General features: G+C 42.2%; 2 protein-coding genes and 1 long non-coding RNA gene across 10 annotated transcripts; all 3 read right to left on the reverse strand.

Moving 5' to 3' along the window:
- Nucleotides 1-34,245: 34,245 nt before the first annotated feature.
- Nucleotides 34,246-68,339, reverse strand: LOC119145359. Its single transcript, XR_005103399.1, has 3 exons — nucleotides 67,986-68,339; nucleotides 58,915-59,023; nucleotides 34,246-34,340 (listed from the first exon to the last, which is right to left on the reverse strand). It is a non-coding gene; the product is annotated as an uncharacterized LOC119145359 (long non-coding RNA).
- A 23,516-nt stretch (nucleotides 68,340-91,855) lies between these two features.
- CHD7 (chromodomain helicase DNA binding protein 7) lies at nucleotides 91,856-224,260 on the reverse strand. 8 transcript variants are annotated; one of them, XM_037379556.1, is made up of 39 exons: nucleotides 221,828-222,269; nucleotides 219,634-219,737; nucleotides 179,009-180,868; nucleotides 149,367-149,788; nucleotides 140,948-141,086; nucleotides 137,535-137,672; nucleotides 136,416-136,481; nucleotides 131,790-131,845; nucleotides 130,397-130,511; nucleotides 128,931-129,014; nucleotides 127,871-128,008; nucleotides 127,653-127,774; nucleotides 126,938-127,181; nucleotides 121,066-121,242; nucleotides 119,436-119,579; nucleotides 116,793-117,048; nucleotides 111,938-112,148; nucleotides 111,186-111,381; nucleotides 110,802-110,969; nucleotides 110,046-110,225; nucleotides 109,648-109,758; nucleotides 109,335-109,540; nucleotides 108,173-108,372; nucleotides 107,412-107,571; nucleotides 104,456-104,545; nucleotides 103,813-103,916; nucleotides 102,314-102,443; nucleotides 101,961-102,033; nucleotides 101,683-101,737; nucleotides 100,729-100,957; nucleotides 100,357-100,565; nucleotides 99,539-100,216; nucleotides 98,971-99,131; nucleotides 97,104-97,331; nucleotides 96,457-96,900; nucleotides 95,675-95,896; nucleotides 95,119-95,259; nucleotides 94,547-94,651; nucleotides 91,856-93,751 (listed from the first exon to the last, which is right to left on the reverse strand). In XM_037379556.1, the coding sequence occupies exons 3-39, from the start codon at nucleotides 180,692-180,694 to the stop codon at nucleotides 92,798-92,800; spliced, it is 9,042 nt and encodes a 3,013-aa protein (XP_037235453.1). In that variant the 5' UTR covers nucleotides 180,695-180,868; nucleotides 219,634-219,737; nucleotides 221,828-222,269; the 3' UTR covers nucleotides 91,856-92,797. The 8 variants fall into 8 exon arrangements, with proteins under 8 accessions (XP_037235453.1, XP_037235458.1, XP_037235455.1 ...); XM_037379561.1 differs by lacking the exons at nucleotides 219,634-219,737; nucleotides 221,828-222,269 and adding an exon at nucleotides 223,469-224,260 and having other exon boundaries at nucleotides 98,971-99,128; XM_037379558.1 differs by lacking the exons at nucleotides 219,634-219,737; nucleotides 221,828-222,269 and adding an exon at nucleotides 223,592-224,259.
- A 16,473-nt stretch (nucleotides 224,261-240,733) lies between these two features.
- On the reverse strand, nucleotides 240,734-284,889 carry RAB2A (RAB2A, member RAS oncogene family). Its single transcript, XM_037379397.1, has 9 exons — nucleotides 284,717-284,889; nucleotides 284,499-284,624; nucleotides 274,629-274,700; nucleotides 271,090-271,157; nucleotides 262,078-262,160; nucleotides 260,580-260,672; nucleotides 257,191-257,302; nucleotides 244,659-244,727; nucleotides 240,734-242,402 (listed from the first exon to the last, which is right to left on the reverse strand). The coding sequence occupies exons 2-9, from the start codon at nucleotides 284,542-284,544 to the stop codon at nucleotides 242,307-242,309; spliced, it is 639 nt and encodes a 212-aa protein (XP_037235294.1). The 5' UTR covers nucleotides 284,545-284,624; nucleotides 284,717-284,889; the 3' UTR covers nucleotides 240,734-242,306.
- Nucleotides 284,890-288,358: the final 3,469 nt, after the last annotated feature.

Consider the following 288,358-nt stretch of genomic DNA (forward strand, 5'->3'; position numbering starts at 1 on the left):
ATGACAAGAGAGGGTACACAGGAGTGACCACATGACCCCTTGGTACCATCTATTATTTTATATACTGCAATGACATCTCTTACTTGCCACCTTCCACTACTCAATTGTCCATATCTTCATCTCAAAGTGTCGCCATACCTCTTCGTCACAGGTTTTGTTACTCTTCTCTGGACTTAAAAATATGTCCGCCATATAATCTTTTATGAGGTGAAACTACCCTTACCTAAAAACAGCATTCTAGCTGAGAACGTGCCATTGATCTTTCCATAAAAAGGCATTGTAATTCTCACAGCACTATTCTTTATGTCCCCCTTAACAGGAGGATAACCTGATTCTGGGAACCTATTCCCAGCATGCATCTAGCTGGAAATAGGTTCAGGTTCTCTGAGTTTTGACCAGAACTTTTATGATGCAGCAGAGCCCAAAGCTATATCTATCAGTGGGGTCACCTTAGCCGTACACACATGTAAGGCTCTGCCCTGCTGTCTGCACCCTGCTCAACGTGAATTTCAGCTGCCACGCGTGGCCTTTGCTTGCCTGCCTAAAATCGGATGCTGAGCACCATTGTGGGCTGGCCATTGCCCCCCACACAGCGGCGGTGGCCGCAGTGCAGGGACGAGCAATAGCAGCAGCTCCAGGGGGCCCAGGGCAAAGGTGGAGGTTATGACCTCTTGTGTATCATTAGGCAATTAGCCAGGGCCCTCTCTAACCTCTCAAAACACAGGGCCCTGGGCAAACTGTCCTCCCCTGGCTAAGCAGGGCTGACCCTCCTCTCTTCGTAGCCACACTCACGTTGTTTTGACACTCCCTCAGATACTCTTCTGTTCTGCATATGAACCGCATTATTATATGTTTCTCTTTCTGCATCTTGCAAACTTACAAGATGTTGAGGAACTGGAAGACCTTATTCCAAGAATTTCATAGACCGGGAGGGTTTCAGACCAACACTCCCAGGATCACCATAGAAACAGGCTGGGTATTTACCAGTTTTGTCCAAGGTCCTATCCCATCTCAGGATCCTGCTATCAGTATCAAAAATGGAATGTTTTTACCCAAAGGGGCTTAGAAAAAGGAGACCAGAGCCATGTGTGAAATGAGAAGATACAGAAAGGAAAGATTTAAGGATTTAGACATAATTGAACCTTGCCAGCTCAGCTAAGCAGACCCTGTTGAGGTCATTCCCGACTCCCTTGTAAATGTACTCAGATTTGGTCATAATAAAACGGACAAATTTCAAATGCCTTTTTCTCATTTTTCTTCCCCTTATATTTTCAAACCCAATTTTAGAAGATATGTGCCCAGGTATACCTGGTACATTTCTGTTTGTACATTGAAAGGTTAGATGGATGGTCTGAATGTGCTGTTTTTAAGACAGTGGTGCTTTCTTCTTGTAAAATTGACATCAATGTCCTTTGCAAGAGACAGTAAAAACAAAGGAAAGGGATGATGAAAGGAAAGACGAAGGCAGGTAAGAGGAGTCAGTCTGACAGAAGAGGAGAAATCAGAACACCAGATGTATGCTTCATGTATAGCATTTTATCAGATTACTCTGTAAGCAATGGTGCAATTTTATGTGTAAGACAGTACAGGCCCTTCCCTCTCAAGGCTATGGGAAGAGAGAGAAAAGATGGTCGTCTCATTAAGGTAGTGACACAGGATTCTGGAGATCTGGCTCCCATTCCTGGCTCTGACACAAACCTTGTGTAAATCACTTAATCTCTCTGTGCCTCTGTTTCCCATCTGTGAAACAGAGATAACACATCCTTTTTCTCACCCCAGTCTGTCTTGTCTATTTAGATTATCTGCTTTCCTAGGCAGGGAAAGCTTCTTACTGCATGGGCTTGGGTTTTCAGTTTGTTTGTCCTCAGCGCTTTCTGCTGGATCTTTTAAGACCAGAGGGAACCACAGTGAACATCTGGTCATGACCCCTTATACAAGACAAGTCCTGGGAGCTCCCAGAATTAATTCCTGTTTCAGCAGCTGTGATAGACAAAAGAATAGTTTTAGGAGAAATATATTTTTTCTTTTTTTTATGTAAAAAAGAAGAAAAAAACCCCAAATCCAATGTAGCTTTCAATAAGCAACTGATCAGTAACTTTCACTGATAAAAGCTGTTGCTCTATTCCTTGCTTGATTTTGTCTAGACTCTTTTCCCACTACTAGAATGATGCTTCCACAGCTGGCCGCTATCCTTGCTGGGCTCAAGAGCCCTCTCTGATCAATGTGTGTGTATTTGTGGTGGGACTTCTTTAACTTTAACTATGCATGTAATCTAACCTAGCTGCCCAGTGACAGAAGAACCTGAATAGAGGAACTGATCCTAAAGATCTTGGATACCTGTCTTGGGATAGGACAAAATGGCCTCTGAAAGGCTCTGTATTGACTACCCATGAACCCTGGATAAACTTATTATCCTTGTTTGCACCTGTAGAATAATTCTGGAGCAGTCACGTGATTTTCTCCATTTTTCTTCTTGACATAGCTTTTCTTCACAGAATTTGCACTCGAGTTTCATTACACTTCATGATGAAAGCAAATGTGATTATAACTCGACTTTGACCGGGATTGTTGCTCCTGTTAACGTGTGTTCATTCTCTCCTTTCTCAACCATCACCATATGCCAATAACTGGTGAGATCCAGTGAAATAAGTGGATTTGGAATATTTTCAATGGAGGAAAGTATTCAGTCTTGAGTTTTTCTAAGCTGGGTGAGTGCTCTAACCACTGAGTAAGGGAATAAAAGCCCTTTTCCTGCGGTCATACGTTAAAGGAAGGTTGCATCTGCTTTTGCATTTTGTGCATAGGCTGTTCCTTCAAGTGTGCCACAGGCACACACCTTGGACCAAGCTCCGTAAAGGAAACAAGCAGACAAATGTATAGTTATGACATTGATACTGAACTGCTCAACCCTGTCAGGATTGAGGTGTCTTCTGGGACTGCACAAAAGCAGAACCTCAGTTGCCTTGGAAACTTCTCCAGCTGAAAACTGAGGAGATTAAGGCAGTTCTGGGCAGCCACTGAGCTGAGCTTTCAGGACTGCGGTTTTAGGTTCAGATGCCTAAACTCCTCCTAACTTCTCTCTTTAACCATTGTTTGTAGAGCTGGCCTCTGTTTGGATAATCAGAATGTCAAGCTGCACAAACATCTTAGAGAAAGCTAAAGCTATTGCATCAAAACTGTAAATTAAATCACCCCATCTGAAATCTGATTTAAAATGATATCAAGTTAGTTTGACAAGAACCATCCTGATTGCCATTAATTCTATTCCCTTCTTTTAATTCCTTATTACTCAAGCACCCTATCAGCCATTCCATTATTTTGCCTGGAATCGAAGGCAAGCTGACAGGCCTATAATTACTCGGGTCACTGCATTTACCTTTTTTAAATATTGGCACAACATTAGCTTTCTTGTAGTCCTCTGGAACATCCCCAACGCTCCATGGCTTGTTAAAAATCAGAATTAATGGTCTGTGGTGTTACTTGACTATTGATCTTAAAATCTTGAATGCAAATTATCCAGACCCACTAATTTTAATGTATCTAACTTTAGTATCTGCTGTTTAACACATTCCCTTAGTTACTGCTAGAATGGAAAGTGTTTCATCATCATTCTGTCCTGAATCATCTGGCTTTTCCCCAAATACTGAACAGAGGTATTGATTGACCACTTCTGCCTTTTCTGTGTTATTATTGAGAATTCTACCTGCAGATAAACAGATTAATACCATATGTAGTGTAGGCTTTATACCTGAAAACCTGTAAAAATTCCTTTTGTTCTGTTTATGCATTTCTACTTGTATCATTTTGCTTCCCTACTGCATTTTCTACTGTTTTTGCCTTGAACTTCTGGTGCTTGCTATATGCTCTTTTTCCATTTACATGTTTATTCCCCTGGTTTAGGGACTTATAGCAGTTCTCTGTTTTATGAAATTGACCCTTGGGAAGCCAACATATATGTGTTTGTGTCTATTGAACCAAAAATAGGATTAGGGACCTGTCTAAGCCTTTCTTCATCTAAAGTTTTTTGAAACTTGGCCTCATACACAAGTCCATTGTATCTAAATCTGCATTTCCCTGTATTCTTGGAATTAACAATCATTTTGTTAAGTAAATCGATCAACATTTAGCCTGTGATCCAAAATCTCAGGTGATGAATTTTCTGACATTACAGGAAGAAATTATGTGAAACTGGGTTCTTCCTAAAACTTCAGACATGTACTGCTGAGGCATGTAATAATATTTTGGAACTGGCAGCAGCAGATCCTCTTTCTGTTTCCACCAAGGAGACTCACACCCTCCTCTTGCAAAATCTCAACACTCTTCTACTAAGTGAGCAATGAACTTCCAACAGCTTCCTACAATGCAGGACATGTGCCAAGCAGATGAGCAGTTTTGATCTCATCTCATGCAATAGTGAGCAGCAATGCTTACATAGATGGGCCTGTTCTTAAGCATTTCACGGGAAAAGAAGAAATGACATTTGTTTTCTCAATCCAGTATCTGAGACAAAATGAGCATGAAAATTAGTTGTGAGCTGGGAGAAAAAGGGGACTTTCCAGGGGAAGTTAACAATTTCTGTGTTGGACTTTGTGTAGATCCCTTATGTCATTACTATGTAAGTACTTTAATAGCCTTTACCTACAGTGTATATGGAGCAGACACTAAGATGAAGTCAAACCATATTACTCCCTTCAAATCAATATTTGCTGTACTCATTCACATGGTTGAGCTGTAGTACTAACTGTTTTCAAGAAATAAGACTAATTCTCTGAATAATCAGCTCCATGAATGGCTGGGATTACTCTACACTTCTGTGGAAAGAAAGCAGCGCTTTCTCCTGCTAGTACCTAGTGATGATGGAGGATGTAATTTCTTTCTCAACATTAAAGCTACAAAAGCTGAGGTTGAATGTACGAGAGTACATCCCACTAGAAAGGGGTATGAGAGCTAAAGATGGCAAGGTTCCAACAACAGCAAAAAGGGTGCAAAAGTGAGAATGAAATAGCACTAATTCAGAGAAGTTCAGAGTAAGAGAGAAAGTTCCACACTTGGCCTATGTAGATGTATGAAGAAGCAACAGGGATTTCCAAAGCATGACTGATCTCACCACCTTCCAGACTGCAAAAACTAGTCTCAGAGCAAGCTGATTGTGGAGACAAAAATGGCCGCTGTCTAAGTAGACAACTCATAAATCCAAAGCATGACAGCACCACTTAAGAAGTCAATAAAATATCAGAACTAACTTACACTTCTAGAGTGCTGTTATGCACAGTAAATAAGCTGCAGAAACTATACAAACAAAACCTCAGCCCCACTGAACTCAAAGGGAGTGTTCATCTATGCATTTATACAAAGAGCAAAGCAGAATTCTCCTGACAATACTTTTTTGTTTAAAATGACAAACATAAGCTAGGAAGAGCAAGTTTAATGTTCCAGAGAGGCATTAGGGCCTACCTACTTGCATCAAGATGCAGGCTCTATCAGAAAACTCTTCAAAGCAGAGATATTTCTTCTTTAACCACTTTTAAAGATGCCAGCATGTTACAGTTGCAGTCATTTCTGAAGACGAATGCAGAATATGTTAAAGCTCAGAGTGAGCAAATAAAGATTAGGAATCACAGCTTCCTAATGTGTAAGAAACCTCTTTTACAAGCAAGTGCTGGAAGGAAAAAGTTGGTAGCTTGCCTGATTTCAGAGCTGAGGGACCTACAGGTGCTGACAGTTGTACATCTGCTTTGCTTGCCTTCTGATGGACAGGAACCAACTCCAGTACAGGAGCTCTGTAGGCACAAGTCCAAGGTAACAATCTCAAAGTGGCCCAGCTGTGGTTCTTGATCAATTCAAGTGCATTTTACACTCATGATGAGCAGCAAGACCCTACATCCATGGGGACTTCCAAGTAATCTGAGCTCCCAGCTGTGGCAATAAGCAAATCATCAAAGGATGATAAAGTCAATATTGCTTGGTTGCCTTGGGAACGAGACAAATGTCCAGACATGTTCCCTTTGGTAACAGAGTGGGGAGATAAGTCATCACTACCTCCCTCATGTGAAATGTTCCCAGAGCTCCTGCTCCATGAGGTATGTGGGATGTGTCTTGCGGGTTTTGGAGAGGTGAACATTTTGGTGTGTGGTTTGTGTAATCAAAGTTTTGGTTAGCAGCCTGTAATAAGACATGCTGAAATGCAGGGTATATTTATTCGGGTTTAGCACCACAATAATGCAGCTGCTCCAGTGCTGGCCCACATGTGGCCAGCTTGGTGTGTGGGTGAAGGAGAGGTGTGATTGCCTGCACCCATTAGAGTAGACAAAGCCGAATGACTCAAAAGCAGACATCTGACTAAAGCCCCATATATCTGACTCACAGACCTATCCTTTAATCACCAGCCATTTCTCAGAAAATGTGTCTGGGTTAAATACTTAAACTATATTCTTAGAAGTGGGGGGGTTAGGGGGTGGGTGAGGGTGTTTTGGGAGAAGAGTTTCTTTTAAGAGGAACATCAGTGTTCAGGTGAAGGACCCTACCAAGGCTCAAAAAACCCAGATTTAAACAGCTCTAATCCAGTTGGATCAGCAGCATCTGAATAAAGGCAGACCAATAAACCCTTCTCCAGGTTCAAATATTACCTGGTGTAACCATGCTGTCTTGCACTTATTTCTCATTTCTCTGAAAGCTACTTCTATTAAACTACCCAAATCATAAAAACATGACACATGCATAGAAAGATAGGGTCCAAAAATCAGTCCTACAGCTGTTGCAAACACTTAAACACTTCAATAGTGTTTATAAATGAATGCCAAACTGGAATTATTACTAATATTATGATGAGTATAGCAAAGAACTCTAAATTAATAAATGATTGTGTAGCATCACTCAGAAAGTAATTTTATACAAAAAATATTTGCCCTAATGTTTTGGTCCAAAGATGTTTCAGTAATGACAGCAGAAATCGAAACATTGACAATAGTATAATTTGTCTGATGTTATGTAACTGAAAGATACTGTAACATTACTCTGTCACAAATCATCATCAAGACACTTTTCAGAAATTACAGTAATGTGGCTGGCTCTTTCCTTTTTTAAATTAAATTCATCACTGACTTGACATGTAAGATGTGTAAAATGAGAAGCAATTCTTTAAAATTCCTATTGACACCTAAAATAAGAACATCTTTATAAGACCTCCAGCAATATCTTGTGTCAATGTATGCAATTAAAAAGAAAGGAGAAAAAAACCCTAAATTAAGTGAAAATCAAAGAGAAAAGATTCTTTTGAGGAAAAAATATTATATAACAATAATTCCAACAAGGAAAAACAAATGCAGATTTAGGAAGACAGCAAAGAGGAACTTTACTTATATTGATTGGGTAATACAAGGATGACAAGCAGAATACATACCTCAAGACCTCAGGTACCCAACCGTTTGCTGTCCACTGCTGAAAAGGCAAAAGACTACCCTAGGTATGTTCTGCAGGGAGACACTTCTGACATTTAAGGAAACATCTTCCAAATATAAAGCAGTAAGTGACAAATTATTTGAGCCTTCATCTGAAAAAATGCAGACCCAGAAGATCTGTTGAATTTCTAAATATTTTCTAATCTCACTAATTCCTCATCAGTCTCAAAGGCAAAAGATTACCAACACTCAAGCTGAGCAAGAATTATCTAAGTGCTATTCAACAGGGATTCAGCATACTTTCTCCTCGAGGTTGATTTATGGCTGGTCATCTTTGCTTTAATGCCCTAGAAGTCTCTCCTACATAATATATGTTATCAAGATTGAGTAAATTACAAAAGAAGCATCATGCATAATTCTAATTCTCTTCTCACAACAGGATGTTTATTTCCTGTTTCGAGATAGTAAAAAGGATTTCCAGTTATCATATTACAGCAATTTACAAAAAATGCCTGTAGGCAGGAAGTTCATGAAGAGTGAAACTGGCTCATAACTAGGTTAGCACATGTGAATGGACTCTGAAATGTAAATTTATCTTATAAAAAAAAAAACAACAAAACATCGGACAGATACACCCAGGTATTCAATGAACCAAAGGTCACAGTGGCAAGATTAGTGCCTAGAACAAGAGGTCCCTGGTCCAGGCTGGAGCATCCAGGCACCCATTGTGAAACCAATTACAATAATGCTAAGCCAGTCTTTTACATAAATAACTCTTTGTGTCCTAAGGAACAAAGGAGAAAAGACCTTATCTTTCAGCCTCTGACTTTTCATTAGCCCCTTTGGGCAGAACTGGATCCTCACTCTGACCTCCTGCAGATGCTCACGGACATGCCTGAGGCTGTCTGAGAGCAGGGTTTGGACTCTGGTAGACTTCAGGCAAAGTTACGCGCTTGCAGATAAAATTCAGCTTTGCACAGAAGCCTGAAATTTACAGAAACTGTAAGCCCTAGGGAGTACTGAGTGGTCTGAAAACATATACACTCTTCAGAAGATGCAACATGAAGACTTGGTCTCTAAAGGTGGGATGGCATTCAGGGAAATGTCCCTGTGCTTAAATATCCTGTTCCCTTTGGAAGGTTCAGGCTGTAAATGTGATGTGGTGGGTGCTCAAAGCATGCCATGACTGCTCCACACAGCAATTGACACCAACCTGTGGCAGAGCAATCCTAAACTCCTCCAGTGTGCAGAAATCCAGAGCCAACATCACCAACTTTGTAGTCTCTTTCCTCCCCGCTTCCATCCCAGCATGTCCCCAGGTGGAAGCACTAGACCTTGCTGAAAGCTGGTTTCACTGGCTGCTGCAGTACCAGGTAGGGTGTCCCTCGGGACTTCTCTGATGTGTGGGTGGAGTAAGCAGCCACTGGCAGCCCTGCTTCCTCTCTTACCAGGTTCTGCCCTGGACAAAGAGGCACTCCCTCACTGACAGCAGAGATAAAGAAAATTATCATCAGGAAATTAAATTCCTCAAGCTTCAAATGCCTGTGCAGAAGACTCATTAATCAGCTGTGTGAAGGAAGGGCGGATGCTCCGGTGAACTGTAGGCATACATGTAATTTGAAGGTGCAGTGCAACATCACAGATACCGTTAATTAGAAGAGCAGCCATCCTCTGAACTCTGAGCTCCTTTTTCATTTAACTTCATGAAACCCACTTGGCATGTGGCTCACTGATACAGGTACTTGCTGCTCTGGTGATTACACCAGGCCCTCCATATTTCCATGGATGTTCTCCAGGAACACATGCCTGGGAAAGTGTAGGGGAGCGTTTAGCAGGTATGGACAATGCGACAAAGATAATTCACTTGAACCGGAGAGGCATCCATCTTTCAATAGGGTGAAATTAAATACAGAGCCAAATGTCACTAAAACAATCTCATCCTTTTCAGAAGTTGATCCTCAGCTGTTATCAACTAAGAGAACTGCAGCATTTTCCAGAGGGGCTTCAGACCCAGCTGGGTATCTGACTGAAAGAGTGTGACATACTAGGTACAAATCAGAGAATCAGAAGTAAATTCCTCTGAATTATAGTGATGTAAACCTGGAGTAATATCACTGATGTCAGCTAAGTAGCACAGATTGCCACCACTGTGCTTTAAAGAACTTGATATTTGATCTCGTTCTTTTGCACAAATCCACCTTCGAAGGCCATCAGGCATAGTCAGTTCCTTTGTCTTTGCTATGCTGCTACTGCTGTAATTAATCTTTTTGCAACCACCCTATTGGCAATTTCCCTAATGCACACATCCTCCCCCTCCCTCCCTCCCTCCCTCCCTCCTTTTCTCTCTCCTCCAATTCCTCTCTGCTGTGCACTTCCCCCTCCCCAGCCTTTTGGGAACACATCAGCTCTTCAGTGAGCCTGTGAGCCAGATTGTCTTTAAACTCTACTTATCTAGGCACAGAAGTCTTTTACTCAGACGTATCTGTGCCTTGAATATGGGCTTGGTTACTCAAATGGTGATATAAATTAAACCCAGGCTTCACATTAACATTAGTACTAACATAACCACTTGGCAGTATGGGTGTAAGTAAAATCTTGTGAATAAAGTTTCTGACTGGAGGACTACATGCTATTATTTTAAATCATTTGTCATTTTTCCTATCAAAACAAAACTTTTTGGCAGTAAACCACTTTGAGTCATGTGAATGATCTGAAATTAAAAATCATTCCTTCATACAATTTTCGCTAAAATTGACACTAATTTCAAAGCAAAATATTATCAAGCTAATAAAATCAGGGGGGTTTGCCTAGAAAATACTGACATGAAAATTCTGGTCACTATAACAAAATCAGTATCTGAAATCTAATTTTAGATAATCCTGACGGGCAGATCCTATTGGAAAAACATCTTCCAAGTGTTCTCCTCCAGAGCTAGAGGAAAAACAGTCCTTAAGTTCTGGGGTGCTTTTATCACGTGCTGTAGCTGAAGAGAGGACTGGAGGCTTTTCCCTGGACTGATAGGTCAGTGAACTCCTGGGAGGGAAGAGAGCATGGCCAGGCAGCCCCTGCTTACCCCTGCCTTGTGCTCTCACAGGTGCCGGAGTCCGGGGGATGCAGCAGCCGCAGGCACTGGCCTCTCTGGCACTGTCTGTCACTTGTCCTTGCCCACTGAACCTTTTGCTTATATTAACATTTGCACTCCTTTTATTGCAACAGCAGGGTCGTCTGTGTTTGTACAACCCACCCAGTTACACAATCTACCGATTATGTGATTCTTCACAAAAATGAAGAAGCAAGAAGTTTAAACTAAAACTTTTCAATATATTCTCATAATAATAATAATAGCAAACAGACAGATTGATGTGTGTACTACAGCACTTCCCCAAATTGCTTTTTCTCTTGCAAAGCAACCCCTTTGTTTTCCTGACACAGCTTCTGTGATGACAGGTGCACTCTCTAATTGCCTGTATCAGGCCTGTGAACCATCTAAATTATCCTGTTCCTGGTGAAAGGCCCCTCATGCCTTCATGATCCTTTGCATTGCACACCCTAATAGTACAAATAACACTAGGGACACCGGTGTGGAAGCGTGCAGGCAGCACATCTCACCCCCAGTCAGCCAGGTGCATGCTCCCTGGACACTGAGGTAAGTGGAGCCATTTTTTCCCAGGTGCTTTTTCACCCAGGTCCACCTTCAGGAGCCAACACAAAACATAGTTGCCTGGGCCACTTGGGAAGGCAGGCACTGCACTGATATCTGTGTTACTGTGTGATAATGCTGTTCTTCATGATCAGACAGGTTAACTCCAGAAGACCTTACCACCCTGCTTTCTGTAACCAGTTAGCACATCCCACGTTGGTGTTGATGGTTGTCCAAAGACTGGATCATGGCCAAGTAGTATTTTCTTTCGCACACACAGAGGAAGACAAAGAACATATTTCTGTCACTAATGTTCTCAGCACAATTTGGGTGTTTTATTTCTTCAGTAGTAACCATGATTTTGGTGGGAAAAGTAACAATAATAGACTTCATGTTCTTCTATCACCCCAGCACTGACACCTGGTTTGCTAACGACGGTCCAGCAGATTTGCAGCTATGTCGTGTAAATTGCTGACAGAGGATGATGGAAATCTGCCTCAGGACTTCCTGAGGGTGTCAGGTCAGAAGTGTCCTAGCACTGAAGGAGGGAAGCACACTCTTTGCACAGTTCCTTGGAGGTCCCAGCCCTCCTAGATCTGTAGGACAGTCCTTCTTGAGCCAGTTTGTCCTTGTGCTCTTGCTCCACAGCCGGTGGTTGGTGCATAAGGACAATGAAACCCTCATGGCTGCATGGCGGTCTGTGTGACCCACTTACTGGTGTGTGAGATCACCTTCCGTACACCACCAGAAAGCTCTAGACCATGTCCCATGCTATCTTTCCATCCTCAACCTTGCACCAGCTTCTGTCTCTCCTGTCTCATACCCCCTTGGGTCTGCTGAATGCAGAGAGATGGGATGAGGTTCCCTGCCCATAGGGTCAGCATTGCCCATGTTTGCTCAGCAGTTCCGTACAGAGAAACAGTCACTGTTAGAACTATGGTATGAAACACTTCAAAGGTCTGCTTCAGCTTTTCAGAAGTCTTAGTACTGTGACAGTGTGGCCATCACTAAGCAGGTTATAACTGCACGGTACAGCAGAGTGGACACATGCAAGCGAGCCTGAATGGCCAGACCAAGGTAAACCGTGTGGTAAAGGATCGGTGGTGCTTCTCCTGCCTGCTATTTGCCTCTTCCCTGCTTTTCAAGTTTCACTCATTTACTGCTTGTCTCCCTTGCGTCAAATTAATTTATGCAAAGTGTCGACCTGTTAGACTGAACGGATTTTTTTCTGAGCATTCTAGGGAGATGCAGAGACCGCCTTCATTCAGCTTGTTCAACTATCTTATCCATAACCTCTTCCTAACAGGTGTTCAACACATCCCAACAGGATACATTTATCCTGAAGCTTCCTTGCTGCTTTAAACAAAACCTCGCATTCCCTCTGCCTTCCCTTTCTCCTTCCTTTGATCCATCCCTTTTTTAAGCTTCGTTTGTGCTATTAATAATCGAGGGTTCAGCGCTGTCAGCACATTCAACACAGTGGAGAACAAAGGGCAGAAAACAGCCCCACCCAAAATGAGTTTACAGGCTAATGAAGGCAAACAAAACCCTGCACTTGGCTGGGCGCACAGGGTGGCAGGCTGAATGGTGACTTCTGGGCCGGGAGGGGGGCTGTCCTTTAAAAAGCACATTTTTAGGTGGATGAGAGTCTGCTTATTCACAAAAGAAAAAAGTGTAAGGGGAAAGTTCCTGAAAGTGAAAATGAAAGCCTGATGAAGCGATTTTGGGGCAAAGGGATGCCGGACAGATGGAGATAGGGAGATGGGTGGGTGCAGAATGTAAGTGTGGGGAGATAGACGGCTTAAATAGCTAATCAGTAAGAGGGCAAAGGCACCCAGACACCCTGTGAAGACACTTTTATAAAGAACCAGGGACAGATGGAGCTAGAGCTGTGCAGAGCCTTTGAAGGAGCAGATAAGCAGGTTGAATTTAATGGGGGAATGTGAGAGGTTGTAATTGAAGAGCTCAGGACGCTGAGGATCATTAAGAATTTGCAAAGAGAATTGAGCACTGCATGAGGAGCTTGGAAAATCTCCACATTTGAAGGTCTTAAGTACAAGTTAGATAAACATCTGTTGAGAATGTTGTAGATGTGGCTGATCCTGCCCTGGGGCGAGCGATAGGCCCGATGACCTTTTGAGCTCCCTTCCCGTTCTTCTGTGTGGGTGTGGTGGGCCAGGAAGATAGTTTGCCAGATGGTAAACACATTTTTGTCCAGATTGAAGTAGAATAAGGAGGGATGAGGGGTCCTGGGCTGCACAACTATGCAAAGGTATCACATAAAAGCTGGAAAGGAGGAGAAAGAATTAGGTTACTGCACTGTCTTTTCTGCTGAGCATCAGCCAAGTATATGGATGGGAGGGGAATAAGAGAAAGGGGAGATGAAAATGGGTCAGAGATTGCAAGTGTAAATTCACAGTTGTGTTCGATATGATGAAATCATTCCTATGAAAACTATTGTATCGCTGAATGCCACTGTGTATTCACTCAGAAGGCCGTAAGTATGTCTTTCCCAGACTAGCTATAATAGACATCTTCATGTCTCTACTCAAAACAGACAATGCCAAGGGGGTCAGCAGAAGCAAGGAGAAGCACTTTACTCCAGCTAGTCTGCAGGTGAAGTGGAAAGGAAAGAAGAGCCAGCAGCAAAACAAAGGAATGGAGTATTGGAGGACACACGCAGAAGACACTTACCTGAGATGGCAGCAAGAGAGGGTTTAAAGTAAGAGAAGGGAACAAAAAGATATGCCTTTGTAATAGGAAGACCCTCTTTACTGACAAGACCAACTGTACTAAAGTAAGCTGAATGAAACTTTTGGTTTAAAAATAATTTGGTGTTGCAGAGAAAGTATTTTCTGTGTTCTTAAATGGCTCTAAACTGAGCTCAAAGACTGCATCCAGAATGAGGAAGAAACAGAGGTAATGCAAACGCATGGAGGCTTTATGGCTTTATTAACCTTACCTAGAATCACATGCTTCTTGTATTATTCAGGTAAGATGAGTCAAGTTTTAGACTCTTAAGCAAACTCTGTGTGTATGTGTCTGTGTGCATATGCAGAGAGATTTTTTTTACCTGCACCTATGATGTGCCCTTGAAGAAACAAAATGTAAACCAGATGAAGACTGATAGTCCTTCCATGGGGTACAAGGAGATGTTACCTGCTGAGAAGAACTGGGCAAAGAAGGTACCAGCTGCAGAGCTAGGTTATCAGACCGAGGAATCCCTCCTGGTGCCAGGCGTAAGGCTTGCTTCTGAAATGCAGAGCAGATGCTTAAAATCAGGAACAGGGTTTAACCTGTTCTCAGTCCCAGCGAGATAAGGACTTATAGCCTCCAGAGTCTGGACACTATCATGACCATCTGGTGAGAGTCAAGTCACGTCGCTTTGCCAAGGAGCCTGGGGAATTCATACTGGTAATGGAGCAGGAAGGAAAACAAAAGATAAAAATAGAACCCGGTTGATATAAAGCTGAGTTTGGGTTGATGAGGACATCATAGCAATGTGAGAGCCATAGAAGACTAGAGACAGAATGGCCAGGCAGTGGGTCAAGAACAAGAAGATGGCCATGTGAGCTATCAGCATGGACAGGGGAATGGGCTGCCAAGGGATCACCAGATGATGAAAACAAGAACAGGCTAAAGACAGAGCCAAAATAACAAAGAATCACTGAAGGACTGGTCATAAAGGGAAGGCTGAGAAGGGGGAAAGCACAATCAAAGATGTCTGAGGAGAGAATAATCAATGAGAAATTGATTATTTGAGTTATCATTGGTAACTCAGTAGTCACAGACAGGCTGGGGAAGATGAAAATAGCAAGAAGCCTTGGCAGCAGCCAGAAAAGGTCCTGTTGGCCTTGACAAACACCTTGTTAGTGGATGAAGGTGCCTTATTTCAGCCCCATAGCAGAGTAATCCATAGGAGATTCAATGGAAGTCAGGTGGTGGCAGTAGGAGGCACTTTCACAAAGTTTGAAGTCAAAGGTAGATAGAAGCTGCTGAGAAAGAAAAAGCCTAGATGAGATTTTAAAAAAACTGAGGAGGTGAGGGGTGGGTCAGATGACAGAGGGAAAAGATACTTAAATAGTGGGAAAATAAAGTATCTGCAACCTGGAGGATAGGGATAACCCCAACAATTTTCAGGTCTTTGTTCATGCCTATGTGTGCTGCCTTTTTTATTTCTAAAACTGAAAAACCTCCTCACTTCAAGTAGTGATAACCTGTAGAGGTTGATGAATGGGTGACAGGAGAACTCAGGGCTATCACTGCTGAAAGGAGGCTCCTGGCACAACCAGCCAGTAACAGCAGACCTCTGCTGCTACAGCACAAGTACCATTTAGGTGCCCAGCTTCCACATCTTATCTACATAGCTTCAAAAAAGTATCCAAAGTCCATCTGGAGTGACTTTGAAACTGCATGAAAATTATGTTCCTAGTTCTATGCCAGTATCTTTTGTTATACAGGAGGCAAGGATCACAGCTTTATGACAGTGACTCACCACCCATACCCGGATGTTTTTTCAGCTAGATTCTCTGCCTCCATTTTGCCCAGCAGTAGGCATACCACAGTGCTAAGCTCGGTGAAAACCAGTAGGAACTCTCATACAGAGCTAAAAATCACAGATCTAGCTCTTCCATGTGGCAGCAGCAAATTTGCTATCCTCTGTGCATGTGAGTGTGCATGTGTATATGTATGTATATATACATATATATGCATGAATCATCAATGATCTATCATTATTAATTCATTAGATATTCATTGTAATTGCCCTGCTTGTGATTAATTCATTTGGTATTAATTTAGATGTCATATCTACGGTACTTTTGTAAGGCTTGCCATATGATTCAGCCTTAATTAATCTATATCTAAAGAAAAATGCTAACAATCAATTCACATTACTGGGATGCTTAGGCTGTCAGCAGGAGCACGTTTATTATGATTATTATTATTTATGGACACAAGGAAGAAGACATTACAATATTTGCAATCATCTATGTGTTCCATACAGTAGGATATTTTAGTCCCAATATAGCTATATATCTGCGTGGCCTTGCTTAACTGATTTGTCTAATCGATTTGTGAATGTCCTTATCTTTAAAGATGTCACCTTGTATTTACAATCATTGGCAGGTCATTATCCATAAAGATATCTCAAGTCATTTTTTTCTTCAGCAATGTATCTTGTTACTTATCCGCTGTACAGCAAAATCTCTTTTCACTCTCTTATGCTCCTTTTTTGGGGTAGAGGAATTTATAAGGAGGTATCAAAGGTTTAAAAACAATCTATGAGACATTTGTATTCCAGAATGGAACTTGGGTAAATAATGAAGTGACACTCAATTTAGAGAAGGCTTTATTACTAAAGAAGGAAATCTTATTTTAATCACTTCTCAATTCAGTTGAACTCCAGTTCCGTTTTCTCAGTGCCATAGTAAGAAGACCAAATGCAAACATTGATTAGGGTAAGATATACAGAAGCATCAAATAAGAACAAGCAATATTTCTGTTTAAATGCACCTCATACCTCACCATAAGAAAGCACTTAAAGCTATCAAAGTGGAAGTACTTTTGGAATAGGTAAGAACTATGAACTCTATTTAAATTAAATGTAAATAGCTAAACCCAAAGTAAAGCTGCAATACGTAAGGAATGTACTGCAGGAAACAATGAGATACAGAATTTCTGTTATGTACAGACTTCCATATTATTCTTACTATGATTTGGGATACATCATTATTCCTTGTAGCCCTCTTGGTACTTTCAGTTTCCAGTTCCTGGGAACAGGATACTTATGCCTGCTGAGATCTTTTTTCCTAAATTTTGTTTTCAATTTTTCTCTGATGCAATGCTCCATTCTGTGTAGAGGCACTGAATAGCTTATTGTAAAATAAAGGATTAATATTAATGCACATTCTTAACAGCTTTTATCAGGAATACAGTGTGAGCCTCCTTGAAAGATTTTTTTTGTCCTTTTCTTGGGATATGACAGTATGATGTATATGATCTATCATGCTCATTTCCTTCACGCATTCTTAGCCCTACTGGAGCAGCCTTAGAGTGATGGTAATCTTATGAAAACTCAAAATGATTTGTTTATTACTGAAGGTTTATTTAGGGCTGTCACCATGACCTATATCCATTAGTAACCTCAAGAATTCTTAAAGGGACACCGGTGCCATTACCTGCTATTTTCAGCCATACTCTGTGATAGTGGAAGGCTAAGGCTGTTGCTTCTAAGAGCTTTTTATAAATTATATTGCTATCCTTCCCTCCCCATCAACCTTCTTTGTTCTATAGATCTTTTGCCTGGAAAAATGTTTAATCCCTCCCATATCACTCAAGCAGCACATATAAAGGTATTGAAAGAAGGGAAATGAGGTAGCTACATCCATGTATTCCAGTGTATTGACTTTCAGCAATTTGACTCTACAGGCGAATTGTTTAGAATAAAAAAGAGCATGAGCCCAGATTCGGTCAGAGGACACAATGACCTAGCTCAGCACTGAAGTCCACTACCTGCCTGGCCTTCGCATTTCCAAGTTTCCACCCTAGTTCACTTAGAGACAAGTGACCTAAGGTGCCCCCTTTTCTTCAAAGGGGGCTGCCCAGCCATAGGAAAAGCCCCTGTCCCACCTCCCTACTAAGGCTTGCAAGGCCCAGAGCATGATCACAAGAGGGCTTGGTGCAGCAAAGGTAGGAGAGAAAATAGCGCAGTCCCTTGCCATCTCTAGGCTTCACATTTAGTACCTAATCATCACTCAGAAAAGTATATTTCTTCACCCTGTTTTGAAGAATTACATTCTTGCCTCCCACGTCCCCAGATGAAGCCTAAGTTATGACCCCTCATCACTGCAGCTAGTCCCGTCGAAGCCATTACACTTTGCATTTCACTCTACATTCAGATGGGAGACAGGGCTACATCCTGACTAGCTGCTACATAATCCTTCTGGCATACCTTTAGGCTGAATGATCGTTCCAATGCATGACATCGAGATACAAGTGAGGCAGCAGTTCAGTTTTTGCAAAAGAAGGGCAGGCACCATCCCCAGAAAGGACCTGCAGCCATGGGTTCTGGGTGGGGAGGGGTGGCCGGCCCCCACACGAGCACAGTCAGTAGCTACTTAGGACCTGCCCTAAGGATGTGCAAGGGTGGACCTACCTTACAACGTATTACAGCTATATTATATGTGACTGCATTACAACAAAGCAACACGTCTGTCATCTGCCTTTTGCTGAGTATTTACACTGCTCAGGGAGTAACAGGCTTGGGTTTGGGCTCTTTTCAGCCTGAGAGGCAGTAAACCCACATCCAAAGAAAAAGCCCTGACCACCAGCCCGCTGCAAGACAAAAGGTCTACCTCAAGCCTATAGCATAGGAATGGTAAGGGTTTCTTCTTGCAACCAGACAGGTGCTACTTTTCCAGAGAGAAACCCCAGTTACGTATTCACAGGATCAGAGGATAGCTTGGGAAGGGAGCTCAGGAAGTCTCTGGTCCAAGCTCAGCCCAGCTATGAGGTCAACGCTGGCTGGCCAGTGCCTTGTCCAGTCTGGTGCTGGAAACCTCCCAAAGGTGGAGATTACAGCCTCCAGGTGACCTGTTTCACTGCTTGACTGTCCTCATGTGGGCAAAGGTTTTCCTTATACCCACCTGAACCTCTCTCGCCTTAACATACACCCATCACCTCTCATCCTCCTGACATTCCCCTCTGCAGAGCCTGGCTGTGCTTGCCCAGCAATGTCGTCACATGTACTGGCAGGCTGCTAGGAAAGGCAGGGTTTTGCTCCTTTTGACCTGTTGCAGTTCACAGCAGTCAGGTTCCTCCAAAGCAACCCCAGGTCCTTCAGTCCAGCTACACAGGGTAAGGGCTCCAGATCCAAACCATCTTGGTAGCTTTCATCTGGACTTGCTCCATTTGATTGATGCCTGTCTTGTACTGAGGGGCCTGAAACTGGATGAGATATTCTAGGTGCCATCTAAGGAGTGCTGAGCAAAGGGGGATAATCACTTACCACCCTGTACTGGCTACACTGCTCTTAATATGGCCCAGGATACAGCTGGCTGCCTTTGCTGCTGGAGCACACTGCAGGCTCGTGTCCAGCTTGCCATCTGCCATGGCCCTCCAGGCCTTCTCAGCAGAGCTGCTCCCCAGCTAAAGCATCCCCAGCCTGTATCACTGCAGGGTGATCCCAGGTGCAGGACTTGGTGCTTGTCCTTACTGAATTTCATAAATTTTCTGTTGTTCCATTCCTCCAGTGTGCTAATGTCCCTCTGGATGGTGGCCTTCTGCCACGATGTCTTTTCCATCTGAAATCTCCCAGTTTATTTTACCTTATCCATGGACCTGGCTATGTTGAATTCTGCACAAAGTCTGCTGAGAAGTGAAAGAAGTGCTATTAAATTACGTTTAATACTCTAACCTCGGAGAAAGCAGAAACATCCTTCTCTTGCCTTCTTTCTTGTAGAGGGAGAGAAAAATTTGTTGCCCTATCAGAACCTGATATCGCCCAGTATAACTCTTTATGCTGAAGTCCTGGTCTAAGAGTTCAGATCACAGGCTTGAATCATCCCTTTGCTTGGTCTGTGAACTTGTACGTCTCATACAACACAGATGTGAACAGGCTGTGGCACAAAGTCAATCCCCAGAGTCAAGAGGCTGTAGGCTGTAAAGCTGTGCATAAGGAAAGACCCGAGACACTGAAAAAAGTGGTGAATAAAACCCCTTCTCAGCCCTAGCTGAGGACTGAATTCAGATGGGATTCAGAGTCCTGTACATCCACACAGATTTCAAATTTGTATCTTCCATACTGATAGAAAGTGCCCTGAATACCTAGCCACAGGAGCATTAGAGGGGAGGAATGAAGATCTGTATTACCTTCTCTTTTACCACAATTTGAAACTGTGGTTTCTGTGGAACAGAATAAACTCAGCAGAAGACCTATGCTGTACAAGGACCCTTAACAGTCCTTGTCACCTGTCACCAATGTGTCAAGCTCAAAACATCCAAGTTACAGACTTCATCTGGCCAAAGTGTCCACTAGGAAGATGCCCATACCCTACAATTCACTTTAGCTGGTCAACTACCAAAAAAATACAAAACCAGCAGCATGAAGGGTCAAGTGCCTGACTCTCATTTCCGTAAGAGTTATGAATGCCCATAATGTGAATTAGGGCCCAAGCTTCAAAGTGTCTTTGGGCACAGAGATCTCTGGAAGCAGATAATAAGTAAAGTAAGCCACACAGCTTTGGGTCTACAGACCTGTAACAATACTCTGTAGCCACATGGAACTATAGCCTGTCTACAAGTCCTGGTCCAAAGAACTGCATATAGAATTATAAACTTTAGGCCTTTTGAAATATTTCATGTTAGTCTAGAATATGGAGCTGTTTGCAAAATTAAAGGAGATAATTAAAACAAGATCTTTTAGAGAATGTTTTTATTCTAATTCTTTTTTGTATTAAGACAAAACTTTTGGCTCATGCAATGCCTGTGCTCCTAAGGTGCATCAACAGAGTACACAATTGAAACTAGTCCCTACAAATGTTTAAATGTGCCAGTGTTATCAATAAATAATGAGAATAGGGGTTAGTTTCAAATAAACTACTATTTCAGTCATGCCAAGTTCAGGATCCGAGGTACAGAGAAAAAAATCAGGACTTTTCTATGCTGTGTCTTCAAAATCCCCATTCTCTCTGATTATAAGGGTATGATAGTCCATATGGTGAGAGATGATTTTTAAAGTTTGCAGATTTCACTGTTCAGCTATTGGGAAACACATTTTCTTTGGTAGCAAGGCAAAATGAGGCATCATTTGAAATTCTTGCAGGGTAAGGAAACTTGGGTTCACTTTTAGCTGTAAGAAAGTGGCCCTTCTTTGGGACACTACAATTCCAATCACAGCAAATGTCCCGCAAGGACCATCTGTTGCTCTGTTGAAATGCTTGAATAAGAGGGTGAAGGAAGAGGAGATAGCTGATAAATTAGAGCTCTGCTGAAACATCTATGTGCATAAATGTTACATCGAAAATAGCTTAGTGGTGTCAAGGAGGTATAAGAAATTGTTCTGGTATGGGTGAGTGGAGCATGGATGGAAACTCTAATGGAGTGTTATGTTTCAAAGAAAATTTAAAGTCCAGGTGGGGAGTGGTACATAGGGCTGTGTGCATTTCAACTACCTTTCTATAAGCTGTGACTTAGCTCAGCTGCAAATTGCTCGCGTAAATGAAGAAATCACAGTGTGAAATCATATGCCCGGTGCTGTGCAGGAGGTCAGACCGGATGAGCATAATGGCCCTTCTGGCCTAAGAACCTATGGAGCCTACCAAACTGTGCAGAAGGCAATGTCTATGCAAACAAGAAATATGAAAATCAAGTACATAGTTACAGTAACACTATACGTTAAACAGGGATCTAAAACTAAACATTGTAAATGAGTTAGAGGTTATTTTTTATTTATTGAAGGGCATATATATATGTATATATACGAAAGATGTAAATTACAGTGATCTGCAGATTCAGTCACTGACTAGATTTGTCCAAATTATAGAGATTATTCTATCGAAATCCTATAAATTTCTGTATTTTGGAACGAAACTCAAAATAAACAGCGGCGTTAGCAGGTACTATCACAGAAAGGCCTTTCCAAATCACCAGCATCTGCCTCTAAACACTAACTGGCTTGCTCACAACTGAAACGCGCACAAGAAAGATTGGCATCTGGTAATGAAAGTATTGCTTCCCGGAGATGTTGGGTAAACACCATTTTGATTAAATCATTTGGGGTTTAATAAAGAAGAATGGGTGCTGCAGAAACACAGCGAAAGCGGCTGGGTCCCTGGCAGGCACAAGATCTGTAAATACACACATGTATGTGTGTGCGTCTATACATATATATATACACACATATACATACATATATACTCAAATACATATATATATATATATATATACACACTCTCCTGTGAAGGTTTTTGGCTGCCTTGTGCTCCGCGGAGCGCTCCGCGGCCGGGGGGCAGCGCCGGGGGGACGGGGGAGGCGCTCAGCGCCCGCGGAGCGGCGGCCCCGGGGCCGGGGGCTGCGGGACGCCCTGGGGCAGGGGGGACGTGTCCCCCCCCGGGTGCCGGTGCCGCCAGCCCGTGGGCCGGGGCACGGCGAGGCGGCGGCGCGGGGCCGGCAGCCGGTAGGTGGAGCGCAAGGCCAGAAACGGGCCGGGGAAAGCGCTCGCTGCGCGGCGAAACTGCCGGGTATTTCGATTCATAAAATGCGCAAATCCTCCAGGATGAATAATAACAGGAAAACGCAGTGACTGTGCGTTTCCCACGAGGCGAAAATTTTCCAGGTCCCGGCACCCGTGCTGTGACCGGCCGTACCTGGCCTTTAATCCAGATGTGGACAGCGGTTCTGTAGGGAGGCTGCCGAGGTTTGAGCGCCTTCTGCGCGTTCCTGAGTCGGTTTCACTCACCTTCCTGGTGCCAGGAAAAGTCCGTTTCCATCGCCCCCCTGCACCTGAACAGCACAGCATGCAATAGCTGCTGCCTGGTGCTGGGAGACCTAGCATGCACTGTACATGCAGCAGCATATACAGTCTGAGAAGCAGAATAGTTCGGTTTGTTAAAAGTGTATTAAAAAAATAAAGACATTTTCAGGAGCCTTTAAAGAAAAAGTTTTTAGATACGTGACCCACGAGCAGAGATAAATCCCTGAATTTCAATGTCCTATAACTCTTGCAGAAGCTTCATCATCATTGTCACAGCTTACATACAACATCGATTTTTGTGTTATTATCCAGACCAGCCAGGACATAATGTATGAACATCTACCATCTATTTTTCCACTGGCTTTTCTTTCTAATGTGCCTCAGACTCTGAGCAAACGTGAATTTGAGCCTCTTAGTTCAGTCGAATTTATTATCCTTAAGGGAGGGGGGCCGAAATCACAATTGTAAGTGCTCCCTCCACTCACACACGCATGCACGCACACACACACTAGATGCGCTGTCTGTGCACCACTCCCCTATTGTTTTCACTGTAACTGATTTTGGCACCAGCTCTTTAGCACTTTGGAAGGGCCTTCATTAGCACTGGGACACTGTCCAAAAGGAATCCAGAAAAATCAACACATGGCTGCTCTTGTTCTCATGATAAATGACAGCTTTGGCTGAAAAACAACAACAGTAAGGAAGCAAAACAAAACCCAAAAAGCAACAAGGGTAGCCATAATGTGAATAGGAGAAGTCAGACATGACTAACTCAGCCTGGATAGGGGAACGGGCTTGGATGGGAGGGGGCAGGGGGATTCCTCCCCTGGTACTGTATTAAAAAAGTGGTTTGGCCTTCGTGCTGTCATGGAGGGTTCATTCTCAGAGGGGAGAATGCAGGGGAACGGGGAGAGACTGGGACCAGACAACACCGCTCTGGTGACACGAAGGAAAGGGCATCAGCACGGTGGGTTATGGACAATAAAATGTCTGCCATACTCACAAGGAGGATGAGGGATCCAGTCCCTTATATAAAGCAGAGCTTACAAACGCAGAGAATGTATTAGGCTGCTGTATTAACCCATTTATTCCCCAATGGCTGTGTTTACACTCAAATCCTGAAGTGCTTACTCAGGCAAAACTCCCAGTTGACCTAGTCCTGAAGGCTTTAATCAGGAAGTATGCCCAGTGACTTCAATGGGAGCTTTGTCTCAATAACTATTCAGGATATGGCCCATAGGGATCTTGAAACTAGAACTAATTGAATTTTTTGCACGACATGTCTTTTCGTTTGAAAAGAACCCTTTTTATCCAAAAACAATTCTTCACAAAATGTACCACCCATTTTTCTTTATTATTGGAAATTTTCTATCGTACTTTACCAGAATGCTCACAGGCTTTTTTACTTTGTACAGCTAAAAACACAAACAAACAAACAAACAAAAAAGAAAAAGAAAAAAAAGAAAAAACAACCAAATCCTTATGGAGACTTTTACTCTTTTGCTAAGAAAAAAAAAAATGACAAGCAAATAGTTTTGAAACAATGCTGGTGAAAACTGTGGAAAACACCTAGGGAATGTCAAAAGAAAAAGTAAAGTCCTCTTGTAAAGCAAGGAAAATGAGCTTATTAGGATTTTGTTGTTGCTGCCATTACAATCTCATTCCTTGCATTTTGATTTCTTCCATTAAAAACTGCAATATACTATCACTGAATGCACAAGTTTGCATATACAGTTACCTAAATCATCACAGACAATTTTTAAACTCATTTTGGAGTCTCTAAAAAGGAAAGAAATGTCAGCCCTGACCTGCGAGGTCTTCCATACACGTAAGCATGTGAGCTATGGGCAGTCCTTCAAGTCACACAAATTCAACAAATATTGTAGAACAGGCTGACATTCCGTACAGAAGACAGATGTGCAAAGAAACACCATACAGAAATTTTTGAGGTGAGCATCGACAAATCTGTGAAAAGTTGTACAAATGCATCACAACTATGACAAAATCCTCCTGAAACTTCTTAGAAAGTGGGGTTTGTGCCTTTATTTTCAAGTCTGACTGCTTTCAGTATTAGGCGGTATTTCATGGTCTGGAGTCCAATGCAAGAGAGCCTTAAAATGCATTTTGAACTTACGTTTTCAAATGAGAACTGCTATTGAATTTCATGGGGAAAAGACCCATTTTGCAGGGTGCAAATCTGTTGTAAATAAACCAAAGCAGCATTTTCCAGGAATCCTTCATGAGCTTTACACACCACGTGTCTCATCCAAACTTGGCATATATCAGATGGCTGGTCAACAGTGACCCATGAGAATACACACAAGACCCTCACACATCAGCTGCATTACAACTTGTTCATTACCACACACAGCATCCCACATTGATCGTGAATATATATCATTAGAAAACAAGCTGTACACTGATAAGAAGCAGTTTGTAAATTGTCCTGCTTGGAATTCACAAGGAATGCATTTCTGATAGATGTTTAGACTGTTGACTTAATATGGTTAAAAGCAAAACAAGTATTTCATTGGAACTTGCATCTAAATTTCTATTCATTCAAAAATATTAAAGGAAAAGCCCTACATACTGATTTTGATTTTGCTACAAAGCCAAAGGCCCAATGAGGTTTTCCGAGTGATCCCCTCTGGTCTCTGAATTTGAATCAGGGTTTTGAACAAGCTTGGGTCAGGCATCTCCTCTGAAACAACCTGAAATAGCACCTCTCAGTGTTTTCAGATGAGCTTCACGTAAAGCTAGATCTTTGCAGGGTTACAATTCAAACAAAAGTTCAGGGACACTAGTAGACAAGAGCTGATTCTGTCCCATATCTCCCTTATGAAGTTAAATCACTGGGAACAATCAGCTGGGTGACTTCTAAATTCCCCTTCACACACCCCCAATTAAACTTTTATTATATGGGTTGATCCCATGATATAAAACACAAGTGTGTCTTAATGCGATTTGAAGTCGCAGGCAGCCTTCTGGGAGACAGGCAGATGCCTGATGTACCTTATGCTGATGTATTGGATGCTGCTTTTTCCTGCTTTATGCCATTAGTACACTTGTTCACCATCTCCCCTACCACATTGCCATCAGGGAGATCTAAGCTTGGCAGCAGGCTGGGATCCCTGCCTCTAAGCTGAAAGAGGTTGAGCTATTTGCAGAAATAATGCTTTCCAGACGTACTAAACAGCACTCATCTTTCCAGATGGAGGGGCATTAGTGTTGCTTCCAGCCATCTCTTCACCTTCTGGTGTACTTGCCACTCCTCCCGTATGCACCATGATCCTCATGCTTCAGATACCTCTCCTGCATGCTGAGAAACTCTGTGATCTGCCTGCACCTTGCAGCCCTGGGAGCCAGCTGGAGCAGAGAGATACCCCAGCCCATTTTAGCATGGGATTCCTATCAGATGGGAAATGGGGGCTCTGGAAGGAGCAAAACATTCAGGGACCCTTTTTCACTTCAGTGGTGTGTATTTCTACTTAAAGGATTCCAAAAAGAGAGGATTTGGCAGGTAGAGGGTCTGCTGAACATGAGTGCTGATGGCAGCCAAGCTAAAGGGATATATATAGAGAGAAAGTCAGCAATGAAGAGGTAACGGCCCCATTGCTAAACTGAAGCTTTTAATGGTCCCACAAGACCTGCAGACTGTCTGGTCCAACGACTAAGGGCTAAGAGCCAAGCCTTGAACATGCAGATCTTGGATCTGTGGCACACCAGGCTACATCAACCCTGATGAGGTCATCTGGATCACATGAATGCTTCAAGTCAAACAACTGAAAAAAAATTTATTTTTTCTTTCTTTTTCTTCCTTTTTTTGTTCTTCATGTGAATCCCCAGTGGAAGAAATCCACCGAACAAGCATGTTGATTTTGGCAAAGGCACACACAGTCACTCTGTTCTAAAGATGAGCTGACACGTGCAGATTCACAGATTAGCCATTTCTAAAGGTTAATTAAATATTGCCATTGTTTTCCAAGCTATTAATGTATGTTATTCTATTTTTCTCTGTTAAAGAACATCTGGGTTTTGGAGTTAAAAAATATGCAACCCTCCATCCCCCTTCAAAAAAGGTCTTAAAAAACACACACAAAATGTCTCCTTTAAAAATATGGCATGACCATCTTCAGAGTCACATTACAAAGTTGAGGAAAAAAATCTTTGAAAAAATATTACGAAAAATGTTCTTCCATAGATCAAAACATTTCATGTGTGTTCTCGTCTGCCGAGCGCGTCTCAGAACTAGCTCACACACAGTAAATGAACTGTAGGAGAAGCTCCTGGTATTAGTCAGCCCTTCGTTATTTGCTGAAGTTACTGGAAGTGATTAAATTCAGATATGTTCCTGCTCCATCCTTTGGTGCCAGGATGTATGACGGCCAGTTTTGTTTACAGTGCTGGCACTGCCAGGTAAATGAAGTGGATTTGTACAGCTTTCCTTCTCCCTGTCCTGTGTCCCTCCTCGGCAGTTTGGACTCAGCTTATGAATAGATTTGAGGTGAAAGAAAGAATGAGTAGGATTAAGAGAATGGAGGTGTAGAAAACCTGATTTGGTAGCGGTTTCTTGGCAGGGATGTAAATGACTACAAAAGATTCAAGGCAGTCCAAGCCCTAGTGATCAGGCTTGGCAGCAGGAGCAAAGGAAAGTTAGGCTTTGCTTGCAGATTTACTCCACTGTTCCTGTGATACCTGAGACAAACCAGCTTCATTCTTTGCACCAAACCTCCCTCATTACACCTCCAAGCCCAGGCGTTAGGCAGTCTGAAAAACCAGAGCAATATCATTTGTCTCCTCTTTGCACAGACAGTAGCAACTGCTTAAGATGCCAAGGAAAAAAAGAATCTAATCCAGTATCGCCTGTGTCTCCATTTACCTTTCTGTAACTGGTGACAGTCACATAAAAGTAACTCCCAGATATGTCAGGAAGTTCAAGTTCTAATGCCAAAATAGTGCTTGGAAACTCTCAGCTGTAAGGAAAACAGAAACATAAAATACTGTTCTAAGAATGAGAATGTGAATTTGTGAATTCCATGGCTATTCCTCATCAGCCAGACTTTAAGCTTCAAGCTATCTGTGCTAACCAAAGTCCCATGCAAATCAAAATGAAGTTACTGACCATCCCCAGCACTGGTTCTGGCCCAATTCATGTTTAGGTCCCAGTCATCAGCTAGTGTATAGTTCTACCAACTTAGTGGCAATGAATGAACTAAGCCTGCTCATGACACAAGGCACAGAGACCAGTGATGGTCTGACTCATGTCCTTCTGCATGACCTTATAATCTCTGCAGCCAAGCTGTAGTAGTAACCGATCCCTTTCTCACCCCATTTCTAGGATGGCAGGCTGTGGTGGATCGCTTCCCTTATTCACCTGGTCATACGAGCAGAGGTGAAGGGAGCCCTGCCTTGCCTCCTGCATCCCTCTATAAGTCATCAGAGGCCAGAAAAGCAAGGGCATAGCACCGATGGTGGTAGGTAAGTCTGGCATGGAGCAAGACCAACCAGCTTTTTACAGTGTGCCTACCGTACCCTATGCTGCCATGAAGTCAGCTATCTGCACTCTATACCACCATGTGCAGTCGGTTTCCCCAAGCTACTGCCCGGTCCTATTATACTCAGCCCTTCCTGGTCCTGCTGGGATCACAACAGTCAGATGAAATGAGGATTACTCTGTTATTTATTTCTGTCATGTTCTGCTTGGAAGGTTTGATGATTCCTCCTAATAGGCATTTTACTACTTGACAAAAAGTTATCCATATTGCAGTGCTTGTTCTGACCTGTGAGTTAGCAAACAATAAATCTTAATTACACTTAAATGCCAGAAATCTGCAAAGAATGAGGCAACATTAGTCAGCTGTGAATTGGTCCTGACTCCTGCCTCTGCTTTGGCTGGAGATGCAGCTGCAGGAATACATAAATTAGTTTTTGATTTGTTTGTGCCTGTACAATCAGTTGTAGCTGTTCCTTAAGAGCATTTCCAGTATTAGTGGGCTTACTGGCATTCATCCTATTAGCATCTCAGATGCAGGTGCCATCTGGAAAGTTTTATTTTAAAAGACTTTTGGTATTGTACTTAGGTTAATAAGAAAGCATTATTTTTAAATATCGCAGCCGTTTTCCAGAGTATAACTCAAGTCTCCTGACATCTGCCTAGTGGATACTTGTTACCTTTGGGTTTATTGAAATAAACCCTCTGAATAACCTTTTTGTTAGCAATCTGCTTGATAGGCTCTGCAACGGAACAGTGTTGGAGTGCAAAGGGAGTCGCTAGCAGAGGGGAATTTCTATGCTGTAACAAGCTCTTTGGTATTCCGGCACTTACATGTCATAATGTTCAATAAAATTGCCCAGGCCTCCTCCTCGTTTCCCTCTTTGTGAGATTCTGCCATCTTTATCCAAGAACTGGAGCTCAGCTGACAGGCCGGTTCAGCTCAGCAGATGCAGTGCAGTTCCTATTTCGGAAAAGGGGATCTGGGGAAGGTCTCACTGCTGCAGTATAGGTGGCTCTATCACCTTCTGTTTTAAACACTGCAATGAGGCCAATCTGAAGTGACTGCTCCTACCGTTTGGGAGCTGAGGCCAATCTGAAGCGACTGCTCCTACTGTTTGGGAGCAGTGACGTATTATATACTGGCTGAGTAATGGCTCGTTCGCAATAAATGAATCACCCATTCCACTTCCAAAATTCACCCATTCCAATATTTAGCATTCAATGGGAAAACGATTCAATGGAAATACTGTTGGTGAACAAAAGGTTTTCATTTATACTGAGCAAATTAGGTCCCATTGCCAGGAAGAAAAACACACCCTTCATGAAATTCACCTTTATTAATAGCTGACAGAGCATAGCTGGTAAACCAAACTAGCTATTCAGCAACCGCCATAAATTAAACCAGAGCAGAAACTGTTTTTACAAAAGGATCAGCTGAATCTTGGGCTCCTATTTGGTGACATCATCCTCAATGCACTAAGCCAAACTTTGCAGATTAAAGAGCAAGAAAGCTGCAAACGTAAACCGAAGTCGAGAAACTGAAATGGTCTTTTTCTGTGAAACACCAGCATAAGAACTGTCACTCTGAAGAGTTAGGCAGGCCCAAAACCTCTGGCTGGGTTGGTTTTGATGTGGCTCCACAGAAATTAAGGCAGCAAAAGTGCAAACAGAGGCTGAGCTGATTTACAATCCTGAAGTGTTTTACAACTCAATGTAGCTTCTATTCCAGTGTCAAGGCCTAGATCTCTTTAAATATAGCTGAGTAAAAATAAATAAATAACATTCCCTGAAGCTGTTGCAGGTCTTCTGTAAGCACTAGGAAAATGCGGTCATTCTAGCTGACAGCTAAGCTGGAAACTCCAGAATTGTAAGAGTGTTCCTAGCATACAATCTGCAGAAATCAGACACAATCTTAGGAGGTTCCTAAAGGTACACCACCTTTATCAAAAAATCAGAATAACACAGAAGTCACCAGACTGTTGGTCAGAGTGCCAAAATAGCCAGATCTTGCTTCAGCTTCAGTCAAAGAACATGGACTGAAGTCATAAAAGTTAGGTTTGGGAGTAGTTTTCTAGCCAAACCTCGGATTTAGGTTCATTTCTAAAGTAGACAAAGAATGTTGAGTTGGTCTTGGAAGAAAGAATGTCACCAGCCAGTTGACACCAGTGTGATGCTGTCAGTTTTTTACAGGGGTCTTTTCTTCTGGTGTCAAACCTGTCTTGAGGAATAGTTTACATGGTAGAGTTTAAAGAAAAAATTTAGAAGAGAGAATTGAGATTAGCCTCATGGTTTAGATGACAGCTACCAGAAATATGGACTTTAAAAATGAGGTAATATACAAGGGATATTTTAGGTGTCTTGGGAACATTAATTCTGGATACAAAGCCAAAGTTTTATCTCTGGCCACTGGGCAAGAGCTCTCAGAAAAGTCCAAGAATAATTAAATAAGCAGGTGGCATGTGCAAATCAGTTCAAACCAGGATGAACAATGGCAGCTTGTTTCAAATACAGAGAAACGCCTTTGGTAGCAAGGTCAGATCAGTCAATTTTGGACTGCCTATAAAGAAAACTTTCTCCACTTGGACAAATATATTTCCTTCTATGTTTTTCTACATTGTGTCAGGTTCCCTACAGATGTAGGGATGCATGTCTCTCAGTGCTACTAAGCCAAGCAACAGCAGTGTTGTCAGGTGCAGTGATTCTGGGTCTGGACAGAGTATCTGGCCACAGGGCTGTGAGATCAGGTCCAGGCAGTCCAGGAGCTGGATCAGAGGCTGATGACCATCTGTACTAAGTCTGTCAGCCAGAACTGTCTTGGCCAGTACAGAGCTGGAGAATGATCATGTCTTTTTGATCTTTCAGATTACCCTGGGAATCAGGGGAGCTACTGGAAAAGCATAATACAAGGCTCAGCAGGAGAAAAACAATCCAATAACAATCCTGGACCTGAGCCTCCTGGAGCAGAAGCTTCTATTCTTGGAGGTGAGCAAATCTGTTCCGGAGTCCTCCCCCTGTTGCCTCCATATACAAATACAGTCTGTATTTACTGCTTATGGATTGCCTCCTCAGAAAGATGCTGCATGGTTGGTTTTTTTCAGGATTGGATCCTGGAGCTGAAGGACCATGTGGATTCCTCAGGTGGATGTCATCCAGATCTGAGTGTGAAGCCTTCATGGAGATGATCTTTCTTTGCATACATCTGTCATGACTTTGTGAAGAGTATGCAGGATGCTGCTGAGTTTTGAGATCCGAATGCTGTTCAGGCCACTTACGTATCTCCCACCTCCAAGAAATTTGTATGTAATTTCATAACATAGTCTCTGGGCCAAAGTTCTCTGACTACAAAGGTGGCAAAAAAATTAGTGGTAACATGTTAGTGACACAGCTGTGATTAAGGTCCTTATCAAGGAGAAGCTTTCCCATGTATTTTTATGTTCAAGCCACCAAACTCGTTCTGCAACAAGATGTGGCACCAAGAGTTTCCTGCCTATCCAATGTCTTATCTGAGAATAGACTGACTTGACTCAGAGCTAATGAGGTTGCAGACTAAATCCATAAGGCAAATTCACATATATCAGGCTGACATGAGATCTAATTATGGGGTGTTGGAATAATTTTGATACCCACAGGAATAAAAGCACTTGTAATAAAGGAAATCTGCCAACAGGGAACTAAGATTTTACTGATCTGAGGTTAGTCATTAGCCCCATAGGCTGAGAAAGAATTAGCAACAACTAATGGGACGCATAGAAATGTGCGTATTTATCTGAATGCCATGCATTCTTAGATGGGTACCTGCCACTGCTGGGCATTTTATAAATCTGTTCTTGTTTATCTTGTTAAATCCTGTCCAAATGGCAGGATTTTGTGCATACAATTGTTTAATCCAACACACTGCCTCCAGTCTACTCTGCTCTTTCTCTTTTTTCTTGCTTCTTGGTCAAGAATTGACAAATCCAAAGCTCAGTGCAGACAGCAGATGGGACAATCTCTAGTTTTTGTTGCCATGCCACCAATAGCCATTGAGGGTGAGGAAACTAATCAAGAGCCACAAACACACCTACCCTTTTTTTACTCTTGATTAACTACACAGGGAAGCAGTCATCCCAGAGCCGCTGCTGTTTTAAAGAATCCACACATGGGTATAGGCATCTTAAGTGAGATCTACTCTCATACAGACCTGAAAAGCAACAGCACGCTTACAATTGCTCCTCAGGCTTCCTGGAAGAGGAGACGTGTGTGGAGAGGTGACAGCAACAAGTTCTAACCTGCTCCAGGAACTGGGGCTAGAGGCGGTTCACAAGGAGACTGACAAGGCACAGTAGAAAGGAGGAAAGGAACAAATAAATGTGTTTCCAAATGCAAAGCAACTTCTGCCAAAAGCAAATCCCTCAGCAAGATCCTTTGAAGAAAATGTGTAGGTAAGAACCATTAACTACTCCTGGGAGATGAAGACTTGACATCACATTTTTACTCTACACAAAAATGTGTTCCTATATACCTTAGTAAAGCATGCCTACAACTCCAGCTCTCCTACTATCCTCCAATATTATTTCCTCTTTTCTTATGCTCACCCAGTTGTAGAAAAACAAAACAAAACAAAACAAAACAAAACAAAACAAAACAAAACAGCCTATTAATGGAAAACCTCTTCACTCCAGTGGAACCAAAGAATGTGCACTGTCCCTGAATTCAGCTCCAAGGGACTGAAAAACGCAGGTAACTCACAGCTGTCTTACACCCGTCTAAGTTTCTCTTAGTCCAGGTGTCACAATGGTGTTACCACTCTGACCATCGCTCTGACACCACTTTTTATCTGGTCTCTATGAATTAACAGTGATATTTGAGACAGGATCAAATGCTAACAACCTCACTTGGAGTGTGCCAGTACCATCTAACTCTACCAGAGGTATGCCCCAAAGTTAAGGGCTCTGACTGCAGATCCTGGTGATTCTACCAAGTGCCAGCTTGAGCCCCCACCATATCTGCAGACTGCAAGTCTGTAGGCACATCTATGGGCATGGCTGGACCGTACCTTCCAAAGGATGCTGAGATTCAAATATCAGGTCTTAGCAGACGGTATGGAGATAGCAGGTGGATAGGGTACAGCACAGGCCATGTTTATGGCAACCCATATATCTTTCTTTCACAGTACTCTGAAACTGCCTAGTCCAAAGGAAGACCATCAGCATTCATCTCAAAGTGTTTAGATAGCACTAAGTCTCAGCTGATTTTGGCTCTTCATCTGCGAATCTGCTACAGCACACCACTTAAAACACCTTTTCCCTTTGCAGCTTTTTTTCCTAGGCTGACCTCGAGATGTGTAGATAGGGGAAATGGTGGCAGAGGAACAACGCTAGGCTTATCCGCTTCCTGCTGCTGGCAGGCCTGGCTGGGTTTACCTAAGGCTTGACCCCTATCTCTCCTGCACAGCTGCCCCAGCAGGTGCTGTGCCCATCATGGAGATGTGCTACTCATCAAGATAAAAGGAATAAGAATCTATCTCAAAGCACTTAGGTATGATTAAATAAAGGAGGCCATTTCCTGTGCTGCTAATCTGGTGCCTTTCAAAATCACTAACTTCACTTTTTTTTAAAGTTACCATCTTTTAATTCTCCTGGGTCTCCTCTATAGTTCTCCTCCCTCCTTTCTGGGAAGGAGTGATCCACTTCATGATACGACAGTGGCTCACAGGGCTGATTAAACTGAACTCCGTGCAACACAAACAGCAATTTTTCATGTACAAAATGAAATAATTGAACTGCTCTCTCTTTTGAGTTTTGACTGGGTCAGGATACCCAATTAACCTGCAGGCTCCTGTACTGGCAGTTACCTGCTCTTCACTTTGAAATCAAGTCACTCTCCTGTTTTGGGAGCTCTACTGCTCTGGAAGCCTTCTTTTCCTTTAATATTATAGAACAAAGCAGAAACAGCTACTGTGAAAAAAAAAAGAAAAAAACAGACTCGTTCAATATGGCCTCTTACTATACGTTTGAGCACTACAGTCTAAAGTTCAACAACATCGTAACTGCTTGGCTACTAAGAGACAAGATATTTTAGGACTTTAATATTTGATGAGTATTTACAAAGTCAAGTAAGTCTATAAGTTGTACCTTCACACTCACAAGAAATCCAGGGTTTAGACTTTGCAACTTCTGCACTTGTTTTTCTTTTTTTCTTTTCTTTTTTTTTTTTTTTTTCTGGTGTCATTCCTAGTCCCAGAAACTGTCAGACTACATACCTTGCTGGGTTTCCCACATTAAGTACTAGATACTACATGCAGATGCAGTTTCCCATGGAAAGCTCTAATGTTTGGCAGTCCTCCTTTGTTCTTTCCTTTTTAAAAAAAAAAAAAAAATAAAAATTGGAGGAATTTGTATATTTATCAAAATAAAAGTGTGAAGCAGTGAGTGTGCTTAAGCTGACTTTTCCTGCAATAAACATACAAAATGGCCATTGAGCATATAAGGAAGGACCACGTACAGGCAGCAAAGCTCAGCCTGCTCTAGGCATAACAGCACCCCAAAGCTACAACGGTGGGGCTTGACACTTGAAGTGCAACAGGCGTCTAACCACAGTGAAGGCATCCCTTGCCTTTACTTTGGACTGCTGATCTGTGAATGTGTCTGTTGAGCAAAGCCACAGGCAAAAAAGGGTTGGATATATCTGATGAAGTGTCAAGATGCAGGGGGCTTGTGCTGCTCAGAGCACAACCCATATCTCCATCTCAGTTAGCCTAGATGGGAATGTGACTGCCATAATTTGTCAGAGCCCATCTTCACAGCATCCCACTTAGGGTCACCAGTAGTACATGAGTAATCAAATTACAGAAAACCATATGCAACTGATATTTCTCTGCTGCAAAGTATGACACAGAACTAAGTTATTTACACACTGAGCCTGACTTTCCCTTATCTTATGCTACGAACAGTCTTTTACATTTGTGCAGAATGATGGTAAACCACCACCATGACAGCACGATAGTGTAAGGTGTGAGAAAATGGAGAATGAAGTTTCTGCACCACAGAGGTCTGTTTTTCTGTTTTTCTTTTCTTGAAGTATAGACTCTTAGTCAGAGCTAATGTATGATTTTAAAGCTGAATATTTTGGAAACAAGTGTTCTTTACTCTTTCTCAATCCAACTTCACTCACTGCAATTTTGACATATGTGCGCTGCTTTGGTGGGGACATTTTTGCTTCAACTTTAATTTCACGCATGTGCCGCATTGTAAGGCTATGCCATGCCATAAAATGCAATTGTATCTGTGAGAATGTCCTGCACTAGCTGCACGGAGGCTGATTGCTAAATCTCCCAGAAACCTTAGCTTTTCTGCATCCCAGAGCTTCTCATCATTAGAATTCCCCAGGTTTCCACCTCCTTCCTCGACAGCCATCTGGCCTGTCCACACTCCAGCTGCAGTCAGACGTCCCTCACCACTTACACCTGATCTTTTGACTCCATGCACCTGAAACAATTCTCACTCAATCTATCAAGCTATATACAATTAGACAATCAGGAAAGCTCTTCCAAAAGCTATGAACAATTTGCCCAGCTTAAAATCACCACTCCCTTTCCATGATATCCCAGACAGTATTAAATTGAGGAGAAGATTTATTTGAAGAAGAAAATGCAAGTACGTTTCAGTACTGCAGTGCATCCTGATGGAATAGGGTTTGTAAAAGTTTGTACTTCTTTGGCAGTTAGTCTTTTAATGCTTACTGTTGGGATATTTTGATGGGCAACTCCATCTTTGCCTCCTGATAGTTAATGGATCGAAGTTTAAGATGCAAAGGAAGGTAGCGTCCACTCGGAAGGGCACGGCAGAAAGGGAGAGCAGCACAAGGCGTGCTCACGTGGCAGGCACTGTGTGTTCGCAGGCTGTCACTGAGTAGCGGTGGGGCATGAGACTGGGAGGAAGAGGCTGCTGTGCTTTGAGCCTACCTTGTCTCAAAGCTGAAGGACATCCCCCTTGTAACACAGACCTTTCTTTTCAGTCCTGCTTTCTCCGTCTTTATCTTCCGTATCAAAATGCAGTGCTAGATTACTTACAGTATTTTGTCCACAAAACATTTGAGGGGAAAAAAACCCCAAAAGAAACCTCTTTTTTTACTCAAGCTTTTTTGAACTCTTCCAAACAGCAGGTTTTTGATAGTTTATAGCTTAGTTAGGTTAAAACGAGCTGTTCTATAGCAGCAAGAAATCTGTTAAAGGACAGATGCCAGCATGATTATAAGAGATGGGTAAACTTCAAAAGGCCTGAGATCTGGTTTGGTTTCCATGAAGCTGAACCTCTGGGGATCATTGCTTCCTGTTGGGGGATCTGGGTTTGGAAACAACAAGGGCAGGGAGTATTGTTTCTAGTGTTATTTTTTGCTCCTGGTTTTAGGCCAAATTTGAGAGTGCAGAGGTGCTCGATTACTTTAATGAACAAATACAAAAGTTTCACAGCCTGGAAATAGATTTGCTTGTGGTTTGTTTCGCACACTCAATTTTTATTTTATCATTGAATATGCTGGCTTACCTCTAGACCTCTGTTGCATGGTAGACTTCTCAGAACTTGCCAAATCAAGAAAATCTGACTCCTTATACTACCTCTGTCACTGCCCCAGCAAGCACAGAAACACACTTTCTGTTAATATTTTTTTGCATTTCTCATTAAAGGCCAGAGCCCACTCTTAATGCCTGTCAGATTGCCATTGACTTCCACGTAGCAACTCCAGATTTACACTGATCATCATTAAGAGCTGTTATACCACCAGGCTCATAGCAATAACTTCATTAACATTAGTTTTGCCGATGTTACTCCCTGATTTTTCCCAGTCAAGTAAAACCAACATTAAAGAAGATTTCTTCACTGGTCAGCCTGGAGAGCCTGAATTCTGCCTCTCAGATCTTTCCTCTCTCTGGCTTCCCGTGCCCAGTCTCCCCTCACCAGTCCCCTCTCACACACGCTGTTTTATAGTAACAGGGTCAGTAGAAAACATAGAGTTCAGCGCTATAGAAGTGGAAACAGAAAGCAGCCATGGGCAATTAACCAGGGCTGTGACTGCTTATGTTTGGTTCCTGCTTCCATTTCTGTTTCCATGGAAATGGACATCAGATGATTGAAAACAAAGTAAATTTTCTACTTCTCCTCACCTTCATATCAGCTGGGCTATATGATCCAAATAAATCTAAACTTACCTAATTAAATGTGAATTTAGTAATCTTTTCATTTCATTAAAATAGATTGACAAAAGCAACGTCGCTTTGCTATTGGCTCAGATGCTATTGGCTGTCCTTTGGGAAAGGGGTAGGTAAGTTTGCCCACCCCTTTTTGCTTTGTAAGGTATGGAAACATGCAAACATCCATCTTACCCCTTGCACTGTGCTCCTGCCTGCCCATTAATATTGTTGTGCTGAACAGTACTCATCACTTGCCCATTAGGGGTCATTTAAGCATAAATGACCCCCCTTACAGAGACTGCTTGGGTTAAAGACCTCTTCTTTGTCTGGCTGCTAAAGCTTTGAGGTTCATTTGTATTGCAGAGCAGCTGCACAAAAAAAGGTTCAAGCCCACCTTTAAAGGTCATATGGTCTCAGAGGAGGAGCTTTGACCTAGAAGGGTTTCCCAGGTGAAAAGCTCAGGGTTTGGGAACAAAGAAAAAAAAGTGGTTTTTAAGCTTTCACATTCCTGTGAGAGGCTGAGAAAGATAAGACTTGTGTCTTTTGTAAACAAAGGTATTAGACACTGAACACTTGATTTCTCCTCTAGACATGAAGTTGATCTGCAAAGCTGCCGGACATATAAAGGGGTAATGATAATTTTCAGTTTGGCTTCTGTCACAGTAATTAGACAGACAAAATCTTGAGGGCCAGCTTCAACAAAAATATCCCCTGTCATGAGTCAAAATTCTTCCAGATGCAGCAATTGCCTTTACTGGTTGGAGAGGGAAGGCACAACTCAAAACAACTTGCTGGTCTACCAATGTACATTACCCATCAGAAGATGCTTTATACTTTCTTCTCAAAGCAGCCCCCTAACTCTGTTAAACCCAATGAACTAATAAAAACTTGCTAACAAAATAGCACCAAATAGTATCTCTGCTTGAATTGGCATCATGCTTTGTAATTTGCAGGGATTGAAAGCATAAATATCATTACTGTATTAATGCAAACCCAATGCCAATAAATAACTTGTTTTCTAACGGGGTCCATTTTACAGCAGGAACTGGGGAAAGCTGGCTTTTCCAGGGTCTATCAAAGTGTTAATTCCTGGAGTCTAGTAACAGGAACAGTAAGAAAGAAAGCAATCAAAGTGGATCTATAAAGGGTGGTAGATTTAAACCATTTAATTACTGTAGCTGTAGCTGCTTGTTGCTAAATGCATGGATCACAAAAGCTTCACTCCTGTAGAAATCAGTCATGCGAGGGAGATCAGGAATTACAGATACTTCACCAATGTGAGGGATTTGCTCTGGTCCTTCAGAGAGATTTCCTCCAGTGACAAAAGCCTCGTGCCTGTTACTAATGCACAGTACGTAACAAATGTACTTTAAAGAAAAGTAGCCCATCACCTAATGACAGTTAGTCCTAAAATATATGCTTTAAATGACTCATGTTAAACCATTCAGTCATGACGTAGATCTCTTTTATTTTATTATTTAAATCCACCTCTCTCGAAGATGCTAGCTTGTCTTGAGGAAATGGAGAAAGCTAGATGATGGGTAACTACATGCTGTCGATGCTAAAAGGTTTGGGTTTTTTCTCTTTAACCAAAAAGCAAGCTTCAAACTTTTTCTGCTATAATCCCCAATCATTATGGTCGCTATTTCAAGCATAAACACAATCTCCAAGACAAATCTATCTGTATGAGTTTCCTTCACCGAAAGGCATTGCACACACATTTTAAACATAGAATAAACACAAAGGCTATTGAAACTGGTGTGATCACCCACAAATTAATATGGATCGGGATCTAACTTCACAGCACTGGAGCACTCACATAGTACTGGGAAATTAAGAGCATTACAGACTGAATGAGGGAGAAGTCTAGTAAATATTATTTGGGTTTGCACAGAAATACATGCAAAGGGCAAGAAGCAAGGTGCAAAATATTTAAGAGGCACAGTAAAAGGAATAAAATAGCTCTAACTACAGGTTGAGGTCTAGTCTACAGTAGTAGGTTTGCACTGACAAGGCTTTCTAGGGGTGATGCAATATATGTTGATAAATAAGTAGGTACAGGCTGTATTTATTCAACAGTTCTCATAGACATGGAAGGCAAATCACAATTTCTTAAGAAAACTGCATCTGCACTTTAGCTTTTATTTCAATAGTTTAAAGAAAGAATCATACCCTTAATAGCTGTTACAATCAACCTGCTAGTTTAGAACTTGTCTAATTGTCATTTTGTAGAATAGATCCCCAGAGACCCTTCTGTTATGTGTATTGAGTTTGTTCATATCTTAGGAGACTTTTTTCAAGTAATAAGAAAGATTTAAAGTGGTTGTCTTTTAAAGGATAACAAATACCTGGAGAAGAATGAGGAAATACATTAAAGCTGAATCACTGCTGTATCACACCAATTTTCCCCTTTTACTCTCGAGATTCCGCTGAAATCAATGAAGTTACAGTTACTTAAAGCTGTAGGATTATACAACTGAAGAACCAGGCACATCGCAGTGCAATAAATGACTAGAACTTGCTGGCAGACTTGCTCAGAACCAAATATGTCCCCTTAAATTACACACTATTTTCACAATCTTGTAGCAGCAAAGCAAAACAAGAAGTTCACTGTGCAGTCAGAACAAAATCTTTTTTCTCTGGTCTAAGTATTTATCCAATACAGTATCACAGAAACATTGATTTCTGTTCCCAGCCTAAGAATCCTCCTGATAGTTTCGTACAGAACCAAAGACCCAATACAATCTCTTCTTTTATGGCTAAGAAAATGCTAGGAGAATCGTTATCCCTGGGAAAGATTTCTCTGATAGACGAGGAAGGACTGTTCATTAGTGTCATCAATGATGCTGCCTCTTTTTTATGCAACTTGCATTCACTGATGCTGGCACTGTCAGAGTCTCCAACTGTGTGCACAATTCAGTTCATCGAACAAGGCGGCATCCTTTCCAGATACACTCAACGTGAGGTATTATGGTTGGGAAATTCATTCCACAGAAGAGAAACATGAATTATTTCAATTCTAAAAAAAAAAAAAAAAAAAAAAAAGACACAGTCTGTGCCTTCTTTTTCCGTGCTATTAGAGAGATTATCAGGAAAAAATAAACACAGCAGTTGTTCGCGGTTCAACACAAGCAAAACAAGGACTGCAGGCCACTTCATACACAGTGCTGAGCTACTGCTCTGTTTACTTGTAAGATGTAAACTACCACATTTTTCAATTCTTTTTGGTTTTTTTTATTAATTATTCAGTGCTGGCAGAGCAATTTTGCAAAAATTTTAAACAGGAAAAAGGGCCTAAACATTCACAGCTTTAAACACACTCTGTTCTCAGCTCCTCCGGCTCAGCCATTTCCTTTCAGTGTATTTAGTGTGGCAGCGACATATCAATTTGTCTGCAGGGAATGGCTGCCTCTCACGGATGCTGAGTGTAGGTAGAGGCCAGTCCCGTGCTCCTGAGTCACCTGCAGAGCTCAAGGTGCATGAACAGATTACATCTGGTCCCTAAGCAGCAAGGACCAGATCCAAAAAAGCCAAGCTACAGTGCATGTCAATGTATGTGCCTTGGTGCTTGCCATATGAGAGAGCCTGGAGCTAACGGCGGGGGAGCAGATACATCTACTCCAAGAAGCAGAGAGCCCTGCAGAGATAATAGCTCACGTCCCAGGAGCTGGGTAGGTGCTTTACATTGGTAAAGCTGACACAGGGCAAAAAGCCCATTCTTCTCCCTAGGGCTGAGCTGGTACTGTCCCAGCACGGTGCTGGGGGCAGCCTGGCTCCAGCTCGACCAGGGATCAGCTGAGTGGGCACAGCTGTGCAGGACAGGTGGGGTGTGAGGATGTGCTGATTCCAGCACCCCCTTCAACCTTGCCTCCCCCAGCAGACAGGGGAAATGCACAGCTGGGGGACAGGATTTTGTAAGATCACAGTATTTGGCCCTGATCCACGTAGCTGTGAGCCTGTACTTTAAAAGCAGCAGACTGAGCAAGGAGCCATCATAGCCCACCTCTAGGAAAACCCTGAGGGTGGGTGATAGGACAGCAGTTAAAATCCCTCTTCTCTCCAGAGCTCAGTTATTTCACATTGTGCATTTTCCCACTTGGGATGCCTCTTTCAGAAAGATGTCTTTTTCCTGCGGAACTGAGCAGGGTCACACAGTGTGGTCAGAAAAAGAACCCATGTCACTGGAATCCTCCATCTTTCCTAACATACAGAATAGTCCCACCGAAAGTGCTCAGTCCCCTTTTCTGCCTGGAGATTTGCTTCTCTGTGCAGAGCTCTCAGTCACCGTTAAGGTATTTAAGGTGGAAAGACCACCCTTCCCTTCTCTTTACAAAGCAGTCATGCTTTGTAGGAAGTACATATTTACCAGATAAGATAGATGAAACATGACAAGAAAGAAGAAACATTTGGCCTAATGGTCAAAGAAGGACCAGATCTGGCAGAGTGCAGCAGGTGGACTTGAAGTGTCTGTGGTGACATTGAGCCCTGCAAAAAGGGGATGAGCACACTGTTCGTGGTTTCTAATTTGACTTAATTGTCAGCTAAGTACCCTGCTGCACAGTCCGGTCAAGGCAGAAGCTCTGGTTAGGCATGCTCTGAAATGGCATTAGGTGACTTGGCAACTGTGATTGTGAAGACTGAAGGACCTACACAGTCTAAGTGCCTGTAAGACCAGATGGGAGCTGAACACGGGTTTCAGGGAGCTTTACAATCAGGTCCCTAATTTCCTTCTGGTTACATTTAACATGCCTAATTTCCCTCCTTCACTTGGTGCGAGATGCAGGTACATTTGGGATGCAGAGCCTGGGGGGAGCCGCTTTCCCCAGCCTTCTCTCACCGGGAGTCCTACAGAAATGACGAGCAATGTCCAATTCACTAGTGAATCACCCAATAAGGACTTCTTGGGGTCCTTTGAGATAAACGCCAACTTTAAAACACGAACAAAAAATCCAATGAACATGCAAATAATCCATGGTACAGATGGAGTGGACTGGAATGTGGAGCATTCATTTTTCCATTATCAGCCATCAAGGTAAAGGGAAGGAAGTGAATAAATTATGTGCCTGAAATATTTGTATGGAAACCTTTTCAAGCTAGATATAAAAAGCAATTATTTATTACTTCAGGAAATACTCTAGAATCAAGCAATGACCCCAGGTTGGTGTCAGTGCTTACCCAACAGGATTACCGTTCAGAAAGCTTTATGGTTACCACATAAAGTTTAATCAATGCATTAAATATAAATTAAAGATTTGCTAATTGTAATGTAATTAGCTTAATTTAATTACATTGCTCAGTGACTGAGAATTTTATTGTTATTGTGAGATCTTTTCTCATTTGGGGCCTGAAGTTAAGTGGCGCAGTATTGACAACTGTTTCTTCCCTTAATATTCATCTTCAGGAATGGGCTGAAATTTTAACCTGAATCTTGCAATTTATCACAATCAGTATCATCACAAATAACAGAAAGCATCCAGTAACATGATAACTTCTAAATGAAGTGTCTGTAACCAGGGCAGTAGCAGCCTCAGCTGTTAATTTGTCATATTTCATAGCCAGCCTGACACCCTGTCCAATTTGCTTGTAAGCTTTATCACAAAGACAGCTATGTGAGCTGCCTCTGACTATAAGCAGGATGGAGATGGACAGAAATTCAGCAGCAGCAGCTTGGCTCTTTGGGTTCCCTGGCTTTGAGTACAATCCAGCTGCAAAATAAATGGCCCAATGTCTTGATGATCTTTGTTTTCTCCATTAAAATCTCTCCCTGTTTCTTTTTCCTCCTCACTTCCTCATTAAGACAACCAAATTTTTTTCTTTAAGATTTCCTGCTAACCATAATCCAATGATCAATATAATTTATTGGCAGTTACAGGAGTTAAAAGTAATAAGAGGGGTAACAGTACTCAGGGATCATCGTTGCCTATCTTATGCAGGCTCTTCATTTCAGTCCAAAGCATGTCATCCTCTCAAATGACCTGCAAGTTTTTACTTTCGGGCAGAAGTTGTGCAGCATTGTAAAAATGGCCACGAATATCCCTTCTGGAAAGTGGTCTCTCTTATCCTGTTATCTTCCAGATGCTCTGAGGCCCTCAATCAATTTGCATTGATTTAAGCAACATCATTCAATACATATTATCAATCTGATCTGAGGGGAATTGTGTGAAGAGCAGGTCTTCCCTTCTGTTCCCAACATGCCAAGCACGACAGCACAAGAAGCTACAAAACCCATAAAATGGTTCCTAAAAGACCAACAGGTGTTAAAGGATGCCTGGACTTACAAAATGTGAGAAACTGCATTTTAATTTATCTAATGCATTAAAATCAGGTTGGCCAGCTTGGAGCGCAGACAGAGCAAACGTCAGCTTCGCTGGATTTTGTTGACAGTACTGGATCCAGGAACACCGGGTTTTAAATCCCTGGGCTGGGTACTTGCAGCACTACCTACTTTGTACAATACTGGGGTACAACCAACTAATGCCAGCCCAACACACTCGGATTTTTCTGGAAGAGAAAAATAAGGCTTTCCATAAGGCAGGAGGTATTGTGCTCCTTTCTACTCCCTGCTCCAGCAGGTGAGCCCCAACGCCCACCCTTCTCCTCCTGATGGCTGCCCAGCCGCTGACGTTGGGCTGTGGGCTCCACCAGAAGACCTAGCAGCCAGGCTCTGCAGAGCTCACCTCAGCAGCCTCTAAGCGGTTTTGCAGATCTGTCCCTTATTACACCAGCAATGAAGAGAGCAACCTGAGGGAAATTAGCAGACAGCATTCCAGTCTTTACAGCTGAGCCTCCAGAGGGGCTATAAAACCTCAGACGCTGTTAGGGAGTCAAGAGAAAACAGAGAGCTTGTGGTGCCTGCTGTTAAAAAGAGGAATTTGAGAATGGGGACTGTGCGCGCACACCGAGACTAAAGGGCACAGAAGAATGAGAGGACAGAGAAGAATGAAGTAAGGTAGGAACTGGTCAAGAAAAGCCACAACTGTAGAAATGGCAGAAAGAAGGACGACAAAAATTCAGATAGATTTTCAAGTTTGAAGGAGCTTATTTGACCCAAGTGACCATATGTCAGTCTCCTGAGGTTTTGCCTATCAGGTTGAACTCCAGGCCCACTGATTCTGTAGAATGCAGTCTTCAGCACACAGCTACCACTGTGAGTGAGTCATTTGGTACAGTTCCTGTGGCAAGAATCCCAAATGTGTCAGGCCTGGACTAAAAAGCAAGTTGGAAAATGAATACACCTGAAGGCACATTTGGCACTTTAATTCTGAGCAGATATCACTTCTAATTATAGCCAGCCTTATGCCAGCTTACTACCGTTCAAGCGCTTGTGGGTTCGCGCATTGAGTGCCAAATTTAATCCATTCAAGGTAAAGCGCAAGAGAACCAATTGCGTTTTGCATGCCTTCTACCTGAATGATTTGCTTTGTTGTTCCAAATTTGCAGTTTGACTGGAAGATTTGCACCCCTCTGGTTAGTTCTAGTTGGCTTCTCTGCAGCCATGGGGGCATATTTTTCAGCTGAATGGAGCCCAGCTGGCAGGCTCAATTTGCCCCACCAATGAGTCATATCTTTCTCTAATTTCACCTGCATGAGAGGATTCAGGTTCCTCTCCTAATTCCTCGAGTTCACCATTGTTCCTGCAAAAAGAAGGCTCATGGCCACCCCAGCACATGGAACTGTAACCCTGCTTGACTGGAAGACAGTGGCAAAGCTCCAGAGAAAGACACTAGTGAGCATTACTTGAATAGTAAGTTTAATTAAGAGAAAGCCTTTCCCAGTCTGATCCTGTATCAAATTTTGATCTTACGTGGTGCCTAGTGCTTCACAAGAACCAGTGCTCAGCACCTCACAAGGACATGTTGTTTTCCAATATGATGTAGGGCTTGGAGCAGAGGGAAGGTATAATACAGTCATGTGTCTGTTTTCTTTCCAAGCAGCACTGTGAAATGCAGAACAGAAGGAGGATTGCCTCTTTGCCCCATAAGTCCACTTAAGCTTGGATTATGAGCCATATTCACCCAATTTTTCCTGGAAGCTTAAGGCAGCACCATGCTGCTGTTGGTTTGTGGGATGCTGGGAAGCTGAGGCAGGATTCAGAAGGCTCCAAACTTCCAGAAGTGGAATAGCCACACTCTTTGATGTGCGGGGATGGAACACCATAGGTCTATGTTCAGCCATGCTCTAGGTCTGTGTATGGACGTAGATGAAGTGTACACAGCACAGACGGAAAAGGTTTGTTTTAATAACTAGTCTCATGCTAGTAGCTTTCAGAGCATGTGCTTTTTAGCAGCTCTGCCACACTGAGTTGACAAAGAAATAAAAGGGAACACTTTTCCCCACACAAATTGCTATTGATCTGAATATGGATCTTGTTTCAAGATAGAGAACAACTAGCACTGATGCTGTCAAACAGAGCCTTCTGGAATTATTTCAGAAGCTCCATTTTCCGCCCTTATGCCTCTTTTCCTTCCTGCTAACACAGAGAGAGAAAGGGGGAGAGGAGAGAAAAGGAAAAAAAAATAAAGAAGAAGAAAAAGAAAAGAAAAAGAAGAAAGTGAAGAAGAAAAAAAAAGAAAAAGAAAAATGAAAGAGAAAAACAGAAGAAAAGAAAAACAGAAAGAGAGCCAGCATGGCTGCTGGAAAGCTGTGTGAAACCTCTGCACACGTCACCTGCTGCAAGCACCGTTCTTCCCGTATGTACCCCAGTCCCTGATGAGCTGGCTCAGTTGTGCAAGGTAGCTCCTAATTACCTCTCTCCTGGTTTCTCCCTTTCCCCCCTGAGGCTGGCCTTACCAAGAACTAACTGCACACACACACACCTGGCACTGTGAGATAGGGAGCCTCACCATGGATACCAGCCCCCCATTCCCAGTCCGACCCACACTCTTGGGATTCGAGCAACTATCTCCAGGATGCTGCGAACTCCAGATGTGCCTTACCTAATGCCTGGAGACACTGCGTGCAAACGCCACTTACAACTGTTATTCTGCACTCATGCGTGCGCACGCACGCGCGCACACACACACAAGCACAGGTTCTGGCTATGCGTATCAAGCTTTCAGAAACAAAATAAAGCAAAACAGTAATCTTAATCTTCCCTTTAATATGCTACCCCATGCCAGATAAGAGCAGCTGTACTCACACAATGTGTCCAACTGGACATGATAAATAGCCTGGGAGAAAAGAAAAATACATACATACACACAGAGAAATACATACTTACATACCTGCTCCAAGGAATTTAAAATATTTTTGTTTTCAGAAGTGGTGGCCTCCAGCTCACAGGTTCCTTGATTAATAAAAGGGTTGATGAGAAGTAAATATGGCCTGCCTGGTTTGGAATTGTACACAAAATCCTAGAGTAAATATCTGCAAGAGCAGCCCAAAGGGTTAATCTTACCAATGCACAAATACTGGCTCTCCTCCTGTTACAGTTTAAATGCTGATTGGAAGGAAGAGATCATTCTAGGTCAGTATGTCCTTTACATTGTGAATAGCTTGACAGGGGCTAATAAACTCCCCTGCCTATGGCACCGATAATTTATTATATATTCCTAGGCATCACATGCAATTTTTTATTTATACATGTATAATTTGCCGGTTTGTTTTTAAAGAGGTGAAACAGGGCAGTCTGGGTCAAGAAATATGCTTAAGCCCAAGGATGCAGAAAGCTCCACTTTCCTAGTCTTAGCCTATGGTGAAGAATAACAGCTTGGTTCCTGCTCCCCGCACTGCTTGCAGGGATTTTGCACGGCAGCCGGGCATTGCAAAGAGCCAGACTGCGGGCCAGCACAGCTGACTGCTTGCACAGGGTTCCGATGGGTGCATGCATGAACACCCCCGCATGCCCCTCTCACGCTGTGAAACAATCCCAGCTGATTTATGAGGGACCTTTTCAATTGAGATAATTGCAAAACTAACAGATTTCAAGTTTATTTCCTGAGCGGCCGAGCAGAGGACCACTCCTCCGCAGCCTGCTGCCGAGGGAGCTGTGCCCCTGAGAGCAGCCTGCCTCCCTCCTGCCTTGCACTCGCTGCATTTCACATCGATGAGGTAATTCGACTGCAGATGAGGTAACCCTGCGAAGTTGCCCACGAGCTGGAGGTTACCATATGATCGCTCATGTAAACACGCAGCCCGGTCCCCCTGGACGACTGCTGACAGCTGCGCTCTGCCGAGGCGCAGCGACGCCGGGCTGGTGGGCGGCAGAGGCCGTGGGGAGCCCCTGGTCTGCGGGGGCTTCGCACCTTTCCGAAAGCAGCTGGGTGCGTGCCAAGCGTGTGCCACACGCCGTGCACAAATGTGCTGGGCGATGCTCAGCTTTTGACCTGTCCGGCGGGGGACCCTGTTTTTCCAGCGCCCCTGCAACCAGGTTCCCCATTCGGGTGGCTCTTTCTCACCCCGCACTGGGGTTTCTAGATGTATGTGGTTTCTCACACATCTCTTCCGCCAGCACTGGGGAATTACTTCCTCCTGTGGCTGCAGGCGTTAGACCTGGGGGAAATCCCTCCTCGCCCTGCCCAGGGGGTGCAGGGGAGAGGGGGGGCGAGTGTGCTGCAGGGCAGCAGTGTGGGAGCTGCCTGGGCAATCCCCGCCGGTTTGGTTTGCAAGCACTGATGTTTTGTGTGTGTGCGCTTTGCACAGATGCTGTTCCTAGAAAGTCCCCTAATTTGCAAGCAGAGAGAAAAGTGACTTTTGTGGTTAGGTAGGGCTGATGACTCTGCCCATCTCCAGTCTATGAGCATATGCATCAGAGGATCTATGGGTCTCTGCTCACCCAGCAGGCAAAAAGCTTAAACAAAAGCCCCAAAACCCAAATACCTTGTCTTCAGAGTCTCTTATCATTCCCATTTGCAGTGCAGCACAATCTAGCAGCCCTACTAGCTCTGCTGTGCTAAATAATCCCAGTGCCGATCCCTATCCAGGTGCTGGGCAAAGCAGACCAGTGTGATAAATGTGTGAGAAGGAAGAGGAATTCACAGCAAAAAGAAAGAGCGGGGCACGGGTCTGTCAACTCCCTAAGCCCAGGGCTCGCCTGCAGCCTGCTCAGCACCAGGATTTCTCAAAACCTCCTTGAGACTAACAGGATGGCCAGGATCAAATCATACCAGAGCTCCTAGTGACTACCTGTGCCTCCATGCACCCTACTTAACCTCACAAAGCGTGTTTGAGAAGTTCGTTTTAACAAACTTCATTACAGCAGCAGCAGCTGCTGATCTGGAAATCTGTTCCAGGCAGATCTCAACCCAAACTACATGTGACAAGTGACCCAGGAGGGCCCCGAGGGCTAACGTGTCATTAGGTGCAGGAAAGCAGCTAGGCTGAATGTCTTCTGCTCAGTTCCCAGGTTCTGAAGTTCAGCTGCCCTGGTCTGGCTGGTCTGGAGGAGGTCTAACCCAGCACCGGTGGCAAGGACAGCATGCCTGTGCCAAGCACCCAAAGGAAGCCATTCCCCTCAGCCCTTTAGGGGTGCAAGGATCAAAGAGCTTCCAGCAAGAGGGAAAGGCTTTCCATCACCCTCTGGTGAGTTTATTTGGCCAAAAAAAGGAACTACAATGAGCAAGGCCTGGAGGAAGTCACGTCTCTTCTTCCCCCACCTCCCACAGCAGCTGCTTATACAAGGAACAGGTCAAAATAACTGACTTATAGTTGGGGTATACGGAGGGACACACACCCATTACTGCTGGAGCTGAGCTCGCCTCACTTACTCAAGGGCTGAGGCCAGGACTCTTCCCCTACCCTGAGTTCGCAAGACTGCCAAAGGGACAGACAGATCTCCTAAAGCCTGCCCAGAGGGGATTCAAGGAAGCAAGGGGAGACGGAGGGCCACATCACATTCCCCTCCCTCCCTGCCAGCTTGGAGAGCTGGCAGGCTCCGCACCAGAAACCCTGCGGCAGGACCCCAGGGAGCCATGCTGTGGGATGTGTGCTGGACTCCAGACATCACAGCTAGATTTTTAAAAGATGTGGCTAATTTTATAAGCTCTAGTGGTTGCTGTCATGCATAATGAGGTACAGTTAATCATATCCCTGCCTCATGCTGTAGCTGGATCATCTGTGCAGCCTTTTACAGGGAAAAGCAAGGTGTGGCAGGTTTTGCACTTCCCTCTCTTGGACTGGGTGCCGGTCATCGTTCAGGGGAACACCAAGCCTGGCAGAACAACGACCTTCCTCCACCTCAAAGGGGTCCGTGAACAGCAGCTGGCAGAGGCCCAGGGCATGCTTGCTGTGACAGACACCAACCTCTTGTCCACATGCCCTGAGCTGTTCTGAGATGCTCTGTGTGGAGGGCAACACACGGCCATGTTGATGCAGTCCTGGTGGCCTGAGCTCTCCCAGAGCAGTGTGCAAGCAGCTCAGGTGGGATTTGCCCCTCCAACCCCTGCCTGTGGTGCAAATGTCACAGTCCAAGCTTGTCATCCTGCTTTATGGTTTGGGGGGACAAGCGTGCCTCCTGTGGGCACAGCCACCTCTGAGATAGTTACGGCCCCAGACGAATTGTCCTTCAAAGATGCCATTTCCTCTCTGGTGGCCATAAATGTTCTCTAAAGTCATTAGCTTGGACCCATCCCCTGAAGAAGGACATGTTTGGTCAGGGTAGTCCCACCCTCTGAACAGGCTCGGCAGCCAGGCTGGCACCCACAGCAGGGCCTGGGTGGCATGGGTCCTCAGCCCTGGGGCACAGACCCCAAACCTCTGCTGCCCTGCCTTTGGACGCAGCTTCCCCTCCGATATCTCAAATACAGGTGCCATAACACAGACAGGGCATTAATTATGGCAAGAGCCGATGGAGAACCAGCAGGAAAAGAGTTAAGAGAGCCAGGGCTTGTTGCTATCCAGGAACCCAGGCTATCTCACCTCCCAGGATAACCATCAGCCAGCCCCTTCTCAAGCCTTTTTTGGCAGGCTTCATTGTCAGAAAACCACCTGTTACTTGGGAGAGATTCAAATGCATAATGAATTAAAAAAGCATATTGTGTGTTACTATCTAACCCCCAGACAGATGTGTTATTTAAGTGTGGTTATGATCTGTGCTGTTAATTTTAAACAACATATGATCAAAGATCATGTCTGGCTTTGTGCTTTGCTTCCTTTCAGGTTCTGGCTTGTGTGTCCGTGCCAGACAGTTGTGGTTTCTGTCATATGGCAGGAAAAGCTTAGTTTACATGCTGCCTAAATTTATATTTTATAGCACATTAAAACAGCCCATCAGAATTAAGTTATCGCATTGTTTATAATGGTAAGTGAATAGCAGCTGTGGAAATAGGGCACCACACGAAACAATTTTTAGGCACACCTACTCCCTACACTGAAGACTTTCAGCCATTTTAAAGACAGCAGCAGGCTGAAGCACAGGCTGAAATATATAAACCACATCACCGCTCCTGTGGGAAGGCTGGAAAACTGTTGGAAATGGCAGTCATGCCAACCAATCAGTCCAAAAGCACCAGCCAGGCCCTCGGCAGACAGAGACACGCTTAACAGATCATGAGATTTTTTTTAAATAATACAGTTGGGATTCTTTTATTTGCTCCCTGGCCTGAGCCTTCAAGCTTTGCTGCCCAGCTAGAATAGCTAGACATCTGCCCTGAATGAATAGGTAAGTAAATAAACAGACCAAAAAAAAGGAAGAGCAGCCTCTTGTGATCACTCGGCTCCTAGAGGTGAGGCTTTAACTCAGAGGTAACACGTATTTGAAGACATCAAGTAAAGTTGCAGGAGCTCTGGCACACTCAGAATGGTAGAGGGGCAAATCTTCGCTTGATGTATGTATGCCTAACTACGCTGCTTTCCAAAAAAGCACACAATTTCGGGCAGATGTAAAGCACAGCCAAGAAGTCACTTCTGCTGGTTCAGTGTGCAGAATGTTTCAACCCTGTAGCGTGTAAGGATACAGCCTGCATCTCAGTTCAGACTTTCCCGCTAAATCTATGAAGCCTGTGTGGAAGTGGGATTCATCATAAGAGAACTGAAAGGGAGAGAACCTTTCAGAGAGATTTAAGGCTTGCAGACACGGAGCCAGGCTCAGCCTTCATCCGCACCGAGGTAAAGCAATGCTGCTGCCACGGCAAGTGCAGGGCTGTGAGCAGCGAGCCGCCGCCGCCAGTTGCCTGCCTCTGAGGTGCTGGGGCTTCAGCCCTCCTTTTGCTAACAGCCTTCTGCCAGGCTGCAGGCAGCTGCCAGGCTCTGACCACCCTGCTGGGGAGGTAATAATCCTCTGACTAAACAAACGAGTTACTCAGCCCCTTTACAGGAATCAGTCATCTCTGCCACCCAGGTGTGCCAGGAGGGCTGCTCTGACTCAGAGCCAGAGTGGTCTGTCCCTGCTCTCCCCAGCCTAGTGATTTTGACCCAGGTCCCCTTCCCAGCTTTTTCAGCCTCTGAGAAACTGTTCTTTGCTTGTTGCAGGGTTTCAACTCTGCCCACTCCAGGCCTGGAGAAGGTTTCCCACTCCTCCGACACCGATGCGCTCCCAACCCCACATGGAGCAGATCCATGAGCTGGGCTGGCCACTGGCTGCCATTGTCCCTGCGAAAGGCAGGCCAGCCCTGGATTGCAGCCATCACAGGAATAAATAAAGGGAAAAGACACGAACTCTCCCCCTCTGAGGCTGTACTGAGACATGCCATGGTGGCTCCAGCCCTGCCAGCCTCTGGCTGTGGGGCTACTACTCTCCGGCCATGTGGCAGAGGTACCGTCCCTCCTGCCTGAGGGGGAAAAAACATTGCTCTAAAACAGCTCCGTGAAGGGGACCCAGACAGGAGATATCCATGATATATCTGTGAAGGCTATCCCCACCTCTGGGAGCCAGGCTGAAATGCCGTGTGAAGGCTCAGAGGTGAAGCGGCGAGCACAGGCTAAAGGGATCGTACTGTGCTATTTTAAAATAAAATGCATCCTGCTCCGGGGCTGCAACTGTTAGAAGACCTGAAAACACCCTCGCCCACACATGCAGTACTGAACAGGAGAGCATGAGGGGTAAGAGGGGATTGTGTGAGAGAAGAGACTAGAGCTGAGGAGAGGATTTTAAGGAGCACAAACTTGTTTCATATGGCTGAATGCCGGCAACACTAGAAGAAATTCAATAGATTATATTGCACCAGAGGTCAGAATATAATTGTCCCTTCTGGCCTTTAAAACCTGTGAATGTATAGAGGAACCTTGAAATGACCAGATTCCTCAGGAATTTGATTCCTGGGGTTTATTTATTTATTTTCTTACCAGCTGCCAGACACAGCATGCTCCTAGACAAATAAGGAGGTGGTAGCTATGGGGGTGAGTAAAGCAGTAGTGCTAATCTCTTGCGGGGCTTCCCAGTAGAATTTCTATCTCCCTCAGAGGAGACAAGGTTAAGGGACACAAGGCAGTTTCGTCTTAAAAACTAAGAAAAACGGGGCTATTTTACAAGTGAATGGATGCTAGGGACAACAAGGGAGAACCGAGGAACTTAGCGCACAAGTATTCTCCTAATAGAATTTTTTTAAACAGCGCTTTCCCAACCCCCATATTAAATAGCTCTCTGTTGTCCTTGCAAAGGGCCAAAGAGCTAAAGATAGCTCCACTAATTGCTACTTCCCTTTGTCCCATAGCTCTAGAGATTCCCATCTTCTGTGTTATTACTTCATCATTTTAATTGTGCAAGAAGCTTTTATCCATCACAGTATTAATTAGAATAAAATCATAATGATGCAAAATATAAACAGTTATTAGTATCTAGGTAGCATCATTTTTAGAACTTTTGCAGAAAAGTATTAGCCAACCCTTCTGTCTGCCCGTGCTCATGATGGGTGGCCTCATTCTGCAAACCAGGGACCCGTTCTGTGACCCGCACTCACACCAAGGGGCCGTACCCGGCAAGTGTGTTGCTGTCTCCTGAGACATGCACTAAAGAAAGTCGACAAAAGTAAGTAATAGGGGGATGTTCCAGCCCTGAAATAACATAGGAAGAGAAAGCCTAGAAAGTTTAAGGTGACTTACGGCCACTGTCTTCTCCACACCCCTGGAGGTACAGGGCACAATCTACTCTGTAACTGATGTCCACATGGGGAAGCAACTTGGAAACCTCTGACCCTCTGATACTAGGCACAGACATTCAAGCAGACCAAATTACCAGTGTCATTCATTTGCACCTTTCAACTTAATGATACCTTACAGGGAAGGAAAATTCAAATTAAAAATTGAAGCTATTAATATATCTTTGAAAATGGTAAGGGAACAAGATTAAGACCAATAGGAGGCCACTAATCTTGGCATACTTCTGACTTGTGCCCTTTAAATCATTGTAATACCTTGTTCAAATTCAAACATAAGTAGGATTTTTTTTTATGAGGGCGTTAGTGCTCCTGCTGCATCAAAAGCCATATTACATTTTACGATTCCTAGAGATGAGAATATTCATTCCCAAATTAGAAGGCCTTCTTGCCAGGTGATCGTAACGCAGATGACAAAATAACATTACATTGACAAATACATCTGTAGAAAGTGAAACACAAGGGCAGACAAAGAAGAACTTTTCTCCTACACCTTTTGGGAGGGTTCAAGGGGCTTACAAGGTTAAGTAGGATGCATTTGCAACTTTCTAGCGGAGATACAGTATATTGCGAAGTAACCACATCCTCTACCTTCGGCTGCTTCTCCCTTCCTGGCGACTAGGCTCACCTCATACATGTGACAAGCAATATCCAAGGACAGGCAGCAAGAGGGAACTGTTTCCAACCAACTGCATCTTTCAATTTCTTCCCCCGCCCCTCCATTCTGCCTGTCTGCCTGTCTTTGTGAATGGCTGTTACCCTGGAAGTGGCAGGGGGGGACCCAAGCAAACCCTGAAGCAATCCCAAATTGCCTTGGTAGGGGAAAAAAACCTGTTCTCCAGAGATCAAACCTTCGGTGAATCATTTTCCACCGCTCTGACATGTCAAATACTCCAGTGATTCACCAGTCATGGAGCTCTGATTCACCTGCAGTAAACAGGGCTGATTGCTTCCCAGAAGCACTGTGGTTTGCATCCCTCTTTAGAGGCTTCACTTCCCCCACACAGCCCTGCACTTCCCACCTCCCCACCTCCCACCACCACCACTGCCCCCCTGCCACCACCCACCACCACTGCCCCCCTGCCACCACCCACCACCACCACTGCCCCCCTGCCACCACCCACCACCACTGCCCCCCTGCCACCTCCCACCACCACTGCCCCCCTGCCACCTCCCACCACCACTGCCCCCCTGCCACCACCCACCACCACTGCCCCCCTGCCACCTCCCACCACCACCACTGCCCCCCTGCCACCTCCCACCACCACTGCCCCCCTGCCACCTCCCACCACCACCACTGCCCCCCTGCCACCTCCCACCACCACCACTGCCCCCCTGCCACAGCAGCAGCCAGGGCAGCAACAAGGAGCAAAAAAGCCCAGACTATTGGTTTTAGTCCGAGGGGCAAAGAGAGAAGACAGTCCTGAGTAAAAGAACCATGAGAGGAGAAGTTAGGAGGGCTCATGAATCTTCCCTCATTCCCATTTAAACATGAAAAAGAGAAAGACAAGAACGAAGGGACAGGAGGGGGTTGGTATTTATTTGTGCCTTTCATTGGGTTCATCTCCCTCCCAGCACAGGACACCGTTTCTCCAAGAGGGAGCACCAGAAATAGAACTGACATTACATCTAATGAGCTTTTTGGTGGCATATTCATTAAGCTTGTAGAAAGGGTAAAGAAACGCAGGAAGCTTAGTCTTGGAAAGCCTCCAACTGGACCCCTTTGACTCATTAAAGGAGGGAGTAAAATGAACCATGCCCCAGGGCAATTGTAAAAGGATAAGCAGGAAAGCAGGAAAGGGTCAATTCATTAAGGACTGGGGGACCCCGGCAGTCCCAGTCCAGCAGTCCCAGTCTGGGCCAGGCAGCCGGGGGATGGGCAGCTGGGATGGCCGGGCACGCTGGAACCCAGCGGCAGGGATGCCCGCCGGCCCTTGGCATGCTGCTGGGGCCGCTGGTGCTGCTTTGTCCTGGCCCAGCCCCAAAAGGCAGCAGGCATCCCCCCGGCTGCGGCGCGGGGAGCTCGCTTTATCCCGGGGGCACTGCCTGTCCCCCGCCATCGCCACGAGTTCCCTGTCCACCACCACCACCGGAGTCCCCTTCTCCATTTCCAGCTCGGACTGGCCTTCCTCCCCACCGAGGGGAGGGGGAAGCGGGGGAAAAGTCACACAGACCCTCCCGAGCCTTGCGGGGGCAGGGGGAGGGGAGGGGGAGGCAAACTCAATTGAGCGGCTTCGCGGGGGGCCCCAGATTTGTTCAAACCAGTCACGCCAGCTGCAGCCCAGCCATGATGAGAAAGGAGGGGAGACAGTGCGGCAACGGCTCCCGACCCCGGGGGAGGAGGAGGAGGAGGAGGAGGAGGAGGAGGAGGCCCAGGCGGCTAAACTGACACCAGGCAAAAGTTGGCCGCGTTTTCCCCCAGCCACGGAGGAATAGCACAGGCAAGTCAGATGTGACCGTGCTACAGGAGCCAGGAGAAAATAAAAACAAGTGACAGCTGACTCTTGAGGACTTTTGGGGGGGGGGGGGGATGGGGGAGGGAGGGAGAGACCTACAAATACTGGGGGAAGGGCAGAGCGCAGCCCAGGAGCCTTCTGCAGCGGCAGATGGAGAGGGAAGCTACTGCTGATTCCTGCAGAGTCAGGGAAGGAGAGAGCATCGCACCGAGGTGATCACATGAATAGGGAATGAAGGCACAGAACAAAGAAGGGGTTTGGGGTTTCGAGGAGAGGGAGCGGGAGGCCCTGCGCGGGACCCCCAGAGCCGGGGTGTCCCAGCACAGCACCCCAGGGTGCTGCAGCAGTGGGTGAGGCTGCACCGGAGCTTGGGCACTGCCGGCCAAGGCTGCTGGAGGACAGGGTCAGCATCAGCACAGGGACAGAGGAGACATTTGTGTGGTTAGTAAGGGGTGAAGTTCAGTAAGATCCCATGGAAGATATAATTCCTTGGACCAGGACCCAAGCACATAGTGGGAAGGAAACCTAAATTCACTTGCTCTGGGCTTGGGGGCTTCCTCTGACCTGCTGGGGGATGAAGCCGCAGAGCAGATCCCGCTGCCTGCCTTTCTGCTGGTCCTGAGGCCCCCAATGTGCTGGCGGTGACTGTTGTAACAGTCATTCTCACTGTGATTGGCACCTCCCGGTTAGATCAAGGTCACTCTTACAACGCATCTTTTCATTAAAATGGCTGAGAGCCTGTCAATGACCACAGGTCAGGGCTAATTAAGGGAGGACTCAACGCCCCTGCGCGGGTCCGTGGTCAGGGCTGATGCCAAGCCACCCACCCCAAGGGGAGCCGGCGGAGCAGTTCTGTCCCCAGCATCTCGCACACAGGGAGGACATAGATGGTCCCTGCATGCCGGGCCACCTACCACCACCCTCGCTGCTGTCACACCAGAACACCAGTATCACCTCCTTTCACACAGCTTATGAGGAGCACGATAGCATCCCAGGCACCTGGGGACAGCCCTTGTGTCCACTAGGTCATGGGCCCTTGAAAGGGGAAGGACAGACAGCAACAGGCTCCTTACAACATGATCAGGTGCACATTTGAGGGACAGTGACCCATAAGTGGCCTTTAGATTTGAAGAAAATCCTTTTAACAAAAATGTCTACATATGACCACGGTGTTACAATAGCTAATTTCTGGGATAGTATGAGGTTTGTGCTGTGCAGGACCTAGCAAACATACCAAGGTCTTCTTAGGAAAGGACACTGTGGGAATGGGTCCATGTTGCTTGTATAAATTAGCAGCTCAAACCCTGGCATAGGTGGGATGCAATTACACTGACCGAAGAATTTTTTGATGTCAAACACTGAGGTGAAGCCATACACTGCCAGAGACCCCTATAAATATTAGTGTCTCCTATTTTACACACCTTTTGGATAGTACCTGCCCATGGTCTTAGTTTGGCTAAACAGTATATCAATAAAAGTAAGTTTCTTCCTCAAATAAAAACCAGAAATAAATCTTTCTTGAAAAACAGTGTTATTCCAAAGGCTACTGGTGTCTCTCCGTCCTGTGTTACAGCACTTCCGTCCAGATCCTTTCCTAGCACTCTCTTACTTAATATTCCATCACTGAATGATACAGCAAGAGTTCCTCATCATGGATAATGGGCCTCTGGGCTGCCTCCAAACTGCCACAAATGTCATCCGTTTATTTTTGCCATCCAGACACACTACCTTGTGCTCTCACGTGGCCAAACTCTCCCAGTTCATCACCATTCGCACCTTACAGAGGGGTTGTGCTAATCTCCAGAGCACTGTACAAGCCTCCTGCAGTGCAGTTCAGCGTGAACTTGCTCGCCGACGTGCTCTCCCCTGTTTTGGCAAAATGTTTCCACTTTGTTCCAGCTCAGAATGAAAAGACACTTGGAAATCTTGACTTCTTTTGCAGTGTCCAGGTGTGGCCCCCTTGTTTTGTGTCTGTGTAGGCCATGCCCAGCTTTCCATGTAGAAATAAGAGAGAACCAGTTACCGATGCTGGGTAACACAAATGCACAGGACATCGCATGTTCTGGCCCAGTGAATATGGGAAAGACGTTTGACTCCCTAAATATCTTCTGATATATGAGACACTTTCAACAGCTTCCTGGCAGAGGAGAAGGAAGCTCAATCCACCCAATTTGTTCTCCAGCTAAACAAATGCTTTTCCGACTTTCCATCAGTTTCTCCCAGTTACCATGGTTTATAACTTACCTATTAGGCACTACACCTGAATGTAGTTTTGTAGAATGTCCAGTGCAACTGGAGCCTGTCCTTAGCAGACGTTGCTTGGCACAAGGTATTTAAATAATGACAATAATGATGTTTAATTTTGTCTGTGACTGTGGGCAAATGGCAAAAGACACAGCAGGGACTTACTGCCTTGGAGACAAGACGTGCTTTCCATTGCAACTTTTTTAAAGTGCACTTTAAAGAATTTTTTTTCAAAATTGCTGTGAAAAAAAAGGTAAACTATGTGTAACGTAGTCGGCATTTCACTCTGATCTGTAACTGCCTAATCCAGGCCAGGACTTCGAAAAACCCATTACAGTGACACTAGGCACCCACTGTGAGAGTCAGTCTGGGAGCTAGACAGCTAGGAAAAACCACAGCTTTGGTCTGTGTCCAGCAGCCTAAATAAAAAGTTTCCTTTGCATGCTTTGCATTCATCACAAAAGAGCACTAGCTATCTCTTTTATACAGTAAATATGCACCATCACAGAAACGTATGACGTTAAAGTCACACTGGTAAAACCTCGAGAACGGGACGATAAAAACGAGGTATTGTAATTAGTGCAATCTCAGATGAATTCCTCCTTTTTATGACTTGTGGTGTTCACACAGAAATGTCAATCCCAAATATACAAAGAACATGTGTTTCTTTCTCCCCACCCCAGCAAAACACCATACAGTTTGCTTTAAAAATAATGATTTAGGTATAAATATACATGGTTATGTATATAGGTCTATTTATGGAATTGTGATTGTTTCTTTATTTTACGTTTTCCATTTGCACTTTGGTGATGCTCAACACGCCTTTCACAAATGTGAGGGTGCTAAAACTGAGATTTTTCTGTTATTCACAAGACTCCAGAGGCTCGGGCTTAAGTAACGTATCAAATGTTATGTGTTCACACTGAACTGCAAGAACTGCCAATGCTATTAACATCTTACAAGATAAATGATACATACTAAGCTGGAAAAAAATACAACTTGAAAACACAACTCACCTGAAATACCTCTGTGTTAAAATCACTAGGAATTTAACGGCTGCATCTCCTGACTTCAGTATTAACAGTGCTTTTCTAATAGCTTCCTATGCACTCAGTCTTCACGGTGCTATTTAAAAAACAAAGAGAGAAAGAGAGAAAACTGAGCACTGAAGTTCAGCACACTCAGAGGGGAATATGGTGGGGAGTAGCGAATTTCAAGCAGTGCTAATTCCCATGCTGCTAATTGGACAGAGGCCATTTCCTGCACGCTAAAGTCAAACAGGACAGGAGCATATGGGCTTTCAGAGAGAGAGTTGGGCCTTTGCAATGGAAAAGAAAACACACATTAAAAAAAAAGCACCCTAGAATCCCAGCAGAATATTGGTGATTGCAGAGAAATTGCAGACAAATTACGAACTTAAAAGCTATACGCACAGATGCTGCTCCTCTTGCTTCTGGGAGAACTGCACCTTTGAAAAGATGGTGCCTGTTCCTTGGGGACGTGACATTTTCAGCGCCCAATATTCTCCCTTGGCCCTGCTGTTAAAATAGGATAGGGTTTTATTTGTTTCCTATATTAATTTTTAATTATTTTTCACTTTGTCTGCAATCCATATAGGTTTCGATGGCAGGAGAGATCCTCTGGTAAGTTTTTCTGAGAGCAGCCAGTGCAGGTCTGAGGCCTGAAGGAAGGTTGCATGCTCTGTAACATCACGGAGGGGACAGACTCGCCCTGCAAGGTTGAAAGTCTTAGCAGACCACATCAGCCAGCCACAGAGGTTTTTTCAGCTGCTTCATATTCAACCGAGCAATATATTTATTTTCAGTGGGAACCGGTATTGGGACAAGTTTCAAGCATCATGTTAAATCCAAGCACAAAAGACTCACGTGCCTTGCAAAATGAGTTTGGGAGAGGCACAGAGAGGTCATGCCTCAGGGATGTGACAAAGCAGGGATCTTAGGGGTGAGGAGGATGCTCTTGGGGGAGATGCTGATTAGCCCACTTCCCTGCATCTTCCTGCAAAGAAACTGGTGTAGGGCAGGGTCAAAACCGGGGCACTGACAGAGCATCATTCTGATCCAGTGTGGCAAGGATGATGATGGTCCAAAAGAGTCGATTTTCTTCTATTAGCTGCTAATCAAAGGTGTCTCTTTTACTTTGTTTGGCAGTTTATCCTCCCTATAGCAATCTCTCCTTACTCAAACCCCTGCCAAAAACAGATACACGGAAGGTGCTGTGCGGGGACTGAGTATGAAAAATTTCAGCTGGTGGTTTAGAAAGTCGACAGCCACCTGAAGCCAGAGGGACACAATGGCTCTTGTGACAGAGCCAGTCGCGATGGGCAGCACAAGCCGCAGCATCCTCCGTAGAGGAGCGGACCTGGTGCATCCAGCTCCTGCCTGCAGCCCCCAGCCACCGCCGCCTGGCCGCCTGGTTTTGCCGCTGCTGGGCCTCCCTCGGTGGCTGTCACACCTGCTCTGCCCTCCCCTCGGAAAGCTGCCAGAGGAGAGAGCAGACAAAGGAAGAGCAACGCAGCTGGAGCCGCTGGAAGCTGCACGCTACCCGGGATTGTTTGTGCACTCGCCCAACACCCCTCTTCCGTAGGAAGCCTCTTTCCTGCCGCCCTGCGAGTTCGGCTCTTCAAGCTCCCTTGTGTTTATCGCTTGCCATCGTTTTTAAGGTATTACTGCAGAATTCCTTTGTGTTTTTGAGTATTATTATTGCTGTTTCTGGCTGGTTTAGCTGCCGCAGACCTTACATCTCCATTGCTGGCTATGCCCATGAAACGCAAACACTTCGGCCTGCCTTGATGGCCCCACTTGTTCGAACGTCCCAGGACAGAAGAGCCCTCCCGGAGCACGTGAACACCAGAGCAGCAGAGAAGGGGTTAATAAAGGGTTTAATACCAGGAGGCCACACAGCAAAGCCCAAGTTAGGGCCAGCTGCACCCCTCCCCCTGGCCTCCATCCTGCTGTAGGAGCCCTGGCAGTGCTGCAGCACTCAAGTGCTCCTTTCCCCACTGAGCTCCTGCCCCACTTGTGTGATGTAAAGCAATCCTTTTGTTTCCTCTTTAAGACATTAGCCTCAGGGGCCATTACAGGGAAGAAAGGTAGCTGGGGCTCTTTTATCTGAAGGAATCCATTAGGTGGTAGTGGGGGGTGTCCCTTCCTTCCTCTATGCCCAGGGAGCAGCTTCTGCCTTTGCAGTGCTCTAGGGACACCTCGCTGCTCCATGGCCACCTCCTTCCTGCTCCAGGAACATCTCCTCCCTGCTCCAAGGACATCTCCTCACTGCACCATGCCCACGTCCTCAGTCCTCACTGGTCCAGGGCCACCTTCTGACTGTACCATGGCCGCCTCATTGCAGCTTATGGCCAGCTTCTCATCCCACTCCAAAAATGGGTCAAATGCAGCGTCACCATGCAGAAAGCGTGAGTCTGCTGCTCAGCGGCCCCCCAAGTGAAATGAAAAGGAGGACGTGCTTTTAAATACACCTCAGTGTAACAGACTGGCTTTCTCTTTGCTGACATTTTGGGTGACTGAGTGGTGTTTAGTGCTCTGGCATGTCTTTGTGGCTACTGAAAGCAGAAACTCATTCTTGCTTTGTTTATTCTTGCACTGAAAGCAGCAGTTCCTTTGCATTTGCAAGACTCCAGGACATGAGGCTTTAAATAACAACGCCAGATATTATGAAACTCTTAATAAACTAGAAACCACTGAAAAAATAATAAAGAAATGAAAAAAAATTATGTCAGGGAAACTAATCGGGTAACTGGGTGGTGGTGGTGGTCTCTTTCTGAGCATACCCTTTGCTCTTTCCCAAATCATGAATCACAGAACAAACATTTGCTCTGCACAATGCATGCCACCGAGACCAACGAGGACCTATCTTAGGCTAATATAAATTGCCTCAGTTCCAGTAAGACATTAACAGCAGATAGGAGCCTGCCTTGCTTATGCTCCAACCTCACTGCAGACCAAGCAGCAGTGGTCAGCCCAGAGCCAAACCAAGCAAGCCAGCCCAGCTCAGGGGCAGGGTGTATTTACCCAGGCTTGGTGTTAACTGCTAACACCATTATGGGGGTTTACCACAGATAGGAGCTGGCTTGCACATCAGTGATTCAGAAGACAAGCAGGGTGAGGACACCAAAACAATCTTAGCTAACAATCCTGTGCTCAGCACAAAAGGTGCAGATCTGGGTAGAAGGGGTGCCAGCATGCTTTGCTCCTAAGTCATGAAGGATAAGATTATTTTGAAAACCCTGCTCAGCACCTGCCTGCGTCTGTGCATGGGGAAGCACCTCTGAAAGCCTCCCCCACAGACACAGTCATGATGGGCACCACCGAGTAGCTGAAAATAGAATCAATGAGAGCAGCTGCCGGGGCTGTGGTGGGAGCTCCCGTGTAAGCGGAAATACATGTGAGCCCGCAGGCAGGGCTGGCCTGGGCAGGAGCGTTACCACGCTGCCTTGTCAAAACCGTCGGGGAGAGAAATGCCAGCAGGCTCAGAGTGGGGTATCACCTCGCCAAGTTCTGCCCTGCCCTGCCCTGTCCTGCCTTGCCCTGCTTTGCCTTGCATGGTGGTTCAGGAGGGAGGCGGAGCGCGCAGCATGGAAGGAGGTGCAGGCTTCCCTATCCAGCGCTGTTGCTTTATGAAATGTGGGATCTTGGGGAAGGGTGCATGGGGGCGTGCGCACTCCGCTCTTCAAAAATTGGTAGTCGTGTGTGCCTTGAAGCCACACGCCTAAACACCAAATTTTTTCAAGTTCACCCAATACAGCAAGAGAATAAAAAAATAAATGGAGGAGGACGACTGCCGGGGAGCAGGCATGGGAAGGCCACTGTCCCCCACCACCGCCCACTCTGTCAGGTCTCCCTTTGCCCTCTTGAAAACATCCTCCCCACTCACCATGTCACACACACCTCCCCAAACCTGCTGACCCAGTTATGCTGGGCCCTAGGACGGCCAGGGAACATCACTTCCCCGGCAGTCCCGTGCTGTTAACAGCTGGGGACATAACTGACCCCCAGTTACTTCAGCTCACAGCCAGCAGAGAACGGGAGTGTGGGTGAGTCTGGTTGCTCGAGGCAGAGACGGACAGGCAGACGGAAATGCAAATGTAGCAGGAACAGTGCTGGCATGGAAAATATTTAAATGTGTGTGATATTGCAGAAGATATCCCCTTTGCTGTGGTGCTCCTACTTCAGCATAGGCTAGTGCCATAAAAATGAGTGAAGATGTTTGGTGCTGCTGGTAGGGTAGCACACAAGCACTAACCTAAGCAGCCCCCACGGCTGGGCTCAGGCACCAAGATCCACAGCTACAGTCTGGTGTCCCACAGTATAAACTCATCAGCAAAGTGCCTATGTATCTAGGTAAATTTACAGCAGGAGAGGATCCTACAGCAGCTGTACAGCTGGTATGAGGGTTTTGCGGCAAGGGAGAAGGAGCAAGGAGGTGGAGATGGGCTGCTCGCACACGTCCTACCTGCAGCAACAGCCTCACGGGAAGCAGGGGCAGGTGAGCATGCAAACGGCTGGGCAGACCCTGAGCACACCTGGTGATGCCTGTAAAGATGTGTTAAAAGCAGCCTGGTTTCCAAGCCTGGGCATATACCTGCAGATTTCCTGCAAGGAAGGCAGGGGACTAGCGAACCTGTGGCTGCCCATTAGCAACACCTCCGGGCTACACACTTCTCACAGCTGTGCTGCCTGCTCCTCATCACTGCAAGGTACTGCGGCTGAGCTTGACACCACCTTTACAGTGCCATTAAGTGGGTGTCTGCTGGCATGGCTGAGACTCACTAGTTGGCTCTCAGGGAGCTACATCTGGTGCTGGATGCAGCACAGGTGTCTTGCTCATCCTAGGTTGATGTTCCCAGCAGGGCTGGTGAGCTAGCAGAGGTTTATTGCCTCCAGTCAGTGAGGATGGCTGCTCAGGTCTGCCCAGGGCAGCTCTGCACAGTATCGTGCTCAGCCACGTAGGTATATGCTCCTTGATCCATGCGAGTCAGGCTGGTAAGAGCCAGGAAGAACTGCAAGGGATTACATTTTACATCCAGTTGATACAAATAAAACAAGTCATCTTTAGGCAAATTGCAAACAAGGCTCATCTTTCTCTACCCAGAGAGTTACTGCCAACACTGAGAAACTGTCCTAACAAAGAGCTCCTACAAGACAGTGGTGGGATGTGATGGAAACCCCACCATTTGAGATGTGATTGACTGGACAAAACATTGAAAATATGACGGCTCTGAAGCTGCCAGAAAAATACATCAGAGCTGATCTCATCTATGACAAGTGTATTATGTACTTAAGGATGGATCTCTACAAAACCCCACATCTGACCCAGGGTCGCAGGCATAAAACAGTGGGAGTCACTATAAACACACTTATAATTATTTGGGAATTTCTTCCTTCCCTTCCATTCATTAAAGAAAATTATTTTCTTTCTCTTTCCACTTCTTTACTCACAAAGAATTTGAATGACAGCCGATCAAGGTTTGCAGGGCTTTGTGGGTTTTGGATCAGACTTTAAAATACGAACTGTTTAACTGGCAGGAACCAGCTCTGCCAAAATGTGGAGAAAATGTAATCCCTCTCTTGGGAGTTGCTTCTATATCTCATTGGTGTGCAAACGATAAGCACCACTAATGGTGATGTTTCTGACAGTCCTTGCAACCTCACGGGCAGGACTTATGTGGGGTGCCCGTTACACATTGCCATCCCAGTCCTGTTGCTTCATGTGCAATTATACTGGCCTTGGGAAGATGCTCTGAGCAGAGGTGGTACAACTTGAAGAGGATGCTGTGCAAAGGGCCAGAGGAGTTTTTTGACTGCTCCCTGTCTCAGTTCCCAGGGCAGGGGCTCGTCGTGCTAAGAAAAAGGGCTCATGCAGCCCAGTTAGCCTCACTGGGGGACTGGCACACTTTGGCAACTAGAAAATAACTAACGCTCAGAATGTGTTTAACCCTGCTTGATTGTCACTTCTAGGGTCTGGCCACGCATGCTCCCAACCTTCATGAGACCCTTCTCTTTCTTTAGGAAAAGCAGTGCCCTCAGAAGCAAGTGCCTCAGGCTGAGAGGACCTTCAAGTGGCAGGTGGGATGCCCCAGTCCTCCCTTCGTCCATTCATCCTTGTGCTCACAGAGGCAGGAAGAATGCCCATTCTCCAGGCATCGTGGTGGCTGTGGCTGGACCACCTTGGCCTAGACTTCATGTCATTCATTTCCCCTCCACTGGGAAAAGGCTCTTTGAGGCCTGACATCTGCTGCTGCTTACCCAGGCTGCTGATATGGAGCTGGCACCAGTCCAAGAAGGGACTAGAATATTTTATTGTGCCAGTGCAGTTCTGCCAAATCCTGACCCAGAGGCCAGGAGGGTGGGCAGACAGGGAAGAGGTAGATAGACATGGTCCTCCACATCTCGGTGGTGCAGGGGGGCTCCCACCGCGGTGGGTGTTGCAGCTGAAGTGCCCGTCTCCAAAGAGAAGGGCACTTTGCTTGCACTTGACAAGCGGCTGCACAAGGGGAACACATCCCTATGGAGGGAGGAGAGGACGTTTTCCTTGGTTTGCCTGGGGAGGGCTGGAGGCAGGAGCGGGAAGAAACTCACCCAAGAGGCAGGAAGGTAGGCAGGGGACGGGACAAGACAGGAAAAGCAGGGAAGTTCAAGCAGGAAGGCAACATCAGCAGGCCAGAAACGTAACAGAGGGCACCTGTTGGAAGACCTCCAGGGAAGTTCCCAGTTATTCAGGGAGTCAGGAATGTGTTGAGTCAAAGTGTATCAGGATCTGGTGGGCAGAGAGGGAGGTGCCCACCTCTATCTTGCCCTCAGAAATACTTTGGGTAGTATCTCACAGCAATCGCCCTGAAATGCCAAGAAACCCACTGCAAACTGCTGTATGATCCCCAGGACAGCACTGCCCTCAGCCAGGAGTGATTTGTCAGCGTGTGGACAGCAAATGGCCATGACAGGAGCCACATACTCCCCCATAATTCAAGAGGAGAGATTTTTCCTAGCAGGGTCTTGACAAGCCCCCCAAGCCACCCCACAGTGCAACTGGGGTCAGTCCACCACCTCCCATCCCTCCCTCGCCCTCCTTCAGGACAGGGCCCTCAGGTTTTGTGGGTGTTTCTTCAGCCCTGACCAGATAGAACCCGAGGTGTACATGAGATGGAGCTGTGAAGCCCATTGCTGGGAGCAAAGTGGCTCCATCCATGAGATGGAGGAGGGCTGGGCTGTAGCAGCTCACCCCATGAAGGCCGCAGCAAACACCACGCTGAAGGATCAGGGTCTCCACTAGCTGGTTTCCCAAGGATTTACAGCTGAGCCATAAAACTGCACTGGGGTGAAAGTCGGCGGCATGGGAACAAAGTTGTGGCATTATTGTTCACCTGCAGGTTTGCTTTAGCCATTTCCAACCCTCACCCTGCTAAAGAAGAGCACCCGTGCTCGCAGCTGGGGTGGTTACATGCAAGCACTGCACGGCCAAAACAACCACACGTGCAAGGAGAGGTGGCGAAGGATCTGGTACAGGATCGGCATTACCGAGCCTGTGTGTGCCCCAGGGATTGCTCTGCACTGAAAGACGACAATAAACACCAGCGAGTGACGGCAGCAGCAGCGTGCCCTGCCGCACAGGGCTCTGCGGAGGATGCCTGCGGGATTCACCGGGCGCAGGCTCCCGCAGGCAGGACAGTGGCTTTGGTGCCCAGGTGGTGCCCAGCTCCACGCTCTGCGGGCAGGCACTGCCGCCTGCCACGCGGCAAATTAATGCCCCCCCTCCCCCACTTCCCACCCGCCCCACGCACCACCCGGTGGCCGCCGGGGAGGGGCCCGGGGGGCGCACCCGGCCGTGCGGACGCAGGTGCCCGTCACCTGCTCCCGGCGCCAGCTGGGGGACAGCAGGATGGGGCGGGCAGCCGGCCCCGGCCCCTGCCTGCCGGTGGCACAGCCTGGGCCTGGCCAGGGGGGAAACGCGTTTCTGAAGACCACCGCCGTTCGGGAGGTGAGCCGTGGGGGGCCCTTGAAACGGGCTGAAATCCTTGTTATTAAAAAACCAAACACACACACCCCCCCCCCCCAACCAACCAACCAAAAAAACACCACACCAAAAAACAAAAAAAAGGGGGAAAAGAAGAAGAAGGAAAGGAAGCTGAGCGGCACAGCAATGCGGGTGGGAAGCAGGCGAGAGAGGGGTCAGCAAACCGCGGTGGCAGAGATGGACCGACCTGCCGAGGACACGCGGCGGGCACCACGGCAGCCGTTCGTGCCCCCTGCCCCGCCCCCCCAGCGGCCGGCCCGGTGCCGGAGCCCTCGGTGCACCCCCGCGGGGGCGGGCGCGGCTGCCCAGCGCCGTGAGCCGCGGCAGGTTGGACACGGCAGCCGCGCCCCCGCTCCCCCCTCCCCGCTTTTCCCTGTCCGACTTCAGGGTCCTTTTTCTTTTGGCTACAAACCCGTGCTGAAATCGAGTTAAGGGAGGCCTGGGCTTTTCCTTTTAAACAGATGAGGTGGGGGGTGTTGCGGGGGAGGGGTTGCTATAATTGGATCACTTACTGTGTGACTAATCACAGCTGCCGGTAACCACAGTGACTGTGGTTTTAACCTTACTTGGTCATTTGCAAACCACCCGGGTGACCCAGCCATCTGCAGCGGGGCCGCGGCCGTGGCGTGGGGCCAGGGGCACGCAGCCCCCGCCCCTCCCCGGCCGGCCCGCGGGGGGCGGTGGGACCCCGGCGCTGCCTCGTCCCCCTCCGCGCGGGTGGGCTCCCCAGTGGGGGCGGGGCGGGCTGCAGCCAGCAGTCTGGTTTCCGATCTGAAATTGGGGGGAGGGGGTCCCCCCAGGTGCACGGTTCAGGCTTGGCCCATTGGGCGAGCAACCCCCCGTAGCTCCACGCCTCGGTGTCGGGATGTGAGGGACCGCAGCCCTGCTGGCTGCGGAGGGGGCCTGACCCCCCATCTTGCCCCGGTGCCTCTATTTCTGGCAAGGGAGCAATGACTAGATAGGAACGACAGCGGAGATAAAGTTTTGATTCTTATTTATTTGAGTGAGAGCAATCCTTACAAGCCAACGTTAACCTCCTTACCTTTAATCAGCCAATTGCTGGGAGTCCTGGTAGCCCTGCTTTTGCCGGGGTGACCCGGTGAACCTGAGTGTGGTTCAGGGCAGCAGCAGCACATATCACAGGCTGCCGCTCATCAGAAGCTGAGATACGGCAAGGTGTGTGTCAGGGCATCCTCCTTTCTCTGTGATGGACTTGGGGTGGCAAGGGGGGGCTGGGGAACACCCACCCGCCCCGGGCAAACGCAGCCACCTGGGAGAGCTGGGCAGCCGCTGCTGCTCTCTCTCCTGTTTGAGCCCGGTGTTCAATTTCTTGAAACGGGGACGGAAGGAAGCAACAAATGGGAAGGAAACGGGCCTGCTTGTGAAATCCAAAACCAGATCGGTAAGAAAAACATCATAAATTATGGATCCCCTAGCCGCTGGCAGCCTGTCATTGTGCATGATCTGTCTCCATTGTACTTTTCTGTGTGGGTGAAACTGTTGTAAACTAACACAGGGCAAGCTTTTTCTGCCGAGGATCACTGCCTGCTGCTGGAAGGTCCCTCTGCCTCCCAGCACAAACAGCCCATTGCGAACCAAACGTTTCGTGTAACCGATAGCGGCCCCAGTGGATAGGGAAGCCCTTGAAGAGGGTGAAGGGGAATGAGGGTTTCAGCTGATCCTGCTCACTGGAGCTTAGCACCGGTGGACGCGCCAGCTGCAAGGACGGGGACGGGCAGCCCGGGCCGGCACAAGGCCGTCCATTGTTCCCCAATACGCTGCTGGAAAAGACAACCGGATTAGGGGCGTTGAGCGGCAGCACCACGGCACAGGACACCCGTGTTGGGGAGTCAAGGGGGCTGCTCCTGGCCCTCAGCCCCCTGCGTCCCAGGGGCTGTGCTGGGGGTGGATGGGCAGCACCCACCGCACGCCCCGCCTGGAGCCGCGGGGGTGAAGGGGCGTGGGGAGGGGGATTTTCGGCCCCCCAGCCGCACCAGCCTGCCTCGGATGCCAGATGCAGGCGGGCAGGGGGAGGAGGGGAGTGGGAGCAGGAGCAGAGAACGAACTCAAGGTCAAACGGCGAGGGGAGGGGGAGGAAGAGGAGGTGGCGGGGAGGGGAGGAAGGGTGTCCCCGCACAGGCGGAGAATCGCTCTTTATCCACCCTCCTTCCCCCTTCCCACATGCCAGCCACAGAGGCAGCCTCTCATCAGGATATTTATGAACGCACGCACAAATGGGAGGCTGAGGGGAGGCAAAAAAAAAAACCAACCCACCATCAACCACCCAACCCTATTTTGCTCGTTCTCTTTCTTCGAAGAGCAGATGTGCTGTGGCCTGCAAACCGAGAAGGACACTCCCTTGCTGTTAGCTAATTTAAGCTGACATGCTATGTTTTTTGCCGTTTGAAATGAGAAGTTTAGTAATCAGCCACTAACACTAACTAACACACCTCTCACACAATCGCCTGTGCTGGGCGCGGGCATCCTTTAATGTTGTGGGCAAAAAAAATATTTTTTTTCCCTTGCAGAAAAAAAAAACGGGGCAAAAGGCTTGGCAGGACCGAAGAGCCAGATAGTGCCGTGGCGCCCGGCTGCGGCAGTGCCAGCGAGACCCTGGCCGCAGGAGCCAAGCCAGCAGCCTGCGTTCATGGGAGCCCAAAAAGTAAATGAACAGCAGCAGCGGCAAGGAAAAGGCTGTCACATCCCCCTGGCGCTTGCCATATGCATGCTACCCCCACAAATTCAAAGAAATAAGTCTTTCTGGTAGGTTTATACAATTTCAAGGGTCTTGTTTCTCCTTTTAAGCCACTTTCCTCCTTATTTTCTCTATTTCTGGCCGCGGTTCAGCAGCTCATCAGAAGGTGGGCTAGTCCCTCATTGCAGATTCAAACGCACTTCTGTGCCAAATTGACCTGCTGTTATCCCCCCTTTCAGCTACTGTAACCCACACCACACAAACAATGAATTATGAGATTAGAGTTACAGAAAAATGGCCTCATTCTGCAGATGTTGTGTCTGCAACCGGCTGCTGCACAGCCTCGTGTTTGTTGTGTCATCTTCCTCGCTCCCCCTCCTCCTCCTCCTCCTCCTCCTCCTCCCAGCCCCACCTTTGTCGGGTGGTGATGAGTGCCCTGGACCCTGTTGTGCAAAGAGTTAATTAGCAGCTTCCAATCCTCACACACACACACCCCCACACCCAAAAAAAAGGGAAGGAAAAAGAGAGGAAATGGGTGAGAGAGAAAAACATCACTGATAAGAGCATAGCCATTATATAGACAGAAAAGCAAATAATTGATCTGGAATTAAAAAAGCCATAGCAGAATCATTTGAAGACATGTTGGAGTTCCACGTGGGAGCTGTGCAGCAGGGAATGCACGATGCTGCAGAGGCTGGGGAGGGCATGGGGTTTCTTTGTTGTGTGTGTTGGGAGAGGCAGGGTGTGCATGTGCACACGTGTGTGCATGTGCTGGAACCAGCATGGCGCTGTCAGCTGCTCGTCACCACAGCATCTGGTACCTGTGGACTGAAAGTCCCTGCGTGCACCGTGGCAGCATCAGGATGCAGCACCACAGCCTCCGAAACACATTTGCTGAGGAGCATCAGGGTGTTGTGGATTGAGGGTTTTTTTCCAGAGTGGCTCCAGGTTTTCAGGTTAAAAAGTGGTGCTTTAGAGCAAATTTGGGGATGAGGAAATATAATAAAACAAACCCCTGAAACTCCTGATGCTGCTGAGAGTTTTGCTGTTGACTTCAGCTGGGTAAGGAATTTGCTGAGGAAGCCAGTGACTGATGTGGATCGAGCCTGGCGGATACACCTCATCATTCTTCTCTTTCCCACTATGCATGGTTTACACTGCTCAATAATTTTATCTTATGTGCGATCTTTAATGTACATTGGGGAGCGATGAATGGAAATACAGACTTTCTGCATACTGAAGGGCCAAGGCTGTGCTCTTGGTTCATGGTGGGACAGTTTATTTTCAAGGGAGTGAATGATTCAGAAAAAAAATGCAACTGTAAGTCCATTGAAAGTATTGGCCAAGTTCATTGTGGTTTTGGTGAACAGTTGTGACAATTAAAAAAAAATACTCCAGCATTTAATTTCAGGTTTTCAAATGAAAGTATCTACAATTTTCAAAAGGAAAATACTCAATTCTGTATTTTAAAATGATGTTTCACTTTGGAAATATTTATGTTTCAGGACTTTAAAAGGTAAAACAAAATGAAATTGTCTTCTTTGGAGTGAAATTAATCTTTAATTATTTCCTGTGTTGCTGAGCATTTTTTTCCAGTTCACTGAAACCTTTTTTGGTGGTTGTTGAATTTATGTAAGAGGGAGAGCTGGGTGCCCCCAGCCTGCCTGGCTCTCTCCCCCGGCACAGAAGGAGGTGTAATTGCTGGGGAAGGTAATTGCCCACGCAGTGACAATAACTCTCTGTTCATGAGGATGCGGCCAGGGAGCCCTGTGAAACCACAGGCTGGATGCTGTGCAAGCGGGACAAGTGCGGTGCTGGCCCGGAGAGGGAGGAGGGCCACCAAACCTCTCCCGCTCTCCACTCAGCGACCAGCCTGGGGGGCCCAGCCTGCACAGGATCCCCTACCCCCCCCTCCACCCCGCCTCTCCAGGAATAGCCTGCAGGTCATCTTGCACCAGAAAGCCGGGAGTTTCTGCATCCAACAGCAGATGGCTCCTTGCCCCAAAATGGGGCCGTCCTATGTCCTCCAAAGAAGACGCAAGTGTCTCTCGGAATTGCCTCGGGTTGCATCCATCCCCCCGCTGCCCCCCATGGGCGCCTGCTCCGGCACACTGCGGTGCTGCCGTGTGCCTTTTTAGTAACTGGGACTGCCGCGACACTCCAGAGGACGAGAAAGCACAAGGCAGGAACAGGAAGGCGGCTGCGAGAAGAAGCCCCATGGAGATGCTGCATCTGCTCCATCTTTTCCTTTTTTTGCTAGTATTTTAATCTCTCAGCTAAAATGAACAGCGAGTTGCAGAATTTGGCTTGATCTTTTGTGTCTTCTGCAAATTCTCAGCCTACCATCGCATCCTGTTGTGCTTCAGGCAATGAGTACTTTTCCTAGGCTTTGCTTGACATGAGGATGTGCAGGCAGGAGCTATAGGTAGGATCCAATATATTAAAAATACTTCATGTTCCTTGAGAAGAAACACACTTTTCTGAGATGCTGCAGTCCTGTTAAGTAGCGGGTTTAAGCTCCTTTTCTTGCTGTGTCTCTGTTCTCAACTTCTCCACAGCATCAGTTCCCTTCCTACCCTATGTTTTTGCCCATTGTTTTTACTACCTTTTTTTTAGGCAATATGATACTGGCATTCTTATCCCAGTCCTGTGCTAGTAAGGCAGGTTATAAACATCAGTTTCTCAATCAGCAAATTCAACTAATAATATGACCTATTGATATATATATATAATATATATATCAATATCTCAATATATATCTAATAATATGCTATTGAGAAGTTGTTCTACGGTCCAGTTGCCCTGGGCATTTCAGTGGAGTTTATGCTTACGTATTTCGGTGGAATTCATCATGCTCGGAGACACTCCAGGAGAAGAAGATGGGGAAAAAAATTAGAAAGGTGCTCAGGAGCTCAATATGTGCATAGCTGTATGATAGCTACTCCCCAGCCTATTAATCCAGTTTTACCATGTCTATGCAGAAAGAATTACTTTAGTTTCCTTAGAATTTGGATTGTTCCACGGAGATCTGTGAGGTTGTGCTATGCCTGAACGAAGTCTGTTTGGTTTTGTTTGGAATATTCAGGTCGAATGGTTGCATTTGGTTAAATCCCTCTGTAAGAATTGAAAAGGAGACTGGATTTCTGGTTGCATTTCTGCCTTTTTATTTCCCTGACCCTTCAAACAACAAGTCATTCATGAGGAAAGCTTGAGCAAGAAACCCTAGAATTAATTTGAGAAAGTTATGGGGAATCAGAAAAAGGTCCTAGTGATGGAAATCACATTGACTTGAGTGCTCAAATCCACTATTGCCGCAATCGCAGTGTTAAGAAGCCACAGTTTGGTGCTATGATGGTCTCAGCAACACCCACTGATGGGTCAGGGTGTGTGTGGTGTCACTCCCAGCAAGGGGACAGCTGTGGTAGTGGGTGTTTTGGCTGGATGATGCCAGGTCTTCCATGCCTCAATCCCGTCCGCTTTGTGCTGCAGCCATCTCAGGAAGGTATATGTTTTCCTTCACACTGGTGATATACAAGCACCTAGGTACCTGACGGCATCCATCGCTTGATTTAAATCCTTTTTTTCTATCTGCATTTGAGTTACAGCTTTAACCTTTGCAGCACCATCTTTTTTAACCCTTTTCAGAACCACCCCATGCCTCACACATGACATCTCTGCTCTTTGGTATTCTCTCTCATTGTTGCTACCCATATACGTTTTAATCTCTCACTGCTTGTGTTGTCCTTATATAGATGCTGTACCAAACTCCTCCTCCTCCTTAACTACAGCAGTGAATACCTGTTCTCACATCATTAACTTTATGTGCTTAAATTCTTCACGAATATCACTCCTGGCCTGTAGCACTGCTGCATGTTGAACCCTGATGGATAATCTATGAAATCTGCAAAATAGTTTCAAGGATGTAATGCGGAGGGTTCTCCACCCAGATTTACTTGCTAGTTCCCAACTGTCCCATCTGAATTTGTAATATATATGCTTGTCTGTTCAGGAATAGGTTTATTAAGCATCTGGGGTTAAAAAAAGCCCAGTTTATCCGTCCATTATTCTTCCAGCTCAACTGATGGTGAATCAACAGCCTTAATAAAGCGTTGCATTTTCCAAATGAACAAAACCCACTTCAGGACTTCAGGAGGACAGCACAGGTATCTTTCTACAGCTCCGTACAGCCACCATCAACTTCACCGCCTCCAACCCTTCTGATTTTTTTTTTACTCAGATGGTGATGTGCACAGGAGCACCTTGGTGTGTAGTCTGGTGCTCACTGTCCCTCACCTGACATACCTGCTTCCCCTCGGTAGTGGTATCGCGGCAGATCCTGGGCCAGGCCCCCTCCCTCCCTCCTCTTTTCTGAGCCATCCCCAGGAGGTGCTGTGTGGGCTCTCCCCACGTGACGGGGAGCAGCTGCGCTCCTGCTCTGCCCCCCCTCTCTCCCCCATGTTGCAGCTGCAGCCCATCCTGGCTACAAAGGATGAGGAGCTAACTTTTTGTGGCATATGCTGTTACAGTCAGCTTTACTGCATCTTTTGTCTGGATTTGTTGTCTTCGAAATAGCTGAAGCCCCTTTGCTTTCTCAGCATTCACCGAGGCTGAGCATTCAGCCAGCCAACGCATTAGTATTTTGTCTTCATAAGCACTCATGGCTGCTCTGAATAGTCAGGTCTGGGACATCACGGCACCCTCTTCCCTGCTCTCACAGCATGGACAAACTGATGTATCATGCTCAGAGAGGTGCAGCTGGCCAGCCCCCTACTCGCCTGTGGGGGCATCCCATCCCATCCCATCCCGTCCCGTCCCATCCCATTCCATCCCATTCCCAGGTCATCACCTGGGGCTTGTACATTCACCTTTGCTGCACCAGGGTCCCTGTTCAGCCCTATAATAATAAAGAACCACACAATAATTAGTGACCTGAGCATCCTTTCCCATCCCTTCCCAGCATCTCCCTAAGCTTTACCTTCATGGTGTTACAAATATGCCCGTGTTAGCAACAGCAAACCCTTTTCTTCTCCCTCTCCTGTCTGTGCTGCTCCCTAAGAGGTTTAGGAAGACTTAATTATTTAGGAACAGCAGTTACTCCTTCTTCACAGCCCGGTGTGCAAAGAGGTTTCTCTATGACACAAAAGTCACCTTTACAAACAGGGGTTGTGCTGGCAGCCCTCCAGCATGTGCAATGACGTTTGTGCTTAAGGTGGTTTTGGGCATTTGGGTGTCATGGCACCACCAAGGTGCCCTGAAAGCAGCACGCTGCCTGGGCTGGGCACATGGCGGGTCTGGAAAGCTTCCACAGCCATAAAACTTGCTGTGACTTCTGGTGAGGGTATCTGAAAACGTGATCCCAAACCTTTTTATGCTCTTAAGTATTCTTTAGAGTATGTAGAAAAATATTCTATTTTTCTTAATTTGACGCAGTGTTCAAAACACAACTACTGTTTTCTCAAATCTCTCTCCAAAGCCAAAGCAGGTGGGAGGGCTTCCTCACACCCGTAGACAAATGTGGTTCATGTGCAGGAAAAAGAGAGGCTTTACAAAATAACACCAAAACACCTCATGTGGTGTTGTCACATACGAGAATACAAACACAGCTTTGGTGCAAAACTGTTTTATGCCAGGGAGTCTGGAAGTAGCTGGTGTAGATAAATGAGTTTCAGAGGCAGTTAAGTATGTGCATATTAGGTGAGAAGTCTTATGCTCAGGAGAGCCTTACGGTGCTGCGTTACACACGTTAGCGGCTGCAAAAATCATGAATGTGCATTTAAAAACAGGAATTGGAGGAAATGATGTGTTTTTCTTCAGCATGTATAGAGAAAATGAAACATTTTTCACATGAACTTTTCAGACTGCCTTTTTTATTCTGCATACTCTGTGCATGATACCAGTCGTATTAACCTCTGCCTCCTGCGCTCACCCATCAAGTACAATAAAATGGCTCCTCTGATGTCCTTGGTCTGCAGGGAGTTTCCAGAAATGGCATCTGTGCTGACATTAAAATAATCTGCAGTCCAAGGCAAGTATGCAAGTTATTGACGAGGCTGCCTGGCAGCAGCGGACGGCTCTGTGAACTGCTCCATTCTTGTTTACTTAAAATCCTTTTCCTTCCTCTCTTTATTTGAGAACACAGCATGGCATGCCACAATGCTATCTAATAGTGGTACCCTACACACAAGGGCTGGCCGGGGATTGTGGCCCAATGTTCGCAGTGGCATGGAGGAGCTGTCACACTGCTCTGCTGGCAGAAGCTGCGGGCTTTCACCGCCTCTGAAAATCTGGTTTCTGCTCTCCTGGCATGGGTCCCACGGCAGGATCACAGTGAGAGCAGATTATACCCACCACATGACAGGAGTCAATTCCTACTGACTCCAGGTAGCTGCCACTGCCACAGTTTCAATCAGTGCGCTGGTAATTAAAAATTGGTCAAGGTCCAGCCACTTCCACCTGATATGTTGGGTGAAAGTGTCTGGATGAGAGGGATGGAGGGGTCCTGAGGCGCAGCTGGCTGCCTGCAGACCCTGCAGTGCCGGTGCGGGGAGCCGGAACCCCGTGAAGACTGTGCACAGCTCAGACCTACCAGAGCCCGTCTCTTCCAGCAGGCTCCAGAGAGGGAATGAACCCCCAAAAATTGCACACAGGGAGCTGCACCCCAGCAGGACACAGCACTGAGTGGAGCGGAGCAGGACACAGGCAGGCATGTAGGCAACAACAAAAAGTCTTGGGGATGATTTAGCCCATCCTTAGGTTGCCACAGCCCTCGGGAAGGACAGCTGTATCTTATGGCAACTCCCTGCACTTTTCAGTACAATGATAAATACATATTTATACAAAGACATTGGCATGAGAGCTTTCTCTGATAGCACTTGTAAGTCTGCTACGGCTGAGAGATAGAGAGTATGCTGTTTAACCCCCACAAACTTCATTGACAAGCCATAGTACCCGGCCTCTTGACACACCACTGGCTGCTTCCCAGTTATCCCTTCCAGAAAGGGGTGCAAAACCAGGACTGGGAGCAACTGTTGCCCAGATCCTGTACAGCCACTTCCAGCCTGTCAAAAACCATGGCTCAGACACAACATATTGAGATAAACCTGGCGCTCTGGCTTTGAGCCTCTGATCTTCAGCTGGTTTGCGAAGAGAGATAGAAGAAAAAGGTTAATTGCAAACAGCTGATGTAGAAATTGCTGGTCTGATATAAAAATGGCAGAATCCTCTGTACCTCCTGGAGCAGGAGCCTTCACCAAAAGCAGCTGCCTCCTCGTTGCAGGAGCTGCATGACAGGTACTTCCAGAGAGAAGAGCAGATGAAACTAGTTTTCCATCTAGCCTGGGCACAGGCTCATTAGGGATACAAGGAAGGGGCCACAAAATGAGCTCACAGGTCTAGCGGGTGTTTTTCATACACGCTGCATGATTTTTCTAGCTAAGCTGCAGTTTGAGTTTCTACCCTGAGGGTTACATCCTGAGAAGCTAAACAGGATGCTGAAAAGTTTACAGAATATATGCTTGTGTCCCCCCCCAGCTCTCACCCTTTTTCCAAGTGGGCACATATATATTGCTGACTATATGCCTGGCCCTTGCCTGTTGTTTCTACCTGCTCCTGGCGCGGCTCAGCCTGGCCAGCCCGGCTGAACCTGGCACGCCAGCGCTGCCTCCTTCAGCTTGAAGCCTTTCTGCTCAGCGCAAGCCTTGTGAACAGCGCAAACTGTTCTCCACGCCTGTGCCGCAGCCTCTTCTCCATTATATCTTGCTGGAAAAAGGGAGGCAATTGGGGCTCAGTGGCCCTTGCAAGGAAAGTGAGGGTCACCCCCAGCCCCAACATGTCCCCTGGCTGCTGCGCCGCTGCCTCCTAAAACCCGGGGCTCATCACCCAGGATTTTTGCCATGGAGGTTTTGGCACTGCCACCCTGTCTCTTGCCAGGTGCCTGCGGCAGAACCAGAGGCTGAGGATATCATGGAGGAGGGGGAGCAAAGCTGGTCTCTCCTTAGCCTGATGCTCACTAAAAATCCTGCTAGCGAGGAGGAGAGCCGGGCGTTACACCAGGCTCAGGCCTTCCCCAGCTCCATCTCAGTTTGCCACTGAGATGGGCAGCACCGGCTGAAACAAAGAGGGAGTGAGAGCAGCTGCGGGAGGCTTTTCCAGAGAATAAATATTTCTATTATTTCCCAGCCTGACTGGAAGCATTCATGGGCTGTGAGGACATGGTTACTCCCTCAACTGCTTTACTTATCTCAGACGCTCTAGGTGGTGGTTGTAGCAAATGGCACGCATGCAAGATAACAGAGGCTTTAAAGGGCTGCTGCCTCACAGAGAAAGGGAGGTGCTGACTCAGCTGCTGGAAAAAATCAATCAAAACATGGAGAAGGCACAAAAGTTTGTTTGCAGCCTGAAGAGGAGAAAATAAGGGAGGGATTCTAAGAATAGGAAGAAGCTGAATTCAGGGTGCATCCGCTGGCGAGGCGAGGGGGGAGGCCAGGCAGGCCAACAATGGAGCAAAACAAAACAGCACAAAGGCAGGAAATGCAGAAGTTCAGGTTCACACCAAAGTTCAGGTTCACACAGTGGAGCTGGGGCTGCCCCAGCCACTGCAGGTACTGGACCACATGTGGCCGTGGGACCCTGTGACATGGCGGCACCTGCCCGGGCTTTTTGTGGCTGTCCCCACACAAAGCAGTTTGGTGAGTGGTTGTTATGGTTGGTTTTTTTTTGGTTTTTTTTTTTTTTTTAATAAGCATGTAACACCTAGTAACAGGGCTGTGGAGCTGCGCTGGTGGTGTGAATGGCACAGCATACCAAGTATCTACACAAAGATGGTTTTATAGTACACTGGAGAAGCGGAGTATTTTTTTCAAAGCCAAAAATGATTAAAAATCAAAACAGCAGATGTCCCCTGTGACTTCTGCTTGCTGAGGATTTGTTAACTCACCAGACAAGTTTTACAGTCCAGCTACTTTAGCTTTGATGAGACAACCAGACCACTGTAAAACATGAAATCTGTACTGCTGTGCATCCTCAGCGCTGATATTTCTATAGACATTTAGGCAGGTAATATTAAGCACCAAAGCAGGAGCATATCAACAGTTAATTTTCACTCATTGCTAATTGTGAGGGTTTTTTTGCTATAATGTTCATAGTGAACCATATTTACAGAGGGTTTTTCATATTTGTTAGCCAGAGGGTCTTCACAGGTTTATTTCTGTTGCAGAAACCAGTGTCACCAGATGCTTAGCAAGACAGTGGAGCAATGGCTGCAGGCATAAAGGACAAAACCACATGAAACCCAGCTCAGTTAGCAGGCATATTTAGACTCAAAATGATTCATGTAGACTTCAAAACAAAATCTAGATGGGAACCAAATTCAACCACATGACTGGGGGCCAAGTTTTGAGTGACTGCCCTCGGTCCTTTGCCATGGTGGTGATGGTTCCCAGGGCCATGGGCTCATGAAGCCTCTCCAGTCAGCAGAGAACAAAAGACATTGGATTCCCTCAGCCTGCCGGCACCCATGCTTGCAGAGTGCCATCACCCTTGCTGCCACAGAGGTGGATTACAGCTCTCAGAGGCTGGGTGGGGAAGGGCTGGTTTCCATCATGGGGCTTCTCTCTGTCATTTCAGAGATGCCATTGCCAGTGTTTTGGGGGTTGCACCCAGCCCACATCTGAGCCCCCCACATGGCTTTGCTGCTGTCAGAACAGCTGAGCTCATCGGCATGTAAAGGAAATGAAACTGCAGCTCCTGGTCTGCTTTGGGTGCAAACCAGGAGACCATAGAGCCACTCAGAAGACACACAGGTCCCCATGCATCTCAGACCCTCGCAGAGAAGCAGGGGACTACAACAATTTTTGACGGGGTGGCACTGTTTGCTGCAGATCCCTTGGCAAGAGGGAGATGCCTTGCTCCCGTTTGGCTTCGGAGCTGCTGCTGGAAGAGGGAAGGTAGAGCCTGCAGAGGAGACCTTCTCTCACTGGAGCCAAGCAGCAGCGTGAAAACTCTCCTGGGCAGCCAGCAAATCTTATCTAGCATCTGTAATTCTCCACGTAAATTTATAGCACTATATAAAAGTTTAAAAAGAAGGAAGAGGCCGCTGCTCTGTAAGGAAAGGAAGTGGTGGGGAAAGGAGTAGAAACAGGCTTAATTTGTGCAGTAGCCTGGAAAGAGTCCATAGGGAGTTTAAAAAGCAATTGTATTTTGGATCCTGAAATTAAGCAGCGAGCCGCTTGCTGTTTGGCTGAGGGTGAAGTGGTCAAATGTCATGACATGTGAGGGAAAACAGCAGCTTTCCATCCCCTGTGGGAGCCCTGGAGCGAAGGGTTTGGATGGGGAGGGAGGGTTACTGCACTGGAGGAATACAAAAACCAAACCAAAACAAACAAAAAAACCCACCCCCCCAAAAAAAAGAGGACAGGAAAGCATGGACGGAAATTTCAGCAGCAGGCCCAAGACTGCCACAGCACCAACACACAGAGGCTCTAGTGTGGCTGGAGAAAGGAAAAGGATGCACCGGGGTGGGGAGTGGCGAGGGGGTAGGAGGGCTGGGGATTATAAACCACTGTCAGCGTAATTTCATTTCCCAGGAAAATAAAAAACTGTTTGTAGGCACATGTTTGAGAACAAGGAGATGAGATGCAGCCAAGATGGGTTTGTCAAGAACATATTGCATCAAATCAAATTAATTTCCTTGTGTGGTAAAGTAATAGGCTTCGTGGATATTCTTAAGGCTATCAAGGCTTTTGACACAGTCTTCCAAACATCCTCCTAAGTAAATTGTGGAGGCACGCTCTAGCTCAAACTTCTGCCACACAACTGAAAATCAACTTGAAAGCTGTAGGAAAGGATTTAGATTACGGTTAAAAGCAGATTCTGCGAGGCCTCCCAGGACCTGGTGCAAAGAGTGTTTACTAGGGAACCGAGAACATGCCTTCACGGAGAGTCATGAAATAGTTTGAACAGCAGTGTTCATGCTTAGAAAAGGGCTTCATTTGAAATGACGAAGTGCAGAAACGTTCATACAGTCTGATGAGAATCAGCACAGTAGTGCATTTACGCAGATATAACACGTGGAGGGATGACTGGCTAGGGGACCACCAAGGGGACTGCTGGAGGAACCCAGGATCACAAGCTGAGCACAAAACAATGGCACACCATGGCAGAAGAGGAAAGCTGAGTAATGGGAGGTGTGAACAGGAAGACCTGAACCCCAGGTGAAGCAAACTGGCCACATGGAATGTCCCAGCCCAAACAGGGCGGCCAGTGCCAGGACCTGCCTTAAGACCAACTGAAGGGAGCAGTCTGGAAGGGACAACCTGCAGGGAAAGACTGGGCCCGCTGTGGGTGAGTCTGAAGATAAAAAGACTGAGGAGGAACACGATAACTGATTTCTAAGGTAGCAAACACTGCTGCCAAACAAAAGAGATTCTTTGGTTCTCCACGTTCACAGAGAACAGGAATAACAAGAATAGGCAAAAACTATAGCAAGGAGAGTAAGCTAAAATGTGAGCATGGTTTGTGGGATCTCTGTCTCTCAAAGTCTTTAAGAACAGGCTAAACAAACATGATCAGACGAGCCTAAAGGGTGGTTAGCCCTCTTTTAGGGCAACAGATTTGTTAGACCTTCAAACGCCCCTGTGAGGCCACTGAGAGGCAAATATACATTCACACAGTAGTGAAATAAAATGCTTGAGCACTAGCCCTTCAGCAATAACTTAGGGCATACAGTCTAATAACTTAATAGCATAATTTAAGGTATTTTGTTTAGGAACTGGATGCCGTAAGACCAGAATCCAGAGACATGATGAGTTTTACTACTATCTTTGATACAGCCAAGTTTTCACCCTGGGATTCCAACTCCCTCCACCACAAACCACAACTCTCACTAATAATGTTTATATCACCCATTTTTATTGGCTATTTCTCCACTGCCTGATCAGTCATTCTGTGAAAAGCCTAAGACAGCTTGGCCTTTTAAAATTACACGCAAACATGTAAGGGCTCCACCAGCTTTTCCCATACCCACAGGCACCACTACCTGCACCCAGGTCAACGTGTCCTATTATCTTCACGTTTTGCTTTGCTGACATTTATGAATGCCACTGCTCAGTTAAAGAAAATTTTATTGGGCTAAGAAAGCAGGATATGGTGATGTTCATTACTGGTATAACTTCTCCTTTCATTCATCATAGCAGTAATTAATTTTCTAGCATGGGTATAGGCTGAGATTTAAAGCCGTCCTCGTGAAATGAATTAGCCCCTTTTCTCATCTTATTTGGAGTTCCCTATTGTGAATATACTCCAAGTGTAATAGAGAGGCAATTTATGAGAATGAAATCTCATCTGTGTCCTATTCCTTGCCCTCTCTCTGGTGATTTTATTATGCCTCTTCCCATTTGTTTAGAGGGCAGGCTGCGTTCGTTATTATAAGTTCAACAGGTTGTTTAGCATACATGAATGCACAGCGGGAAGTGGAGGCAGGCCTTGAATGCACGACTTCCAACAGTCAAAGCATGCAGTGGGGGTCTGTGCGCAAGGAATGTTGCTGCACGTAGCATCTCAGCACCAAGGAAATCCTCAGGGCTCATGGTGGTCCAAGACTCAAATCCCACTAAGACACAGATCAGTCCTTGAGGAAGAGCTGGATGCAGCAATTTGAGGGCGTGAAGCCTGACCATCAGGGCTGGTACCCCGGCACCAGCACACCTCCCATCACTCCCAGTCTGGTGGGCAAATGCAGCTGAAAATGCAAAGATAGGACGGATCAACTGTTTTCATCCAAAGATGAGTCTGCTATTGCTGAATCTGGTGAGATTTAAAGCCATCTTTCTGAAATGAATTAGCCCCTTTCCTCATCTTATTTGGAGTTCCCTGTTGTGAATATAATCACAGCACCGGGTGGAGAAAGCTGCTGACTTCTGGGAACGAGCATTCAGCTTTGAGGGAGCTCAGGAAAGCTGAACGGAAGCAGCAAAGGTTTTTGCAAAGCAGTGCAATGCGATGACAATGCTCTGAGGCCCTGCTCAGGGATGCTGGTGTTTGCAAGCAGCTAAAGCTCCCCAGGCCTTAGTAGAAAAGCTTGCACCTTTTGCTTGTGTCAGAAAACTCCAGTGCTAAAAATTTCTCTGTTGAGGTGGAGGCAGAGGTTTTTCCATGTTGCTGGGCTCTAGGCTTGTCAGTTTGCAGGCGGTTCTCTAGTTACGCCAAGGGGTAACTATTCAGAAACTTAAAAAAAGGCCCGTAGCATCGATTGTTGACTCCAAGCCTTTCTCTTTTGTTGTTTAAAGTAAACATCTTGCACAGAAGAGCAGATCCTGGCAGTAACACAGTTAGAAATGTCCTCTTGCAGGAGGACTCATGGATGTAGCTGGAACCGGGGAGGAAACAACCACAGCCGTCAGCAATGCCCCTACCAGCTGCTGGGGCGGCTGCACGGGCTGATGTCCCGTGACCGCCATCTCCATTGCTGCTTCAAGGCTTGTACACTGACAGGCTGTAATGCCTTATCTTAATGGGTTGGGCTGCAATGTAAGGCAGCTCACAAGGCACGGAGTGCCACTGCATTTGCAGTTTAAACCATCCTGCTCTCTATCCTGGGAAAATCTCCATCCACCTCAGTACTGAATTTTTATTATGAATTGACCACTTAGGCAGTTTGCGTGCAGATTTCAGATGAGACAAAGAGAATATTTTGCTGATTTAATTTCAGCGGAGTTGAAATAAAAATTAGCACTGGTAACTTTTCACAGATTTTTACCTTTGGAAAGTGGTTGCATTTGATTTTCCAGAAAACTGGGATGTAGCTAATTAAAACGGCACATATCATCCTAACATCATATCCTCACTACTGAACTTCTAACCTGACATAAATACATTGCATACTGTAACCTGTTTCTCCTGATTATTAACCTTGAACGTGGCAACCTATAAATCATCAGTGAAACAGCTGGTGCTCAGCATTGCCCCAAAGGTGTATGATTATGATCATTTTATATATATCTTGGTATGCAGACATGAAAAATTCATTGAAGAGCTTGGTATTGTAAGACTTATTGTAATGAATTTTCTTAAAAACATAGATCATGCTTAAAAAAGGTGTCTGCTCATTATAATGTAGCCATTTATATCTTCCTGAATTACTTGTGCACAGCCTGGCTGGTTTCTCAGAGTCAAATGTGATTCCAAAACAAATTCAGAGTGGTCAGTTTGCCTGTATTTGGGGGTGAGATTTTAATTTTTAGCTTTATGCCTTTATTTCTATGGGGGCCAGGACTCAAACTTGCAAAAATATCAAAAGGAGCAGAGTTTTCCCAGTTGTAGATTCCTCTGCTACATGTGGCGTTACATCCATTGCTACTGGGATTTCAGTAGCTGCCGTTAGCACTTTAGCTGTGGGGATGATAGCTGTAGATAACCAGCAAACAAGAATTGTACAACTGTAAACCAGTAATAAAACCAAAGGGAATAAACATACCATAAAACAGGACATAAAACCAGAACTTGAAAATGAGCTTGTAAAAACCACTAAATCTGCTGGCCAGGACCTCAAGGAACATGGAGAGTTAGTCCAGAGGGAGTAGGTGGCCTGGTAACATTTTGGGCTTCAGGATGGTGTCCTTACCTTTTCCATCCTCCCAACAGTCAAGTACATATATACAGCCCGCACCAGCTAAAAACGTGCTCCATAATGGAAAACTACCCAGCACCAATCTACTGAGCACCGGGAAGCTTGTGCCGCATGTTCCCATCCTACACACATTTTGCAGGGAGGCTTTAACTGCTCCTGTCCAGGGTTGAGTGTCTGATGGCAGGCGAAGGGAATCATGAGGGAAAGCCCTGCATTTTGCTACTGATTAATACCAGTAATGTATCATCTTGCAGACAAAAACATTCTTTTCTGATAGGTTATGAGAGGATTTTGTCACGTCTAGGTCCCCTCCCTCCTGAGGCTTCTCTGTCAGAAACCCTGTCCAGGATGGGATGGGGAGAGAGCCTTCTTGTGCCAGCCTTGTCCGTGCATTTTCCCCAGGATGACAGAGTTGATGAGGGAAGCTCTCCCAGCCCTTCCTCTAGTCTCCATTACCAAAGTGCACCAATACAAGGAAGGCTCCATCAAGGACCCCTTCACTGCATCCGCCACGTACCCCTTCAGTCTTCACCTTGTGCTGGAAGGGCATCACTGCCACCTTGAATCAGGAAGGGAAATCAAAGTATTCCCAAAGAAATCTCCACATTCTCCCCAGAACTCCTGGTTCTGATTTTCCCCATGACAATTCTTGTTTGCTACAAACAGCAGACAACCCTATTGCACACTGGTCATCAGAGAGATCAGTGCAGATTTAATTTGCTTTTTGCCCTCACCTATCAGAAGGAGTGAAGACAAGCATGAAAACCAGCTCCACAATCAGTTGCAGATTTTTTCTGTAGTGCAAACAGTAAAGTTCCACAAGAAAACCTGATACCACTGCATGCAAATGTTGCTTGGGTCGCCACAGGTGTAAGACCTAAGGAGAGATCCAAATAGCTACCTCTCCATGAGGAATAAATGAAGCACATGGCGGAGAAGTGTAATTTGTTCCAATTTAGTCAAGATCCTCTTCGTGTGCCAACTTGCAACTGCTTTAGGAAGACTTCATTAAACAGTGCACAAGAAAGCCCACTCATCCTTTAGCTTGTATACAATGAAATCTGATGAAAACAGTTTGGCAAATCCTGTTCCAAATCCAGGTTAAAAACATCCACCTCTGCAATGGTTGCAGTCAAATTCTGCACATATTCAAGGGCTGTTACTGCATAGCGTGATCCCTACTAGCCATCAGCAGAGAAGCTAATCCAAATTCATTAGAGGCTGTTACACAGAAAGGGTGCCAAGAAGAGCTGACAAACATGAGGTATTTAGCAGCACGTACCGAAAACAGGCTGAAAGATCTTTTGGAGCTTGCCTCTTGTGGCTTCTAGAAAATTGCTTTTTTCCTGTGGATTAAATATAAATATACAGTAGGTAAGAAATGATGGCAGCTCTTCATGTGGCAAGGGAAACTAATAGGGCAATGAAAAGGCTTGCTCAAGTGAAACACTGAGTGTTTAAAGCCAGCAGATGCCTTTTTCTTTTCCTGAATGCTCATTTTTGGTGCAGTTGTACAGCGCCAATGACAGAAGGTGCTCCTTGGTAGGAACTGGTACTTGGAAAGCTGGACTTCAGGCCTTTTTAAAGCTATGAATTTTTGCTAAAAGACCCGTGGACACTGGAAACGTCAGCTAATAACTTCCTGCTATCTGACAGAAAGCAGACAAGGCTGGAAAAAAACATGGATATTACCATCTCTCTGCCTGTCCCAAATGTATCCATGAGCTCCCTTATTGAGGCAGCTGTAAACAAAGCCAAGGAAGAACTAGGGGAGGACCTCCCAGGATTCCTGCATGACCAAGGAGAAAGAGAAGCCATGGGTTTGAAGTATACTAAAGCTTCAGCAATCTAGCATCTTAAATTCAGATTAGCCCCATCAGCAGAGCAGCGTGTAAAGCAGAAGCCTTACGAGGAGAGCATGAAGCTGTAATGACGTGAATCCTGCTGCTTAAAACCAGTGTCTGAACACGCAGCTTTGGTTAACAGCATTAGTCAGGTGAAGTGGCTCCATCATCAGATCCAGGTATGGCCAAAGGAGCATTAAAGAAACATGAGCGACAACCAACCCTCCTCCTGAAGAAGTCAGCGTACTGATTTATGTTCACATTTCTATGATGTACTACACAGTCAAAACAGAAAACGCACCCAAGGTCGAGTAGTAGCAAGTTGCACAGCTGAAGCAATAGCTGCAGTCCTAAAAGCAGGGCTCAACAGGACAGCGAGAAGTGAGACCCAAAGCCTGGCACGCGGTTTTCCGTGGAAGCAGGAGACAGCAGAAAGACGCTGACAGATCTGGTATCTCACAGCAGGGTAGCAGGTTTGCCATCGTACAGTGGCAGCAGTTGATTGAGGGGGGCTGCAGAATGACAGCCTGATATGTAATGAAGATTGTCATCTTCAAGGATGAGCTGAAGTCTCTTACCCAGGCAGTCCTAATCAGGGTGGCCTCAGTACCACATGATTGTTGCTAACATTAGTCTCACAACATCTCTGTGAAGAAGGCAAGAATCATTCTCCATTCTAAAGACTGGAAACCGCAATTAAAGCAACTGCCTGGGGGAAGCAGACAGAATTAGAAATTGAATCTGGAGTCCTGGTCTGCCGATTCGCCCACAGGCTTACCCTTCAAACTTGCGAGTAGGCAGCTTAGAACAGTAAAAGGGCACCTTTTACCTGCAGCCCGAGACACATGCTGCCCCAGACTCCAGCGATAGCTGCAGCCTAATCAAATGGGCACAAAAGAGCAAACGCTGCTTGTGAAACAATGCACATACCCCACTGGTCACTGGAGTGCTACAAGCTGGAATCAATGCGATGATTGTGACAGCTGAGAACAAATTCAGCTATGTTTGACAACTTCCAGAAAATATTGGCAGAGGACAGGGAGTCTGCACTGCCCAGCAGCACCTTTGTGAATTGATTAGCCATATAGCAGATGGCAAGCCTGCTGCAGACTGAGACAGCAGAAGATGGCCAGTCTGGTTGAGAAGAACTTGAAGACGACTGGGAAGAAAAAGCATGTTCTCACAGTGACAGCCCAAAATGATATTTTGGAAATGTCAGATGCATGGCAGATGAGGAACAGGACTAATTTTTAACATTTTCTTCAACTAGTTATTACAAGCACCTGTCTGGTTCATAAAACACAATCATACAGCTTAGTTTAAACCCTTCACCTCTTTCCTTCACAAAAATTCTTAAAGAAAACATAAAAATCCATTTCTTCTTTTAAAATATTCTTCTGAACAGGTTTTATATAAGTCATTCAGGAATCAACTGATATGTTTGTGAGAACTTACATGCATTTTCTGAAAGTGGGCATGGCTTGAAAGTTTGATTTTAGGAAAACACATGCTGGACAAAGAGCAAAAGCTTTGCTTTCCTTCTCCTGCCGCATAGTTTTGGGAGGGGTTTGGCACATGCTTGAGGAAAATTCATATTTTTAAAGGTTTTAGGAAATGCCTTAGGCTATTCAGAGTCTGCACAGCTGCTCATCAGTAGCCAGCCATGGCTGAAGGAGCAGAAACTATGGATTTGGAGAAATATGCCATCTTTGTCTGGTGCAGAACAATGCCACTGCAGTGAAATACAATGGCTGCCTCTTATTTTCTACTAGCCCTTAGGAAAAAAAAAAAAAAAAGGTAAAGAAAAAAAAAAAAAGGGAAGGATCATGGAGTTTCCTTGCAGGGCCTCTGAGCAGAGGGAGCTAACATTAGCTCTTCGCTCACAGACATGCAAATCCTTCCCCAGGCGCAACAATAGCAGAAGCCCTGTGGGAGGAGACCGATAGCACAGACCTGGCGGATGCTGATCCCAACTCCTACGCCTGCGAAACCCACAGGTTCCCAGACTTCCCAAAAACTGGAAGGTCAAAGCATCGTCCAAGAAGAGAACTGCAAAAGCGCTGGTATCACAGCTGACCACTTCCTGCCTGCGGAGCACACTGTTACTAGACATTTTAAAGCTTACAGTTTGCCTGCCATTTGTTTACGGATGCTACTGCCCAAAAGACTGATGAATCCATGGTTCACCATCTCTGTATTGCCCCTTAGGTTAATAAGGCTCATGTATAAAAAGTTTGAACTGAAAGAAAAAAAGGAGCTTCTCTGGTGAGACCCCAATTAACAATGCTTGCATCCACACACTCCGAGCAAACTTTCTAAATGGGTGGGACGGGTTTTTGTTTTTCACGTTGACTACAATTACCAGGATTTAATGAAGTCTCTGACTTGCAGCTATCACCGATTGCTTAAAATTTTTTAAGCAAAGACTGAGGAAGCACAAGTAACAGATTGGAAACTACCAGTATTGAGCTACTGCAACACAAATGGCTCAAACAATTAAGATTCAATAGTTTTACTAGTGCTGGCAGCAATCGATAAAAGTTAGACAAACAGAACCATTCAGTGACACGAATTTATCCCCCTTTAGAAAATATACTTTTGCACTATAGTTCCTGTTATCCTACATATTTAGTATTTTGCATCAAATCTATTACCTAAAGCTGCATGCAGACTGAGCTGGAAGGAGGTTTTCAACTGCTTCCGAATCTCCCATCGAACTTTGATCACAGCAGCTGGCGGTCCTGAAAATGTCATTTCCTTCATGTATTTTCCTCAGAACAGCTGACTCAAGCTAGTGATTAGAATGGATGCCTGAACCATCATCTCTCTAGGTAAGAAGCCAAGTTCAGGTCTCTCCAAAGCACGGTCACTTGAAGCCAAAGAGGGGTACAACAGGTTATTCACACAGCATGTACTGCAAAACCTGCAGCCAGTACCCCCTCCCATTGAGGGTGTGTGTCAGAAAACAGTCACAGGCTGGCACCTTTCAGGCCCCCAGGGAAGTTTGTAGGCAGCAGGACAGAGTGCCCTCAGATGCCCTGAAATTACCGGATCCCCGGCCCCAACATTAAGGATTCAGAAGTAGCTGAGCTGTGTGGTGCCGAGCAACAGGAGTCCTAAATGTCCCAAGCAGTTTTGTGTGCAATACAAAATTAAAGGGGAAGCTTAATAATAATAATATAGTCTATTACCTGCCTCTGCCCCCAAATCTTAAGCCTCTCTCAAATGGTTGTTTTTCTGTACTAAATGCCAAAGGTCCTCAACAAAAGCAGCATCTGTTATTCCAATATTCAGTACACTTTGACATTGACATTGATATGAAACAAGAGACCAAAGCCTGCAGAAGATAACTGGAACTAGTTTAGGGATTTGTCCACTATTTCATCAGTGAGTATTCAACACTCACGCTTGAACTGGTTCTCCTTTACAGTCCAGTTCTTAAAAATATGTCTTTAATAGCCTGAGCAGATCTGTTGTTTTGTTGTTTGCCTTGGCAGGACTGCACACCATGCACACAGAAAAGGTCTGTGGTAGCAAGCATACCATTGCTGTACTTTGACACAGGTACTTTCTTCTTGAAAGCAACAACAACAACAAAAGTAATTTGTATTCCTTGATAACCCCATTAACATTTCTGTGACCATTAGGAGGTCCAGCAAAAATGGCTGGTAACAAAAACCAGGTTTCTTGGAGAGACAGACAAAAAGGGTGCTCCAGAGGTGAATCAAGTGCAGAATAGTATCTGATCTAAGCATCTTACTCACGTAAGCTTTTATTCATTTAGACACACTTTAAAACTCCATAAGAATCTTTGCAATAATTAACATGTAAAAACTCTGTGTCAAATCAAAGAAAAACCTTCATATTTTCATGTAATACATTTCTCGGACATTAGATGGCAATCCCCCCACTTCATTTTTCATACCAGGGGCCCATATCCCTTCCAAAAAAATCAAATGTCACCTTTTCAACAGGTGAGTGGTCTGTCTGGCTTGCAGGAAGCAAGGCTGTTCAGAAACACAGTCAAGAGTACAGAGGCTCCCCCATTACCATGGCATTTGTTCTGTTGCAGCAGCTCTCCAGTTTCATTTTTTCTTCGATTAGGAAAGGCAAATGAGTAATACCATTAAGAAGGAACACTTACAATAGGGCAAGATGCACTTGTTTGTCGCTTGGACACCCTACGTCATGACTTGGATGTTTCTGTGCCAAAAACCTACAGGCAGAAATAGGCAGTTACCAGAATTTCCCCCTCATTTCAACAATTTCAACAGAGGAGAAAGGAGGTTAGTGTAGCATTTAACAATACAATTTCTAGTCTTGCCAATTAAAAAGGGCCCTCCCAAGGGATATCATTAGTCTGTGTAAAGCTTTGCTGGGAATTATAAAACTGAATTATAAAAAAAAAAAAAAAAAAAAAGCTATTGGGTGCCAGCATATGCAATATACACAACAGGAAGCACCTACCAACTTTTACAGTGGCAGCTCTATAAATAAGAAAAATATATATAAATAAGAAAAAGACGAGAAATTTAAGTAACAGCTTGAATGAATTCAACAGAGTATGTAACACACCTGATCAAGTTAATGTACCTTGGCTTTCAGCCTCTTGCTTTTTGACGTGGTCTACATGTGATGTTTTAGAAAGAGGCAGGAATAACGCACCTCGTCAACTGTTCAGTGATGTACATGGCGGGGGGAATCCTTCCTGACCTTCATTAACTCTGTATGATCTATTTAAGAGGCAGTACAAGACATCCTGACATCTATTCACTTCGACAGTGCGTGCCTGTGATTCATTCACACAAAATCCACTTCCTAAGCCTTCATTTCTCACCTACTTTCATCGTTCCCAAAATGCTCTTTTCAGGCCATAGATCACCCCTTTTTCATATGCCTCCCCCCTCAGGACCAAATTTTGGCCTTGCAACACTTGCCCATTTGAGCTCTTGTGTAAATTCACAGTGGACAGAAGAGTGAGGTTTAGAGCTCTCCAGCATTCCAAAAGCACAGATAACATCAGTCCTAAGACGGGGGTCCACCCACAGCTGGCAACTCAAATAGCTAATTTTTCATGTACTCCACTGAAAATCTAACCTTTCATCCTCACTCTCGAGATGGTTGTGTACATGTGTGCCAAGGTGACAACACTGTGAAAACAGAAGTTCTCAAATGATACATTATCTCGAATATCAAAAGGTCACAAAAGGGTACAAATCTGTAGCTCTCCAAAAGAGACACTGTTTTTTATGAAAAGTGGGTCAGTTTTAGTTTCATGTAGGTTGTTTGACACAGTGGTTTCTGGCATCACAAGCTCTGGTCTACAGGATACCACAGAGCCTTTGTATCCCTTGCTGTCATTACAGCATTGTGTTTTTCTACCCATTAACCAAGGATAAATGACCTAGATATTGTGCCTATTAAAGCCTCATTTTTCTTTTGCCCTTTTGTTCTTTAGTGTACCACATTATCACATGCTGAACACATTTTAAAGTATTCTCAGTCTCTCATGCCCCTTTGAAGGAGTAAAGTAGGGGTTTTAGTGTGCGTTTCTGTAGACTTACTCAGAGTGGAAAATATGAAGGTAATTCATGGTTTCTCTTCCTGCCTAGTCCCTTGAAGACGATCAGTTCAGCATTTACAGCCACTAATCTATAAAGAATATAGCAGGAAAATGCTATAAAAAAGCCACAATGCAAATACAGAAAGCAAACACCAGTTCTGATGTCTCTAAACACTACATTCTATAATTACATCTCTGCATATCATGGGTCACTTTTATTAAAAGCATCATTACTACAGTTGGCAGCAATTTACATCTTATCTTACATGATAGCAGTTTCCAAAGAAAAAAAATAAAAAGACATCACAACAAAGAAAAACAATACATTTACAAAGTCATGTCTGTAAACTTCAAGGCTAGTTTAGAGTTGAGGTAATGCTGTTTAGCTTTGTGGCTAAAGTAACAAAGTCCTTTAATTTAAAAAAGGTACCTGATTTTTTTCTTTTTGTTTATACCAGTGCATTACAAGATCACGAGACGATTAAACTGTAGCTTTATCCTGTAAGAACCTTCTCCGTGGGCTAATTTCCAAAAGGTACTCTTCACATTCAACAGCTGCCTTATTATTGCTGCGTCTCCAGACAGAGACATTCACACTATCATGAAGATTGTCAGAGAGAGTGTGTGTGTGGGGGTGTGTGCGCACATGTGAGTGGGTGAACTCCCATACAGTCAAAATGAAGCGCGAGTACGATATGTATGGTTAAATTTCATCTTGACCTTCACAGCAAAAAAAAAAAAAAAAAAAAATTAAATATATAACTTCATCCTTCCTTTAAGCAGCACTTCCTTCTATTAGTGCCACTTCATCACAAATTGCTGCGTAATTCATAATACCAATGGTACCAAAAGAAAAAAAAAAAGCAGAGCATTATGTCAATTTCCTTAAAAAGACATGATCACCTCTCAAATTTCATCTCTCCTAGGGATAATAAATAATGCACTGCACAATACTTAATGACCAAGATACCTTTTGACACATCTGTATAACATGACTTGAACTTTTTTTTTGCTACACTATGTTACAGAACAGCTTATAAAAACTAAGTATGGACATTAACTGTGAGTGTAAACAGTAGGACTACCACTTGTCAAAAGTTTAAAACACTTTAGCTGTAACTGGTACTGGTTATTCATCATTTTCATTGTTTTCTATTTCTTCCCCCCCATCAAGTGAGTCTAATTCTTCACCCTGTGCTATTTCATCTTCTAAAACGGAGGAATCTGCAGTTTTATCAAGGCTCTCCTCTGCATCACTGCCTTCGAGATTTTCTTCATCTTTAAAGGCAGTTCCTTCAGTTTTGTCAGTAGCCTTCTCTTCATTGGAGCCCACTGTGTTCTGAAGTCCTGCTAGTGCTGGGAAACCGGGCAGAGTCAATCCTCCCAGTCCTGGAGGTAGAAACATAGATGGATAGAAGAGGCCAGGAGCCATGGTAGACAGCAGGAAAGGATTGAAGGCCAGAGGGTTTGTGGGCAATCCAGTGTTGGTGGTGGTGGTAGTGGTGGCAGTGGCAGTAGTCACTGCAGTAGCAGCACTGACAGATCCATTTGCAGAGTCAGTAGCAGAAACAGTGTCTGTGCTTTTCTCAGAGTCTTTGTTCTCCTCTTCATTCTCATTTTTCTTCTCTTCAGCTTTTGAAGCACCATCTTCAGTCTCTCCTTGACCGGAAGCAGTAGTGGCATTTCCAGTAGTAGCCGTTATCGGGTTATTCAACAATCCGCCTAGTCCAAACATGTTGGGCAATCCTGCCATCCCTGGCAACATCAGAGGCAACATGGCAGCCGGATTTTTAGCGTCCCCTCCAGCAGCAGCAGCTGTTGCTAGCCCTGGTGGGAAGCCCATGAGGCCTGCGAGCTGGAGAGACTGCAGGTTCTGTAGGTTCTGGAGGCTTGTGAGGTCCATTCCAGCAAACAGACTGTTCATTAGTAGTGGGTTGATTCCCGATGTTGATGCTACAGCAGCAGCTGCTGCAGCTGCTTTGGCAATTTCACTTTTTGGCCTTCTTCCTCTTCTGCTTGCTCCTTCCTCCCTCACAACAGGTCCAGTGAGAAGACGGTCAAACATGGACTCTGGAACAAAACCCTGGAAAAGGAGATGCGAAAAAACAAGCTTTATTCTCCAGTAGCTTTTATAGCTTTCAACAGTAAACTGATGACAATGGAAGAAACAGAAGGGGATTTCAGCATACTCCAACAGTGGTTTGTTTTTCAACCCTGGCAAGTCACAACTAGCCAGCTACTAAAGTGAATGGCAGTAGAACATCTAAGAAAAATTGAAGAAAGGGAAGTCATAGGCTTTTTACATTTAAACACAACAGTAAAACAGCACATGCTGAAACTCTGTAGCTTCATTAAAAAATACACACCCTGACACAATGCAATTATGAATCTATACCTTTGTACCTCATACTGAACTTCAGTATAGTAATATTTTATTAAAGTAAGTATTTGCAGAATTTTTTCCTTTTATTTCCAAACAACTGATGTAAAATAAAAGGCAGAAAACCTAATCCTTTGATGCTGCCTGTTACAAAGATGATAAATTTATTTCTGTTATGAATATGACAAATATTTTCTTAAGTTTCTAATGAATGAATACCTGTGTTTATTAATGATTGTTGCTTATCAGAAAAAAAAAACCAACCAAACAAATGCTGAAGACTGCCTCACTGTAGCCGATTTTTTGAGTGTACTTCAATCCCACTCTGCAGCAGCCTCCTATCCCCATTCCCCCTAAATTGGGTAACTCCCACCCAGACACTACACTTCCTCAGCTCAAAACCAGCTATGAGATAAAGACTTAATCATCAATTTACACAGCCTTCCACTTTTCTGTGCTATAATCTACAATGAAGCATGGAATGAAAGCTTCACTTACAGACTGTTTAACAATGTCAGTCCAATCTGGAGCAACAGCAAATTCAGGATTTTCTTCCAGCCATCTCGGCAAGTCCTTCATTGGAGGGGCCATAGCTCCACCCATCTAATGCAAAAGACAAGGTTAATACTTCAAAAACAAAAGAAAAACAAACAGCTATTTATATGGACATTTTCTATCTGTACACTTTCATTTCTGAAGGATGTGAGTAAAGACTTTCAGTTCAGACTGTGGAAAACTACATGGAGACCAGCTAATACTACTAGAATTCAGAAGATCATGTTTTTAAAAAGACTGTAAAATGCTGCAGCTTAGGCAGGGCTAGTAATGAAACGTGTGCCTGATATAGGGGAAAGATGTTAAAAAGAAAAACTGTACAGTTTCAAAAACTGTTATTCACTCAAGTGTTTAATATAAAGGTAACAGAAGAGCAAAGAAGGAATTAAAGGAACTGGGTGGTACATTCCAGTAAGGATAACTGCTGGTGCCGAATTACTAAACTTTTAAAAAGAAACCTTGGAGTAGAAAATGTGGTTTCCACACGCAAAGACATCCACTAACTTAATTTTTACCTTCTTTCCATTTCGCTTATTTACAACAGGTACCCTTTCTTCTCCTGTCAAGGTGTTTATATCCAGTTTATTAGGGTTTCGACACCTGTGTCGTTTTTGTTTCGGCTTCTGAAATGGGGAAAACAGCACATCTGCACTCTTCTGGAAAAAAACAGAAATACATTGCTTTTAGTTTTACATTTTCTTGACAAAAATCACCAAGCATGGAACCCCTTCTCACAACACCTTTAAGGGGCCACTTACTTTACCATCAGATTATCTCAGAGACTTTTTTTTCTTATCAGATGAAGCAATTCTGCAGAACTTGACACAAACAGCGTACTAACACACATTGTTATATACAAATATTAAGAAAGGTAAAGCAACCTATACACCCTGATGCCACCTGGGTGTTTAGATACCATAGTCAGTGTGGCTGCAGAAAAAACCTTTACTGGAAACCAATAGTTACAAAATCCAATGACTATGCCCAATGTGAGGAAATTCATTTTGATGCCTGTAAAACTAACTTCTGTATTAATATAACACAACAACACTTTTAGAATCACATACTTACTGGTACATAACTCGGCATATCTACAGTGTAAGTAGGATGCAGTTTAAGCCATTCAACTAAATCCTTGTTTTTAGGAGCATCCTCTCCCACCAGCCTGGTCCCATCCTCTAGATTGATTACAGGGATGCGAGTGTCTGGGTCCAATTGACCAGGAGATGGAATGTTCCTTGCTGGTAGGGCTTCCATATCTTCTTCAAAAGCTTTGGTCACTTCTGCATCCTCCTGAAAACATTAATGTTTGTATTAATTCTCACTTCAAGGGAACAGTTACCTGGGAGAAACAATTGCAGGGACTGAAGCTAAACGCTCACGGAGATTTTGCATATGCAAGAGTTAATGGGGTTTAAATATTCATACTATGTAAAGCAATACCACTGCATTAGGGAGTTTTGTAAATTTAGCATGCTTGAACATTAAAGAACATACAAGCTAAAGAGAAAGCAGTTTTCGTGCATTTCCAGTTAGTGGCCCCCAGGACCTTCCTTTTTCTACACAGTAAGAAAGACATACTTAAGCCTCCAAATATGTTATGCATATATTTTATGTTTTGTATTAAAAAAAAAAAAAAGTCTTTGGAAGTACGAGCTACTTAAAACTCAGCTACAATTCACTAGAGTAGAAACTTGATGTGAACAACATTTTGTTTGTTTCAAATAAAGTAACAGCTCTAAACACAAAGGTAAAAACTACATTACTGCTGGGGTGAGTATAACAACACTTTAAAGTCACATTCAGAAAGTACTAGACACAGAACAAATACGAGACAAAAAGGTTGCTCTTACTACAGTCAATGATGTCCGTTTGTTGCTCATAAATAACAGATCAAGCCCTTCTACATTTTTCCTCCTTCCTCTCCTCCTCTTCATGGGTGGTTCTCCATCTATTAAAGAGCCATTTAGTAGATGCCTTGTGGGTGTGCGTGAAAGACCTGCTTGCAGCAGCTCCATTTGAGTTTTAAAGGCATCAGATACGGGTGTGGAGACATTAGGCAAGATAAACTTTGAAGTAACAGATGAAAAATTTGAGGTAGAACTTGTTGCCTCTCGTGAGGCCTTTGATAAATCTACAACCTTTTCTTGTCCATTTTCTGAGACCACCTGAGACTCACGTAACTGGGCAACCATTTCCATAAGATTTCTCCTCTTGGCAGCTCTCTCTGCCTCAATTTCAATCTTTCTTCGTCTCCTCCTCCTCTGACGTGGAACCGATAAATTGAGTGCATCTTCCTAATGAAAAAAGAGCATTTCAGAACATAAGCAAAGCTCTGTTTGCTATGCTGAATTTATATAAAAGTCCAAGCACATAACCTTGAAAACAAAGCCTTCATTTTATTCCAAGAAACACTTTTCAATTATTTTTCATTTTTTTTATTATGCAAAAGAAGCACACGCAAGATAAAATATTTCATGTGAGAAAGACGCAGCCTTGCCTTTGATAACTGAGGAGAAGCAGTGACATCTTCACTGCCACTGACGCTGGCTTGACCAACCATGGAGAGCTCTGCAAAGCTCCTTTTTTGTAAAGGGCTGTCCACAGCTGTTGGAGTATACCCAGGTATGAGCCCCTGGAAATCAAACATCTGGCGCCTATTTACTGGCCACTTCCCTTTCAGCACTGCTTCACAGATGTTGTCTAATCGGTTGATCATTACTCGGTCCTGCATAAAGGAAAAGTATGTAATGAACCTTCAGTGTGAATGTTGCCTTTTAAACTCAAATAAGTATAACAACAGAGTCCAGTTTCCACAGCTTAAGAAACACATTCAAAACCAACGATTCCCTTGCAGGTCAGGATAAACTGACTGCCTTAGAAGAAGCTAATACAGACAGTTTTGTAGAATAAAACATCACTAGAATTTAAAAGCTGCATTTGTATCAGGGGGAAGGAGAAAGACCAAGTTTTCTGTACAACCATGTACTAACTGACAAATTTAACAGAAACTCACTATTGTTTTATGCTGCAGTAGTTAACAAAATCAACAGTTAGGAAGGGAAAATCAAAACATCTGCAATCAGTATCTTAAAGCTGCAGTTCCCGAGATCCAAGAGGCTGGATCTGCAATTCTGTCCTAGGAAGTAGATCCTCATTAGCGTCACTATTAATAAAGTTCAACATTATGAAACGGGCACCAACCTAGGGACATCTAATGAATGTCAATTTTCATTCCACGCCCATTATCACTTCAAATTTCACTGAAGCGTGTACACTAAAAATCTCTAATTATGTTTATTAGTCTACTTACACTGAACCTATACAGATGAAGGATTTTTTGTTTTACTTTTACACTATGACTGGAATAATATTTTAGTCCATGTTTCCAAAACACATGCTGAAAGCAAAAAAGATGAGTACCATTTGATTTCTTCTACTTCAGTATTCAAGCACATTCTATTCTAGCCTCTCTGAAGTAGTAGAAACTTCCGAACTATTGAGAAATACTGCTGGTTAGGGAATATGAGCATCAGTTAGCTTCCTGAACAGCAAAACTGTGCAAAAGCCACTAGCAAACCTCAGCAGCTGCAACAGACTGCTTGCTTTCCCCAGGAATAAGCCTATTAAGAGCAAGGTCCCCCCGCCCTGCTCCCCCATCCCAAACCAGATGGCCCTGTTATGGTGATTAGTAAGCTTAAGACTATTACTACTTTATTTCTCTCTCTCCCCTTACTGCAAAGGAGAGTACTAAATTATGTGTGGATTTATTACGAGTTTACAGTTTCGTATTTTAAAAATCATTTTGTATTAGATAATTTTCTGCATAGTTACCAAAATAAGATATAGCTTTATCCTATCTAAAACTGCTGCTTATGTTTGCAGGATACCTTAATACAATTACATCTGTCAACATTACATAATGGCTTAGATCATGTAGGTCACCAATACTCCTCTACAATCTCCTCACCCCAAAATAAAAAGGTGACTTACAAAATCTCTGCTCTCAACATTGCAGATTGCTCTGCAGATGAAATCCATAATTTAAAATCGTAAGTTTGCTTCCATCAATAGAGGTGTGAAAGGTGTGATTCTGCTGACATACAGTTATGGAGCCTATGAGGAACTCATGTCTGTCAGTCATTTGTTTTACTAAATGACACTATTTACAGTACAGCAATTTCTTTCATTTCCCCTGCTAATCTGCATGAAATTGAAGAATAAAATGCTATTCCGCAAATCATTCATAGAAAAAAGTCCCTCGCCCACTACAAGTGCAGAATCATACAAAACTTGCTGTTATTTTGCAAACATGTTTCCCATATTTTATGGGAAAAAAGACACATGCCATTCTACCCCTAACCAACCTTAGGCCAGAAAGAGAAGGCAAATGTTCTCTCATGAAGTAGCTGAACCACAGAGGGATCCCCATCTTCCATGTAGAATCCATCGCGTGTTTCATCCCTTGCGGTACTCATAGAGGCATTGCTTTCTTCATCAAAATTCTTACCCTGAGAAACTGCTCCTGCTGAATAACAACCATGACCAGGCATTAACTACAGAAATTTCCAAGTCCCCAATGTCAACCTAACTAGATAGGTTAAGACAACCAGGCTTGACACATTTCTGAGGCTTTTGTTCAGTAATTAATACAGCAGAGCCTTAGCCTTCTGCATTTGGCACACAGACATGCTTATTGGCTCAGTAAGCTATCTTGGAAATCATCCCTTGTGGGGGAACACCCCACTGATGCCCGATGTTTTTTACGAAAGCTTATTTAACCACCTGAATATGTGGAAGGGTAGAGGAACTGCTACGTGTAGCTTATCCAAAGCTCCATAATAGCTCCATGTGTGCCACTTACCAGCTGGCACAACTTAGAACAGCTGTGGGGCTCATGCTAAGCACACAGAATTGATCTGACCAATGCATTACCTTCAGGTTGGGAGGATTCTTCTGATTTATCATCATCATCCAGTTTCTCCTCTTCATCTTCTTCCGAACCTTTCTCAGAAATAGATTTTGGGTCTACATCTGTACTCATTTCTATGTCTTTCAATTCACATTTAACAGAGCCGGGCTCAGCCTCAGCATCACATTCTGGTTTAGTGTCCTTATCTGCAGTATCTGCCTCCTCTTTTATATCAGACTTTTCTTTGGCTGCTGGATTTTCAGACCCTTCAACTTTAGACTCTGCTTGTTCTGTAGTTTTTTCTTCTTGTACTGGTGTGGACGGGACAACAAGCGGTGTTTGATTGCAGCCAGCACCCAGAGGGTTTACAGAAGAGACAGTATTTGCATGACCTGTCCCTCTGTTTTGAGCAAAGTTTTTGTGAGCCTCAAGAAAAGAGAGTTCAGGATCATTCAGAATGTGATAGTCTGTCCTACTGACTCCATGTTTAGCAGCACCAATCAGTAAGTCTTTGTCATGTTTACCACACTCCCACCACTCTGGCAGGTCCAAGCTTGGTTGGCAAAGTTTTAGCCTCTCCCCCAACTGTGGGTGATGGAGAACCTGTTCACGGATTTTCCGCAACAGTTCTATGCGATATAAAGTTCTAGAAGCACGCTCTTCTGTGATTGGCTCAATCATAGTGGAAAGATCAGGTGGCTCTGCAATGACACCAATTTGTGTTGTTTAACATTGATTAAATGTACACATAGTTCAAAATCATTACACCTGGGCATTAAGTTTTAACAGTCCCACTGTCTCATAACAGTCATGTTGATTTCTACTGTCAGTTAAAACTTACCATCATCTGGTTTGACTGGCATTCGGCACACTCGTCTACACATATTCACAAAGCCATTAAAATACTTTTCCAAGCTTTCATCAGACTTTTTATCAAGCCTGGCAAATGCTCTGAATTGATTCCAGTCAAATTGATGTTTTACAGGATCAAAAATAATTCCAAAAGTAGACACCACACGATAAAAATCAGCTTCTTCTCTTCTTGTCCACCTAGTCAAGGAAGAAGCAAGAGAAGTGAGGCCACTGAATAAACAAGAGTCCAGACATAGTTTGGATGCCCCAAAACCCCCTTAGTTTATTCTTTCAAAACAGAAGAGTGGTACTGGTGGGCACAAGCTCAAGATTTAAAGAAAGATATCACTGAGAAACTCACTTTTGTCGTTTTTCAGTTATTATAGCTTCCCTTTCTGCTTCCAGTGCTCTCACTTCTTCCCGAGGCCGACGTCTCCTGCGGTCAGTCTTCATTAGTGCCTCTTGCCTCATTTGTTGCCTTTTATAGCTGCGCTGATAGGCAGTAATGAGGCGACGCAGACGGGTAGTCAGGGTTGAAGTGTTGGGCCAGTAGAGTTGGCCTAACTCAGCATTGCTTTCAGTGTGTTTGTCTAGAGAATAGAGAAGTATTTGTGCACTGCAAACCCACTGCTAAACATTTCAAAGTTTCTACAGCTATAACTGGATTCCTGTTTATCAGATAAGAACATAGGCCTCGTTAATACTGGTGCATAACAAATCAGAAAACAGGGTAACTGCATGTTGGTAGGAGATAAAAAAAAAATAGCATCAAACCACATCCAACTCTTAAGAACTCAGAAATGCTTGTGAAGCATTCAGAGATAACCATCAAGCATTACTATTCAATGTTATGAATGCAAACATATGAATACTGGAAGTATTAAAATTAATGCAATGCATCTTTAAATATATTACGAAGATTGTTCTACCTCTGAGGAAACACCTACACTTACGATTTCCCACTTTATTATTCTCACTTAAACTTGGCAGTTTTCCTCCATACTGAGGAAACAACATATCTATAACTTCCAATATTATCTCAGCAAAACCATCAACGGCTGCATTATGAAACATCCGGTCTTTATCATCACAGTTTCTACTATGTGATTAGAAATCCAGAAAGCCATAATGTGGATTATGCAAAGACAGTAAATAATTGTTTTGAAAGATGTGAAATGTGAAGAGACTTGGCAGTAAAAAGCTTACTGTGATGTTTTCCCAAAACACCACCTATCCCCTCATGTGGCAGTATGAACAGTCCACCTTTCACTAAATGGTGCATTTTTGCCTTTTAATTTCTTTGCTATACTCTTACTTGGGTGTATTTCTATGGACTCCTCTTTGTCTTCCGGAGGCGAGTTTGCAAATTCCTTGGGGAGAAGAGAGAAGTTATTTTAGTTTTCAGTCTTGACCATATGTTATCATTTCAGGAGAAAAATACGTCATCTCCCAAACACAGCCGCAAACAAGTGTTTTGTTGTAAGCTGTGTTTATCTGGTAGCTCTTAAAATGAAGAGGTGCACACGAAAATAAACAGGGAGAATCAGTTATAATTATATAACTTTGTAATTACAGAAAGTTGGAAGTTCTTACATCAATTTCATCCTTGAAAGGAGTTCTGGTTGGCTTATATTCTGGATCTTCATCCTCTCTGTCAAATTCACCACTATAAAATATTTAAAAGAAAATTTTTCAAGAAATATATTGGTTTTGAGAGGAGGCTGATTTTCTGGACAAAAGCAAAAAAGCTACAAAAGCGATCAGTATGGTGTACCAAATTACACATTCGCATTTCATGCTCAACTGTGTAAACAGTTCTATGTACTTTTTACATCATACAATCACTTCAGATCCTCAGGCAAGATGTAAGAAAAATACGACATATGAATTCATGCCAACATATACAATGCTGATAAAGTTTATTAATTTTTTCATGTCCTCCTTACCCATCACCACCATCTGCTAACATGTCTGTCCCTCTCTGTTCAGCAGCTATGGCCTTTGCATCAGGCATGCCAACCCGCTCCAGAAAGCACAGCGCTGGATCAGCTCTCATAGAATTGTACTTCTCATAACCTGCATGCAGAGTGTGAGACAAATTTTTTTAAAACCTGTGACCAGCTGTGAATAGAACAGGTTTAGGGAGCAGAAGTACAATTTTCTAGATTAACTTACTTATTTTTAAATAAAATAATGAAGCTGTCACCGTGCTGGAAACAACCCATTTCATTCACGTAATGAATTTTACATATTGGCAAATTCCATCAGCACAGAAGTATTTTCACATCAGTAACATTAAAAAATAGTAGGATACTGAAGAAAGAATTCAATTTAATGTCTTTATAAGGTGAACTAAAAATCTTTCACAAGTGAAAAACTTCAAGTTTTCTACACAACTTTCGCAGTGGTTCTCCACATTTAATACTCCCTACTGGAAACATGCAGATGCAAATGGGAACACACACACATGTATTTTCTATAGCTCCAGCCCTGCTGGAACCCTCACAATGTAGGCTGCAAAAATGCTGTATACATGGGTTATACGTAAGGCCAACGAACCTGTCTTATTAGGTTTAGGATGATGCATGTCAGTAAGATGACACTGTTCCCTCTATGGTTTTCAAACTGCTGTTTGCTTTTTTACTGCCCAAGTTGACTAGATGGAAAATGGCAGATCCCAACAGTGCACTGCAGGAAAATGATTTTTAGACTAGACTTGCCTCAGCTGAGCCCACAACACAGAGCTGCTGTACATAGGCAGAACAGCACAATTCAATTAGGATTTGTACTACAACACACTGCTCCTAACTGCTGTAGAGCCTCAAGCCAAACTGTAATCATGAAAGGTTTTATAAGCCATCATTCTCCCCTTTAGTCAGGCTGGGCTGCTGAGAATACCTCTGCGACCTCCAGAGAATTGGGATTATAATCAGGAATCGCTCACTGTATATATCATGCCAGCTCTGCATCCCCAGCCTTTCAAAGTTAACAAGGCTGCATCCCACTCAAGGGAGCCGGGAGTTCTCAACACTGACATTTGTGAAATATTGCTTGGAACAAAGCCCAGGAGGCACTTGTACAGATTAATAGCAGAGGTTAAGCCCACCGTCCACTTTGACACTGGTTGGCAGAGTTAGCAAGTGAAGCAGTGCTGGAAGCAAAGTTTATGGAGATCTATCTTACTATTTGGCTATTATTTAAACAAATATGGTTTTGTTTTATTTACAGCCATGAAAGTAATGTTTTCTTCTCAAATGTTCTGCAAACATTTAAAAACAGCATCTGATATTTACAGCTCATATTAGGTTTTTAATGCAGGCAAGAAAAAAAAGGGAGATACAAGCCAACAGTTCTTTGGAACAATGCTTGTTAATATTATGACTGAACAGTCCTACACACAGAAAGCTTTACAACTGAGTTTTGTTCAGAGTGAGACATCACTTACCGTGTTTGAATACTCCAATTAAAAGGGATTTATCCGCCTCCTTATCCCACCAGTCTGCAGGAACTTCAGCATGGAATGGCTCAGGTATCCATACATCTACTTCACTGTGAAAACAGCATTATATACATTCTCAAAGCTATTACGAGACAAAGATGTTTGAAGAAAAAAAAAAGTGGTTCACAATGTTCTGTAAATATGAATTTTGAATGAGGAAAAAACACCCAAACACAACATAGAAATTGAAATACCTTGAAAAATAATTAGGATGGTTGAACAAACTAAAAACAAAACCAAAAAAAACCCCCCACAAAAAAACTCCAAAGATCAGGCTATTTTGGGAGTGGAATGCCAATGGTTATTCCAAATAAGATTCATTTAAGGTCTTAGTATATTTTTTTTTATTTTTTAAATTGAGATAGAATGATCCTTAAATATTAGCAGAACTGAAAATCCACTTCTGTAATTTCTCACATTTTCCTCCCGCAAGAAAATTACTGTGCCTGATAAAATAATAAGGCTGTTTGAGAACACAGACATTTAAGAGATAAAGTGCGACAACCTTTAAACGCTGCATTATTACAGTATGTGTACTTTATAAAAGCCAGCGTCATAAAGCAAAAAATAAACCTGCACTTGCACTAACCTTGAGTCAGCACCCTCTAAGATCTTGTCTGCTTGGTCCCCTATAACTTCTTGTCGTAGATAGTAGAGCATGCGGACACGCAGCAGGACCCTGGAGAGGAAGGCAGAGGGGGGAAAAAGTTCTTAACTTCAGGACTGTTTGCCAACAGTGGCTTTTGGCAGCTGCTGCTGTTCATCCATCATCCTGCCAAGGCTGATTAGCCATGCTGTATGGTAGGCTTGAAGCGTGACAGATGGTGGCACATAATCACCTCTGTGTGGTGCTTTCTGCTGGCTTCCAACAGGCCTGCCTGGCAACTGCTTACACTGCACAGAGAGGGACCCAGCTCAGCCCAGCCCCGGCGCATTTCATTTAGTTCTACCTAGTGCAGCTTGTGAAGTTTAGACACGTACTCTACCACTGCCTCTGAAGTATTGAAGCAAGTTTGTAAACAACTGAGCAGATGGCTTTCAGTAACTGTTCTGCTTCATTATCTCATAAAATTTCCTCAGCTGCTGCCTTAATACCATTTTTGGAAGCACATCAGAAGTTGTAGGAATAAACGAGATATAAAATCTGGTTTTACTACCTTACAATAAACCCTCAATATGGAATGTCAGGTTTTTCAGATTATACAACTTTTTGCTTCCGAGAATGAGGGGAAAAAATAATCCCCCATTTCCCCTGGGAGATATTAACTATTTTTACTCTTCATAGCTCAAACTGCCATTTAATTTTACCTGTGCACAACCTAACTGCTACAAGGAAGTGAAAAATCCTCATTGCCCATGTTTATTTTTCCCCATTTCTGCAATACTACAGTCATTTTTGGAAGCGCTGTAAGGTGTTATGGTCATACTTGAAGCTGGCAAGAGAGAGAATGTCAGACTGGCTTTTCAAGGAGACTAGAAAAGAGGTCATCCTTTAAAAAAAGTAAAGTATCTACCTGAAAATGATCCTGCTCTCCTATGTTTACCCAATTCAGGGCACCCCCTGCTGCCTAGTTCATGAAGTAAAATCAGTACCAACTAAAACGGAGATTACTCAGCTTGCCCTCTCACTGTACCCATATCCATCACAGCAACTGTTGAATTACTGCGGCTCCTGGTACAGCAAGGGTGACCAGGGAAGCAGTAATATGATCACCCACTTGCATGAAAAATTTAGACCACCACCAGTTTTGGGAGCTCCTCAGTAGAGATTTGATGGAAGTAGAGCAATGCCCAGTTTTACATGTTATTCAAGCAAACTCTGGAAGAGCAGGGATTTGAATGAAGGTCGTATGTCTGCAATTCAAAACAGGTCAGACTTGCTTCTTTTAGTATGCATGATACCAGTTAAGGTGTCCCTGCTCTCTGTGTGGCTATGTAAATAAGCTGTTGAGGGTCTCTATCATCTTAGTATTAAGCAATAACAGCTGTTACGTCAAGCCAAAGAAGAGGAGCAGGAAAAAAACACCCCAACATAAAAACAACAAAAAAACCACCAGAGGTTCTTTGCACCTTTCAGGAGTTCTATGCAGTAAACCAGCATGTATGTTACATGAGGACAGGAGACTAGTATCCTTGAAATTGTTCTACTGTATTATTACAGACGCAGTGTTTTTAAAATGAATTTATGTCTGATCTGCAAAGTGATATAACAAGTAATGAAGACATGTTACCTGGGAGATTAAAATAACGTTACAGTAAAGAATTTAATTACTTTACGAGCAAGAGAAATGTAATAACAGATCTGACTAACCGTTCAGAAAAAAAATCAGAAAGCAGTTTACTTGGAAGTGCACTTGCTAACGTAATTCTGTAAGTATCTGTTTTCATCAGTTGAGAATTAAGCTTGATTAGCATTTGGACAGGAGCTAATAAACCCCTTAAATACCTTTCCTCCTTCACATCACACCCCCTATTGACAGGCCATAGGTACTTTTCAAATCAATAATGTCTTTCCAATAACAGTATTAGTAAGACATATTGTATATTAAAACACAAAAGTAATGATGACCTTTCAGTAGCGCTGCATTACGTCTGTATGGTATATATACAACGAAGAGTGTAAGTTTAAAAACAAAACAACTCCCCAACCCCAAAAATCAAACCACCTCCTCCCCAACCCCAAAACAAGGGATTTTTGGGACAAGAGTTGGGTTCAATGTCTATGATGGAGAATAAAGCACAACTCAGATGGAGAACCAGGACGCTATCAGAGGAAGCTGACATAAAAATAACTAAGATATGACATTCTTTTAGCCTTTTTTTTTTCCTTTTTGTAAAGAAGAGAATATCTTAAGAGATATTCATGCAACAATAAGCCAACGTAACATCCAAATCAAAATACAATTATCTTTATCCCCAAAGGCCTTCAGTTTAGTAGTATGTTTAGAATTTCAAAAATCAAGTCGAGGCACTGATTCAGGCAAGACAACTCAGAAATTTTATCGCAAGCAAAGGAGAAAAATATTCTGTATAACGTGGAAAGCAAGAGAAGAAGGGAGAAAAAGAACGAAGAGAACACACACACGAACTACTGCAAGAAACTTTGGAAACTAAGAACTGGATATTTGAGTTTAACATCTAAGAAACAGAACTTTAAGGACATCAGCCTGAAAGACCCCACAAGAAGGGTAAGAAACAAACAGCTTTTGTTTAAAGACAGCCAATTGTCAAGAGAAATAGACTTAGTGTAGGGATATAGTCTTTCCTTTATATGGCAAAAAGAATAACTTCATCTGATTCCATTCTTATTTAGTAAGCAGAAAACAATTTTCTTCAGAACTGCACTGATCACTCATAAAGAGCTTACAGAAGTACCCAGATATCTGTTAAGATGATTATCCCCAAATTAAAAAGTAATAACGGCCTTTACATCCTATTAAATGGCCCTCTGTTCTATAAAAATATCCAGGAGTAGTCATGGACTTTTCAAAAGCATGTAGCAAAAAAACCAATCAACTCCAAATGAAACATTCATTAGTACTTACTTATTACAGTGATGTTTGAGATGTTTCCTATAGCTGTCTTCTTGAAATAATACATCTGGATTACAGGTTGCGAGCCAATCGGCGTCTTGCAGCATTGGCTGTGAACTCTGTGCTTTTACTTTCTTGCCTTTCCTCCCTCTGGGCACTGGTGCAGACAGACCTACATAAAACCCCAATATTTCTCACACAATCCGAATAGAAAAGCCCTCACCCTAAACTGCATTACGAACATACATTTAAAGCTAAGTATCGCTACCATGTTAATTCCCTTGTGGGCAACATAACCATCAAAAACTGAACAGCCATATAATTTACTACAGAAAATTGCAAATAACAAAATCAACCAAAACTTTCATGCAAATTTAGGTGTGAAGATTTCAAGAATTCAGCACACTAGCCAGAAAATGGTGTTATATAAATATTTCTTGTAAAAGCTCTCATGAATCTGAATAGCCATAAGGAAACAAGCTTTCTGATTTATGGCAATTCAAAAGAGATTAAGTCCAGCAGTAGGTGCCACTTAAAAATTATGCTAGAATATTTGTTCAAAACTGATTTAAGGAAAGAGCACTGCATTCTAGAAAGTGTCTGAAGGAGTCTTCCCCTTTAAGTACAGACCAAGTCAAAGCCCACCTTACTCATAAAATGTGACAAGATCCTACGACATGTCAGAATGGCTATAGTTTAAACTAAATACATAGCATGACTGAAGCAATTCTTTCCTATTTACTAGCATCATTATTTGATTGTGGTAGACATACCGGAATGATTAACCAAAGCTCGAGTTTGCCCATCTGCAGTTGGAGTGATCAGATCCCAGATGAAACTTTTGATATTTTCATCCCCTTTGTAATGATTAAGACAATATACCAGGATAGTCCGGCAGATGGTTTCCACATCTTGTTCTGTTAGCTGACGTTTATAGCGCCCATGTGAGAGGATGTCAGTCCACCGACCCCAGCTATAAGAAAAATATGTTCAATACAACAGCCAGGACACTGGTATTATAATCTGTGACTTTCAGTTTAACTCCTTGTACCAAGCAAGGTGGGACCTCCTGCGTTAGCACTAATGAATTCTGCATTTGCAGGTTACGTCAGGGAATCCAACCTCCAGCACCAAAGAGTTGAGAATGTTTATTTTACAGAACAGGCAATAAGTTCACTGCTCGTAAAGCTGCAATTGAACTACACTCAAAATAATAAAGTACATATGTTTAACTCTAATGGTCCCAATAAGCTACGAATAGGAAATTCAACCAATTCCTACAGTCATGTGATTTACAGAATCATTCTTATTTTGATCCTGAAATCCATTATTACCAATTGTTGTACGCAACTTCCTAAAATAAAGACAGTCATTCTGAAGCCCACCGCGTTAGCAGTCAAATACAGCTGCTTGCTTGCAAAGAGATAAAATTCAAATTTGTAAATCCAATGGGGAAAATTATAAAGTATCAAATAGCTGAATTTAAGTGGTGCCAAAATACCAGAATCTATGTTGAAAACCTCTAGATTGACTGTCAATTTCACAACCACATTGTTCTTTATAATACACTTTATTATTCTCCACAACACTTAGAAAAGAGATTAAACCTTGGTAACTCAGGAATTCTTTACACTACGGAGAAACCAGAAACACATATTTCATCATCACAGAACTATGTATTTTACCAATGAGTTTATAGGCATCTGAGACACATTCGGATACTTTAAGCTAAATAACATATATAAACAGCTTTATATATACATACATAGCAACTTAAAATCTCACTGATATGTATACAGCATAATGAGGTAAGGTTACACAGAGTAAGAGATTATGTGAACATGTCCAAGAGAGGGATGAGTTATTTACTATGTACCATTACCATATTTTCAGTTCTTTAGCCACAATCAATATATTTAATCTGTATAACCTTACCCATAAACCAGCAAGTTCTTCTCCACCCTGAAACATTCACTTCTTGCATAACCCTGTGATTTGTCCTGAGGCCTACGAGGCTTTGTGCTAGGCTTTTCTTCAGAATCACTTTCCAGGTCTGAAAACTCCATCAGTTCATCCTCTTTGACTGCACTGTAAAGTCTGGTTTGTTTTCTTACTCTTGGTGTGTCAATAACCAGATTATTCTAAAATTAAAATGAAAATGTAGAAATTTAGGAGGGGGGGGAAGAAATCTTCAATTAAATTACTGAACAATTACATTATTGTACTAGAACTATCATAAAGCTCTTACCCTTCCATTTAAAGCATCAATATCCAGCTCAGCTTTCTTTGCCCACTTCTGCCAAAAATTAGGGTCATCCAAGGAAATGTCTGTCCTGTTCCCAGATGCAACAAAACTAGCCTAGTAATGTGAAAACACATGCATTGGTTTCTTAACTGCATGCTACAAATAACACCTATTTTCACTGCTAAGTACAACACTTAGGACTTACAAAGTGGTAGTTTCAAGAAAGAAAAAAGGTAAGCCTGGAAACCACCATGACTGGAAATACAGATATCCCACATTTGTGAGGTAAATATCAAAGACAACTACACTGAAAAGCTAAATTGACACGGAAGGCAATTTAACACTACTTCCATTTATCCTGATCATATTTTATTAATTTTCCTCTAAATGTCAATACACACCTTTGCAAATGTTGAGCCTTTTCCTTCAGATTCAATAGTAATTGTGTGTGTTCGCCTTAAGAGAATCTGATCAATATCCTCTTCACAAAACTTAGACCCTTCATCTTCCTCATCCATCAGAGCACCATATGCCCCCTTTCGCAGAAGATCTTCTATTTCTTTCTTAGAAAGCTGTTGCACCTGTAACATGTAAGAAGGGTTTAGTGGTTTTTTGATTTATTTTTTTTACGTCAAACAATATGTACATCTGACAGCATAACGGGACTGATTGTCCTCTTATTTAGCATTTTAAGAACTGAAACTCTTAAGATAATGTGGTGTCGATCAATTAAACATTCATGGTGAAGTCACCTTTAAAATAAGAATACAAACAACAAAATGCTTAGCATGAAGTTATATGAGCAGTTTAAATGATTTAATAATTCATTGTCACTGAATCCCTTTACTTTAGGTCTGATGACTGCTAAACTCCTCCTGGGAGTAGATTTAACTTACTAACCTGACAAAAAGCTAAAGCAAAGAAAGTCCAAAGCATAAAGGCTACACCAGAAAAAGCTGACTACAAGATCACCAAAAAGCGCCAGGATCAACATAATGTAAAGGGTGGAATGATGAGAATGGATGGATGAGGATTGAGGGAACATGCCATGCTCCATCTGAAACCCACTGTTCTCCAGCTAAAACGCAAACAAGCAAGAAAAGTGTTACACATTCACAGCATTTGTTGATTGTGCACCTTAGCGTATTAATTCTCACCCCATTTGTAGCATTTTCTCTTCCGCTCATAGACTGTAGCACAGCCTTATCAAGGCCCAGCTTCAAGCTAGCTTTGTCAAACATTTCCCTTTCATAAGAATTCCTTGTTATCAGCCTGTAAATTTTCACCGATTTGCTCTGTCCTATTCTGTGACATCGTGCCTGAGCCTGATGAAACAAAGACAGATACACAGAGGTAACAAAAGGAAGAAAAAAAATAATCAATACAAAGAACTTACTTTAAAAGTTATTGCTTTCAATATAAATAATAATCTTTATACTTTCAAGAGAGGGACAACAGATAATTTCTCTTGTAGGTGAAGAAAATTTCACAGCAAAAAGGCAAAGAAAAATTTTCAATAAAATCATCCCTTGTAATATTACCTGGAGGTCATTTTGGGGGTTCCAGTCTGAATCAAAAATGATGCAGGTATCAGCAGCAGTAAGATTAATGCCCAAACCTCCTGCCCTTGTACACAGCAGGAAAACAAACCTATCAGAATCAGGTCTGGAAAACCTGTCAATAGCTGCCTGACGCAAGTTGCCTCTTACTCGGCCATCAATTCGTTCATATGGGTACCTGAAATGAAGATGCATTATAAGGAGAACTGTTTCTTTGTAAGAATATGCAATAACGAAAAAAACAACCAACCAACCAAACAAAAAAGAACAAAAAAAAAGAAAAAGAGGAAAATACGCAACTACAGAACTACAGAGTCAAAAGAACTACAACAGACTGAGTGACTGTTCCTGTACCACTAATTTCATCAGTGGAAGACATACTACTTTGTATCCTGCTTCACATCTTTTGGTAAAGAACAGACTTGTAATCCAAGGAATGAAATAAACATTAAAGCTTAAGCTAAAAAACTCTAGAGCCACTAAAACATTTAACTGAGTAGTGAACTAAGAAGTTTAAAGCTCTCCAGATGAGGTCATTTTGTATTCAGCTGAGACAAAAATCTCAGTACCGGCAACTTAGAGGTATGCTTTTCCCTTTACATTATTTTCTGTAGTGATCTGTCTGAAGTGTTTGAATTTCATTCCTTTTCAATATGGATTACTCACAGGTTAAACACTGTGGCCACTGAGGAAAGCACAGCTTATTTAGAATTGTACTATATTGTTGCTCTCACCGTCTTTGAATGAGGTAGTCTTCCAGTATGTCCAAGCAGCGCACCATCTGGGAAAAGATAAGCACCCTGTGGCCACCAGCCTTCAGTTTTGGCAGCAGCTTGTCAATCAGTACTAGCTTGCCAGCAGCCTGGATCATTGCCTGGAGCTGAAAATCTGGAGAGTCGGCATTGTGTGTTTCTTTAAACTCTTCCAAAATTTTCTCTTCAGCACCTGCAAAGATTGGACAGCAATACATGAACACTGCAAAGGGTTTTATTAATAAACAATGAGCTCGCCTTCAATACCCTATAGAAACTGCAGGAATGTTTTATGCATTATGTGAATAAACATTTATAAAAAATATTAAGCTTAAATTTAAAGCAAACATATACACAAATACAGCATAAATAAAAAGTAACTGTGAACATTCTTTTTTTTTCCTCCCCCTCTTTTAAGCAAGACTAAACCCTTTCCTAAATAAATTCATACAACTATTTGATGCGCTCAATTTAATGAAAATTAGGGGAAAAGATGAAAAAGTAAACCATATTGAAACTGATCAAATGGACTTTCTGCCCCATTTTTAAATACCTCTTTTCCACAGGAAAATACAAGGAATACAAGTCACACTTTATGTCTGTGCCTCCAGAACCAAAACAAGGCTTAAACACGTGCATGACCTGGATCTGATCCTTCCATAATTAATTATAGAATCAACATTCAAACAATGAAAAAACTAACTGGGATGTGTGTGTGTGAATAAGCAGCTGTGAAATTTATTTTACCTTCTATTTACCTTTCTTTTCTCACTGAATGTGTTTTTTTTGTTCAATTTGATGGAACTATCCAATGTATACATTCTTTCCAGAATTAGTCAAAAGATCTTCTTGCCACTCTCTTTGCCTATGAATGACATGCAAATATATCCTTGTACTGCTCATTACCAAAAGACTACAGATCAAGTTTTCGCTTCAACCACTCCTATGCTTTTATCTCATTTTTTATGTCACTTCTACACACAGTGGACTATTCCAAGAATGATCATATTACTATTCTTGGCTAAGTAAATGGTTAGGAATCTTCATTCTAAGCTTACTTCACATCCAAATAACCCTTTTTTGGAGCTGTGTTTTCCAGTCCCTCTGTTTTTTGTTTTTGTTTTAGGTTTTGGTGGTTTTTGTGTGTGTGTGTGTTTTGTTTTGGTTTTTTTTTAAACAAAATGTAGCTCATAAAGTATTCCTGGTTTGTATAATGTTCAGCTTCAATACTGCTTTTGAGTAACACAAGGAAAGGTGGGAGGGTTGGGGGAGGGGCAAAGAACAGCTTACTGCCAGGCTTCTGCTGAGCATCTCTCTCATATCCCAGTTCTAAGTAGATGCCTGTAAACAAACATGCAAACACACCCTCCCTGTGTGATTGCTGGTTCAGTGCCTACTGTAACATGGTGTCTCAACTAGACACCACCCTAAGCAGGCTGACAGCTTTGTATTACTCAATACACTTGCACTACTGGCTTTTACACAACTTAACAGACTCAAGATGTGACTGCACTTGAAGGCAGTTTTACATCCCTGAATTTTCCTTATCTGGATTCCTGACTCCAAGCATTACTGATCCTAATGGTTTGCACATAAGAAAAATAAATCCATGTGAAAGCAGTACAATCAGACACTCCTTCAAGTTCCCTTTAATCATAACACTTCCCTTCCTTGTGAAACGGCCAGAATTTAGGTAGTAAATCTCAGATTCCGTACTGAGCTTAGGCAGTTTCAGGATCTAGTAGGCTATCAAGTAGTTCATATACAGTAACTTCAGCAATCTTTCTTAGTTACATAATTTATTTCTTAGTTAACTGTGATACCCAAATTTAAGTTTCATTACTAAGTAAATCAATATGCAAACACAGCATGTGCAAAAGCAAACGACCTAAGCCAAGCACACCACAACAAACTCACAAACAGGTCTAATGAATGGTGAATTTTCAGTATGAGAGTTCAGTCTCAGGAAAACACACTTCCATAACAGACCATGACCGTCAAAAATCTGCTCTTTCAATAAACCTGTCTGAGCCATATACTGTACAAGACCACCCTGTCTGTTTCATTTCTCCTTGAAATGCAATCAAGTGATGTACACCGAGTAGCCTGTTACACAAAAAGTTACTTGACGTAGTAGCACCTGTAGGTTTGTTACACTAGTTCCTATCCTAGCTGATTTTTAGTAGGGAATGAAAGCAAGGTGTTTGACTGTGTGCTTGGTTCATTAGGGAAACCCCCACTTCCCTCCTAATTAGGAAGACTTCCAGGGCACAAGAGGGCAAAAGGAACAGAGTAAGAAATGTTTCCAGTGTTCAGCACTTTAGGATGTGTAAGTACAAACGCGCTCCCCACTGCTGCCTCTCTCTGAGACAGAGAAAGAGGAATGATGTAGAAGTACTTGAGAATGGTTGCTATGGAGAAAACAAGGTGTCCAGCTCTAAGAAAAATGACAGACAATGCTTTGCCCAAGTTGGTTGGAGAACACACAACGCAGTAACTCCCTCGAGAAGTCTACTCAAAGACAGTCTCAGCAGACCACCATTCTCCCCTCCACAGAACAGATCTACCAATCAAGAAACAAATAAAAAAGCACCTCACATTCAACTCCTACCACACTAATTCCATCATATAACCTTCTATGGCTCTTAACTGAAGATTATCTAGAAGACTTGCTTGCAATTTTGATGCAAAACAAAACATACAGCGTTCTACTTGGATATTCAAATGCACAATGCAGTACTGTAAACTGGGAAAAAAATCACAAAACCTGTAAACTGGGAAAAAAATGAAAATAATTCAGAGACACCTTTATAAAAGCAGTTCAGTCTCGAGAACCTGCTGCTGCAACAAATTGTTCATCAGGAGAACGCTATACAACATTCTGTACTAGCACTGCAAGACCTCTTGGTACAACTAACAATAAACTCATGCCATCACTCTAAGTATAAAGATGTTAATTATCAATCAACGAAACAAAACTGTAGGCTCAGACAACTACAGGATGTAAGAGTACTTTCTGTCCTAGAACTACAAAGAACATACTTATTTAGTTCCATCCACGCTAATTATAGTTAGGATTTATTTATTTTTCCCTCAAACCTGAAGGCTTGACGTGCCTGTCATATTGCTACATGACACCAAGCAAGTCCAAGTATTCAAAAGTAACAAAAGGGTTATTACAAAAGGCAAAAGCGTTCAAGAGACAAACCCACTTCCCCTTATGAGGGTTAAAATACAGTAATCAAAAAATACTTGAAATTTTCTATATAGCCAACTGGACTTCAGCACTCTTTAACAACAATAAATGATAAAAAACTTGTGAGGGGAGGAAAAAAAAAAGCACTGCTGTAGGCAACACTGTAAGTTTTGCAACTCATGAACTCTATTTGACAAAACAAAGCGGCAGCAAAATATTCACTTTATTTCCTTTAGCAAACATGAAATAAAGCAAAAATATTGGCATGGTTAAAACTAGCTGAAGATCAAGAAATGTAAAAAGCATCAAGTTCAGAAGCTCATAACCTGAAACATCTAAACCAGTTTCTGACAAACTCATTTATGTAATGGATTTTTTTAAAACAAAGAACAAACAAAAAAAAAACCATCCTACAAAAAACTACTTTACTGTATGCTCATCTGAGTTTAGAAATTGAGCAGCCCACCAGCATGACTGGGTTGAAGTACTTTGGAGTAACCCTGTATTAGGTCTTTGGTATAATTGCTTGCGCATGAAATATAACTAGGTGTCATTTCATTAATCAGTTTAAGCATTTTTTCTCCCCCCATTTAAACAAAAAATGTCAAGAAAAAATGTAAGCACTGCAATATTGAAGCCATACAATAAAAAAACTGAAATCACATATGGTTCTTGAACAAACCAGTCTTTATCATGATGCTTACAACCAGCATTAAACCAACCATAGCATAAATCATATATATACAGTAAGGAAGAGGAGCTGGGAAACTAGAAACTAGCAGAATGGAACCCTGTATGGAGGCTTGTGTTACATCCTCAAAGGGAAGATCTCCTTTGGCCAACACGCTCAAGTTTAGCATACTTCAGACAGCTGTAGCAAGCTGGTTCATCATATGGTCGGTCACTGGAACAGGGTCCCCAGGTAAGTGGTCACAGTACCACGCCTGTCACAGTTCAAGGAGCATCTGGATGACATTCTCAGTCACGTGATTTAGTTTTATGTAGTCCTGCCAGAAGCAGGGAATTGGACTCAATGACCCTTGTGGATTCCTTCCAGCTTGAGATATTCTGTGATTGTATAGTATTTGCCATGGATAATACTGATCTAAAACCAATAGCATCATACTGAAAACCAGTATTTATCATTAAAGTCTAAGATGACATTTACATTTTTTTTTCTGACTAGTTAGATCAGGAAAACGAACAGACAATACATGGCCATAAAAACAGGCCTGATCTTCCACAAGTTTTATTCAGAAATTTTAAGTTACTATCTCATGAAGTTCTGTGGCAAGAAAATAAGTAGCAGCTAACTAACTCTGAAGAAAAAATTGCCATATTTATGCCAGCAGCCAACAACCTGCATGGTAACTGGAGTCTTGTTCATCAGAAATAACAGAAAGGAAAACTTGACAATACCAACGCTAAGTCCATCAGGGCTAGGAAGCCTTGGAAAAAATGTCTTCAAAAGCAATGCCATCCTGGCTAGCAGATATCCATACCAAAGAGAACTTAAAAGGTTATCTCACTTTTCTACTTAAAATAAATACCTAAGTAAGAAGTCACACTAGGACATAATTTCTAACTCACTGAACTTCCTTACAACCATTTGTCAAATGAGGAGAAAAACAGGCAGCCTACCATTAATAAGGTATGGATGATTGCAGCATTTCCTTAGTTCCATCATAGTGTTTAAAAGATTCGGTACATTTGCCTGACCTCCACCCTTGGAAAGAAACGTGAAATTCTTTTCAAGAATAGCACGGTAGTATTTCTTCTGAATATTCGTCAGCTCAACTTCAATGATGGTTTCCTCTTTGGGGGCCAGGTTCTTTTCTACATCCTCCTTGAGACGTCTCAACATCATCGGCTTCAAAATAGCTTGGAGTTTTTGCACCTAGGAAACATGTCTTTAGTAAATGACTGAAACTGCAAGGCTTTAAATATTTATTTTTCAGTTTCCTTAATTCTAAAATCCCTGTTTCCTACCTCAGATCCCATGTAGAGAGCATTTATAAAAACATCTTTCCTCAGTGACCTAAAGACTGAGTTCTCCTTGTTAACTCAGTGGCATATACATTTCTAAAGTAAATTTTTAGCATGCGACCCTACTGCTTACTGCATGTTAATAAACAGACCTTCCTTAGAACTATCCTTCTGAACAAGGACAGTACTGCACACCAGTCATCCAGAGCTAACCCCAAGTAAGCAGAGCTATATAAGCAAATCTGACTGTAAGATTGAGTTTTGCAGTTAACTTCTGGACACTAAACACAGTGTTTAAAGCTGTTTTACTTCTTTATATATCTGCTTCTAATTCTTCTCTTATTTCCCTAGTTTTGACATCCACTGAAATAGAAAAACTATTTAGGCTTGGTCTCAAAATGAAAACATTTATTTTTGTAAATTTTTAACGCACTGATCATTTTAGTGTCTCCAGGTCTTGCAATATATACTTTGAGACATATCCTAAACAGGGAAGGGGAGAATAAATGTCTATTTTCCTTAAAAAAACCCCAAAACCAAACCCAAAAAACAACCAAATTTTGTCAGATTTTTGTAAAGTCCTTTACATAAAAAGCTCCAACATATTCCATATAGAAACAGACTGGAGTTTAGGGTTGTTTTAGGTAGTCTGTCAAAGTAAAAACCACTTGTGTTGAAAAGCTGGTAATTCACCCTGAAAATAGTTATCATGTCCTGATGCAGAGCTGCACAGCAGAAACACAAAGAAACACTTTGCACAGCAAAGACACTTTCTCCTGAATTCACATAATCCCCTTAATAATAAAGCAACTTTAGGAGAAAAAGATAAATTAGTACAAAGGGATGAACCATTAAAAAAAAATACATGGAATAGGACTGCAAAGAATGGAGAAAACCCAATTCATTAACACATAATCTCTCCCATCACTTGAAAGATAAATTCTAAAACATCTAATGGTGTGTCAGCAAAGAAGGCAGTTCTTCTACAACTTATTGGCCCAAGCAATCCAGGCTCCAATTCTGTTCATGGCTGATGGCATTATTTTAGCAATATTTCCCTGTATGGCTTCAAAAATTCCCAGTTCAGCTCTGCTGACATTTTGAGCTGGCCAGACAAAAGCTGAGAGTTAGGATATATTAACTCCAGCTTAAACACTGTATTAACGGGACTACATGGCTTCTGGATCAGAGCTGGCTCACTTCCAGTCAGGTCAGAGTCCATTCTGACTGGCATGCAACTGCCTGCACAATCTGTGGAAACATATCCTATGATTCCCGTGGGACATGCTATGATTTTTCCAGGAGGTAAGGGGCTAGGGGAGAGCTGGTTTGTAATTTAGACTATTACCTATGAAAGAATGGAAGAGTTGCTCTCAAGGAAAGTTAACAAATTCAAGCAGTCAAAAGTTAGAAATACCAGAAATTGAATTTTCAGACAAAACCAACAAAGCTGCACACCAAAATGCATGCAGTCATAAATTTACTTTATCACAGGGTACAAAGGGCCCAATTAAGGTGCCTAAATTAAGATGCCATGCTTCAGTTAATTCCTAATGTTAAGGTGATTGGCCTGTTACCTATTGACTTTTTAAAACATTTTCCTGCATACAAGATGACATTTAAATTTTATATATAAATCATGATACATAAATCATATATGATCATGAGAAGCTTTTACATTTTAGATCTAAAACATGCTGCACTGAGGTCTTTCATTTTGCATTGATTTATGCACTTCTTTTATTGCACAGCCTGAGAAATCTGTTTCCAAGTCAGTCAAAAATTTTTCTTTCCATTTGGTTACCTCTTGCTAAACTAGGTTTCAAATATGTTCTTGTTTGCACAGAAGTCATTGATAAAACTCTCAGATGTTAACTCCACAGAAGTTACAGAGGACAGTCTCCTCACGCTGATACTGAGGCTTAAGGAAGAATGTCAACTGACAAATTCATTCTTTTAGAGTGAACAAACAATTTAAAAATATTTTCATCCAGCAACTGTTAGAAGACACCCCACTCCCCATTTTCAAGTAACACATTTCAATGAGAGGAAACTTTCCCTGTTTCTGCATGACCAATGGACAAAGGATAAAACCCTCAGTGATAAGGCAAAAAGCCTTTTGGTCAAAAGCAAAAAACTTAACAAAATGAAACCAAACAAAAAACCAGGGATAAAACTTTTTGGATCTTCCAAAAAGTAAATAGCTATTATTCGTAAAAACAAGTGAAGTTCAGATATAATAAAATGGATAAATTCACTCTACCTAAATAAAAAAGTAAGAATGAAGGAGAAGTTTACCTGTTCTTCAGTTTTCAGATCACCAAATTCTTGCATGAATGTGGTTTCTGAGGGGAAGCGACCTGGTTCCAAGAAGTGAAGCAAGCTAAATAGCTCTTCTACTGTGTTTTGCAAAGGGGTTCCAGTAAGCAGCACTTTATGTTCCTGAAAGGTTAAGAAATAGCTGCCTTTGAATCTATCTAAATTAATTTTCAATGGAGAAATACATATAGGAAGGAAAAATATTTGTGTATCTCTCATCTTTGCTTCCCTCCCCTCACCCTCCCAACTACTTACATATTGCACAAAAGACACAAAATGTCTTTTCAAGACATATCTAACTAGTATTCTGGCCTTCCTTCAGTGATAGCCCAGGAAAACACTCTGCTACTTAAGCACCTCCAAAACTCCTCCAGATAAAGATGAGATTTTACTGATCCCAGCTGTTTCACAAGTACAACGAACTTTAAATGGCAAAACAACAGCTGAATTTATCCCATCACTTCCAGTATAAATCCATCGATTCACCACACCTCCAATAGACTCAGTGCATGAATCTCTTCAGGGCAGGTGTAAGTTTCTAACACAGGAAAACCTGAAGTAGAGTCTTACTTTCCATCTACACACAACAGAGCATAAGACTGGCAGAGACAAGAGTAAAAGCTGCATACTGCTTTACAGGAGGAGCCCAGAGAGTTTAAGAAACTACCCAAGGTCAAAAATGAATTTAGTAGAACATGAACTGAAGTAAGACATCCCTGATCTCCACCTATAGCCACACCTATAAGTTCAGCTTTCCTCTAATAGCAACCATAATAAGAAAAACAAATTGTATACAGCATTTTTACAAACTTTCATTCACTAAGTCTTCAGACTCCTTCAAGAAAAGTATTGTTTAACAAACGGAAAAAGAAACTAAAAGCAACCTATAGGTCACCAGTGATTGCGCAAGCTAATGTTTATTCCTCTTTATCATCAGAAATAAGACATCCTGAGTTCCAGGTTTTAACTTGGCACGATGGCATTCCTCTCCCATTTTTAAAGAATCTTCTGGTCAGGAAAAAAAGTAATTATTATTTTGCCTTTAAAATGGTAAAACCTTTAAAAACCATCACCTTATTTTTCTCTGTGTGCTTAATACATGTATTTTGTGTATATAACATTTATATTAGCATCAGAAATCAACTCACTTTTCCCTTCCTTAGTCAGCCTGAAAGAACATCCTTATGGCCACAAAATAACTTAAAATTAGAGTTGACATTAATGCACAGCAGTTTAAGTCTCATACCTGTATTTGGCCACCTGACCACATTATACCTTTAAATAAATGTCTATGTGAAGAAATGACTATGGAGTAAGTCACATAAAAAGAGAGAAAGGAAAGCACGAATTTACCCTGATTATCTTAACAGAATCCACATAATTCTAGGTCTAAACCAAAGAAGAGACTTAGGAAACGTCAGCACTCCAAAACCGAAGGTATGCATATGCTTCTAGGTATTTTAAAGACTTTCTTATGTGTCCCTCATTCTTCTTAGCACTTGATGATTTTACTTGAGAAGAAAACCTTTTATTTCACTTTGTGATGCAACTGTAGATAAGGAGTAATAGAAACACAGAAGATGCAAATGTAAGAGATGTACACACTAACCAGGTCCATCATCTTGAGGCCTTCCAAAAGCTTACAGTTCCTGTTTTTCAGCCTGTGAGCCTCATCAATGACCACACAACGCCATGGAATGTTACGCAGCTCTGGGCAGTCAGTCAAGATCATTTCAAATGTTGTGATAATGGCATGGAACTTGTAGGACCCCTTTATCACACGGCCCTAAAAAGAACAGAAAAAGTTGAAGTAAACTCCCTGGCAAAGAAAGGAAGTACATTTGTTTCATTTTCAAAATTCATTCTATAAAAATACAGAACGGTACAATGGGCAAGATATTTTAAGTAAATGTAGTCATTACCATTGATTCAATGAGGGAATACAAATGTGTAATTTACTACTGGTTTCACGCTAGCTATGTTTTTAATCCTGTAAAAAGGTTCACACAATCATTGCATATTCTTTACAAACATGTTATAGAAGTATTTCAGTCATAATTCATATGGATTATACTAATGCCTTGAAGCATTAATGTATTGCTGCAACATTCACGTAAGGTTTTCAGATTCTGTCAAGAGAATTTTCTTTTAAGTCAAAGGTGTGTGATGGTCATCCCAAATGATCCAAATAAGCCCGAAGTATGTTAAGGCTTCATTTTTATTACCATTAGAACATTTTGCTCCCAATAAACAATTATTTTTTCCTGCTGGACACCGAGTATCCAAAACATCTACAATTCTAGTAAACAGCTTTGAAAAAAAGCAAATCTCTGACCTCTTAAATGGAGAATGTATATCTCTGCATACATTTCCCTGTCATTTTTGTAAACTTGTGTCAAGCAAAGTTCAACAGGACAATTTACATGCTGTCTGGCACCATATTCACTATTTATTTGGTTAGTTGAGGGTTTTATTTTCAGGACTGATACTAAGATGCTGTTCCAAAAATAACCCTGAATAAACTTTACTCAAGATAACGAAATGAACACCTTTCTGACACTATGCTTTATTTCTTCCCAATGTTATTCAAAGAAATACATAACTTGGTATCTCCAGTGTCACTGTCTCTTTAAGGACAGGCCTCAACAAGTTCAAAGCTACTCTATGTTTTCAAAGTATGACTATGTCATGGGTTGTATTGAACATGTTTCCTAATAACAGGTATTATAGAGTAAGGTGATAATTTCTTCCTTCAAACATGTGCATGTCTGAATCCTTTTATAAGTGGCCTGCACATAATCCTCTCCAAACTGTGGGGGTCAGAACTGGCTACTGACTCAATAAAATGATTGGAAACCTGATATCCTGAACTCAGTATTAAATCTGCCCATGCACATCCAAGAGTATTTCAGACTAAGTAATGACCTGTGCAACAGTTCTTTCTCATGGTATAATCCAGAAACATATATCTTCAGGAGAAAAAGAGTTGTTACCCAACAAAAAGCAGATGAAGATACATTAAGTGGGCAACTTAGAAAGCCAGCAGTTTGAAATGCTGTAACCTTTTCCTGGGCCAGTTGTAACTGTGAGAATACAAGAATGTAGCCCAGGAAATTCTTTCCAAGTAGTGGAGAACACTTCCATGAGCAACCTCATGACTGTATGGCAAGCAGTACTCCTCAAAAATTATCACTACATAAAAGCAGCATATCCAGGTGAAGCAAAACTCATAAGAGGGACCCTTGATTATATATGTAGCGCTAAATCTCACATTAAAATAGGCACAGTGGTCTTGCCACAACAGCTCACATTATTTGAAAGACAGTCAAATGTTGTAGTGAAGAACACAGGAGTAAATCAAGCAGGAAGTTCCAAAAGCTCTCCAAGAGCTTTAGAGGGTGAATGACATTGTTCTTCAACACTTGCAGGCCTCCAGCACTTGGGGAGTATGGGAAAGAATCCTAAAGTAATCCTATTAATGTCACATTTGAGAAATTCAAACGCAGAAACTATCAGGAAAGTGACCTATGTCATTGTCACAGGTGCATTCTTAGGCAAATAGGAATCAATTTATCCCGTTTCAGCATGGCATTCAAATGAAGTTCTCTGATGTTGGAACCACAGGAATTTCGTATCCATTTACTCAAAAAAGGTCCTCCATTGAGGAAATCAATCTTCCTAATAGGTAGCAGTTTCCTTTTCTGTTTGGAAAATTCTTCTGGAAGGAACTCAAACAACAGAGGTAGCCACAAGGTACAACAATTAGATATGAATATAAAAGTTGGGTTATGTTTTGGGGTATTACCTCTTAGATAAAAACTGAGAAGATCAATTGGATGTGTGTAAGTGGACTTCTAAAAAGATGCACATGCCACCAATGGGAACCGTGAAAGATTATTATGGTCTTTTCCCACCAACCTCAGACTGCAGTTTGAGGAATAAGAAAACAGATGCAAGAAATGTGCATGTTAACCAATTATTGCTGGAAGACATCTAGAAAACTAAGTCATAGCCACTTTGTAAAATGTAATTTGATGTCATCTTTGGTGAAAGATGGAGTCTCTGTTGATGAAATACTACCTTAAACTGCTGCACGCTAACCATTCTTTGCAGGACTCTGAAGTAACCCTATGCTGATGGCACGTTCATAGTTTAGTAGCTTCTCAGCAGGGAAGAAAACCACGCAGGCAAGAAAATATTCTAGGCCAACACTCACTAAGCCCAAAAGGAATGAACCAGGTAAGCCAGATAAAGTCCTGAACATCGATAGCATTATTTTCAGTTAAAAATCAACCAAGGCAATTTCTACACGTGAGCCAGGTGGTTTATCTTTTTAGTCCTTGTGACACTGTGAAGTAAATTTCCCTCACAAACAAGTCAACTGTTTTGCAGGGCTCTGCTACTAGTTTTATTTGCTATATATAATTTTCCTGATCTTACAACAGAACTCTTTTTCAAAGGTAGAATACTACAGAAAACCAACTGGTTTATTTGATATTCCAACCAGGGAAGGGGGCCAGAAGGACCTTTCAGTTATACTGCTCAAGAACAGCAGAACAGGCTTTCCTACATGACCCTCACAAGCAGTAAGGGTTTTTATGGGAACATCTCCAGTCACATGGTGTCCTTAGTGTTGAAGTCACACCACTGCAGAAATGTAACCTGTTACTGACTCCTCTCTAGCTTTTCACAGCAACTTGAGTCTTGTTACTGGTGTTGACTTTGAAAAAAATCGTACTACTGCAGATGGGGTAGGTGCTTCATATGCATGCTGTCTTATTACTGCCCTTCAAAGCCACTCAGATTTTCTCGATGTTCAATTGTCTTTCTGAGAAACAGTTCAGCTTGAGAGGCCTCTTTTCATGTTAAGGCCTAAAAAGCCAAAGATGCCGATGTCTGGGTTGACGAGTTTGGCAAGGGAACTAGAAAGAATACTGCCAAAGCCTGCCTGCTTTCTCTCCCTTCTCAGCCCCCTTCGCATGCCCACTGATGGTACTTTAGAGGATGCCAGAATGAACACTACATGGGGATTCTTTTTGTCAGAACATAAAGAGACTTTTTTTCCTGTAATTCACTTTCTACCGTGCATTTCACAGCTGACACTGTCTTACAAACAACAGAACACAGAAAGGATTTCATGACATATCTAAGCTAGCTTCCACCAAAAGACGAGTTCACTCCATTTCTCCTTTATCTCCAACCATGGCAATTGTCTGATTCTCATCTTAAGCCAGTTCAGCGAGCAAAGCCAGCAGAAAATGATCCATTTTTCTGTGCCAGGAGTGTTTTGTCATTACTCGCTATGGGGTCAAATGACTGCTATGGTCATTGCAAGGGACGAGTTAAGAACATGACAACAGGGGGAATAAAACTTCCTGCAGCATCTTGCTTGAGATCCTTTTAGTTGCTGTTAAATCAACAAAACAATATTGTCAAAGTAACACCAAGAATCTGCACAGTAAGTGGGATTTTTCTGATGACATTCCTTCAGGTTTCATGCTATGTAACTGCTGCATCCTAAGGGGAAGAATGTGCCGAGAACAAGCACCATTTAAATAACAAACATGATTTTTAACACAGGAAACACTTCACAAGAGACAAACACAAATTTTTAAATTTTATATCAAGTATCTATCTCCAATAAGAAATAATTTTTAAGCCAGAGAAAGTACAAATCAATTCCAGTTCATTTGTGTATTATACATCTATGTAAGAAGCTAAATATGGTTATTTTTGTAAGGAATATAAGCCATTAGTTCTTAGTGTTAGCAACTGTTACTCTTTAACTGTTCTTTAACAACAGCATATATGATTTTCATTTGAAAGTTGCTTTGATAAATTGTTGAGAAAATGGTTATTTTCTAGGCCAAATAGACATAACTTCTAACTACTATACATTACTAAATATTTTTCTACATTATTTAGAGCATGCGATTCTGTTTGCTCTAATGGCATGTCAACTTGTGCCATGCTCCTCACTTGCAAAACAGTTTTTACTCAATTCTTTCCTTGTGAAAGCATATTATCTGTCTCTCAAGCATCCTCATAGCTTTGCTCTAAGACTCTGGTTTCTCAACGCTGTTTTTGAGGACAGGAAGTGAGAGGTAGACAGAGGCAGAACTGGACTACCCGCCACATGACTGACAAAGAGAAGAATGCTGCAACTTTTCTACTCGTTAATATAATTTCTTTCCTCCTACACACCTGCACTAGGACTAGCCCTTTTAACCAGTCTCACAGTATGAACTCATGTTTAACTGGTTGTGTGTCATGACACAAAAGGATGTGCATTTGTCTTGCAGCCTTCCCAGAACTGAGCTCTCCCTACTGTAAGAATCATCTCCATTCCGTGTCCACAGATAGCCCTATATTTAGCTGTTCTTAGTATTGTTAACTTGGAGCCAATTTATTAAGTAATACAGCTTACTCTGTATCCACAAACTGTCTTAATTATTTACCACTCTCCCCATCTTTGTGTCATTTGAAAACTTCCTCAGTAATGATTTTATGTTTTCTTTCAGGTCATTGATAAAAGTGTTATATAGCTCATGGACATGAACCAGTCCCTGAAGAACTATGCTGGAAATGCAAATAATTTCTCATTTACAATTACATCAAGAAATATCAGTTAGCCAGTTTTAAATCCACTTAATGTGTGCCACATTGATTTTATATCATCCTAGTTTATTAATCAAAATATCTAGTGGCATAAAATCAAATGCTTTACAGAAAATCTAGATGTATGAATTCACCACTATCACTTCTTTAAAGCTGTTGGAAAAAATACTCCTCAATATATCAAATCAGTCTGAACTTCCACTCTATTCCTCTCTTACATGAGGAGGATTACGTTGTTTTGCTATAACATTCAATATATGCACATTATTTCCCCTCAATCCTGTTTATTTGCTCTGGGCAAGGCCATGCACGTCAGCATAGAGATCTGTTGCTCTTTATAGCTTCAGTTTTCCAAATAACTTTGTTTCTACCCTCAGCCTTTCCTTTATCTGCTTTCCTTCTCTCATAGGAATTATTCAACCTGAGTGCAGTAACACAGATTCAAAATATATCTGACTTACAAAATCTGATAAAGAAGCATCAACAAGTTTAATTTCTGCAAGCTGGTATTTTCCTGGGATGATAGGCAAAGATTGATTTTTAAGCTTAGTTCCAATTAAAGTACTTTCTCCATTAAGAATCTTTTCTGCCAGCTCTCCTCAGGAATGCAAAATAATTAAAACCTTGCACGAAACAATGAAACCCTGAATAAGAGTTGCACCGCCTTAGTAACTGTTGGTCCCCTTCCATTTCCAGCTATCTCTTTGCTACCACTAAAAAGCACTCTCTCTGCTAATACATATGCCTTCATTACTAGCTAAATCCTACCGTATTGTTACTAAAAACCTAATTGATGCTTAAATTAATAAACAGCAAAGCATACATAAAAAAAGAGATAAAGAAAAATCATGAAGAGCTTTTACCTGTGGATCTTTGAAGTACATTTCATACAACTGAATGGTCCGCCGGCTTGCTTGACTCCCATGATAGACAACCACATTCAACTCTGTCCAGGTACGGAACTCCCTTTCCCAGTTGGGAATTGTGGACAATGGCGCAATAACCAAGAAAGGACCATGGATTCCTTTCAAATATATCTCATAGAGAAACGTAATGGACTGGATAGTCTTTCCCAACCCCATTTCATCTGCTAAAATGCAGTTTCGTCTGAAAACAATAATAAAAACAGTCTGAACGATTTATTCCTAACTTAAAACATGGAAAATCAGTAAGAAACTTAAACTGAGTAAACCAGAAATTTCAGAATGGCAAGTTTACACTGAAAAGACATCGTATTTTTGCATTTTCAATAGGTGTTGTGATTCGTGATGCAACAAGTAAGTATGGATATATCCATTTTATGTACCTCTCAAGTTCAATTGGGGGTGGAACAGGCAGCAGGGGTGCGCATGAACATATGCAAAAGTATGCCACAAGATCTATCCAAAATACTCATGTTTTATATAATGTTATGTTATCCACCCAAAATTAGCTTGTGTATGACTCCTGCAGCAAAAAGTGAGACATAAATAACTCTAAAACCTAACTTTTGAAGATCACTTTGAAAGGTTATTGTTTCAAATAAGCTGTAAAAGCTTTTCCAAAGCAGAATTCAGCAGTAAGCAATGTTTTACGTACGTGTTGTACCAATTGAAAAGAAGCCAGTTTACTCCCTCCAACTGGTATTCCCTGAGTTTGTTATTGTTTTTATACTCCCTGGAACTCTCCGATTTTTTCCAGTCATCGGCAGGAGGTCGCTCCTGTTTCAAATACAGCAAATCCCATTAGTGGTTTCTGAAAGACCACATTACTTTACTATTTTCAAATAAAATCCTCTATATGGAGCCAATTCTTACCACACGCTCCATTTCTGGCTCCCTAGACATCAGTTTCTCAAATTCTTCGATCTTAGCTTGGTCGATGTCTTGCTTGAGCTCCCAAGTGCTGTCTTCATAAGGAAGTGAACACCATTTCACCAGATAATGTGTTACAGGCTTTAAGACAAAAATAAGATTACATCATAATTTAGAAAGAATAAAAACATAACCATTTTTACAGGAGATGTGCAGGCTAGATACAATTCAAAAAGCCTTACCAGACCTGAATGTCTGAATGGGGGAAAAAGGATAAGCTAACAGCAGGTTGACACCCTGACAACCTAACAAAGTAAGATTAGAACACGGGGAATGCAGGCTTACCACCAAAATGAGCAAACCACTACCTTTGAAATCACTGAAGTAAGACTAAAATGTAGAAGTAAAACAATATTCATTTTCCAACTGCTACAATTCCTATGCTTTGCTACATATTTAAACAGTCAGCTGTTTTTTCTTATCAGCATTATCAGAAACTTCCCAACAGGCAACCCAACCACCACCATTCACTGATAGAGCAATATGGAAACACTGACACTGCCAGTGAAGCTTTCTATTCTCCCAAGATCAAAAAGAAATCTGGAAGACAAAGTGATCTTGTCCTGCAGAATAAGTCATTAAAAAGTAAGAAACAGTGAATTTAGGAGCTCTTCTGCAACACACAGTCTAAACAATGTCTAAACTATTATAACATTTAGCTAAGATTCTTGCATTTTTCATTTAAATTCTGTATTACCTGCATGATGTTGTATTTCAACAGTACTAAGTACCACCTTAGAACTGCGTATCAGAGGGCGCTTTTTTGATGGGGTTTCTTTTGAGTTGTATTTTTTAAAATACAGGTAACTCGTAAGTTCAGAATTCTTACTTAAACCCCTTTATTTTAGAGAAACTGCTGTATTAATATTTTCTCAAACATAATCCTATTTTCTAATCATATATACTCCGGTAGCTTCTGAAGTTTTCAATATATTCACTTTTAAACAATAAATTCTAAACACAATGTCTATATGACTAGAGACACACTAAAGGTTTTGTTTACCTCTCCATTATCATCTGTGCTACGTGAAAAATCCATGATTCGATCAACTTCCACATAATCTGGATTAAAAAGCTCATCATCAATCTGTTCAAGGAGAGAGCAAAATTATGAAAGATATCTCTATTAGCCCTTCCTGAGAGGAAAAATTATTATATATTTCACCAGGCAATAATATTTTGGGTCACGGTGACATAGAATTTATATTTGGCAAACTCCAACATGTTAATTGAAATGCTACAATTCAGCAAGATCATTCCCCGTGAGGGAATCAGACTTCTCAGACTTTGTTAACTGGGCCTCTTAATTACTGTGTGAAACCTTTTACTGTGAGAGAATGTTTAAGAATATTTTAAATGAAGTGTGAAATTACAATTCACTAATGAGCAATCGAAAAGGCTTATGGCATGCAATGCATTTAGCATTCTTGAAAACTACAGCCTGCAATAAGGAAATTAGAGCCTTGTACACTAAGTGCCTTTGGATTATTTTAACTACAGGAATTGTCTAACTGTTTTAAAAGCAAGATTTAAAGATTATTATTTCAAAAACATAGAAAAGACACTGCACGCATACACAGTTTCCCCAAAAATCACAATTTGTCATGTTCTGTCCTATCCTTTCAACAACTTACAGGATTTTCTGGAGTACTAAAGTGTTGTGTTTCATTTTATACTTTTAATATCCCCTCCAATAGAAAAGGCAGACAAAAGGACTAAAGACTATGTATATTTTGATAGCTCTTTCAAAAACAGGAACAAATTCCAAGAATTTACAGTAACTCGTGACCCACTCGGAAACAGATTTAAAAAAAAATTCAAAAAAAGCAATTCCAGGCATCTTCACCTAGAACAGATGGAAGTTTTCAATTTGCAACAGGTTTTGATCTGCTTGAAATAGTAAAAATAAATATAAATAAATAAATACAGTAGCACATGAACCTGGTTTGGTTTTTTTTTTCCCTCAAAAGACAGCATTTTACTGAAAGGCAAGCTTTCAGAGACACAAATCAGTAGAACTGGTCTTTTATTGACAGGACCCCTGCCACACTACTGCTTATGGCTCTAAGTGAAATTAAATTGATGATAAAAAGCTTAGAATCCCTAGTGAGCAGCCGTCCATAACACAGAAAAATGTGATGCATTTTTCTGGCATAATCAGTTCCTGAGAAAAGAGACCTAGTACTGATTCAGCAAGAATCATGCTTACAATGCAAACAACTAAGTACTCACTTTAAAAAAAAAATAACAAACACAAACACACAACTATAGTAAAAAGTATAAAGTCAGAACAGATCACTTGAGTTTCATAAACTTGCAAGACTTGTATCAAGAAAGGTTATACCTTATACCAGAATAAACGCTACTGATTTTTCACACAGTTGTTCAAAACCTTCTGCTTGTATACAGAACAAGAATTTATAAGAACATTTCTTAAATACCTAAAAGAAACAAACAAACAAACCGTACTTCTGAAAGGAATTTGCTCTGGCCCTGTTTTGCCTTAAACCGCTTAATTTTCTGCTGAATTCTCTTATCTTTGTCCAGCTCTTCCACAGATGCCCACTGACAATGAAGGTAAGAACTAGAAAATGAAACAGAAAATCTTATTCAAAACTATGCTTCCACTGTATACTCCTATGTATCCCAGTAGTATAGCTAAATATTTCCAGCCCATTGTAGTGTCACACTTGGAAAACCGGACATTGTCGTCTTCATCATACAGGTTATTAACAAATGGAAGTAATTATACTTACTAATGGAAAAAATTGTCAGTAAATAAAAACTACTCCCACTCAGTATTTAAATACATACCTCATACATTTAGTGTTTGGCATAAAGGTAAGATTTTTATTAGGCATGTTCAGAATATAATTACTACTCAAGGCGTTTATCATACATGTGACTATTTAACATTACATTCCAGCAAAAAGTAGGGGGTTTCGAAGTTAATAGAAATATATAAAATTTTAAATATTAACATGCTCTGCACTGTTTTTTGTGAGACCAGCATTGTAATTAAAAGCCCCGTATTAAGTTTTAACACTGATAGAAAGAAGAGAGAAACCCTGGTAAATGCAGTTCCATGGTAATAATTCATCTTTAAGAAAACACAAAGCAGGGAACAGCATCTCTGCCAAAATAACCAGTCCCACTTTATAAATTCAGAGTGTCAAAAGTTATATTGCTAAGAAGTCTAAGTCACAAATAGTTAATACAAAAATTACATGCCAATGTAATAAAACTAAACAAAGCATAATTAAGCTATTAAACATCATGCAATAATCAATATAGTGCAAAAGGTACAAAGGTGGCAGCATATTTAAAGCTAAGTCAACTATCTGCAGTTAGCAGCAAGAAACTCACTTTAAGCAGATTTCTGTCTCTCAGATGGAACATTTGCTGAAATTAAAGAGCTCATACATCTGTCAAGTATTTTATTTGCCATCCTGTTTGTTATCTTAGATACTTTGTTGAACACAAATCTTGTTTTTGAAACAAAGTTAAGGGTTATTTTTGAGTAGTTTGCAGGCAGGTTACTCAAGAGTTGCAGTTAGATCTACACAGCTACATAGGTATGTGCTGCTGAATCTGCATGCATAATGAGCCTTAGATTAAAGTTTTTAATAGCAGAGCAATTTTACCTATGGATTTCATTTTGGAGAGAACACAGATTAAGACAACGCTATCAATACCACCAATGCAAGGTATTTCCCGGTTTATTCACCACTGTTTTGGATTAAATGTTAGAAATGTTTAGAGTAGCATAGTAACAGTTACACCATTTAAAAACAAGGTTTTAAAACATATTTGGAAATTATGTGAACTTAGAGATAGTAATCTAACCTATAACTTTACTTACAAGTTTTTGTACTTTACATAGAATTCTTCTATTTCTACCTCTTCTCCATTCTCCATCTATAAGAAAAGAATTGTTGGAAAGTGAATTAAACCACTAAATAACTCAATTTAGTTGATGATTAAAACTAACTGAAATACAAAATTCAGTCCCCTCATACAGAGACAAGTGGAGGTGTAGGAAAGCGTTTGTGGGGGGAGGACACGGGTGAGGAGTTTCCTCCAGCACTTTACCCAAGTACATACTGCACTGCTTACTACAACTTCCAAGACATGAATCATTTGAACTCCTCCCTAACCACATGCAGCTTCATTCACAACCTCACCCCAAACCTGGCTTTCTGCCAAACCCACAGTGTTAAGTAGAAGCCAAGTGTACCATTTTCTCAGGCAGCAGCCAATTAGCAACTGCACTCCTGAATGCCATATGTATTATTTTTGGCTGGCTCATGGCAACTTTACATTGTCGGTTTTGTAATGTTTTAAAAAAAGAGTTTTAAAGGGGGTTTATTCCTCCATATAGTTAATAACTCCAAACAAGAAGCCATATAAAACTAAACCTTATACCTCTGCTAGAATTTTAGTGCATCAGTGTTCATGGCTTTAGTTTTACTCAATGGTGCAATTAAATTCACTCAAGCAAGATGTCTCACATACAGAGCAGCCAAATTAAATTAACACCCAAAACCTACATTTAAAGCAAGGTTAAAGTTGTGATATAAACCAGCAAAACCAAGGGCATTCAGTGCTAAGGGTTGAGACTACCCTTAACTCATCCCTAGTGCCAAAGTATTGCATAACATATGGCATGTAATACTTTGTTGAATTACTCCTGAACCCAGCCATAGGACAAACTAAGGACAGTGCACCAGGCACACGTTTAGAATTCAGTTTATGTCACAACATTAACGGTTTGTGTTTACTAATGAACTTTGGAACAATTTTAAATAGAAGAGGATTTTCTGGTTTACATACTTTATCAGGGACAACATAATCTGTAATACTGTAAGTAGTGCTAAACAGACAAAACTGTTGACCCCTATATAACTCAACATCCTGTATATTTTTATATATCTACACACACGCACATATATAAAGAGAGAGAGAGAAAAAATATTTCAATACATGAAGAGAGACTACTCTGAAACCAGAGAATGAATTGTCATCTTCCAAATTCTCTCTCGAAAAGAAGGTGCTGGCTAGACATTACTTCCATTGCACTGCAGTTAAAGAACAGGAGCAGCTGCATTAAACTGTTCTAGCACAATAAAGAAAAAGTTAATGCATTCCTAATCCCAGATTTACATAGTATTTCTTCTTTTCCAGACTAGCAATGGATTTTATCATTTTAGCTGTTATATCACTCCAGTACAGTCTGCTTGTGTTCCTTTCTAGAGAGAGGCACAATAAAATATTCCTGGTGCTAAATCTTCTTGAATCCTCTGTTGAAGAAGATAAACTACCCCCTATCACTAAACACAGGGAAGAAGCTTCTCTGTCACTTTCAAAGATACTGTCAAAGGAAGGAATTTCAAGACCACCAAGATTTACTTTTAAAACAAAAAACTTAAAAGGCAGTATTTATCAAGAAGGTATTAATATTTAGAGGTCAAAGTTGTATTTTAAAAAAAGCATTAAAAAATGGAGATCCCATTCTCTGAATCTGTTCACTACCCTAAGGCAAAATCAGTCTTCTAAGAAGTCATCCCTAATTTTAAGACATCAACTTCATTTTCTGAAGTGTATTACGGCCAAGTCTCTTTGATTAAAAAGTATTTTTAAAATCTCACCCTGGCATTCAGGCTAATGGCCAAAAAAAATTCTGATCAAGTTACAATCACCAGCACTCAAGTAAGGTTTAACAACACATCAGTTTAGGAAGTAAGACAGAAGCTTATGCTTTGACGTCACTGTCCATCCCCCACAACATGTATGTTTACACTAACCAGGAAAAAAGGTGAGATAGAAAATTTATGCAAAATTCTCCAAAAATGATTATGCAACCATCCTAAAAGAACACATGGCAGGGCAGACTTGGCCAACACAGGACACTTCAAATTACAATTCATGTGTCTCCACAACTGACAATCTGATCCACAATCTCTGTAGATAATTGAAGACATAAATGATCCCTTCTTTCAAGCAAATAATTAAAAGCACACAATCTTGCATTGCCATTGCCACAGAAGCGATACAATAATACCTGCTAATGCAAAAGTTATTTGAGCAACCCACTCAGGTGTAGAGACAAGAGTGAGCTTAAAACCAAACCAAAGCAAAACAAAAAGGCCCCAGAAATATCAACTGCTAGAAAAATAGCAGACAGAACACATTAATAACAGATACAAAGCAACACATAAAAAACCCATCACACAGCACAAGATTGTAAACTAATCAGTCTGTGGAAGAGATTCACTTCAATTAGATCTAATTCTCACCATGTATTGGTAGGTGAAAAGAGAAATTCTGATGCGCCACATGCAGGTATAACAGTTCTACAAACTCCACATCTTTCCATAATATGTGCTATTTGTGCTGAACGGCCTATTTAGTTCTAAGCCATTCCTTTTACAAAGTTAAGGAGCAGAAATTCAAAGGGGACTGAAGCTGGCCAAGAAAATAATTAGAAAAATGAAAAATTTCCACAAACTGAAGACGTCAGGACCATGATGGTTTGGAGAGTGCTACATGTACTTAATGGTTTATGCAAGAGGGAAGAGTATAACAGAATTCAAAATTCCATGTTAAGAACAACACTGTCTTTTATACTTGGAACATGAACTTTTATTCCACACACTTCAAAAATGGCTGCAAGCAAGTGCTGTGTCATATCTGGCAACTCCAAAAGTAGACGAAGGCCATTTCTGAGAAAAACAGCATAATTTTATGATAAGAATACTGCTCCAAAAGCATATTCATTATCTAATATCCTTTACTTGAACGTGACATCTTTGTTACAATCTAATCCACTGAAAGGTTTCCTAGCGAAGCCTTTCCTCATGTTTATTTTATGCACTGGTCCTGATCGCAGCAATTTTACTTTGATTAGTAATCTAACAACCAAGGTTTTGATGACGTTAGTAAGAGTGTAAAAGACCTTTAATAAAAGCACAGTTGGATACTTCAGATGTTAAACATTAACATCCTGAAATCCATTTTTTTTTTTTTTTTTGGATTTTGGAGAGGAGGGCTGGGGAGAAGAGCAGGGAAAGAAGAGACACCCCTCAAACCTGCAAATAAAATCCATAAAAAACATTAAAGAAAGAGCTCAAAATAGAGCTTGCCTCCAGCAGAGCTTGCAATCAAAGACATGTAGGCAGCAGACCAACCACTTCCCACAACCTGCAGCAAAATACACACTCCCCATGAGTAATCACACCTTTGTTTGCAGGGGAGAGGAAGAAGAGAAGAATAATTGGTGAAAAACAGCTTCCAATGTAAAGACATTTATGAAAAAACCATTCTCCTCTCCTGCCTAATAGACCATCAGGACAACTAATTACTGAGTTTATATCATACAAAGTTTATCTGAAAGATAAGTCTATGGTTTAAAATATAAAATATAGCTCTAGACTTCAAAAAAAATCCTAGAAATTCTGTGTTGTAAGAGCTGCAGAAACAGGTCAAATTCAATCACAGCCAGTCATGATATTGCATGAATTTAGGTTTACAAAGCTGTTAATGATATTATGACTGCAGTAATAAAAATACCTCACCCCACCCCACAAACCAAAACACCACAACATAAAAGATAAAAATAAATCCATGAATAAAGGCAGCTTTCCCTCCTCCAATTTGAAAATTATCATTTTGAGGCAAAGAAATATTTCTCGTTAACCAAGATCAACATTGAGTACCGTATCTATATTCATGACCATATTAAAGACAGTTTTCTTCCCAACTGCAGTACAAGTCAGAGAATTAGGTACATGAAAGAGTCTATAAAATGCAATAATGCCCTTTTTGGAACAAGTTCTTTTTTACTTCCTACTCGGAATTGTAATAATTTGAAAGTGCAAAGACCAATCAAGTTGTGAAGCAGATTAGAACAATCTAAACCAAGTAAGAATGTAACTAGCAAGAAGGACATAACTAAAAGAGAACTACACTTAAAGGAAGTGTTTCTTTCACCATCTTAGCATAGTGAGAAGGAAGATATTAACCACCTGTGCATGCAATACTCTTAATCACATAAAGTTGTTTTAGCTGCTAAGCACAACCATTATTAAAAAACGCAATGACTATGGGCAAGGACTTTTCTTAACTAGAAAAGGCAGAAACTTAGGATGCAGGAGAGTTCTCTCACTCCTCAAACTCCCATGAAACATCACTCTGAAGCAAACAGCACTACAGATTTCACCCAGGTATGCATAATCGCAAAAATCAAAATTCTCATCCAAAGAAAATGTAAGAAAAGAGCAGAAGACTAAACAAGTAATCTCTTTTGTGTGTGTCTATCCAAAAGCATATTAAGTACTATGTAAAGACACTTTCAGGGAACCTCCTCTATGCAGTAAAACAGTTTTTGAATTTGGAATATCCAAGGTATCTTAAGAACTTACTAGGGGTTTCAGAAATATGTTTAGCCTGCTTAAAAATATGAAGGGAAGGGGGTTTGTTTTTGTTTTACCTTTTTCTTGACTGAACGGCTACTCATGATTTTCTCCACAACAGGACCTTCAGCATCAGCAGATTCCTGTGTCATAAATACCATACAAGAGTTACGGGAGTGCATCTTTGCCACTTAAAGACTTCCTTCCTTAGAAAAACTTTAAATATTTTTTTTTGCAACAGGGGATTAATACACAGGAGGACTTTTTCCCTCTAGCATGAGAACTTAGAGGATTCAAATAGATTTAACACCATAATAAAGGACTGAAGGATACTTGTTTAAGACCTTTTTTTACGCACTAACACAACTCCAGCACTCTCAGTACGGCTGACATGCACAGATACACAGATATAACCACATGGGCAGTTCACCTCTCCTAAAATAACACACACTTTCACCACACAGTCTAGATATTAGAAGATGTTCAAAACCTTTATTGGCTGTGTAAGTGTCCAAATGATAGCTATGAAAATTGCCTGCAACTCCCTACTGCATTAATTCACTATTGCAACTGAAGGCAAACCTACCAAATTCTCCTTCTGATAAGACACAATTAACGATGGAGGTCACATACAATATTTCACAGGGCTTAACAAATTGCCAAATGAAATAGCAAAGAACGTGTATATATTCTCCAATAGGTCATCAGTTAAGTGAAGTAGTTCTTTGAAAAAGCACTACAAAACAATGAGATTGTTACAACAGTCATTCCTACGGTATTACCCCTCATCTTATTCAAACTGTTTTATCCATCATTTACATTGCACAGAGAATAAAGTGTACCCTGCTGGGTACTACAAGGCAGTAATTTCATAAAGGGGTTCTTATGGTGCCTAGCAGCAGGGGACAAGCTTGAGTGGTTTATTAAAGTCACAGAAGCCAGACCACTGAATTCACAGAAGTAAATTCAAGACTTCTAGCAGTCCAGTTTAGATTTCCTTTACGTAGAGACCAGTACTTTCAAAGAACTGTGTATCATCAGCTTGTAAACAAAGTAATGAATTAATATATTCTTTAAGAATGTAAAAAGCTAATGCCTCCTGAGCATACTGTGCCAACCATGGGTGAGTATCATTCAGGAAAACGGCCCATATTTAAATGCTGTAGTTACAGCCACTTTTCAAGTTTGTATCTAACCTGTTGCTCTGATTGAGAAGTATTTGAAGGAGAGTCTCTTCCAGCAGCATCAGCATCATCAGCCTCCTCATCTGAAATCTTGAACTCCAGGTCTTCTGTATAACGCTTCCTCTTCACCTGCCTGCTGGAGCGTCGCTTCTAAATAGAAAACATTGATATTTTTAATGAGAAACAGCACTGGTAAGCAGCAGAATAACTGAGAAAACTTCTTTGTGTTCCTCATATACAGTAGCGAATGTATAGTGAATGATATTATTTTTACAGCACTCTGGTAGAAATAGTGAAATCAAGGCATTACTATTCTAAATTTCTGCCTGTTAGCTGATCTTAAATTTATAACAAAAAAACCAAACCACAAAACACCATCCAACAACAACAAAAAAAAAAAAGTACGCCATTTCATGCACATTGAGTTGGGAAGTGATTTTTTTTTTTTTTTTTTTTAGCGTTACTAAAACCACATCAGAAAATTAGAAAGCATATGTATCTCAGAAAGCAATTAAAAATCACAAAGTTGCACCTCTCAATTCACATCTACAACAAACTTTGACAGATGGCCAATGCAGGAACCAAACACCACCTTGCCACAGCACGGCCCACAGTGTTGCTAAGCAGTGACAACACACGTTCTTGCTCTCCCCATCCGCCCAGTTGTACCCGGATTATCTTGTAGGGGAAATACAATGAAATATGATTTCCTCACTCCACTGACCCAACACTGTTCAGAAAGACATCCTGCAGCACAGCATGGGAAAAGACCCCAAATAGAGAATGAAAAACTTGAAACACCCCAAATTGAAAACGTGGTTTCTGTGTTACCATACCCTCATCTCCAGGAGGAGAGAAAGCTTCAGAGAAAGCACAGAAAACAAACTGTAAAATATACAGGCATGCATTTGACAGCATCTGCAACTTGATGCTCAGTGCCAGTCACCATTTTCTGCAACAATAAAATTCAAATTCCCAGATAGTCTGCATCAGGTTATATATTTTGAAAAGCTGAGAGCATATGCTGCTGTGTCAACTGAGCTTCAAATATCTCAATGGACTGAGGTATATATTAAAAAAGATGTTGAATATCAACTGTTAAAAAACCTCCCACCTTTATGAATTGATACACTACTTACTTTTATATCCTTCTCAGCTTAACACAATCTTCACCAGTACATGCAAATACTTATGTAGCTTGTTTAACAGATCTATGCAGCCAGGTTTCTCAACATACACAAAGTCAAATATTTACTTTTACATAGTTAGTCATAGTTTTTTAAAGCACAAATATCTGATGCACTTCACAAAATTAGAAATTCTTTAGCTGAAAATGAATTTTTGAGCAAAGGTTAGGTTTACATCACCCTTTTAAACAATGGTGATGTGGCTTCTACCTTTAACACAGTAACTTAAGGGGATTCCCACAAAACTGTACCAGTATTTTCACACTTGAAAACAGATACCACTTGGCAAATTTTCACCCTCATTTCCATAATCACTGATGGGAAAATACCAATTTTCTTTTGGTTCAAAGGCAAGTCTTACCATTATTTTTGGTGCCAAAAACCTTTTCTTCCATTTTCCTAATAGAAAGGATGCCTAAAATATAATGGTACTCCTCTATTTGATTTTTATTGACTTTATTAGCTTCCTGTTTCCTCTTACATCCAGACAAGGCTTTGCAATTGTTATGGATTGTTGTCAGAAACTGTGCATATGTTTACCTGCATCAGATTATCTTTTACTCATTAACTGATCTATAGATAGAAAGGTGAGTAATAGGCTCAATAATGGAATATAAAAAAACCTGTATGGTAACACACAAAAGTGTTTCTCCTCTCCAAAGATAACAATGCATCACTGTGCATTACTACATAATATCGTTACAGAAGGCTCAGTATTTAACACTAAGAATGCAACGGCGTTTTAGACAACTGCATGTGTCAGCTGGGAAATGCACAACAAGTTTATTACTTCTAGCTGTCCTAGTGTATGTGGTTGTAACCCTTCCCTAAGTTTATCCAAAGAAATGTGGGTGCAGTGTAACATTAACAGTGCAAGAAAGTATTAAGAAAATTCAACATTACCTGACATTCTTGATTACGTTTGATTAAGAAGTGATACAGATATTGTAAATACAAGTGTTAGGCTAAGTAAAAAATATTTCAAATGTAAAGTTTATCACCCAACTGAGTTTCACAGACAAAGTTTTGTCCCACTGAACTGAAAACCAGCAAACCATGCATCTATATTGCACTGTAGACAGTATATCACGTATCTGCAAATCAAGCCTAAAAACCATCAGCTCCAAAAGTTTCTTCTACTTCTTTTGTCAGCACCATTAATCAGGCTGAGATTTGTGGCACAGGACAGACTTACTCTTCAAACATTTTAACATTTGCATGGTGTATCTCAACTTTTCACAAATCAAAAATAACACATTCTTCTGTTGCTGCTTTTAAATGCTCACACTTCCTTATGCTCTACATCCTTCTGGAAAATAGTAAGGGGGAAGGCATAAACCATGTTTGCATTAGGATACCACTGTTTGTAACCCCTTCACCAGGCTGCTCTGAGCATTCTTGAGTGATCATCAGTCTCAACATCTCTCGTAACTACAAGCAAGACAACCACAACTGATGTGCAACAGACAAATGGCATAGATTTTAGTAATGCCAACATGACTGTTTAGGAGTCTCATACTTTCCCCATCACAATTTGCCTCTACCCCTTCACTAGGGAATTCTTATTGTTAATGCCCACTCTGACCACTGCCAGCAGAAGCAAGACACGAGCTGACCACTTCTTAACACGGTTAATGACAGAGCACATAGAAGTTGTCAGATATGCTATTTCTATTACCAGACTTTCTTTACGTGAAATAAAAGTTTGGACAGAAAGTGATAGGTGCACCATGTTCAAATTATCAACGTTAGCAGGTGACTGGCAGTCCTACAAAAAGGCCCTTCATCCATTAGAGCAGCACAGTTACAAGTCCCTGACATGCACATTTCTGACAAGCATGCTTCTGCTTTGTCATGTCTTAATTCTTGATCTCAGAAGGTTTGCATAGCCAATGCAAGAAGAAACACAAAGCTTATAAACAAGATCTCATAATGGTACATTAAGTCTACAGAACAGAAAATTCAGCACTATAATTGCAACAGTGACAGAAGAGAACACATGAAAACTCCACAGCACCATCCACGTATCTGCAGATAACAAGACTGCAAAGTGAAATTATGATGAGGAGTACTTGTTTTAATAAAATACTCGCCATGGTGATTTCCAGTTCTCACCTTCTTGGTACATCATTCTAAATGACACAGAAAATTAGTATCTCTGTAACAAAGACCATAAGAACTACCGTTTTATGCATCTAAATTGTCAAAGGCTACACTGAACTTGCATAACAGCATTACCTGAACCCCTGGGTCATCTTCATCTTCAGGATGAGGTGACGGTGGTGGAGTTTTTTCCAAATCTGAGTTTTCAGAACCTTCCTTTCCCTTGTTAACCTTTTTCTTTGCAGCACTAGTTTCTGAATCCGGTTTCTTGCTACTGAAACAGAGGTATCTTTAATCAATATTTGTACAAAAATGCAAGTAAAAGGTGCTTAACAAAGTATTAATCTGCAAGATGTTTGTTTTCAGTGAGTTCATTATTTTCAAATGCCTTCCTTGTTAAAAGTATTTAAGCATAATTGTAAAATTAGTGATGCATTGGCCATCACTATACATTTCCCATTCCTTAACATTGGACACCTTGCTTTTTTCCTTCAAGATTTTAGACAGTGACGCTGAATATGTATTAAACAAGAAACTAAAAACGACACTGGAAAGGAAGAGCTGCTCTCTTCAGAACCTGTGCTTTCTGAAAGCGGTGTTTGGGCAGCCTGACACATGTGAGGAGAAACAGGATTATGCATGCACTTATCTTGGTATTAACTGTGTGGACCAGGTGAGCAGAACCAGAGGAAGCGCTACCAAAACAAAGGACCAAATGTGAAAATTCTTCATTTTCTTCTACCATCCCTGCTATTTCCAAGCTGGAAAGGCGCTTTTGTGTCAGCTCTGAGGGTACCCATACAACCTCAATGCATACAACTGCAGCTTGCACAGGGGGAAAAAAAAACCCACCCAGCTGCTATCTCAGCATCGATGCGATACTAGAAAGCTATATCCACTGACAGTAGAAAAAGCCTTTGGGGGGGTGTTTCTCCCCTTCTCCCCCATGAAACCATTCACCACCTGAGAAGCTGGGAACCCATCTCTCCAACTGCACACAGAGGCCTGGAAATGGGTGAGGATGCACATACCAAAATACAGCTTTAAATACACTGTCATGGAGTCACACACTGAGACTATCTTCAGCATCGCGGGGTGAAATTTTTAAATGGCAACAAAGAAGAATCGATGGTACAAGTTAGTAATGTTAAGCACACTCCGCCTTTGAGTCTTGTGTGGGTCTTCGCTAGCCTTTTTTCCCCTCTGTGGTCAGCCTCCCCCCCCGGCCTGTTACTGATTTGACAGGCTGGTTGTGGAAAGTTGCTGAGATGTTTAAGAGCGGAGTAGAGTTATGTGCTGGTATCTGACAAATGGCAAGCACAGGTCACCAAATGTTATGTCAGCCACTTTTATAGGGCTTCTGCACCCTCAACATTTTAATTTCATACCCGTGATGCTGCCTGCCGTTTGGTTTTCCTTCATAATCCCCAGCCCCGGAACTTCTCAAACAAACACCAGCTTTAAGCTTGTTCATGTTGATCAGTGCACTGGCCCACTGAAAGCGTGTTCTGGAGCCATAATGTAAAACCCCTAAATATGGTTACATGTCACTTTGCGACTGGGACAACACAGTTGTGGCATCATCCTCTTTCACTGCCTGCGTTTCAACTAATGCTGATTTTAAAATACATTTAGAAAAAAGAACCCTGACAAGTGAGAAGACCGCGAGTTTTTAAAATGACTTTGTATCACTGAAAAATTACAGGGCCAACACAGCTTTCCTCTCAAAAAAAACACCTCAAACTGTGACAATTAAAAAAAAAAAAAAAAAGAGAGAGAAAAGAAAAAGACAGGAAAGGGGGGGAGGGGCGCGGAGTTTGACACCGCGGGAAGAGCGCGGGCACGAGCCAAGCCCTTGGGAAAGGCGGAGGCGCGGCGCGCGCGGCCGGCCCTCCCCCCTCCCTCCCTCGCGGCCTCCCTCGGGCGCGGGCCGCGCGCGGGCCGCGGCTCCCCTCGCGGCGTTTGTTTCCGCTCTAGCTGCCACCAATGGCACAAAGCCGCAGCTGAAGCGGGGCCCCTTGCCTTTCATCCGCGCGCCGAGAGCGCTCCCGTCGCCCCGGCAACCCGCGGCCACGTGACCAGCACCTGCTCCGCTGGCTGGCGGCCACCGACTGCAGCCATCTGCTTCCCTCAATCAGCGCCCGGGCGCTGCCGGCACCTGCGCGGCCGCGGCCTGTGCCCCCCCGCCCCGCTCCCCCGCGCACCCCCGCCGCCTTTCATCAAATCACCGCGAAACCGCTTCCAAAAAAAAAAAAAAAAAAAGGGGAAAAAAAGCCAACAACAAAAAAACCCCAAACAACAAACCAACCAACAAACAAACTTTACATATTTCTCGGATTTGTTCAAATCAAAGGTAAGCCTGTCGGGGCGCTGGACGGCCGCCAGGTGAAGTGAGCTGACAGGCGGGCGCTTTGCGCCCCTGACCCCCGTAAATCAGAGCAAGGCGTGCAATTAAGTTTAGTAATCGTTACCGTGCCCCGGGTGCACCACCGCCTATGAATAACAGGCTTAAAGTCGGGAAGAATAGTGTGGCCTAGGTCTGATAGAACGTCAATTTGCTGAAAGGCCGGGCCGCACTAACGAGGGCCCGCCGGCCCTGGGCTGCCCGCCCGGCGAGCGCTCGCCGCGGCCCAGACAAAGGCCCTGCCAGCGGCTCCAGCACTGCCGGCAGGTCCACCCCGACAAAGGTTTCTTTCTAGCCTCTGTTAAGACCTTTCCCCGCTCGCAGCGGCAGGGGCTTCAAGCTAAGAGTATTTCGTGACCTATATATACCCCCGAGTCATGCCCCAGCACACCGAGTCACTCTCGCTATCACAGATGCTGGTGAAGTGATTCACATGCAAGTTTCACATCTGCCCCCTCGCCAGGCCAGTTAGAAATGGACACACGAAAGAGCCACCAACTTCGGAAGAACAAAGCCCGTGTGCAGCTCCACCAGGAAATTTTAAGTTCTAAATTCAGCAGAAGAACTGCTCTTTTTAAATGCACAGCTACAGTTTCTTTCAAGGAAAGAAAAGAAGGTGAAGTACAAAAAAGCCATAGAGGAACAGCACCATCCCTTTGAGGGAGGCAACACACTGCTTCCCAGTGCATCACGCACCCAGGAGGCTTCCCCCAGCCAGTGGGAGCACCAGCTTCCTCCAGTTGTCAGCAAGTGTTCCTCTCCAACTTCCCACTGAGCCAATGTGATTTGGTCCCGATGATTACATGTACCCACTTTTGACTCAGCCTTCCCACTTCCCAGCAGATCATACTCAGGCCATTCAGGAAAGATGTTAGCCTGCACTAGAATTACCCTTCCACGTGTAAGTACAGGCAGGTTAAAACCTGATCTTAAGAGACTCTGCCATTGCCATTAGGGTCTGCGTGTCAATGCTTAACTCTGGATGCGCATCTGATAGTACTTCACAAATTTGGCAGCCAGGCAGGCAAACTGTAATATACACATTTAGACAACTCTCTCTCATTTGTTTTCACACACGCATGATTGCAGAATTCAGCCAAGTCCCACTAGAGCAAAGCTAGTGTCCAGTCCCAAAACAAGAACTAGAAATCTGTGAGAGACTGAAAGTACTATTTGCCACACACAAAACACTAAAATATTTTAAAACTGTCACCTAAAGCTAGTCCTTCTATTCAAGTGATATAAACACCGACAGATGAGATGCCGTACGACCTAGCTGTCCAACACCACTTTCTGATTTCATCCTCTTATCCCCAAGGACTGCCCAGCATACTGACCGAAGGGGATGTATAAGATGACAACCTGCAGAAGGCCAGACGGGTGAATGACACGAAGGAAAATGGGCTGAGGAGGAAAACAGTAAGTAGGACAACTGAAAGGAAAGCTTGAATTACAATTTGAGAACAAGCACCCAAACTCTGACAAAGTGTTTTGTGTCAGTTAGTCAAGCAGCCACCTACAGAGCTAGGTCAAACTATAGGACTTACCAGGCCAAACCATCCAACTCAAGAATACCCCAAAAGGCATGGCATGCTTTGCCGGATTAAGAGGGGAAGTAATTAGCCTGTACGTTTACACTGGGCAACTTACCTCACCTGATCTGGGTAACTGACAGATCTGTTTATTAGTGTAATTTATGATGGCTATCAGGATTTGGATTATGCCTTTTTCTACAATTTAAAGACATAAAATAAGTCAGACAGACTATTGATCACTATTTCACTGTTTGGGAACACTGTCCTGTGACAAAATCATGATTACAACCTGGCTTAGGGAAAACAAAAAGTTACACATCCACTGTGGAGCATCAAAACCATTAAAAAAAATAATCCCACCCTCACAAAATGTCAGAGCTGTAAGAATTTCTCTACCTGCCTTACCTGAGGAAAAATTTATTTTTTTAAAACCTCCCAGTGTAATCAAAACCTTTTGGGTTTTATTTTCAGATCAGTTTTTACATGTCACAAATGTGGGAAAAAAAAGAGCACAGTAAGTTTTTTTCCAGCCTGAAAACTCAGCCAAATTTGTATTTGAGTACGCTTTGGTAACAGCAAAGCCCACAAGGCCTGCCTGCAGCAAAGGTAAGTATCTGGCAGCTGAGCTGGTTCAAAAGGGAGGTGAGGACAAGGTGTGAACAGGAACAGCCTCAGTGGACACGCACATGGAAATCTCGCACGATTTCCTGTTCTATCCCACAGGCAGCCCCCTTCCTGCCTTGCTCAGGATGATCTGAGCTCGGGAGTGGAAACTACCACCACCGCCCCGGGACCTCGCTTCCTGTCCTCCAGCTCCCGAGGGTGCTGTGTGCTGCTGTCCACACCGGTCCCCCAGTGCAGCAGCCTCTTCCCACTTCCGCGGCCAGGAGCCATCCCCTTTCCGATACAACAAACAGCGCATCTGTGCGCCAAAAAAGATAAGAGCAGCCCTGCAAAGCACAGCACACTGCTTTGAGGAGATGGGAGGAGGGACAAGCTCCTGCAAAAAGCTACCATTTGGCCCTCACAAATAATTACTGCTTCTCCCACTGTAATCGGTGGCCACTCTCTAGGGTTTCATAGGAAGCAGCAGGAGAGAGATCAGCTGTGCTGCAGTGTGATCTTCTCAAACAGGTGGTCCTCATCTCCTCCAGGGACAGGCACAGGAGGAACAGACATCTGAGCCATGACTTTGCAATTCAGTGAGACTACTTCCCTTTCCCTTTCCCTGTCCATTTACTTTTAGAAAAAGCTGCCTACTTTGCATGCACCTGAAGCTGGCTCTGTAACATTAAGAGCCCACAGAATACTTAAGCCTTAGCACTCCCACTATTTAATAAAAACCCTTTATTTGTGATCCTAGGTATACATACATTTTGCTTTCAGACCCATCTAGTTTGCTCCACAATAGATTTGTTTTGCAAATATATTTTTTTTTCTAGCCACCACTGTATTTGTCATTCTGTATTGGCAGGATTCATTAGAAGTTTTAACAGTACAATATTACTGTGTGATCTTTCTTTCAAGATCACCAAGTATGCAGTATAATGTACCAGAAGCCCATTTGGGTGTTTTCTTTCTTTTTAAGATGCTATGGGGGACACAATTCAGACAAGCATGAAATTAATCAGCTTCTTCCATTCTGACTGTTGTCCCTCACATGAAGGTGCATTTCAGTGAGGCAGGCTGCTCATTTTGTCACAACTAACACCAAAGATAGAGGAGATGTGAAAGCTAAAAGTTTCTGGGGTTTTGTTGTTTGTGTAATAAAAAAGGATTATACTGTTAGTCAAAACTGGAACTGAAATAACAGGGTTATATTATGAGCTATAATAAATTACAAAAATGTAATAAACAAAATGTTTTAAGAGACTTAAAGACTGGATTTTTTATCTATGTGTATACCCTAATACAGCCTGTGTCAAAATTAACTATCAAGGACTTGTTATGCTCTATCCAAAAAACTGTGGCTCTTCAATGAATACGTTTTCTATGTCTGTCTTTATTTACCTGAATTTTATGTAAGTGCAAAACTCTTCTGTTAAAACTGATCAGCTTATTCAGGAATGAAAACCGTTAGTTTTGCACAGCATTTAGAAATTAAAAATCACACTACTTTCAATGCTTAGAAGGAAAATACTGAGCAATAGAAACAGTAATAGTAAACACATGCCAGATACTAACTTTATCAAAGTATTTTACTTCTACATAATCATCCATAATCTATATTAGCTTGCATTAATCTCACTCATCTCGGCTACTGTAATACTTCCTTTCTGGAGTCAGTGCTGCTGAAATACTGTGTCTCAAATGATTAAACGTTTGGACTGTTGATTTATTTGAAAACTTGATTCAATGATCTGTCACTGGACAGGTTCTCCAGTCTGTGATGTTACCAAAGTAAGCAAGTTTCTTTCACCAACTTAAAATTCTTTGGCAGCACATTATCACAACACAGCTTCAGAGTTCTTCAGAGAAGTTTGATACTGAAGCTGACAAGACCACAAAATGAGAATAACCTTGTTTTCAAGAGAGCATTTGGTAACAGAGACACGAGCCCATTATAGGAAAAGTAGGACTCTCTCCACACCCCTGAGTAAGCATAAGAACAGCAAATGCTCTTAATGCTGCTCCAAAAATGTTTCTCTCACAGGTAAAACAACAGGGCTTAGTACTTACTAGAACACTGTAAGTCATCTAGCCACCCAGGGACAAGAGTTATTGCATGGGAAAGAAGATAAAAGACTCCTACAAACACAACCACCCAGGGACAAGAGTCACTGTAGGGAAAGAAGATAAAGACTCTCCTACAAATACAACTAAGCAAGCAGTGATTTGTTCCTTCAAAGGAAACGCTGCTCGTTTAACCTGCATGGCATGTCCCAAGATTTAGAGAAGATGCGCAAAGAGATACTAGGATTGAGTGGATGGGACAGACCAGCTCTGAGGTCTGACATCCAGCACAGGCACAGGAACCCATGCATGTTTTTGAGGCAGACTCCTTCTAACCACTGCTTATTAAACAAAGCTTCACTGTAGTCAAGACCTTGTAAAACCGCACTAATTAGGAAGTCCTGCAGTAAAGCTTTTTTCATTTCTGGTGGCAAAAATTGCTGGGAGATGCTCAATACCAAGTAATATGGCCTGGTCAGCCTTTAAACCTGTGAGTATAGGGAAATGGAACAAAACGGTTACTTTAGCTGATACAGTATTTTGGTTTCAAAAACACATAGTAGGAGATAGACAAGAGAGATTTTGTAAGATGTGAATTGCTATGTATGTAAACCCCATCCTTGGAACAGTCCGGAATGCAGCCGAAGTAACTTCTGCAATACGGATAGGCTGATCAACTGTAATTTACTGAAATGTTAATATAACCCGTTCAGGGAAACATTTGATTTTACAAGCCAGCATTTATAAATCCTTCAGGAAACATCATCTCTGCCAATATAGAAACTTCTCTTTCTTACTGAAAGAACAAGTAACGTCTTACTGTCCGTGCCTCATTTAGCCATATAGCTATATCAAACCTAACCAACAGTCAGCCTTGTAGAATATATGCAAAGCTGATTCATTAACTGCAATTTTTAAACCCTAATACAAATGGATTTTGCAAACTGATTTGGATTAACCAAGTCTGGCTGTGCTTCCATCTGGAAGTTATATTTTATAACACTAGCCACATCTTGAAAAACAGATTCAGATGTTTGGAACAAATTCAGAACAGTTGTAAGAAATTCTAGGTACAAATGAAAAAAAAAAAGAAAAAGCTTTAATGTCTTTTTCCTCTCAGTTTTATTTCAAGTAGGCATTTATAATGATGGTGTTTAGGGAATTGAGGGGTAAGGAAAGAATCTGTGTTATTATCTATGACGCATTACTCATGTGTAACAGCAGTTTGTTCTTTCTCTTACTACTCTGTAGCATTTTAAGCCCATCCTGATAAAGGGACATGATGCTGAATGAAAACAGTTAGGAAACAGGGTTGAAGCATCTGGTCCATCCACAAAGATTTTCTGCCATGAAAACTGTCTTTACATGCAATAGCAAAATGAATGTAGTCCCTACAGTGAGAATACATCAATATCCATATAAAAATGCCTTTTTAACAGCAGAGCTTATAGCCCATGGGTTGTGTCAGTCTAAAACACTGTCTGTAAGGGTTGTACAACTTGTAACAACGCTAAGTACCTAACTTTAGAGAAAAACATCATCAAACCTTTTACTCTAAGTCTTAATCTCTGGATTTGGTCAAACCTACGTTAACATTGAAGCAATTTAATTTCTTAATACACAAACCACACATGAGGACAGATGAACATCAGAAGAGAAAGAGCTAGTTTTGAAATCTAATGCATCCAGAAATCTTTATGCCTTGAAAAGAAAAATTAACCCTCTGCCTTTCCAGCTTGTTTAAAATAACTGTGAAGCCATAAACAGGAAAGCCAAACAAGAGAAATGTGCCCAAGTTCCTCAAAAACATGATGCTGTAGATAGTAGCAAGCAAACGATAGAACAAGATTTCCTCTCCACCCACACCTTTTAGACCAGATGCTCTAGAAATCCCACAGACGACTGGTTTTCTCTGATTGCGTACAGAAGTTTCCTGACTTACCTAGCCTTCTTGCTGGTCTTGGGTTTTGGCGCGGTATTTTTTGCTTTCTTTTCCTTTGGCTCTTTAGGGGTCTTAGGGACTTTGGGGGTCTTGGGTTCCTTCTTTTCCTTGGGTTCTTTAGGATCCTTAGGTTCTTTTTTTGCCTTGGGCTTTTTCTTTTTCTTCTTCTCTTCTTGGGAGCAATCCACTGAGTTTCTGCTTAGATTCTGGCTGTCAAGTCCCCCAGGAAAGTCCTCCTTACCAAAACCTTTACTGGGACCTTCTGCAGCAATATGATTGTTTTTCTTTTTCTTTTTCTTTTGCTGTGTCTGCGGCTCAATTGATGGCAGATAATCATCACTTTTCACTAGCTGGGTATTCGGTCCGCTAACCTGAGTCATATCCGGCACTGGTTTCTCTAAAAAGGGTTCCGACGGAGAATGCTGAGAGAGAGACAAACAGAAATAAATTTGTAGATTTGCAACCTTGATTTCTAGAACTTTGCTCTTTTGGAGCAAGAGGTTACAGAGGGAGAAAATACTAAGCAGAAGATTAACTAGTAGCATATCTGAAACACTGTAAACCAGTAAAAACCCAAAGCTTTCTGCAGTTAAACCAGTAGCAAAATAACCAGAAAAGGGCAAATTACTCTAAAGCTGGTATATAAAGTAGAAGTACAGAAAATATTTACAGCTGTCAACATTTAGATGCAAAAGGAAATCAATTGTTATTTCAAATATTTCAGAATAGTTGTTAGTAGAATTAGTAACTTGTTACAAATTATTTAGTTGCACTGGAATTTTGTCCTCCAGGAAAAAAATTCTTAAAGTTTGTTTCTAGACATGCAAAGGAAAATAAAAGTATATTCACAGGCTGTATTTATAAAAAAAATAATCAAAGCAATTTACATTGGTTCAGCTGTAACAGAAGGTATTTTGATCAGTACATGAAGGATTAAGCCACTTTAAAACATAATATAATGTTACATTTTATGTCAAAGATCCACAGCTCCTAATTGTAACAAACAGATTTGTTCCTGCTACAGATTGGACAGAGAACTACCTTAAGTGTTTGTGAACCTGCAAAAACATCCCAATTCAAAGTCTGTATAGTGCATCAGGTTTATACCAGACTTAAAAAATGAAAACTTACATTTAATTACACAAATGTCAAGTGCCTGGACTAAACATATTGGATATATCTGCAACTTTTCTCCTCTTAATCGTTCTCTTCTACACAAAGATCTATGAGTTTGCAGTGAAAAATTGTCTAAGATCTACCATGACTTTGCAGCATATCAAAGCTCTAACCTGCTTCTCCTCACAGCCTGCCCATGGTTATAAATGCAGGACAACAGCGCTTCTCAAGAAGAAAAATAATAGCACGACACTGTATTGATGCTCTCTTGCAACTGCATATACAGTCAGATCATTTTCCCATCTTCTCTCTCTCTCTTCCTTTTCACTTTTCTAAAAATTAAGTCTGGATGATTCTAGGCAGAAAAGCTCCCTATTAGCTGTGGTCACAAAGTCTAGCCATTTGAGATGTTTGATCAATCGAACTGGGGAGAAGAAAGGTTTATAGCATATCAGAATTTTACTTTTAGGAATAGCAGTGCCTGTGTAACTGTTTGTGATGTTATCCACATTTCCTTTTCTCCACTCTTTCTTCAGACTGCACTTACTTAGGACTGGCAAGCATGCAAATGAATGACTGTAAATCCAGTCCCTGAGCATAAGAAGAACTGATGGGCATACACTGAAATACACTTCAGCCACCTGCATCTAAAAAGCAATGCACTTAAGATTTAGGAAGTAAAATTCTTAATATCATTATACAAGAAAGTGAATGCATATATATTTTTCCAAGTATATTAATATAGATTTCTGAATGTAAACAAAGTGAACCAGTGCAGTCCTATTTTCAGCATTTCTTTACAGCAGCAAAAAAATGCTGTTCCCTGAATATACTCAGATACTCGGAAGCGACCCAAGCAGCAGAAGGAGCAAGGCTGTCAAGAAGTGAAAACAACTCTTCATTGCTGTCTGGGAGAGGTTTCAACAGTACAAGCTTGATGCTACAGTTCTTCATGGAAGAGACTCCAGGACAAGAGAAGGTGGCCTATGTGACGAACTGAAGATTTGGGTCCATGTGGCTGAACCAAAAACTTCCAGGGTGACTTCTGCATGTTTCTATCCTCCACCTGTTTACTAAGATGCTTTTTAGTGCAACAGGGCCTTAGTTGCAGTGAAAGCTCAACTCTAACACAAACCTGATGCACCCACTGCATTAGCGCCACATCAATCGGCCTCACCTCAAAGGCAATCTTACGTTACGTATCCTGAAGTATGAACCAACACCTCTTCTAGAAATTTGTAGTCACCAAACACTTGCCTATCTTCATGCTGGAAAGTTCACAGAGACTGGGTATCTGTACAGAAAATGCTGATCCCAGGAAGTCCGTGGTGCCAATGAGTTTTACAGTCCAATTATGCATTACATAAAGTCGAGTTATTTTAAAATCTTCTAATTGGTTTTGAATTTGGTTGACTGAATTGAATTGAATGTCTCCTCAGATTTGTTCTGTGACACAGAACAGAACTGTCTTCTCCCTCAGACCATTACGTATTTGTACTGTCTAACACTTATTTTTAGGTTGGAAGAGATAGGAATGTCACACAGATCACCTGTAAGTACTTCTTATACATAGGTTTTCAGACCAGTACTTTTAACCTGCATTTTCCCAAGGTAGTCAACATATTTCTATATTATCTGCCATTTCACATCTCACCTATGTTTTTCAGAGACCTTGTGTGCAAGTTTCATCAGTCTTCACTGAGCTGTCCACTGCCATACTCAGTCCTCTTTTTATATACTGTTCACTTGCTGTATCTAACTTAGAAGAAATGCAAGTTATTCCTTCCATGGTTTGTAAAATTTGTGTTGAGCAAGTACCTTGTGTTTGGCAGTACAGCATTTGTTTGCCACGTTGAGACTTTTACAACTATCTACAAGCTTGTGTATAAGGCACAACTTCCTAGAATAAACTAGAATTGGTAGTTTAATTTATTTTTCTTTGTCTTAAGCCTGTGAAGCAGCCAAGCCAACAAATATTAAAAACCACAAGAAATCCAGTAAGGCCAAGTAAATGTAATTCTATAAAATCTTCAGGGTTGTACCTTCACTGGAGATATGACTGTGTCAGTGAAATCAATATGAAGTTTTATACATGCTTGTGTATGCTCATTATCTTTTCAATCTACTTAAAAAAATTAATACTTGTCTCCTTTCTAAGATTTGTAGGTTGTTTTTTTTGTTTGTTTGCTTGCTTATTTTAGAAGTCTGAACAACAGCTTTTAGTGCAGTTATAAGGAAATCTGAAGGTAAGGCAGACAGCTTTCCAAGTCTCTACAACAGCTATGTCAGCCCCTCATGATCTGACATTTGTAGTTTTAATGTAAGGTCTGGTCAGAAGGTAAAGCACCGAGAACGGCAGCAGCGATTGTTGTCACACTGTAGTACTCAGTAACTCATTCTGGAAGATGTCATCTTATGAAAATCCAGATTTTTACCACCTCAAAGAGCTTACCCACAAGATTCATTCACAGGCTCTGAAACAACTTAGACTATAGATTAGACTCAAATGTTATGCATGAAACAAATATTAAAGAAGAAAACCTTACTGCCTTTTATTTACAGTACCAAGCTATATACACTACCAAGCATGCAAATTAAAATACTATGGTTTTTATTCATATCGTCCCCAAAACATCAAGCTACAAAAAGCCAACTCTGCCCTAATTAGGCTTCACTTATATCTCCCATTACTTGAAAATACATTACTTTTGCCATATTCCACTCCCTTTGCAGTTTGGCACATTTTGTAAATCACTTATATGTGATCATTTAAAGTATAGCACTCTTTCAAAGAAATGGGTGTGATTATTTTTCTAGGAAGTCTGTGCCTACACTTTCCCAATATGCTAAAACAGTTTATCCCTAACTGACAACCCCACATTGCTCCCTAGTGTGAAGCTGTGTAGGAGCAGCACAAACCTAGTGAGAAAAGGAGATCGGAAACAGCTTGAAAGATGCATTTTCTTACCCCAAACCAGTTATCTGCTCTTTCTTAAGGGAGAAAAGGAAAAAAGAACAGGCTTTCACTAGTAAATATTAGATTAAGCCTACCACAGGGAATTATTTCAAATAGTTCTACTTCTTTAAATCTACAAAGGATTAACTCCAGTTACAGGGTCACAATTTCTAATGAAAGAACCCCATTTTCCATTTACAAAATTAAAAAAGTACATTACAAGTTTTTACCAAAAGACTGAAAAAAATTATCTCCATACTTCACAGAAATCAAAATCATCACTTCTCCTGCACTTTCAGTAGAAACAAAGCCATAATTTAGTATGTTGGTACAGAATTTAATCTTCCACAGGAAAGAAAGCAGTGAAGATTAAGCACAAATAGGTATTCATCTTATTTGATATTGCAGCAGTATTATTTTTGGTATTATTTGAAATAAGGTGAAAAAGGTGCTCAAAAATATTGGCGTGTTTACTAGACCCACATCTCTTTATATCTTTTAGAGAAAAGCTGTTTTTGTAAACATTTAACAAAGAACAGATGGCCTGTTTTAATCATGTGAAAAAACCTGGAGCTCACATTAATACTCCTACCACCGACTACTGGGGCTAGTCACCTCCCTAACCAGCAGCATGGTATGGTCTTCAGTAATATCATTTGATTTTACAATGGACATTTTCTCATCAATTTCACTGCTTGACAGTTAATCAATGCTATTAACATGCAATATCACAATGCAGGACACTCCTAAAGATCACAGCTTATTAGAATAGAACAGATTCTTCAGGAACTCAAAGGAGTTAAAATAATTTGCAGCTCAACAGGTTACCCAGAACAGTAATATGCTTTTGCGTTATCAATAAAATCCAACAATAGCCAAGCACATAATACAGGAAAACAATATTTGAGAAATTGATTCTGGAATGCAAAAATCTCACTTTTCTGGAATTCAAACTTATTTTTAAACTTCCAAACAAGTATCATCAGGATTTGAAAAATTAAAAATGAAGCTGCCTGCATTTCACAGCTTCTTGTGCTTTTAGAGTTAAGCTCATTCTCTGCAGCCCATATAGCTGTCTCAAACCAGGCCTGTTAACGTGAAGTAGCAAGATGGACAGGATGTAGGATTAATCCAGTGAGGGTTAATGGCAGGGAGGGAGGTTAAGGAGAATCTTACTGTTGCTTGAACAAGGATTGAATCACAATCAACTGTACTTAAGCACTGAAAGTAGCTGAGTGTTGCTTCCCTAGCAGAGCAGCAACTTGAGCCAATATTGAGCTTTAAGAAGTATGAAGCCAGAGCAGCAAAGTATGCGACATGACTCAGCTAACTCTGTGAAATTTGAACATCAGCACCAAACAAAAAAAAACAAAACAAAACAAAACCTAAAACTTTTTACCAGGACTACTTGCATTTCCCTCACAGGTATTTCCAGACTCCCTGGTCTTTTACATATTTTAAAAAAGATCTACTATAACCACACTTCATTTAAATGTTCTTGAACATTGGTTTATTAGCTGAGTTGAGTAACAGTAGAGCAAGTGCTCCGTCAGTTCCTACTGGCTCCAAAATACAAGCCTTTCCAATATGATAGCTATACAATGGATAATTCCATGTTAGGTAAATCATTACTGAATATTCTTATTTGCAGCAACTGCAGTCCTGTTAAATTATCACCTTCACTTCGGGAAAAGCAACCTGCAGCAAAAGGAAGGTCTTTTAAAACAGAAGACAGACTACAGCATTGCTTCTGGAAGCAGCTCAACCTAGTGCTGTACAGATCGCTCATTTTGAATTTGGGTCCTTCCTGATAGCAGTCCACAAGGCATTAAAAGCCATCCCATGCAGAAATTGCTCCACGATGCTTCCTTTTAAAGGTTAATGAAAAAAGTATTTATCATCCCTCTGGGTTATTTAAAACAAACTACTACTCTTGACTATCCTCCAAGCAAATCACTTGGAAAGTTTCCGTGTCATGTCTCGATACATTGCTCTGTCCCTGCAATTCTCAACTTGTCTCAACAGTTTCAGCATTAGGCTTGTCTTGGTACTCCCTTGATTTGAAGCATGCTTCAGCTTTTCTAGACCAACATATTTTTCAGACATCATCCATCTGCAAAGCTCAACATATCAGTAAAAACTCCAGAGTAAAATGGGATCAACAGCACCTCTGAAATTGCAACAAAGTACCAGTACCTACGCTTAACAACAGTACAGCTGTACAGTATTTTTTCCTACAGTAGCTAATGTCCAGAAACATGCTCAAGACTACCTGCACACTGAGAATTCTTTCCAAAATCTGTTTTACCTATCAGATTCTTCTCCTATATTGTGAGTGATGATCCCCTCCCTTTTCTGTGACACTACCACCTTAAACTGAAGATATGTATGTCTTTTTTTATTTCACTATATGGAAATACTTGGTACTACCTTAAAATATTTTGGGCAATATGATGCTGTTTAGAAACAACTGGTATCTCAATACTTCAGAAATCCTTCAAAAAAAATTGTAGTTCCAAAGTGACAACTTGCATTTGTAAACCAACAAGTGGTGTCATTAATCTTCTCCACACTAAAGGGAAAGGCATCACACCAAATGAGAATGAAAGAAGTCGATTTTTCAAATATGACTCAACAAGGAACCTTATAGTTTACCAACACCCTTGCTATACTTCTACAAAACACAGATGAAGATGTATGGAAAACAAAAGTTCTATTAACACCTTCTTAGCAAGACATAACTTGACAGTTAAAAATCACTTTGCATGAAAAAAGTTCACATTTTAGTGAAGTGCTGCTGCAATACCACTTTATTTCCTAAGCAAGCCTCAGAACAGAATAGAATATTTTAAGACTTTCCTAAGTCTTCCTGCTCTGTTACTAGTAATGGAGACCATCTTTAAAAAACAGGTGCAACTAATAAAAAGTTAAAACTTGCCGATCTGAAGTTTTCAGAAAAACTCTTGAGTCAAAACAATGAGAATTTTGATGCCAGCAGCATCCTAACAGTGGAGTGGAAGTGATTAAAACTAATCTTAATGCCCTCAGCCACCACTGCAAAAGTACACTCAGTGCTGATTTGGTGGAGCTGAAAATATCCCCCAATTAATGTATGTGGAAGAACAAAAACATGCTATACAAAATATAGAGTTCTTTAATTGCACCTCAGCACAGCTACAGCATTAGAATTTATTCTGGTCATGTACTCTGTGGAGTAACACAGATTACAAAATATGAATGATACTAATGTGGCCATCCAAAAAGCAAAGATCCCATTATCTTTTACAGTAATCTCACGTAGCAATGCTATTTCATGCTCACAAAGTAAGAAATATTGCTAAACCTATGGAGTATCAGCCAGTGCTCATTGTTCACAGCTCAAAAACAACTAACTTGTCCTGTAAGAGAGCTCTTACATTCCTGTCCATCAATCAGAATCAACATCAGGGTTGATCAGAATCTCAGACAACAGCTACTCCTATGATAACAAAGTGTGTATCGTCCACATTAGCTTTCCAGGTAAGAAACTGCAATAGCTACCATAGGGATTGTATATAAGTGCTGTTGTGATGGTCCACAAGAAAAAAGCATTAAGAGTTTTTTGCTATAGACTACTTTGCTCCTAATGCAAGTGAGGCAGTCCTAAATATTACACAACAGTAGCCAGACTTTCCATCATCACCATGTAGACTGTTCAAGAACTCAGGATTTTGGCCAGTTTTTACTAGCTCTAGCTGTAGAAACACATAGAAAGGGTGGGGCAATTAGGTACTGAATTCTAATGGCAAAAGCCATATTGCTCATGCTGACAGGTCATCCACCTCAAGCCTGCCTTCCCTGCACAGCCACAGACAAAGGAAACCTCACTTCTGCGTACGCTCCATTATCAAGCAACAGACATGCCAGAAACATGCCAATGTGAATTTTACCACAGAAGTCTTGCAGAGTTTATGCTATGCAGTCTATATCACCAGTAGGAAAATGACAGGCACAACAGCAAGAGCTCTGTTGTAAAATGGCCTATAAGCATCTTTTTCTTAACACTTTACTTCTGTGCCAAGTAAGACCTGTATGCAAAAATGTAGATATTTTCTTTGTGAAGCTACACCCAAGCACAGCTATCAAGGTACCTAGAGCTTACCAGAGAATTCCCTGGATCAGAGAAATATCCAGGAGGTTTACCACCAGTTTTCTCCAATCCCTCTAAAACAAGGTGGTAGCTGCACATCTCCAGGCAAGATAGGGAAGTCACATAGCAAAGCAAGAACACGCCAGGATGAAAAGGTTTCTGGAAGACCTAGTACAATACTTCAGCTTCTCCAAGAAAGGGTGAATAGGAGAGGAAAGGCCTTCACATATTCAACTGAAACAGTAGTATTGAAACTGCTATTATTGAACACATAAGCACTATAAAGATTAACCAAACATTTTTAGCATATATACAGGCTGAGTTGTTGCTCTTGGCCTTGCCTCCATGTTCCCCACAGCACTTCAGCTCCACTGTGAAAGCAAAACAGTTCCTCTGAAACAGCAAAATGCGAACATCCTCCCTCTCTTGGGCACGTTTCACAGTCACACTTTGAAATCCAAGGTCCTGAGGGAAGAGGGGAAGCGTACTGCTCTGCACGTGTAGCCGCCTCCCTCTGCCAGCAGAATTCCCTCCATTCAGTTACGGAATGTCAAATACATAGAAATCTATCCTCTCTGAAGGGTAACCCATTCCTACATCACACTGCATTGCCATCACTACGGGTTATGATGCTCTGGTATCAACTACAATTTCCGCTTAACACCCTGTTACCTACCCAGAAAAAGAAAATCTGACAAAACTGTCCTGTCTGACTATCTATTGAGCACTTCCAGCCTGCCCACGGTAATTAAAGCAACAAGAGTCCCCTAAAATTTCATTTTTCTACAAAAGACTTAAAGTTACTCTTGAACCATTTTAAGAAGGACCTTAATTAGCTCGCATCTACTTCTATCAATACATTTCTCTACCATTATCAAATCTTAATCACAGTGACAAAGAGCAAAGAGCATCAGGTTTATGACTAAGGAGAAAATCAAAGACTAGCATATGTGGTACAAACACTGCTGTTTCTGACCACAGACAACCAAAAAAGTTCCATCCGTGCTTTTACTGCTGCAAGCAGTAACAGCAAAAGCACTACATGCCACAACAGTAAAAGTGTTTCTATTCTGGTACTTTTTCACCCCACCCCTTCTAACCCCCAAACGAGTTAATAGGAAAACTTATTTAACAGGTTATATTTGTAAAAAATATAAGGTGAAAGGTAGTAAGACATGTATATATCTTGCATGTTTACGTAAGATACAAACTATTAAAAAAATATGGTGTATACGTAAATTCAGAAGTGATTTGCAAAAAGTCTAATAAACTATGCTTTATCTGAATTCACATGAAGTACACTTTATTGTCTCACACCTTATATCAAATAAAGTGCATTTTAATCTAAGGAAGGGAGAACAACAACAGGGAGAAAAGCAGTTGTTTGGGTTTTCTTTTTTTTACTAGATGAAACTGAAGACTAGCAGGCCAGGAAATTTTTATTTCTCCTACCTGCTGTGCAGCGCTTAAGGATCAAGTAAATGCAAGCTTCAGAATTACCACTTGTTTGACGGACATACGGTGAGCCCTACTAGTCTGCTGCTTGTAGTAACAACATGAAATGCTTTTCAACAATGAATCAAAAGGACCAAACTGCAATGAAGACTGTAAGGAAGTACATCAGGAAAAAGAGATGAGCACAGACAGGAGCAGCGTGGATTTAAATGTGTATTGCCCCATTCTGTTTACTTGCAACCAGTGCACACATATGTATTTTTTCTTCTGGGCTTGGTCATCTTGCAGTCTCTCCCTACCAGCCTGGGAAAGCCTTACAAAGATACAAGTCATAGCCAGTTCCTTTGGCCTTCTCATGGGAAGCCATGCTCTGTTTTGCCATGCACACCTGCCCCAGGGCTGCCTCTTCCCTCTCTTCTGAGGGCTCTCTAATGCCAGGGCCTTCAATGGATCTATAGCCTACCTCTGGGGAAAGCTGGCTCTTGGGAGACAAGCTGGCAATCTCAGCTGCCCACCAAGCCCTGTCTCATAAATATTAATGAGCAACTGAAGGGCTTTATTTCATACATTCATGAAACAGTAAGATGTAGCAACCACCAGCAAAATGCTTTCAAATATATTTATAGGCAGTTGCATTTATTAGCATACACTTTTTTTCCAATACATTAGGAAGATTTTAGGTAAGAGATAACTTCTCTATCATTTTCCTAAGCCTTTCCTTATATACCTCAGAAAACAAAAGCCCAGCATTTTTGTTTTAAAAGCTCCCCCAGCTCAGATTCTAGACTTTCTAAACATGCATGTTTAAGAGGCCTGCACATATATATATAAAAAATATCAATTGACAGTTTAATGACAAACATGCACCAGATTAAGAGGTTGGTGAAAAGAGGATGCAATTCATAGACAGCCTTTACTAAGAACTTTATTACTTCTCCTATCTGCAAGCCTTTACAAAAAAAGACCAAGTTTTCCCCAAAGGTATAAATATGTATCACATTCTAATAACACAAGAAAAGGGCAATGGTCTTAGATGTTTAAGATTTCAACTGATGCAACAAAGGACTAACTCCTGAGTTTTTACTCCTGTCCCTAGAAAGGAGGTCCCACTGAAGTCCCACAATACTACTTGTAAGTACTTTTATTACATAATAAAACATCCCGAGTTCTTCCATGGTTTGCAGCAAGTTTTGGTGGGTTTTTTTTTTTCAATTTCACCAGGATACCTTGCAGATAGAGTGTACCAGCTTAAGAAAGATGAGCTTAAAGCATTAGAAGAAACACTACAAGCACAGATACCACACTTTCGTTTCAGTTTGGTGCTCACAAACTTTTAGTTCATCACTATTTTAATGAGGATGATTTGCAACAGACCCCACTAGACAAATAATACAACACTCTTTTTCGTCCCTTGTCATCCACAGCCTCTGCAAGGTGAAACTGCACGGTATCCACAGTCAAAAGATGAAATGTTTTTGATGCGTTACTTGAGCTGATGCCTTTTTTTTCCCCTGTGTAATTTTAACTATAACTTGTACTCAAGGCTTTTCTGCTACAAATTTTAACAACCACACAGAATTCTCCAATCCCATGGACTTCTAATACTGTAAAATACATAAAACAGCACCAAGGCAATGAAAGCTAAACCAGTCAAACCAACTTTTACAATTACTCATTTATTCTTTCAATCGAAGTTTGCTGACTTATTCTGATTAAGAGGGCCTCATCTCAGAAGTTCCTCAAAAAGGCTGTATTTGGTAGGTGGTTTTTGATATCATTATATCCACAGTAGATCAATCGTCCTGTCTCCACTGTTTACATCTATTCCAACTCTCCAAGTGTTTTTACTTGTTGCTCTTTCAGTCTCACAGTCCAGGTGAGCACACTTTGTACTAGGAGATTCACAATGTAGAATTATTTAGAAGTCAACATTTTGTTTTGACATTCTAAATGCCATTTCCTTAGTCACAAAGAAGTTCCACATAACCAGAGAAAAACAAAACTCAAAAATCCCACTACCACTTTTATTTCTAATAGCTGTACCTAGTAAGTTGGAGTGACTTTTCTAACCTATTTTTATCCCCACCTTAAACTGTTCTTGTCCAGCAGAAATTCAAAAGCTTTCCTCAGACATTGACCAAATGAGTCAACTTGCAAGTGAAATAGTAAACATGCAATGTTCTCTTGGAAACATAATTAAAGTTCACTGTAACTCTAAGAAAAACTACTATAAACACATTTTTCTTTTTTAAAATGGCAGTCTAAATTATTAAGTATTTCCAATACTTGAAAACAAAAGAATAAATGTCATTAGTGTCACTTACAAAACAAATTTAATTCCTAGTACTTGACTTTTTACAGTAATATTTCACAGGGTGAGTCCTCCCTAGTTACTTCCAGAATTTCTGCCTCATTCAGCATACAGGCTGGATGAGACTCCTAGATTAAATCAGATCTGAATGACTAAGATATTATCCTGAAGAGAAGGCTCATATTACCTTGAAAACTTCAGTACAGAAAAAAGAAAGACTGCAAGGAGATGGTCTATGATAGAGCAGTGAACATCAGGCAAGATTTTTCCACCAGCCTCAACTCACCATGATAATATTCTATTATTTTCCTGAAGGGGTTTTGTGTTTCGGGTGGGTTTTTTTCTTTTAAATTCCATACTCATTTCTTTCTAACATAGTTCTCCATCAAAGGACTTGCCACGAACCCTCTTACTGAGAAGTGCCCAACCATGACTGCAAGAGTACCTGCTTGGATAACTATTGGCTTCAGCCCAGCATAACACACCCTAAGAAGCCCCAAATCCCACGTCTATCACTCTGGCCTCAGGCAACTCCCTGTCCCTCTGTCCTGGTTTCCTTGTATGTAAAATGGAGAATACACATTGTAGGACAGTTTAGAAGATGAATGAATTAGTGGTTGTTGAGATTTTTCTATGTTACAATTAAATTACCATAAAGAAGCTCATTTAGCTATTAATTCTTTGCCAGAAGAGAGACACTGTTTGTAGGAAGAGTCAGTCTGTTTCACAAGATACAGTGATATTCATCATTAGATTTACTGGACAGTATACGGTCCATACCTCAAATAATAAAACCAAATTAAACAGCTACTTCCACCCACAGAAGACCTTCCAGAAGTAGAAGAAACAGAACAGACAAAACATGGTTGCATACACAGATTACATCCTATTTCATTGGTACAAAGAACATGTACTGCAGCCCTACTTCAGTTCTTAACATCCCGTTTTGCAGCTTGCTATCACTGTAAGCCCCATCACTTAAAATGTGTGTTAAATTACATCGTTTAACATTTTTGTAACTTTGTTGTTTCTTGATACTTCAACAAAGTATATAAAAACATAACCACCAAAACCTTTTTGCCAACTGTAGATATAAGCAAGGCAGGCTCTGCAGACAGTAATGAACAATTAGTTTTTTGGGTATCCTCATCACACCCCTTTCAGAGGCATTCATGCTTACAGCAATATAAATACTTGAAAGTTCTAACGTGTCACATATGAAGTATGTGGGAAGACAACACAAGTTAAAAGCTACTTTTTTTTGTCTTGCATACATATATATTTACATATATATACATGTCTGTTCAAATATTTAACTTCCAGTGTTCTTTAAGTTTCCTCTACTGATGTGTGACCCTCTTCCCAAACTACAGGTGTTTCCATATTCACTTTCCAATATATATACAAAAAAGACACCAACAAAACCAACCTGCAACAGAAAAAAAAAAAAATCAGCTAAATGGTGTGGGTTCTTCCCTAGCTACATACTCAGAGTAACGCTTTCCATCCTGGCATGTAGAAGAAGTCCTCAGGTTAAATAAAGTTCTGTGAAGATAAAACAAAACATGATGGCAGGGTTTTCTTTTCCATCTCCTGTCTCTAAACAGAAAAGGAAAAGAACCTGAAAACAATGTGTGTGATGGTTTTCTCTACATTTTTAGATACACTCCTGAACAGTTATGGAAAAGCAGCAATCCTAGAAAATCCTCTCCAATTAACTAGCTTTTAAACACCTATAGTTGACCAACTCATGGAAATCAGAGGGCAAAAGGCACAATATAACTTCAGCAGTGATGCATTTTACACCAACGATATCTATTTTACAAGAGAAAAACTACTAAAGATTTAATGGTGCCAATTAAAGAAGCCAAGAGTTTGCATGGCTCAATGGCTAAGTCATAGACCTTTTCTCTATAATAGGTTCCATTATAGCCCTGAGCTCAAGCAGTGGTAAAAGGACTGCAGAATTCTAAGTGTTATTGCAAAGGAAGGTTTAAGCATTACGCAGCTACAAGGCTAGCAGCAGTAAAGCAGCTTGCACTTACTCAGAATCCTAGTTGTGGGCATCTCACAACTTCAAAACACTATCAAAGAAATGAAGCACAGCAGCGCAAAGCCCTCAGAAATTTAACTAGCATTTTATACACATTTCCAAACTTGAAATACTTCAGTATTTGTAATTTTTCTACTATGGTATTACCCGATTTGGTATTCATTTATGTTTACATAAAATTGTGTAGCTGAAGACTGAAAGTTTTTACTTAACCATAGGATGTCTATAAACAACTGGTGCAACGTACAATGAGAAGAAGAAAATTAAAATGTCAAAGTGCCTCTCGAGATGGCTCCCAGTAAACCCAGGAAAGTATCTGTGCCATCATAGAGCACTGTACAAAATTATCATCTATATCAACAACGAGACCTCACACACAGTACAGATTATCTTGAAGGCAAAGTCTAAAGGGCATTTCACTTACTTTAGACAGATTGCTCTTTATGAAAACATTGGCAGATCCTAATACAGGAAATAAAAAGAATTAATATGGGTAAAATTGGCACCAGAGCAAACTGGGTATAAAACCAGTGACTAATAAATTTAGGATAGGAAGTCAGATACCTGTTCCAACATTCAGAGTAATCTGATTTGGTGTAAGAATTTCAAAAAAAGGAGTACGGGGAGCAAAAGCCAAGTGCTCTTTAAATTGAAGTTTGATAAGCAGTTTCTAAGACTGTACATGTGACAGCCAGAGGCTCAACTCAATGGCCCAGACAACCATTACAAGTACTTTGCTCCTAATAAATGGTGACAGTAAAAATCAACAGCAAAAATCTTGTTTAGATTAAAAAATGAATGTATTTTAATAAATATACTTTGGAATATGACAAACACTGAACATATTAGTTCAGAAATGAGTTAAATATGCTTAGAACAACCATTTCTGTTTGATTTTCTAGGGGAAGAAAATCCTTACTAAGCAGACTGACTGGTAAGAGAAGCTTCTGGTCACGGAAGTTTTACCTTCAAACCCGAAAAAAGGGGTTGGTTACCCAAAAAGCTCTTATAATTACACTGGCCAATATAGTCAGAAAAAAACCCTTAAGTATTACCCCTTTTGTCAGTCTTACTTCATTCACATCCTCAAATCATCACAGCTATGAATGTGACTACTCAGATACTTCAAGGAAAACCTCCATGATTTCAAATGCTTGCACTTACATCACCTTTCTTTGACTAGAAATTGTCTTCATTCACATCATGATTATCATACAAAAGGCAACAGTGCTGTTTAAAACAGAAGGGGTTACTTTTTAAATAAAGATGTCACAGTCCCAGTGTCCTTTTGCAGCAGCTGCTTCTATTCCATGGTTTGGACAATTCTCCCAAAACAATGCAGAAGTCATTTTTATTTTTAGGTACTGCAGATGATAGAGATTTGAGAAAAGTAGAAGCAAGCAATTTATGAAATTACCGGTCATCAGCTGTTCATTTACACAGTTATGCTACTTTAGGATTAGTGATATACTTGTAAGGAGTGGGTTAGTGCAGGAGATGCTGGTATCCAATTGCTGAGCATGTCTTAAATTGCAACAGGAATATGGCAACTAAAAAGGCTCCCAAGAGAATTTCATTTCTTTCTAATGTTGTGCTAGAAAACTTGATCTTCCTCAAGGGCTCCCTACACACAACATCCCTAAAATACAAGGGATCTGAATCAAAGAGGATAAATGAAGGTAGAACAAACTAAGAAAAAAAAAAAAGAAATAGAGTAGTTTTCCATAGAAATTACCTTAGTGCTCCCACACCAGAAACCCCTGGCCTGCTTTGATGGCTCTCCAGGCCAGTTAACTAACCATGTAAACCCCTTCTCCCATCCCCAGCCACTGAGGCATTTAGGTGGTTTACAGGAGTGCTTTGTTTGGGACTAAATTTGTACAAGTTGGTGTAGAGACAGAAGAGATGGAAAGGAGCATGAGTTTTTATCTTTTACACCTACTGGTACGTCTGAAAGAGCAAGACAACCTGCAGATCATACTTCAACTACTTAAGAGTGCAGGTTTTCTTGTACAATAGTTATGGTGTCTTCCCCTGTTGTTGTTCCCCCCATTTTCTTTGCTTTACTTAGGAACAGAAGCATCTACAACTCACAGAGTATGTTCCTGAGTTAAAAGGAAAATATGCTGATCAAGATCCAAGTAAATCTGTGTTTGTGACTTGCAAGAAATAAATTGGTTGTTTTCTAGGACTGAACTAAGTAAGGTAGGTATTTTCATGTGCACTGCTAATATTCTTTTTATGTAGGAGTCCCTACAGGTTTGCACGAGAACTTTTGGTTATCCAATTAGACATAATTAGTAAAAGCCCTTTAAATGCAGAAAGTTAACTTTTACTTTCTGAAGCTGCAGTGGTTATATTTTGGATATACTAAAAGACAAAGCAAAACAGAAGATTACATCCAAAGGCTTTTTGCGTTTTTAAGGACATACAAATGCACAGAAGTCAAGCTGGCTTTCAAGAAAATGTGCTGGAGTGGAGGAACACACAGTGTTAATCCTTCTCAAGGCAGGGCCCCTGAGGCTAGCACCCCACAGGCAGGAGCCTGCCCAGGGCAGCAGAGGCGGAAGAGGGAGGAGGTTTGTGGCTGCCTGGTAAACCCAGGTGCTACCCGGCTGCAGGTTTCCACTCTGTCAAATGGAAACAGTGATTGGGTTTGCCTGCCCCATTAGTGTATTCCCACTGACTCAAATTACTCAAAGGTTCTCTGACGGAATAAGTTAACAGACACAGAGGGTACATATCACAGGCTAAAGCCATCTTTTTCGAGCTGGCTTACTAATACTAACTTGCCAAACAACTCAGGTAACTGTGGTTTCATGCCATCACTCCACTGCAAGATTCACAACTCCACAGAAAGGCTCAGTTATGCCCAGTATCCTTCAAATCCAAAGGCAAATACATTTTTACTATATGTTCTCTTCAGTCTTTCCAAAAACTTTCCAAAACAGGTGGCACTGTACAATCCATTACTTCCAGGTGAGATAAGGCTACACCACCTTCATCAGCCAATACAGAACTCACCATTTGGACTCCCCCCTGAAGAGATCATCGAACAGTTTGGGTTGGAAGGAGCCTTTGAAGGCCATCTGGTCCAAACCCCCTGCAATAAGCAGGGACATCCTCAACTAGATCAGGTTGCTCAGAGCCCTGTCCAACCTGACCTTGAAGGTTTCCAGAGATAGGGCATCTACCACCTCTCTGGACAACCTGTTCCAGTGTTTCACAACATTCATTGTAAAACAATTCCTTATAGCTGATGTGAATCAACCCTCTTTAATTTAAAACCATTACCCCTTGTCCTACCACAACAGGCCCTGTTAAAAAGCTTGTCTGCATCTTTCTTAAAAGTCCCCTTTAAGTACTGAAAGGCTACAATAAGGTCTCCCTGGAACCTTCTCTTCTCCAGGCTAAACAACCCCAGCTCTCTCAGCCTGTCCTCACAGGAGAGGTGTTCCAGCCCTCTGATCATTTTTGTAGCTCTCCCCTGGACCTGCTCCAACAAGTCCATGTCTTTCCTGTGCTGAGGGCTCCAGAGCTGGATGCAGCACTCCAGGTGGGGTCTCACCAGAGCAGAGGGGCAGAATCACCCTCCTCAACCTGCTGGTCATGCTTTCTGGGCTGTGAGTGCACATGGCCAGCTTATATTCATCCACCAGTAATCCCTATTTCCTTCTCCTTAAGGCTGCTCTCAAACCCTTCATGCCCCTGTATTGATACCAGGGGTTGCCCCAAACCAGACACAGGACCTTGCATGCTTGGCCTTGTTGAACCTCAGGAGGTTCATATGGGCCCATTTCTTCAGCTTGTCCAGGTCTGTATGGATGGCATCCCATCCTTCAGGTGTGTCAACCGTACCACTCAGGTTGGTGTAGTCTGCACATTTCCTGAGGGTGCACTCAATCCCTCTATGTTCTTGATGAAGATACTGAACAGCACTGGTCCCAATACACTTTGCTAGGACGGGGGGACCCTACACTTTGCTTTACACTGAGGTGTAACTGCCGTCATTTCAGACGCCAGCCTGAGCAGATCCCATCTGAGGTAAGATTTACATTACAACACAGAACTCTGTTCTGTCTATTCCCCCCCCCCCCCCCCCCTTTTTTTATTTTTTAATCTGTAAGCCTCTAGTAACAGAGATGTAACTCTCTTAACTCTCTTTTAAAACCTTCCCATACGCATATTGATGCTTAGCGTATAAACCAGCTCTTCTTAATAGACCACCTAAAAGCTATCTACAGAGGACTTCAGAGATATACAGACAGGTTGAAACCACCAACTCAAAGAAATCTTAACGGATACATGGGAGATACAAAACCAAAAGAGATTGTCAGTAATCAACCCTATTTTTCTGCTGAGGTGTGAAGACAGCACTTCTCCAAATGGCCTTTCCATTGCAGTATTTTATTAACTGCAGCATGACAAAGTGGGCTTGAAATCACAGACTTGTTAAAAAGCCTTTGATGTTATATATGCAGCCCAAGATCCATTTATGTCAAAGAGTGCAAGATACTTCTCAAGCTCTAGTTCTTTAGTCACAGCAACAAATGAAAAAAGACTTTGAATATGTTATCTGTGGCACGTCACAGGTAGGCCTTTTCCCAGCTCCTTTAGTAATTGAGCTAAACTAACAAGTAAATCAGAAAGAGTCATTAGAACTGGAGGGGAGGAGAAAAAAAAAAAAAAAGGCAAAAACCCAACCAATAACCCCACACTTCCTTTCCTGTGGACAAACACCTCATTCAGCAGTACCAATTGAGATAACTCTTAATTATAATGATTAGATCATACTTCAGTTCTTCAACCAGTTTGATTAACATTCTTCTATCAAACATCAAGTATCTTATCTTTACTGCATGTATCTTTAGTATCATAGCTCCAGCTGTTCTTTACAGAACCTATAGTAAAATGTGAAAAACCCTAAACACAGGTCTTATATCAGATGTGCCTACAGCGATATCAGGTATAATTTTGTTTTATATTGTAATACTATATTAGAACCAGAGAGGTGTGTCTAAATCAACCCTTTATAACTTACCCCTCATTGCCAGTAACATTTTTCAGTGATGTTGTACAGCATGCCAGGGAACTGCAAGAACTGCTCTGCTGTCCCCTGCTCACCACCACTGCAGAGCACCTCTCAAGCACACCCAACAGCAATACTGGCAATACATACATGAAACAAGCAACCTGTGTCAGACAGCAAAGAGTCCCCAAATCCCAGTCTAATGCCTTAGTTACTGATTTATCTGATTTTCAACAACTTTTCCCCAAGTATTTCAAAGGAGACTAGCAGAGAGAAAGACTTAAAATGAAGTAGTCTTCAAGTATCGTAGGTGTTTATCCCTATGTCCACAACTGACAATGCCTGCCCCAGTAAACATTTGCAATACCCCATTAACAAACTGAGTAAGATATGAGAAACAACTATAAAGCCCAAAGTTTTAGACTAGTTTTAATGACTGTATTTTTCATATACAGCTGTACAAGTAAACTGTGATGTCAACCTTTTATGGTAAGGTGTCATTTTAAATTCAAACACACACTGTACATTATAAGCCTCCCATTATATTTAGCAACAATTGGCTGGTACAGAAAGATTTCTTCCAAAAATAAAATAAAGCACTTCATATCATTCAACGCTCACACGTAAGGAAAATTACAGTATTATCACAGTTATCATAGTCTTCCAGGGCCAAAAAAGATATGAAGTACCAGAATGCAAGTGGATGGAGGGCCATCTGGAGAGAAAGGAGATGTAAAAGGAGAGTGGAAAAACCAGAGTTCATATTGACTACTAGATATTAGGATGTTTGTTATGAGTCCTCTCTCTCTTTCCTTACAGGAACACTAAACCCAAAACTCCACAGAGGTATTAACTTCTCAGTTACTGTGGTGATTACGTTATTTTGGTTGTGGGAGTTACAGAGACATAATAAAACACAATTTCATTAACACAACTAAAAATTACTAATGTTCTTCTGATTCAACTGATTTAAATTATTCAGTCTGGTTTAAGAAAGAAGTCTTTTGTAAGTGGGTATACATTCCTTTCGGGAACTCTTGTATTACACGTGAAAACTTCCTCTCTGATTAAAAACCCAAGAGTTTGTGTTTAACAAAATACAAAAAAAGTGAAAGATTAAACTTAAGTTTGGCACTCCCTACAACATGTTATATCAATATAGCAAAGATACATTTGGTGCTGTATACTGAAGAGTAAGTGTTGCACTTGAAGACATGTATTTGCAATTTTCCAAAAATAAAAGGTTAATAATATTCCATAGAAACCTACCAAGCTCCAGAAGTTAAGATTTCTTGATATTTGATTTCTACAGCAGCAACCCATGCATTATGAACCCACTCCCAGTAGTACTTAATTTTTGTGCTTTTCCAGTGTAATACATGAGCTGCTGTCTCCTAAGCTTGGCTAACACAATGAAACCACTGAGGAATAGTACAGGAAAGAGTTGCATCCTGATCCTTGGTAGTGATTCAGGGATGAACAGGAACAGGAGATGGAACAACAGAAGCAAAAAAACTCAACCCAACAGTGGAAGATCAGAGAGAGATCCACTTGTTTTCTTCCGTATCTTGTATACCTGCACTACTTTCAGGTTAACCTCTACAATTACCAAATTCCAACAACATGAAGTGGGATTTCCTGCTCTGAACTGTTAAGACTAGTCATCTCTACCTTCTTGAGTGGCACTCTTAAGCAAGAGCAGTACTGGAAGGAGTCACAAGGACAGCACAGGGAGATCGCACATTTTAGAGTAACAGACTAAGAACTGGAATCAGAATTTTTATGAATTTGGGTTTTGAATAAACAACAGTCTTTATGCCCATCATCTATATGTTCCTCTCCATAAACAGGGGCAACACTATTAGCAATCTCGCCCAGTAACTGAGAAAGTTTTAACTAAATTGGTGATATATCAAGGTCAGTAAAACCAGAAAGAATGCAGATTCCAGAGTTTATTATAAATCAAACCCACACTCAGATCACTAAACCATCCTATCTCTCAGATTTCTTTCCTCATAAAGACCACCAAGAAATTAATCTGAGTTTTATTTTTAACTTTTCATGCTTTTAAATGATTCTCTATGTTGAAGAAAAAAATCCCACTCAGTGCTCATGGAAAACAATTTATTGACAGATACTGGAGGCATCTTCCCTCATTTCAATGCGCATGACGCACATCTAATGAAATTGTGCCAAGCTCTTTGCTAGAAAGGGGATGTTCTTTCATCTCTTCAATAACAAAATAGCTGCAAATACTTCAGCTGGAAGAGAGGAAAAAGTCTTCCTTTTCCCGAAAAGAAAACACACCTCTGAAACCAGATCATTCATTTATATTTGTGGGGGGGGGGGGGGGAAAAGGAACAAAAGGTGAGTGTTAAAAAAAATATCTGGGAGAAGTTGAAATGTGACCTGTTTGTCACTAATTCAATGAAACAAGACAAAGCTTTGACTTCTAATGGAAGTTCTGATTTATCAAAATTTGAGGCAGGACTCAAGGACTGGTTACTGAGGAAAAGTGCTACGGAAACCTGAACCGTTTAAGGGGCCTGAAAGCTCCCTGCCAGTCAAAGAGGCCGTCCCCATTTTCTCCCACCAAGCATTCCTACTCCCACACTAACCAGCTTGGGTGATCTTGTGGCCACACAGTGAAGATATGCCAAGAACATGATCTGGCCAGAAGCAAGCTGGCCAGATAAGCCAGTTCACCAAATGATCAGGTATGCTGATGCAAGGAAGGAGCTACGGCTATGTATCCCAGACCTCTGCCACCTTTATTTGCATGGATTATTCTTTTTTTATATAAGAAGATTAGATATTGAGAGTTACTCAGTTCACGCAACTACACTGGCAAGCTGTCAGCAGACTGTCTGCCCACAGCACAGCAACACAAAGGTGCACCCTGAAGCAGTGTGCTGAGCAGTACCAGGCACCACTGTGCCAAACAGCTACCTCTGGCAAAAGGGCTCAAGAGGCAGGTGACTCAAGCAGCTGGTGCAGGAGAGGGGTGACTCCCTGAACTTCTCTGTCCCCAGTTTGACACAGATGTTGCCCACTTCCTCTCTTGTTGTACTGCTCAGCGCTGCTCCATCAGCTCAGCCTTTCACTGTTCTCTCCCTGATCACTGCTTCCTGCCCATGCTTCCTACTCTGCTCCTACCAACTGCCGAGAAGCAGCTTCACCATCTTTAAACCACACGTGCAAACTTGGGAATACTTCAAAAGACCTGTATAAGCAGATGCTTTAATCACTCAAGGGTGTTAATCTCACTCCACAACTTTACAACTCTGTTGACCAAATACTTATAGAAGACATCTCTAAGGAAAAAAACCAAGCTGTTTGTCCCCCAAATCCAGATCACATTACCACCTGTATAATATATACATCAACACACAAATAAAAGAACATTGATACCTAGAAAGGAAAGCTCCCAAAGATAATAAAGAAAAGAACAGCAGGGGTACTAACATCCATTCTGGTACTTTGTTCAGGTGAGACTGTCCCTTTTTAAAATACCATTCCAGTATTTTAATTTCACCATCAATTCCTTCATTATAACTCTAATATGAAAATTTAAAGTAAAAAGCATTGGCTCACTGAACTCCATAGACAAAAGCTAAAAATGGAACTTCAAAGTGATGGTGTCCCATCATAGTGGGAACCCGGACATTTACTCTCCCCAGAAAAACAGAGGACACTTACGCAAGTTTGTGACACCTGCATTCAAGATACAGGCAAAGGCGGATTAGTTTAAAATAAACGGATGCCTCAAATTCCTGCCTGCATGAAAGAGCAGGATGGAAGACCAGGAGCAGGATGGAAGACCAGGAGCAGGATCCATAATAAAAAGGCAGGAATTTACTACTTCACCTGTTCCTTATTAAGATTGCCATTGCATTTAAAGAAATAAAAAAATACACGTGAAACAAATAATTAAGCATTTCTCCTTTCATTTGCTCCAATTTTCCATCCTTGTAAGTTATGTAGGCTGATGATGACACAGATGTGAGGGTTTGTATTAGACTATCAGCTTTCAGCCATGAAAAAAGCTTCTCTGAAACAACAGATCTAAATTTGTTCAAATAAATATAAAATAAGAGAATGTGTTCGGCCATGGGAAAATAAGATGACTGCCAAATCCCACTGTAGTGATCATCAGCAGATAAGAATACAGTACTGAAATACTGAACAGAAGCATAAATTTAGAAGTATTTATAGTTAGGCAAGTCCTCAGATAATGCTAATGATTTCAAGAAAACACACATTCAGGTCACAAACATGTTGTAGAAACTTTTAACATATTCATGCCGAAGAACAAGTCTGGTAACTCTTAAGCCTACAAAATCAGTATGCTGATGCAGACTTGTGTTTTTATGCTAATGTAGCAAACTGGCTTTACCCAAAACTCCAAAGCAGGTAATTTAACAGCACAAATAATTTTCATCACGGTCAAATCACGGTGCCTGAGGGAAGAAGTATTCTTCAAGTTGCTTCTACCTCCTCAACAGTAAAAAAGACCAAAAAATCCATAGCCAAACCACCTAAAAAGTACAAGTCTTTGGCCCAAAGGCCTATTCACTGCAACCCCTTATTTATGAAAGCACATGCAGGTTTGATAAGGGTGTGGAAGAAATAAGCCTTTGCATATGTTAATATTAACTGTTAGACTAGAATATACCGAAGGAGTTTTAGAACATAAACTTCTGTTGGACAAAGTATTTCATATTAATTATTATATCCTTTGAGAGACCTGCATGTGAACCAGCTCACACATGGATCAGGCTATCAACGTAACAGAGTAGCTTTAATGGTCTATTTTTCTTTTATTTGGAAATTTATAGTTAATTACATTGCATATATTGCTTAAACACGAGTTCTTCAGAGCCTCAGCAAAATACAATAAAAGCCTGTAAACTTCTAAGAAAAATTTGCTATTATCAGCTTTTACTTTTAGGTGAATACTATGGATTTTCTTCTCAGCTTTTCTTTCATTGTTCTTCACAACTACTGATTTGGCCTAGGTTTTTAACATATATATTGCATAAATATGCACACACACTTGCTTATCTATATATAAAAAATAATACACAGTTGTAATCAATTTTAATCAATCAAGGTTCAGTATTAGTGGTTTTTAATTCCATTTAGCCTAGCACCTTCAACAATGTTGCCAGCGTACACTAGTTCACTGGTCTATGAACACTTGAAAAGGGCAACTAGAATTTCCAGGGACAGCCATGAGATTTTGCTAACATGCAGCACGTATGGTACCCCAAAAGACCAGCTAGCAATCACATGAAATAGCCTCTGTATCAAAACAAAGAGTACCCAACAGTGTTGACAAGTTAAAAAAAAACCAAAACTGGAGTTGTTCTACTTATTGACAGGAAAACAGTCAAAAAGCTAAACACTCAAGGGGTGAATAAGCTAACAGTTCTCTCTGGAGCTGTGAGACATTCCTTATGAATATTAATGTATGGGAAAAACCCTAACCATCTGAAATGATACCATATCTTATGAAATAAAATTATAGGACACACGTTGAAATGTAATTGGTTATGTGAAGACAATAAGGAGGTATGTAAGGAGTCAGTTTCTTCTTACTACTCTTAGGCATTAAAACAATTAAAATACCCAGGAGAAAGTCAACTTCATTTTAGTGTGCCAGCAGTAACTGACTTAACCTGCACTCTCTGTCAGGTTAGAATATTGCATCAAACCACTCCAGCTGATAGTGGTTTTCATTAATATCACTCTTCATTCAGGTATATCCAAGCACAAAGTAAACTGAGGCAGCAACACAGGGTTTGAAAATGCAGGAAGGGCCTGTGACAAGGGTGACCCATCTGGTGACTCAGCAGGACTTTCCCTGCAAGCTCTTCCCCTACAAGGGAGGGCAGGAAATTTCAAAAGAATGTGTTCATACCAAACACAGCTATGAGTTATGATTTAAAGCAAAGTCACATGCCCACAGATAGCTAGGCCAGCAGAGTAAACTGGCAGTGAACCCATAACACACACAAAATTAATCTCTTCTCCACAAGAAGCTGGCCATTGCAACCCAGCACCCATCAACACTGTTGGTGCCTACCAATGAGCTCTACCATTAAGTCAAGCATGGAGGCTATACCATAACTGTTTGTCATTTAAGTACTCCTATGTTTGACTAGAAATAATGTAGATCACATTTTTGGAACATGATTAATGAACAGGACTCAAAATTTCAGCCCATACAGTAGCTGTGGATAAATAAGAAGTTCTGTATAATAACACACCCAGGATAGCCTATTCTTGGCAGAAAAAACTCTCTATCGCTAACAAAATTTTCTGAAAATAACAATACACAAGAGCAACTACATAGCATTAGACCCCCAGAGGCATGCCTAATATGATAGCCCCTCTCTGATAGAAGTCTGTGGAAGAGTAAGAGAACCAGACACACACAGCAGATGCACTCCAGTAACAAACTCGGCCACTTATTTATGTGATAGATCTTCTGAGCCAAACGTGCTGCCTTCATGTTTAACAAACAATAATTCATTTTTCTGCACAGCACCTCAGAGATCAGCATCTTAACATGCAGTTCTGAGTTCACCACCTGATAATTTGCGGAACACCTTAAAAGAATTCAAGGAGACAAAAACAAGTGACAAAGAACCCTAGTTTCACATTCACCTTCTTCATGCATCCATATCACTCACAATTTTAGAGGCTTTCACCACTTCTCTCCTTCCCTTTCCCCCTAACTCATTCCCCTCTGTGCTTTTTCACACGCTACTGTATTTTTATGAGGCCTGGAGAAAGGATCCAGAGCTGCACAGCATTTGCCACATCAGCATACCATGGATACATGTAGCAACATAATAACAATCTCTGGGTTTGCCCCGTACTACTTCCATAACAATTCCTACTGTTTCATTTCTTCGACTGTAGTAGCACATTTTCAGATAGCCATCTAACACCAAGACCCTGTTCCTAAGGAGAGCTTTTTGCCTGCTATTTCACCACTCAGGTACCACAGAATCATATAAATTGGAAAAAGACCTTTAAGATCATTGAGTCCAACTGTAAACCTAACACTGCCAAGTCCACCATTAAAACTTGTCCCTAAGTGCAAGATCTATGAGTTTGTTACATATCTCCAGGGATGGAGACTCAATCACTTCCGTGGGCAGCCTGTTCCAATGCTTGACAACCCTTTTGGTGAAGGAAGTTTTCCCAATGTCCAATCTAAACGTCTCCTGGCCATGCCTTCACTCGTACAGCTTACAGACAAGTGACTGACATTCCTGTTCTAACCATTTAGTTTCATTATTGTTAGGTGCTTCACCTTGTCTGCACTTGGCACTCAGCTTTGAGTATGTTAGCAGCAGCAAGATTTGCCATCTGACTCTTCACTCTTCTCCAGATCATTTACGAGTATTTTGGAGAGTACAAGCTCACAAGCCCAACACAGATGCCTCCGCTGTGAAAATAAGCAAGCTACTCCTACCTTCTGCTTTGCACCTTGGCCGACTACCCTGCCACAGCAGAACCCACCTTTCCACTCCACAGCCATTGAACTCTTCTGAAAACCTTCGGTGAAGAATGTTTCAAAAGAGGGCTTGAAAAACCAATCACACTGACTGAATGTCCCAACTATACAGTGGTTCTTATAAATCTATCAAACTCCACTGAAGCCAGTAACTCACTGCTAACAAGGTCCTAATAACCAGTTCTAGTTTTCAGCTATTACTCTAAACCAGCTGAACTGTCAATCACCCAGCCAAAACAATTTGCAGTTTTGCACACAAAAAAGAAGTAACAAGCCCTAGAACCGACATGGCAATTTCTTTCAAGTTAAAAGCAAAAGAACTTCACTTTCCTTCCAATGTATCTAAAAACAAAACAGCAATTTGGTTAACCACAAGTATTACAGCCTTCCCACGATAAGGCTAGCTTCAAATCACTGAAAAATAATTACTAAGATGGCTTCTGTTGATTTAAAAGCATATAGTGATTTCCTTTTCACTGACTATATTCATTTGGCTGATTCATTTTACACAAAGAAAAACAAACCAGTCATTTAACTGTTCTTCAGTGAACAGTTTTCTGCCAACCGACATGAAGGGAAACCCACGACACAGGAGAGCTACCAACTCTGTATTCAGTCTTAAGAGCAGGGGTTTCACACGTCTGCATTTTTCCCCAGGGGGTGGGGAGGAGTTGAGTTTTCATTGACTTGAACAATATTTATTTCGTCCAGTTTTCAAGGGGAAATGCCTGCCTTCAAGAGTTTCATTACTACAGTCAGGTCTCAAGCTAATTGCTTAATGGGAAGGTATGTTAACTATAACTTTTACCAAATAAAACCTTAACAGAAGTAGGCTAACAGAGAAATTACTTGGCTACCTACAGCTGTTTGAATTACTGATTTTAATCAAATACCTTGAGTTATCATGTGGTTTTCTTCTAATTATTTAGTTTCAGCACTTACCTTTGTTCAAGCTATTCATCTGCAGTTCAGAACCTTGTAATAGGTTATATAGCTCATTTAAGGGTTGAGCTGCCTGCATTTTACCTCTTCACTGATAAAAGAAAAATTAATGTCCCCAAAACTTTTAACAAGCCTGTCCATTCCACAGGTAAACCTTCTTCCTCCCAAACCACCTCTTACTGCTAATAAAAGGTTTACTGGATGGTCTGATGAAAACAAGGAATGCCAGTGAAGAACACTACAGCTTGAGGGCATGGTCGATCTTAAGTCTTCCCTTTGCAAACCCCCACCGTCACTAGCTGTGAAAGGTCCCAGTGATGCTGGGCTTTGTTCCTTTACTGTCTTGTAAGTCTTGCATTACCATTTCTACAATTTTCTTTCAAGTTTTTTCTGCTAGATGTGTCAGCTCTCACCTTCAGCGTAAAAAACACATCTTGCACTTCTTTTTCTGATTCCCAGTCTTTCTGTACTGTTTTCTCCATGCCGTCATTACCCTCTTTCCAAATACCTACTCGTTCTCTTGTTTTCTGCATATAGTCTTGAGTTCTCTCCTTTTTCATCCTACTCAGTTGCACAGTCAGTAACACACGAGGCATTGTCAAGAGCTGCTCTCTCAAGAAGGAACACAGAACTCCATGTGCATAAGAGAACTGTAATTTAGGTTCTCCAAACCTATGTGTGGAGCTTGGAGGAGAGGAAGGGCCAATACAGGTATAAAATTTCACACCAATTTTGAGGGGGGCAGGAGAGAGGAAGACGGTCTTGAAGATACTCTTTGCCGCTTCAAGATAGCAGCTTCCTCCTCCCTCCCAGAAAGACAGTATCCTTCCCCTTGCCCAGCTTAGTCCCTGATCTCCCTTCCCAGGGCTTCCCCACCCTATGGCACCTCCAGTGCTCCCCCCTCCTCTCTTCCATGGGGAATGTGGAAACCTCTCCCCAGCTGCTGAGCTGCTCCATCTACCACTCCTTGTCAGCTGCCTCTCTGCAGTGCATACATCTGATTCCCAGACCCACCTCACGCTGTGCAGAGCGGCTAACAGAAGCAGCCGGCAGGCAGCAGTGGAGGGGACTGCTGAACAGCTGCTTTCCGCACAGGCCTGGGACACTGGCTAGGACAGCTGTTTTTATGATTTATTAAGCTTATTGTAGCATCACATTATTGTGACTACATTCCAACAATTGTCTCCAAATATTTACAGGCAGAGCTACTTGGCATTAATTACCAACTGGTTTAAGAAAATAAAATAAAATTAAACCTCTGATATCCTGACACCTACTCATTCAGTACCACAACCTCCTGAATGATGACCAATAGAGCAAGAGGCAAGTAATGGCATATGTGAAGATCCCAAAAGGCACTTTTTCAGCTGAAGCTTACTTGACTACTAGCATGTAGCCAAACCTACTAAGCTACAGCAGATCTAGGTGTTTTACCATTTTTAGCTTTTAATCGAAATATTACATGAAAGCAATAAATTTTCATTGAAACCTGGAAGATCACAGACTGTGTAAAATAAAACTTCTATCCTATTTCAGATTTCATTTAAGCCTCAGGTTTTATTTCAGACTATGATTCACATCTGCTGTCTTCTCCTTGCATGAACTACTGCCCCATCACTTCTCAGTTGCATTAATGCTGAAGTTCATCCTAGAAATTTTTCACATGTAAAGATTTCAGCTTTAACTTAAAACCACAAAACATTCCCTCAAGATTTAAAGAAAACTCTCAGTTTGACCAAAACAAACACATTATGACGCATACTTCTTTCTCCAAGTTGCAAATACAACAATTAATAGTTTAAATGACAGTTCTCACACATGCTTTCCATTTTCCCCTCAAAGGAACCACCACACAAATAAAAAGCAGGTATTCAGCTTGTCTTGTTGCTGTAGCACATTTCAGTCTATCCATGTTATCCTGTAAAAATTACTGTAAGGACATTAGCCAGCTACCTGGAACCTCATTTTACCTTCAGGTTTTGTGCACCAAGCAAGCCATATAACCAGTAACAAACAGTGGAGTCAAACAGGAGCAACTATTTTGAAACCACGGATCTTGTGTAACCTGAAATGCATTTACAGCAATTTAAAACATCTTCTACTCAGTGGAAGTAGCTTACCTGAAGGACAGGCACTTTTTGTGGTGTGTTTTGTGGTGACTGGTGAAGCTGTGCCCAAGGCTGATGATGAGGATGTGGAGGTGGTGAAGACTGATGATGTATCCCTGGGTGAGGCTGCATGGGAGGACAGGTTGGCATTTGCTGTTGAAAAGACTGCTGTTGACTAGGAAGCTGCTGGCCAGATATTAGTCGCTCTTGTATTGCTTGTGGATCTGCAAGGCCAACACCTGGACAACCATTTGGTCTCATGTGCCCACCCATCTCCCGTGGTGCTGAAGACATACCCATAAATGGACGATTCTGTTGCATGTTTCGGGGGCCCATATTCCTTTGTCCAATTCCCATGGCACCAGGGGGCTGGTGTGACGGCTGAGGATGGGGTATATTTGGATAACTGCCAACTTCCATTGGTATTCCAGCACTACCAGGTCTAACCTGCGGAGGAGGTGTACCTGCTGGATTACTCATTGCTTTCATAGGTGACATGGGAGGTGGAGAGGCATAAGTTCCCTGAGGCTGTGAAGGGTGCATAGTTTGCGTGTTCATTTGGTTAAGTGAGCCACTAGGGTGGATGGGTTGCTGGTGCATTAGTCCTTGACCACTGTTTGATGGAAATCCGACAGCATTTGAGTATCTTGGTACAGATTGATTCATTGGAGTGTTATTTGTAAGGCCTAAATTCTGATTCATCCCTGTATTATTAACTAATCCCTGATTAAGGTTACTGTAAGGATATCGAGAATACTGCCCTGAGTTGTTTATAGTAGGTGAGGGTACCGTCTGGCTCCGAGAACTAAAATTAAGTGTTTGCGGCCTAACAGCACCCTGCTGGGGAGGATTAGGGGAGAATCTGGGACTGTGGGCTACTGATTCTCCATGGATAGCAGTGGGGGGATGGTGGTGAAATTGTTGGACTGAATGTCGCAAAGAAGGTGCCATACTGGGATTCTGCTGGGGCACATGAGACAAGTGGCCAGGTCCTGAGGTGGCAATGAAAGGGTTTCCCTGATTGAGGCCTTCTTGGCCTTGAGAGAACTGGTTCATCCTCTGCTGTTGTGGCTGACCATGCTGCTGCATTGCAAAATCACCACGAGCCATGTAGTTTCCCATCTGCTGCATGTGCTGAGGATGGCCCTGCCCAGGGGGTCCGGAGGGCGCCTGTGGTGGCTGTGTCGGTTGCGGCTGCTGCTGCTGCTGTTGCTGCTGGTATGGTGCTCTTATCTGGTCTGGCACTTGAACTGCCCGTGGTCCCCACATGGAGCCACTGTCTACGAAGGGTTGCCCGTGTCTTTCGTTCTGCATGCTGGGATAGACTCCCATTTGACCACCAGCACCACTGCCGTGAGGAACCTGAGGAACTGGAGGGTTGTGATACTGTGAATGAGGAGACGCTATACCATTCCCAGGGGCATTGCTTATCATCCTGTTTGGCTGATCCATCAGGTGCATTTTCTGCTGTTCGTATTGATTATAGTGATCAAAATGGGTCAACTTGGCTTGATTTTGATTTGCAGGGGGATGATGAAGAGATGACTGTAAAGAGGGAAATCCTTGATCCATGGGCATTTGCTGCCCCATAGGATTTACTGTATTTTCAGGATATCCACATTCTCCAAGACCTTCCAACCCTTCACTAAAAATATTCCCATCTTCTCCAAACAGACTCATCATTCCTGGATCTGCCATCTTTTTTCAGCACACAGCTCCTCGGAGCTACAACTAGAATGCTAGTCTGTGCTTCACCTCGGCGAGGTGTTTTGTCCTCAAAGCCTTTAATCCTCAACTAATCTCCTTCATGTCATTCCATATTTCCTTAATTCTTTTGGACCACGCAGTGTCAGGCAAGTCTGGTTACTGCTCCTAGAAAAAGCGGGGGAAGGGGGAGAAAGAGAGGAAGATATTGAAATAAATAATGTCAGGCAATATAAAGAAAACATACTTGACTTTTTCAGACAATGCTACCTAGTTTCAGCCCCTGAGATACATCTTAAAAATCTATTTCACTTTACGAAGGACTCATTAGCTTTATCAGAAGCTTTATTGTGATAGAGAGTTAGGAAACTAGCAAAACACTAGCCTTAACCTTAAATTAATCCATTCACTACACTTCCTAGTGCTCCTTTCTTGGGTGGAACAGAACAAAAGAACACAACATGCAGCAGCAGCAGCTGCCACAGCAGGTAGGCAGATGTATGAATATAGCCAAGCAGCCCATCTGCTGAACTAAAGCCCTGAAAACGCTCTAGTTACCAACAGCATGTCCTTAACCTTATTCCCTTGAGCTGCGTAATCAGATGAGCAAGCAGAAGCACCAAGTCCTACAACAGACTGAAGTTAGTTATACAGACAACTGATTTTTCAAACGCACACAGAGATGACCCTCTAAAACATACCAAATTCCAAGACTTAGCATTTAGGAAGGAAAGAAAAAAAATATTTCTTTTTTTTTAAACACACAGGTTATGTTAATTTTAATGAAGTTATAAACTGAAAGACATGATGATTCTTCCCATTCAAGCAAAATTATATGCTCATTTTGTGTAAAAAAAATAAATTCAAAAGCTTCATTCTATGATAGGGTAGGTTTCTCATTCCATAACCTAATTTCTCTCCTGATGATAACAGGAACACTATCACTGGAGTTCATTACTCATCCTCAGACAATCATGCTACTAACTGCAACTACAGCACTTTATTAGACCACACTGAAGTTCTGCCCCCTCCAGAATTATAATCCTGAAAACTCACTCAGGAGAATTAGTAATGGCAAAAGAATTTCACAAAATGCTAACCTAATAACATACACACTTGGACTTGGAAAAAAGAAAAAAGCAACACATAGTAATAGTGCAGATTCAGAAAATTTCCCCATTTACGTTTTTCACAGGGAAGACTGGTATTTCCAAAATGCATCCCACATCCTCTCCCCACAACAACTCCAAAGATTTTGTTTGGATCTGCTTATTATGAACTAGTCTAACGCTATCTTTTCTACTTAAGATCAGAATTTTAAATGCTATGTCTTGTATCTCAAAATAAACTTTTAAGACAATAGTCAAGGAAGCCCATCCACGTAGCAAATAAAACCAACTGGGTTTGCATCTTTGTTGTGATTCAGTAGCAACTGTACTTGCAGACACCAACTTGCCCTTAACCAGTGATCAAAGAAAAGATTTACAAGTCTGTACATTCACATCTCGCATTCTGCTGTCGAGAAGGGATGCTTTCAGTCACTTTGGATGCAAAATGCCAGGCCGGCCTATTTCAATTGAAGGTGATTTGTCCCAGACAAGTTTTAGGGGGTAAATATCAGCACATTTATTACACTTCTTGTAGCCATTGTCAGGAGGACCTTCTACAGTATGAAGCAGAGGGCAAGAGGAAAAGCACAAGCATTTATCACTCCTCTTAAAATAGCATTTGAATGTCACCTTTAAAACCACACTCTTAAATCTCTTTAGCGCTCAGCTGGGATATTAACACTTGTATTTCTAAATCACTTGGGGGTAAATTCCTATAAGCCATCTACATATCTCTGTTATCTATTTGATTTAGTTTTCTTTATTAAGCAGAAGCCATCTGTAATATTTTCCACCTCAATCAGTTTATTAAAGCACAGTATAAGGAAGTTCCAACAAGGCAAGAAGGAGCCTTCTTCACCAAAGCAAGCTTTTGGTATTAAGACTGCTCCAGAGCAGACCACACTGTTGTGGTGAAGATGCCCACAGTGATTTAAGATTGCTGGAGGATTTCAGACACGGCTACCTCTGTTGATGCACACTGCCATCAGAAACCGGCAAAGCTGGAAATCAGTGTGCACTGAGAGTCTCCATCTAACAGAAAAGTCTCTTTGCTTGAAAATGCTAAAAAGCATACTGCACAGATACTGTTACCTCCCAACCACTGACATAATCTGGGCAATGTCAAACTTGAGCCAAGTAGAGAATGCCACCGGTCAGAAAACCTATTTACAGCCACAGAATTATGAACAGGTAAGAATTTTCACTCGTTTTATTATGTAAGTCATGCCTACTAAAATAACGATTTTTGAAGACAAGCATGCTCTACTCTTCTCAAGCACTAATGAAACTTTGCAATAAAAATATCTTGAGTCTACATAAAAGAATTACCTTTGCTATCTGTTATAGACAAGCTAAGACAGCATCTCCAGAAACAAGGTTACAAGCATCCAGCACACATTTGAATCTTACTGCTTCGTTTACTGTTTTTCAGCTGACAGGCTTCCAATAAAATTCAGGCCAGAACTGGCCACTGGCAAGAATCAACATAATCTAACAGTAGTTACAACCTTCTACTATATCCAGAAAACCAAAACAAAACAGGGTAAGGGTTTTGTTTAATTAAACACACCTTATTTCTGCCCAGCTGACTCCATCCCCATTTGCAGGTTTGGGCTAGGGACTGTCCCTTACAATGAAGGAGACGTGCTATGGTCTTAGCATTCAACGGGCTTCCCAAGCACATACACTTTTAAAAGAAAAGTAACTTCTAAGTTTATGATAGTCTGTACACAAACAAATCTGTCATCTAAATTAAGAGCAAAACCACAGTTTGCCACTATTTATGATTTTAGTTCTGAATTTTTATCTAAATGTGCATCGATTCCAGGTTTGAGATGTTAAACCTAAAGCTATTAGGTTTGAAACACAGCATGAGAATGTGTTTGCGAAGATATCTCAAAATTGTAGTAGTATTTGTTTAGATTTAAGTTTGGCCTTAAATTTAATGACCATGGCCCTTTACAGTCAGTTGTGCTCTTGCCAAACCTTCTACTTCCCCAAATAAAAGTCACACCTCTGATGTGATACAAGGACAACAGTACATGTTAAAGAACGAAAGACAGCAGCAGTTACAGCCTGATCAAAATAAATTAACCAACGTTTTGATAAGAAAACAGTCGATACTGGATTTACCTAATAAGCTCACAACCTTCTACACTAACAGGATAGATTTCTTCCAGATATTTAAGCAAGTCATGAGAGTCACAGCTTTAAGTTGCAATCATTTCTTTCCTTCTTTCACTACAAGTGATGTATTTTCTCTGCATAAATCCTCAAGGTTGGTCAAACCCCCCCCCCAACCCCAAAAGAAATCCCCCACACAAAGAAAGCAGCATCTTCGGGGTTTTTTTTAATTTATTATTTAAGACTGCCTAGACAACCTATTTCTGTTCAAAGCAATGGTATGATCCCAACTACCCAGACACAGCCAATTGTTTAACAACCCTGTTACCTCAACAGACAAAGCTTAAATTTACTCCAGTCTGCAACATTCCAGTCCTAAATAACTAGATCTCAAATTAAGTAGTAGTTAACGACTGCTCAACTTAATATTTCAGAGCTATGTGGACTCAGTAGCCTTGGGCAGCTTCCCACTTTTATGAGTGGAACTAAACTGGCTGCTGCATACGCATAATCTGATCTCAGGCTGCAAACACTAAAACTTGAACTTTATTAGTCTTGCTCCCAAAGCAGCAGAACCAGGCAGTCAAGACCAGGAAGCAGCAAGGGCAGCACATGCCCTCCACAACACCATCCTCACATTCTGCCGTTCAGAAGAACTTCTTGTAAATGAACAGGTTCCTTGAATCAACTATCAATCATTAGATACAAGAAATTTAGCAGCATTTCTCAATGGCCATGCAGCAAGTAAACTAAATAAACAGAACATGAGATGGCAGCTAATATCAACTGCTTCAAGCTTTGAAGTGAGATGTGTCACGCAAAGTTGGTATTTTTACAGCTATTAGTTGGTATCTCAGACAAAACTCTTAAGTACTTGACAAAAACACAAACAAAACAGTTACTCAGGTAAAGGAACTATGCACCTACAAACCAATACAATAAACCCTGCAAATACCATGCTATTTTGAAGAATTAGGCTAAAAAGACCTCTCATGTTAAAAACCAAAGCCATGCCAAAGGTTATTTTGAGACAGGAGCCTCAAAATGTAGGATTAAACATTAGGCTACTAAATCTGCATTTAAACATTGCGTATTTAAACTGCTTTTCAAAACTGCTAAGCTCCTGCTGGCTGTTAGGGGTAGTAATTTAAGCATTTGCCACATGGAAGTAGATGACACAAATGACAGCAATTAAAGTCACATTCTTATTTTATGAACAAAGTTGGAAGAAAACATCCACCAAAAACTTCATAAACGCTTGTAACACCCTGACAACACAGGAAAAGTCATGCCAAAACGTTCAAATTGGGGAAGATCGCTGATGAGACTTCTACCTTTCAGCTTATTTACCTACTGAGCGAACAGCACTGCTGATGCCAGGACAGTTATGCAAGTGCCTGACCTCGTCCGTGGGAAGCACGCCTAGTCTCCTGTGTGTTTTAATGCTTAGTTCTCATTGCTGTCACAGACAACTCTTCATGCATGGTACATTCCTCCTGCATATAGATTTGCCAAAATGTAACAGCAGATCTGTAAAGCAATCACAACGTGATTTCTGACCATAGCTTGCAAAGAAACTTGGTTATCTGAACACTTAAAGATGCTTTTTCCCCCCCTTCATATAGAATGCTTTCCTGGTATATGCTTCACACAGTACAGCTGTGTTAAAAATTAAGTCCATATAGTTTGTATCAGATCAAAGGATGGCAGGACTCTTGTTCCCCGCTGCCCCAGGAGAGACAGGACTTGTAAGGATGAAAAGAATAACCTCCTGCACGTCAGGAATATTCTGCCTTCAGTGGGAAGAGTCAGCAAACACGGTATAAGCATTTCTGAAAAGTTTAATTTCACACCTATCTTAGTAAAAATCAGTTAGTTCTTCACAGAAACATATCCTTACAGAAGCGTGCAGTGGCAAATTTAAGGCAGTCAATCTCTCTTGTTAGACTAAGAATTGAGGAAGGGGAGTGGGAGCAAAAACGTCACGTGCCTTTCCTCAAAAGTCACAGTTTTTGCGTTATGTGCAGTGAGCTAAATGCCTTGAATGCTATTTAGTAACATCTTTTGGGCAAGAAATCCATGAACTCCTAAATTTCCCATACAATAGTCAAGCAGAAGCCAGACTGCATTTTATTTCCTTAATGCATGATGTCCTTTGGCAAAGAACAGGCTTTTACAGAGGCAACTGAGGGCACATCAGCCTTCGAATATTTGGCAGCTTGTTGCTGTCAAGCAGCTGATGCAGGAATGACCAGCTAGAGTTCAGCCTGTGCCACACATTTGGAAACAATATCCTACGTCATTCAAGTTCACAGAAGCTCTGACACGAGACCACAACAGCATCATGTAGGAGTCTCTGAAGCAAACCTACCAAGCCTCGTTGTTACATCATATGCTCCCACTGCAAATGACTTCTGCATTCGCCGTACCAGCTGGGTACTGTTTTTCTTAACATGGGGCACTGCTAATTTTAAGTCAGCACCTATAATGCTAAATAAGAAGCCTCAGCATGTCTTTCCAGTCCAACAGAAAAAGTGGAAAGTTTATAGCCATTTATTACAAGCATGTATTTAGAAGTTTTTAATGAGGTAACCAGAGAATTTTTTTTTTACATTTAAGTACATTACAAACATGAGCTGGGAGGAGAGGGAACAAGCCTAAGCCAGAAACACTTAAGTTTTAGTGCTACGCTGCCTGGAATTTTAAGTGGCCTTTTTTGGTCATATGACCACCCTCTCTCCCAATGTAAGTTTAAAATACAGATGCAAGGAGGCGTTTTATCTAAAAATAGTCCTAGATAAGCAAGAGAAACAACCACAGTCGGAAAAATATTTCAGGAATACTCTTTAAAATATTTGATAACAGTGTTACCTTGCAAATAACTGTCTAAAACGGGAACGGCGACCCATCTAACATGACCCCAGTGAGCTCTGGCCACCAGCAGCGCTGCCCGCCGAGGGGACACGGGTTGTGGTTCCGGGGGACCAGCAGCCAGCCCCAGGCCCTGCCAGCAGTATGGCCCACTGAGGGGACACGGGTTGTGGTTCTGGGGAGCCAGCAGCCAGCCCCAGGCCCCGCCAGCAGTATGGCCCACTGAGGGGACACGGGTTGTGGTTCTGGGGAGCCAGCAGCCGGCCCCAGGCCCCGCCAGCAGCACGCCCAGGCAGGGCCGGGGGGAGGTGGCGGTGTCAGGGAGAAGACTCACATTGCTGCCATCAGTCACTACGAGATCTCCCAGCAATTACCTTCTCTTACGAAGCCGACACTAAACCGGCCCGGGGATTCAAGAGGTGGGGCCAGCGGCGACCCGCTGAGGCACTGAAAAAACACCCCTCGCAACTGATTACTCTTGTTAAGGGCCGTGCTTTTTGTGCACCTACTGCAGTTGTCACTGATTAACCAACTGATCTGGCAATTTCCTACATTCTTTTGCATTTTAAAAGGATCTGAGAGGCCGGGAGTCATCCCTTTTCATATTCCAGGGGGAAGGGGAGGCTGCACCCCGTCCGGCTGGCTGCGGAGCAGAGAGGCCCCGCTCACGCCCTCCTCCCCCAGCCCAGGCCTGCCAGGCCCGCAGCTGAAAATAATTTATCTGTTCGCTCCGCCGGGCTCCCGGCATATGCGATTGGGAGGGAAACGTATCCATCACGGATAAACTTGAGCACAAAGCCGGGCCGAGTGTCACAGGATACCGGAGGGCAGAGGTCGCCGCAGCGAGCGGGCGGGCTGGCGCAGGGCCGCCTCAGGCCAGCGGGCCCGGCAGCGCGGCGGGCCGCACCCCCGCCCCGGCGCACCCCGCGGGAAACAAAGCCCAGCGCGGCCGCAAGCGGCGGGGGCGGGAGGCGGCCGGCCCGGGGGCGCGGGGACTGTCCCCCGCGCAGGGAGCCCCGCGGCCTGCGCCCGCCGCGCTGCCACGACGTGGGTGCTCGAGTGTTTCCCAGCGCCCCCGAACATGTGATTTCCAGTGAAATGTATTTTTTTAATCACAGGCAGGTTTTAAAACTTAATCGTATCCCAAAAGGCTATTTCCAGCTATAGAATTATAAGCGCTTTAAAGTAGCCAGACCCTATATTTTACTTTACCCGTTATAAGGCCAATACAATCATGTTTCATTCATAGTTTATGAAGTCTGAAAAACCACTTGATGAAATTACAGTCTACCAATACCACACATGGTATATTTGTCCACGTATATTCTATAATCATTTCAATTTATGACTTGTACTTAAAAGTAATTTTCCTGTACATGTGTTCTTCATAAATACTGGTAGATCACAGTCTGCACTTGTACAGGAACCACATATCCACACTCATTTCTGTGAAGATAAATACACCTTATATATTCAAAGTGAAAAGCCAGAGTTTTCACAGAACTAAAGGGTACATACTTCAGGACTGTGGAGCAAAATGGTAGTTCTCCCTTACGCTCTTCACATGTGGCAAGATGAATCATCCTACATCTGAACTCAAACCCTTATTCAGCTTCCAGTATTGATGATAATTTTTGCCCAATACACTTAAGCATATGGTCTTGAACCTTTCAGCAAAGAAAAGAAAAATTACACATTACCTTGGGAAAGGATTACAAATTACCTTTTTTAGAAAAAAAAAACCACATCTATGTGTCATAAAGTATTTTAAATGAAATCACACATGATCTACTGTATTCCACAAATCTCAACTTTGTTACAAAAAAGGCCTGTAGTACCAGACCAATTATTTATGATACACAACGGACTATTTAAAAGAAGTGTTAAATTATTTCCCTAAGTTAAGGTCCACAACAAAGAAAAAAGGGCCGGGGAGGGAGGGTGTGGAGAAAGGTGGTACACTGCGGGGCACAATGCAGTATATGGAGTGAATGGATTTCAGGAACCTTCATTAACTGCCTGAACCATTAAGTAGGTCTGATAATAGCCCACAGAATATGGGAGACAGCTGAGATACAGGACAGATACCCAAAAGAGCTTCCACAGCTATTTATTGGACTACTTAAATGACAAGGGTTTTTTTTAACAAAAATAAGATATACATCTTGAACGTCCTACTGTTTCTTTGAGGAAGCAGAATGCAAAAAAAAGGTGGTTCATTCTTAGTCTGTGGAATTGAAGCAGACTCTTGCATGTACCAATGAAGCTTGATTTTTTTGGTTTTTAACATAATGCCTGGCTCACAGTGATAATCAGTGCTTATTTAGACCACAACATACATGACTATACCAAGATGTTCTTTACAGCAGAGAATGCCATAGAAGAAAAGTTTGGCGCTCTCAACAGCTCCCAGTGTGTAAGACCAAGATATTAAAGAGTAAACAAGCTGTGTATTCAAGTTCACTAGATATGGAAAAAAGGTGCGTACACAGTATCAGCAATAGTGCCAAGAATTATACATTGGAACGGGAACTGTCAGATGAGTGCAACCCTTATCAGGCAACCTGTGCGGTGTGCCTTTTCTTTCTAGGTAGGACTGAGCTAGAATGCTTTTCCTCTATGAAAGCAGGGGACATTCAACAGAAAGAGAATCAAGTTTTCTTGTGAAAAAGTTCAGTAGGTCTCCAGTTTCTTCTCAGTGAAGAACTAAACAGGGTGTTTTCAAGTGTGCTGCTTAATTTATATGCACTCTTAAAATGACTCCAGTGTAGTTACGCTCAGACAGACAAAGCCTTCCAGGGAAAAAATTGTCATCTGAAGTTTTAGAACAACGCATCTCACTCCCCTTCTCATCAAGATTTCGAAGAAACTGGAAGTAGTTTCCAAGTCAAAGATAATTATTGACCCAGTACCCAGAGCCACAGTCATTCAAGCTACTGCAAGCAGTAGGAGCAGCTGACATTCATCTACCACAAAATCTTTTTTACCCAACAGGAAACTCCTTGACCTACCTTCAGTTCCCTGCAAGCTTTTCAGAGACTGATGATGAACGTGCAAGAGCAGTGCTGTGTTCATGGATAAGATGTGAAAGGAAATTTTTACTCATCTGAAAACAAACTTGGAAATTGGTTCCATTTCACGGTAGGTAGCTCCACCTCCTCTCAAAAAGCAGAGCTCTACTTAATTTTACAAAAGAAAGCACTATCTTCACTGTTCCTAATGATTCACATTCCATTTAAATTTACCTTTCAACTTACAAATCTTGCTGCAGCATCTACAGAGGACCAGAAGTTTCCAAATCCTTTTACATAAACAAACCAACCAACCAACCAACCAGACACATTCCCAACACTGCCCTCCTCTCAAAAAAAATCAAAAATATATTTCTACTCACTAGAAAGCTGTGAGATTAAAATTTAGTGTAGAGGGGTTTTTTTGTGGGTGGGGGGTGCTTGTTACTTTTTTTAAGTAAGAAAAACAACTAGAGTACTATTTTACAAGTGTGAGAAACAGGAAGTTTTATTTTTATAACATTTTTTCGAGTTCAGATGGCAAACTTCGTTGGACTAGCAATTTCTTTATATTGTATTTGTAAATACCTGGAAAAGTGAAACTCTGACCCATAAAATGGCTCATAAAAAAATCCAAACACCAAGCAAAAAAACTTAAGGAGCAAAGTTCCCAGAACAACAGAATTCAGGACTCTTAAGTACTATGTGAAGACTGCTACCATACAGTTTTGTGTAACCAGCCAAGTCTGGAGCTATTTCACTTACTATTCAGAGTCCAGTTGTCAGAACAACACCTACAACAGCTAATGTATTATCTATGCTACAGTTCTATGCAGAAGCACTGCTAGGAAAATCTTTATTCTATCAAGGGTCAAAAACCTGCTGGTCAAAGGTGAACAAACTCAAATAGCTAAAAGTATATTCTTTTGCTTACTAACTACGTAGAGAGAGAAACTGGAACAGGTACAAAGAACTATGAAGTTCCAGAGCTAAACATTTCCAATTTGTTTTATCTCTGCAAAGAAACCCTCACTTGGAATAAAACAGCTATCAAAAGACTAAAAGCATGAACTCTTATACTATGTTTTGCTTTACTTAAGCATACAGTAAGTGGCATTATTATAGCACAGACTTACATCACCTGAACCCAAGAATACAGTGCACAGCTAAGGAGAAAGCATGGATGAGGCTCTGCTAGAGATCAATTGATTTAGGAGTCACAGGAATTAGTGGCAGATGAAATGCTTATGCTGTGTAAGCAAGTATTATTTGGACTTACAGCTTAGACTCAAGTAACTTTAATTAATGATGCTTGCAAAGCAATAAAATCTAGCTCTTTGTCCCCCCAATTACCTAAAACTAGTTATGAAAGTAGAAGTACTTAGAAGTACTTGAAAAGGCATGATGAACTGCCTGCTGCCACTAATAAAACCTCCACAATGGGCTTTCCCGACCAAGTTTTTACAGCACCTTTGAATTTACTGTATCTGATCATAAAGCATCATCCAAAACCCTCAAACACGTAGGAGTATGACTCTTCCTTTCCTACCCTGCTCAGCACCTGAAATCCATGTACCTCTGTGTTTTCAGATAACAGTGATCCCTGCACTTAGTCTTGAAATAAAAGCAAGAAAAAAGATCACTTCAGAATAGTACAGGTTATGTCCTCAACTGAGACTGCAGCTTCAAAGCAAAGCAAGCAATGAAACACCTCAGTAACAGCCAGTCATCAGAATCAGGTCCCCCTGGACACTGTGTACTGGTGTGACAAGCTTGGATGAGAAAAAGATATTTTGGGGGGTGGGAATCTATTTGAGAAGCTTCAGCATCTTACCACTCTAAAATACATGAAGATGTAACTTGGTAAGACTGACCTTCTACCACCTGGTCTTTATAAAAACTGATAAGGAGGTTCTTTCATTCAGACTTCCCTCAAACCCAGGTCACTTCTCAGCATAATGGATGCTAACAGAAGGACTTAACGCCAACTGCACGCATCGTATCTCCGTAGCATCCAATATATTCTGTACAGCTCTGCAAATTACTCAAAAACCATAAGAGAAAAATTAAGCAAAAGATATTGGGAAGAGCTTAATCAAGAGATGTCTGCAAGACAGTAGCAACAGCAACAGCTGTCAACCAGATTTTCCATCAGAGTTGTCGGCAGTTCCAGCCAGCTTCTGAGCATCCAGGTAAGCCACCTGCCATCTTCCCTTTCAAATGTACCCCTCACTAGTCAGTCATGCCTTTCATGGCAAGCTTGGGTTACAGCACAGGCTGCACTCTGAACTTACTCAAAAGCTGCTGCTACCAAAACCTAGAAGTATTTATTTAAAATAAAGATTTTTTTTGTCTGTCTTTTTTTTCCTCTGAGGAAGATTGCATTTGTGTGTTTGACGTGTGGCTGCTCATAAAGTAACTTTCTAGGGGCAGGCTAAGTGAAGGTTTTATTGAACAAATTCTAAGCCTCAGACTTGACAATATTGACAGCCTCTTATCAAAAAAGAGAATATCTATAGTTATACAAAACCATAAATGGCATCAGACTTATTCTTCTGATTATTCAATACCTACATTTTTAGTCATCTGCATTTATAGAAGCAGCAGTTAAGTACTGGTAACATTAAATGCTACATGGTGTACGTGCTCTAGTAACTCTTCCTGATACCTCCATATAAAACAATTTTCTTTAGAAGGTATCGAAGATGCTATGAAACAAGGCATTTCTATATATCTATAATATTTTTATTAAATAGTAATGGAAGCATTGGGTGGAAAGAAAAAAAAGAAAAAAACGCCAAGAAAACCCAACAAAACCACTTCAACGTCTGTCTGCTTAAAAGGAAAATTTCCCCTATCCTTTAAGGATCTTAAGATTGTAAGCAGCATCACATACAGGAGGGATTACTAAATTTTTTCACAACATCAAGATGCTCTACTAAATTACTTTTTCTGTCTACATTAAACGTGTAATTGATTTTAGTTCATTTAAACCAGGAGAGTCAGCTCCATGCTATCAGCCTGGTCCACAAATAGCCCTTGCTCATAATCTGGGAATCTGAGATTATTGAAATGGCCACAACATACTACTTTACCTGAGAACGTACAGTTAATTTTTTGTGTCTTACACCCATTCCTTATGTCTTCTCCACAACAGGGACAAAATTCTCAAACACTGAATGAATTAACTGCACTGAAGGAAAAGTTACTTTACAGGTAAGGTCCAGAACAGTACCCTAAAAGCTGCCTTTTCCAGGGCCAGAGCCAACTAAAACAAGTTTAAAGACAGTTTCGTTTGAGAGGCACGGAGGGAGGAAGTATACATCAACAAGGCAGTGATGCAAGGAACATCTACAAGATAGAAATCTATGTAGCGCCTCTATTTCAAACCTATGATAGCAATATAGTCCAATCATTTACACTTTGTTGGAAAAGCAGTGTCCGTCTGTTATTTCACAAAAGATGTACCACCTTTTATAATAACCGATACAAATGAAATGTGGCTACAGAACACACTGAAATCTTTTCACAGTTTTGAGAACTAGACTGGAGATTTCAGTGCTTACCACAAACTTCACATTTCACTGGAGCCAGGAGACTGTCCAGTCTCCCCTACTTCTTTTTGACCGAGGCATCTGCAGCTTCAACCAAATTCAAACCCAGACAACTGCTAATTCACCCGTTTAAATTAATTTCCCATTTCTGCTGCACAATACAGTAGCTACTTAACCTGAAAGCCTTGCAGCTAGATAGACTAGCATACTAAATAGCCTAACTCTTTAACCCATCAGCAGACACTCTGTTGTTCCCAAACTGCAGAAATCACAAGCTGGATTCCGCTTGATCCTGACCTCATATCTTCCCTAGTAATACTCCAAGTGCAGAAGACAGGGTAGGGAAGCTTCTTTCCAAAACACAGCAGAGCCTCTTACCTGACATCTCCACACCCTTTCTCATTGCTCAGCTGAACTGCTTAACTATTAACAACATAACAGCTGCTCACAACTGAGCACACAACTGCTGATGCTGAGTCGCACAACTGTTATCCATCAATATAACCACTCCTGTTTCATGGAGTCCTCTCCTTCTTGGTCACAGTTTCATTCGCTCCATGTTCTTCAAAAAGGCAACACATCCCGTGGGCATGGAGCCTCTCTTCTCACTCTGCATAGAAAAATGTGTGGCAGCTGCACTGACAGTCATGCACTTGCATAGAAAACCATCCAGAAGCATATTACATCTCTGATAATGCATTACATCTATTGTCCCAAAAGGCAAACACAATTGCTCCTATCAGCAACTCTATTACAATATTTTTTTCTCCATTATCAATTTCTGCCAACATCAAGCTAATAAATGCATGATCCCCAGTTAGAAATTGGTGGTTAAGTTACATATACCATATTAGCTGGGATCTGAGGAGAGAGGGGGGCTAATTTGAGAAATACATAGAAACCTTGCTTTCAGGAGAACGAGCATTAGCACTTTTAATGTGCTCTGGGATTTCAAGTTTAATGTATGAACCACTTAAAAAAAAATATAAATCACTTTACAGAAAATTTCAACTGGTTGCCTAACACCCATCTCCTAAGTGACTATCATCAAAACACAACCATAACACGAGTGATGAACTGATACTAAAACCCTTCAGTGAGATCACATAAGTCCTCAAAAAACAGCCCCAGTTGTGAGAGCACACTTCTCCCACATGCTGAGTAGTAGTCAGGTTCAAGAAATAAAAGCTTTGTTCAATTACGAAAGCGGATGGTAGGTATGTTTCTCATTTACACGTACAATTTTGAAATCCAAACCAATCTGACAGTGTCTAAACAGATTTTAAAGCAAAAAATTAGTACTTCCAAAAGGAAGAAGATGCAAAAGTCAGAAAAGGGAAGCTACTCACTCACTGGGACAACTTGACTAGTAAGAGACCTCAGCCTGACAATATCATATGCTTCAGCAGGAGTAATTAATGAAATTTTGCAGGGCTTCTGCCTACCAGCAAGTCAAATTGGTTACAATTCTTCAGATATAAAGTGGGCATTTCGTTGTTCACCTATTTTGCTTTGCAGGGATACTTCTCAGTTGCATGCCTGCATTGCCACCATCTCTGCTGCTGTTGGTAACTTACTAGTATCACTCAAGAGAAAGCAACAGCCCGGCAGTCTGTGAAAGGGATAATCTAAGTGACTGCAGGATGGAAGAAGTGCTAAAGACAAGAGCAGCCTAGAATAGCAGTCTGAAGATGGGCAGCAGGCATCTGCCTGCCAAAAGAGAAGACACCTCACAGGGTAAAGTTCCACAGTTCCTGGGCCAACACAGCAATGGCCACTCCAAGGTTTCTTAACACTTCCCTTGGCTCCCTGCTACTTCTTACTAGCTGCAAATTTTTGTCTTCAAAGATAAGGCTTCAGCTATTTCTCTCCTCACTGTCTGCTGTAAGTTAACATTTAGCATCGCTGTACATCATTGCCAAGCCCATCACAGATCGAAGCACGGCACTCCTCCCAGGGCGAGGGGCAGCTGCCATGTAGGGTAGTTCTACAACATCGCATACACAACTAAGATGAGTAAACATGCTCATCACAAATAAATTAAAATTCACCTAATGAAGTTTTTCAAGATATTAGAAGTGCATGTCTTGCATGCCAAGTTTCTGAGAGAAAAAGAAAATAAGCACGTGAGCCATTTTCTACAAAACCACAACCCCCTGATTCCCCGGGTCAGCCCAGCGTCTGGTCCTTCAGCAGTTTACTCAGCTCGGCAGATGAGGAAACAGTCACACCAGAAGGGCCTGTAACAGAGGGAAACCAGAGCAGCTGGAGAGCAGGGAAATGTCTGCGCCTACATGGGGCGAGGGGGTGGGGTGGGGGCAGAAAGCCCATCCCTGCTCCTGAGCTTTAAAGCTGCGCGCAGCCATCACACTGTACTGCAAACTCAGCCCACAGATCTGCTGGGGAGAAAGTTGAAGGAAGCAGTACGTGGCCGGATGATTTAGTGCTTCCCAGACTTCTCATCAGGACAGCAACACTGAGCCATGCAGCACAGACCTGCAAGCACTGGGTGAGAGCTCCTCAGAAGAGCAGGAGGTAGCAGAAAAGGGCAAGCTGGGCATTTGTCTTCATGAAAAGCACAGCAGATGAAGAACTGCTGGCTTGAGAGAGCCTAGAACTGGAATGGTGAGGACAGAAACAAAACTACATATGCATACTGGAGAAACGAGTAAGGAAACAGCGGATGAATTAAGATCAAAACAAGTCAAGGTTTGAGGGATGCTTTTTTTCCCCCCTCCTCCTTTTTTAAGAAAGAGATATTACAGAACCAAAGCACCACGGAAATACAATTTTAAAGAAAAAACAAACATGGTAAATGAGAAAGAATAAAAACTGAAGAAAAACCTGACATATGGTACAATTATCCACCACTGTTCTGACTCACAGCTTTACAACACCTGCGCAGTTAATAACCGTATTAAGTCATACATGATGTCACCAGTATTTCCTTCCTCAACTTAGTTAACTATTAGGGAAATACGTCTAACAGGAGTTTCTACACTTTTGGAAATACAACCAACTGTCCGTGATTAAGATGCCCACCCCCTGGCACAGTTTGGATGGCAGCCTACCCGCAGTTCCCAGATAAGGGAAATGGACCAAGCCCTGTGAGGGAAACAGAGCCACTAAGCAGAGGTACAAGAAAAGCAGGGGTAGGGTTTTGTTCTTGTTTGTTTCTTTTAATCCTGGTTGGAACTACCTTCTGCAATCCTTTTGGCTCCTCAAGTCAGGAGACAAGAAACTAAACTGATCAACGCATAAGACGGAAGTCCTCATACGAGAGCAGCAGATTACAGTGTTAACCCAGATAACGCAAACAAGGTCATTCAATGCTTGGAAAAGGCACACAGAAAGACTCCATTATATTATATATATATAACTGTTCTTTACCCAGCCTGCCATGTAGAATTAGACTTTGAACATCGATTTTCAGCAGCTGTGAGCAAGTGCAAAATTGAGAGCACAGCAGAAAGTTTTCATGACAATTTTTCCTCCTTAGTTATTCCTGTTCCTAACCACAACAAGATGCTTTTGTTCTACTGTTTAAACTCAACATCTCAAGAAAATGTTCAGGTACACCCTGCCACTAGAGGTAAGCTGATCTAAACATCAGTTGCCATCAGATCACCACCACAGGGGCAGCTGAACAGCAGTGACAGCACAAGGGAAGAAACAAGAATGGTACAGCTGATTTCAAGCAGCACGACCCATTGGATCAGTTTATTACTGTACCACTCATTCCAACTGCCTTCAGGCCATGGCCAGGTGGCTCAACACCTTAACCTGAAAAGCACAGCCTTAAAACAAGCCAGAGATTTGCTGTATGGAAAGAGCATGAGAAACCAGTGCCTGCTGGTATGACTTCCAGAGGAAAAACAAAAAAGAAATTTTAATTTGATCAAATACGTGAAAAAATATTTTGCATCTAACTGATCAAACACACAATCAAATCAACACCGAATACTACACAAAGCATACAAAATCTTGCAGTTACCGCTAGCTACTCCTGCTGGCAGGAAGGGAAGACTGCCGACTTGCAGTTATTTCATACCAATGTACTACTCTAGTGAAGGATGTGCAAGTATTCTGTGATCTGGCGCTAGAATTTCTTTTAGACAAGAAATGTTATATCTCAGTGTGATTTAGGAAAATAAAGGCCATTTGTGAATACTAAAGACATTTGTCAAGAGAGTCAAAAGAACAGGTTTTAGTTAAGACATTCCAAAAGCAATTAATTCATGGTGCTCAGAGGAGTGCCTCCAGCAGTTCAAGCCAAGCACACGCACAGTCCCTCAATGAATGGCTGTGATGGATAAACATGCTACTTGAAGGGAGGATATTTCATCTGCATCCATTCAACACCTAGGAAGCCTTCTAGACACAAAGAGGTAAAACTTTCTTAGATTTCTCATAACGCTTTCCCTGCTCACATTGTACTCGCTTGCAGACTTCTCCAAATCCCAGTACTAAAAGTCCATTAAGATAAGATTAAGTTTTACATATTCTTTTTTAAAAAACATATTCACCACAAGAATTTTTAAATATATCCCACTATTTGAAACACTTTTGTTCCAAGAGCTGACCATTACAGACTATTTTCTAGATATGGCAGGACAAATTCCTTCCTGTCTGAGAGTTTCCATGGTAATAAAAGTCCCCTTTAAACACATTCACGGTGGTTTGGGCAGGCCAAACAGGCAGCCTTTGTACTGAAAAGCTCCCTCTTTGTACTCCTCTGTGCTGATCCTGCACAAACTACCGTAAAAGTGTATTTTAGTGGAGGCAGAGTAAAACTAAGGCTCACATCGGTTTCACACGACAACTGTTTATTCCACAGCACAGATACAATCCTCTGGAAGATTCCCTTCGCAACGAATTTCTAGTGGTTGGAGAAAGCAAGCTACAGGGCAGTCTACAGCATGTTTCAAGCCGACCTAACCCAAGCAACTTTGCCACTTATACCATTAAAAAAAGATGAACTGCAGTGCCCAATCTCCCCACCCCACCACCACCCCCCCGCCCCGTAGTCTCATTGCTATTTGTAGATGGAGTATTTACATCAGTGCATGCATCTCTAGTTAACTAAGGGTAGTCTTAACTGATACCTCCAAGTCAGTATTGTAGACCTGCCGTGGAAAGGGACTAGGAGAATGACCTAATGGGTGGTTCAAGTTGCTGTTTGGAGGAATATACAGAAACAAAAAATGTTTTGGGGATGTTCGGCAAAGCATCTCCCTTTACATTTCTATCTATTCACATTTGTACTCTGACACCTTTAAGTACTAGCACAAATTTTGGCACATTTAGGTCTTGCTACAAGTGAAGCGTTTTTGTTTTGGGAGTTTACATTTCAGTGAATCTCACAGTATTTCAGATTTAGAAAGACTTCTTTTCCACTACCACTACAGCAGATCTACAGAAGTGGAACCAACTCTCCAGGCAATGGATTCTCTTAAGGAACTAAATCATTAAGCATAAGCATACAACTTTAATTCACCAAGAAAGATTTCAGACATCCCTTAGATTTTTTTCTTTTGTTAGCTTTTGAAAATTTCTATGATTTTATTTTGGATTTAATTTTCATTTCATTTAGATACTACCAGATCAAGTTTGTTAACTAAAGTTTTCAAACCCCGTATTTTCAGACATGTCCATAAGATTCTGAAGTGCAGCTCAGTTCCTAAGCCAGTTTTTCTTTGCTTACAATAAAACAAGGAAGAGAAAAATTAAGCATGTAACTTCCATAGTGAGCTTTTCCTCAGTGCTGCTGGCTGTTCAAATTTGGGGTTGTTTTTTTTCTTCTACCTTATCTAGTGGAAATTTCAGTATAGCACAGACTCTCATTCAGGCTTCTGAGAAAACATATGAAGGAAGAAGCAAGAACAGCAGGAATAGCTCTAAGAAATCAACAAAATGCTTCCCATCTCAACTGTTTCAAAACACTCCTCACTTGCACACCCCATTTCTCAACTCCTGCTCTGCCATGTAACTCATTTCCTATTGGGTGCCTCTGCTCCTGAGAGGTCCGATCTTGAGTGCGGACTCTTCCTTGCTTCCCAAGGATTGAAGCTATTGGTATGGAAAGCTCAAGATGAGTGAAAAAAACCCGAAAAAAACCCTGGTCTTCTGATCGCTTTCACAAGCATAAGAATTAAAATACTTGATCTTTGTCAGATCTAATTTAGAGGCATTTAAGTTTCCTTTTTGGCAATAGAGGAAACAGCCTCAAAATTAGAGCAAGTTTAAAATTGTGGGAGGCAGTCCAGTTAACATTTAAGACAAGCAGATCAAATAGAAAGGAAAGGTTTGAGAAAGGCATGTTGTGCAGAATTGTTTGGACCCACAAACCAAGCTATAGCTCTAACTTTCTGGAGAAGCTTTTTTCAGTGGGCAGGTTTTAAGAACAGGACCAGAGCAAGTACAGGAAAAATCAGAAGACAACAAAGTATTCATGAAAAGTCTCTCAAAATAACAGGTCTGGTAATTCACTGACTACTTGAAACTGAAAAATTATTGTTTTAGCTGAAGCAAAAGCTAACAGCATTTATTTTTTTCCAATAGAAAATTTCAACTCAGGAAAAGAAACTGAACAGAATTTGTTTTGGTTGCCAGCAAAACCTGGTCTATCGCTTTCGTTGAAACTAGTCCAATTTAAACAAACATCAATGTAACATCCCACATTTCTCATGCTAGCAAATCTTATTAAGAATACTTTCCACCAACACATGGTATTGCTCAGTTATTAACAACAACAAAAAAAATCTCTTAGGATCATTTGTAGTAAATCCATTTACTTTAAGCAATCTAGCTGTGAATCTATCTCCTTAAACAGATGCAACATGTTAGATGATTTTCACTGTAGGTTGTAATATTTCCAAATATGTTTAAATTGCCCTCAAATTATGCTTTATCAAGCTACCATGCTGACTGTAAGATAACTGAATATAATCAGAAAAGGTAAACTGTAGCCCCTATGTCTTATGCACCCACTTCTTAAAATCAGAGTCACAGTACAGCAAAGATTTCATTACCACCCTGTTCTGACAGAAACCAATATTAATTATTATTTGAATTAACCTTTGAGCCATAGTTTTCATCAGTACTCAGTAAAGACACGGACAATTTCTAATTACATTCTACTCTCATTATAAGTCACTAGGCTGTAAAGCTGTATCTGACAAGACTGCTATACTTGGCCTTGAAATGCTTTGGACTTCACTATAAATCTTTCAGAAACATCTAAGAACTCACTGAATACAAGAGCTATCACACAGAATGCTTCTCCAACAATTTAGAAGTGTTTTTAAAGGAATACCAACTGTGATGTCACTGAATTGCAACATTATTGCTGAAGGAAAATAACCAGTGTCTTTATCACTGAGCATCATCACATAGATGATCTTTTACCTAAAGTTACATGTAGTGGATCCACTCAGTCTATCAAGTGCAATTATGCAGCGATCATCAACTGAATCATAATTATACTCAACAAATAATATTAAAAAATATATAGACCGACAAAAATCCGATTCTAAAGCTTACAGCAAATATCTACATCATAGGATATTCTTACTACAGACAAGAGACAGATATTTTATCTGCTGAAGACTTATTAGTTCTCTAGTAGGAAATGTGGATTTCCAAGGTCATAAATGAAGAATAACCTGTAATTAATATACAAAAATTAGTGCAAGAGGACAAATTTTCTTTTGTAATTTTTCTGCTTTACCTCACATAATCACTTTGCTGCGGTCAGTTAGCTAGCCAACAAAAAATGAATTATACACATGGATACAGGGAAAGTGAACGCCATTCTAGAGAACAGGTTTCTACCCCTGACTATGCCAAATCTCTTGAACGAACAAATTAAACTTCTAAAAGAGTGATTTCTGGCTCTGTAACCCGAGCCTCATTTTCACAACTTCACAAAGCTCACATCTATGACTAACTCCAAATGTTCAATCTCTGAGCAAAAGACAAGTTTTATTTGAAGGAACACCAGAGGCTGGGATCTATCAGGTTTCAAAACCAGAACTTGACTTAGCTGCTGACTCAAGACATATTTCAAGGTATCATTTTTAACTTTCCACCATTGAAAATACCTGTATCTTAAAACAGAAGCCTGAGTATCAAATCAGTTTAATTCCAGTGAATGACATTTCACGTTACAGAAATGTCTTGACTTCAACTAAGATGCACAACAGATACAATTTTAAATATTGTTCATCTCCAAAAAACAAACAAACAACAACAACAAATGGCCTTTCCTTCACAGATCATTTTATGGATGTGTTAGTTACACACAAGATCAAGTTACTAATTTCACAAAGATTTTAAAGAGGTATTACAAGACCAAAGGAAACCCAATATAAAGTTTGGACTTGTTAACACAGAAAATGCCAGTTGTACATGTATTTAAACATATTATAGATTCTATCAGTTAATGCACAACAGCTTTGTAATCACATTGGGCAAATGATGGTCCATGACCAGAAGAATAGCTAGATACAATCAGGTTTATCACAAGACAGACTATGCTAACAGAATCCTTATCTCTTCATTTTTGGGAGAGGCTACAGATGATGGATGGGACTTCAGTCTATAAAAATGCAAAGCGTTTGTAATGTTGGTGTCAACAGTTACAAACAACTGGTGTTACCAATTCTAAATATGCATCCATTTAAACACATAAGTTGTATTTTTCCTTCCAAGCCAGGTGACTAAGACTACTGTCTTAAATTACATTCCCATAATCTGAAGCTATCCAGATCCTTCACCTTAACGCTCCAACTTGTGTGACCACTCAAAAAAGCAAGAGTGGGCGATACTGTTTGTTGCTCATTTTCCTTGCAGTTGCATGCTTTTCAGAAGTTACCCCAAATTTACATCTTCTTTGTATTACAGTAGTATCTACCTGAATATTCAGATAAGCATCTTCCTTTTATACCTGATATATTAAATGTCTGGATTATTCTCCCACTCTTCCTGCTAAAACCACATAACTGGCAGTTTGACTATTTATTTTGTAGACATAGAAGCGTAAAAGGGGAAGAAGAGAGGAAAGAAACAGCACCATTCTTAACCATGCAAAAACTGTGCTTAAATAGAAACAAATAATTTATTTCCTTGCACTTATCCTTATCTATCTCATTAATAAGAAAATGAGGCTGAGTGATGGGCAAATGTAAATCTACTCACGCTCCAATCACATGCCTGTCTGACTCAGATCAATAATCACACAGGGGGAAAAGGTGGCATCAGAACCACAGCAGGATAGTTTGTCTTTATGAACACTTTAAAGTACTTTCCACAAAATTTCCAAGAGCTTCCTGTTGTAGTTAACTCGGGATGAGCCCTAACGCCCTATTAAACTTCAGGGTAGACCAGAAGGAACAAATATGTATCCAAGCCTTTGAAAAAGCAAGGAACACTGACAACTTACTGTCAAAGAGTCAGTTTTGATTTATCCTACAACAAACACTATGCTGGGACTCTATTCTGCTAGGGCATAACTGCTCCATAAATCCTCTAAAAGAGGTATGTGCAACCCAAAGCACATGATTTCATTTCATACTATTCATCAACACACATGCCTTTTCAATTAAAAATAAGATAATACTAACAAGATCATTAAATCATCAACACCAAACACACCCAAAAGACTCCTTTGGCCTCCAGAAAGGCTGTCCTGCCTTTCAGTTTGGTATCTTTTTGCGTATTTCAAACTGAAAACACTGAGCTTCTGACATAGTTTAATGTAAGTAAACCTAATACACAGTTGTCTTGATTTTCAGCAATTCAAAGTTACAATTTAATGAGAATTCTCATTTGTGGTACAGCACCCAGCTACTTGGAGGTCTTTGTTAAGAACGTACTTGATGGAGCACAGCCTTTTAAAAGCCTGTTGCCAGTCCCAAAAGATGTTGCCATATTGGTGGGGGACAGGGGGGAACAAAAGTAAGATATGCCTTTGATGAGGATCACAGAAACAGAAGCAGATACCTGTAATCCATAGCTTTGCTCATGCTGCTAGATTAAAACCTACTTCCCCCTCCCAGTGCACATTCAAAATCCCACGCGCATGGGGGGATAAGGGACAAGGAGTTAAGGGAGGGAACGACAGCATTATAGCACCTCGTTTGGTTTTATCAGCTATTCATAGACCATAACAAAATATTCTCCGACTGTCTTCAAGCTGTTTTTTCATATCAAATTTGCTAGCGACACTTTTAAACAAGCCTATAAGCAACGTATTCTAATAAATCAGCCTATAAAAGCCCCTATTCCCTTTAAACTGGGGCACTAAGTGACTGATAGCTTGTGATCTTCCAATAGCAGAGACACATTGTACTAATGCACAACTATGCAGCTTTCAAACCAACAACTTCCAGATTTCTCCCTCTGAATGTTACTTCAGAGAAATTCAAAATGCGTCAGTTCAGGAAGGGGTATAAAAAATGGCAAGAGCATCCCTCATTAAAGACCACCTAAGAGAATTTACCATCTCACAACACACTGCTTTTGATTGTGTCTAGGCTGGATTAGTTTCAACCTTTGTTACTTCAAGTTCTGTTACCAGCCTGTACTTTGCAGACAGAAAACCACCCTTCCGCTTTACTCTAGCTGTTTTGCTATTATTTGAACTAAGAAACGACCCCATCCTAGAATTCCTTGAAGCTCTTTCTTAAACCAAAAACCCGTACTTCTATATAGGTTCTTTCCCTGTTACCCTCAACAAATCTACCTGTAAGCATGTTGATTGCAATTTAACTTATTTTAAGATGACAATAAAACAAGTGAAGAGCTTATCTTGTACATACAGCACATTATCTAGACGCTGAAGTAGGTTTAATGAGAAAGTTTAAAAATTCACTTATCAAAGCACAACCGTGACTCCTCAACAACTGGAATGGGCACAAGCCTTTTGTGACACCTGCATTCTTGGTAGGAAAAAACCAAAAGAATTTTGTAAAAATTCTGTTTATTTCTAAGCATTATGAACTCATACTTACCACCTTTCAGAGCACCCATTTTGAAAATGCAACTGCTCCCTCTTTATGAGTTTGCCTACTTTCACGATATGGGGTCTCAAGTATTTCACGATCTTTACACAGCAGACATTTTTTCCCTTGCTGAAGTGTAAAACTCCACAAAATAAGAGTTGATGCTGCTGCAATACTGCATGAATGCATATTACAGACTACTTTGAAAGTCCACGTAACTCTCGGAGTAGCCTCTTCTCTAACAAATTATCAAATGAAATACAATCCGTGCCTATGACTTTAGATTTACAGACTTGCTACTTCCCAAGTACTTCTCAGCTAAGCAAAGCAACACAATTTTCAAAATAAAAAAAAACAGTACTTTTATTTGTTATTATTTGTTATTATTTGTGCAAATGTTTTTCTAAATATGGTACTTGCATATCTATATGTGAAGACATGAATAAACTCCTACTGTTCCACCACTGCTTCAAGCACCAAAGGTTTTAACACAGAGTGGTACTGTAGCATGTCACATACTATGATGAAACAGAGAGACCTCAGTACTAAACAATTAAATAATACACTACAGTACAGCTTTTCACATAGGAAGCCAAGAAAAAGAAAAGTTATGATTCCCATGATAACTACAGCTTGATTATAATACTGTTTTATACTGTATATTTGAACAAATGCATCAATTTACAATTGATGGGGAATTATAACTGAAGGACACAGTCATATACTTTGTGTCATTCTTAAATAAATCAGTGGCATTCAAAATAAATTTCCATGCCACTTGTACAACTTGGTAAGGTGAATGGTTTGTTTGCAAGAAAAAAAAAAAAAAAAGAGGCTGTAAAAGCATATAAACCGTATTTATCAAACAACTTCAAAGTTAACAGTGAAGCACATAGGGCAACACTGCTGCATTTTAACTAGATTATGGACTATTTCAACATCCAACAAATTATATTCAGGTTTGTCCATGTCATATTTGCCTTGACTATACCATGACTCACAGCTACTGCAAATTAAATCTATTAAATATATTTAAACCAATCACAGGTAAACCACAGGCTGGGGAGACTATCAGTAAGAATATTTTTCATCAGGAGCGGGATAAACCAGACAAAAAGAACTAGCAAGTAGAACTGCAAACAAAAGCTATGTTCATAAAGGGGCAAAGTAATAAAAAGTCCTCTCACAAATGCCTGGTACACGAAGCCCGCTAGAGAATCCACTGGGCTAACATATAACCAAGATAGGAAAGAAACACTCCAAGAAAATAACAAAAAAACTTAAAGTTTTTTGCATCTGCTGTCATTGGAGAAGCCAAGGGAAGCTTTCATCTTTTTCATCTCATAAAGCCTCAGAGGTAGCTTTGGTCAAACCAAAGCAAACAGTAGGAAGTTACCAAAACAAGACAGTATTCACCCAAGAGTTCTGAAAAGCTGAAGGATAAAAATAGCCTATCTGTCCACTATACCATATAATGTCTTGGTGTCAAGCACCGCTTTCACATCAGTGGTCCATCAGTTTTGAGAAGTGGTCACACCTTTAGACCGTCAAATCAGTAGAAAATATAAGAAACAATGTTAATGGGCACACAGCTAAGTACAGGTTACAAAAGTGACACTGACGCTTTCCCACAGAAAAGTTCTGTCTCACTAATACCGGAGAATTCTTTGAAGCAATTGGTAAGTGGTCTAAGTCTGACCTAACTTGAATGACCAAAACATGCCAGCTGCTGAACAAATGTCCTCCACCAACAGTTCCTAAAGAAACTATGCTACAACAGCAAAGAGGGAAGGTCTTCACATGGATAAGTAACCGGCTCAAAAGAGGAAAAAAAAAAAAAAAAAAAAAAAAGGAAGTTAGGAAACCACCTGCATCTTTTCCAGACCCATGTTATTTAGCATGCACATAAAAGATCTAAAAACAGGCGGTAAGCCTTGAAGTGAGCTTGCTGATAATATTAACAAGTTCACTTTGCTAAAAACGAAAATCAACTATGCAGGAAGCAGCAGACCTTCACCTTACCCAGTGAAGGTGTAATAAAATGCAGATGACACTCAGTGTAGGTAAATAGGAGGCCATGCACCTGAGAAAATACAATCCAACTGTTTTACATACATTTTACTGAGCTCTGACCCGATTACCTCGTTGTCAAGAAAAGAGATTTGGGAGCTAGAATAAATACATCTAAGACGACAAGATTTGTCAGAAGAGTAAACAGAATGCTAAGCATATTTAAGAAAAAAAGAAAAAAATCCAAACACAAAACTGTACGAGAGATGAGATGCACAAGTCTATGAGGTACCTATCTGCAGTGCCAGTGTTTGCTCTGCCCACGTCCACTTCTAAAGTAAAATTACTGAAGGACCAAAAGGGGATGACAGGCATCTGAATACCCTTCAGAATCTCCAGCCTCGACAAGGGAAACCAGAGAGAGAATAAGTGAGTCTACAAAATCAGGAGCAACATGGAGCAGGTAAGTAGTGAACCATTGATCCCTTTTTCTTTTAACAAGGAAACTAGAGAACATCAAACAAAACTAGCAGGTGGTAGGTTCAAAATAAAACAAATAAAAGGAAGCAGTTCTTCATACAATGTGTACTTAAGCTGCAGAACTCATTGCCACGGTCCCAATGGAAAGCCAAGAGTTTACACAGACCAAGAAAAGACTAGATGAATTCATGCAAGAAAAATTCATTAGGTGTTACCTATCACTTTTTCCAAAGTAATTCTGAGCTGCAGAGTTGTGGAGGCTAAGGGGCTTGGCTCTGTTTCTGGACAGCCTCCACCGTGGTCACTATGAAATAGGATTCTGGGGGATACAAACCTCTGGTCTCAACTGGCAGAGGTATTCTCTAGTACTAAAAAAGCAAGACTGTATTTGTAACACGGTTTTAATAGCTCTTTACAAGTATGTTACATCAATAATACACAATTTCCAGTAAATAATTTCACCTTCCTTTCATGAAGAAACTATGTATTTCAGTCCCTGTTATCAGTACTTCAAGAATGCAAATGAGATTACAATATTTGAGAGGACCACAGCATGAAATGAGACAGGGACCCAAAATAGCAAGTACCAGACTCTGCTGAAATTCTACCTTTCCTATATAAAAGATAACCCTACTTCAACAACAAGAAATTCAAAGATTTTATGATCTGCTTTTAACCCCTTGAGGGAGTAAAAAAAACAGGTGGATAAGGGTAGGCACAGAAATGCTGACAATACTGCAGCACAAGCAGTACTTCTCTGGGTGCTACACAGTATCTGCAGTGCCTTTTAAGTTTGGTTTGGGAATAACTTGAAACAAAGTTGTATTATACATTGAAATTTTAGGAATACTGAACCTGTATTAAAAACATTTTTTCCACCTTTGAAGGAGAAAGAATTAAAACCAACATTAAGTAGTGAAAAAATATTTTTTCTGATTTAAACAGCAGTTTCAAGAGATAGTATCAGCTCTAAGCACTGGCCTGAAGCTTTACTACTGTTATAAAAAAGGTACTTAAAATAACTACAACATATTTAGGTTAAGTACTTAAAGGAATTACTGGAAGACTGAATTCAATCCTCAGCTCCAATCCACAAGTCATTGTGCAACATCTTAGCTGCTGAAAACAAACCCTCCCTTTTACCTACAAGGTGGGGACCGTGCCCATCTCCCAAATTAGAGGTATGAACTTTTCCCCCGACAAACACAGAAGACACAGCAATTGCTGTTGTAAGCAGTGGCAGAACTCTGCCTCTTTGCATGTTCCAGCCTTCCTCCAATACCAGAAGGGTGCTGCTGCGACTGTGCTGAGCACAGCCCAAGCTTGAAGACAGCAGCGTATGCCCAGTGCAGAACAGGCCTTCTGCTAAACCTCCACCAGACACGAGGCATCACAAGCCAATGGTTTACTTTCAAGGACTTGTAGCAATCAAAATTTTCACAGGTACAGTAAAACTCACCATAACCCCCTGATCACACCCAAGAAATTACATACCCTTGCTTAGAACCATGCAGTTCTTCAAAGAGATTATTCAGTTGTAGTTTAGTTCAGTCAAGTTAAATACTTGACCTGAGAGGGAAGAAAAAACTTACAGTAAACGTGAGTCAGAACAGCTAATAACATAGTATACTTTCTATTCTATGCTATCTAAACTCTTTCTACTTCTAAACCTAAGCTCAACATACAATAATCACAGACTGTTTGGCAGAGCTCATTCAGGAAACGGTGTAGGAAGTGGGGAAGGAGCAGGGCTTATAGTCCCTAAACTCAATACACAAAATATAATCGCTTAGAATTTACTCCTGAGAAAAATTTAAAGGAAGACATAAATTCTGAAAAATAGCAGGCTATTCAGAGACAGACTCTAAACTCTTGAAACAGGTTTTTTTTAAGTGCTAAATAATAGACCAACTCTGCTTCATGAGACCAATAGTAAGGCAAAATTAACACTTGTTAAAGAACTGTGATCATCTGATGAGAGCTGCTAGGTAAACAGCAACTATTACAAATCCCAGTATGGGAGACCTCAAATACATCATTATGAACCTGGTATGCCAGTTTGGAGTAGCACTCAGGTTCCTGGCTTCTGACCATCTGCTCAGGCCACTAGCCTTGAAAAGAAGAAAAACCACCCAAACACTCAGAGATGCATGCACTCAACAGATACTTTTGCCTTCTATCACTTCTGTGCATAATTGAAGCAAAGAGCGTCAAATTCACTCACTGGAAACGAATGTACTTTTTCTTACGGTACAGCAGAATTACATTCTCAAAACTTCTCCTGACCTTTCAGCAAGCCTCATGCTATTGCACAGACCATGCATCAGCAACAGTCAGCATCGGCCAGTGGAAAAATACCCCTGCTGCCCCCATTCCCCCCTACCTGTTGTGGGTTTGTTTGTGGGTTTTTTGGGTTTTTTTTTTTGGGGGGTGGGGTTGAGGCAACATAATTTCTCAGTTCCTGTTAAGCTCTTCCTGTAGCAATGCCCACCATTCCAGACACCTCCAAATTTAATCCACTGGAATAAGCGGCCTTTAAATTAAGGTGTTATAAGGTCATATAGCAAGCAAGATGATCGGATTAAAGAGGAAGTGGAGTTAAGTTAATACTGAGTCACTATTTTAAGTTCTGCGTTCAATACAACAGCATGATAGCCTTTTGAGTGTAAACCAGTCTTCAAGCAGGACAGCTAAAAGCTTTTCTATTTTTTTTTTTAATGTTTTATTTCTTTTTTGAATCTGAACATGAAATGCAGGACAAAAATTCATCAGACAGCGAAGATCTGGTCCCAGAGACAGATGTTTTACAGCTGTGCTTTGGGCTTCCTAAAGCCCATTAGAGCTAGCACATACAATTCCTAATGTAAACAAGCTGCTTTTAGTAACTACAATACTCACTCTGAACACACACAACGCTAGTCAGGGCCAACACTCCTCACACAGTTTTCACCAAAGCAGCTTGCAGGATCTTTGGTGGCTTGGGACAGAAATTGTAAGTCCCTTCTCCTGCTCCTCCCACCATCTCCTGTAGCTCCTGAAAGGGAATTTTTTTTAGATGTAAAACCCACAGAGAGGAATCTAGATGGTGCACTGCATTGGGGTTTTGTGGGTTGGCGGGATTTTTTTGGATAATTTTACTAAGTGTTTACCTTCCATTAAAGCACCAAATTAATTCCATTAATTGCCCAAATCTTGAGAAAAACAGGAAGGAAAGCTCTTCCACCTGCTAAGAAGCCCCTTTCTGTCACTGCAGGCAGTGTACACAGATAACTTCACAAAACAGCCAGGGCTTTTCAGGAAGCAAGCAGTTTCTCATGCCATGCTCCTGCTATGCTGAACGAGTCACCTCAAGCTGGCAGGTGGCTTGAGGAGGAGCTACAGGCAGAATCCCTGATTTTTTGTGAAGTGTTCATTCCTCTGCTGAGCTAAATAGTGTAAACTGCCCATTTCTCTCTCTGGAGAACAGCAAGAGTATAGTTATTGCAGGAGTAACTAAGCAGCATCTTATTTTACTTGCAGTGAGATTTTTTTCACCAATTTTAAACAAAAGTATCTTCATTTGGCTATAAGAAAGCTTTAGACTGTGATGGGAAGTAACAGTCTTAGCCACCTACTATGATCGAGAGCTCTCACACTGCCTCAAACTAACAGGAATAATGTAGATACTTGGGATCAAACTTGGGAACAACTGAATCCACTGAATTAAACATTGATTTGATAAAATTTGAGGCATACAAATTGACTCAGAAGGTTGATGAACCTAATGGAGAACTTCAGGCTTGCCAAAAATAATAATAATGAAAAAAAAAAAAAAAATCACACTCCCCCAGAGCAATGTACTTTCTTGTGAATAAATTGTTTTAAAGATGAAATACTTTACATTTGAAATATCAGACAAGCCATTTATACATTAGCAAATCTTTAAGGCTTTTGTTCTCCTACCTCAGAAGGAAAACCGATTTCTGGGCAGCAGATTATTAATTCTAACAAACTGTTCATAGCATGCGAGCTGTACCATCACTAAATAAACGAATTTTAATATCAATTTGAACTCAGGCCAGCACATTTTTCTTTTGGTGTCCTTTGCTTCACAGATGATTACTCTATTTCTATTTCTCCCATGAAGGTTCCCAGGCAACTGATCCAATCCACTTGCTCACTGCCACCAAAATGAAAAGATGAAAAGGCCTTGCTGCTCTCCAAGCCACCGGCCCCCCTCATCCTTAGTACCAGCTCTGGTGTTCATCAGACCCTTTTATGAGCCAGTTTGATTCATTACAACAGCAAAATGCTCTCCATTTTACAGAGTTATTTTTCTGCCATTTTAGTGAACTAAAGTGGTTCACAGAAGGACCTGACAAGCACTGCTGCTGTAACAAAGTAGCAGAGCCATGTGGTTGGGAGGAAGGGTGCAGGGGGACAAAGGCGGAGAGGAAACTTCTCCTTTCAGAACAATGTCCGGTTAAATTAGCTCACTGCATTTCTCAAACCGTACCCTGACTTACAAATGATTAGATGGACCATGAGAAGACATTCAACAGCTTTCAGCTACCTTCAAAGCTAAAAAAAAAAAAATTAATCTGTTGCACAAAAAATATAATAATATGTATTTGTATACAGATTCCAGTATCATACTCCAGCATAAAAATAAAGAAGCTCATGGAAACATAATAGCAAGATAAGGATAACTCAATTAGAAGGGGAGGGTAAAGAAAGCTTGGCAGATTGCATCCTGAATTTTATTTTTTTTCCCCCATGAAAAAAGTCCCTGGGAAAGCGACCACCAATCTCAATATGCATTATGATGGAGAAAAGCTTCAAATATTTCTGATAAGCAGAAAACAGCAATAATTTTGCCTTCCCTCCTTAAGTTGTCACCAGTATCCAAGTAAGCCTATTAGGCGAAAGCTGACGCACCTAAGAGAAAGAATCTAGAAGGATGCAGTTGAACCAAGGAGTTGCAAGGTGTTATACCCCTGACAAGTGACAATGTGCTCTAGATGCCTAGTCCCCAGGTTTTCTGCCCAGTAATTTCTCTCCATGGATCGATTTGCCTCGTTCTGTGATGGACTGCCTACTGTGGATGTGCCATTTCACTTGAAAAGCAAGAAGTGAACATGTATCAAATACATCACTCCCACAGCCAAATTGAATCGATGACAGCAGCAAACGGGACAGCTCAGCTGCTGGAGCCCTTATCTTGCTATTCAAAGTTCATTGCCTACCTGGAGGCACCTCAAAACAGAAACAACCTATTTCAGAGAGCACTGAAGAGAAAAAGCACCCTGCCCCAAACAAAACACCACCATCATTACACCTTACCAAGTCAGACAAGGATTTTTCAGCCTTCCTGACCCTACCGGCTGCCTACCAAAAATCTTAATGTCGGGCAGCCACAGAGCACACCATGAATCTCTAAGTGCCACAGAGCCAGAGCTACAAAGGAAGACAGCAGCAGATCCCAGAAGCCCCACCAGGGAATAAAATCGGGCAGGCAGCCTGCATCCCAGCTGGCTCTGTAATATCCGCCTCCAAGAGCCCCTACTAGTCCAGTTCCTCCCACAGCAAAAATTCACATTGCCTAACAATCCCCACACCGCACAGTCCAGTTGTGACGCTAGTCATGTGACAGTCTCAGCAGGGGAATCACACATGAACCGCTGACAAGCCAAAGGTTGACCATCCTTCATCTGGAGAGGCAGGCAGAAAGGCAGGCGTTCTGGCTTCCTTTCTTTTGGGGGAGGAGGCAGGGAAAGAGGACTGGTGGCGGAAGGAGAGAAACAGATCAAGGAGATTAGTCTTTTAAATAACTGTATTAGGGAAATTTCTTATTATGAGAGTAATGGAAGCAATTCCTTCCACCTGCCATCTTTTTTGTAACAAAGGTTTTCTTCTTTAACACCTCAATATTAAGCAATATCGGGGGGGGGGGGGGGGAGGGCAGGGGTGAGAAGTGTTAGCCTATTTCCTTGAGAGCTAGCCCTCCAAGAACTCACATTAACCATAGCATTTCTCTAAATCTAACCATAATAAGTGAAAAGCCACACACAACCTCCCCCCCCTTTTTTTGTTTCAGTGCAACATCAACATACTTGACTTCCAAGACTACCTGCTACAACAATTATCGGACCCAAGTTGGAAAGCATGCTTCAGTTCTAGCACTGCCTTTAACAGGCTGATTCTTCCAACAGCCATACTATTTCTATGAAACAACCCCTTCCTTCTGCAGTTCAAATCCTGTTTAAAATACAAAAGTACGTTCACGAAGCGTCGCTTCTGTAAGGGAAGGTGGCATGGGCTGGGGATTACTGCAGAAGTGTAGTAAAAGAGAAATGCAGGTGGAACTGATGCCATTTTTTCAGTAACCTCTAAGGTTACAACAGAATTAAAGAAGCACAAAACTGCCTTCACTTACTTCTGTACAAAAAAACCCCAACAAAATTACGATGTACCTTTGCAGAGATCAAGAAAGAGGAGGGAAGTGAAGCTGAAGCCTGCTTATTCACTTCCCCACTGACTAAAGAATGATGATTAAACTAAGGATGAGTAAGGCTGTACCCCATTCACAGAGCCAAGTGAATGCAAAGCACAGCAGACACCTCATAACGGTACTGATAAATAAAACTGAATTACATAGCAGGTCTCTCCCAGACTTACCTCCTAAGGCAGTCCAGAAACCCCTATTTAACTCACTTTCTGAACGATTCCTTCCTAAATTAAGAGAGATACTAAACTGCTCACTATAAACTCTCAGTTTAATTCTTCACACTTAAAACAACTTGAGGCAAGAATTATACTCTTGCTAAGAGTCCCTGACATGACCACACCACCTTGTGAAGTCTGCAAAAACTTCCCAGGAACTAGCAATATAGTACAAGTACCTCCCAAACCAAGAACCGGAGATGACCTGCCTGCTTTTTGCCTTGCAATAAACCACCAAATCCAACAAACAGCTACTCCAGTCCAACAGCAGCACAAACCAGAGCACATTCTCCAAAAGCCACAAGACTTGCCCAGATATATGCCACACAGTTGAGACCCAGGAAGAAATACAAAATCATATTCTTAGATCTTATTTCAAGCTAACAACCACAGTTACAGCTGTTTAGGTATTTCTGATCCCACACAAACAAACAACACACATTCAAATAGAGAACTACAAGCAGCAAGTTACCTGGGATGCCAGATTCCTGGACTTCAGCTACGCTCTCCTAGCCAGGTAGGATTTTGACAACATCTGTTATACCCTACATGACTAATTAAGATGCAAAAATTTACCAGTCTCTCACCTATGTGCAATTTTATTTCAGCCTCATCAGAGTGATTTTGGAACATCCGCTAGCCTCATCATTACCTTCCTTTCTTCAGTCCTCCTTCTATTAAGCATTAAAAACATAGTAAGTCGTATCTCCTTGGTTGTCTTATTTTCAACTTGAAGAAATATTGAACTGCTATTCTCCACAGTCAAGACCAATATGCACTTTCCTGTAAGACATTTTACCAAGTAACATTTCGGCTTTGGATTTCAATCTCCACAGCTACATCAAGAATCCTCTCTGAAGCAAGGAATATTTTCCTATAATAAGTTATCATCAGCTTGGACTCAGGGGCCGAGCACATTCGTCACAGCCACTTACTGGCTCACCCAAGTTGTTAATACTGAAGACTTTAATCGAATTTCTCCACTTCTCTCACAGAAGGGCTTGTTTCACATTTCTCCCAAAAGAGCACTACCCCCATGCTTTCTACGATGAAGACTTTTTCTCCTCATTTTGTCCTATCCCTATCTCTCAACTTCTAAAATTCCAGCTTTCAGTACAGTTTTAGTTAGTTTTTCCCTGGGTTCTCTCTCAAAGAATGACCACTATGCCTTCGCACCTAAAGACTGCCCATTTCACAAATCCTGTTTACCCTGTAAATAAATCCACAAGCTTCCTATTTTAAGATCCAGGACAAAAGTGCCTTTATTAAAGTCTTCCCTGGAGTTGCTCCACGTTCTGATCTGCTTTACCACTGGTCACATAGTTCTGGGTCTCCAAACCTTCCCCTTACTCCTTTCAAAAACATCACAATCCCCCACAGGAGCTCCTCTTCACACTCCGGATTTCTGTTTGGCAAGGGGTACCCCACAACAGCTATCCCCATTTCACACGAAGTGGGATGGGACTAGGCTCTCCCCACTCACAACTACTCCATGCACAGAGCAAGAGAAACTATTACAGCTGTATTCCTCAACTATTGACAATGGGGGAACATCATTTTCATGAAGAAAAGGCTTGAAATTACAAGAGGCCTTTCCAATGCAAAGGGTCACGAAGAACCTTTGGAAAGCTGCTGGCAGGCTGGGGCACCCCAGCGGCCTCTGCTCTGCCTCTTCGCTGCCAACCGTCCCCTTGCCAGGTGGCAACCAGGGTCTAACGGGAGACTTCATCAGGCTTTGGTGCAGACAGCCAGCTCTTCCCACACCAACAAAAGCATCCTCCGTGCCTCGGGTAGAAAGCGGTATTATGAGGAGTTGAAACGCATGTTTGTTTTGCAACGTACCCTAATTATCTAAGACTGGCAAGAAAACGCAACTCCACTAAGCAAACAGAAAGCAATATAAATTGGAATGAAGATTAAAAACCCAATAGGAAAAGCACAAGATGAAGAGGAAGAAAAATCTATGGGAAAGCTGGGGGGTGGGGGTAGGGGTCAGCAAAGAGAAATAGAAAGAAATAAAGGTTTAGGTTTCAGAGCAGGACTGGTTTTGCTGCGTAAAAGGAACCATACTTTGTACATCTGATGTACGCATCCATAAAAATGCTTTAAGAAGTGATGCTTACTTTGTAGATAGAAATAAAAATAAACTGTTGGTAGGCCGATTTCTTTCGAAAAAAAATCACTAAGAAATTTTAAAGCCAGCTACCTGTTGAAGTTCTAGCAGTAAACAGAAAGCTCAGCTGAACAGCTTAAAAGCGGCTCAAGGACACTGAAATTCAAGTGCTTCCAAAACTATCCAGCACTGGGTTCTCCGCATGCCAGCTACTCCCAGGCAGGTGAGTTGCCATGCTGCTCGCTATGATAACCAGCCCGTATTTAAATGAAGCCTGAACAGAATAACCTCTAGGATCAGCACTGTATATGTGAAATTTAATTTTCCTCTTGGAACCATTAGGAAGGTGGCAGACATTTTGGCTGCAATGACTTTTTCCAGACAATTGATTCCCAAAGTTATTTATTCCCCACCATTCGCCTCAAGGCCCTCTCATCACAGCAATCGTCTATGTCAGAGGAAGGTTCGACGCAGCTCCCATGAAAGCCAAGCAAAACCACACCCAAAATAGCTATATAGGTCACTATCACGCAAGCAAGGGTTTCTGGTTAGTGCCTATATGCCAATAAGCTTTCAAAGTCGCATCTCTTAATGATGCTCTACGACTATGGTCGCTTATTTGATAATTCTCACTCTTTTACTGAAGTCAAACTTTTAAATGAAGATGCCTAAATTACGTAGTATCTCTTTTTTTGAAAGCCCACCCCCCCAGGAGAACGCATTTGGTGTAACGGCACCAAAATAATCAGAATGGTTAGAAACCACTACTGAGCGGCATGCGTGAAACATGAGAGCCCAACAGCATGAAGATCCTTGGTTTTGACTTGGCTTCTTCTAGGTGCATGTTTACATCTTTGAAAAGTCACAATGTTGGAAGCTAAGAGCTAATCAGCTTTTGTATACTTAAGGATATTCTTAAGAGCTCTGTTGTCATATTCAGGCGCTTGGAATGTGTCCTTTAGGTCACAGCCTCCTTTTTATTTTTTGTATCATGCCTTCCAACCTCATTTTCCAAGTAAGAATTTTAGTGTGCAACTACAATGTGGTACTTCCATGACTGCTGATCTTGGGTAAGATATGAAGCACTGAAAGTTACAGTTAGATTCCGCAGACAGAAAGAAATCAAGAGGAAAACTCTTCCATCAGGTTTCAGTATCTTGTCAGAATCCTAATAAAAGCATGGGATGTTTTCTGTGTATCGTACCTCACTCCTTCCTCTGAAAGAGTTCCAAAAATAAATTATACTCGGAGCTTCCCTTTGCCTTTTTATCTATCGCCGCCAAAATATAAGACTGTATTTGAGACTTTCTTCTACTAAAATCCAGTGGTTTGTTTGTGCAAACAAGCTATTCACAGAAACAGATACGATGAGAAACTATGAAGTCCATCTTAATGATAAAGCTAAATAGATGCAGTAAATTAATACAATAACTTTTCTGTTGGAAAGCGAAATCTAAAGCCTCACCTACACACAAGAGACTCATTTGTAAAAAAGACAGTTTAATTATTTGCTAAAATTTGCAGGTTTCTCACTTTTATGTTATGTATACAGGGAACATAAAAGTATCACCCATGTTACTTAGGGCAACAGTTAACCAGCTCATAAATCTGAGCAGCCAGTGGTCTGTTCATAGCAGACAAATACAAAAGGGTTTGGAAGTCAGGATTTAAGGGGACTGGGGGAAGGAGGACCTTCAGACACACAGCACTTGTCACACAGTTGCGTGTATCCTTGCTAGCCATACAGATTTATTTGCATAAAGCTAGGTTTGCAAGAGCAAATACCAACCACCAGATTCTAAAAGCTTTCCCTCCAAAAAGTAATGTAAAAATAAGATGAATGGGAAACAAGGGATAGAGTTAAGGCACAGGATTCAAGGCAAGGCGTGTGTATTTCCACTCTCTTTCTTTCTAGTTACCTTTTTTCCTCCTCCTCCTCCCACTTTAACATCCCTCACGTACCACGCCATACACCAAAAACAAAACAAAAACCGAAGAGCCAGCTGCCATGGGATGCCATGGATATGGCAAGCCAGAGACTCGCTGCCAGATTTCAGCAGCTCTTTGAAAACGTGCAAAGTTCCTGTTTCTCAGGCCTTCCACCTTTACAGAAAATCACATCTGGGTTGGGTTGGGTTGTTTGTTAAGGTTTTTAAAGAAGTTTTGTATTCTTCACCTCCAGCGAAGAGCCTAGGCCACGTCTGCTCGCACAGCCGCCGCCTGCAGCAGGGCACGGGGCACAGCCTCCCTCCGCACCAGGGCAGGATGGGACCCGGCGACCGGCCACCCGCGCCAAGCCCAGCGGCACATACCCTTCCTCAGCGTACTTTTCCCAGCTTTGCCATCGGCTGGTTTCACCTTTACTTGCAAACAACTCATTTTACGTCTCATACAGCCCTCGTGCTATTTGAGTGTTAACGGGAAATACCATAGACGTTCATCAAAAGCTTTCAGTGCAAAAGAGCAAATACCTCGCGTGAAAAAAGGCTAGGCTCTGGTTAACTGACCCCGCTACATGGGCTGGGAAGTCTTTACAGCGCTCCTTTGACCTAACTCTTCAGGTTTCTGCATTAACCAAATTCAAAAGAAAATGGTTACAACTCACATCTCCCACCACTGTACAGAATCGTGATGGCAATGAAGAGCATTCTGCTATACCTCATTCTGACTGGTATTTTTTACAATACTACATCCTCAGAAATTGTTATTTACCTAAAAGGCCTGTGTGATCTTTACCTATGATCAAAACTTTCCATAATTACCGAAGGGGCAATAAAATCATTTTGGGTTTCAAATCTGAGCAAGTTTTTTTTTTCCACTGTTTAAATAACCTAACCAGGATTTACAAGTAATAACAGAAATTATCATTACACTGTTAAATATTTAGTAAGATATTGGTCAAATACGATTATCCAATTAGTATCAGTGCATCACTAATTCACTTAAACTTGCAATCACAAGCATTTAATGCTCTTCTAAGAGCCTGTTCTACAGCTTTCATAATGATCTTTACATATTTATTTAAAAAAAAAAAACACTAAAAAGAGATTGAAAATAAGCATTTAGGTTAACAGAAAGGCAGGACAGGGGATGTGTGAAGCTGTGGCATTTTCCAATGCTACAGTAGGGAAAATCTTGGTTTGTAAAACTGTTTCAAACTTCAAATGATGTCTCTCACAAAAAATAATTACTTTTTCCAAGCAGTTGTGGTTTTATCCTAGAGGAAAATAGTATGCTATCAAGAGGATCTGTGCGAAACCCTGAGTACACTTACACCACCAAACAAGAAGAAACAAGTAACGCTCCCGCTTGTAGTAGCTGGAGACAGGAAAACGTGCAGAACACAATTGTTCTAATCACCTGTTACAAACCTCAGAAACAAACGGTTAATTTTCCTCCAGACTGCATCTTATTTTAAAAGGCATTACGAGAATTTTTCCGCTGCTGTTAAAAAGGCAGCGGAAGGACCTCTTGGAAGAAGCCCCCTCTATTTATCTCCTCACCGTTGTTTGTCAGTAACACTGCCATCCAGAATGTGTTTTATGCACAGCAATGGGATATTTTTTTTAAATTACAAAAAAAAAAAAAAAAAAAAAAAAAAAGAAAACGTATTGGAAACTTTCAGGATAGAAACTAGAGAGCTTCGAAGTTCCTCTCTTAGCAGCGCCTAGCAATGGCAAGGAGAGAGTTCTGCAAACGCGCCCCAAGCATCCAGCTACATTTAGCTTTCAGCCTTTTTATTATCATTGTCAATGAATGGGCCCCAGTCAAATTAAAGCTGCCATTTTAGGTTAAAGACTAGAGAGCCTCTGTTGTGCAACAGCGAGACAAAAACACTCCAAGCGACAGATGCAGCACTCTCATTGGAAAACGATGGATTTCAACTTTTATAAAAAAATATAGTAATAATAACCACCGATCATGCTTGTTAATATGAATTATATATTGATACTCACACATTACCGCAAACTAACGGGATTTATAATTGGGATAAATCAGCTACCCGTGCTGCTAAGGTCATAGTCATTAAGATTTTTTTGCCGTCGTTAGAATGGACGATCTGTGAGGAAATGAACAGAAACATTTTTTGTTCAACTTGCTTGTTTGTACCTCCGCTAGTCCCGTATACCACGAGAAAAGAAAAAAAGAAAGGGGGGGGGGGGAAGAGAGGAGGGGGGGGGGGGGGGGGGGGAAGACAAACACATTCCCCCGAAAGCCATCTTCTAGGATAAACACAGCTCGCAATCTGCTTTGATGAAAGTAAAATCGAGGCGCACATCGACACTGAAACAAACTTATCGCATCGGGGTTATTCCCATTATTCCCCGAGCCAAAAATCCACGAACGGCCAAGTGGCTGGGGGGCGCGGGGGGGCGGGGGAGAAAAAAGCTGCTCGCAAATGACCAAAATCGCCCATTTCTGTAGTTGGAAGGCACGCTCGGCCCCTTCCCAAACGAAAACAAAGGCAGAAAGTGGGTAAGTGCGGGAGAGTTGCGCGGCGCGGCGAGCGGCCCCGGCGCCGGGAAGGGAACTCCCGGGCATCGCTACTTTCCTTTTGTCCATTGTCTGTTTAAAAAACAACTACTTTAAACCCGGGCGTGAGCGGGGTGTAGGAGTGCGCCGAGGAAGCCGGCTCCATTTCCAGCCCCGGCCCCACGGCCGCCCCCTTGCCGGGCGCGCGGACCCCCCGCCCCGGCTCCCACCCGCGGAGGCCGGTCCGGCGGCGGGGGGCGGCCCGCGGGGGCTCCCCCGGCGCGGGAGCGCGTCCCCCGATTTAACGCTACCGGGATAAATGAAGGCAACGTAATGATGGCTGCTCATTGCCTGCAGCGCCTTCTCCCTGAGACTCGCTAACAACCCTGCCCCCCTCCCCCCGCCACCGCACACTCACACGCACACACACGCGCGCACACGCACACGCGCTGCCCGCTCCCCGCCGCCCCGCACGCCGCGCTCGCCGCCGGCCCCGCTCCGCTCCGCTCCCCCCGCCCCGCGGGCCGCGCCGCGGCCGCCCCCCCGCCCCGACCGCGATGGCCTCAGACCACCTTTTTCCGCTCACCCTCAAAATGGCCCGGAACGGGGCGGGGGTGCGGGGGGGAGCGCCCCGGCCCCGACCCCATGTGCGCGGCGGCGGCACCGCCCGCCCGCCCCGGCCCCGCGCCGGCGGAGCAAGGTGCCCGGCGGGGTGAAGCCCCTATTATGCGGCGTCCGCCGGCACCGCTCCGGCCGCCTGAGGTAGCGTCCTCCCTTCCCGTCGCTCCCTCCCCCGCTCCCCTTTCTTCTCCGGCCGCCGGAGAGCGTCGGCCGCCCCCCGCCCCCTCCGGGGCCGCCCCCCCCCCCCCCGGTGCCGCCGGGGCAGGACGATCCCCCCGCCGCGCGCACCGGCGGCCGGAGCGGCACCTCGTGCTCCCGCCTCCCTCCTCCTCCTCCTCCCGCCCGCCTTCCTGCCGCCCGCCGCCACCCACCGCCCGGCCTCCGCTGGGGGTGCCCCCGCCGCGGCCCGGCCCGGCCCCGGCCCATGTGCCGGCGCGGAGCGGGGAGCGCGGCGGGCGGGGCGGGGCGGCGCCGGGCCGGGCCGGGCCGTGCGCGGCGGGGAAGCGCCCTCACTTTGTTAGCGCTTGTTGTGCCGCCGCGGCCGCCGGCAGCCGTCAGCGTGGTCAGCGGGGGAAGCGCTCCCGCGGCCATCCCGGCCGGCGCTGGGCCCCGCCGCCCCCGCCCGCCCCCGCCGCGCAGTTTCGCTCAACTTTTCCCGGATTTTTAGCCACCCTCCAAACTTGCGGAGAGGAGCGGGGGTTGGGGGGGGTGGGGCGGGAAGGAGGCAGGGGCGCCGCCGCTCCGGCTCCCCGGTGCCCTCCCCTCCCCCGAGGCGAGGCAGGCGGCCGGCCGGCCGCAGCACAACAAAAAGCCATTTACACCCGGGGAAGTGCCCCGCTGAGGCGCACACCCCCCCCCGCCGCACCCCCCCCGCCCGGAGCCGCGGCGGGGCGCAGCATCCCCCACCCCCCCGGGCCGCCGCCGGCAGCCAGCACCCCCGCGCCGCTCCGCTCCGCGCCACCGGGGACGGAGACCTGCGGCGGGTCCTCGGCTCCATGGCCGGCGCCCGCCCGCCCTCCCTCCCCTCCGCGCCCAGCGAGGTGCGGGGTCACTCACCGGGCCGGTGCGGGGCCGTCGGGGACCGGTGTCCCCCGCTCGCTCCCTCGCTGCCCTCCGCCGAGGGGCCGGGGAGGAGGAGGGGACACGCTCCGGAGTTGGTGCCGCCGGCCGGGGGGGGCGAGGCGGTGCGGGTGGCGCACACACACACGCGCACACACACACACGCACACGCACGGAGTTGCTCGCTCGCACCGGGGCTGGGCTAAGAGGGGAGGAGGGGGATCCCTGACCGGGGCGGGCGGGCGAAGGAGGGGTGGAAGGGAGGGGAGGGAGAGGAAGGGTCAGCGCGGGTCTCGGGTAGTTTCGGGGTCTCCGCCGGGTCCCGGCTCCGCTTCGCTCCTTTGTGTAATTTCACTCGATTCAAGTTTAATCCGATAGTTCCCGAGCGAGCGCGCCCGCCGGAGCCGAGCCGAGCGCGACACCAGCCAGCCAGGCGGCTGCCGCCCCCTGCGCCCGCCCGCCCCCGCCGCCTCCCTCCCCTCCCTCCGCCGCCACAAGGCGCGCCCCCGACACCGCCCCCTCCCCGGGGGCGAGCGCCGCCGCGCGCCCCGCCCCCCCGCGACGTCACCGCCCCGCCCGGCATAATTTATTCAAGGAGAGGGGGAAGGAAAAAAAGGGGGGGGGGGGAAGAGGGAAAAAAAAAAAAACCAACCAACAAACCAAAACCGAAAAACCGACCGGCACCGGGCGGGGGAGGGGCGGGGGTCACTAACCTCCCCGCCGCCCGGCCCGCCAGCGCCCCGCCGGGGCTCCCGCTGCCGCCACCGGGCGAGGCAGCGCTGCCGCGGGGCGGGGGACGAGGCGCGGGGCACGGCAGAGCACGGCTGGGCACGGCGGGGCACGGCTGGGCACGGCTGGGCACGGCGTCTTCCGTGCGCCTCCCCCGCCGCTCCTGCCTATCTGCCGGTGACCGGGGCGGCTGGGAGGGCAGCTCCGCACCGCACCGCACCCCACCGCGGGGTCAGCGCCGGGCCCGTCCGTCCCGTCCCGTCCCGGGAAACTCCCGGTGAAGCTCGGGAGGGCGCCTGCGGTGTCACTGTGCCACCGCCGCGCTTCAAACTTCCCGAACGCGGCGGCGAAGTGAAACCGAGAGGGCGCCCCGGGAGGCTGCCCGGCCCCCCGCGGCCTGCCCCGGCCCCGGCCGCTGCCCCCGGCCGCAGCGGGCACCGCGCCCCCGCCCGCCGCTCCGCTCCCCGCCGCCGGGGCGAGGCGGGGCGGGGGGCGGGTGGTATCGCTCGGGTCCGCGGCCGAGGGCGGACTTTGTCCCGAGCGGGTCGGGTGTTCAAAGGGAAGCGGCCATTAGCGCTGCCTGCCCGCGGCTGGGCCGCCCGCCCACCGCCCCCGTCGCGCCGGCACGGCTCCGGCTCCGGCACCGGCACCGGGCCCTGCTGCTGCCGCGTTTGTAAACCGCACGTTCAAATTCCTGATACGAACCGAAACAAACGCATTCCATAAGCAAATTAGGCAAATCCCACCAAAAAGTGATTACCAGTAGCGCGCTTAACGGTCTTCCCTGCATCGCTCTGGAAACTAAATAAGCGTCTTAAAAGTATAAAGAGATTACAATGTAAACCCAGTGTAAAGATACTCTGCGTTACAGGAATTTTCAGCGAGTCATTTGACGAGGTAACTTTTTACCGTCATTGTTTGTAGCAGGTTGGAGAAGGAAAAACAAAGTCATGTGCTGCCGAGCCGGGGCTCCCTCCCCCGCCCGCTCCCGCCGCTCCGGTTCGGGGCCGTTTGCTGCACCCACACTCGTACCTCTTCGATGGGAGACACGGAGAAGGCGTCTTCTGAGGACCTCACACAGCTTTTCCTCTACGCTCTCATAACGTGCTTGAATCCGGGAGCCAGACCCAAACAACGTGGATGTCAAAAGCTCCTCTCGCTTCTTGGGTCGTTGGCTCCGTTGATCCGGGCATCCATGACCGTGCTGCGGCCCCGAGAGCCCCTACAGCCTCAAAATGTCCCAGGCTTCTCCAGAGGAAGTCTGAAACTCTTCCACCTCATGTCATTCACGTCTGGCCTACTCAGCCTCTCTTGGGCGTAAGGGGAAAGCACCTTTTCAGGAGAAGGGACAGTCTGCAGCTGGAGAGGTGTCACTGCCTCCTGTGCAGCCAGGCCCGTGCAGTCACGCCGAGAGGGGCCAGCAGCTGGGGCGGTGACACTGTCCCATGCTTTCTACTGAAAAACGTGTTGAAAAGCTGATAGCACGTGACTATGTGGTAGAACACGTTCCCTGTTCTTCACCGTGGTCTTCCATAAAGTTAAAAATAGCAAGTGGAAATAGTGTTTAAAAAAAAAACACTTTGAAGCAGCACATGCCCCTAGTATACCTTCACCAAAGTTGTTCGGTTTAAGATCATTCTATTTTTAATGTGCATTTCTCTACTTTGTGGGGGGGGAAAAAAAACCCAACAGACACACACAAAACCTACACAGAGGTATCCTCCCAAGTTACTAAACGTACTCAGTTTCAGTTTTCTCTTGCAGTATGTTGACAGACCAGAGAGTAAACAGCCGAGAAACGCTTACCCACAAGTCTGTTTTCCTGCGTCTATCATTTAACTGTGCCCCTGATCTGGCAGCCAAGCACCCTGGTGTAAACCCACCTGGAACTCCCCTTGCTTTCAAAGATTCTCTAAGATTTAGGGGCAAGGGGAACCATTCTGAGACCGACTGCCAGCAGCCTCACTGCTCCCTTTAGAACTCGTTTCAGTTTCTTGTCGAGCAGAAATCAGATTGCAAAGCTTCTGAGCATGAAAAGTTTTTGAAGAATATTGTAGTGACAGGGTAAGACAATCAAAGAAATGCAGCATTTCTTTAAAAAGGAAGTATATTAGCATGGCACCAGCAACGAGGGGGGGCATGTATAGGCACTTAGTTAAATGTTTGTTCCAAGAAAAAAAAAAAAAATGCCCCAGTCTCTAGCGCATGCCTCTTGCTGAAGGCACAGAACCAGCTCCACGGGTCCCATAAATCATTCTCAGGCCATGGCCTGTGAAATCAGCTGGCTTACTACTTGGGTAATAAAAATGTGCAAGGAGTCTCCCAACATTTTCCAGCATCAGAAGACACAGAATCCACAAACGGCACTTTCCCAGAATGGGGAGAATTACGGCTGCTCTCCAACTCCTCAGCAGCAATAGGAAATGGAGAGTAAGGAAAAGTGCTGCAGGGGTTTCACCACTCCGAGGTGGGACATGGTCCAGGCGTGGCACATGTTCACACAGACACATACTTGATGGTAGTACCAGGCACAGACGAAATATGTCATTGCATACCCGCTACAGACGAAAAAGTTTTGAAACCTTAACTCGTTCTTCAGCCAGTCCCCAAAGAGAAAGCTGTAACTCCCCAAGTGATCAACAAGCACTTTGCAGCTCCATAGGAGCGTGAGGAAACAGCAACACGGCAGTCTTCATGATTAACCATATTGGTAACAGCTTATTAAAATATCCAAGAGATGACAGGGATGAAAATTCACTTGTAGCCACCCAATACTTTGTATGCTTTTGGGACGAAGTAATCCATCTGATGTAGGCAGCCATTTGGCTCACAGATGAGAAAGAATTTGCATTAATGGCTGAGAATTTCGACAGCAGTTGCAGAGCAAGGGTATGTGCACCAACAAAACCCCAATGAATTGCTACACTTTACCTGACCAGGTAGACTTTCAAGGTAGGGTTAGTTTGTATGAAGCTGAGCTAGTCACTGTGTATGACAGGCATAATTATGCAGAGATAAGTTAATGTACTTCATAGGAAGTTCAGCACAGAGATTACTGAGCCGCATTTACATCTGTTTTAGAACATCAGTATTACAAAATGCAAATGACTTGGTATCACATGAAAATACAAAGGAAGGATATTTACTCAGTACACTTTGAAGAACTAGCATCTGTTTTAACAGGCAGGTATAGTGAAATGGGATCTTAAGGTCTAGACGTCACTTCCAAAGGTGGCAGGTGACACCTCACGGTGCTGAGCCCTCCACAAGCCAGGCACAGGCAGGCCCTCGGGCCACAAGGGCCCCCGCAGCCTGTGCCTCCTCGCTGACATCCCAGCCCAGTGACATGAGAGCTAGTGCTGCACACCGTGCCCAGGGAGCTCAGAGCAACCCGCCCCACTTGAGAACAGCTCTGTTAAGCACATCTGCTTCCTCACCTGCTCAGCACCGCAATGGTCCAAACCATGCAGCAGCTCCGACAGAAAGTACTTGTACTTATGCCATACCCTCTGGCTGGCTTCTTCCAAAAGGCTTTTTTGCTTTGATGAAGGAACTTGCAGCTCCCAAGGAAATTCTGTACAGATGTACACAAACCTCAACAGTTTCTCATCTCACAGCCTTTCTTTCACTTCTGTTTATGCAAGGAGAGATGTGAAACCGCACCAGGAGCCCAAGCCTATGCTTGGAGCAGCTGCCCTCCAAGCTTCAGGCTTGGTATTCAGGATGCCATTTTGTGGCCTCAGATGAGCTAAGGCATCGTGTTTTGTCCCATGATAGGTGGGAAGTGGCTCTGAAATGGCATGACCCCAACACACACTCACATTTTCTTAATCGCTGAGCATTTTTTCAGCCAAATGGAGTGAAAAAGACGAACGGTTTCTTTTTCTTTCAGGAGTGAAAGTTTTACTCTGCGCTTCTAAAAAATTAGGCAGCAATTGAAGCACATGAGACTGAGAGGGTAAAGTGGCCAAAAGAGCACAGGCGATAACGACGCACCATACACTAAAGGAAGACAATGTTCCTTTTTCAGAAGAAATTGTTCAGTAATGTATAGCACGCTGATATACTGAGAGCACGTGGATTTTGATTAGTACCAGGAAGCAGCAGGCTGGTATCAGACAGAAGAACCTTAACGATTTCAGCTGAAAAGCTAAAAGCGTTAGAAATCCAAGTGCTACACGGAGCCACCCTGTGGCACCAGCCCGCTAAGGGAACAGAGGGCAAGCCAGGGTAGACACTTGGGTGGGTTGGGTTTTTGGGTTTTTTTTTGTTGGGTTTTTTGTTGTTGTTGTTGAAACTCAAGCCAGCCGGAGTGACAAAAGCTGGAACTGGCCCAAACAGCCACTTCTGTGGCAGGGAACTCCTTCACTGAGGAACTGAACCAGAAAAGCAGAGGGGCAGTGAGCTCTGGCGGCACATGTCCGTCCACATGCCACTCACCTGCCCGGCCTTATGGGAACAAAGCTCTGAGGAACGTCAGTGTTCCCCTGCCTCACCCTTGGGAATCTGACCACAAGAACTAACACTGGTCCCAAAGTGCATTCTTTTCTGTGCAAATTTTCTGATGCCGTAGTATCTCCCAGAACAAGGATGACAACACATCCTTCTCTCAAGGCTACCTTAGGGAGATAATCAAAAACTTTAAGGGGGGAGTAGGTGGAAAAGCCACCCGAGAAAGCACATAGTGACTCACCACTGCGGGTTGCGTGGGTACACACGCATGGTCGTGGGCAGCCACCCCCAGCCCGCCCACTCTCCCCCTCAAGGCTCTCGGAAACGCCGCCTGGGTACTGCCACTTACCCGTGACGATCTCGACAGCTGTAAGGCAGCGCCCACTGGAATGCCAGCAGCACCGGCGTGATAAACAACTTGCTCTCCTTCCCGAACAGACTCCCCGCTTACTTTACCAAAGCACGAGGCGGGATTGCTTAGCTTTCCACCTAAATCCTGATTTAACAGGCCAGTGCCTGAGTGCTCACCTCAGCCCCCCAGTTCCCATTACTACTGGAGACAAGACACTCGGTTAGACAGCCCCCCCCCCCCCGCCCCCCCCCCCCCCCCCCCCCCCCCTTTCATCAGGAACAGCAGTGAGTTCTTATAAAAATGGAGCAATGCCGTGGAACTGACCTACTCCACAACATCCCTGCTCATGAGGATGTTTGCTCTTGGACCGTGACATGAACTGACAGTTTCACGGTCGGTTTTGTTTTCACCGTGCAGAAGCAGCATTAAGGACTCCCATTTCCATCTTTGACGGCTCAGTAGAACATGCCTCTTCTTATATGGAGAGGCACAGCTATCACAGCACTGACAATTTCTGACCTTTGTCCTTAATAGATGGAAGCCATCGTATCTAAGAGTGAAGTCACACACCCGACAAAACTATCAGCTGACACAAAAATATGGCAACTCATCTGCTTAGCAACACAAGCTGCCACCAACATCACTTCCTTCTTAAATACAAAGTTCAGTTCACGGGCTCCACCCTGACTCAGAGCTGCCTGTAAAATTGGATCTGACTCGCCGAGAGGTCACGTCTCCTCGCTGTGAGCAGGACTTTCCACAGCAGCTCTATTTCACTGGAACTTCCCAACGCACAGCCCGGGGGAGGCAGGGAGGGAGGGAAACGCCGCTGCAGTCACAGAGTTCACCTGCCGAGGAAGCGAGGCGCTGACTTTCATGCTGCCATTCAGCTTTCCTTCAAGACAGATTTTTCAGAGCAGGTACTGAGTAACTTGTTCCTTCTGTGGACTGGGGAGCAAAAGTGATTTGTCAAGATTATTTCCTGGGCTTGTGCATGCAAGGAGCACCTGGGTGCGACGTTCTCTGATACGGTCAGCTATACTGACGTGTGTTGTCATTACTTGTCGTAAAATGGAAGGCAAATTAAAACCCACAGCTAAAAACACATTGATAATATCCTTGAAAAATACTTCTAAACTTGTTTATTTTGCTACTTACATTCATCTAGAAAAATAAGTGTTTAAAATTGTTTCTTGAAACTGTCACACTACAAATGCAGTAAGGGACACCTCAGACGTGCTCAGGTTTATAACTTTACAGTTATATTTTTTTTGGTAAATGCTTCATAAAATTGCAAGTCAGCAACAAACTAAAGAAAAAAATATCTATTTACTTATATAGTTAAGTTAGATGTGGTTTCTCCCTGGTTCTTTTTCTACTCTGAAAGAGGATCAACTAATAGGATGATACTGTTTTCTCATTAAACTCAGGTCCACTCCCCTCCCTGCTTGGTAAACTTCTAGGAAGAGGCCTGAGAGGAATCTGAAGAGACCATCTGGTCCCCCCTGGCCGCACAAAGATAGGATAAAGTAGCCCCAGACAATCCCCAACAGATGTTTGTCTAACCTGTTCTCAGAAACCCTCCGTGAAGCAGATACTCTAACTTCCTAAGTAGCTTGTTCTGGTATTTGACTGTCACAGTCTAAAAGCTGTTGTTGCATCTCCCCCCACTCTCCTAATATCCAATTTAAATCATTTTCCCACCCTCCCAATATCCAGTCTGAGACATTTTCCATCTGTACAAGATCTGACTTATCTCATCTTTCCCCCAGCATTCAAAACCAGTTGATCAAACCTCTCCTAACATTTTACACATTGGAAAACGTATCCAATTCCCTCTAAAAATTGTCAGGCTCAACATCCTCCCTTCCTTCACCATTTCCTTTTATATTCTACATGCCTTAATTTTTCTTGTCCTGCCCTGTACTTGATTTTTCAGCACAGAACATGAAACCAATGGCAATACTGCAGTTGAGGCCTCACCGGCACATAGAGGAGTCATCTTTACATCTTTCTCTATGACTTACATATGCCACCTATTGATAAATCCTAAGAGAGCATTGCATTTTGCAAAACCGTTGCATTGTCCATTGCTATTTTGTTATTCTCTACAAACTCCCTATAACCATCTGCCCCGATTTCTCCGAGAAACTGATGATTGTTTTCACTTTTGCTTTTATTAAGTTCATTTTCATTTCTGAACTGATCATCCATAGTGGTCACCATCCTCCCAGCTTGGTGTAATTGAGATGTCTCATAAACATGCTCTGCATTACATCAATCCATATTATTCTTTGTGTTTTCTTACATCAAATTTATCACAGTAGTATCTTCGTGCCTTACAGCAGAGTAATTGGCGACACCTCTTTTGTCTCTTTCACCCCCTCTATATTGTCCTTTCTCGCTCCGGAAGGGCTTGCAGGGAAAATTTGTTTTCAGAAGGTTATAGGGACATACTGTACGTTTATATAAAGCAGAATAAATTGTTCCCTCCACTATTTCAGACCTAACCCTGAGGAAAATGGTCTCTCACACAGTGAAGTTTAAAACTTATGGAAGAGTTCCGCTGTGACGGAGTAGTAAAGTTGCCGGCTCTGGTCTTCGTGTCACTGGCACAGAGCACTTTAAGAGAAGGGCCAAATGAATACAAATCAATATTCTACGGACACAGCACACCATGGAGGAAAAGGAGGACATACTCACACCATAGCCTGCATTAATTATTGTGGGTACTGAGACATTCAAAAAGCATGAGATAGATTCAGCAAACACGTAAGGACTTAAACTTACTTGTATGATCTTCACAGTTTCTCACAATCCAGCCAAATGCATGTCCCTTGTGCAGCACTTCACTGCAAGAATAAAACTGCTTGGCTAAGCAGAGTTTGATCATCAAAGTATTTAAAACAACACACCATTAATTGAACCTGACAAGTATTAAATTCAAACCTGAATTTAAGAAGATGTACCCTGATAATACTAACTCACAGATACAGGAACACCTCACTACATGCATACGTTTCATAGGAGACTGGTTAGATCTGATTCCACGAGATGCTGCATAGCTGTCATTTGTGCTGACATGCTTTGAAAGCAGAGGTGTTGAAAACCACTGAATGCCAATCGTGAAGAACTAAATCTTGAGCCACAGGTCAGTGTTAAGAGCATCACCACCGCCAGCAGACACCTCATTCTGTATCCCTCCATTTTGCACCTTTTCTGTTTCTGTCTTGCACAAATACCTAAGATTTGTCTTATCCGGAAGGAGGAATGCCTCAGCTCTGCAGCACCGAGGGAACTCCCCTGGAAACCTGCCAGAAACTCACCTTTCCTATACACAAGTTTGTTTGTACTTTGGGTATTGCAAACAACTTACACAATCGTTATGTTTACTTGTAGGTTCTTGGCAGATGAATAGAACTTGCTTATTTCAGTTAAGGCAGAAAGAGCTCGTGTCTTATCCTGCGGTTGCAGAGGAGGGAGGGGATGTAACTCCACAGGTCACACTTCGTAGGCTCCACACTTAGGTAGCGCTGCGCGGAACGGCACAACTTGTAAGCAATGGACCAATTGTTTTCTCTCTTAAAAAAAGCAAGCCAGAACATGCTGTATTTTTTGCACTGCGAGCACAGATTATATCACGTCTCTAAGGCGGCAGGGTTCTTACCTGAAGCTTGTCTCCAGCTTAACAGAAAAGTTGTAAAACAGTTGCTAGAAGATAAAGACAACAGATACAGCGTTAGCACTAATATTCATTGTTTCAGCTTTGGCATAGTAGGTCACCAACATGACTTTTGAGTCAGAGCACTGCACACGCTGTCAGTTTTTTTATTTAATAAATAATATAACACGTACCATGTTCACCTGGCATTCTGTAGGGAAGTAAGAAGCGTTGATGAGGGGGCTAAAAAGCCCAGACACGATGGCAGCCATATCAATGCCAACTTCTTAGAAACCAAGTTTAATAATGCATGAAAGCTGCTGGTTTTCTTTAGAGGTAGTCCTGATTTTTTAAGCTACATTTGCTGTTGTATGACTATGGTAAGTTGATGTGCTACAGTGTACACAAGGAAACTCCCCAGAACATCAACCAACGAACATAAATAAAGGTAGATGTTCTAGTACCTTTGTCAAGTGACCACAACTCTCTTACATTTGCAGCATAGTCTGAAAGGCAGGCGGTTCTCAGGGCCTGGATGAAAGGGAATTGCAGCAGGACGGAGGGAGGAGCAGGAAAAGGCCGACTTCCACCTGGAGTTGCTTTTTATAAGCCTCTTTGCTACCAAACAGGCAATCCCAGTGCTTATAAGGATTGCCCCATGGGAGCCTTGCTGACAAAGGCACAAATACATAGTTTATTCTTGATCCTGGAAAAAACAAAAGGACAGCCTTCAGAGAAATACAGAGAGGGATCATCTGTTCAGTTCAGCACGCTGGAAAGACTTTTTTCTGTCACAACTCTTCACAGAGATTTAAGGCTAGCAAGTTGCAGATTCCTAAACAGAGCAGCAGCAGTTATTGCAATAAAAGGATCACTGTACCTGGGCCTTGGATTTTTGTCAAGCAGAAAATATAATTATACTCAGAAGTTCTCCAGCGCCAAAGACAGCAGCACATCTAACACTTTGTGCTGTCCTTGGTCTTTTTTACATGTTTATACAAAGGTATAATAGTATCGTAAGGGTTATAATCAAAGCCAGTAAGTCCTTAAACTTTCCTACCAATTCCTAGAAATAATCTTCTGAAAAACAAAAGTTACCACCACACACACACAGACAGACAGACACACGAGTACTGAAAAAATTACAGGCGATACATATTTTTAAACCCTCACTGTTCTCTCCCCTAGTCTAAATGCCATAAAATCCCAGTAGCTTAAACTGTTGTAAGAACTTAAAACCTACCATCCACCTCAAATCCTAAGTTTTACTACACATTTTTCACCTCCTTTAAAAATGAAAACCCAGATTCAGCTTTTAGCAGAAGTGAGACTATTGCTTCACCATGACTAGATATAAGCAAAGGAAAATGAACAAACTTGGGGCCTAATGTTGCCGACATTTGTTCTGTACACAGTGCTTGACTCAGTACTTTTCAGCACCAGCACACATGGTAGTTTTTGCAAGATCATGGCCTTGTTTTAGTATAACAGAATCAAGATAATTTTTACAAGGTCAGAAAGTTGGAATAAGAGGAAACAAAATCCAGGCCAGTTGTGCCTGGAATCAATTAAGCTTATGCACTTTTCAGATGCTGCTTGTCTTTCTACTAAATAGTGTTTCAATGTATACATACTATTAGTGTGTACCTACAAGTATGCACTGCATACAATATGTTTCTCTGTTTATTAAAACCCGCCTAAACTAGGGATGTCAGGGCATCAAAAAAGGAGAAGAGGAGTTCCTCTGTGAGCACTGAAATGGTTTTGCTTTGAGTTTACAGTTTAGTTATTTGCCTCCTCAATGACAAACTGCTCAGAAGAGCCAAATGTCCAGACATGCCTGTGGTCTACTCTACCCATCCAAAAAGCAAATTAAGACTGAAGGAGTTGTCCGGGCAAATACCAACTTTGCCCACTGTCAACTTTTAAGCACTTCATCGAGTTTTAAGATTTAGAGCGAAAAGAAAATGTTATCTATGTAAGATAAAACTTTACTGCCTAAGCATCGCATTTAGTACGGAATCATCACCAGAAGACTTTAATAAAAAGTTGACTTTATGGGGAATTTCCATTTTCTCTACATTTTTTTTCATCTAGATCATGCTAGTCTAGTTTACACTAAAATTAAAGCCAGTATCAGTACAGAAGGCATGTGCAGGGGTATACAATCCAGACAGATTCTTGCTGCATTCACAAATGAAACAGGTGACAGCAAAACTGTTTATTTGTTGCCAATGTAAAAAAATTTACAGGCATGAAAGTTCAACTGTGTAACCACTTCAAAATCAAAATATTTACCTTCACTGCCTCCTCTCTTACCTTCATTTTGCCAGGAACAAAGAATAAAGTGAAAGTGTTTTTCCTCCACTGCAGTAACTTTTTTAACAGAAGAAGTCGAAATTATTTTGGAGACAGCATTGCAAATAATAAATTCCAGTGAAAGAAGTGACACCCCTCCATTTTAAGATTATTTTTCTGAGCAGAATAGCTATACTATGTCTTTACTGTAAATAGCCAGCCACAGAGCTGGCTAGGTACCGCGACACACAGGTCAGCCCCGCTTCGGCTGGAGCTGTGTCGGAGGAGGGATTCAGGGACGTGCTGCAGGCAGGTTCAGCAGGGGCGGGGGGGACCGGCTGGGCTGCCCTCGCAGTGACCACGAGCAGTGACCCAGCCCTAGGCTGCGGTGAATGGTGCCGCTGCTGAAGTCACTTCACACGCCTGCCACATCCCCTCGCAGCTGCCCAGCAGCGCGGCTCGGCGCTGGCGGCCGGGGCAGCGCGCTCCCCGCCGGGGGGCCTGCCCGCGGCGCCTGCGGGCCCGGCGCACCCGGCCCCGGGGGCAGCTCCGGGGCGCGCTGCGGGAGCGGCCCGGGCACAAGCCCGCCCCAGCCGCCGCAGCGCCCGGGCACGGGGTACCCGCACGCCGAGCGCCGACCCGGCTCCGTGCCCCGCCTGCCGGCGCGGGGGAACCCTCCGCTTCCGCGGGCCGGCCGCGCTCCCTCCCGGCGCCCCCGCCGCCCCCCTCGGCCCCGGTGCCGCCGCTACAGCTGCCCGCGGCCCCGGGGCACGGCCCGGCCCGGCGGGGCACCGCGCACGGCGAGGGCAGCGCCGCAGGGTCCGAGCCGAGGCGGGGGAAGGGCCCCGAAGCGCCCGGCCCAGCTCCGCTCCCGCCTCGCCCCCTCGCGACAGCGCGGGCCGGGCCGGGCCGGACCGCAGGCGGCCGCGCTGCCCGGAGAGGCCCCTCGGGGCCGCGGCAGCGGGGCGAGCGGCCGGTGCCGGACGCCTCCCGCAGCGGCAGCGGGGGTGTCAGGCCGGACCCTGCCCGCGCCGCCCCCGCCGCCCGCAACCTGCGCCCCGCCCCCCGCGGGACGGGGGTTGCCGTGGTGACGGCCGCGCTCAGGCGGCGCGGCGCGCCGGGCCGCCTCCCCCCCCCCCCCTCCCGCCCCTTCCCGGGCTGCGCGGGAGCCACCGGCACGGCCCTGGCCGCCCCTCCCCCCGCCCCCCGGGGAACCCCCGCCCCGCCCCCTCCCGCGGCGACAGGCGCAACCGCGGCCGCCGCTCCCCCTGCGCGACGTCACGCCGGCCGGGCTTTCCTTCCCCTGACGGCGCCGGCCCGGCCGCGCTGATTGGGCGCGGCGCCGGCCAACGGGGGCCCCGCCCCCGCGCTCCCTGCGCGCCGCGGCCCGGCCGGCGCGTCCGTGCGGGAGCAGCACCGCGGCCCCGCGGCGGGGGCGGCCCCGGGCGCCGTCGGTCACGGCCCCGGCCGGCGGGACGGGCCGGCGCGGGGTCCGCCGCTGCCTCTCCGAGCTGGCAGAGCTGCACCCGTGTAACCTCAGCCCCCTGTAGACGCGTGGACCTCGGTTTAAGAGGTGTTTGTGGTGCGTTAGTGCGAGCCCGCTCCCCGTCAGCCCCCGCCAAACCACAGCAACGCGGGCGCGCAGCGGGGGTCCCGGTGCCACGGGGCAGGCTGGTGCCGCGCACCTGCGCGCAAGCGGCCGCGGCTTGGGAGCGGCCAGGCCCGGTGCCCCGGGCGGCTGGTCAGGCCGCTTGGCCGGTGGGAGGACGACGGCTCCGCCCGCGGTCACGGCGGCAGGGGCGCAGCAAGCGGAGCCCAGCGGCCCCGCCGGCGCCCGGCCCGCGCGGCTGGCTTTGTCATTTTCTGCCCCGGCTTACGGCGGGGGCACACGGCCGTCCCGACAGGCCACAGCGCTGGGAGCAAGAATTACCTCATGGGACCGCCAGCACTTCCCAAGCAACGGTGGAGTCTGGAGCAGGCAGCAGAGGCGGCTGACAAGGCCGAGCAGGGGGCGTCGCGTCGCTGCTCTGTGCCCCTCGGGGACGCCTCGGCCCTTGCGGAGCAGGACGGGGCTGGGACAGACTGGCTCCCGCACAGCGTGGCATCTCCTTCCTGCAGCAAGCAGGCTTATTCCTTGGCTCACAGACTTTCAGAGGCAGCTTTTCTCTACCACAGTCCTGAATGGATCTTCTTTACATTTGCTGAGCAACAGTGATTCCAAGGTTGTTGAGTTACACAAGTTCATTTGACGTGGAAGGAAAACCGCTTTTCACCATGCATAGCAATTAAACTGGAAAGCCAGCAGGATGGAATGAAATGATGTATGCCTTCAAAGTAAAGGACCAAGACAAATAAAAAACCACCACGTGGATGGTGCTTAGCCAACAGAATTGCTAATAGGCAAATGCATTTTTCTGCCATGATGGAACTGAAGCCGCCCGCTGCCCATGGATGACCCAGGGGAGTGGATCCAGTGCCCCCCGTGCAGGCCTAACACCAGTCCACCCTGCCGACCCCACACACCGCTGTGTGCTCCATGCCCAGGGTCCCTACCCCCACATCGCTTCATCCAAAGTAGACGTTATTTTTTTACCAAGAATAGTTAATGATAGCCTTCCAGAAGAATAGGGAACTGTAAATACGCTGCTCCTTTTCCTGAATCGCTCCCCCTAGACAACCACCCCCGGACTCCAAGTAGGAAAGGAAAAGGTGGGAGAAGTAACAAAAAGGAAAAGAAGTAAGATGCAGAAGATGGGAGAAAACACACAAGAAACAAGACATGGAGTGCTGAAAACTGGAAAGGAAATAGATTTAGACTTGGATAGGAAACCAGAGAAAATGCCAGAGTATTAATTTATCATGCATGGTGGTCAGTCCCGCAGGCCAGTGCTATGACATAACATACATCAGAAGTTCATCAGTGGTAAGGTGCCCATTTCTCTGAAGTTACATGGCTTTATAGAAAGACACCCCAGACAGGATTACAGTACTACACATGCTGTATGTGAGAAACTTCATTTCTGCTTTGTGGCAGTAGCGATGGGAGACACTGTACATGTGTTTTGGACTCCTAAAAACCCACCTGTACATGTCCTCAAATTCTGGACACCGCCTCAGCTCTGCTCTTTGCATTACCAATGTACGCCTGGCAATAGGATGGCCAAATGTAGAAGTTGTCACGACTGCCAGCCCGCGGCTGAGGTTCCTGAGCAGAAACACCTTCCCAGGCGCAGATGGCACTGTTCAGCTGCCACCAACAGCCGCTCCCTGCATCATCTTCATGGAAGACTGCAAGCAACCCCATGGGTTTTGTCTTCCTGAGGACCCTTGTTATTTAACTGTCTTGTAAGTGACATTATTTCAGACATTTCCTTCACCAAAAAATGTACTGCTTACTTAACTGTTTTAATTTGGACAATGTTAAACTGACAATTCTTAAAATTGTACCTTGGTCAATTTTGAGCTGTTCTCTCACCTAAGGATCTTCTTGCCTGCCAGTATTTTATGTCTAAGTCCAAGAAAAGTAAACAATCAGTTTCCAGTTAGCTGGATAGGTGATACTGGACTTCACTTAAGCAAGGTTAATTAGATCCTGCTATGATTTACACCCAACGTACCATAGTCCCAACCATCAACAAGATTCTGGCTAATATAAACATTTGTATCTCTGACTCTTTAAAGAAGGAATTCTAAAAATCGTAACTATGCTGTGGGGAGGAAAAAAAAAAACAAAAAACCCACAACCCACCCTAAAACATACTGATGCACTGATTCACCTACACTTATGTTGCCACAGTCAATTTTACAAGAACTGTAATTTGGGACAGGACTTCAAATGTACGTACACACATTGTAGTAGTCTGGACTCTAAATAAGCTTCCAAGTAGATTTTTGCTCCACCTTGTTTCACCTCCATGTCACACAGAGCCATGGGATGCGGCAGTTAAATCCTGTGTCTGAGCATCAGATACATGTTCCAGTGTATTTGTCAAAACACGTTTTCAGAAATACTTGTCACCATGACAGGCATATTTGCAGTACCGAAGGTTGCAACCAAACAGAATTTTTTAAAATTTATTTTTAAGTGAACAGTGTTACCTGATAGTACAGAATAGTGATTAATCGGAACTCCTGTGACAACAGTGTACTTTTTTTAGAGGGGGGCAAAACTGATTGTGGAGCACGCTTGTTTTGCCTTGGCCAGCTTGGATTGCCTGCGGTAAGATTGCTACAGCAACAGTCTCTTTCCTCAAGCCAATCCTGAAGCAGGAACACTCCCCCCCCCCCCCAGCCCTGCTTCAGCTGCTAAGCGAAGAATAAACTTTCAGCTTCGCCCCTCCTTTATTGGAAGGGGAATAGGGTAATATGCTGTAATTGGTTTTCCATGTTCGCCAAGAGTCTGTTTCCTCTTATCATCCACAATATTTAACATAAGTCTTGTAATAGTTCCAAAAATAATAAAATCTGTCCCAAGAATAAAAATGATAGATCCACAACATGCTGCTTTTTTGTCATGGTCTCGGTTTCGTAACATTCTGTTAGTAGTTTTTATTGCCTAATGTTGTGGTTTCTTTCATACGCAGCAGACCCAGTAAAGACATTTCATCAGCTACTTACACAGCAGCAGCCTGGATTATTTACAAACGGAGATTTCAGTACCGTATTAAAATAAATCACCACTGCATACTGTTAAAGTTACATTGCCATAATATGGCAGAAGAAAGCCCAGTGATTCTGGGGGAGGAACATTAAATATAGACAAATCATAAATATCGTATCAGTAAACAAATTTATTAAGATATCCAACTAAAACCTGTTAGTCTTCCTTTCTCCCCTGTCTCCTCCTACACAACAGTGGAAGAGCAATAGGTAAATTATACCCCTCCACACATGCAAAAACAGTACACACAGTATGTATAACAAGTAACAGAACCCGTGCAATACTTCCCTCATGATGTTATATTGTGCAGCAAGATCATATATTCCTCTTTATCTCTGCTCCACTCTTCCATCCCCAAAGCAAATGCCCCATATTGGGCAAATTGCCTTAAGTGGAGGTATAACAGATGCGGAGCAGCAAAGACTGAGAGCAGCGCTTTGCTCACTGGATTCAGTTTGAATGAAAGAATACCAGAACAGACAAGACAAAAGGGAGGTAAAACACAAGAGAAACATGATTTAGGAGGGGGGGTGGGGGGGGGTGGGGAACCAAAGCAAACCCAACCAAACCAACCCAAGGAAAATGTAAGACAATCAGTAATGTCAAAAGAAAGTCCAAGAGCAGTTGCTATCTCAGGCATCAGTATTTACAAAAGCAATACCCTACTGCCAACAACTTGGAGAAAAATTCAGGCACATTGGGGTGCCCTCACTCAGAACGACTACTTTAAAAAAATCCAAATCCTTAAATGCCCAGAATTGCCTTCTGATATTTCCAAGTTGTTTTAATGCACATTTTTTCATTCAGATTCAGTTTAACTATAACTTAGAGCCTGATAAGAGGTTCTCCTTTCTTCCCAAGAACAGATTTAATGCTCTTAACAGTCACAGGTAACTCCTACGGCAGTAATAGCTTTCCTAACTTAAATGCATGTCATTGAGCCCAAAACTAATCTGTGTCCTTCTAACCAATATATAAATATTGCAGTTGAAGGCTCTTCAACTAGCCAACACCACAATGAACTGTGTCACAGAAAGTGTAACGGCGGAAAGGAGACATCTCTGGAGCAGGGAATGGAGCACTCGCTGCCTGCTAGGGACTTCAGACAGTCTCGTTATTTTAGCTTATCAGTAAGTTTTGGCAGTCATCTACCGTAAGTCACTGCTGAGTCTGATCTTGGACAAGAATAAATCTGAATGATTAAAGTCAACAGAAACACACAGGTATAAGACTGAGGGGGAAGTGTTAATCTTTCTTAAATGACTGCCAAAATTCCTGGAGCTTCTCATTTTAAGTATAAATAAGAGAGACAAGTCTTAAGTCATGCTTAGAGGATTTGTCACTCCAAATTTACTCTTCTGTAAGTTAACTATGGTTTATACCCTATGCTAAACCAGGAGTACAGGGGAAACTGCACCTTGGTCTCATTTTTCTGTATCAGTAGTTTTACATTACATGTAACAGCTGTAAAAGACAATTAAGTGTTTTCTTTGGTTACAAAAATGCAAAATGCAACCAATAAAAGCAATGGGAATTCAACACAAAAGCTTGGCAAGTTATTAGTCACTCACAAGTAAAACTGAAACCTGTGAAAGAATAACCTTGTAAAGCACATGCTCTAGAAGTAAGCCCTCCTGTTAGGTTCTGTACTATATAATTTTCAAATTCTAGTAGGATAAAATAGCATCAGGGACTTCTCACCCCCTCCCCCCCAAAAAAAACCCACACAACCCCCAAAAACCAAACAAAACAACAAAACGCCACTTATTTCTAATTGGCAACAAAAGGATTATGTATGCACAAAGCTTATGACAAAAAGCCAGCCAGAATGTGAAGAAACTTCAGTTTTGTTCCAGCTTCTTGTTGAAAGTACCAGATTCTGAACATAATGTACAGTATAAGACTGGCATGTAAGCCAGGCCAAACCAGCAGGAGCAAAAAGCCAGATACGTACATGTGACTACAGTAAGTCACAGCACATTCCCCCTGCCACTCACTCCCCCCCGCCCCCCCAAAAAAAGCACTGGTGGCTTTTGCTATAACAGCCCCTAGATTCCTTGTCAATTCCATACGTCTTCCATGCTTGCAGAAAGTGAGTGGCTGTCAGAAGCTTTAGCTTTGTAAATCATCACCACTTAAAACACCATGCCTTTTTGTTCTTCTCAGGACAGGGTACAAATTCCCCTTCTCTGCTCCCTTAACAGGGGCAATTTTTATGGCCAAGAGAAATTTACTCCCATTTGTGACAGAGCTGAGGCTGCTACAGAAGAGCATGCTTTTCTCCCATCCCATCTCAAGCAACTGACTTCTGCAATGTGTTCAGTAGCAAAAAATCTTCAAGCAGTTAATTCAAGCAAGTACTCATCTGTTCATTCCTTCTTGTGAGCATCTAGTTACTACAAGCCAGTTTTCCCCTCAGCATCAATGCAGTTCAGTCCTATGGTTTTACCGTCATGCAACACAACTTTCAAACTTCAGCTGAAGCAGTGTGTTTTATAAATGCAAACTTACAAATTATATAAAGTTCATATATAAAAATATATAAAGGTAAAATATAACTTCTAAACTTGTAATAAACAGTTAACAGTTGAAAGCATGTAAATGGAGTAACCTCTCAACTTAAATAGTTGAAAACAATTACACTGAATTGCTTCTAATGCTCCTAAATGTGTAAGAAATAGGTGAAGTCAGCAACTAATATAAATCCATACTGGTTGTCCCTTCCCCCAGATACAAACAAAAGGTTCCACATGTTTTTTGAAACTTTATTTAATCCGAGAACCACTGCTATGTTACACCTGTCAGGCTGAAGTTTATTCACTGTTCATGTTAAAGTTCTGACGATAAAAATGGATGACACGAGGATCCACGTCCCCCACTGTTGTGTTGCAGTCAGTATTGGTCCAGTAAGACAACCGGTTTGCAGTCATTTCCTGGCAACCCCCCCCCCCCCCCCCCTTTTTTTTGGATACATGAAGCATGACCTAGCATTAGTGACACCCTTTTATCTGCAATTTATTTAAATAGGATAAGATGGAAACTCAGTTGTTTCCTCATTTGTAGGAAAAGTCACATGAATATTCTGTACTTTGACAAATAAACACTTAAACACAGGATTTTGTTTTGCAGTGTTGCAAACATTTCATTTCAGGCAAAACACCACCCCCTCACCACCCCCGCCAACCACCACCATAATAAGTACCAAAGCATTTCTAGTTTTGATTTTCATCAAGATTTCCAAACTGGCAGATTTTATTTTCACACCCTCTTCACAATAGACAAGATGCTTACCATATATTTAGGATTACAAGTTGTCACTAAAAGAAAACTTTACACAACCACTGTACATTTAGGTTGAAAAACTGTCCTTGCATGAAAAATATACCTAGAAATCAAGTGGTAAATAAGAAAAAAAAAAACATTAAGAAAAGATTAATGGTTTTATAATGTGCCATTTTAAATTTATCAAGTCCTCCTCTACTTTTCATTCATACTCTGCTTTTACCTACAGTGTTCGTTAAGGCAAACAGCTAATCCATTTCTGAAGAGGTGCTGTGGAAATTGTGGACAAACAGCAAACATTTGGCATTAAAATAGATAGCACGTATGTAGCCTCTAGTAATACACATTAAGCATTTCTCTTGGACTTCAGGATAATGACAGGGGAGGATGAACATGCTAACAATGTCAAAAAGGCTTAAAATTTAGCGTCCAAGCAATTTCTATTAATGCTTCTGTAGTTTTCAAGCTCTTAGTAGTATAGAATTTATGCAAATGCATTAAAGAATTCTAGCTTGGCAAGTACACCCAAGCAGGTTATTAAACTATATATACAGAAAGTGATAAATACAGAATTTAAAAGAGTCCTTCCGCTTCTCTTTATAGCCTTGAAAATTGACAAAACTTGAGGACAGCTCTACAATATTAAACATTAGGTAACCACAGGAGCTGGGAAACCTAACTACACAAACTGATTAAAATACTCAGATGACTTTGTAGTGTTTAATACAATTCAGTTCGTAGTCAAGGGCACAAGACAACATTTAACAAAAATAGTCACATCAATTGACCTAGAAATCAAATGTAAATAGATATGAATACAATCTCCAAAATCTGTCTTTAAGTGAACATTAACCATTTATTCAAAGTTATACAAGAATTTGAAGGATAAAGTCTTCTGCAACAGGAAACCAACTTACAAGTTTCATGTCTCAGTTGAATTGAAGTGGTGGCGAGCGGGGTGGGGAGGGTGGGGTGGGGGGAGGGAAGGGTGAACAAACAAGTTAGTAGGCCCCATCCAGGCAGCTAGAAAGTAAAAACAGGCTCAACAGCAGCCTCCTCCAGCTTGTTGTCCTCCCTGATTGCCTGCAAGTGTTGCATTAGTAGCAGCATGTTGAGGGCCAATTTTTATGCCATTTGCCTGAAATGAAGTTTAATACACAGTGTAATTATTTCAGAACACTAATACTTGAAAAGCTTTTTTTTTTTCTCCAGAAGATTATATAGCAAGTTCTCCTAATGTATGCAATAGATATGGCAAAGTTTATACGTTTTTTTTAGCAGCATGTCCTTAGTGATTAAATAAAACTTAAAGGAAGATACGTTCCTTCTCATTTAAATTTTATCTCTGTGTTAAACTCTGTAGCTTAAACTGACACAAAAACACTGAGCAAGGGCTGTATTTTAATACTACTTGGCACAAGGCTTTAAAAATACATTGCGTTTGCTAGGAATGTATAACCTCTCCCCTCTCACCAAAATCTCCATTAGTTCAATATAAAACTTTTCCTCTCTAGACAGCATTTCTTTCTGTGTTGAATCAGCTGTAGCGGCTAAGGGCATATGAGTGTTCTGTGTCATCAATAATTTCTATGATCCCGAAAGACATGGCTACTTGCCAAGAACCCACACACAGTGTAGCTCTTTCATTCATCAAAATCACACTTATATCTTAACCCTCACTCCCTCAAGTGGATTTTACCTAAAAATACAGCACTTTGAGAAAAGTAATACAGTAGCTTCAGAAATTAAGCTCTTAAGGAAACTTTGCGTCACAGTAAATCTCAGATTTATAGTGCTTGGCAGTTGTTCTGCAACCGTGGTAGCCTTCGGGTTTCTGGCACTAGCTCAGTATTGACAGCAGCTGATGTGGTTTCTTTTCGCTCTTTGACTCCTCTTTAATAAAAAGCATGCCCTATGGCTCATTGGTTTTGCCCCCTCTGGGCTGATAGCAACTTCTTGAGGAATCAAGGAGCCAGACCTGGCATAAAGCCAAATAAGTAGCACGGACTGTTGGCTCTTGACAGCATATTGCAATCAAAGCTCCACAAGGCACAGTAAAGCAGTCAGCTACGATATGAAACTCGACAGATACAATGAGCATGCTTTTTCAGACACTGATTACTGTCCAATTTATACTGCACTACTGCATGCAATCTCTTTAGGAAAAACGTTAAAGTTTTGAATTTTTCATCACTAAAATGAATTTCAGAAATGTTTCACCAAAACACCATATATATGCACACATTTTCCAGGTCAGTGTCTTTGAAGGGTTACTAACTATTCAAGTCTTATTTAGCGACAAGTTTCTTAATACAAATACTTTGCATATGACTGAAGTTTCCCAGTATTTCCTCTCAAGAGTCATAAAAGCAGTATTTTTAACAGTCTACAGTTCCTTAAGTTAAAATACATTAAACAGAAAGAGGTGAAGCTATTTAATTGAGTTCTGCCAACTCCCTCACTACCCCTTCAACAATTCTGCAAGGACTATAATAGTTAAAAAAAGCAGACTGACAATCCTAGACAGAGAATGCGCCTATTCACAAAACAGAATGTGGCAGTGCAGATTTTCACATGTAGTTTCACTAAGCACCTCAGCAACGATATTTAGGAATATGCAGGATAAAAATTTCTGGGCATCAGAAAGGACTGACCACTTCACATTATCAAATTTAAACTTTGCTGTGTGACTTTTCCTGTGAATGTTAACAAAGGTCTTATATGAACCTAACATTTCTATACAGTCCTAGTATTTCTATTTACTACCACTGAATTTGAATCTGTTTCTTCTATGGCCTCTCTCCTAAGGGCTTCAGGTTTTCAACAGCATAATAATTTCAAAATTCAAGAGACATTATACGCCATTCTAGGCTCTTGCATTACAGCAGTGCTCCCTGCTTCACCTCCCCACTCCCACCCCAAACAAGCAAAAAGACAGCCCTGATAATCTGTAATTTCAGTAATGTGCATAGGCAAAATGGCTAATCTTTTATTCCCTGCAGAATCCAGCCACCTAAACCAGGAACATTTCAAAAGTCTTTTATGTAACTCTCAAAGCAATCCCTCCCCTACACTGGACAGCTCATGGAGTGCATCTGGCATATCAACATGGTCCCCCATTTACATAGTGGAAAATTATCTTTGAAAACAGATGACACCATATGGAGAAATGGATGAAAGTGGATTTTCTTCTCTTTTGGGGATTTTATTATTTTGTGATGCTTCATGGATGGATAGGGTCACTTACTTTAATCCATTTTTATAACAATGGCAGACAATTCTATATCCAAATGGAACAGATAAATATTTTACTGTCCAGCCTTCCAGGGAACGTGAATTTTGTACATTTAAAAAAATCAACCAAACAAAAAGTACTCAGAGTACTGAAAGTTACCTCATTATTAATGTCAAAAACTCCTTCCTGGATTTTCTCGTAGATCTCCTTTGCGGTGTTAATAAATGCCTAAAACAGAGGGGAAAAAAACCACAAACACTATGAATGCAATATCCTTTGGTGTAAGATACACTAACTGGAATCCAAGCTCATGTGCAGTTGTTTCAGTGAGACTTTTCTTCCTGACCTCAGCAGGAATAGGTGAGACAACAGCATTCTATAACCCACCCTGAAGTGGCAATGGATCACACACTGTTTACAAAAACAGTGGTATTTTCATAACATCTGTATTCTGCAATCTGCTGTCCAGTAATTACAGGGTAAAAGTGGTTTTTAAGATATATAAATTACTTTTAAATTATTTATTTCTGACCCTTATGAATAGATTGTGTGGCAGATGGTTTCCCCTACCCTTAATATCTTCGTAATAGGCCACTCTAGATTAGAGTGCTTAGCAACATAAAACCACAGGGTACTTACAATGATGATGTAAGGATACTGTCTGCTGGATGAAACCTTATGCTAACATTTAATATTCACCTACTTTTAAGAATGTATTGTCTTTAATTAATCTTGCACACTATAGGCAATAGACATCTTAATAGCAGAAAAGAGGCTCCAGGTTTCACTATGATTTCTGAAAATCTGTTGTTTTAATTCAGAGAAAAGACTTTGACATTCAGGTCTGAAAAAGTAAGTTATGTAAATGTTTTTCGGTTAAAGTTTATAGTCAGTGATTCCATTCTTCATCTCTCATTTAACTTTATAGGTCAAGTAATGCCTAAAATAATGTACAATTTAAAACGTGATTAACAGCAGCTATCAAACTTATAGTTCTTTTTGTTTTAAAATACTAACACCATGCAATCATACAAGATATGCTGTCTTCTGCACATGCCTATCACAGGCAAATACAGATCTAATTCAAATATAAAAAAGTAAACAGGGTTCATGGAGAGGAACAAATCATACCTTTCCTCATTTCTACACTGGAAGCATTTGACTGCTGAACTTGCCACCAGAGCTTTGTTTCCTAATTAACAGGACTGATATGTTTTCACCTTTAAAGGCCTTACAGCTCCCCAGAGTAATCAATCTACTGCAGCTCAATTACTGCACCAAGCACACACCACAGCCAGTGAAGGAGACTTGAACGACTGCAGCAGGAGCGGAAAGATATGAATATGCATAAACTCTAAGTGGGTGATCGAATCATCACAGAGGGTCATGAGAATTTGCAGCAAAATAATGAGAAGAATTAATCATTGCAGATTCACAAGGCACTTAGGAAGTGAGTTCGTTTTTCAAACACGTGTTAAGAGCTGAGGAGAAAAATTGGCTTTTGACCAAATACGGATTGATTCAAATTCCTCAGAAACTGAAGTTTTCAATGTAAGAAAAAAAATTTCTGATAACACACAAATTATTGTAATGACCTCAGTCATGTGCCTACTGAAAGGTGCAAGTCAAAACCTCTGGAAATTCACACAGCTGGAATCCGTGAGAGTACATGCTTGCTTCTACTTCAGTCGGACATTAAACAGAACTTGAAGTCTTAAAAATTGTGTTATGATAACTTCATGTAAACCAGCACTTAACTACTGGCACTTCCACAAATTCTAGGAGATGTTGGCTAAGTACGCCTAGGCTCTCAGAATTAATTTAACGAGAATTACATTATATCTATAAAAATTACTTTAGACCAGCAAAACTAGAATGCATCTATCCTCACAAAAAAGTAAAATGCCTGGAAAACATAGTGTGATTTAACAACACTCAATCCCTCCCTTCCGCATGTACTGTACAAAGCAAAAAAGCATACTGAGTTCGGCATAGTCCATTTTAATATTAAACACATTGCCTAAGAAACCTTTGATCAGAGAAATCCAAATATTCCATTCATCTCAGTTTAATCATTTCAGATGTCTTGAAAAGATATCATCTGACCACCACGTTCCCATCAATGATTCTGGTGCACCACATACTAGTGTTAAAAACAGCACCTACTGTTATTCTGCATGGCAAAATGCCAGGCTGGCACTGGGTCAGATATAAATAATTCCTATTTGAAAACAGTGGTTTGACAAGAATATAGCACATAATAGCAACTCTACCTCACGTTTTCTGCAGTTGGTATGGATTCTGAGAAAATACCGATAGCTATGAAACAACTTGCATCCTTTGAGACTTCCATTTGTTTCTTGCATCCATGTATTTTAAGTTAGCTTACGCTCCAAAGTGTAAGCAGACTCAAAATGACCACCTGAGAACTTTACTGAAAACGGCAGTCTACCTGCTTTAAGAATATCATATCAGACTTTGGCATTGCATGCTAGTGCCCCAATTAGCAAGGACAAGAAGATGAACCCTGTATAATTGATGACTTCTAAAAAATCTCTTTCAATACTGCATGTTCTAAGTCTTATCTGGAACATGCAGCGTACTATAAACTCTCAATTATTTATGAGCAGTTTATCCTATTTGCAGATTAACTGAGCCACGCATGCAGAAAGACAGAGCATTTCCCCCTCACATCTAGTTTGGATTTATTAGACCATGTGCAGGGGCTGCAAGAACACAGCTGTAGCACTTCACACGCCAACTCGGATCCAGGTGCAATTTAGCCACTTCCACAGAACACAAGACCTCAACCAGTAAGCCCACACGGACTCAGCTGGCTGTCTACCAAGCCTACTGCAGTTGCACTGTACATTCCCATAATGCTGCTGTTACTAAAATACAACACAAAGCTACTCTGGCACTTACACTCTAAATGAGCTCAGGCTCTGGTTTGTTTTCACTATGCCAGGAGACGCAGTACCAGATTCAATCCGGATTTATACCCAGTCACCTGAAGGATGGCGAGGCCCTGGTACACAGTACCTCCATTACACAAAAAAAGATGACAGAGACTTTTGCAAAACCAGTATGTTAAGACTTCCAAATATAAAAATTCTAGACTACATTTCAGAAAAACTAAAGAAAACAACGTAACTTCAGGAAAACGTCTACATTTAATGTTTAACTCTTGGTTTTAAAAGTGTCAGTAATTTGTGATTTAGAAAGATTATGCATAAGACTACTGAATACATCTGTACCACAGCATTAAAAAAAAGTTGCATACAAGTTATTCAGTTATTTGTTTCAATATAACATGTTTTTCAGTTCTGTTCACATTATAACTAGGTTCTCAAATATTTAATAGCCTGCCAAAGAAAATTACATTACTGTACAAGTAGGAAAGTGAGTCTTGTAAAATGCGATCTGCTTGTTGTGTCACATCAGCACCTGCTGCAAAGCTAACAAAGGAGCTTTTTGAGTCACAATATATCAGTATAATATCACTTTAGATGATCTGTATAAGAAGTTTCCTAGATCATATTGCTACATAGGAAGCAAAAGTCAAGTCTCATAATGCTCACCTCAAAAAAACCCAAACCTCCAAACAACCCAAAACACAAAAAGCCAAGTACCAAACAGTACATACTGCACTTAAAAACAAATTAATCCTAAATACACTGACTGTAGAATTAAATCAACTTCAACATCCTAAACAAGGTTTACTACTCTTGAGACAAAACCAAGAAGAATGAATTCTGTAAATGGTAAAAACAATGCAAGAAGTAAGGGAGTATGTTCCTGATACTTCTGTCTTATGGAGGTTGTATTCAGGAATAATAATAAACTAAGGGCACCACGTTGCACGTTGTAGAACAGCTACATTTAGTTTTCACTTGGCAGATGTCAAGAACATCACTGCTCCTTCTCAGAGAAAGAATGCCCTGACAATTATTTAAGGACTTAGCTACAAGCCAAACATAACACGAAAAAAGTTGTAAATGAATCACTGACACTTTTCAAAACTATTTTTTTTATTATTATTTTAAAAGCTCATCTTTCCTTAAAATCAGAACAGACCAGGTTCTGCACCGCCAGCTCGTGTAACATGCTGCCCTCTGGTGGCGATGTTAAAGTTAAATTTAGTGCTTTGAAACAGAAACTATGCAGTCATTATTTCTGGATGCTTTCTTACAACTAAATAAGGAATGTTTAAAGGTTAAATCTCTCACAGATTCTAAAGCATCACCCTCACCTCTGTGATCAGACAACACCTAGAATTTCTTCCTCCTTCCCAACTTCCTACCTTATCTTTTAGCAGCAAGATACGATATAGTTACATTACTCTAAAGAATGCATTTGGAAACAGTAACGATACAGACCGCAAATGGATTTATCCCTAGAGCATTCACCATCCCAGTGTGTAAGTGGTGCTCGATGGCCACTTAATAGAGTGAGATCCCAAAGCTCTAAGCAGCTGTTTCATGCACAGTAAGACAATACTTTTTACAGCTAAACTATCCTTCAGAAAGCAGCCTAGGACACTAAAGAGGCTACAAAGGGGTTAATTATCAAGCAGTAGGAAGGTGCTACATAATGAACCTATGCCACAAAAAGCACCCCAACACATTTGTAGCCTTATTTTTGAATTAAAGGTGCAAAGGCACAAAACAGAACTTGACAGCAATTTCTATGTATATGCCTGCTGGAGTGCAATCTTTCTGACAAGCTTATTGGGAAGATGCACATTACTAGAGCTTGAAGTGTCTCGAAGAGTCCTGCAGCTGCTGTTGAACAGTTAGAAATGACAGAGAACCTGAGGGAAAAAAGTAAACCCCTCAAATTAAGAATCCATCTCTCCACCAAAATCTACAGCTCAGGTAGGCAGCTATAATCATACTTCTCATGCTCTTCTATAAAGCCTGAAACCCTTCAATGACTGAGACTTTTTGTTCTGATCGTATGAGATGTCCAAGAAGCCCCAAGAATAATGGCAGAGCCCGTATTCCTTACTGCACAGCTGGGGAACAGTCCAAGGGTTGGCCACAAGGAGGTGAAAGCTGTGAATCTTCACCGGAGCCAGGTGTCCTGCCCCTTCTCTCTCCCACAGCTGAAATGACATGAGCTTCACTGCTCTATTTTTTCATGGGACAAACTGGCTAAAGCGCCAGCTTCACACAGCTGAAAGGTCACAGAACTTTGTTTTCAAGGAACTTGAAGGAATACTGGTTTTGATACAAAAGAAACCTAACTATTGGGTTTGGTTGTTTGTTTGTTTTTTTTTTTTTAAGACTCCCATGAACTAGAAATTCTGCTCTTTTGCAAGTTCTAGTCAGATTACACCTTGTGTGTCACTTTACCTTACTACGAAAGCTATTAACATCCTAGGATTTTCAAGTCTTATTAACTAAATCCCTGCTAACTATATTACTAGGTCAAACAACTGTTTGTTTACCAGCAATTAGCTGTGTTTAGGGAGGGCATGGAGGGGAAATAAAATACACTTCTAAAAATCAGTTCAAATTTAGAAGCTGCTAAGAATCTCATCTTTCCATGAGTTTTAGATTTTTACCCTTCAGAATATTACAAAGGCCATCTTCCTTCCCCTTATCTGTGACCTGGTGGTACTACTGTTGAAGCTATAGGGCTTTTGAATATTCATTATCCATTTCAGCAAAAGTATGAAAGAAGCTGTCTGAAGAGAAAATTAAGTTACAGCTGAGACAAAACCACTGAGTAACCATCCAGCTACACGCAGCAGAAGTGCTCTATTGCTTAGTCAAAACCGTTAGTCTATTCAGATTTTATCCTAAGTAATGAATTCATTATTGCGTTCTCTTTATGTGCAGACAACTTGGAATAACGCAGAAATACTCTTAAGATGAAAGCTTGGCATAGGGCTATATAATCCCCTCCATATGGGAAACAACTTAGGAAAACCAACTCCCACACCAGGAGTCAGCGATACACTAATACAACTCAAATGAGAACAGCTTCTGAACAGTGATGGCGTCTAGCACTAGTTTGACCAGTATCCAGAAAGCTCTTTTGCTTAAGGTTGATCACATTAATAATTATTAAAAGCGGCAGCCTGGAAAGCAAGAAGAATGCACAGTTACTGCAGTTTCCCAAATACAGCTAGGTATCTTTACTTCTTGAAAATCAGTAGTACATGTAAATGAGTTCAAGCAAATTATATTCCAGGGACACAAAGGTAAGTTCCATGTGTTGTGAAAGACCTCATCATCAGCCTGAGCTCATGCAAGTGATTCTACTCTGCCTCTACAAGTGTTAAGACACTGCCGAAGCAGATAGCACTCAGCAAGCTCTGAGCTACACAGTTCAGGTAAGAGTACAATTAGCAGTCACATACTGCTGCTGAGCTAGCAATGAAAAAACAAATGTGATAAAATAGTTAACTTCTTGCAAATGAGAGAAAAAATTGTTAAGTATTACGTGTCATTTTAATGCAAGGTTGGAAAATAACTGATGTTACAATTAAAACAAGTGCAAACATGTCTGGGGTTTGGACCTCAGACTTAGGCATATGCAAGTGAAAAGCGTACAGATAGGCATCACAGTGTTTTCTTACAGTAAAAAAAACGCAACACTGAATTCTGCCAACAGTACTTCAGAGGGCAAATCCCTCATCCACAATTCAAGAAAACACAACAGATAAAACCACCAAGATTCTAAAAGTTAACACTAGATTCCTTTCACCATGAATGAAAACCAAGTTCAATGTTTCAGGTCGAATTTAACTATACATTCTCCTGGGAGAAAGCCAACAGCCATGCTCAGAGTATACATCACTGAACACCTCCAAAACATGGGCAAGTTTGGTTTTTTTTGTTTGTTTGTTTTTTAAATAGAATTGTAAAGAAATGCAGTAGTGGTACAGCTTAGAAATCACTGAGGGAAAAGAAAACCACAAAAATTCAGTTATGTTTTCATAGCTGGTGACAGCTTTAGAAAGAAGCTAAAAGGAAATCAACAACCACCCCCCGCCCCATTTAAATAAGTACGATACCACTGATGAGAATAGTATAACTAGCCTTGCACTGCATTCAAGTTATAACCCTGTGCGTAAACTTCCCCCCCAGTAACCCTTTTATCCTCCCAACGATTCAGAAACTTCTCACCCAATCTCATTCCATATCAAACAATGATTTAACTCTGTGGCCACGCTGAATTCTTAGGAGCCTCCACAAACTACAAAGGAAGAGCCTATGTCTACTTCCCACTCACAACTATCAACTACCTGTTGTACAAACATCCCCTAACAGCCTCTGCAACAAGATAAACAGCAAACAGGATATTCTCCACTGCTAAACATTTCTATCCAAGATGTGGGTTATGAGACATAATCCTGAAAACACAATGAACATTTTAAAACCTTCTTTTAAGACCCAAGCACTGAACAGGTCAGTGTACTGCTACAGTGACAGATTGACTACACACAGCACTACACAGCGGTGGAAAAATCAGGCTTACACAAGGGAAACAGTTTAAGTAACATTAATGACAGAAGCCGATCTGTTCATATAAAGGAAAACTGCTAAAAACTCCACCATTAGCTTGCAAACATCTACAGCAAGACATTTATGATGCAAGATCAGGTAAAGTTGGGTCAGAAACAATGTCAAACTGATCAAAACAAAGTCTAGAGGCTTCTCTTGTCACTCCTGACACAGAGAAACACTTATTTTCAACTAGAGATGGAAAAATCCATTAGGAAAATTCTCCCCTCTGTCCATTTAGCTGTTTCTGTTACAACACAGGAGCCACACACCCATGTGCTGCTGTGTTTCAGTATTACATCTGCATGAGATGCAAGCAGTCTGTACACCGAATGGCTATGACTAGGACTGTAACACCTCCACAGCTATCTGCTTGTGCTTCACAATGCAGACCTGTCTGTTAATTTAGGTGGCACCACCAGCCTGTACTGCCACACTGCCCCTTCGGAATTCCCCAGTGACAAGAACTTGGTATTCAGTGTATAAAAGTGACACAGTTACTAGTCCTGTTGCTGCAGGACCAGGTATTAGTCTGGACATAGACTAGAGACAATATTAAGTTAAGAAATGCATGCCAGATCTTGAACCAGATGCTGTAGAAATGCTCACGTAGTAAGCAGCCTAAGCTTCCCAAACTTGACAGTATACAAGGACAAGCTTGATAGTATGCAAGGCAATGGCCCTACCAAAGCAGCTGTTCAGAAAATGTGGAATGTAGTGACAACAATACAGTAATCACATAGCTTACAGCATCTCAAGAATAAAATGAGTGAAAAGCACTTGCTATAGACTTCCTTTACACATGTAGGATGCGAGCTGTACAGTGGTGAGACTTACTGATGTCAACCAAAACATATGTAAGAATTAATCTATCTTCTATAAATTAAAAAGACTTGAAAATGCATTGTGAGCAGTTCAGAAAAAAAAAAAAGGACTGCTGTAACCTTGCTTTTTTACAAAGCAGAGTCAATTAGTTCAAAACACTTCCGAATGTTTAATTTTTTTCCGTGAAGAATTACCTCAGAAGATTTTTAGAACTGCCTGGGAAGCTTCCCTTACTCGTCTGGAAATTACTGATACAAGCAGCCAGACTAAGAGGTAAAGATGATGAGTTTACCCCATTTTCTACTCTAAAAATATTCATTAAAGCATTTTTGTTAAAATAAAAAAAATTCTGGCTACTAGTATTTCAAGCAGCCATGTATGTTCCTGAGGTATAGGCTACAGAGGACTACAGGATACAAGCTATTTGAGGAATGGCTTCTGTGAACAATCCAAGGTGATATTTCTAAACCCTTAACAATCTTGATTCTTTTGTCATGAATACTTGTGACTCAGATTCAGAAAAGTTTGAAAACTAGCTCTGTAATGAGAAAAAAGCCATTTAAACCACAAAACATGTTTGGCCAGGAAAAACAGTTACTCTTCCTAATTCTACTTTGGACAGGTACCTCAAAAGTTGGATCCATTTCTCTTAAAAGGGTGGAAGAATAGTTTAAGCCCTATTACTAGATACTGTGTAGCTTCTTTATTGTCACTTTTCCTGGCAATCACACTTACATTACCTCCTTCAGTACCCACAAATACACTTCCATTGCTCCTTTGTGTTGTATAGCAACCACTAAGCAACACTACACGGGCACAAATGAAGCAGGCCAAGGCTTTATTAATCAACTACATGATCTCAGTATGGTAAAATCCCTCTTTTCGGAAGGGAAAGAGGAAACAAGGCAGCAGTTGTTATCTGGGAATGTTCTAGCCTGTTACATCTATGCATTTCCATACGTACAAATGTGTGTGCCTTACAGTAATAGCGTCTTTCTCCAAAACACCCTTTTTGAGGAATATTTCCTATTGATGTGTAACAAGGGCAGCAGGTTGATAACTGAATTACAAATTAATTTTAAACCTTCTTTTTATCATTCTATAAGACTTTGTTAAATTCAGAGAGAGAAAAACAGAGGCCCAATAGGTGCATGTAATTCTGAAGTATTTCTGAAGCTGTATTCGTGTGAACTTGCTTGCTTAAGTTGTTGCTGTTAGCTCATCAGAATCAACATCTATCATTTTGCACTGGAGGTATATCCTTCTCAAGTAAAATCATCTGCTCTTTCAACACTGCTGATGATGCTGTATCTTTAAACATTGACTTTAAAGATTTTTACATGTATCCTAGCACTGTAATGGTTAACTACATAACCCATGCCATGATACATTACAATCATCAATGATTTATCAGCATGGATTAAAAATGCTGCTGAGTAGTTAGAGGGACATTTCTGCCCCCTAGACCCCATAGCTTTTTTCCCCCCCTCTTCCCCCAATAACTTACATAGAATTAATAGAAAGCCCCTTTAACCTCAGTAGTTCTATCTAAAAATTCTAGTACTTTTCCAAACATTGAACATTCTGAGATTCAAATTAAATGCATAAAAAATATTTAGATAATTTATCTGAAACCTAAGTAAGCAGAAGAAGGTGTCTGCTTCACCACTCAACACAAATGCATTAGAAACAATTTGATGTAATTCAGATGCAATTTCAGAGACTTGCAACATCTAGCTTTTTAGATCCAGTGTATTTCTGTCAATGCGAAGAATCAACAGTATAACTTCCTTAGCTCCTAGTTTCCCAAAGAATCCAGCAGAATTATTCTCCATTGCCACCATGGAAGATAACATCTGTAGACAGGGCCACAGATTTCTTCTGCTTGAAATTTAGTCTAATTTTAGCTGAACTTTCTCAAATGTTATTCTTACTGTTTAGTTTCTACACCCCCATGGAGTCACAAAACTTTTTCTTTCCAGTCTTCCTGAAGTCAGCTACTGAAGGCTTGCATGCTTCTTGTTCTTGCCTCAAATGTTGCCCATTCCATTTCCTTCCTTGTTGCCTTCTATTTTCTTGTAACTCAACAGTCCAGAATCAGCATTAAAATGAAATGGTTTCTTTTATCCACAAAGTTGTATCTTTCAGCTACCGTGCCTACTACTTCTCCTCACTTATTTTTACTGGCTCAAAGGTTAAGATTTTGCTCCTTCAGCTGTAACTGTCTAGCTCATGCCACCTCTTTTAGTGTTCACTAAGAATATAATTTAGGGAATGCAGTTGATTATCACTAAAAAAGACTACATCCTAAAGCTTTTCCATCAGAATTAGGATATTAGTACACGCACACAATTGCTCACTTGTATCCTCAGAAGAAGAGGATTCTATTTCAACTTTTTTTACACAGAATTTTATGCTCATTTTCCTCCTGATAATCAGAGATGCATCAGGTACTGGAAAACTCATTCCCTAGCATGTATTTTTTGACACAAGTGCTAATGTTAGAATCAGGTAGTAACAAACCAGAATGAAGTCAGTGAAAGCTGGTTGTTACTATAACTTTTTAAAAAATACTAAATACTTCAAAACTTTAAGGGGCTTACCACTGAAAGAATACCTCATTGGTTGTCCACCACCTCACATGTAGGAAAGTTTTGGAAAAGAGTAAGAGAAGATTATGTAGTATGAGAAGCTGAACTATGTCATGCTATTATAAGAAAGGTAAGTGGGGAGGCATGAACTGAGTACGGGCTTGAAAAACACATGAAGCTATCTTGCTGCTTTACATAGCCCTAACATCTCCGCTGCAGCTCTTTGTCCACTACTTTGCTGTGTCTAGCTGGGATGGAGTTCGTTTTCTTTACAGAAGCCTGTATGGTGCTGTGCTATGGATTTGTGACTACAACAATGTTGATAACACACCCATGTTTTAGCTGCTGCTGAGCAGTGCTTACACAGTGTCAAGGTCTTCTGGTTCTTACTCTGGCCCCTGCAGTGATTAGGTTTAGGGCAGGCAAAATCTGGAGCAGGGGGATAGGGGGGCAGCACAGGATGTGACACAGCCAGGACAGCTGACCAGAAATGGCCTAAGGGATACTTCATCCTATATTACATCATGCTCAATGATAAAACCCAAAGGGTAGTTTTTCCAAAGAGAGAGCACAAAGAGCATTCCCAGTATCTCAGCTTCAGGCTTAAGAGACCTTAACAAGGTGTTCGTTCCCATGTCCCTGAAGTAGCTATCTGACATTGTATTTCTGAACTTGAGCAATGTTTATTTGCTACCATCATGCTACCCTAAAACATATTTAAAACCTTGATTCACTACAGTGTTATCTCCATGATAGAACAGAAATAAACAGCTCTTTTTGACTTGAAATAGTGCATCAGAAACAGCAGTGATAACCCAGTCAAAACTCACTATTGGTATTTAAACTCTGAGCTCTCTGTGCTCAGAGACTGGCGGAGAATCAACCTGTTTGTGGGAAGTTGTAAGTGACTGCCTTTCTGTAACTCTTCTCGCCATCTCTTTCCTTCATTTATTAAACCCTGTATCTCGACCCCTGAGTTTTGACTCGCTTTGGCTCTTCTGGTTCTTTCCCCCATCCCACTGGCCAGGGGAAGTGAGTGAGCAACTGGATGGTCAATTAGTTGCTGGCTAAGGCCAACCCACCACAATCACCCTTTGAGAGGCATGCAGTAAGTCAAGGTGAGATATGTAGGAACTCACATATGTCCAGAAATATGAACTATAAGCAAAACTTCAAAAGACTTAAGTTCTTTAAAGTAGCAAATACTGAAAAACTTATTCAAATGCAGAGCAGACTACAGCAACCAAGACAAAGAACCTCTTCGACAGCTCTGCAGGGGACAGAAAAAGAAACTGTGTGCTTGAATTCCAGCAAAGAAGATTCCTGCTAGGTAGTGGAAGGGAAAGATGACAATACAAATACCAAAGCTCTGCAACAGATTGCTCTGAAGAGCCTGTAAAATATTAAAGGTCTTTAGAACAGGTTAGATTAACATCTGCCAAGGACACCAACAGCTTGGCTTGCTTTGGGCTAGCAAATGTAGTCTAGTCTTACTTTTTAGTTTTCAGAGCAGACAAAAGTATCCATTTCTCTGATGAAATATTTAAAAAACCCACACAGGTATATTAATTACTAGAGTCCCAACAATATAATTAGTGTTATGCAATCAGATACAACACAGACATTGTCTTTTTCACAATATAAATTAAAAGAGTAGCTAATTCAAGTTAAGGAATCCAAAGCCTAGAGGAATAGTACCTGTACAAATAAAATGTATTTCAGTAAAACAGTTGTTTTGAATTAAGTGTCCAAAGTTACCTCCTCTACATTGGAAGCAGTTTTGGCAGATGTCTCCATAAAGATAAGTCCATGCTCTCGTGCAAATGCTTCACCTTCCTCTTTCTTGACTTCTCGTCTAGATTCTAAATCACTAAGATGGAAAACCAAAAAAAAGTTAGTTGCATGGTCTAACCTGTCCATGTAAATATTCTTCAGAAACATGCTATAGGCCAAGAGCCCCCATTAGAACTTATGTACATGTGAGTATCTATTCAAACCCTTACATAAAGTAAAATTATTCTAAGCCTTGCACTTCTAGTATAATGTTATCCATCTACACTATAAAGCTCAACAGATAAGGGACTTTAAAAAATTATTATTAATATCATTAAGAAATCATTTATAAAATAGTTATTTTTCCTAATCAGTAACTTAACTTATTTTTGCTTTAAACTCTTTTTATCAGAACAGAGATTGACTGTATGAACTTATTTTGAACTGTATTAGCTGTTCTCTCCCAACAAGCTAGCATTTAGGTTTGAAACTCCAGGTCTGGCCCTCTAACAGCAGAACAATTTGAAGTGACTGTTACACAATTTCTTGTTTCCTGCCCTCCAAGTGGTTTAGATGAAAGTCAAATATTAAACAAAAGAACAGGAAAAAACCCTCATGAACTGGACAAATAGACAGTTCTGCTTCTGTAAGTCATATAGACATTATTTCACTCTTTAAAGCTTCTTTAGGCACAAGGAATACTCAGTTTGCCCTTCTTTGTAAATATATTACATCTTGAACAATAACTGCTATATTCATATGCAAATAATAAATAAATGAAACTTTATTTAAATATGTTTTAAGTTGTGCATGTAAAAATATTTTCTCAGATACACATTTTTAAACTAAACAGCATGCAAATAAAGAGGCTTAATTTGCAGCCAGAATACCAATAAAAACTATCACACTGGGCTTCAGTGCTGCCATCCTTGTAATTATACATATATTAAAAATAAACGATACTCACTGTGGCATCTATTTTGCAGCAAAGCAGGTTTTTATTATTTTTACAACGACATGCTAGCTCAGATGAGTTACAGAGTCAAGACAATTCAGCACATCGTTTAAATATGAGCACACAATAAATGTCTTCTCAAAACAATTTTAAAGTTGATGTTTATTATATATAAGCATTCCTAGTATCTCAGCTTCAGGCTTAAGATACCTTAAAACAAGGTGTTCATTCCCATGTCCCTGAAGTAGCTATCTGACATTGTATTTCTGAACTTGAGCAATGTTTATTTGCTACTATCATGCTACTCTAAAACATATTTAAAACCTTGATTCACTACAGTGTTATCTCCATGATAGAACAGAAACAAAACAGCTCTTTTTGACTTGAAATAGTGCAGTTGCATCAGAAACAGCAGTGATAACCCAGTCAAAACTCACTACTGGTATCTACACATATTCTTAAAGAGCTTTACTGTTTCTACTAACTACAGCTGTCTTCCTCTTTCTATTCCAATAATTCAAAGTATTTGGTCTTACTAGATCAATATAGCTATGTTTTGTTCTGGAAAGATCAAGTACAAATGCTGTACTTGTACATGTTTTAACACTAGTATTTGTAATGTTTTTAAAAAGCAGCTATTGTATTTCAGATTAAATTCTCCACACTCTTCAAATCCAGCAATCAGTACTACAAACGTTTTTCAAGTGCACTTTTGGGACTCAGAAGAACAAAATTTATTCCTCCAAAAATCTTCTGCTAGTATACATGTTCTTCCTTCCCTCCATCTCCAGTGGTACGCCCTACCATAAGAACTCCCGTAACACACTTTCAGAATAATGCAATATAATTGAACAAGTTCCCTTCCTGTCCTCCTCTGAGGCTTGAAAATAATCCCCTCTAAAACGCTTCTTAAAGAACTTAATTCATGTGGCACCTTAATCTGTAACTTAAAATACATAGAGTATTTATTGTTTGAATAAAACCTAGTTGTAACTGGAAATTACTGAGCTAGCTGCAAGTAGCATATTATAACATACAATCATGTGGTATAGTCTGCATCAGCAGAATGCAAGACAAAAATCTAGTTTAACAGCTAAGAATAATCAGGAATAGTTACAGACGTCAACCAAGTATGCAAACTTTTTAATACTTATCTCAAGTAAACAGAATATTACTACTCCTCTCAGTGCTCTATTTTTACTCACATAAGCTTAAAAACAGTTAGTCAAGGACATCACAAGATTACCAAAGCTTCATTTAATAAAAGAGATTACATTTTTATATTAATTTGTGAAGATTATGCTTATCACATCCCTCAAAAAGAACATTGTTAGTAATTTTCCAGATGATGCATAAAAATGTGGACAAGCTTCACAATTACTTAATGCTCAACACGTTTTTGAGGGGGAGGTAGAGGGTGGGTGGCAGAGGGAAGAAAACAGGAGGGAGAAAAAGGGGGAAGAAGAAGGAGAAATTAAGAGGTGAACAGGCTAGTGCAGCGAACACAGGCTCTTTACCACAAAGCTGTTTCTCAGTAGTATCTAAGAAATGATCTGGCTGTTCACCCTATTTCAAGGGGCAAGCATACACACCATTATTTCAGCTGGCATCTTTACCTTCAAGAATTACTGAGACAAATTAAGGTCAGTTAGGTAAAGGCCCATAACTAATGCGTTATTAAATTCTGAGATCATGCTCTTGATATTTGGAAAAATCCTACATCCAGCAAAAAAATCTAGACATGCTCCTACAGTTCACTGGATCAAGAACTAGAAAAATTACAGATAAACTTAATTTATTTGCTAATGTGTTTTTATAAAGACCTTCAATACAGATCAAAGTCCCAGCATCATCAAGGAACCATTTTAGAACTTTAGACAGTGTAGCTAACGAGAAGACCAAGTAAATCATCGTTTACAAACTGAGTTACACACTTCAAAACTTTTAGTTGTATTTTCATCTCCCAGTGTCTAACAGCCGCCTGGATTCACCAGGAAATGGTGCAAAAGCACTCTCTGCCCCCAGCTCCAGCTAAAACATACAGAATATGAAACAGGCTTGGAATTCAGAAACGTCTTACCATCATCAAGGCATGTACTTTTTACATTTGAGAAAAGTTTTTGAAGTAAATCCTATAGTATGGACTTTTTTTTTTAATAACATTTTCTCTTTTGTGATTCTTAACCAGAAACTAAAGCACTTAAGGTACTCAGAACATAAGGCAGTTGATCCATATGTGCTGCACACTGTATTAACCTAATTAGGAAAGGAAAGGTTTTAGATTCACCATAAAAATAAGCCCAGTGACTGAAAGTAATTTAAAGTTAATGTACTGCCTAAACCCAAGAAAACAAAAAAGCTGAAATCCAGAATTCATTAATCTTTACCACTTATAAAATCATAACTGTTTAAATTTTACCTTTTGTTTCCAATAAGCATTATAACCATGTTGGAATTGGAATGCTGACGAGCATCTTCTAACCAAGTTGTCAAGTGGTTGAAAGTGTCCCTCCTAAGTATGGAAGAGAATGAAAATTAAAAGCAGTATTTCAAGAAACCTTTCCCTTCTATGAGCCTTCTTCTCTACTTAAGTAACCAACTAATTTATTAGTACACATGCTCCAGGGAAAAAAGCTAGTAACCCCTTTGTGAGAGGGAGAACAGGCGAACAAAAAAATCAGTAAACAAGGAGCATTAATGAACTCTGCCTAAAAAGTAATTGAAAACACGTTTGCGACAAAGAGTAAAGAGGATTCTTACAGCTGTAAGTATCTGCAATTTTATATACATATAAAATCTGCTGAACGGCATTTTAAAAGTCCCTAACAGCCTCAACCAATTCCAACAACAGCACAAATAATCACATACTCATACAGTAATATTTGTTCTACTGAAGGCAGGAAATGGTTGACAATTTTCTGTGAGTTTATAAACAGAATAATGAGTTTAGTAGCGAAGTCTTTTAAAGTAAAGTACACTAATATGGCACGTTACAGATTTTACAGAATGTGTACACTAAATATTAAGTCACAGGCTTGTAAAGTGTGTTTAAGATTTCACAAAAGTAAAACCACCTATTTATGAATCAAAGATTCTTTTGCTGGAAATCCAATGGAAAGTGGATGGCTTCCTGATATTTAAAAATAAATGGGGAACAAAAGGAAAAATGTCTAGTAAATCTCTTGCAAAAGTTGTTGCTTAATTCAGCAATGAGACCCAAGATCCACAAAGGGAACCACACATCCTAATAGGATTTTGGAGCCTGCACATTTTCACAAGCCAGCCACAGTACCCACAGTTCTGCAGATAACATGTTGTATAGAGACTTTATTCAGTACTGCAGAAAAACCGTAGCCACTTCTAACAGCTACTACAGAAATCACACCAAGACGTGTAAACCTCATAAACACAGCAATGGTAGAAGTTTCCTGGTATTTTTATGTAACCGGACTTTGACGTTTTACTATTTCATGCCTTCGCAGGATGGTATTTCAGTAAAAAAATTTGCTATAGTTAGAGAAAAATTATAGCTCATACTAATAAAAACAACAGAAAGGAATTCATGAAATATTTCAGGGTCTTTCCTAGTTCCAGAGGTTCAAGGTCAAATAGTTTATAATACCACTTCATTTCATTCTTCCTGAAGCTTTATATATACTTCTTCTCAACCAGTACACAGAGACAACTGGAAGTATATAGGTTATGCGTTATATATGTTTCATATATATATAAACATATATAAGCTATGTTATATAGGCTGTGTCTTGATTTTGAGTACTTAAGTTGGCAAAATATTAGATTATAAGTATCTATACAAAAAGCCAAACTACATTCAACATTTTAACACTGCTATATTCCATAGCACAATTCTACAAAGACATGCCATTTTAATTGTTACACCTCCTCAGCATTCTCACCTTGTGATATCATACACTAGTAAAGCCCCTGCTGCCCCTCTGTAGTACGACCTTGTAATGGAACGGAAGGACTCCTGCCCTGCCTGTAGAAGAGAAAGTTTCATTATTTCATATCTCAAATTTATTTTTTGGTGCTGAAAACCACAAACTGAGAATCACAGAATCACAGAATTTGACTTTTGAGAGAACAGGGACAAGAAGAAGCGTGGAGGGAAATATCAAGAGAGGGAACAATTGGGAACCAAGTCTCTCATAGTTGCAAAAGGCGGCACATAAGGAGAAGACACCAACTACAGCACAGTGCTGTTAAAAAAATAGGAAAAAAAAAATCGGAACAAGACCTCTAAACCTTTTTTGGCAATCCCTGACAACCCAATTTACTGAATGGCTTCACAATACATGAATCATTATTAGAGCACAGAATGGACTCCTAGCAACTAAGCTCTGAAGACAAATTTGAAAGGAAGCAAATAACCCAGAGCTTCACATTTGAATTCAATAACCCACTCCCTGGGGCAGCTGTTGACACTAGAATAAATAAAGCCCATTGTAAATAAATGATGAATGACATCTTTACGCCCACCATCTGCTGGTGTAAAGGTTGTTGGAAGGCCAAGGATGCAGATTTTATCCGTTATATCATAAACTGTAGCCAGCTTTCAACAGTCTTCAGATGGAATTCTTTCAGTAATCACTTTATTATAAAAAACAGAAAATGTTTCTGAATTCAATTTTACACAATTCTGCACCACAGTTAATCCATTTCCTCTGTACTTGATAAATAATACTTGTCAAAACAGCTTCAGGATGCAAGAATCATCTTCATATGCACTGGTGAAAAACTTCAGAATCCTACATAAATCAGACAGTTCTCACAGAAAAGTATTCTGTAAAAATCTCAGCACTTAACAGAACCAGATCTTGAAAAATAAATATTCATAGTTGTAGACCTTGAACTCTCCATGCTCATGCTTTTCAGAAGTGCTACCTAGCACCCGACAGTTGTCAGAGGAAACATTTACTTTAATATTTACTAATAACAGAAGCCTTAGCATAATTCAAAGATAAGACAGAACACAATTAATACTAATACTGATGCTGAAAAAACCACTTATGCAGTAAGATAGTTATCTGCAGAACTAAGAAATTTTCCCAATTTAAACCCGTGAAAAGCAAGAGTGAAATATTTATCACATACAAGCTACCCTTCAGGCCTACCCTGAAAATTAGTGTACTAATTGTACACTAAAAAAGAAAGCGTAACTTTTTCTTCTCGCAGTTACTGTACTTTTAATATAAGGTCGTCTTAAATTCAAGGAGAACTTGATCTCAATTCTGTTACTGAACAAGAACAGTGCCACAACAGGTTTTGACATGTTCAGTCTTCAGAAAGCATCCTTGTCTTCCAGAATACTCAGTTACTTCAGTTTAAGAAAACACTTTATCTTAGCCTTTCCAGTGGAAGAAGTTATGAAAGACAATATACGTACTAGTTTAAACACAATTAGAATACAATAGCATATGCAGTTGGCCGAGAGGCCAAGTGCATCTTTATGTAAACTATGGCAATAGAATACAGACAATCTGCTAGAATGCACCAAGGAGCAGTAAAAGCCCCCAGTTTAGTGCCGTACTTGGTTCCCTACACAGAAGCTCTACAACTTTTTCTTGATGTGGTGACTAGCTCAAGTGCACGGTAGATGCATAAAGCATTTTTTTCTAACTAGACAACAGAATTTATTGTTACCAGTGTACTCCACGTATTGCCTAAAATCACACATGAAGTAGACTTGGCCTACCACATAAAGATTGCCTGTTCCACCTTCATAAATTCCACTCTGATGCATGAAATTGTTCATCTCCCCGAGTAAATTAATCACTGTCAACCAAGATTATCGGAGGTTCTAGTAGATCTTAGAAGAATGTAGGAATTGTGAGTTCATATAAGAATCATTTACAAAAGTTTGGTATCTAAATCCTGAAAATACTGTAACATTTTTAATGGTGTCTCATTTGCCCATGATGAAATTTAAGTATCATTGCTTCCTGAAGGGAAGACTGGGGAAAAGGTAGAAAATGTTACCCCTTCCTCACCAAAGACACTATCTTCCACATAGCAATAATGAATTTGTGCTTACATATAAAACTGACAACACAAACCGAATACCTTTCATTCTAAACAGAAGAAAATTGAGTTTCCGTAAAGACACTTCATGGTATTTATATTATATATTTGAAAGGTGTTTGTGTTGTTTTATATATATAGATATATGTAATTTACTGTCTATTTTAACTATCAGATCAGATGAGAGATCTAGAATAGCAGGGTTAGGCATACAGAATACACTCCACAGCTTTTTTTTTTTTTTAGTACCATCATTACTTTTAAGCATTTTTAAACTGACAATTTGCTCTCTGCCCCCCCCCCCTCCCTTTTTCCCCCAAGGGGAGACAAGCTATTTCAAAGACAACAAAAACCACGAAAAAAAGTAAAGGCTATTAGCCAAAATCAACTTTTTCAACATTTTTAAAGAAATATGTGTTATAATTGTACTTTGTCTAAGGAGCAACAGATAGAAGTAGTAGTATGGAAACTCAGTATAAATGAAAAACAGCTTTGAAATCAGAGAAAAGTCCTTTATCTTAAGTGAAATTAACACTGTTCTTACCATCCCTTCTATGTTCTCCCAAAGTCCAGTACTTCCCCCCCCTCCCTTTCCATATTAAAAAGCTTTTTTTCATAGAATCACAGAATAGTTGAGGTGGGAAGGGACCTCTGGAGGTCACCTGTTCTAAACACACCTGGCTCAAACAGGGCTACTCAGAGCAGACTGCCCAAGTCCACGTCCAGGAGGCTTCTGAAGATCTCCAAGGATGGAGACTCCACAACCTCTCTGGACAACCTGTACCAGTGCTCACTGTGGAGAACAGTAGTGGCAGCAGCCACTAAACAAATGCTAAACAGGGTATTTCCCAAGGCCGTATTACATCTGGTACAGGCAACACAAACCTCTTCTCCAAGGCAGCCCCTGGGTACAACCACTTTCAGAGCTACACAGCAGTGGAAGTGGGAAGATGGAAGATCTTTTTGGTTAGATAGAACATGACAGCTATTTCACATGTAGAAACTCTAGCTCAGACAAGGTTGCCTGCAAGAACCATAAATGTATATTCAACAGGCCTGTACACACATTCTCTCTCTTCAGAGAAAAAGGTGCTAGCTCTGACGTAATTCACTGATCGTGAAAAAATGCAGGCCTCTGATAAACCACTGATGTTTTAAGCGCTAACTAACATTCTTTTTGGCCATTTTCTGGACTGTAAGCTTTTACAATTCATATCATGCTGGTTAACAAAAACCTTCTGGTAAGAGGGACCATATATTCATAGTTCTAGGAGTTGCAAGTCTTCAAAATAGTACAAAAATCTTCATCCCTGCTTGAACTGTAGAACGGCATGGACATATATCGCATGTGCTTCTCTAAAAATACCTCAGTATAGAGGCCAAAACATTTTCAAAATAGTGATGTAAGCAGAACACGAAGCATTAGGTCACTAAGATACAGAGATTTAGGGCCTGCACTGAAGTTTTCAGGAATATTTAAGCTATGTAACTGTGTTACCATTGACACAGTATCTGTGACATTTGAGAAAAGGCTCCAAGTGTTACTATTCCTATAGAAAATCTCAGTGCCATTTCCAAGTGTGTGGCTTAGTCATGTAGGTGTCAGTTGCAAAACGTGCAGGCAAGTCTTTGCTATCAAAAGGAGTTTCCTGCAAATCTCTTAACAGCATATTTTTGAATCTATAAACTAAGGAAATAAATAAATAAGAACCACGATGCAGTACAAGAAAGTAGTTGGATAATGAGATAGGATCCACAACAGCAAATCTCCCTAGAAAAGAGGCCATTTATTTTACAGAATTCTGTACTTTCAGTGCTGATGATTTTGGAAAGTTTCTTCAAAGTTATCTGTGTACAGCCCAGCAGGCCTTCAACATCCAAGCTGACCAACAGTTTTTATTAGGAGGAAACTTTATAGTATACATGTACATGAAAAATGAGAAGCTATAATGCACCACTGGTAGCAGCTCTAGACTCCTTCACTTTTTTTAAAAGGGGCATATGTGTGTAATATGTTCAAACCCAGTAACAGAACACCTTATTCACATTGGGAATTATTACTCATTTAAATTTGTTTACACTTTCATAAGCCATATAGAAAACTAGAAAGATATCTAAGAAACAACCAACTCACACAAGTGTCACGCTACCTATGACAACTGCCAGTTGGGAACTACTCCACAAAGTTGATCCCTGGAACAAAATGTTCCAGAAAGAGAGAAGAGCAATACATACCCTTGAATATAGTTTTGAAAGTTATAAATAAATTAACAGCCTTTTAGTCACATGGCAACTTGTTTACACAAATGCATTAATCTTTCTTGCAATTACATCTCTACTCCAAAATAAAAAGAACTTTAAAGTGACTTACTAGTACGTAGTTCAAAGAATAAGCACAGAAGCAGTATAAAAATTAAAAAAACCCTGCTCCTTTCCAGCAAAGACATTCCCAAACAAGAACAGAACTAAGGCCACTTATGAAAAAGAATCCGTAACAATTTAAGAAAGTGTCAGAATTTGTGTGAGATTCAGCCAAGTTACATATTACTTCAGAATAACCCTGTCAGCATCCTAAAAAGAACTGAAATTTTAATAGGACTAAAGATACCCAAGGGTGAAACCATACATATGTCTAAGTACAGATCATTTGTACATCTGCCTTTTCTTCTGATGTTGTTGAATGCATGCCATTTAGATATCCACAGCAATTCCCAACAGATCACAGAAACAAAGCTTTAGTCCTCCATTATTAGAAGTACCCTTATTGATTTATTTCAGGTCATAAATATATTTGAAACTTTCAGGTTTTAAGTAGCTAGCCTCACCAAAATAGGAGTTCCACTACGGACAAAAGGAGGTAACTAGCCCTTATTGTAAAAGCCACAGATAAACTGACAAGAAATTTACAACCAGCCATAAAATAAAATATCAATAATCATGCATTTCAATAACCAAATACATGTAAGCACATGACAGACAAAGGTTTGGGAACACTAAGCTAGAAGGTATATCAAGTTCCCTTAGCTTCCTGAAGTGCCATCACAGTTGTGAACAGTAACTTAGCTACTGGCACTTAGTTCAGATGATAGTCCTACTACACAAACTGCAACAGGAGTAATGGATGAATTCCCCCTGATCCATGAATTCAGAAATGAATTAATGCTCTCACATACCAGCAAACACAGTCTGTGAACTGATGATCAAACTAGTTTCAGGAACCAAAATGGATCCTATGCAAGTTCTTGATGTTACTTCACAGCAGTAAAAGAGGGCCTTCAGCACTGAGTCCTCACAACTTGAGCTGCAAAACGTAACCATTGTACCTGCAGGAATGTGGCTAAAGGGTCACATTAGTAAAAATACAGTAGAAGAATTCACCAACTTCCCATGACCATAAAGACATCCTCTGACTACCAAAGGAAGTAGCAAATATCATGAAGTAGACAGTAAAGAACTCTTGGGGGTGAATGCTACATCCTGGCAATTGTCACTATCACTAAGGTGATATTCTTATTCATTTAATGAATTAAGGGAACTTTGGTTCTACTAAATCCAAAGCATTTGCAAATAGAGGAAAAATAACTGAGTTTCCGAGAAGAATTAGTATATTCAGAATATCTGAAAGTGGATGGAGAAGTCACGCCGTGGTTTTAGGAAAGAGAGATGTAACTTCAACAGTCAGGTCTTCCACTTTGCACAAACACATTTTTTTTCTGCAGGCTCTCAATTAGTAGAAAACATTGTAAATTTAATTAGAAAGCTCATTTGTACGGAAACCAAGAAATTGCCTTATAAAAAATATGACTTCAGATATTTAGTGTTAGTCTGAGCAAGACTAGTCTTAGTCTGAACATGACTAAGGTGTTCTAGAAACATAATAATGAATAAAAATAAACATTTAATCACATTTCTATGAAATAAAGCAGAAAGATATTTAAAAATACAGTATTTAAATATACAGGAAAAATTCTTATATCAATTTAATTTAGAGAACATACGTAGTATTACTTAGTATCATCACTGATCTTTCCCCCTGCAACGTCTGACAGAACTTAAATTCCCCCTTTCAACTACTGCTTATTTTTTTCTCATCAACAATGACTTGTTAGTAATAGTTAATACAATACAGAACGTCCCCCTCAATGACAAAATGATGGCTACTGACTCAGCCTGGTAACAAGCCCAGTATCTCTTTACAACAATGAATTTTTTTCTGAGAAGAAGCAATTTTAATACTTCTCAGTGTTACACTACCACGAGACAAACTGCCTCATCTACACAGCTTGTCTAAACTCACAAAGCTTAACAGCTCCCAGAATGGTATTTTGATTCTTACCAGCTTCTACAGACCACTTCTAGTTCTCTAAAAGTTATTTTTGAAGTTGGCACTAGCTCAAATACCACACTTCCACAGAAGAGTAGCTTAACTTCTCGTAGCTGGCAATTACCAACTAACCAGTTTTGACAAAAGTATCTCTCAGTCTATCCAACTATTGAAAGCCATTACCAAGATTAAAGACACAGGACAAGACAAATGAACAATTTGTTCCAATACCTGCACTCCCCTTGACTGACCTAAACGCATCAGAAAGGAAAAGTGAAACCCAGCGACTCACAGACCTAAAAACCTGGGCATGCCACAGCACACATAGCAAGCTTGCAGAGCCCAGCAGTGGGGAGATCAGGAGCAGCCTGCAGCTTCAAGAGAACAACGGGACACACTATTTGCTTGTGTAGACATATGATCAGCAGTAGAGCAAAGACTGCAACAGCTAATGCTAAGTATGCAACGGCCACACTGAGTATCTGTCATGGAATGTGGGCTTTGAATTTTTGGTAGTGGTGGCTTAGGGTTTTTTTGAGTGGTGGTGTGTTGTATGTGTTTTTGCAACAAACTAGTTTTACTAAACTACCAACTCACAGGATGAAATACTGGACTACAATTTCTAATTGGCATACGTGCATTCCTTGATTTGTTCCAGTTTGGCCTTATCCGAAAGGAATTCAGTTTGTGTACTCCCACATGAAAACCAGACCGCAGAAAGCAGAGCTAACTCCCGTAATACACTCCTGATCCAAACTAAGATGCTAATGACAAAGTCAAATATTCTTGACTTACAACACAAGAAAAGCACACAAATAGATCTCACATACATACAACAGTGTTAGCTTCAGTTGCCCCGTAGGTTACAACATACTCCCACAGTGAGGTACACTGCAGCTTCCATATATCCCCATTATCAAGATAATACCTTTCCTTGGAGCTGCAGTGATTGGCTGAAGACAACACAAACTGAGGACCACTGCATAGAAATATCTGGCCAGAAAAATCTGAATTAAAACGTGATTGTCTTAAGAAAGCAAGTCCTTATTTCATTGTTAAGCAGTCAAAAGAAATTTTATCCAGTTCTCCTCTTCTTACATCTACGCTCAAGATGCTTCCTGTTCAGTGGTGGATTGAAACCAGGTATGTAAGGCTAGTGCTAAATCAGAAAAGTGATGGTGCTGTGACTCAGTAAGCACCAACTGGAAGCAAATAACTCACAAGTTTCCTTAGCCACAGGGTAAAAAAAGCCTTCTCTTATCAAACAGAAGTTGTTACAGCTTCATAAATACAGAGATAGCACCACTAACAGCTAGCAGTTTTTACTAAGAGAAAAAGAAATTCAGGAAATGCTCAATGCAGATACACAATTACAGACACAGTAACACTGGTCATTATGGACATCTCTGGGTATCTTAACACTTGTAGGTATCTCGAGAATTACCTCATCATGTTTCTTATTTTGCTATTCCTTCAACACACTTGCATTCAAGATCAGAACTGTAAGTACAATCTGACCATACTCTTCTATACATTTTCACAGAGAACTTCCAAGGAGGCACAGGTGTTAGATGCAATTTCAAGTTATTAACTTGTAAAATAAGTAAGGTACTTTAAATCTTACCTATGAAGTCAGCTAAAATATTGCATTTGTTTACATTTTTATGTACACATACATTCATATATGCATGCCCTGCATGTGTGCATCTCCCTTCATTAATTTGCTATACCAAAAAGCACATACACAAGGCTATGGCTCATGCATGTGTTTCTAAAGGTATCCTAAAATGCTCTTGGAAAAGGAAACAGACAACCCTGCCTTAGAGAACAGTTAAGCACATTTGAAAGACATAGCTATCAGTATGAGCATCTTAAAGCCATCACAAGTGTAGACGCTGAGCACTGAGGTAGAACTGCTCTGTGGTAAAGTGACAAGAAAACAGCTGACTTTGCTAAGGTATATTCTTAACCTGAGCCCCCACAAAAGTCAAAGTCTGGATTTTGGCAGACTTTTTTAAACTTTAAGCTTTTATCAATCCCTTCTTGATTTCTGAAGTATTTACTATCTTCATGATTATAGTGAACTTGAGTTCTTAAGTCTTCTGTGAAAACAGTGAGCCATATCTTTTCTTCTACATCAGAAATGCAAACACTTCCTCTAGAGAATTCTTGATTAAGGCTACTAGACACATCACAATTTCCCAACATGATGTTATATTAACCACACCTGGCATGAATGCACAGAGAAAGACTATCCAGAGAAATACAAGTTCTTAATAATATAGAAAATTTCCACAAAAAATGTGAGGCAAAACATCCAGTCTTACAAATCTGAGTGTTACTTAAGGAAGTTAAACAGTGCAAACAGCAGAAATCTGCAGTTTTAAGAATATGTCACTCCAAAAAAAGGAAATTTTAGCAAATTTTTAATTTTCACAGAAGCCAAAGAAAGCTGCAAGACAAAGTACAGTTTCACATGGATGCTGATGATAGAGCTTACCCAGAACAAAGGGAAAGCTAGTAGAGCCATATGTTTAAATAATTTCTATGATTTATTACTTACCGTATCCCATATCTGAAGCTTTATCTGTTTTCCATCAATAGTTATCATTCGAGCCCCAAATTCTACACCTGAATAGATTTTAGAAAAGATTACATTATTAGCATGTGTCAGAGAGAAGAATATCAAGTACTATAACAGCAAGAATGTAAGTTTAACTCAACACTGTATTTGTAGGAAACAATTCCTTTCACAATCTGCTTTTCGTTAATTTTCCAGCTATTTGAAAGAGCTGGAAAGTTTTCCAGAAGGAAGAAAACTGTTACTTTCCAAGTGCTTTAAAAATGCATTAATTAGAGCAAGTGCCAAGGAGGCATTTCCTACAATGTTTTCCAGATGATTTCGTAGCTCTAGATCAGAGGGAGATAAACATGTGCTTTTGCATGCAAACAGGAAGCTGAAGAGTCACAGTTACTTTAACACTCTGCCAAGGATAGATCGCTAAAGCCAGTTTAGAAGAAATTAAACCTACAATTCTTTATCAATAAAGTATTCTAATGACTATACAAATGTCACCTTCAACAAGACAAATTTTATGATTGTATTAAAACTCATCTGCCTTTATACAAAAATAAAGGGCTTCCAAAATTCTAGCTAGTTAAAGATCAAATTTAATAACTGAGGGAAAAATTAATGTTTCAAATAAAAAAGGAATTTCTTCAGTGGAAAAAAATCAAGCCTTTTGTACCATCACTTGAAGCATTTTTAGGATATTTTAAATTAAGCATACATTGAGGCTATTACTACAGTAGTTAAAATCTGACAGATGTGTAAAGATAGCAGACATATGCAAAGGTTATCAAGTTTCCATTAATCTGTATTTTTTCTGAAATAATGGATATATGAAGCAAAGATCGAGTTGGTAGGTTAAGTTTTATCTAAAATTGGTCACTGTCTAGATTTGGGCTGAGGTCTTCCAATTAAGCAGACCTGCTATGAAGTATTCCAAATGTCTCTGCAAAAGCTTATTTAGAACATTTGGGGGGCAGCATTGCTTTCTGCAGAATGACTTTTGGGGAAGGGGCAGGTAGGAACCACTATTCTCCCTTCCCCAAGGGCCAAATAAGAGCAGTGGGCCAAACAACATGGTGCTCTCTTTAGCATGCAAATAACTTGCAGGAACTGTACACAAACAAATTGAAAGAATGGAGGGGGAGGGGCAGAAAGGAGGAAGCAGGTGAATGACAAGGCTTTCTCTGAAGTTGATTGCAAAGCCAGGAGAAGGTCCTTTGACTACTACAAGTGTCAACACTGCAGCTGTTACTTGATCTCAAAATGCACATACAGAGCTACTGATTCAAATCCAGCAATCATCCTGAACGTTTAGTTTCCACAAACAGCCCCACAGAAAAATTAAAAGGGTATTTATTCGGTTCCATCAAAATATCTGCTGAGAGACAATTCTGAATTTGAAAAAACACACAGTTGGATGGTAAGCCTGTCCTCTTAAAGAAGGAATAGAAAAGGCTCAGGTTTACAGTAAGGGCATGTCCTAAGGGCAATACGCAAACCAAAGAGAATGTTTACAGTGTCTTTTTGTCATCCATTTCTACCTACAAATGTTGTGGGGAGTTTTTTACGGTTGGGTGTGTGTTTTCTTGTTGTTGGATTTGGTTTTTTGGGCTGTGTGGGTGTGTGTGGTGTTGGGGTTTGGTTTTTTTTTTTTTTTTGCTTTTCCTCCACTGCCCCCCCCGCCCCGCCCCCCCCAGTTTTCATTAAAGGTAGCGTTTCTCTCTGAATTTCTTAAATCTTACAGATAACACTTTAGGCCAACTACACTAAAATTTGGGGCTGAATTTTGCACAACTCTAGATGAAAAGTCTTCTTTCCACATGTCCAGTTTCAGTCTCCCTTCTCCTCTAACAGAGTTGCTCACAGCAGGAATAAAATCTGCACTCCCATGGGCTAAAACCATTGTATCATATTAAGAAGAGTTAGTCTATGTAACACAAGCCTTTTTATTGAACCTACAGGTTCCCAGGAAGCACATTAGGTAACTAACATCAACCCATCCCACCTCGCCCTGTATAGGCACTCATACAACTTAGAACCCATGTTCTTTATTTATTTCTGTCTTTCTAAAACAGTTTGGGTAATTGGGAGAACCACTCTCCTGACCAAAACACACACGCATGCCCTCTCAGTTCAGCGAAAGGAGGCTGCTTCCAGCCTATGTCCCTTCTTGCCCTTTCCAAGCAGCTTTCCATGCTCCATTTCTAATATCCCTCATTATGCTAGGTTCATGTCCTCATCCCACTAGCTTCAATTCCTGCTCCCAGATTTCATCTAGCTGTACACCAGACAAAAGACCTGGTACTACAACCACCCTGCTGAAGTGAAGCTGTTTCCCACAGCCGATCAGTTTGCTGATGTGACAGGACTGCCAAAAGCGTAAGTGATATATAAGGTGTCATGTATTTGGCAGGCCCAAAGAAGAAAAGATGACAATAACTCATGCCTCCCTAAAGAACTCAGGCTCTTTATTCAGCCAGCCTATCTGCTGCTAAGACCTCAGAAATATTTGAAAACTGATGTTAGCTGAAGAATTTGAATTATATAAAGACAGCCACGCACAAGGTGTGGGAGGAATGTCAAGACAGAAAGGGAACCCATAACCAAACCACCTGATACATTCTGTTACATGAAGAATATTTGTTTGTATTTCAATCATCTGTTTCAGTACTCCCAAACACAGGAAGCCCACCTATTCCAGGACACAAACTAAAAATAGAGACTAGGGATACATTTTGTGCAAGGCTCATCATGATTAGAGCTGATAGGTTCCTTGAAATAACATCAAGAAGTTCAAAGGTTCTGCAACCTTATCAGAGACTAGCATCTGTTATGCTTACCAGGTTTCACTGTTTCACTCATCTGAAGGCTAAGCTTGCCCACAAAATTCCCACACTATTCCTCATATTTTGTGTGGAAAGAAGTTTGCATCATTTACTGTAGCTAGATCAGAGGCAATGCATTCTGTCAACATGTATTAATTTCCCCTAGTTATCAGTATCAAATCATACCTAACACAAATGGTCCACATTCAATTGAGGAGTCAGGCAGAACACCCCCGTCCCTTCCAGTGAATACCTTCATACTTCAATCCTTCCCCATCCAGAAGTTAGTCTTCCCAAATCGTAAATCTGTTTATTTATCTTTAAGGTTAATTGTGCTTTAGTTTACCTGTAACTTGTCTTCAAGATTCTGTGGCTAGGCTAATATTCTGTTTTCTATGAAATATCTGCCATTTGCATCACCATCAATGTATGTGAAGCTTAGCCAATTCTCCTTCCATGCCGAGGTTTTAGCTTTTCTGTTGAAGATACTATAGCTACGAATTTTGTTTCACATTGTACCTTCCCAGTAAGAAAAAAGATGTCCACTTGGCTTTATTAGCTAACAAATACTGATCAGCTAAAGATTCACTGCTACCTTAATACAGCACAAATTCTACATTACTACAGCACAACAAACTCATAAATGCATGCTGAGGTACCATGGCTGCTTAACCATTAGCACTGTGGAGGACAAAAGAGACCTACCAATAGTGAGATCGTGGACTGGTTGAAATCTCTTGTCTGTAAACTGCAACAATAAACATGATTTCCCAACACCTAAAAGAAAAACAACCAAAATAAAGAAGTTTTAAGCAAATTAAAAACATGTGTTAAGAACCAATAGGTAGTTATTTATGTTATATATTATTTAAAACTCATTATTAGAACTTGGGATACTAGATTTCACCTGCTTTGAATCCTGTGTAACTTTTTCATACCACAACAGCTTTTAAAGTTCCAGAAACATTAAAGTCAAAGTAGTATTTTTCAAAAACAACCAAAAAAATTAATTCTTCTTCCAAAACCGTACTTCTGCCTTTAAAATTAAGTAGAAAAAAATATATTTCCTAACAGACCTTCAAAGTATTATTTCACATCCTCTCTCCACTGTAACTACAGGTCTTGCTACCCCCCTCACAACCCTGCATCTGCTTCCCCTTCAACACTTTCAGCCTTCTTCCAAGCAAACTAGGTCCTCCACAACACCTCACTCTCACCCATCTCCTAATTTATCAGCTGAGGTAACAGCACTACATATATGGCTGCCTAGAATCACTATGTGCCACTGCCCATTGGTTCCCAACAGGCCAAAAAATAGTCCCAGCAGAACTGGCAACAGCTGAGTTCACACTACAGCCAGCCAGACAACACATTGTTCCCCTCAGATATCCTGATTTCCAACCCAAACGGATTAACTACTTCACATCACATGGACAATGGTAAGCAAATGGGCAACTTCTTCTGTATGTGAAAGCACAGAGAAGTAAAAGTTAATGCAGTCAATAGAAGTACTCCTAACTATCTAAGTTTATAAACATAATACTGTTGTTTACTCTTATTTTTTCCTTGTTCTTTTACTTGGAGGGGTCATTCTTCCTGTTCTGGAATATTTCATATTTTCAGCCTTTTAAAACTTGACAGTCATACCTTCGGTTTACATACATTTAAATTCTGAACAAAGGGATAAGGAAAAGAACCATACTGCAAGACACAAGATATGCATAACAGAGGTTTGCATATAGTGACATGGATATTTCTACTACTAAATTCAACAAGATTTTTAGTATGGTTTCATGAGGAAAGCAAGCCTACACAATAGCAATCACTGCCCATCTGTCATTTTGGTCTTAAAAAACTATGACCAGTTTCAACCAAACCTAATAGGAGACCTGCATTTAGTTTTGTTACAAAATGAGCTGCGACAAATTGATGCCACTCTGAGATTAATATCCCAAGTGATGTAGCAATTCCAGCAGCCTGAGCCAATTGTTGGTGCTGCTGTCCCTACTCTCTCCCCTACAGCACGTTCGTGCCCATTTCTTCACGTGGCTTAGATTAGTTCTGAAGCAATTGCAGTTGTCTGCTGGGTTAGCACGCTGATCTGACAAGAAGAGTGACAAAACAAACAGAAACAGCTTAATGCAGAGTCAGACAAGCATGAGGGTTAGTTCAAATGAGGGCAGAGAAATGCAGCAGCCAGCAGATCAACAGCTTAGAGTGGCATGGAACTGCAGCCCAAGGCAAAGCTTGCAGCACTAGCCTTAACATCTCTTTCCTGTAGCTCTCTGGCTTATGATAGCAAGCTCTGTGGGCATAAGAAGTGGATAAGGAATGGGGGAGAGTGCTGGAGGTAAGAAATAGGGAGAAGGACAGGCAGAATACTAGAGCTGTAGGGACAGAGAACACAAAACTAATCTTAAAATAGTAGTATCTTCTACTCACAGAACACTGCTTATATACACAGATAACCACCAATGACACACAGCAGCCCCATCACCGAAGATAATCACGATCCCGCTTACAAAAAACAACCTATAAATCACACCAGAAATAGAATGGAGAATAGCTTTTATCATTAACCCAACAAAGTGATTTCAGTATCATTGGATATATCAGAACCTCAAAGCTACCCAATATTCCTGCACAAATCTTACAAAGACTTGAAAAACATTTCAAAATCTAATCAACAAAGTGACACTTGTTTACATGTCCCAGCACTAGCTCTCAAGTGGCAATCTGGTATTTCTTCTTGTAATGCTAGTGACCAGCGTGTTGGTTCAAGAGGAGATACAAACACTAGCATCAACACAGCAAAGACAACAGATGAGCACAGCCCTTTGATGCAAGCTGTGTCTCAAACTGGCACAAGATGACTACACCTCTAGTTAATTCTATGCAGCATGCCTTTTAGGAGCAGACTGCAGAGTGGTGGGTTCACACCCAGAAACAGAAAAATTAACTAGTTTCTGTCTTAATGCCATTCCTGCTACTTCAGAACGTTCCAGCAAAATACACCTGGAAGGCCCTAAGTTCTGTACTGCCCTGACTGAAAAAGAAGTTCAAAAAGTTGCAAACAAAGCTGCAGCACCTATTAAGTTTAGGTTTAAAATATTTTATTGCCTATTTTTAATAGTAATATTTTAATTTTATCATTTTTAACAGGGAAGTTCTTATGAGAATAGTTTGTGGACCATTCAATTGCAAAGCCTGAGCAGGCTGCACTATGTTAGACACAGCCCAGAACCTGTATCAGGTTCTGGAGCTTAATTAAGATCAATTAACAGTTGCATGGCCACTAACTCCATGGCATACAGATGGTTCAAAGTAACTACGCTGGTTAACTCACTCTATGAGCAAAGTGGCTGTTTACCAGGCATCTCATTCACTTAGCACTGTAAATCTCATACCTGAAATGAGGCAGACACTCTGGGAAAAGTAGCTGAGCATGTCTCATGATAGCCAGTTGCAGACACAGAAAGGACAGATTCAGTTATTTATTAACTCATTCTCCATGTTACTGCCACAATTACTTTAATACAGCTTCAGATAAAGCACCCCCAGAGAAAAAAAAAAAAATCTTAGTATTTTAAAACAAGAAATAAGCAGAGCTTGGTTACACTTCACCAACAACCATGGTAAACAAAAGCTCTTGCTTAGGAACAAATTAAAACAATGGATTACATGCTCAGAGGGGAGCAGTGTGCTTCCCTGCAAGTGCCTGTTCCAGGATCCCTTCATCACTTTTAGTACCCAAACAGTGATGGGAAGTGAAACTTGTGCTACAGTAGTTTTACCCTCTGGCTCTGAATTCCAAACCTCAGCTGGTTCTCCAAATTCCTCTGCCTCTCTTAAGTCTCCTCTTTATCTGGGTGCCACTCTACAGTCAGTTTCCCTAGGTAACGGCTGCCAGAGCTTTGCTGTTGTCCACCTTGGCCCAGCCATGCATCGCCTCCCCCCCTCCTTACATCAACACCAGTGTTGATTTCACTGCTTAGCAAGCCAGAACAGTTTGGTGGTAAAGCTAACCTCTCCCTTCTCACTCACCAAGTTATGCAGTGAGCTAAGCCAAGAAACAGATCCAGCATAAAACTACACTCACCCAAAACACTATTATGTGCATGAGACTAGGGCTACAAAATACATATCAAAGGGAAGGGTTGTTCTTTTCAGTACCAGGCTATGCTCATGGCAGTTAAAAAAAGCAGCTTTGCAACCACAGCACAGGGGATGATACAGCTGAGCCAGTTAAATGGCTCTTGCTAAGACAGCTCATTTGCTTCCTTCTCCCCTTCCAGCTGCTGTGACTCCCTGTGAACAGGGCAAGGAAAGCTCAGTCATCAGCTGCAAAGTCAGAGGTGCACTAGTCAACATGAGGCAAACTTCCAGGCTTTTCTTACCATTAGCAAAACTCATCAGTATTCCTTCCACTTATGTTTGTTTGTCTTGGAAAGTTGATCTGGCTCAAAACTAAAAATGTCTCAAAAAAGGAGGGAAGAGGGAGTTACGATAATTTCCTTACTTGTTCACAGAAGCACCACTATAGCCCAAGAAAGGTGGCAGAGGAAAAGAACTGCAGTAGCAGTCATCCCAACCTAGGTATCAAAACTGAATCCTGAAGACAAGTCTCTTTAGTTAACCTGCTAGCTGCTTCTGATGGGTATGGTATGCTCAGCCCTTCCCACACAGTTTCACCTTACTCAAAACAGCTCTTACACTTTTCTGACCGTACCTACTATTTGCTTGGTTTTATTTTATAGATCACCTTTGTGAGCTGAACTGGCTCTCTCAGACAAGCACTGATGTTGACAGCCTAAGAAGCAGAAGTTCATGGCTGAGACAAGGAGTGGTAACCAAGTCCACCCATTCTGGTGGTGGATAAATATTGAATTAACTCAGCCATCTCACAGAACTGTATTTTTGTCATTGTTACTTCACAAGACAAGGTGATCAATCAGCTCACCACCAACAGAGATGAAGACCTACTCCCCCTTTGATATCCTGCTCTCACTGATCCTCCTAGGTCCTGTTTCCTCCCTTGGAAGTACGCTAGGCTTTGGAAAGCCCTTCCCTGGGCCAACTCTGCTGACTCAGCCACCAAGTAAAAAGTTAACCAAAAAGTAGGTAGTTTCTACTGCATTAGTGGGTTGGTTTAGCTCATGGCAGACTATGAAAGTCACCACAAGGTAAGTCCTTTCATGTGTAATCAACTATGTCAGCTTGGATGCCCATGATACTAAAGTCCCAATACCAACTGAGCTGAAACAAGTTTCCTACTTCTGTTACATCTCTTTAGAAAACAAACAAAAATAAATCTTTAAATAGGCTGAGGACAGTCTCAAACTGTGATGAAGCCTCAAATAATATAGATTATAAAACCAGCTCAGATTTAAACCAAGTAATTAAATAGTACAAATAACACAAGATATATACCTCTAACCTGGCTTATGAGGTACTTGTAGTTCTTTCTAGCAGTCTGCACAGCTTCCACATATTTCATAAGCCCTTTTGCTATCACAAGCCACAGCTCATTCCCTGTCTCCTTCCTTCCCAATATCTTTATGCAACTTGAAGTGCAGTACTACCCTTTCACAGGCCTAAGCATAATGAGACTTTAACCTAAAGCAAAGATTATTCTTAACCTCTTTTCAGCCAGTTATCTGTTAGTCAAAACTAACATCAAATGGAAAAATTCTATTTAAATTAGTAGGAAGAACAAACTACAACATTCCAAACTGTCAGTTATAGAGCAAAGGTATTTCACATACCAACATAAGCATGGGCAAGAAGGGAAGAAAATTAACCTCCAAAATCCTTCACGATGGCTACATAAGTTTTGGAAAATTAATGTCATAAAAATGGCTTTATAGCTCTTTAAATTCAGCTTCAATACTTAAGCAGACATTGCTGTAAATTATTTACAAGAGCCAATGATGTAAGTTTTCCCTTCTATATAAAAATTTGTGCAGACCTACAAACTGAAAGGAACTGTTCAGCTCTGTCACATTTCATCTAGTATGGCACTACCCAACTGCTAACTGCAGGTTTTAAAACTAAATAAAAATCATTTCCAAACAAAATAAAACTACATGAGTCCATACAAAATCTCTTTGCGTCCTGGATGATCACAGAAGACTCAGAAAACTGCCAGCCCTTCATAATAAAATTGTTTTAGCCAAAGTTGGGGAGGGAAGCATTGCTCAGGTTTTTTTTAGTGGGGTGGTTTTGGTTTAAAGGTTAGAAATTAGTATGAGGGTGCACAGTTACAGTCTCATAAAATCATCTGTACAGGCATCTACTTAGAATTTATCAATTCTAGTTAACATCTAAGAGGCTAAGAAGATACACTTATACAACACCTAATATCTGCTCTTTTAGGGATCAAAGGACCATCAAAAGGGTCTCAAAGCAAGATTTAAGTAGTACAGATCAGTACTCTGGTTTTCAGTATGAAAAAGTTCTCAAGCTATCATGGGATGACAACAGCAGCTCTAATGGGATGAAAACCTGTTCAGTTAAGAAGTAGTTACATACTTAGAGAAAATAAGGGCAAGAGGCTCTGGTCATGCACATCACTAGCTAGTAACAGCTGCTGTTCCAGAACAAAGTGCAATGATACTAGACACATTTCACAAGGAAGACTGAAAAATAAAGCTAATTCAATTGCTTAATTTCAACATTTGAGAATCCCCTAGACAAGTGAAATGGTTGACTAGGCAGCTTACTTTAGAGTGAGGAAAATTAGATCACCAAGCAATTATATTTTCTTTCATCATCTTCCCCTAATAAGAACTACTTTGAGATACTGTTGGTTTATAACCAGCAACTATCTGCTGAAATTGAAAGGCAAATGAAAGTTCATTATGCAAGAAGCTCTGAGGGGTGCTGAACCAACACATGCAGGAAAAGCAGAATACAGACCTGCTCATGGAAGATGCAGCAACACTCATCATAACATTTAGATGGAATACAACTGACAAGTTATGTTGGTGGCAAGAAACTTGACCATTACAAAACTAGTATTTTTGGTATACTACAGTTCACTAGCATTCTCTAGTGGAATCTAGCAAACATACTCTAATATAAAGAAATCCTGTCTAATACATATTAAATATTCTGGAAAAAATTTTCCAGCTCTAGTCTTCGCAGAAATCTCACCTATCATTCCTAGATTATTCCCATCTGGTACACTGCTAGTAACAACAACATTTAAGCAGAAAAGAAGGTTTCACTATCGTATCAAACATATCAAACTTATAAGAAATAAAACAACAGACTTTCAGCCATCAACTGTAAAACCAGGCAGTACTCATGTGCTAAAAATGTTCACCCTAGCTCACATCAAAGTCCATCTTGACTTCAACTGGTGGCCAAAAGTAGATGTGTGGGGAAGAGTGGATGAACGCTCCAACTCCTACAGGCAATCAAAATGAAACTGACACTATCAACAACCAAGTCAAAGGTCTTGGAGACACAGCCCTAAGCAGAATGCAACACATATGCTTCTAAATGCATTTGCAAACTCCTATAATGTTTTGGAAATACTCAGATCAAAAGATTTTTCCTGGTTAACTCTCACAGCAGTCAGTATTCCATAATACTTGAATTTTTCTCTTAAAGTTATCGACTCTATGAAATTCCCCAGCTACTGTCCACCCAGACAATGTAAAAACTGCAGATTTATGGCAATGTTGCTTGAGCACCTGAAAGACAGCTATGCCATTTCAGGTCTCTCCCACAACAGAAAACCAAGCAGATCTTAAACTAGTTCTAACTACATGGAAAAAAAATATTTTTTTCTAAATTATGCAAAATGTAACAACCAGAACAGAATTGATCCCAGGTTCATAAAGCTTGAAGTACCAGCAAAAGAAAAAGTCACAATGTCAACGACCAATGAAGCAAGCAATGCAAGGGGACAAGAGCTGTTGAGAAAAAGGCAGTCTTGCACAGTCAGTTTCTGTGGCTGTCATTTTAAGACACTGAGATCATACTGAATTCCTGTGGTTAAGTAGATGAAAGCATGCGGAATCACAATTCAGAGAAGATACATGCAGGTATAACTTGTATAACTGCAGGCATTTTTTGTTGGGTTTTTTATGGTTTGCATAACCCACTTCATTTTGCAGTGCTGAAAAGGAAGATGAGCTAAATGTTAACATCTGTCCTCAGCTGATGCTGCCTTACTTTTCTCCTACAGTTTGTTTACAACTAATTGCTGAGTCACCAGGCAGCCTATTCATTTCCAAATACTCTAAATCAAGTCCCAGAGATAAATTTCTTTATTGTTATGAAAATTACATGGCCTGCAAGGCCACTGGCATCTCTTCACTGGTTGGAATGCTGTAGCAGACCACCACTGGAACTGAACAGGATACTCCCAATCCACTCCTAATTCCCATCAGGAGAGCTATGAGCTCAACTGCCTTTGTCTGAGGAACAGTAGTAACACCTAAACCATCAGTCACTTTGGCAACAAACTGCACAACATAGATTGGTTCTTTGGTCCTACTTACAAGGCTCATAGGAGATCTAATAAAAGCAAAACCAACTTACCACTACTGGCATATTTAACTCACTTCAAGAATGATTGTTGCAGTAGTTTTAGTTAGCCTCCTGTAGCAACTCTCAATAAAAGCCACAGAAATTAAAAAAAAAACCAACCAAAACATCAAAACACAAATTTGTGAGCTGCTTTCCTCTCTGTGTTTCCTTTCTCTCTCTCACTCCTCCTTTATATGGCTCTTAAGCAGCTGAAACAATGTCATTTGTTCTGTATTTCACATTTCAAGGTACTGAAATGCAAAAGTGCAACACACCCCATTATACCAAGAGTATTTCCGTGTAGAAATTTAATCAGCATACAATCAATGAATGTAATAAAGCAATTGTCTGCTGTCATTTGCACCACTTTTAACAATCATAGTTTTTAGAGATGTACTAGAATAGGCCACCTGTTCTGAAGCACTACCACTCTGAACCCTGCACCTACCATTTTGCATCACCCTGGACAGACAAAACTCTTCTTACTTCCCTTGAATCTGCTCAGGTAATCTCATGTCCTCTGGTTTAACGAGCTGTCACTCACTTAAATACTCAATAAAAAAATCAGAGTTTTCACATCATCTACAGCCTAATGCTTCCAACACAGTTGTCACAGCTGTGATATTTCTTAAGATTAATCTGTAGTACAGCTGCTGCTGCAGTAGCCTAAAAAAGCTTCTAGAGTTTAAATGTAGGTTTAAAAAAAAAATAAAGTCACATAGTAGTTGCATCCAGTGTATTTAACAACCTCATGTGTAATGCAAGTGTAATGTATGATTATACTCTAGTGATAGTGTGGTTCAGAGGTATGAAGTACAATTACAGAGGCCTCTTTAGAATAGCATGTAAAGTGACAGCTGTGTCATCAAACTTATTAAAAAAAGCATTTATTCAGGTATGAGGAACACAACAAGAGAGATGCACAATACTCAGGCACAATGGTTAACTATGTGTTACCCTGTCCTGACAACAGTTTGATGCAAGTATGCTACTTATACCCACACTGTACTAAGGAAGCAGAGAATATATTGGCAAATGGGCTTCAAACAGCAATTCCTATCAGCATATTGTTATGCTCCCAGCATTTGTAAGCATTACTATTTTACACACCAGCCAATGACAAACCGAATGCAGCAAGTTTTTAAAAGTGGGAAGCAAATGAGAAGAGAGCCCAGAAGCGACATGAAGTATCTGGGGAAGCACCGGTCAATAATAGTAATTAAAAAAAATAGTTCCTGTAAATCAGTGGATAAGAACCAGGGCTTTTAATTTGCCTTTGACAGCATGTCTTGACAGTTTGCTACAGCACCTCCAGCTGGGGCTGGAAACGGCATCCTTGCGGCCTGAGCTGAATGTACCACATAGCAGTAGTCTTGGCCTCACCGCAAAACGGCGGGATGGCATGTGGCACCTCTCAGGCCTCACCTCTGCAGGGATGCAAATAAGGGACACTCCCCAGGTACAAGTTTTGAGGTGACAGCGCCTTCCTCCTCCCCCTGCCAGATGCCGCAGCCAGGGGCGTGACACGGCCCGACTGCCCCGCGGCCTGACAGCCAGGCCCGGCGGCGCCTGTCAGGCCTCCGGGCCTGGTGCGCGGCCCGAGGCCGCCGGGCGCGGAGCCGCCGAGGGGCAGGCCGAAGCCGCCGGGAGCGGAGCCGCCGAGGGGCAGGCCGAAGCCGCCGGGCGCGGAGCCGCCGAGGGGCAGGCCGAAGCCGCCGGGCGCGGAGCCGCCGAGGGGCAGGCCGAAGCCGCCGGGCGCGGAGCCGCCGAGGGGCAGGCCGAAGCCGCCGGGCGCGGAGCCGCCGAGGGGCAGGCCGAAGCCGCCGGGCGCGGAGCCGCCGAGGGGCAGGCCGAGGCCGCCGGGCGGGGCCCGGCGCAGAGGCGGGGGGGAGCCGCCTCCTCGCGCAGAGCCACCACGTCGACGACGCCAGCACTGCGGAAATGGGAGCGGGGAGCCAGGCCCTGCTCCGCGCTCCGCCCGCCCCCCCGCGCTCCCGGGGCGGCCTCGCCTCGCCTCCCGCCCCCGCCGCTTACCTGTGTCCCCGATGATGATATACTTGAAGAGATACGCGTAGGCCATGGCCGCCCGGTCCCCGGCTCTCGCTCGCTCCTGCGTGACGCGCGCGCGCTCTGCCCCCTCCCCCGCTGTCAGGGCTCGCGCTGCGGAGAGGTGGAAACGGTTAACGGCCACCGGGCGGCGGCCCGCTCCCGCCGGGCGCCTCCGCGGGCACCGCTCGCCCGCTCCCTCCTACCTCCGCCGGCGGGCTCGCTCGGTCGCTGCTTGCCCTCCCGCCGCTCCCCGAGGCGCCGGGGAAGGCAGACGCGGCGGCGGGAAGAGCGGGCGGCGAGAACAATAACAGGCGCCGAGCGGCCCCGGACCCCTCCGGCAACGTCACGCACCCACCTCCTCGCTCCGCCCCGCCCCCGACCCGGAAGTGCTGAGGCAGCCGCTGGCTCGGGGCGCGCGGCCGCCTCCTGCCGGCGTGGGGGCGGGGCTTCGGGATGGCGGCGGAGCGGGGCCGCGGCGGGTTGGGTGTGAGGGGGTGGCCGGCCGGCCGGCTCTGGTCCCCTCTTCTGGCCGCTGTAACGGCTGCTGGGACCTTGGGCTGCTGGGACCTTGGGCTGCTGCTTTGCCTTCGCCTGGCGGGAGGAATAAGCGGCGGGGTGCGTTGTCCCGGAGGCCGGGGGGTGTCGTGGCGGCGGCGTCTCCTCCGCGGTGACCCCCGAGGGCGGCCTTGCGGGGAGAGGCTGAGAAATGGGGGATGGAGGCAGTCGGGCCGTCGTTAGGCGCTGACGGGCTCCTGGTTTGCACCAGGGCCAGGGGTGCTGAGGTACAGGGGGTGCGGCTGAAGCCCAGCGCTGCTGGCTGAGGTGTCTCTGGTGTTTCTGGCTAAAGGACCCAGGGAAACTAGCTCCGTCGAAGGCTGCGAGCCCAGCTCTGAGCTAGAGACACCTTTAAGCTTAAACACTAGTGAGCAGTTCTGTACAAGTTCATTCTCAGCACTTAACGAGCGTGAGTTCTGCCATGGAAAGGGTTTTTGCCTTTTCATTTCTGCCTTTTCTTGTTGAACCGGAAGCAATGAGCCAGGGAGGTAGCCTAAGTTCACAGCTGGTGTTTAGGACTTTCTACTCAGAGCTCATGTGGGACTGGTGAGTTGGAAGAAACTTCAAGGTCTTCCTTAGTCTAAAGCTGCTTGATGAAGTATGTCGTGTACCCAGACCTTTGGCCCTGGAGCAGTCGGAGGTTGCTTGGCCTGTGGGTTGGTTCCATGCCGAGATGCCTGGCAGTGGTAACCGTGGTACCTTGCTCCAGTCAGGTGCTACAGCTGGTGATGTGTCGGGGTACCCTCCAGCTCAGCTCTTTGTTGACTGTGAATTGGTGGGACTGTTGAAGAGCCATTGACATTTTCTTCATATGAACTCACAAGTCTACCATTCTGGTTGTACCAGTCTGGTAACTTTTAAAGATTTTTATTTGTGGCATGTCAGGTCAACAGGTTGGACAGCATTGACTTACAGCACTCTTACAGGTGTGCATCTAACTTATAAAAAATTTCAGTAAAGCTGATCGTGCCAGATCTTGTTTCAATATTTTGTGACCTGAAACCCCAGCATGTGACATTTTCTCCTAGTTTAAAAACCTTTTACACACTGAAGAAAGCCGCTTCCCTATTGTTTTAAGTACAAATGAAGTTTTGATACAAATTTTTGTTAATTAACAATTCCTATTCAGAATGAGTTTTCTCAGAGAAACGAGGTTTTGCCTTGTTTCCTATGAAAGCTGGGCTTCTGTTTTCAAAAATCCATGTGTGTAGGGGTCTGCCTCTATGTCCCCTGTCCTAATAATGGTTACAAAAACTGGCATGTGGATGGAGGAGAGTACCTTGGCTGAAGGAAAAACTGCAGTTGGGGTCAGCTGTTAAACGCTCTCAAGAATTCACGCTAGAACAAGTCTTCTAAGTGCTCCCCCTACAGGGAAGCCCTTCAGCTGGCGTTCACGCTGTGACATGGGCTTGTGTGACCTCAACCACAGGAAACAGCTGCAGGAAACCGGGCTGTAAGCAGATGAGATCTCATCCAGTGTAAGTACAGGCTACTGCTAATAGAGGTGGGGCAGCTCTGCCCCCACTAACCTACTCTTGATCCTCCCTTGTTCTGGCAGTGTCAGAGCCATCTGCTTTATCGGGGAATAGGAGTGGCTAAGCTTTAATTTTTCCATATTAGCTTTCAGGCAAATTCATTCTGGGTCCCGCAGCCACGACAACAAACTAAAATGCTTTTGACAGCCTTGTCAGATGGTTTACACCTCTGCCCAGCAGTCCTCACTCCTCAGAGAGGGTTCCATGGCTGTGAAGGCTAAAGCCTGTTCTGTTCGATCTGTCACACAGACAGGTATTGAACTCGGGATGAGCTCTCTCCTTCAGGCACCTCTTCCATGGCTAGCAGGATGAAGGAGAACTGTGTGGGCTTCTCTGTCCTTCACCTTCTCCTCCGGAGCCCTGGCATCACTCATGGCGTGCTCCAAGTCTCCATTGGTACTATCAGGGATTCCTACATGGTTGAGCCAAAAAGGGTATTTACCCTGAGGGCCTGGTGTATTTCAAGTCCATTTGATGGGGACAGACTTTTTAGTAGGGCCTGTAGCAACAGGACAAGAGGTAATGGTTTTAAACTAAAAGAAGGTAGATTTAGACTCAATAGGAGGAACAAAGTTTTATGATGAAGGTTGTGAAACACTGGAAGAGGTTGTCCAGAGAGGTGGTAGATACCCCATCCCTGGAAACCTTCAAGGTCAGGTTGGACAGGGCTCTGAGCAACCTGATCTAGTTGAGGATGTCCCTGCTTATTGGAGGGGGGGTTGGACTAGATGACCTAAAAGGTCCCTTCCAACCCAAATCAGGCTGTGAATCTTTTGAGTCTATGATTCTATTCACCTCACTAACGGGATTTGGTCTCTTAGTTTCCAAGTTATGTAAACTTCTAGACTTCAGGTTTGACACAAGCAAAATTGGCCTGACATGGTTGAATTAAATCTGATCAGAAAAGGGAATTTCCGTTTTGTAAAAGTGCAGATTGCTGATGGGTAGAAAATACAGACACTACAGAATCTCCAGTGAAATGGAAGATATCTTTAACACCACTGCTTACAGTGGTGACTAACAGCCTGCTGGTGTGACTGACAGTTCAGAGAGAAGGCAGCCCTACCTGTTTCTGCTCTGGCAGCCTGGTAAGTCAGACGGGTAACCAACTTGCAGGTGACTCCTGTGGCAGGGCTGTGCCCCACTCACTGGCTCAGTGGCTGCTCAGTTTGAGTCAGCTGCTGCACAGTGAACAGATACCCAGGCCTCTTCTGGTTAGCCAGGCAGCCAGTGCTGCTGGAGAAGTTTTGTGTGCGCACATCTGTGGAGTATTTCAGTCACTTGTAATGCTGTTGTTGGGATATTTAGGGAATCAGTGTTTGGTAGAGGCTTGCAAGGGTAATGTGCAAGAATTTGTTGCTTATGCTATCCCATGGTAAATACAAGTTAATTTGCTGCTGGGTAAGAGACTAGATACCCAAGTTATTGAGTGTTATCATCTGTTCTGCAAATCTAAGATGCCTCCAACTAGAGGTTAATGCAAAACTGATTTTCCTCCAAGTTGTGTTTAACATACTTTTGTTTAAATGCTATTAAAAGGCATGTAAGTCAATAGGTATTGTATTTTTTCACTGGTTTTAACTCTCACCTGTCTAAATTTCTGTTTTCCAGATAAATTAATATCTTTTTTTCTTCAGCATTAATACTTTAATAGAAGGCTACTATAGACTCAGTCTCACTTATTAAAAAAAAAACTATTAGCCAGGACATATAAGAGAATCAGTGGTTATTCAATATTGAAACATAATGCTTGCA

This window comes from Falco rusticolus, chromosome 3, assembly GCF_015220075.1.
Source record: "Falco rusticolus isolate bFalRus1 chromosome 3, bFalRus1.pri, whole genome shotgun sequence".
Lineage (NCBI taxonomy): Eukaryota > Metazoa > Chordata > Aves > Falconiformes > Falconidae > Falco > Falco rusticolus.

What these genes read in the sequence shown, in the direction of transcription:
- CHD7 (XM_037379558.1), bottom strand. Translation starts at nt 180,694, where the DNA reads ATGGCAGATCCAGGAATGATGAGTCTGTTTGGAGAAGATGGGAATATT. An exon ending in CTTTCAAGGATGAAATTGAT is followed by an intron (nt 101,738 to 101,960) that starts GTAAGAACTTCC and finishes CTTCTCCCCAAG; the next exon opens with GAATTTGCAAACTCGCCTCC. An exon ending in AGAATCCTCCCAACCTGAAG is followed by an intron (nt 99,132 to 99,538) that starts GTAATGCATTGG and finishes GTTGTTATTCAG; the next exon opens with CAGGAGCAGTTTCTCAGGGT.
- RAB2A (XM_037379397.1), bottom strand. Translation starts at nt 284,544, where the DNA reads ATGGCCTACGCGTATCTCTTCAAGTATATCATCATCGGGGACACAG. An exon ending in AGCTTCAGATATGGGATACG is followed by an intron (nt 262,161 to 271,089) that starts GTAAGTAATAAA and finishes TCTCTTCTACAG; the next exon opens with GCAGGGCAGGAGTCCTTCCG. An exon ending in CTAGTGTATGATATCACAAG is followed by an intron (nt 260,673 to 262,077) that starts GTGAGAATGCTG and finishes TTCCATACTTAG; the next exon opens with GAGGGACACTTTCAACCACT.